Source organism: Salmo salar, chromosome ssa02, assembly GCF_905237065.1.
Source record: "Salmo salar chromosome ssa02, Ssal_v3.1, whole genome shotgun sequence".
NCBI lineage: Eukaryota > Metazoa > Chordata > Actinopteri > Salmoniformes > Salmonidae > Salmo > Salmo salar.
Genome location: NC_059443.1, coordinates 29,789,460 through 30,077,817, shown reverse-complemented (window position 1 = coordinate 30,077,817; position 288,358 = coordinate 29,789,460). Strand labels below are relative to the sequence as shown.

The window sequence follows — 288,358 nt, the reverse complement described above, 5'->3', positions numbered from 1 at the left end:
ATTTTTTCACACCATATTTGCAAGGATTCATTTTATACCTGTCATATGTAGATAGTGTATTTAAATCCTGTTAGTTTCAATGCTTTATTATTTCATGAATAGTTCTGCAGGTGAACTTTTTGTTTTCGTCAGAAAACTAAAGTAATCACACATCGTCTGGTGAGTTTTCATGTACAGTGGGAGCATATTGTTCTAGCATCCATCTTCCCTCAAAGTTTCAAAAAGGTGTTGTCTCACAGATAGAGTACCTGTATGCAGCTTGAAAGTGATGTACTTATTCTCAACAGGTTCAAAGACCGTTTGTTATTATCAAAGCCAGTCGCTTTTCATTTTAGTCTTTTTAACAAACACTTGAAAACTAAAACGATTCTTAACAGCTCACACTTTTCAGAGAGGAGAGGAAAGAAGTGGAAAATATAGAAGTGGAAAATTGTGGCTAATATAGTTTTCATTTAGCTTCAGAGCTTGAGTTCTTCTCACACTTTAAAATTGCGTGTTTTGTTGAAGCAGCAGCAGAGAGAGTGAGAGAGAGAGTGTGGCTGGTCTATTGGCTCAAACTGGCATTGGACAGTAGTGGCACAGCCACCTCACTCCTGCCATCCCTGCTACTACCGTGGCTGCCTGCCCGCCTGCCTGCCCGCCCGCCTGCCCGCCCCGCCTGCCCGCCTGCCCGCCCCGCCTGCCCGCCCGCCTGCCCGCCCGCCCGCCTGCCTGCCCGCCTGCCTGGCCGCCCGCCCGCCTGCCCGCCCGCCTGCCCGCCCGCCTGCCTGCCTGCCCGCCTGCCTGCCTGCCGTGCTGGTGGCGTATCTCAGTTCCACTCTATTACCCTCACGCAAGCGAATGGCCTTTTCTGTGGGGAAAAGAGCAATATCCTGTCGCAGTCTGTTTGATCAAGTGCTAAACCCTTGTGATCAATAGAGGGACAGATGTCGGCTCCAGATGGCTGCGTGGCAATACCTGGGGCAGTGAGGGGCCTTGCCAGGCCGACAGAATGGCAACGAGGAAGGGCCAGTGGCTGCTGCTCCCATCGCACCAGCCACCGAGACCACAATGTGACAAACGCAATTAGCCCTTTTAGCTACAGATTATTTATTTCTCCTGCAAACTGACAGAAAATGTAATTGGCGTGTAGTTTAAGCAATATGTAGAATTACAGGGGTGCAGAGGCAGAGGGCATGTTAGGGTGGGATGGAGGGAGCTACGGTGGCTGTTGTGGTGGTGGGCGTCTGGACGCAGGAGGCTGTGCTGCCGTGTTGCTGTTCTTATTCTGTCTGTGTTCACGGTCTGTCTTTCTGTCTGTCGCTGGGCTCTGTGAACAACAGCAGGCACAATCCCACTCTGTTTTTCTTTCAGAGGTTGCACTGAAACCTTTTCAGCACACAGTGTATCCATATAGATTAGTTTGCTCATCAAGTTAATGTAGGCCACAACTTTGAAAATTCCGGTTCCATTCTCACCCAGATCAGATCAATAACGTCCCAACATTCCAAAATGGTTGACAGCCTAGGCAGGTGCATCTCTCATCTCCTCCTCTCATCCCTCTCTAAAAAAACTGCTATCCCCAGAAGGCCCAAATAGACCTTTCCAAAAAGGAGAGTGGCCCATTTTAAACGGTGTTAGGGCATTTGCATTAGGGCTGGCGTCCATGTACCAGGCAGGCCATGTGGTGCGTGGTGGCGCGGGGACAGAACCATGTTGGAGAAGCTACTGAGGCGCTGCGTCCCTGTCTCTCTCCCAGTCCCTGGCCCTCCCTTTGGAGCTCCGCCGTTCACCTGCTCCCCTGCTCCCTCCCCGAGTAGCATGATCAGAAGGGGGACGTGGGCCACCGGGCCACAGCTGGGGTTCTGGGACAGCTTTGCTTAGTTGGCTCTGCCCAGGTGGTGGTGTTGGTGGTGGTGCTCAACACAGCAGCGGCCTGTCACAGGGACCTCCACGTCCCATTAACACACAGCCTGGTCAGGACAGAGAGCCAGGCCCCCAGCGCCACCCTGCTCCCCAGCAGGGCCCCAGTAAACACATGTCGCCTGGCCACAACCAGGACCCGGCCCGGGAAGAGGAGAGAACACAGCACAGTTAGACCTGGGAAACCTAGAGGACAAGCGTGTTGTGATTTTTTTGTTGTTGTTGAATTTATTTAGGTAAAAGAAATGAAAACAAAATGTACAGTGTGAACCCAGAGGATAGCACTTAAAAGTATTCAGTGAAACACTTTCCTCGTTATTCACCACACTTTAAATGTGTTGGTTAGAACATTTAGCCTCAGTCCGTAAGGGTTTTAGCATTATTTCATGGAATTTGTAATGTTATTACCTAGAAATAGAATATAAAAGTGACACCCATGAGAATCTAAAAGTCATTTTGATTTAGTTAGTTAGTTAGTGTTCGTAGTGTAGTGTTCAGAAAAACGGTTAATTTCCCAGAGAGGGATATAATGTATTATCAGAATTACAGATAGTGTTTGTTTGTGTCATTTTGAGATTGTTATATTCATTACATTTTTTGAATACATTTCACAGCAGTCTCTTATCATATTTGGCTCACATATTTGTCATTTATAATTTTTTATATATATAACAATTTAATTTATATTGTTTATATCTCACTGCACCAATTCATTTCAATAAATACTATTTTTATATCAATTGTAATCAAAGAAATGTAGCATCGCTTAACATCTTTTCAATTCCCTCATCACTTCTCAGTTCTAATAGACCTATAAAAACTTGGCATATTCATTCACATTTAGATCTCTCTCTGTCCCTCTCTCTCTCTCTGTCCCTCTCTCTCTTTCTCTCTCTCTCTGTCTCTCTCTGCCTCTCTCTCGCTGTCCCTCTCTCTCTTTCTGTCTCTCTCTCTCTCTCTCTCTCTCAGTGATATTACCTGACAAACAGGCACTTGCCAATATCATTTTCACTGTGCAATGAAACAGATTCAATGCGTCTCCAGAGATTTGCTAAAGAAATATAATTTAATTCTAAAAGGAAGCATCTCATTTCTACACTGTGCAAAATCATCCGCTCAATCAGATCATTGCCGGAAACTAGGAATTTTTAAACAGATTTTCTTTGTTCCAGAACTCAGAATGACGGAATTGAATATCTGTTAAATGAAATAATATGATTCTTCTGAGATGTGTTGTAGTTTAGTGTCTTTGTAGCTGATATGAATGTGTACCAGTGGGATTCTGTATGACACTCTCCTGGGAACCCAGGTTTCATTTGTGGACTCTGACCCCTTTGCCATTTGCTCAAGGCCATCCATGAGCTTTCAGTGTTGGCTATCATCTGCAAAACACTTGATGTTAAAATGAGTAGTGTTGGTGGGCTTTGGGTTAGGAGTGTCAGACAAACGAGGCAGGATAAACACATATTTATTCAACGAGGCTTTTTTAAACGAGTGGTCTTGTCAATAGAATACATTATTTTATGCCTCAAACAATGTGTATTTGCTGCACAAAATGGACTCCTAGGCTATTAGTATTTTCACAAATGTGATGACAGGTACAACAGATCGATAACTGTCATAATACCTTAGATATGAATAACCTCATCATATACATTGCCTCAGAACAACTTGTTTTCACTGTAGAAACAGAGTAAATGAAGGTCATAAGAGTGCTTCACATTCTATACCTTCTTGAACGTATGGACGGGGTCTGTCAGTCTGACATGCTGCCGTGTTTAGGGTGTATATGCATCAACACATATCATACGCACTGTAGCAAACTTCCTCTGGGTGCGGAGTTGCGTTTTAGCATGAGAAGAGCGCCTTCTAGTGGTGGCCAGAATACTATCATCAGAATGGAAGGCGGAGGTAAGTGAGGGGGGAATAAGAGGATTCAAATCAATGTTATAATGTTATAGTCCTCTAACTGCAGTTTATTCCACATCACACCCTGTAACAATAGGATTGTTTGACCGATTAGTGACTTTTCATATTCACTCTGCCATGGGAAGTCTCACTCAGCCTTCTCTCGACCTGTCTGTACTGCTCTCTGGCTGTTGTCTTAACCTGATGGTTTGACAGCCTGCTGCCATATCACCATCCTGTCTGTTCAGAAACACTCTCAATATTTGCTGTTATTCATGAGCAGAGGAGTTTGTTTAGTTTTTCTGTACCTATAAGCTGTTGTTAGTATGAGAATTGTCTTGTTAGTTCCATATATTAATAATGTAAACGTTGCACTGAATATGATTTATGTTTATAGTTTAGTGAACCATACTTGTGTGATTAGTAGCCTTGGCGGAAACCTGAAGAATTGCGTTAGCTTCCTGAGATAATTTCTAGGCTTTAGCTCAGCGGGCTAACACAGTCTAGGTTAAGAGAACATTTAAACCCCGAACAAGTTAACAAACATGGCAGGCAGGCAGCTACTTGATATTCGTAGGTGCCAGGAGGCTTTCCCTGGTTAGCCGTCCGTCCAACAAGGAGAGTCTTGGCTGATTTGGAGACAAGACCAGAGGTGTTTAATTACAAAAAGCACTGAGCCCTCTGGCTCTACAACCATCACTTCACAATTAAGACGGAGCAACAGTTAGCTGAGAGAGAGAGAGAGAGATTGGATAAGGGGTTGAAATAATCAGGCCATTTGCAAATCACCATCAAGCCCCTGGCAACAGCTCCTCAAGGAGAGAGACCACATGGTTACAGTGTGCTGTCTGAAAAGTGTGCTGCAAATCCATAGAACACAATGTGGTTACTGCCAGAAGGTTACTGTATGTTTGCTGAAAGCCACCCTCAGCCCCATAATGTGTAGTTGTGCTGCAGTGGGCCTGGCCTGTGTTGTAGACAGATGGGAGAGCTGATGTACGTAACTATGCATTTTACAGCAAACTATTAAAGAGTCGTGCTGTTTACACACAAACATTTGAATACCTGTCTGCAGGCCAGTTTAATTATGCAAACCCTTCTGTTATTTGTGTTGCTTTGTCGTCTCCTCCCAGCTCTCTCTCACTGCAACAAGGCTGGAGAGATTTGTTTGTGTTTTCATTAAGATACGGACAGTGGTGTGGCGCAGGCGGGAGTAAATGTATTCCATTCCTCATAACCTCGAGTATCTTATACTGTCTGTTCCTCTCCACCACGGTGGCCCATGTTCACATTTACACTAGGGCGGCAGTGGTTAAGCGCGTTGGGCTAGTAACCGAAAGGTTGCTGGTTTGAATCCCCAAGCCAACTAGGTGAAAAATCTGTTGATGTGCCCTTGAGCAAGGCACTTAATCCTATTTGCTCCTGTAAATTGCTCTGGATAAGAGTGTCTACTAGATGACTAAAATGTAAATGTATAGCCCTCAGTTCCATTGTGTTCCCCTCTAATCAAGGACTGATTTAAACCTGGGATATCAGGTGGGTCCAATTATCAGGTAGAACAAAAAACCAGCAGGCTCCGGTCCCCGTGGGTAAGAATTGAATACCCCTGCTGTATAGGCTACTTTACTGTACATCCATTGTCATTTAAAGTCATTTAAAGCTGAAGAAATGTAAAATGGCCTCTGAAGTCTGACTTTGAAATCTCTGGGGTTTGTAGTTGGGGAGGAGGGACGTACAGTACAGTACATGTGCCTTATTTCCACATACGATTCATTCTTTCATGTTTGATTAGTGAAAGTACTTACATATACGAAGCCTCCCCCCCCTCACTCACATCATTTTGTTTCTTGAATTCCGTCATATGTTCATCTTCAACTACATGTTCAAATACGGCATTCATCAAAGTGGAAGAGAAGGAATGGGCATTTAGCCAGCCGAGCCTCAGTCTCCGGCCCAATGTAGAGCTGGTGATTATTACATTGAGAGGGAGAGGGAGAGGGAGAGAGAGAGAGGGGGGGAGGAGAGAGAGAGAGGGGGGAGAGAGAGGGGGCGAGAGAGAGAGAGAGAGAGAGAGAGGGGGAGGGATAGAGAAAGAGAGGGGGAGAGAGAGGAGAGGAGAGAGAGAGAGAGGGGGGGGGAGTGATAGAGAAAGAGGGGGGAGAGAGAGAGGGGGGGCGAGAGGGAGAGAGAGAAAGAGAGAGAGGGAGGGGGGATGTAGAAAGAAAAGCAGTGTTTTTAATTATCTGGACTAGGTACAGGATGCGGTTTTTTGATTGTTTTAATGAAGCAGCTGGCCTATTGTCTCTCCTTAATTCCTCTATTGTTTTTAGAATATGTTATAGTTCTTTATTCTTTTATCAGGTGCTCTGCAGGAGGATTCAGCACAATAGCGTTCATCCCAACTGCATTGGCCGCTGCACAAAGCCAGGCAGGCAGCTCATTGCAGAGAGCTAGCTCGCTAACAGGCAAAACAGTGCAAATCACACAAGCTGCTACTTTTTAGCCTTTTCCACAGTTTTACTTGTGGGCTGTGCACTTTCAAAAAAGGCAAAAAGTGGCCAGTATGATGCAGATAAACTTTCATTAACTATTCACAAAATGATTTGCCTTTGCTGCCCCTCTCTCTGTACAGTAAGAGGTGTTTCCCAATCCTTGTCCTAGGAACCCAAAGGGGTGCACATTTGTGTGTCAGTGCTGGCCTAGAACAAATCCTTTGGTTCTCCATCAAGACCAAGCTTGGGAAGCGAAAACTGTGGTGTACAGTGATGCCCTGAGAGCAACATCTCAGTGGATCTCAGTGGATCTCCAGTGGATCCCAGGGGATCTCCTGAGCTTCCATCTATGTGTATGTCCCAAATGCCACCCTATTCCACATTTAGTGCACTACTTGTGACCACGGACCATAGCTCTGCTCAAAATAGTGCGCTATATTGGGAATAGGGTGTCATTTGGGACTAAGCCTCCACCTGAGGTTGGTGGTTGAGGTCTCCTCTGAGGCAGGAATGCTTCTGTCTGAGTCAGTATTCTGTGTTTTAGAACACCACCCCAGCATTCTCACAGACGACAGATGGGTGTCTGTAGTGTGGCTGGCTGAAGGAGTCACGTCGCTGTGCATATTTCATGTAGGTTATGAGTACTAACAGTCATTAGCAATTAGCAGTAGAAGGCTTGCAGTAATTCAGGGCATCTTTGACTGAAATTGTATTCAAAGACAGTGAAAATGTAGACAAGTCAGTCGTGAGTTCAGTATCAGGGTATTTTTCTCCATTCTCTTTGTTAACCGAGAACCTGTGAAGTGGAATCTCTACCAATTGAAACTTTTGGTGGCGAGTAGTGACGATCTGCCCCCCACCTCCCCCTCCATGGTGGCTGCTCGCTGGCAGTTAGTAGCTACCTTGATGGTAACTCTGTCTGACGGCAGAGGAGTTTGTTACTTTAATTAGGAGATAAAAATTCAAAGGGCCTCTCCAGGCTGTGTGTGGTGAGAGAGAATCAAAACCAGCTCTCAGGTGGAGAGACCTGAAGTGTGTCTCTCATCACGGGAGATTGGCCAGCAGATAGGCACTGTTCTTTAAAGGAGCTAGTGCTGCCTGCTGCCTGCCACTCACACACACGGATGCACACACACACACAGCTTTCCTTGCACACAGAAATGGGACTTTAAAAGATGGCATATTTTACTACAGCTTGCTTCACTCCTATGACACATTTGTAATAGTGTTTCATTTCCAGTGCTGTTTGACATAAATGTAATGAAAAGGTTGGGAAATGTGTTAATGGGAGTAGCGAGGTTATGACCGGTGGGAGGTGGAATGCCGTGGAAGGTGTACCAGAGAGGAGTGATATATCCTCAGATTGGTGTGGAAGTTAGACTTCATAACAATCATTCCATCATGTCATTTCATATTAACTACAGCAGTTATTCTTCAGTTTTCCTCCCTGGGTTGGGAGAGCCTCACTTGAAAACCTTAACCCTGTCTACACTGACCTTTAAAACGAGTGATTTATACATTTTGTGTAAACATTTGTAATCAGTGTCTCTCTAAAGTGTGGAGGATGGATCTATGAGTGGGGTGCAGTTAGTTTTCTGTTCTACCCTTCATACCTCTCCCCTCTCTTCTGCAACGCCCTTATTTCCACAACAGCTGGACTCAAATTACAGGTCCTCTCTCATCCTGACGCTTCTCCGTCGGAGTGTTTGCACATCTTTGAAAGCTAACAGAGTGCCCTAATTAATTGTCCAGCTTTTCTCTGAAACAATGTCCTAATTCTGCCATTTAGCGTGAGCGTATCATCATTTGTTGTTATCGCCCCAGCCAGATTTTTGTAAATAGTCATATTAAAAACTTTAATCTCTTCAAGGGAAAATGAAGTGCAGCTGAAAAGCCTGTCATGTGCAGGAGATAAATATTATCTAAGCTAAAAACCTTCCTCTACCCCTTCCTCCCCTTCCTCTCTCCCATCCTAACTTAATGAATATGTTCAGAAGATTTCACTGGAATGTTTAATCCCTAAACACAAAAATCTAATCGTGTGAAGAGGACCTGTTTCAGGGTTATACTATATTACTGAAGTGTACAGTATAGCTCCAATGCATAGACCTACGAGAAATTACCCCACTGAGTATGACATTTCTTACTGATACTTTAACCAAAGTATGACATTGTGATTTTACACTTTAGTCATTATATAGTCATTATTATTAAGTCCTTATAACATTTCCCTCTGGATGGAATTCCATACCCTCTGGACTCCAGAGTTTGGAGTCACCTATAACCAAACCAATCAGGGTGAAACTAATAAAAATATGATATAATACTGTCCCCAGTGGGAATCAAACCCATCAACTAAGCCACACAGGCTAACACTACCATGCTCTACCAACACAGTCACACAGGCTAACACTACCATGCTCTACCAACACAGTCACACAGGCTAACACTACCATGCTCTACCAACACAGTCACACAGGCTAACACTACCATGCTCTACCAACACAGTCACACAGGCTAACACTACCATGCTCTACCAACACAGTCACACAGGCTAACACTACCATGCTCTACCAACAGAGTCACACAGGATAACACTACCATGCTCTACCAACACAGTCACACAGGCTAACACTACCATGCTCTACCAACAGAGTAACACAGGATAACACTACCATGCTCTACCAACAGTCACACAGGCTAACACTACCATGCTCTACCAACAGTCACACAGGCTAACACTACCATGTTCTACCAACAGAGTCACACAGGCTAACACTACCATGCTCTACCAACACAGTCACACAGGCTAACACTACCATGCTCTACCAACAGAGTCACACAGGCTAACACTACCATGCTCTACCAACAGTCACACAGGCTAACACTACCATGCTCTACCAACAGAGTCACACAGGCTAACACTACCATGCTCTACCAACAGAGCCACACAGGCTAACACTACCATGCTCTACCAACAGAGCCACACAGGCTAACACTACCATGCTCTACCAACACAGTCACACAGGCTAACACTACCATGCTCTACCAACAGTCACACAGGCTAACACTACCATGCTCTACCAACACAGTCACACAGGCTAACACTACCATGCTCTACCAACAGAGTCACACAGGCTAACACTACCATGCTCTACCAACAGAGTTACACAGGCTAACACTACCATGCTCTACCAACAGAGTCACACAGGCTAACACTACCATGCTCTACCAACAGTCACACAGGCTAACACTACCATGCTCTACCAACAGAGCCACACAGGCTAACACTACCATGCTCTACCAACAGAGCCACACAGGCTAACACTACCATGCTCTACCAACAGAGTCACACAGGCTAACACTACCATGCTCTACCAACAGTCACACAGGCTAACACTACCATGCTCTACCAACACAGTCACACAGGCTAACACTACCATGCTCTACCAACACAGTCACACAGGCTAACACTACCATGCTCTACCAACAGAGTCACACAGGCTAACACTACCATGCTCTACCAACAGTCACACAGGATAACACTACCATGTTCTACCAACAGTCACACAGGCTAACACTACCATGCTCTACCAACAGAGTCACACAGGCTAACACTACCATGCTCTACCAACAGTCACACAGGCTAACACTACCATGCTCTACCAACAGAGTCACACAGGCTAACACTACCATGCTCTACCAACAGAGTCACACAGGCTAACACTACCATGCTCTACCAACAGAGTTACACAGGCTAACACTACCATGCTCTACCAACAGAGTTACACAGGCTAACACTACCATGCTCTACCAACAGTCACACAGGCTAACACTACCATGCTCTACCAACAGAGTCACACAGGCTAACACTACCATGCTCTATCAACAGAGTCACACAGGCTAACACTACCATGCTCTACCAACAGAGCCACACAGGCTAACACTACCATGCTCTACCAACACAGTCACACAGGCTAACACTACCATGCTCTACCAACAGAGTCACACAGGCTAACACTACCATGCTCTACCAACAGAGTCACACAGGCTAACACTACCATGCTCTACCAACAGTCACACAGGCTAACACTACCATGCTCTACCAACAGAGTCACACAGGCTAACACTACCATGCTCTACCAACAGAGTCACACAGGCTAACACTACCATGCTCTACCAACAGTCACACAGGCTAACACTACCATGCTCTACCAACAGAGTCACACAGGCTAACACTACCATGCTCTACCAACAGAGTCACACAGGCTAACACTACCATGCTCTATCAACAGAGTCACACAGGCTAACACTACCATGCTCTACCAACAGAGTCACACAGGCTAACACTACCATGCTCTACCAACACAGTCACACAGGCTAACACTACCATGCTCTACCAACAGTCACACAGGCTAACACTACCATGCTCTACCAACAGAGTCACACAGGCTAACACTACCATGCTCTACCAACAGAGTCACACAGGCTAACACCACCATGCTCTACCAACACATTCACACAGGCTAACACTACCATGCTCTATCAACAGAGTCACACAGGCTAACACTACCATGCTCTATCAACAGTCACACAGGCTAACACTACCATGCTCTATCAACAGTCACACAGGCTAACACTACCATGCTCTATCAACAGAGTCACACAGGCTAACACTACCATGCTCTACCAACACATTCACACAGGCTAACACTACCATGCTCTATCAACAGAGTCACACAGGCTAACACTACCATGCTCTATCAACAGTCACACAGGCTAACACTACCATGCTCTATCAACAGTCACACAGGCTAACACTACCATGCTCTATCAACAGAGTCACACAGGCTAACACTACCATGCTCTACCAACAGAGTCACACAGGCTAACACTACCATGCTCTACCAACAGAGTCACAAAGGATAAAAACGATATTTTTCAGCATGTTCCCCTTCTGTCTGTTCCAGGTGGCCAGCTGTGGTGTACCACCACTAAGAACATCATGGGGGGCGAGGAACTAGTGGCGTTCGCCGTGGACTTTGACTCCCGTTTACAGGCCATCAACCACATGTCTCTGAGCGAGGGGATGTACCCGGCCAGGCTGCTGGACACCATCCAGCTGCTGCCTCAGCAGGCCGCCATGGCCTCCATTCTGCCCACCGCCATCGTCAACAGTGAGTTACAATACACTCCATGGCTAGTCTGTACTGTAGTGTCGCCTAGGGCTGTGTTTGAAATGGACTCTATTCCCTATGAAGTCCACTACTTTAGGCCAAAACTTTAAGTAGTGCATTATAGGAAAGAGGGTGCAGACACTGGACAAAGGTATTGCACTATATAGGGAATAGGGTGCCGTTTTGGACATTGCCCTAATAAACAAGAAATGTCTGTCTGTATGTCCGTCTATGGGCTGTAGATTAACCCAGATGAGTCTGTGTTAAGAGCGGTTGAGATAAGAGCTGTCGACCTTCAGTTTGGGTTCACATAAACACAGGCGAGCCTCCCACTAACCTGTTAATTGCAAAATACAAGCTTCATGCAAATAGTGCATTTGTTTACTTAATAAGGGCTATCTGGGTTCAGCTCGGCAGGGAGGCTGCTCTGCTGCAGGCAGATGGTCCAGTGTTTCAGTTGCCCTTGAGAAAGGGCACCAACCTAGTGGTATCAACACAGTCCTATCACAGCCTTGGGTATTACAGGGGTTTCTCCTGGCTTTGAGTATCAAATCAGAGCTATAAAGAGAAAGAAACGCGTGTGTGTGTGTGTGTGTGTGTGTGTGTGTGTGTGTGTGTGTGTGTGTGTGTGTGTGTGTGTGTGTGTGTGTGTGTGTGTGTGTGTGTGTGTGTGTGTGTGTGTGTGTGTGTGTTGTGTGTGCACGAACTCGACACTGATGTTCTACTGTGACGATGTACCCTGACGCTCTACCCTGACTTTCTACTGTGACATCCTACCCTGACGTTGTACACTGACGTTCTACTGTGACCATCTACCCTGACATTGTACACTGACGTTCTACTGTGAGATTCTACCCTGACGTTGTACCCTGATGTTCTACTGTGAGATTCTACCCTGACGTTGTACACTGACGTTCTACTGTGACAATCTACCCTGACGTTGTACACTGACGTTCTACTGTGAGATTCTACCCTGACGTTGTACCCTGACGTTCTACTGTGACATTCTACCCTGACGTTGTACACTGACGTTCTACTGTGAGATTCTACCCTGACGTTGTACACTGACGTTCTACTGTGACATTGTACCCTGACGTTGTACACTGACGTTCTACTGTGACATTGTACCCTGACGTTCTACTGTGACATTCTACCCTGAAGTTGTACCCTAACGTTCTACTGTGACATTCTACCCTGACATTGTACCCTGACGCTCTGCACTGTGCTTTATCCTCTCTCTCCAGAGGACATCTTCCCATGTAAGGCGTGTGGGATCTGGTACCGCAGTGAGAGGAACCTGCAGGCCCACCTGATGTACTACTGCAGTGGCAGGCAGAGGGAGCCAGAGAGCCAAGGTGAGGAGAACGACAACGGACCCCACCAGACCCCCAGCATCTGCCCCTTCCCACAGTGCAACAAGAGCTTTACCAGCGCCAGGGCTCTGGAAATGCACCTGAGCACGCACAGCGGTGAGTAGTGATGTACTGCTAGTACTATTAGTATAGCAGTTGAGCTTCTACTGTAGTAATACTAGTAACGTACTGTAAAGTAGACAAAATGTAGATTTATTTTAGCTTTCATTTAGTTGTAAGTATGAGTGATGTTGACATGAGATGTGCTTATCATTAAATGTAATCCTATGTATTATTTAATTACGTTGAGTAGTACAGAACAGTATAACTGTCATTTTAGTATTCGGTTTTGTAATGAAAAGTATTGCTTGACATTAAGACAATGTCAGTTTCACATTAGTCAGGTAAAATAATTGGCAACGTGAACTACTACTCTAAGCTCCAGAAATATACACATCCCCCTGTCAGCTTAAGCAGTTGACAGTTTAGCTTTCAGCCCACCCAAAAATCAGGAGGGTTGGGAGTAAGCTTGGCATAATGCATCAGTTTTTGATCGTAGCTGTAGTTAACATTAAGGCAGAGTGGGAAGGTGAGGAATCTCAATAGTGTCCTTTTATCTCCCTAACAGGTGTCAAAATGGAAGAGACGCTCCCCCCTGGCACCAGCTTGAAATGCACAATCTGTAACTACACGGCGGATTCTCTTATTACATTCCAACATCACATCCTCTCTCACCTGTCACAGGCAGCCTTCAGATGCAATCACTGCCATATCAGCTTTCAGAACCACAGGGAACTCTTGCAGCATCAGGACTTACACAGCCACCATGGCCACGGCGGTGGCAGCAAACTTCACAGGGAGAGCGACAGCGAGCACTCCCCCAGGGGGGCGGAGGAAGCCCTGCAGCAGGCGGTGGCTCGCGTCGAGCTGGCCAACCGGAAGGATTCCCTCCAGAGTCCCAAAGGATCCCTCAGCAAGGACGCCACCACCGACAGCGAGCTGGAGAAGGCTGAGAAAAAGCCCATGCTGTCAGGGTTGAAGGGGGATGGTGGCCATCCGGGCAGTAAGGCCAGCTTCTCCTACACCCGGATCAAGTCTGAGCCCTCCAGCCCCCGCTTGGCCTCCTCTCCCGTTCAGCATAACATGGGCCCCACCTACCCCATGGGGCCCTTCCTGTCCCAGTTCGCTTTCTCCCAGGACATTTCTGTCGTCCCGCAGGCTTCTGAGATTCTGGCTAAAATGTCAGAGCTGGTGCACCGAAGGCTACGCCACGGAGGGAACACGGTCTACCCTCCGGTGATCTACAGCCCCCTCATACCCAAAGGGGCCACGTGTTTCGAATGCAATATCACCTTCAACAACCTGGAAAACTACCTGGTCCACAAAAAGCACTACTGTAACAGTCGTTGGCAGCACATGACCAAGTCGCCTGACTTCTCCAGCATCTCAGACAAGGCCGTGAGCCCCAACAGCGGCCACAGCTCAGTCAGTATGCTCACCGGATGCCACCCGTCTGAGGTCACCGACAGCCACCTGATGCAGTCGGCCTGTTTGTCAGTCAACTCTCAAAGTGTTCTGGACATGATCAATGCAGGAGGGGCAGTGAAAGGCCCTGGCCCAGAGAAGGAGCTCCCGGGGCAGGTGAAGAAGGTCTCCACCACCCCGACCGGGATGGAGGAGAGGCTGAACGGGAAGCAGCAGGCGGTGGAGGGGAAGAGCCCCACCAACACGCCTCTGGTGGAGACTGACGTCAACGATCCCAACCAGACTTCCTGTGCGGCCTGCAATATCACCTTTAGCCGCCACGAGACCTACATGGTCCACAAGCAGTACTATTGTGCTACGCGTCACGACCCCCCCATGAAACGCATGTCTGCCAACAAGGTTCCGTCCATGCAGAGGACCATGAGGACCCGCAAGCGCAGGAAGATGTACGAGATGTGTCTCCCAGACCAGGACCCAAGAGGACCCTCCATTGGGCAGCCAGGGTTCCTGGGGGTCCCTCCTATGGCGAACCCCTGTACGTCCCAGGAGGCGGTGGAGAGCCTGGCCGACCGCTTTCACCCTCGCTGTGACGTCTTCCCAGGGATGGTCCCCAAACACCTGGAGGCTTCCCTCACCGTCACCAAGTCTATCATGGCCCCCAACAGTAATACCACTATGGACCAGCAGGAGCTGGACGCACCCATCGATCTCAGCAAAAAGTGCTCGCCGATCCCCAATGACAAGACATCGTCCAACTCCCCCAAAAGACTGTTAGACTATCACGAATGTACAGTGTGCAAGATCAGTTTTAACAAAGTGGAGAACTACCTAGCTCATAAACAGAACTTTTGCCCTGTGACAACAGCCACAGCCACCCAGCAGCACGGTGGTGACACCATGTTCCCAGACGTGGTGAAGAGTGAAGGCAGTAATCCTGATGACGCCTACGATAAGAGCCCAGGGAAATGTGAGAAGAACGGCAGCGATAAAATGATTGTGCAGAACGGGGGTGGAATGTTCCCTCCTCACATGGGCCCAGTGCCGGGTCTCAAGCCCTTCAGCGAGGCTCAGCTCATCCCGACTAAAGACGAGAACATGTTTCTGCCCCACTGCCTTTATCCCGGCGCAATAAAGAAGATGAAAGGTGCCGAGCAAATATCGCCCTACTTTGGGATAAAGCCGACCGATTACGTGGCCGGCGGGCTGGTCATGCAGGGAGAGAGAGAGGTGAGCAGCGAGCAGGAGCAGAGCACTAATGGAGGGGGACCAGAGATGGGGAGAGAGCAGCCTGCTGCCAACGGCTGCCCACTCCCCAGCAAAGAGCCACTGCCCCTGCTGCCCAAAAACAGGGGCATGGTGATAGTCAACGGCGGTCACAAGCCAGAGGAGCGCTCGGGATCGGGGCCCGTCCCACCCAACCAGGATAACCAATCCCACAATCCCCAGCAGCAAGACGGCCACCCCTCACCCACGTGGGGCGCGGAGAACCCGTCCGACTCCAACGAGAACGTGTCGCCCGCGTCCAAGTCTCCGACCGAGGAGACGGTGCCCACGGTGACAAAGGGTTTGAATGGGACGTCCCAGACTCCGGGCAGCGGGAAGTACTGCCGCCTCTGTGACATCCAATTCAACAACCTATCAAACTTTATTACCCATAAGAAGTTTTACTGTTCGTCACATGCTGCGGAGCATGTGAAATGAACTAGTTCCTGTTTAGTTTTCCTGTCCCTTCCCACTCCTTTTTTCTGTTTGGGTACACTGTCGTGTCTGGAGTAATGCATCACTCACGCAGTTCGAAACGCTGCTTGTGGACAATCAAGAGAAGCTTCTTCTTTCATCATTTTAACACTTCATTGCAAATCATTGGTTAAAAAATAAAAAATGAATCCAGAGTAATATTGGTGCCACTTTTACATTTATTTATTTTGCAATCAGTATTAATAGTAGTGATCTTAATTTAAAATTCAAATGAAATTTATATCAGAGTTGTTTGTAATGTTATTGTATAGTCATTCTTGTGTAGCACACATATTGTTTACACTGTAATGTAGGCTCAATGAAACAATAGAATACAAATGAGATGCATTTTAGACACAAAATAGCTACTGAAGCACTTGTCTATTCTTATTTGCTGTAACAGTTTTTGTATATGCCTAACTGTCATTTGCAGCTTTACTATTCATGACTCTGATTCTTGGCCTTAACCCTTTGGTGGGATAGCCAGGTACAATCCAGCTGAATCTTCTGTTTTGGCATACACTTGGCTTAGCATACGTATGTGGCTGTGTCCCTGTCTCTTTTCTTCAACTCAGACGTGGATGTTTTCAGGAGGATGGCAACATTCTTGTATAGTACTCATATTTCTGTTTGCTGAACTACACTTTGGTCTCCCTTTTTAAAATTAGCTCTCGATGCAATACTTTGTAAATGAGGGATCATTACTGAAAGCAGTATTATGAGAGGGGGACGGCATTATATTATTTGAAAAAAAAATTGTACAAGAATTACATTTATTGCTGTTGATGATGGACAAGCTGGGTTGGGAGGTTGGTTGACGGGGGATACTGATGTAAAATAATCATTCCAATGTCCTAATTATGGGAGAGAAAAAAAGTTTCTTAAAAAACGTTGTTGCTATGCATGTATATGGATGGAATAAAGTTCCAGAACTGTTGGAAATAATTTTTATTTTGATGTGGTGTCATAATTAAACTTAAATCCTCAGGATAATCCAATGATGTTTGGTCTTTTCTTTCAAAGCTACAACACAGTACCAGTGTAGTGGATGTGTACATTAGATACAAGGGACAGAGTGCTCTGTTCAATCTGCATTGTGTAAATTCAGGTTTACAGCGTGAATCAAATTTAAAGTCAATGTTCCCGCTTTAGAGGACACTGCATATGTCGGCTCAATCGGAAATTACTTTTACATCGTCACGTTTACATTCTATCATGGAATCTGTAACGCTGCAGCTTTACAGACTGAATAGATCCCAGAAAGATAGTAGAGTTAACACACAGACAAATTCAGAATACTTTATTTATTTACAAACATTAAGGCAAAACTGTCTGATATTTGTACTTGTAATAAAGTATACAAAAAAATTAATCAATTGATTGAAACTGGTTTCATGTGTGGACATACAAGTCAAGTATATTCCAGTCAAAAATCATCCCTGAAAAAAATAAACAAGGAACCTCTGTGACTTGACTTCATCTTCCAGTTGTGAGTGTAGCTGAGACATTTGGCAGTAGAATCAGTGTGTCACTGGCACAGAATTCAAACCTATGAACTAGATGTCTTCTATAGATCTCTATGGCCATTGGCTCTGCTGCTTGGACTGCCGTTGGGACACCAGCTACCACAGGTGTTTGCTAACAACAGACGGCCTCTTGTAGATCATCCTGCGGTCCCCTCCTTTAACATGGATCTGGTTGGCCGAGAGGTAAGTCTGCTCCAGTAATGTCTTCTGAAGCTGGGCCACCACCTGATATGGAAGCACATACAGTCAGTCAATGTTCGTTTGAGGGCCCTGTGAGATACAGTCAATATGCATCATCCCAATTCCATCCATCCCCTTTCTCCCCAGAGTGTGCAGTAGTGCAGTCCCCCTGAACTAGTGCAGGTGTTGGCTAAGGTGGCAGCGATGAATGGAGCATCACCTCGAGCTCCTACAAAACATTGCAGGTTTCTACTATTTCTAGTGTTTTTCTAAAATGTTCTTACTCAGTTTGTTTTGTGCATCACTTCATACCCCCCCCCAGGTAGAACTATTGGAATATGAATCGCTGGGTAGTCACCGTCCACCCAACCTTCACGAATTCCCAGAGATAGCGAAAAAAATGGTCTAGATTCTTTGGTGAGGCGCCGGGTTGCCTTGGGAGTCCTATCAGAGAGCAGGAAATAAAGACACTGATGGAGAGGCAGAGGAGGGGGGTCTTAGTGAGATTGAGATGCTGGGTGACCCGTCCTCCATTACCAAGCATACTACTCTCCAATGCTCAATCATTAGTGAATAAACTCAGAGCAGGATCTCCTTCCAGAGGGAGTATGATTCTGCAACATACTCTGTTTTTCTGAGACCTGGCTTTCCTCTGGCATCCAAACAGATTATATACAACCAGCGAGTTTGACAGTTCATCGAGCGGATAGGAAGTGGGCTCTCTCTGGCAAGAACAAAGGCAGAGGGCTCTGTTTAGTGCGGAAACACTTAGAGGAACTTGCGAGCGTCTGCACTCACAACTTGGAATACTTGGTCATCAAATGTCACTCTTTTTACCATCCAAGAGAGCTTTCAGGGATTATCACTACTTCTGTGTACATCCCGCCCTAAGCTGACACCAAAAAATCTCCATTGGACCCTGAATAAACTGGAGACCGAGTCCCGGAGGCAGCGTTCATTGTCGCGGAGAACCGTGCTTGCGAATTACTATCAAGACATTGACTGTCAGATTCTACGCTGTACCACTGCTACACACCTTTTCGACACGGTTATAAGGTCATCTCCTGTCCTCCTTTCGGTAAATCTGACCATGACTCCATTTTGCTCTTCCCCACCTACAAAGACTCAAGAGGAAAGTTCCGGTGGTCAGGTCTGTACAACACTGGTCTGACCAATCATAATCCATGCTTCAAGACTGTTTTGATCACGTGGACTGGAATATGTTCCGTTACTGTTCAGCTTGGCCTTCAAGACCATAATGCCCCTTGAGCTCACAGCCCTGGGGCTTAACTCCTCCCAACTGGGTCCTGGACTTCCTGACAGGCCGCCCCAAGGTGGTGAAGGTATGCAACATTACCTCCTCCACACTGATCGTCGTCACGGGGGCCCCACAGGGTGCATTTTAGTCTCCTCCTGTATACCCACGACTGCGTGACCTCACACAGTTCCAACTCCATCATCAAGTTCGCTGATGACACGACAGTAGTAGGCCTGATTACCAACAACAACGAGACAGCCTACAGGGAGGAGGTAGGCACTCTGACGGTGTGGTGCCAGGTAAACAACCCGTCCCTCAACGTCAGCAAACCTAAAGAGGTGATTGTGGACTTCAGGAGGAACCAAGCTGGGCACGCCCCCATTCTCATCAATCGCTGTGGAGATGGCCAAAAACGTAAAGTTCCTTGGTGTACACATCTCTGAGGAGCTGAAATGGTCAAACCACACGGACACCGTGGTGAAGAAGGCACGACAGTGACTCTTTAACCTCAGGAGGCAGAAGAAATTTGGTCTGTCCCAGAGGACCCTCAGTGTTCTACAGGAGCACCATTGAGAGCATACTGTTGGTCAGCATCACAGCCTGGTACGGAAACCCCACCACCGCTGACCCCAAGGCAATACAGAGGTTGGTTTGCTAAGCAGAACGCACCATTGGATGCACACGGCCTGCAAGGTAGCGCAGGAAGGCCAAGAAGATCATCAGGAACCTCAGCCACCCGACCCACGACTCAGATGCAGGCAGTACAGGAGCTTCATGGCTAAAACTAACAGACTGGCCAATAGCTTCTAGCCCCAGACCATCAGGCTGCTGAATAGCCACCACTAGTCAGCTACCTGCTACCTTGAAAGTTCCAGGAATCTAGTGGGCTAGCCACTAGACAGACTAATGGAGGGAGGAAGATTGTACACTACTCACTTGGTTTAGAGCAGCAGGAATTTGCTCATCAAAAGAATCCCCAATAATCACACTCACAGAAGTCCTACTGGAGAGGTGTTTGAATTTGGAGATTTCACGGAAAAATAATCAAAACACATACAAATCTCAACAATGTTTGCTTTTACACTTTTACATATCCAAAATGATTGTGTGATGACAGCTTTATATTACATTCACATGTACTGTATGTTGGTCTCACCTGACTTGAGAAGCACTTTCATTCAGGAAAAAAAATTCATCTACAGCACTGCTCTGGTGGGCTGGGTTACTGAGGAGGTACTTCTGAGAACAAAGACATATGATAACATTGGACCATGGCCTGAAAGTAAGTGTGTGTGTGTGTGTGTGTGCGCATTATAGCCTTCACTTGTCTCTCTCCAAACCTTTCTCTTTCCCTACAATTTAAGCAAAATGACACACTTGATGTCTTTAACTCCTTGGTAACTGTAATATTGCAAAAGCTGAAATAAGTCCATCTCTGTTGCTATCAAAAAGTGGGATTCAGGAAATAGAAACAAGATATCTTAACAAACCGTTCAGACTTTAACCTAGAGCAGTTATCAATAGTCACAGTTCATTTTCCTCCTTTCCTCCCCCTCTCTCTCTCTCTCTCCCTCTCCCCCCTTTCTGAGGAACGATCATAACTCCACCACTAGCTCCATCATGTGGCTATGTTAGAGATTGTTCTCCAACACAACAAGGTTGGACCATCACACCTGAACACCACCTCCTGCCCAATAACAGAGTAGGGAATTTAATTTGTGGTGTCAGCAGGTATATTGAGGCACATTAAAATCACACATTCAAACACATGGTTTAAAGATAACACATTGAGAACATAAGAGCTGCTGACCTGACCCCAGAAATGTTCATTTGGTCTTTAAGATGGACCTGACGCCTTATGAGGTTTTCAGCAATGTTTCAGTCAGACTCACCTAACTCTGTATGAGGTCTCCAGCGATGTTGTCACCCATGATGTCGGGCTTTAGCAGCCCCAGAATGATAAGGATGCGGCTGATGCCTGTGGCAGCTGAGAATTGCATGGCTTGGAGGGATGGCACCAGCTGACTGTACCTATAGACGCACAGAACACAACACCATGTGACTGTAACTATAGACGCACAGAACACAACACCATGTGACTGTAACTATAGAGACACAGAACACAACACCATGTGACTGTAACTATAGAGACACAGAACACAACACCATGTGACTGTAACTATAGAGACACAGAACACAACACCATGTGACTGTAACTATAGAGACACAGAACACAACACCATGTGACTGTAACTATAGAGACACAGAACACAACACCATGTGACTGTAACTATAGAGACACAGAACACAACACCGTGTGACTGTAACTATAGAGACACAGAACACAACACCGTGTGACTGTAACTATAGAGACACAGAACACAACACCATGTGACTGTAACTATAGAGACACAGAACACAACACCATGTGACTAACTATAGAGACACAGAACAACATGTGACTAACTATAGAGACAAATACACAACACACACACACACACACACACACAGTACCTAGAGACAAACACACAATACACAATATCAGACTGTCAGGAATGAAAAGCTTAGCAACACCATCCCAACAACTACCTGACTCAGAGACGTCATGCTTATTACTTTTTTTTTTTAGAGTGCACCAATGGCCAAACTCAATATATTTGAAAACCTAACGGCAAAACATTTCTTGATATACACTGAACAAAAATATAAACAACATGTAAAGTGTTGGTCTCATGTTTCATGAGCTGAAATAAAATTTTAAAAAAATCACAGAAATGGTCCATACTCACAAAAAGCTTCTCTCTCTCAAATTCTGTGCACAAATTTGTTTACCTCCTTGTTAGTGAATATTTCTCCTTTGCCAAGATAATCAAGAAGCTGATTAAACAGCATGATCATTACGCAGGTGCACCTTGCGCTGGGAACAATAAAGGGCCACTCTAACATGTGCAGTTGTCACTCAACACAATGCCACAGTTGTATCAAGTTGAGGGAGCGTACAATTTTTGAAAAGGGTCAGAAACCGTCTCAGGGAAGCTCATCTGCGTGCTCGTCGTCTTCACCAGGATCTTGCCCTGAATGCAGTTTGGCCTCTTAACCAACTTCAGTGGGCAAATGCTAACCTTCGATGACCACTGGCATGCTGGAGAAGTGTGCTCTTCACGGATGGATCCCGGTATCAACTGTACCGGGCAGATGGCAGACAGTGTGTATGGCGTTGTGTGGGCGAGCAGTTTGCTGATGTCAACGTTGAACAGAGTACCCCATGGTGTCGGTGGGGTTATGGTAAGAGCAGGTATAAGCTACAGACAACGAATACAATGGCATTTTATCGATGGCAATTTGAATGCAGAGATACCGTGATGAGATCCTGAGACTTGTTTTCATGCCATTCATCCGCTACCATCACCTCATGTTTCAGCATGATAATGCACGGCCCAATGTCACAAGGATGTGTACACAGTCCCCGTTCTTCCATTGCCTGTATACTCACCCGGCGTGTCACCCATTGAGCATGTTTGGGATGCTCTGGCTTCCTGTTCCCGCCCAATGTCCAGCAACTTTGCACAGCCATTGAAGAGGAGTGGGACAACATTCCACAGGCCATAATCAACAGCCTGATCGACTCTATGCGAAGGAGATGTTTTGCACTGCATGAGACAAATGGTGGTCACACCAGATACTGACTGGTTTTCTGATCCACGCCCCTACCTTTTTTTTAAGGTATCTGTGACCAACAGATGCATATCTGTATTCCCAGTCATGTGAAATCCATAGACTAGGCCCTAATGAATTTATTTCAATTGACTGATTTCCTTATATGAACTGTAACTCAGTACAATTGTTGCATGTTGCGTTTATATTTTTGTTCAGTGTAATTGCAGACAAGCATTTAAATGGATTTCCAATCCTGATATGAAATGATCCCCAAATGCAATGTTTCAATACTGACGAGAATGGAGTATGATTAGAAAACAGCCCTAGGCTAGGCTGTGTTTCACTGTTCTTTAGGCTGTGTTTCACTGTTCTTTAGGCTGTGTTTCACTGTTCTTTAGGCTGTGTTTCCCTGTTCTTTAGGCTGTGTTTCACTGTTCTTTAGGCTGTGTTTCACTGTTCTTTAGGCTGTGTTTCACTGTTCTTTAGGCTGTGTTTCCCTGTTCTTTAGGCTGTGTTTCACTGTTCTTTAGGCTGTGTTTCCCTGTTCTTTAGGCTGTGTTTCACTGTTCTTTAGGCTGTGTTTCCCTGTTCTTTAGGCTGTGTTTCCCTGTTCTTTAGGCTGTGTTTCACTGTTCTTTAGGCTGTGTTTCACTGTTCTTTAGGCTGTGTTTCCCTGTTCTTTAGGCTGTGTTTCACTGTTCTTTAGGCTGTGTTTCACTGTTCTTTAGGCTGTGTTTCACTGTTCTTTAGGCTGTGTTTCCCTGTTCTTTAGGCTGTGTTTCACTGTTCTTTAGGCTGTGTTTCACTGTTCTTTAGGCCAGCTGAGAGATTGTAGGGGAGAGATGAAGCTAGCACAGTCCTTGACCTTAGTTTCAACTACAACATCATAGCGATGTGTTTATTCTGAACAATCTTGGTTACAACAGTGTTACATATAGACAATGTCGCATCGGTCTAAAAACAGACCTATTGGGAATATTCATTAGAAATATGACATTAATAAATATGTATTTTCAGCCAAAATTCCAAACTTTCTCTAACAGACGTTATGACAGGAGAGAATGAGAGATATTTTGGGGGGCAAATGAGAGCAGCAGCACAGGGATTTTGTAACTCAGGAGGGCCAATCGGTCTCGGCTCACTGGTGCTTCGAATTGGCTGGTCTCAGCCTGCAGAGCCCAATCAATAGTGAGGTCCGCCTCACAGCTGCCCCCCTCTGCCACCCCTAGTGTTCAGCCCACCCATCCACTTTGCTCAGACCACCCACAGCCCTGAGCCCTTGCCCTCAGTGCACCCCCAGCCCTAGCTCTCAACCAACCCACCCCACAGCTCTGAGCCTCACAGCTATCCCCACAGCCCTCACCCAACTGCTAGGCCCACAGCCTCAAGACACAGCCCTAAGGCCCAGGCCTCAGCCCACTCCACAGTGCTAGTCAGACCCACAGCCTCCAGTCAGGCCCCAACCTAGAGTTCACATCCCCCAACCCATGGTGCTCACCCCACAGCCTTCACCTCTAGTCGACATTGGCTTGTTATTTCCCACGTGTTGAGATATGACATTTTGTCAAAGGATGTAAATCCTTATAAGGCTGTAACCTGACGTCTAGACGAGGCTGTAACCTGACGTCTAGACGTCTAGACGAGGCTGTAACCTGACGTCTAGACGAGGCTGTAACCTGATTGGTCCTCAGCTATTTGGAGAAACAAATGTTAACAGTCTTCCAGTCTTAAACTTCAGTAACAATACACGTGCCGTCAATGGGACGTTCTACCTGCTACACAGCAACCAACCAAAATGGCTGATGGCAACGCCGGACCCCTAATGGCTGCATGGTAGCAGGGCCGTTAGGAAGAAGTCACAAATAGACAAAAGTTTAATGGTGGCAGCAGACAGGAAAATAGTTGCTGCTACTTTTCTCAATTTCAGCCCTTCACAGACCATTTTTTCTTCTTCAAATCAGACATTCTATCATCTTCCTTGCCACTATTTCACACCTGAAGTCATTCTCGCCCCACAATTTAGAAGGGACTCTTATAACCTGGCTCTTTAGGGACTTCTCTGTCTCCACACATTTCCACCTGTCACCTTTTCCTCTCCATAAAAGTCTATCAGCCCCTGTTTGAATCTGGTCAAATCATTGCTCTGTCTGTGGCATTATTTCAAGGGTTCTCCAGCCACCTGTCCTGTCCCTTCCCATTCCCTCCTCTTTTTCTCAATTTTTAATTCTGCCCGGGAGGGAGGATTATGTGAGAGAAGGCATGCGTGTCAAAGGGAAATTTAGTGGGTAAAGACAGCCCAGATTGGCAGGATGAATTAAGGCGATAAGAGGGGAGAGGGAGTGAAGGAACCATGTAGAGCAAAACACCTCAGCCATGTTGGTCATTTCAGAGAGCTCTTCTTTCCCCTTCCTCCTCAGGAGCGGCAAGGCAATATCTAAATGAATAACGTGATGAAATGAGTTTGTGCGGCGGACTTTCTGCTGTTTGATTTTCTCATCTGGATTAGTGCAGGCTGAATAGACGCTCTGTTACTTTTGTTACAACTGACACAATTCAACGTCAGAATTTGGCCCCCCGACAAGATAAGAAGGCCCTGCCTCATTAGCATGTCATTCCATATGCAGGGCCTCCATTACCTGAGAGGGAGCTCACAGACAAAACAGACTATTACACGAGTAGAACATGTTCTATTACATGACTAGGAGAGAACACAGAACATGGACAATTACAACACAGAAAAGGGACTTAAGTGGGTTAGAATGTAGAACATGGACTATTACAGGAGTAGCAGAGAACATAGAACACAGAACATGGATTATTAAGCAGGTTGGCATTTTATTGTCATGAATGTTGCCCTGGAGGCAGCTCTGCAGTGTGGTCACTAGCTGGTACAGCCACAGATTCATTCAATCTGATTTGAAACATAACCCTAACCACACTGTTAAGCCTAATGCCTAACCCTGATCTTAAATTACATCCAAAAAGCACATTGTGGTTTTCATACATTTTTACGATATGGCCAATTTTAACTTTGCAGCTGGCCCATCTAGCGGAAATGGGTCAGTTCTGCCTTCTGGTCAAGATTCATGAAAATAAACATCAACCTGCAACTATTACACGAGTAGGAGAGAAAAGGGAACAAGGACTATTACAGGAGAGAAACGGGAACAAGGACTATTACAGGAGAGAAACGGGAACAAGGACTGTTACAGGAGAGAAAAGGGAACAAGGACTGTTACAGGAGAGAAAAGGGAACAAGGACTATTACAGGAGAGAAAAGGGAACAAGGACTATTACAGGAGAGAAAAGGGAACAAGGACTATTACAGGAGAGAAAAGGGAACAAGGACTATTACAGGAGAGAAACGGGAACAAGGACTATTACAGGAGAGAAACGGGAACAAGGACTATTACAGGAGAGAAACGGGAACAAGGACTATTACAGGAGAGAAACGGGAACAAGGACTATTACAGGAGAGAAACGGGAACAAGGACTGTTACAGGAGAGAAAAGGGAACAAGGACTGTTACAGGAGAGAAAAGGGAACAAGGACTATTACAGGAGGGAAAAGGGAACAAGGACTATTACAGGAGAGAAAAGGGAACAAGGACTATTACAGGAGAGAAAAGGGAACAAGGACTATTACAGGAGAGAAAAGGGAACAAGGACTATTACAGGAGAGAAAAGGGAACAAGGACTATTACAGGAGGGAAACGGGAACAAGGACTATTACAGGAGAGAAAAGGGAACAAGGACTATTACAGGAGGGAAACGGGAACAAGGACTATTACAGGAGAGAAAAGGGAACAAGGACTATTACAGGAGAGAAAAGGGAACAAGGACTATTACAGGAGAGAAAAGGGAACAAGGACTATTACAGGAGAGAAAAGGGAACAAGGACTATTACAGGAGAGAAAAGGGAACAAGGACTATTACAGGAGAGAAAAGGGAACAAGGACTATTACAGGAGGGAAACGGGAACAAGGACTATTACAGGAGAGAAAAGGGAACAAGGACTATTACAGGAGAGAAAAGGGAACAAGGACTATTACAGGAGAGAAAAGGGAACAAGGACTATTACAGGAGAGAAAAGGGAACAAGGACTATTACAGGAGAGAAAAGGGAACAAGGACTATTACAGGAGAGAAAAGGGAACAAGGACTATTACAGGAGAGAAAAGGGAACAAGGACTATTACAGGAGAGAAAAGGGAACAAGGACTATTACAGGAGAGAAAAGGGAACAAGGACTATTACAGGAGAGAAAACGGAACAAGGAGTATTACAGGAGGGAAAAGGGAACAAGGAGTACTACACAAGTAAATATGGACTATTGCAGGTGTATAAAACAGAGATTCATTACACAAGTGTCAAAAATAAATAGTGCAATATAAAACTACAAGTGATTCATGGGGAGATTCCTGTGACACACAGTGACACACCAAACAGAAGATAGAACTATTCTCATTGCTACCTTGTGTTACTTGGAAATACATCTAATACAGGGCTCCAGTCACATTCAAGCTGCGAAGATTTGTAAATGAAATCAAAGTGCCATTCTTCCTGAGATGAACAACTACTGAAACTAGAGACATGAATGAATGCATGCAGACATTAAACCAACATAGCAACTCCCCACCTGGCCACAGTGTGGCAGTGTTGTACTGCCCAGAACAGCCAGACCAGCAGCGGTTCCTTCCTCCCTGAGTCAATACTATAGATTCTAGTGGAGGAAATACATGGGCGCCGAGACAGCCGTGCTTCATTAGTGGAACGGAGCAACAATAGTTATGCTTACAGCGGTGCCAATTACAATTAATTGGGGTTCCTGACTCTCCTGCCTGTCTCTGGGGAGCTGTGCTGTTCTAACAGTTAGTGGAGGCTGAGAGGCAGAAAGAAACATAGGAAACGTTTCAATGGAGTCATGGCTATTCTCTGTCGCAGAGTAACACACACTCACTCCCTCTCTCTCGCGCACACACACACACACACACACACACACACACACTTGAAAGATTCCCACTCACAGTCAGGGTTTTTTCCAATCATCAATCGATATCCTAACAGAGTGCGTCATATTTCCTGGTGTTACTGTCCACTCCACCAGGTCTTGTCTACTCCCAGAGCCCATTGGTGAAGCTGCCTATCTGGGCCCTGAGTCTCCCATGACAGGGGATGGGAGGCTTGGAGGCTGGCCTGCAGAGTGGCTGGACTGCTGTCTGTCACTATACAGTCCTCAACCTAGACATAGCCACAGAGTATGGAAAGATCTTTACATCAGCTCTGGTATTGGAGGTGTTATCAATAACAAAACATTCTACCTCATGCACGTCCTTTGACAATTGTTGGAAACGGCAGCTCACAACTTCAATCCTAGAGAAGATCCATTTTTAGTCATGTGTTTCAGAACCAGCCTTCTACCCAGCCTGTAAAACTGCGACTGAAAGCTAAGATGGACACACACTTTCAACAAACAAGTAGAAAATAAAAGCAGTTGGTTTATAAATCAAATTAAAACAAGAGGAATCATCTAAGCCGTTCACACCAGTCCATCATCTGACGAAGTGACAGTCATACGTTGCCTGTCATACAAAACTATCTCTGCCTACCTTCGTCTGCTAGCGGTCTGGCTAGGGGGGTGTCAGAGAAACATCAACACACACAGTGTGCCCAGGGCCGTGTGAGACAGTCTGGATCCTCAGTGTGCCCAGGGCCGTGTGAGACAGCCTGTATCCTCAGTGTGCCCAGGGCCGTGTGAGACAGCCTGTATCCTCAGTGTTCCCAGGGCCGTGTGAGACAGCCTGTATCCTCAGTGTGCCCAGGGCCGTGTGAGACAGCCTGTATCCTCAGTGTGCCCAGGGCCGTGTGAGACAGTCTGTATCCTCAGTGTGCCCAGGGTACTAATGACGGATTAGATGATGAATGGGGCCTGGCTAGATGTGATATGGAGTCTCCATTTGCACTCATAACTCTATCAGGTTTCCATAGAGACTGATCCACCACCAGACCACGTTGGCCCACCACATACCACCCCCCACATACCACCCCCCACATACCACCCACCACATACCACCCCCACATACCACCCCCACATACCACCCCCACATACCACCCACCACATACCACCCACCACATACCACCCACCACATACCACCCACCACATACCACCCCCACATACCACCCCCCACATACCACCCCCCACATACCACCCACCACATACCACCCCCACATACCACCCACCACATACCACCCCCCACATACCACCCACCACATACCACCCACCACATACCACCCACCACATACCACCCCCCACATACCACCCCCCACATACCACCCCCCACATACCACCCACCACATACCACCCCCCACATACCACCCCCCACATACCACCCCAGCTGGGCCATGCCCACCACCCCAGCTGGGCCATGCCCACCACCCCAGCTGGGCCATGCCCACCACCCCAGCTGGGCCATGCCCACCACCCCAGCTAGGCCATGCCCAGGCCATGCCCACCACCCCAGCTAGGCCATGCCCAGGCCATGCCCACCACCCCAGCTGGGCCATGCCCAGGCCATGCCCACCACCCCAGCTGGGCCATGCCCAGGCCGTGCCCACCACCCCAGCTGGTACAGTAGCTCATGTCTGCCTGCTGAGAGACAGCCAGTCAGGTGGGGCTTCCATCACCTCCACCACACTATCACACATTGCTTTGACCCTCTGGTTCTGCTCATTTAAAATGTCACTGCAGGTTGACCAACCATTAACCCTTTAAAGTAAACACCTTCTTAGGACATTAAGCCCTCTTCCTCTCACCTTAACCGGCACTGTCCTTTTCTTCTACTTGATATTATGAAGAGGGCAGATGTTGGTCATACTAACATGAAAACAACTTTGTCCTGAATATCTGAAATACAGAAAATAAGCAACATCATGAATGCAATTAGCCAATTTCTAAATAGTTCTACCCCAGTGATTTCATGATGCAAAGGATTCAGTTTGAGTAAACACATTTGAAAAGCTAGAGTAAAATGGTGTTTTGACTATCAAGCAACGCTCATTAAACAAACAATAAGGACAAGCTCATTAAAATAGAATACTTCCCACTGTTTTGGATTATATTAAATAGGAATCAATATTTTCCAGAGACAAATTCCTTCTGTAATACACCAACTCTAATACACACACACAAACACCGTCTCTCACACACACACGTTATGAGGTCCAATTATAAACTGAAGTCTGGCATCTACGGTTCCCCATCTCCTTCCTACATAAAACACTAAACACAGACTGTTACAGTAGATAGTAGGAATCTGGCCTTCATGCCAATGTGTTATATTTACATGTAGGACATTATCTACTGTAGACTTTAGGGAGAGTGTAGGGTTGACTGCAGATCTTATGTGATTCTGCTAAGTACTATACTATCAGAAAACCCCTACGCCATCTATATATCATCAAGTGGGAACGCGAAGACACTGTACATATCAAATTGGGTCAACTTCACAAGACCCATTTTCAGGGCAAAGAAAACAAACTCATTGTATGCATTTCCTCCTGTAGGGATCCGACTAAAACCACGTCCCTGAATGAATGCAATCTGTATGGCTAGACAGAGGGGCTTCCACTAACTCCTGGCATTCTGCTGACTTTATTTCTCATCAGGAAGTACTATCTCTGGCTCCTAGCCTCAGAGGAGAAATACCAATAGGAAAGACAAAGCCTGGGATCCAAACTGAGACAATGGTGAAATAGAGCATATCAGTTTGGATTCAAGGCTAGCGAACTCTAGCCTCCATCTCACTCTACTTTCAAGTCCATATAAAATAATAAATAAAAAAGGAGAAATTCTCAGGAGACGGTGCCGATTTTGTCTGATAAAACAGCAGTAATTTGGGAGAGCGCCGTGGTTAATGAGAAGGACTTTGATGTGTAAGTCCTGGAGCCCAGGCAGAGAGCAGCCTCGCTGATACCGTCCCCCCTCTACACTACAGCACTCCTCAGGTACCATCACGCCGAATGTGTAACGTTGTATGAATGTTGAGTTGTATCAGACGTTGTTGTACTTGTATTATGTTCTGAAGAATTTAAATAAACACACACTCCGGTGGCTCTGGATAGAACTACAAAAATGGTTTCAGTAATGTTGATATTACATATTCATATTTCTTGTTTTCTATCTAAATCAGAGACTAATAATATAAATGTACTTCATGCAGCAATCCTTTCCTCAGTTGATTTCTAAGCAGCAGAGTAATTGGATCTCCAGCCAGTACACTGTAGTCTGCTAGGCAGCAGGGAAATGAAATGAATGCCTATTAATCAGAGGATAATTGGAAACATATCTCTGATAAATGACACGGCTCCACTTATAGTCACGTACAAATTAGGCCATTTTCAACGACTCCTTTCTTATCTCACTAAAGAAATGTTATATAACCCCACAGAGCAAATGGGATGCTGGCGGAGGGAAATAACTGAGACAAAACTAGGGTTGGAAAATCCCTGGAACTTTACTAAAATTCACGTTTTCCAGAAACCCCACCGTTTGGAGGATCCTCAGATTTCCTGCATACTCGTTGCTTATTCCAGGAATCTTCCAAGCGCAATTTATGGAAAACTTTGACTAACATTTTGGAAAAGTTACAAGAATTTTGCATAACTAATGTTTTTGTTTTTTTGCAAAGCATATGGAACGTGTTTGTTCATGAATAATAACTTTGAATACAATGTTGTTCAAAGATAAAAGATATTACGCTTGGAGAGCGTGTAGCATTCACCCTCCAATTGATACAAAGAAAAGCAATATTGTAAATGGTAGGGTCAAACAAATTTTCGGCTTACATCTTTTCATGTGTATACCTGTATTGTTTTGCAGCATATTACCATATTGTTATGTAAATCACTGCTATTTACTGATGACTATGAATAACTGACAGTTTCACTAATTTCCTGCTTGATTATCATAATATCCTTTATTCCTATTTGGCCATTTATGAACAATGAATATGAATAGGGTTATGTGTCCATTATCCACAGCTTGACATGAATCATGCATAGGGAAAAAAGAGACTCATTATTAAAATGTGTGTCATCTCTCCCCCACCCTAATTCTCCGCTCTCATTTCTTCCTGATGAAAGAGAGTGGGATCTACTAATGAGTTCCTTTGGCCTCATATTAATCATGTTAATGCTGCTTCCTGTCCAACAGAGATAATCAACTACAGGGGATCCTATCCCCTATCCATACAGCAAATATGGATGGAGTCAAGGGCTTGAGTAATACAGTCGCTCTGCTCTTCCTTTCTCCCGTCATCTCCTCCATTCCTCCTCGAGGTGACTTACCAGTACTTCTGCCACTGGTCCTCCTCAAAGATGGCCTCTGGAATGGGATCAATAAGGACAAGGTCTGACACCTGCCTGAGCACGGACGGACGGACGGACAGACAACACAGTGAGAAAAAGAGAGGACACAGAAAGAGAGAAAGAAATAGTGATGAAGTGGGCCTCCAGTGTCTGTTCTGACCCATCCCCTATACCCTTCCTGTCCTGTCCGTTCTGACCCATCCCCTATACCCTTCCTGTCCTGTCCTGTCCGTTCTGACCCATCCCCTATACCCTTCCTGTCCTGTCCTGTCCGTTCTGACCCATCCCCTATACCCTTCCTGTCCTGTTCTGTCCGTTCTGACCCATCCCCTATACCCTTCCTGTCCTGTCTGTTCTGACCCATCCCCTATACCTGTCCTGTCTGTTCTGACCCATCCCCTATACCCTTCCTGTCCTGTCCTGTCTGTTCTGACCCATCCCCTATACCCTTCCTGTCCTGTCCTGTCCGTTCTGACCCATCCCCTATACCCTTCCTGTCCTGTCTTCTGTTCTGACCCATCCCCTATACCTCCTGTCCTGTCTGTTCTGACCCATCCCCTATACCCTTCCTGTCCTGTCCTGTCCGTTCTGACCCATCCCCTATACCCTTCCTGTCCTGTCCTGTCCGTTCTGACCCATCCCCTATACCCTTCCTGTCCTGTCCTGTCCGTTCTGACCCATCCCCTATACCCTTCCTGTCCTGTCTGTTCTGACCCATCCCCTATACCCTTCCTGTCCTGTCCTGTCCGTTCTGACCCATCCCCTATACCCTTCCTGTCCTGTCCTGTCCGTTCTGACCCATCCCCTATACCCTTTCTGTCCTGTCCTGTCCGTTCTGACCCATCCCCTATACCCTTCCTGTCCTGTCCTCTGTTCTGACCCATCCCCTATACCCTTCCTTCCTGTCCTGTCTGTTCTGACCCATCCCCTATACCCTTCCTGTCCTGTCCTGTCTGTTCTGACCCATCCCCTATACCCTTCCTGTCCTGTCCTGTCTGTTCTGACCCATCCCCTATACCCTTCCTGTCCTGTCCTGTCCGTTCTGACCCATCCCCTATACCCTTTCTGTCCTGTCCTGTCCGTTCTGACCCATCCCCTATACCCTTCCTGTCCTGTCCTGTCTGTTCTGACCCATCCCCTATACCCTTCCTGTCCTGTCCTGTCTGTTCTGACCCATCCCCTATACCCTTCCTGTCCTGTCCTGTCTGTTCTGACCCATCCCCTATACCCTTCCTGTCCGTAATGAGTGTGAGAAGGATGTCTCTGCCCCGTTGTCCGTCTGTCTGCTCTAGGCCCACTGGCAGACAGATGGATGGGCCCAGACCCCATCACCACATCCAGGGGGGAATATATTTTATTCTGCAGGTGTCATCCTCTCACCATCGCTTAATTTACTCTCTTAACTGCCGCACATCCCGGCTGATGAAACGCTAAATCTCTCACCTCGGGTCGTGGGGGGAGGCTGATTCCTCCCTGCTCGCGTTAATCACTAGGTTTCTCAGAAATTGGTGTTGGTGGGGATGTGGGGGTAGAGAATTTATGATGTCCCTGGGTTTGATGCAGTGCTGAGTCTAGCTACAGATTGTGATGATACTTTTGAAGTACTGGAGTTACTGTAGTCAATAATGTGAAAAGGAATAGGATGGAACTCAAATGAGGATGAGAAAGTGAGAATGCCCAAAGTTTGTCAAAAACTGTGCAAATCTTTCCCCTTCATTTGGGATGGAGGCATAAAGCTGAATCTACACAACCACTTTTGAGATATGAACATATCGACCAACTTTTGGAGTGAACCTATCACTCTAAGCGATCTCAATATATTTTGACTTGTGGCAAGTTTGGCAACAAGAAACGAGTTAGCCTATATTTTCCATTGAGATTCCGTTAGCTAGGTGGGCAGGGAGACTCACGCGTCATGGATATGGCTGTAGAACCTGGCGTTGAGCGTGTCCAGGTCAGACCCCACCAGGATGAGAGGCGTGGCTAGACCAGCTAACCTGACGAGGCGGTGGAGGTTGTCCACCATTCTGTAGGGGGAAAAGACATCAATCAATTCATCAAATGTATGTCTTTACAACCACAGCTGTCACAAAGCGCTTTCACAGTAAAATACATCAACCCCTAAGACAGCAGCTACCATAACAACAGAAACACTGCCATTGAAACGCTTGAAATCAGCCAATGTAAAGTAGCCTAGTGGAAGAAGCCCCTGGCTACTTTGCCTTGTAAAGCAGGATAGATCCAACAGAAAAATCATCCAAAAGAAAAAGAGAGAGGGAGCAGCGTCATCAGGTGAAATGCAGCTCCCCACAGACAGCCATCTGTTGTGTTGGGTCTCTTACACTAATAAATCAACATTGGAGAGGAGGGAAAAGGCTGGGATGAAGAGGTTTCAATGCAGCAGCAGGGAGAAGAGAGGATTGCAGTCATCAAACCCTCAGCTTGCCAGCTTATTGAATTCTGGGTAATTGATTGCTTGTATCAGAAGGTGGCGGCTGCCTGCTCTGCTGTTAGCCTGGGCCAGATCCCAAGGTAACAGAGACTGCTGACCTGATCGTCCACATACAACCACAACGACATCCACCCCTCACTCAGACAGATTTAATGCTTAACAACACGTTACTTTGTCAGCCAAAGAGATTAGGGGAGAATCAAGGACAGGGCAGGCCATGGCAGGGAGATGGTGGGGCAGTGGATACCGTTGTCTCTGATTGGACAATCCATGAGGTGGCCCCACATGGCGCTTAGCCGAGGGGAATACTAAATCTGATAGGGAATGGTGTGTGTGCTTGTTGAGAATCAGGGCTTTAGAATGACTTGCATCAAACACCTATTACCTTGACTGTAGTAGTAGACTATTAGGTAACACTATTTTTTTGGTACTTTTTACCCCTTCTTCTTCCCAATTTCGTGGTATCCAATTGGTAGTTATAGTCTTACCTCATCGCTGCAACTCCAGTACGGACTCGGGAGAGGCGAAGGTCGAGAGCCGTGCGTCCTCCGAAACACGACCCCGCCAGGCTGCACTGCTTCTTGACCCACTGCTCACTTAACCCGGTAGCCAGCCGCACCAATGTGTCGGAGGAAACACCGTACACCTGGCGACCGTGTCAGCGTGCATGCGCCCGGCCCGCCACAGGAGTCGCTAGAGCGCGATGGAACAAGGACATCCCGGCCGGCCAAACCCTCCCCTAACCCGGACGACAATAGGGCCAATTGTGCGCCGCCCCATGGGTCTCCTAGTTGCGGCCGGCTGCGACACAGCCCGGTATCGAACCCGGATTTGTAGTGACGCTGCTAGCACTGCTTTAGACCGCTGCGCTACTCGGGAGGCTAGGGAACACTTTATACAGTAACAATTTACATTGCACTATAACAAGCAGTTATAGGTCAAACTTTAAAATGACAGGATAGAGAAATCAAGATGCTTACCGTCCAGTGGTTGACATCTCCCAGACTTTATCCGTCCCTGTACTTTCATTCTGCAGGACTCTTTTACTGAACCCCAGTCCCACTCTGTCATAAGTGCACACCTGTGGGTGGGAAAATGGGAAAATCAATCAATCAAATGTATTTTTTCAAGCCTTTTTCATATCAGCAGTTGTCACAAAAACATTGCAAATATTGTCCCGGTTCCAATAATATCATACACAATCATCTTCTGGTCAGGGAATGTAGTCCATCAATTTGTTTGTACCAGCAAAAATAAAAGCCTTCTAGAACTGTTGAATCATTAAGAGAGTTGCCTGAAACGATGTACTGTATTTCTCCTTACCTTGGTTAGCAGTGCAATGTTCTCTTGTACATGGAACCAGATGTCAGAGGACATACCAGTGGGGGCATCAGTATGACTAGACAGGAAACAGAGTAGTTAGGGCTTACATCTGAGAGGAGATGACAGTTGTGTTGACATTTCTGGCAAGCTAGCAGACTTACCAACTGGCTGTCCTTGTCCTTTGCACATCAGGTGCATCTTTTGACCTAAACCAATATCTATAATTTCACCATCTGAAAAGAAAGATACAAATTAATCAATGCTGATGATCTTAATCATAATGTAAGGGTTTTATTGGCCTTCTGTACTCATGTACGCATTAAAGAATAACGCTGAGGGAGGAAAGTGAATGTCAGTGAGGCAGGAAGGTGAATGTCATGTCTGCAGCAGGTTACCTTCTGGCAGTAACAGTTGGCCCTCTCTTTGCAATGATGCATAGTTCAGAAAGGGAGGGATGAGGATGATGAGGAGGAGACATTTTCCAACTGAGGTAACAGTCGACCAGCATCTGCTCGTTTTAGCCCCTTGTTGTGGTCGATGTTGTTGTTATTGACTGGTCTCTCCTGAACCTGCAGTCTGTCTGTCAGTCTGTCATAGGAGAATAATAGTCAACATTTTATATCAAAGTGTGGATAAGTTACCTAGCTAGCAATTACAGCTGTCAGAAAGCCATAGTTACATAATCATGTGTGTCAGTCAAAATGCCTCTACAATGAGCCTTGGAATGGCTTTAACTAAAACATTGTGTCCACATGTAAGTTAAGTCATGTAGTCAGTGTAAAGTTAATGGAAGATAGTAATATCAGGGCTAGGTACAGCAATTTCGTAGGCTACTAGCTATGCCTTGCGGTAGTACTTAGCTAGTTCAGTTTGATCCGAACATATGAGAGGAGATGGCAGTGGTGTTGACATTTCTGTCTCGCTAGCTAACCTTGCTAGTAGATTAGCAGCCTAGCGAAGTACAGGAGACAGCTACCTTTTTGTATGGCCTAGCATCTCCAGTGGCTTCTTGACCGTCTGCCCTTCTGCGCATTTTTGAGTGTCAAGTTTCAATAAAGTATTATATAAACTATCGATCTACTAGCTGAAAACGGGACGTAAATGCACATGATTGAATGAATGCACCGCATTAACTAGAACTTCCTGGAAATGTACAGACGCCGAAATGGGACAAAAATGCTTGTAGCTCAGAGTCGACACTGCAGCAGAAATTAGTGTTCAGTGTTCACTGCCTTCAAAAGTGTCTTGCTGCTGCACTATGGGGATATGGTCATTCATGTGTTCCTATTGGAAAAAACACAACCTAAATAAACTGCAAATGCATCCATCAAGTTTGTAGAGTCACAAGCTCGATAGTCATTGTGTGCAAAGTACTAAACTTTTGACTAGGCCTACTTTTGCACTTTTCTTTGTCTGAATGAGGGAAATGCTGTAAATTAGGATGACTCGATGTATTTTGAAAGACGAGACGTTGAGGATTATAATAAATACAGCTTTGATGTCATACAAGCAAGCCAAGCATCCGTGATTCCAAATGTGCACATGAACTTCACATTTCCAAATCGTAAAACTCATGTCATACACTGTCCACATTTATTTATTTATTTAATTTCTTTTTATTTCACCTTTATTTAACCAGGTAGGCAAGTTGAGAACAAGTTCTCATTTACAATTGCGACCTGGCCAAGATAAAGCAAAGCAGTTTGACACATACAACAACACAGAGTTACACATGGAGTAAAACAAACATACAGTCAATAATATAGTAGAAAAATAAGTCTATATACAAAGTGAGCAAATGAGGTGAGATAAGGGAGGTAAAGGTAAAAAAGGCCATGGTGGCGAAGTAAATACAATATAGCAAGTAAAACACTGGAATAGTAGATTTGCAGTTGAAGAAAATGCAAAGTAGAAATAGAAATAATGGGGTGCAAAGGAGCTAAATAAATAAATAAATACAGTAGGGGACGAGGTAGTTGTTTGGGCTAAATTATAGATGGGCTATGTACAGGTGCAGTAATCTGTGAGCTGCTCTGACAGCTGGTGCTTAAAGCTAGTGAGGGAGATAAGTGTTTCCAGTTTCAGAGATTTTTGCGTGCTACAGTTGGGTGCTGCTATGGTGACCAGCAAGCTGAGATAAGGGGGAACTTTACCTAGCAGGGTCTTGTAGATGACCTGGAGCCAGTGGGTTTGGAGACGAGTATGAAGCGAGGGCCAGCCAACGAGAGCGTACAGGTCGCAGTGGTGGGTAGTATATGGGGCTTTGGTGACAAAACGGATGGCACTGTGATAGACTGCATCCAATTTATTGAGTAGGGTATTGGAGGCTATTTTGTAAATGACATCGCCGAAGTAGAGGATCGGTAGGATGGTCAGTTTTACGAGGGTATGTTTGGCAGCATGAGTGAAAGATGTTTTGTTGCGAAATAGGAAGCCAATTCTAGATTTAACTTTGGATTGGAGATGTTTGATGTGAGTCTGGAAGGAGAGTTTACAGTTTAACCAGACACCTAGGTATTTGTAGTTGTCCACATATTCTAAGTCAGAACCGTCCAGAGTAGTGATGCTGGACGGGCGGGCAGGTGCAGGCAGCGATCGGTTGAAGAGCATGCATTTAGTTTTACTTGTATTTAAGAGCAGTTGGAGGCCACGGAAGGAGAGTTGTATGGCATTGAAGCTCGTCTGGAGGGTAGTTAACGCAGTGTCCAAAGAAGGGCCAGAAGTATACAGAATATTTATGATCACTATGTTTGATGTACAGTACTACAGTTACAAGATTATTTTTATTTTTATTTTTCACCTTTATTTAACCAGGTAGGCTAGTTGAGAACAAGTTCTCATTTGCAACTGCGACCTGGCCAAGATAAAGCATAGCAATTCGACACATACAACACAGAGTTACATATGGAATAAACAAAACATAGTCAGTAGAACAAAAGAAAACAAAAAGTCTATATACAGTGAGTGCAAATGAGGTAAGTTAAGGCAATAAATAGGCCATGGTGGCCAAGTAATTACAATATAACAATTAAACACTGGAATGGTAGATGTGCAGAAGATGAATGTGCAAGTAGAGATACTGGGGTGCAAAGGAGAAAGATAAATAAATAAATACAGTATGGGGATGAGGTAGGTAGATCGATGGGCTGTTTACAGATGGGCTATGTACAGGTGCAGTGATCTGCTCTGACAGCTGGTGCTTAAAGCTAGTGAGGGAGATATGAGTCTCTAGCTTCAGAGATTTTTGCAGTTCGTTCCAGTCATTGGCAGCAGAGAACTGGAAGGAAAGACGACCAAAGGAGGAATTGTCTATGATATAGATCATACCCTGAGTTGTTCTGAACAGAATGAGCTTATGTGTCACGCTCGTGATAATGGACAGACCAAGGCGCAGCGTGATTTGAGTTCCACATCCTTTTATTAAGTGAAAACTTCTCAACAAAACAATAACCAAGCACCGAACTGTGACTTACGTGGTGCAACAAACAATATCCCACAAAAGCAGATGGGAACAGGGACACCTTAAGTATGATCCCCAATTAGAGACAACGATAATCAGCTGCCTCTAATTGGGAACCATACTCAATCCCAAACATAGAAATAAATCGACTAGAACACCCCCTAGTCATGCCCTGACCTACAACACCATAGAGAACCAAGGGCTCTCTATGGTCAGGGCGTGACATTATGTTTATTGGGAAGACTCATGACTCCTTTCTATGTGCACCAAAATCACCAAAATGATGATATGTAAACAGGTTTCCATTCAATCTTTTTATGCCAGTAAAGTATGTCAGATAAAAAATATGACAGGCCTGATGGAAACAGAACATTTTTCGGCATACTTTTCAAATGTCGATGTTCTTATTTAAGAGGGGTGTTTGTTTAGAGTGTTTCGGGGTTTGTTGGGCTATGTTCTTGTTAGTTTATTTCTATGTTAGTTCTAGTCTTTCTATTTCTATGTGTAGTTTATTGGGTTGACCTTCAATTGGAGGCAGCTGTTCCTCGTTGCCTCTAATGCAAGGTCCTATTTAGTAGGGGTGTTTTTTCATGGGTTTTTGTGGGTAGTTGTTTCCTGTATGCCTTACAGGACTGTTTATCGTCGTTGTTTTTGTGTACGTGTGTTTTGTTTTGTTTTTCCTTCTTTCTGCCAATAAAAAAGAAGATGAGTATACAGACTCCCGCTGCATTTTTGTCCAATTCATACGACGCCCATGACAGTGGGATCTTTTTGTGTTGGTAAAATTAATTATGCGAGAAATGTCAGTGGAAATGCTTATATGTGCAAACATTGATATAATAGGCTTTTATTTGCAAACATTGATATAATAGGCTAACCATCATATCGAAGTAAACATGTTGTGTGGTCCTCACAATACGACTCATCGGGAAAGCATGCAGTTTATTAGGCTACAGATGAAATAAGTTATGATGAACTTCACATGGCTTGATGCTCCTTTCCAATAAATATCCAGGGTATTATTCTGGTGACATGATAATTGATGCTTGGCTGCCCGATTGACAAATAAAAACAATGTAGCTCTTTTGTCCATAATAATAATGTAATGTGTAGCCTATACCTGCGCTCTAGCTCAGTGGTTCCCAAACTAGGGGTGGCATGGGGGTCCCAGTTTTCCTCTTGTCATGTCAGTCATTGCATACCTTATGCCGCGTTCATGTACTAGTCGGAACTAGGAAACTCTGGCATTTCTGACTAGCTAACTGGTTGTAGTTAAACACGTGCCTCGTACAAGGAATCAGCAAGTTGGAAAGAGTTTCCTAGTTCTGATTAGCTTGTGAACGTGTCATTAAAGAGCCTTTTACAACTTGGCAGAAATGTCCAGATCAGCTAGCTCATGTCAGCTAACGTTTTTTAGCTAAGTTTTTTAGCCTATAGACTTTGTAATGTGTGAGTCACTCAAATATCACATGAATACACATTAAACGTGGCAAAATGTATAGAATTGCAATAAAATTAGCTTTAAAACTGCTAAATGATCTCTCCACCAGCAAGAGGGGTGTGAACAGTTTGGGTCATGAACAGTTTGGGTCATGAACAGTGCTTGTGCCCATTGAAATAGATGTGGCGCGCACGCAGGCATGGGCACCTGGGATGTTCCCCGATGCTGGAAGGGGGGCCTGAGTGGTAAAGTTTGGGAACCCCTGCAGGGCTTTTGGCTAGAGCGCATGTGCCAATACAAGTGAGCACACTCTCTATTTAACGCAACATTTTTTGGTGAGAAAACCATCAGTAGAGTTGAAAACGCAATGGAAACCCATTTAACTTGAATTTTTTTATTCGGTACATGGGAATTTAACTGCAAAAGGTATTTTATGTGCACTACGTCTTCAAGCACAGCCTTTTATCTACAACAAGTCAATTTGATGGGAACACATCTCTGGAGGTGTTTATTGCATATTGTTTTTATGCAGATTGTAGAATAATTACATGAAAATCTGTCTCCAATTGGATGGAAACCTAGCTTGTTTCTCTGAATTGCCTTGTGAAAGCCTAACGCTGTAAGATAATATTTTATAACTTAGCTAGTCATGTTGGCAATAACAGCTTTCAAACCATGCTCACCTGACCTAGATTACCATTTATAATGGGCCGTTTTTGGATTACGTAAACAACAACAGTGGGCTAGCCTAATTTTGTGATGGCGGGGATGCAGGCTTGAGTTCCAAATGAAACAACTACAAGTGTGCTTGCTATAGTTCCTCATCGGCACAGCTAGGAGGGTACCTTATAGTTGAAGACTCTTCTTTGAGTCATAAAAGTGCAGTGAAATGCTTAGGAAATGTGCTTCCTCTCTGCGTTGGAGTTCGTAGCCAGCTGAGCAGCTACCAACAGGAGAACACCATTCTCCAGAGCCAATTGAATGCTGATGCTGTTTTTGGGGATTAACTCTCCATGGCATTGCAACACTGGTGTCCCAGTCGCAGCTCGAATGGCTTCACTGAGGTAGAGCCTCCGTCACGCAGCAGCCATGTTGGCTCCCCAGGGGAAAGAGCAGGGCTCAGAGTGGATGGACACTGGAATCCTCAGGGGATGTCATCTGGATGCTGGAAACTCCTAAATGGGATAATTAAGTTTGTGTGACTCGTTTGTCTCTCTCTCTCTCTCTCTTGTTTGTCTCTCTCTCGCTCTCATTCACTCACTCACTCACTCTGTTTTACAATGGTTCACATTAAATTTCCCTGATCTGTTCTGATGTTTTGAGTTGCTTGATGATTTCCGTGCAAGGTGCTGAAGTGAAGTGGGAGGGTTGCATTATATCTGAATACCTCCAGGGGTCCCTGTATTCCATGAGCTCGGATATACAGTATTCTGCTCTCAAACATCAACATAAGCAATGAATGACAGTGAACTGGACCAAAATAATATCTTTCTCATGGTGAGTTTAAAATCTCACAGGTGTGTAAAGAAGAAGGGGCCAATAGAAATAGAGATGCATGCAAACTGAAGGAGTGTACAATACAGCTTTACTGTGAGGAAAATGGGGTTGGATTTTTAGCCTGGCTAAACCAGACTGAACACCGTGCTGTGCTCTCCATTGTTTCACTTCAAACAACAGTGAAATGTACTGTAGAGCAACCAGTTTGGATTCCAGACTATTGGATCAGCTGACTTCAAAAGAAATACCTCAAACTACCACAGTGATAAAAACATTTCAGTAAGGGGCCAGTCAGTCAAGCTGTGATTGGGAAACAATTTAGTTTTAAGGGTAAGGCAGCCTAATTCATGCAAATTGATATTTTTATACGTTGGGTGTAGGTTAGCAAAGAGCATCGGCTGGCTTGCGTCATCTAGGGACATCCATATTGATGATTGTCTGCATCATTTAAGAACAGCACAGCAACCACTCTGACTGCATCTATTGTCAGGATGGCATTTGCTCTCTGCTGCTTGCTAACATGTCACAGATTACAGAGAACACTGTAAATCCCTAAATGGGAACAATTCTGAAGATTAAAACTGGGTACATCAGTCTATGGAACAGGGATTAAGAATGTGAGACATCAGTAGTGCATCCGACTGCTGGGGTAATCTGTCATATGATCACAAACATCACACATGCTGTTAGTTTAACCAATGTGTCAAACATAGAACGAGGAATTATAATACTAGAATGGACATGAACCTTCTTATGATGGGATAAAAATCAGCCATTTTGGTCAGGGTCGGTCAAGGTTGGTTGGTCAACCATGATTTGGCAGTGCTGTGATAAGATATTGTGTAAAATAATGATTTATCTGCACTGTATGTTTATTAGCTAGCTAGCCAGCCAGTTTTAGAGAAATAATTCCCATCATTTTTCTAATTAACCTCTCTAGGGTAGGGGGCAGTATTTGCACGGCCGGATAAAAAACGTACCCGATTTAATCTGGTTATTACTACTGCCCAGAAACTAGAATATGCATATAATTATTGGCTTTGGATAGAAAACACCCTAAAGTTTCTAAAACTGTTTGAATGGTGTCTGTGAGTATAACAGAACTCATATGGCAGGCAAAAACCTGAGAAGATTCCAAACAGGAAGCGCCCTCTCTGACAAGTTGTTGTTCATCTTGGCTCTCTGACCATTTCTTGGGCTTCTACACTCTCTTTATTGAAAACTGAGGATCTCTGCTGTAACGTGACACTTCCTACGACTCCCATAGGCTCTCAGAAGGCGGCAAACCGGTGAATGATGTCTTTGCAGGCCCTGGTTGAAAAACAGTAGCACATTTGGATAATGGTCGATCAGAGAACAATGAGACTGAGGCGCGTGCACGAGGCGACACCGTGTCTTTGAACGTAAACAGGGTTTCCCGGTCGGAATATTATCGCTTTTTTTACGAGAAAAATCGCATAAAAATTGATTTGAAACAGCGGTTGACATGCTTCGAAGTACGGTAATGGAATATTTAGAAATGTTTTGTCACGAAACGCGTCGGTCGCGTCACCCTTCGTCACCCTTCGGATAGTGTCTTGAACGCACGAACAAAACAGAGGATATTTGAACATAACTATGGATTATTTTGAACCAAACCAACATTTGTTATTGAAGTAGAAGTCCTGGGAGTGCATTCTGACGAAGAACAGCAAAGGTAATCAAATTTTTCTAATAGTAAATCGGAGTTTGGTGAGGGCCAAACTTGGTGGGTGTCAAATTAGTTAGCCCGTGATGGCTGGGCTATCTACTCAGAATATTGCAAAATGTGCTTTTGCCGAAAAGCTATTTTAAAATCGGACATAGCGATTGCATAAAGGAGTTCTGTATCTATAATTCTTAAAATAATTGTTATGTTTTTTGTGAAAGTTTATCGTGAGTAATTTAGTAAATTCACCGGCAGTGTTCGGTGGGAATGCTAGTCACATGCTAGTCACATGCTAATGTAAAAAGCTGGTTTTTGATATAAATATGAACTTGATTGAACAAAACATGCATGTATTGTATAACATAATGTCCTAGAAGTGTCATCTGATGAAGATCATCAAAGGTTAGTGCTACATTTAGCTGTGGTTTGGGTTTATGTGACATTATATGCTAGCTTGAAAAATGGGTGTCTGATTATTTCTGGCTGGGTACTCTGCTGACATAATCTAATGTTTTGCTTTCGTTGTAAAGCCTTTTTGAAATCGGACAGTGTGGTTAGATTAACGAGAGTCTTGTCTTTAAAATGGTGTAAAATAGTCATACGTTTGAGAAATTGAAGTAATAGCATTTCTAAGGTATTTGAATAACGCGCCACGGGATTCCACTGGCTGTTGAGTAGGTGGGACGATTTCGTCCCACATACCCTAGAGAGGTTAACTACCAATATGCCAACATTCCATTCAAACAATGCAGTCAATCGACACTAATTAAATTACACAATTTCTGATATATCACATGCCTTACTTTTATTTTCCAGCATAAGTAAAATTAGGATTAATGTTGATTTAAATTGAATGTTTTTGTCTTCCCTTCTCACCATCCTGCATCTCTTCTCAAACTGCCTAATTAAACTGGGTGAGGAACAACTTTAGACAGACCATTGTCATGACTCTCCTGTGAAGACCTGAAAGATCAGGTTACAGTGGGTCCGCTCTACAGTGCCCTCTCTCACGCAGTGAGGGAGTGGTGGAGTGGTCCGCTTTATGGCGGCTGTAAGTACTCTGCTTCTGGGCTCTGTAGTATTGAGATTGGAATATGTGACTGTGGAACACAGAGAGAGACTTGGCCAAACTTTAACATCAAAAGGTTGAATGATGAAATAGTATTTCTGTAAATCCGGACAGTTGGGTGGTCGGTGGGAAACCAAAGAACAATCCTATCGAATTTGTTAATAATTTGTGATATAACTAAAGAAGGTAGGACAACATAACTGTATCTCTTAATGTATATATTTCCCAGTTGTCAGGGTCACATCCAAATGTGGGGGAACATATATGATTAAATATGAAACTATTTGTGAGTAGATGTAATGTGATGTAAGCCGTATAAATGAGACTGTCTAAAGTTGTTCCTCACCCAATTGTTTGTCATATGACATCTTAACCAAGTCAGTGGCCACACCCCTTGAGCACAGACATTACACGGTGTCATGGAACGCCCCTCTTTTCTACTCCAGTATAAAACCCACTTCCAACAAAATATTCCTTAGACCAGAGAGCATGGAGTGGTAGCTAGATGTTGAAATGGTTCAGTTACGTGCAGCGCCAGCTGAATACGTTATAAATGGTTGAGAAATCTACCACTGTATAGACCAAGCAGACTAAGGCGTGATCCAGATGTTGCAAAATGGTTTAAACTACAACTCTACCAAAAGACAAGACCAGAGAACGTGGGGATCATCCCCACACTGAAATGGTTAAGAAATCTACAAACTAAAGACCAATTATTCAGTCTGCAGCTGTTTAAGTACTTTAGTCTGGTAAACGAGACCGAACGAATGACCAAATGGTACTCTGAAAGATCCATTCTGGAGAACATTTCCTTGTCAAACGACCATTGGCACGAAAGACCTTGTGACTTCTGGGGAACGCAACCAGAGACTTTCTGTCGACTTTATCATACAGACGGACCGGCGATCACAGAGAGGGACAACAAAGGCACACACTCGTAAATATGTAAATTTCAATTTATTTTCGAATGAGCGGCTGTTCATGTGCAAAAGGTTTATCATTTCCATGAGCGTGGTTATTAACTGTATGTACTCTGCCTTTCTCGGCTCTTGAGCTGTCCCCACACCTTTCCTTTGTCTACCAAGTCGTCATATCGGTTTCGTCCCCTATGTACTTTTTCTTTGTATCATGTTAGTAACCAATGTATGACCTATTGTGTGTGTGTTTATGTAATTTTGTGTGATTTAGTTAGTTAGTAAATAAATAATTAAGCCAATTTGTATATCGCTGATTCATAATTTATGCTAGGGTTTGTGCAGATATTCAAGGGTTTGCGACATTCAGAATATGACTGATTAGGTAATAATACATTAATAAGTGACTGTAATCGATAAGATGTGAAAATATCTGAAGAGAGTTAAATTCGGGAAATAGAAACTCTTTAAACAACATTTTCCTGTGGTGCTCCGACTTCCTAGTGAATTAATGTTTACATGATTAGTTTATTCACGTAATGATAATTACACAGAGAATTGATTTGATAATATAACAGTCTTCACATTATTGAATAGACAACCAACGTTACGACACCCTATAAACAATCAGTCACAACATCTTACTTGGATGAGGTGAATTTCCCACTTACTATGTATCTGGAAAAAGGCTATATAAATCAAATGAATTTTCTTACAGAATCACACTATGTCAATGACACACTCAGTGCTTAATTGACCAAATTTCATTTGAGTTGCCTCTTCGTTAATTCTCTAGCCCCACTCTACCCCACTTTTTGTTCCAGCACCTCCCGATTTACAAATTAAGCACTTGATACACTAACATGTCACTCACAGGGTAAAATATCTAATCCTTGGTTTACGCATGAATTGTCTGAGAAATGTTAAAAAAAATCTCTGGCAAAAATGTAGCTTGGGCTAAACGCTAGACTGACTGATTCATTTACATTTACGTCATTTAGCAGACGCTCTTATCCAGAGCGACTTACAAATTGGTGCATTCACCTTATGATATCCAGTGGAACAACCACTTTACAATAGTACATCTATATATTTTTTTTTTGGGGGGGTTAGAAGGTTTACTTTATCCTATCCCAGGTATTCCTTAAAGAGGTGGGGTTTCAGGTGTCTCCGGTAGGTGGTGATTGACTCCGCTGTCCTGGCGTCGGGAGGGAGCTTGTTCCACCATTGGGGTGCCAGAGCAGCGAACCGTTTTGACTGGGCTGAGCGGGAACTGTGCTTCCGCAGAGGTAGGGGGGCCAGCAGGCCAGAGGTGGATGAACGCAGGGCCCTTGTTTGGGTGTAGGGACTGATCAGAGCCCGAAGGTACGGGGTGCCGTTCCCCTCACAGCTCCGTAGGCAAGCACCATGGTCTTGTAGCAGACGCGAGCTTCAACTGGAAGCCAGTGGAGTGTGCGGGGGAGCGGGGTGACGTGAGAGAACTTGGGAAGGTTGAACACCAGACGGGCTGCGGCGTTCTGGATGAGTTGTAGGGGTTTAATGGCACAGGCAGGGAGCCCCGCCAACAGCGAGTTGCAGTAATCCAGACGGGAGATGACAAGTGCCTGGATTAGGACCTGCGCCGCTTCCTGTGTAAGGCAGGGTCGTACTCTGCGAATGTTGTAGAGCATGAACCTACAGGATCGGGTCACCGCCTTGATGTTAGCGGAGAACGACAGGGTGTTGTCCAGGGTCACGCCAAGGCTCTAAGCACTCTGGGAGGAGGACACAATGGAGTTGTCAACCGTGATGGCGAGATCGTGGAATGGGCAGTCCTTCCCCGGGAGGAAGAGCAGCTCTGTCTTGCCGAGGTTCAGCTTGAGGTGGTGATCCGTCATCCACACTGATATGTCTGCCAGACATGCAGAGATGTGATTCAACACCTGGTTATCCTCTAGGGGCTAGGGGGCAGTATTTTAAGGAGATGTTTATCTTTTAAATGGTGTAAAATAGTTGATTGTTTGAGAAATTGAAATTATTAGATTTTTGATGTTTTGAATTTCCCGCCGTGCTAGCAATCCCGTCAGTGGGATTAGGTTACCCTCGATCCCCAAGAAGGGGGAAAGGAGAAGATGAATTGTGTGTCGTCTGCGTAGCAATGATAGGAGAGACCACGTGAGGATATGACAGAGCCAAGTGACTTGGTGTATAGCGAGAATAGGAGAGGGCCTAGAACTGAGCCCTGGGGGACACCAGTGGCGAGAGCACGTGGTGCGGAGACGGATTCTCACCACGCCACCTGGTAGGAGCAACCTGTCAGGTAGGACGCAATCCAAGAGTGAGCGGCGCCGGAGATGCCCAACTCGGAGAGGGTGGAGAGGAGGATCTGATGGTTCACAGTATCAAAGGCAGCAGATAGGTCTAGAAGGATGAGAGCAGAGGAGAGAGAGTTAGCTTTAGCAGTGCAGAGAGCCTCCGTGACACAGAGAAGAGCAGACTAAGTTGAATGACCAGTCTTGAAACCTGACTGATTTGGATCAAGAAGGTCATTCTGAGAGAGATAGCGAGAGAGCTGGCCAAGGACGGCACGCTCAAGAGTTTTGGAGAGAAAAGAAAGAAGGGATACTGGTCTGTAGTTGTTGACATCGGAGGGATCGAGTGTAGGTTTTTTGAGAAGGGGTGCAACTCTCGCTCTCTTGAAGACGGAAGGGACGTAGCCAGCGGTCAAGGATGAGTTGATGACCGAGGTGAGGTAAGGGAGAAGGTCTCCAGAAATGGTCTGGAGAAGAGAGGAGGGGATAGGGTCAAGCGGGCAGGTTGTTGGGCGGCCGGCCGTCACAAGTCGCAAGATTTCATCTGGAGAGAGAGGGGAGAAAGAGGTCAAAGCATAGGGTAGGGCAATGTGAGCAGGACCAGCGGTGTCGTTTGACTTAACAAACGAGGATCGGATGTCGTCGACCTTCTTTTCAAAATGGTTGACGAAGTCATCCACAGAGAGGGAGGAGGGGGGAGGATTCAGGAGGGAGGAGAAGGTGGCAAAGAGCTTCCTAGGGTTAGAGGCAGATGCTTGGAATTTAGAGTGGTAGAAAGTGGCTTTAGCAGCAGAAACAGAGGAAGAACATGTAGAGAGGAGGGAGTGAAAAGATGCCAGGTCCGCAGGGAGGCTAGTTTTCCTTCATTTTCGCTCGGCTGCCCGGAGCCCTGTTCTGTGAGCTCGCAATGAGTCGTCAAGCCACGGAGCAGGAGGGGAGGACCGAGCCGACCGGGACGATAGGGGACATAGAGAGTCAAAGGATGCAGAAAGGGAGGAGAGGAGGTTGAGGAGGCAGAATCAGGAGATTGGTTGGAGAAGGATTGGGCAGAGGGAAGAGATGATAGGATGGAAGAGGAGAGAGTAGCACGAGAGAGAGAGCGAAGGTTGCGACGGCGCAATACCATCTGAGTAGGGCAGAGTGAGTAGTGTTGGAGGAGAGCGAGAGGGAAAAGGATACAAGGTAGTGGTCGGAGACTTGGACGGGAGTTGCAGTGAGATTAGTAGAAGAACAGCATCTAGTAAAGATGAGGTCAAGCGTATTGCCTGCCTTGTGAGTAGGGAAGACGGTGAGAGGGTGAGGTCAAACGAGGAGAGGAGTGGAAAGAAGGAGGCAGAGAGAAATGAGTCAAAGGTAGACGTAGGGAGGTTAAAGTCACCCAGAACTGTTAGGGATGAACCATCCTCAGGAAAGGAACTTATCAAGGCGTCAAGCTCATTGATGAACTCTCCAAGGGAACCTGGAGGGCGATAAATGATAAGGATGTTAGGCTTGAATGGGCTAGTGACTGTGACAGCATGGAATTCAAAGGAGGAGATAGACAGAAGGATCAGGGGAGAAAGAGAGAATGTCCACTTGGGAGAGATGAGGATTCCAGTGCCACCACCCCGCTGACCAGATGCTCTCGGGGTATGCGAGAACACGTGGTCAGACGAGGAGAGAGCAGTAGGAGTAGCAGTGTTTTCTGTGGCAATCCATGTTTCCGTCAGCGCCAAGAAGTCGAGGGACTGGAGGGTAGCATAGGCTGACATGAACTCTGCCTTGTTGGCCGCAGACCGGCAGTTCCTGAGGCTGCCGGAGACCTGGAACTCCACGTGGGTTGTGCGCGCTGGGACCACCAGGTTAGAGTGGCAGCGGTCACGCGGTGTGAAGCGTTTGTATGGCCTGTGCAGAGAGGAGAGAACAGGGATAGACAGACACATAGTTGACAGGCTACAATTCTACATCTGATTGGCAGTCCTTCAGATATTTCATAAATTGATGTCTATCTCTGGTTAGAAAAGCAAAATCAACATATTTCTTGAATTGTGTATCTGAGAGTGGTGGTAATCCAGATAACTTCTGGAAAGAGGTCAAATCTTTTAAACAAAACTCGACCCCCTCGTTGCCCCAGCAGCTTGACAGCTTCTGGTCCCATACCAGACAACATTTTAATTTGTTATTTATTTGTAACGATTTTGCTTCATTTGGCCACATGTTTGAAAGGAAAGTTTCAAAAAAGTAATGTAATTCCACTAGAGTCCTTTAGTCACCTCAGAACAATGATGCTCTAAAAGACTCAAATACTTTATTTTCATTTCAAGCATTTGATGTATTAAGTGCTTAGCCAAAGTTTGATGTTAAAAAAAATCCATAGGGGCTGATTCACTTGATCTCTTCTTACCAGTGGTGTAAAGTACTTAAGTAAAAATACTTTAAAGTACTACTTAAGTCTTTTTTGGATTATATGTACTTTACTATTTATATTTTTGACAACTTTTACTTCACCTTATTCCTAAAGAAAATAATGTACTTTTTACTCCATACATTTCCCCTGACACCCAAAAGTACTCGTTACATTTTGAATGCTTAGCAGCACAGGGAAATGGTCAAATTCACACACTTATCAAGAGAACATCCCTGGTCATCCCCAGTGCCTCTGAAAGACAGCTGCTTTATTTGTAAATGATGTGTTGTGTTGTGTTGTGTTGTGTTGGAACGTGTCCTTGGCTATCCATAAGTTTAAAAAAATAATAATAATTGTGCAGTCTGTTTGGCTTGATAGAAGGAATAAGAAATTATTTAAACTTTTGATACTTAAGAATATTTGAGCAATTACATTTACTTTTGATACTTACATATATTTAAAATAAAATACTTTGACTTTTACTCAAGTCATATTTTACTGGGTAACTTTCACTTTTACTTGAGTCATTTTCTATTAAGGCATCTTTACTTTTACTCAAGTATGACAATTGGAGTACTTTTTCCACCAATGCTTCTTACTGCAGCTCTCTGCCCCACTTATTGCAGAACCATTGACCTATATTTTTTACTTGACTATTGTTTCTGGTGTTTTCCCTAAGATCTGGAAAGTGGCACATGTCCTTCCCCCTACATAAAGGAGGAGATCCTTCTGACTTACAGTAGATAACTACCGTGTCACGTCCTGACCAGTAAAGGGGTTATCTGTTATTGTAGTTTGGTCAGGACGTGGCAGGGGGTGTTTGTTTTATATGGTTCCGGGTGTGTTGGGATATGTGTTATGTAGAGGGGTGTTTGTTTAGAGTGTTCCGGGGTTTATGGGTTATGTTTTAGGTTAGTGTATTTCTATGTTAGATCTAGGGTGTTTAGTTCTATGTTTAGTTTATTGGGATTGGCCTTCAATTGGAGGCAGCTGTTCCTCGTTGCCTCCGATTGAAGGTCCTATGTATAGGGGTGTGTTTGTAATGGGAAGTGTGGGAGGTTGTTTGTGCATAGGTGTGTGTAGCCTGCATTACTGTTTGTCGTCTGTTCGTTTTCTTGTTTTGTTTAGTAAGTGTTCTAATAAAGTTAAAATGAGCACTCAACCCACCGAGCCTTGGTCCACTTCATACGACGGCCGTTACAGAACCTCCCACCACAAATGGACCAAGCAGCGGGGTAAGGAGCAACAGAGGAATTATGTGGACTATCTGGAAACTTGGACATGGGAGGAAGACCGGGAACGCTACTGGGGAACAAGGCTGGCAAGGAAGCTGGAGAGGCAGCCCCAATAATTTTTTGGGGGAGGGCACACGTGTAGTTTGGCTAGGGCAAGCAGTAGACCTGAGCCAACTCCCCGTGCTTATTATGGGGAACAGAGGATCATAAGAGCACCGTGCTATGCGGAAGTGCGCACGATCTCGCCCATGTGCACGAACAGTCCGGTGAGAGTGATTCCAGCCCCTTGCAAGTGTCATGCTCGAGTGAGCACTCAGCCCGTAGGGGTTGTGTGTTCCAGACCGCCAGTGCGCCTTCACGGCCAAGTGTATCCTGTTCCCACTCCTCGCACTAGCCCTGAGGTGCGTGTATCCAGTATGGCGTCTCCAAAGCCAGCACCACGCACCAGGTTTCCTGTGCGTCAGCCCAGTCCAACTCATCCTGTTCCTGCTCCTCGCACTAGCCCTGAGGTGCGTGTCTCCAGTCTGGTACCTCCTGTACCAGCCCCACGCACCAGGCCTCCAGTGCGTCAGCCCAGTCCAACTCGTCCTGTTCCTGCTCCTCGCACTAGCCCTGAGGTGCGTGTCTCCAGTCTGGTACCTCCAGTACCAGCCCCACGCACCAGGCCTCCAGTGCGTCAGCCCAGTCCAGCTCGTCCTGTTCCTGCTCCTCGCACTAGCCTTGGGGTTCGTGTCCTTAGTCTGGCGCGTCCTAAGCCAGCCCCACGCATCAGGCCTTCCAACAACAGTGCCCCGTCCAGAGTGTCCGGCAACAGTGCCCCGTCCAGAGTGTCCGGCGACAGTGCCCCGTCCAGAGTGTCTGGCGACAGTGCCCCGTCCAGAGTGTCTGGCGACAGTGCCCCGTCCAGAGTGTCCGGCGACAGTGCCCCGTCCAGAGTGTCCGGGCGACAGTTCCCCGTCCAGAGTGTCCGGCGACAGTGCCCCATCTAGAGACGGCCTACAGTCCGGAACCGAGTGAGACGGCCTACAGTCCGGGACCGAGTGAGACGGCCTACAGTCCGGGACCGAGTGAGACGGCCTACAGTCCGGGACCGAGTGAGACGGCCTACAGTCCGGGACCGAGAGAGACGGCCTACAGTCCGGGACCGAGAGAGACGGCCTACAGTCCGGGACCGAGAGAGACGGCCTACAGTCCGGAACCGGCGCAGCCAGAGTCGCCCTACAGTCTGGAGCTCCCAGAGTCGCCATTCAGCCCGAGGTCCACAGAGACGCGCTTTAGCCCGAGGTATTCAGCAGGGGTGGACTGGTTAGGTGGGGGACTAAGGCCAGAGCCATCTCCACAGTAGGAGGTTTGGGGAGGGGGGGGTGTAGCACGGGAACCGTCGGTGACAGTCCGGGACCGAGTGAGACGGCCTACAGTCCGGGACCGAGTGAGACGGCCTACAGTCCGGGACCGAGTGAGACGCCCTACAGTCCGGGACCGAGAGAGACGGCCTACAGTCCGGGACCGAGAGAGACGGCCTACAGTCCGGGACCGAGAGAGACGGCCTACAGTCCGGAACCGGCGCAGCCAGAGTCGCCCTACAGTCTGGAGCTCCCAGAGTCGCCATTCAGCCCGAGGTCCACAGAGACGCGCTTTAGCCCGAGGTATTCAGCAGGGGTGGACTGGTTAGGTGGGGGACTAAGGCCAGAGCCATCTCCACAGTAGGAGGTTTGGGGAGGGGGGGGGGGTGTAGCACGGGAACCGTCGGTGACGGCAGCCACCCTCCCTTCCCTCCCTTTAGTTTGGGGGGTTGATTTTGTGGATATTTTTTGTGAGGTGCATCCAGGGTCTGCACCTTTGGGGGGGGGTACTGTCACGTCCTGACCATCTGGAAAGTGGCACATGTCCTCCCCCTACATAAAGGAGGAGATCCTTCTGACTTACAGTAGATAACTACCGTGTCACGTCCTGACCAGTAAAGGGGTTATTTGTTATTGTAGTTTGGTCAGGACGTGGCAGGGGGTGTTTGTTTTATGTGGTTCGGGGTGTGTTGGGATATGTGTTATGTAGAGGGGTGTTTGTTTAGAGTGTTCCGGGGTTTATGGGTTATGTTTTAGGTTAGTGTATTTCTATGTTAGATCTAGGGTGTTTAGTTCTATGTTTAGTTTATTGGGATTGGCCTTCAATTGGAGGCAGCTGTTCCTCGTTGCCTCTGATTGAAGGTCCTACGTATAGGGGTGTGTTTGTAATGGGAAGTGTGGGAGGTTGTTTGTGCATAGGTGTGTAGCCTGCATTACTGTTTGTCGTCCATTCGTTTTGTTTAGTGGGTGTTCTAATAAAGTTAAAATGAGCACTCAACCCGCTGCGCCTTGGTCCACTTCATACGACGGCCGTTACATACCGTCCAATTTCCAAATGATCCTGCCTTTCCAAAGTTTAAGAATCCCTGACCAACTCACAGCAAATAACTTTTTTACTTCTAAATCTATTCTTAATGTGCACCAATCCGATTTTAAACCTAGACATAATCAAAACAAATCAAAGTTTATTGGTCGTGTACACAGATTTGTGACTCGCTTCAGGAACTAGGCGTATGTCACGCGTCACTACTTCACAGGAGAGCCATTTGAATGTAAACTTAGTTTTTTAATCAAAATAATTTTTTTGGGTGGAAGAAATGCCTTCTGAAACATGTGAACTTTCATGTGCCGTAATAACAAACTTGTATGCCATCTGTAAATAGGAATACAATTGTTTAATTACGAGCCTAATTGGTTTACCACAGAAAAAGCCAGCAACCTTCCCTCTAGCCATGATTGGCTGAGATAATGAGTGTGCTGGACATGCCGAGAGATGAGTTCGGATTGGTCTGCCATGTAGCACGTTTCTGTCTATTTGAGCTGGTCAGTATGTGTAGGTAATCCTGTCTAATTCAGCTTTTTTTCTAAATATATTGCGTAGTAGAACTGCATAAGTGTTGCTCTCCACTTTCTGGAGGACCGAGTTTTGAAATCAGTGGAAGTGTCCATCCATGTATACGGGTAAGATAGTCTAGCTAGCTACATTATCAGATATTACATGTTTCTAATTTTGGCAGACAGTCATTTTCATTTCAAGTTAAAGTGTACTGTTGGCTAGCTAACGTTAGCTGGCTGGCTCGCTAGCTAACGTTACGTGTATGATCTGTGTAGTAATATTTGTATCAGAGCCATTAGCTTGGCTAGTTATAGCCTGGTTGGATAGCTACCTGCAGATTCATGCAGGGTAGTAATGTCATGAGTTGAGATTATGGTTCATTGTTTAGCTAGCTAGCAAGACTCCACTATGCGAGTAACCATTTCAATTTTCTAAAAACCTGTTTTTGCTTTGTCATTATGGGGTATTGTGCATAGATTGATGGGGAGGGGGGGGGGGGGAAACGATTTAGTCCATTTTAGAATAAGGCTGTAACATTACAAAATGTGGAAAAAGTCAAGGGGTCTGAATACTTTCTGAATTCACTGTAAATATAGCTTGTTCTCTAATTCTCACAATAATGTTTCAGATTAACTACAACCAGTGCCTTCAGAAAGTATTCATACCCTTTAAATTATTTCACATTTTGTTGTGCTATGGCCTGAATTCAAAATTGATTAAATATATTTTTAAATAGTCAAAAAAGGAAATGTTTGCAAATGTATAGAAAAATAGATATTTAATTTACATAAGTATTCACACCCTTTTTTTATTTTACCTTTACTTAACTAGGCAAGTCAGTTAAGAACAAATTCTTATTTTCAATACCCTACCGAGGAACAGTGGGTTAACTGCCTTGTTCAGGGGCAGAACAACAGATTTTCACCTTGTCAGCTCGGGATTTGATCTTGCAACCTTTCAATTACAAGTCCAACGCTCTAACAACCAGGTTACCTGCCGCCCTAAGTCAATACATGTTAGAATCACCTTTGGCAGCAATTACAGCTGTGAGTATTTCTGGGTAAGAGCTTTGCACACATGGATTGTAAAATAAAATTGTTAAAGCTCTGTCAAATTGGTTGTTGATCATTGCTAGATAGTCTTGCCATATATTTAAATAAAAACTGTTACTAGGCCACTCTGGTACATTCAATGTTATCTTAGTAAGCAACTCCAGTCTATATTTGCCTTGTGTTTAAGGTTCATGTCCTGCTGAAAAGTGAATTTGTCTTCCAGTGACTGTTGGAAAGCAGACTGAACCAGGTTTTCCTCTAGGATTTTGCCTGTGCTTACACTAAATGGCCAAAAGTATGTGTACACATGCTCATCGAACATCTCATTCCAAAATCATGGGCATTGATATGGAGTTGGTCCCCCCGTTTAACACAAACGCTCTACAACAAAGCTTTCTTAGTGTCCAGCAAGCTTTCTCTGCCCTTAACCTTGTTCTGACCACCTCCAAAACAAAGATCATGAGTTTTGGTAAGACGAATGCCCCTCTCCCCACAGGTGTGATTACTATCTCTGAAGGTTTAGAGCTTGAGATAGTCACCTCATACAAGTACTTGGGAGTATAGCTAGTTGGTACACTGTCCTTCTCTCAGTGCATATCAAAGCTGCAGGCTAAAGTTAAATCTAGACTTGGTTTCCTCTATCGTAATCGCTCCTCTTTCACCCCAGCTGCCAAACTAACCCTGATTCAGATGACCATCCTACCCATGCTAGATCAAGGAGACGTAATTTATAGATCAGCAGGTAAGGGTGCTCTCGAGCAGCTAGATGTTCTTTACCATTCAGCCATCAGATTTGCCACCAATGCTCCTTATAGGATATATCACTGCACTCTATACTCCTCTGTAAACTGGTCATCTCAATATATACCTGTCGCAAGACCCACTGGTTAATGCTTGTTTGTAAAACCCTCTTAGGCCTCGCTCCCCCCTATCTGAGATATCTACTGCAGCTACCATGCTGTGTTGTCATATGTGTCGCTGCCTTGCAATGTTGTTGTCTTAGGTCTCTCTTTATGTGGTGTTGTATTTCTTGTCGTGATGTGTGTTTTGTCCTCACAGCATAAGGCTTTTTGTCATTCGGTAGGCCGTCATTGTAAATAAGAATTGTTCTAAACTGACTTGCCTAGTTAAATGAAGGTTAAATAAAATAAAAAAATTGCAACATTGCTGCAGAGACTTGCTTCCATTCAGCCACAAGAGCATTAGTGAGGTTTGGCACTGATGTTGGGCAATTAGGCCTGGCTCACAGTCAGTGTTCAAATCAATCCCAAAGGTGTTCGATGGGGTTAAGGCCAGGGCTCTGTGCAGGCCAGTCACATTTTTCCACACAGATCTCGGCAAACCATTTATGTATGGACCTCGCTTTGTGGACGGGGGCATTGTCATGCTGAAAGAGGAAAGGGCCTTCCCCAAACTGTTTCCACAAAGTTCGAAGCACAGAATCGTCTAGAACGTCATTGTATGCTATAGCATTTAGATTTTGATTCACTGGAACTAAGGGACCTAGCCCGAACCATGAAAAACAGCCCCAGACCATTATTCCTCCTCCACCAAACTTTACAGTTGGCACTATGCATTGGGACAGTTCTTGTGCTGATGTTGCTTCCAGAGGCAGTTTGGAACTCGGTACTGAGTATTTTTTTATGCGCTACGCTCTTCAGCACTTAGTGGTCCAGTTCTGTGAGCTTGTGTGGCCTACCGCATTTCGGCTAAACCGTTGTTGGTCCTAGATTTTTCCACTTCACAATGACAGCACTTACAGTTGACCGGGGCAGCTCTAGCAGGGCAGAAATTTGACAACTGACTTGTTGGAAAGGTGACATCCTATGACGGTGCCATGTTGAAAGTCACTGAGCTCTTCTGTACAGGCCATTCTACTGCCAATGTTTGTCTATGGAGATTGCATGTTTGTGTGCCTGATTTTATAAATCCTGCTAGCAACTGGTGTGGCTGAAATAACAAAATCCACTAATTTGAACGGGTGTAGCTCTATTCCTTTAATTTATATCCTAGACAACTCCCTAGTCCTTGCAGAAGACAAACATAATTTCTTTGCCACATTTTTTGCAGTTTTACTTTAGTGCCTTAATGGAAACAGGATGCATGTTTTGGAATATGTTTTATTCTGTAAAGGTTTTCCCTATTTTCACTGTCATTTAGATTAGTATTGTGGAGTAAATTCAATGTTGTTGATCCATACTCAGTTTTCTCCTATCACAGCCATTAAACTCTATAAATGTTTTAAAGTCACCCTTGGCATCATGGTGAAATCCCTGAGCAGTTTCCTTCCTCTTCAGCAACTAAGTTGCACCATCCAAAGTGTAATAAATAAGTTCAACATGCTCAAAGGGATATTCAACGTCTGCGTTTTTAAATATTTTGCCCATCTACCAACAGGTGCCCTTCTTCACAAGGTATTGGAAACCCTCCCTGGTCTTTGTGGTTGAATCTGTGTTTAAAATTCACTGCTCAACTGAGGGACCTTACAGATAATTGTATGTGTGGGGTGCAGAGATGGGGTAGTCATTCAAAAATCAGGTTAAACACTATTATTGCACAAAGAGTGAGTCCATGCAACTTATTATGTGACTTGTTAAGAAAATGTTACTCCTGAACTTATTTATGCCTGCCATAACAAAGGCGTTGGATACTTACTGACTCAAGACATTTCAGCTTTTCATTTTTTATTAATTTGTCAATTTGACATTATGGGGTATTGTGTGTAGGCCAGTGACACAAAATCTCAATTTAATAAATGTTTAATTCAGGCTGTAACACAACAAAATTAGAAAAAAACTCAAGGGGTGTGAATACTTTCTGAAGGCACTTTATTTATTAATTGAATGGTTCTCCCATCGATCGGGTTTAACGTTTAAAAAAAGCTAGTTATTAAAAAAATAGATCTTGCCTCTCCCTAAACAGCAGGAAGCAGATTTTACAGTCAACTTTCTTGCCAGTTCTTGACTATGGTGACACCATTTACACAGAATGCAGCAGCCACTAGTCTTAAATCTTTGGATGCGGTCTACCACCACAGCCTTTGTTTTATCACAGGTGACAGTTCAATAAAAAAAAATATATATATATAAGAAATTTGATTTCTTTTTTGTAACTTTTACCCCTTTTTCTCCCCTTTTTCGTGGTATCCAATTGGTAGTTACAGTCTTGTCTCATCACTGCAACACCCATATGGACTCGGGAGAGGTGAAGGCCGAGAGCCATGATTCACCCGAAACATGACCCAACCAAGCCGCACTGCTTCTTGACACAATGCCCGCTTAACCCAGAAGCCGCAGGTAGCCTGGGGCAGCAGGTAGCCTAGTGGTTAGCCGGCAGATAGCCTGGGGCGGCAGGTAGCCCAGCTGACAAGGTAAACATCTGTCGTTCTGCCCCTGAACAAGGCAGTTAACCCACAGTTCCCAGGCCATCATTGAAAATAAGAATTTGTTCTTAACTGACTTGCCTAGTTAAATAAAGGTAAAAAAAACATTTAAAAAAAAGCCAGCCACACCAATGTGTCAGAGGAAACACCGTACACCTGTCAACGGTGTCAGCGTGCATGCGCCCGGCCCACCACAGGAGTCACTAGAGTGCGATGGGACAAGGACATCCCTGACAGCCAAACCCTCCCCTAACCCAGATGATGCTGGGCCATCCCATGGGTCTCCTGGTCGCAGCCGGCTGCAACAGAGCCTGGACTCGAACCAGGATCTCTTGTGGCACAGCTAGCACTGTGATGCAGTACCTTAGACCACTGCACCACTCGGGAGGACAGGTGACAGTTTTAATATGCATCACTGTGTCCTGTATCAAATGGTTGGCTGGTCCTCATTAAAGTCCCCTATATCACATAAGTTACATTTTGGTTAACGAATTAGGTAAATCCACCTTCAGTTTTAATGCCCATCATTTTTGGAATAACCTGCAGAACTCCCTGTGTCTTGAATCCCTAGTGCCACTAGGGCAGTTTAGGAGTCTAATGCTGAACTTGTTAAATGACAATTGTATTTGTTTTGATTAAATATTAACATTTATTCTGGTTTGTAGTTTTTCTTTATTGTAACCTGTAGTTTTTTATTATTTCTTTATTGGAATGTTTGTGCTTAATTAGTTGAATTTGTTGTCCTCAGGGCACCTTCAAAAATGAGTCCTGGGCTCATTGGGCTCCCAAACATGGCAGCCATGGCAGACACAGATCTGAGAATTGTGTGTCATTAGAAGGTCAAATAAGCTGTTTGTCCCATCAGCAGGTAATAGACATCACATACATAACCAAATGACTCTGCCTGTCACTCATCCTCTCATCTGTCTTCGATTCATTAACTCCATCGACACATAAAACTGCAGCGCACAGCACTCTAAGAGGTTGGATAAATATTTGATGAATCTTTTAAGGGAGCATAAACTCTAAAGGAGTGGCTCAATATACATATCACATTAGATTTAAAAGCTATGTTAACATTCATATTATATGACAGCATTCTTTACTGGTTTTTAGTTTTATTCACCAAATGAACATGAACTTTATCCCTTAACCTCTACCATGCACTGGAGAGTGGTTATATATTTGTAAAGATTCTATATTTGAGGTCTTCCTAATAAGCTTCCTCCTTGGGAATAGAATAGAATATTTTTCACATGCTTGTACATGTTGTTGTCATGTTGTGTTGTTACCCCATGCTGTGTTGTCATGTTGTGTTGTTACCATGCTGTGTTGTCATGTTGTGTTGTTACCATGCTGTGTTGTCATGTTGTGTTGTTACCATGCTGTGTGGTCATGTTGTGTTGTTACCATGCTGTGTTGTCATGTTGTGTTGTTACCATGCTGTGTTGTCTTAAACAACAACTTGCCACCTAGACATTGTCAGGAGACATTCAATAAGAGATAGCCTACATATATCCTTTGATTTTCAAAGCTACAGTCCAATATGAATTCCGTGTAGTTCCATGTAGAACCCTCTGTGTAAAAGGAACTCAAAAGGGTTCTACCTGGAACCAAAAGGGTTCTTCAAAGGGTTCTTCTATGGGGACAGCTGAAAAACTCTTTTAGGTTTTAGATAGCACCTTTTTTCCTAAGAGTGTACCGTATGGTAGGCTACTGTAGTTGTTGCTTGTGATAAGGATTACCTGTGCTGCATTTAGAGCTTTATATGCCAGTGATTGTGAATAAGGCTCTGAATTTAAATAATGTGTTCCACTGCTGATTGGATAGAGCTGAGACGACTGTGTCATACATTGTAACATCACGGTGATATGATTGCTTTCCTTTGACGTCTTGAAATACTATACGCTCTTGATCCCTGGAAGCCTAGCTGGTAATGTATTTTTTTTATGAAATACAATCTCCCTGCAATTTAGTGCTCACATAAGAGATCAGATATGAGATTTCTGCTCATGAGAGACACGTTTTGCACTTGTTTTCGAACATAACCAGTATTTCCTACACATAAAGTTTGTCTGAACCATTTCTCTATCTGTGCCTACCTGGTAGAATGCTTCGGCAGAGACATTCAGTGGTATGTTGATGAGCTCTTTCTACAGTGCCAGTTCTCCTTGACACCATCCTAGTCATTTCTGTTCTGTCTTCAGGGAGCATCCATTTTTACCGGGTTGATCGCTTCATCACGACATTAAATATCCTCTCATAAAGTGTGGTACATGTGGTTCTATACACTCTTAGAAAAAAGGTTTCCAAAAGGGTTCTTCAGCTGTTCCCATAGGAGAAACCTTTTTGATTCCAAGTAGAACCATTTTTGGTTCCAGGAAGAAATCTTTTAGGAAGTTCCAGGAAGTTCCATTTAGAACCCTCACTGTTAAAAGGTTCTACATGGAGGTCAAAAAGGTTCTACCTGGAACCAAAAAGGGTTCTTCAAAGGGTTCTCCTATGGGTACAGATGAATAACCTTTTTAGGTTCAAGATAAGACCTTTTTTTCTAAGAATGTAGTTCAGCCTCTCCTACATGGCATTGCTCAAAGCCACTTCTAGCAGAGAACAGTTGACCTACAACTTTATAATACAAATACAAACAAAGTTATAGCATATTGCACACACATACCCCAGCCAGCACATCCTGTAACATTCTAAGAACCATATGTTTCTTGAGCTTGGTAAGAGTGTCGTTGGTTATTTTGCATACAACCTTCCCACAACGTTCTGGAATGGTGCAGGATAGTTGCTTGGCTTTGGAACATTCTCAGCACACAAGTTATTTTCTTGGTATTTTATTACTTTAACAGAACGTTTCCTAAAAGTTCAAACATGTTTACATTTCAGGTAATTTTTGGTAATGTTCTAGGAACGTTCTCCAACTGGTTTGACATTGGGAATGTTATTAAATAGTTCAGAGAACGTTAAGAAATAACATTCTTCTGTGGAATTGTCAATACTTCAGCATAATGTTTTCTACAAGTTTCCTCATGGTTCTATTTAAAGCAATGTACTCAAATTGTTCAAAGAACGTTAAGAAATGAAGTTCTTCTGTGGAAATTTCAATACTTCAGCATAACGTTTTCTCCAAGTTTCCTCATGATTATATTTAAAGTAATTTCGTCAGAACATTATGAAAACTTTCCATAAAAACTACAAGAAAACAATAATGTTCAAAGAATATTTAAAAACATACATTCCGTTTTCAGCATCAACAAATCTCTCTCTATCCTCTATCTTGTTAAGTGTATTCAGGTGTGTTGGCCATACCCACTAATTGGTCACACCTAATCTTAATGAGTGCTGGTTTCCTTTGAAATGGGGTCTGTTTGTGTCACGTCTTTCATAGGTATTGGACCAAGGCGCAGCGGGTTGAGTGCTCATATTTACTTTTATTGACCACGAAAACAAGAAAACATTCGAACAAACAGGATGCAGGCTAAACACAAAGCTATGCAACTACAACTACCCACAATACCCCCATACAAAACAACCCCTATACATAGGACCTTCAATCAGAGGCAACGAGAAACAGCTGCCTCCAATTGAAGGTCAAATCAATAAACTGAACATAGACGTAAACAACCTAGAACTAACATAGAATACACTAACCTAGAACCTAAACCTAGGTACACTCTAAACCAACACCCCTCTACATAAAGACATAACCCAATAAAGCCCGAAACACTCTAAACAAATACCCCTTCTACATAAACGCATAATATAACAAACCCCTAAATACTCTAAACAAATACCCTCTGCCACTTCCTGACCAAACTACAATAACAAATAAGCCCTTTACTGGTCAGGACGTGACAGTTTGAACAGAATAAAAGTAACAGCTTTGTATAAGTTAAAAAACATTGCATGCTAACTCCATCCTGGTGGCGCAGTGGATTAATTCCATGGATAGAGAACAGATGATCATAGGTTAAAATCTCACTGACGCCATGCCACAATAAAAAATAAATGTGTTTGCATGATTAATGCCTAAGCAAATTAATTTGTGCCCCATCTGTGCTTGGAGTTTAAAACAGTTAACCTAAGCTAGCAGTCTTATTGAAACATTTAGTAAAGGATTTAAGGTTGTTATTCAAAAACCTCTAAATAACCTATAATTTTCATTCTCAGAACGTTAATAAACCTCCCTGGAAAACCTTCAGGGAACCATAGTAAAACATTCTCAGAACCTCCCTGCAACCTAAAAATGAACATTCCCAGAACAGGTGAAATGTTCACTGCTGGCACGTCCTGACCATGGTAAGCTGTTATTTTCTATGGTAGAGTAGGTCAGGGCATGACAGGGGGGTTTTCTAGTTTAGTTTTTCTATGTTGTTATGTTCTAGTTTTGTATTTCTATGTTGGGTTGTTCTAATTTTTGTATTTCTATGTTGGGCTTTGTTTGAGATGATCTCCAGTTAGAGGCAGCTGGTCATCGTTGTCTCTAATTGGAGGTCATATTTAAGTTGGTGTTTGTCCCACCTGGGTTTGTGGGAGATTCATTTTGAGTAGTGTATGTTTCACCGCTGCGTCACGGTTTGTTGTTTTGTCATGCAGTTTATTTATGTATTGCATAGTTTCACAGTATAAATAAAATGTGGAACGACACACACGCTGCACTTTGGTCCGCTCCACATTTCGACAACCGTGACAACTTCCATTCTCAGAACGGTTAAAAACCTTTTTGTTTTACCGATCAGGAAACTTATGACTTAGTTCCCAGAACCAAAAACGTACATTCCCACAACTTCCAAGGAACCAAATGTGCTAGCTGGGATACACATTCTGTTGTCAAAATATTTGATTAAACTCACTCTTGAACATTGATAAGGGATTTCTAATTAAAATGTGAGGTGAGTGGGCAAATGAAGCCCTAACATTACATTACATTTCTACACATCCACAGGGCAGCTCCATGAAATTAGGCGGTAATTGGGATAGCATGGGAGCAACCATGAAAACCCATTTCCTGTTGTCCTTATCTGTTCTGTATTTGGTAGACGAAGCAGGTTAACAGGGAAACATATCCGCTGCCAGCAGCATGTTTATATCACAGAGGTCATCGCAGGGCAACATCTGTCTGCCTACAGGGCATTCCCAGGGATGGATGGACAGGTGTTCATATCTCCCACCCCACTGGCTTGACTTTATTCATTTGATCCTGTATTCACCTCAGTCTGATACATTGGCTCACAGTGTCATACTGGAGATACAAACTATTCAGAAGGGAGTCTGATCTCGCACTTCTCCTAGGATGAAATGTGAAGTAAATGTTCCAATGCTTCAGTGTTTGCATCCACAACACATTGTTTTATTTTTTATTAAGGTCACATATGTTATGAAGCTAGTAGATCTTTGGTGATTTGTCTTATTCTGGTCCCCATGATATGAGGGAGTCAAGGCCAAAGAGGATTGGCTGATACTTAGTGCCTGTGTTGTACCTGGAGACTGAATCATCTTCAGAGGGTTAAGGGGCAGAGGTCAGAAGTCACTTTTCAAAGCAATACATTTTCCTAATCATCTATGACATTTTCATTTGCTAGAGCTGGTGATGGTTTCTGTTGCTATCAAATATGATGTTGTATCTGAAAGGGAGGTGTGAGGGGAATGTACAATGAGGGAACCAACTGCCAGACAGACAGTCATGTCAAGCAGATTCTACCACAACAGCAGCAAAGCTGTTCCTTCTTCTTGAAGGTAATTTCTAGACTCCTAACACCTCTCCCTCTCTCTCTATCATCTCTGACCCGTTGCTTTGAATGTTCTCTGTCAGTTACACAGCGGATAACGAGGATCTCTCAGGTAATAAGGTAGAAGGAACCAGTGTGAGATAAGATGGAAGGATAAGGGCAGCACAGTTGTTCCTGTGGCTTTATGTGCAAATGCCATCTGGGTGGGAGCTGTGACGGAATTAACGCTGACAGTGGTGCGATAGTGTGTGCGTCTGTCCCTCTGACAACACCACCACCACCTCTCTCTACCTCTCTTAAGAAACTTGCAGTCTTCTTTGCTTATTTATGAGAGCATAGTGACAGGGTCTGGACTGTGCTGTTGATGACTGGGCATCAGTCTTCAGCCCGCCCTCAGCCTCCACACCGCGCTCATCGATTTTTACCCCTCGCCATCGACACGCTCCAATCAATCAATACGGTAACAAGTCTTCATTTATACTTGAGAAATGCGCTGTTTCCAGCTCACTGGGCCCAAAACTTCTCATGCTGTCAGAAGATATGGGGCCTCAGAATCACACCACAAATAGCAGATTTGACAGACATAATACAGTATGCTGTACATCCTATTTCAAGTTGATCTGACTAGTTAAAATTAAATGAACACTGCTCAATAAACATGAATATCTTTTTAAAGCATTAAGTTAAATGTGTCATTATTTACATACCTTACATGTGTTGAGTACTCCTGTCAATAGTGCTCTCTCTCTCTCTGATATGTACTTTATGTCACGCCCTGATCTGTTTTACCTGTCCTTGTGCTTGTCCCCAGCCCACTCCAGGTGTCACCCATCTTCCCCACTTATCCCTGGGTATTTAAACCTGTGTTTTCTGTCTGTCTGTGCCAGTTGGTCTTGTTTGTTCAAGCCTACCAGTTTTTTGTGTCTCAGCTCCTGCTTTCTCCAGTCTCTCTTTTCTCGCCCTCCTAGTTTTGACCCTTGCCTGTCCTGACTCCGAGTCCGCCTGCCTGATCACTCTGCCTGGGCCTGCCTGCCGTCCTGTACCTTTGCCCCACTACTCTGGATTATCGACCCCTGTCTGCCTTGACCTGTCGTTTGTCTGCCCCTGTTGTTACAATAAATATTGTTACTTCAACACAGTCTGCACTTGGGTCTTACCTGAAACCTGATACTTTAATGTTTTTCCTTTATTTAACCAGGTAAGTCATAATATTCTAATACATTTTTACCTAGCACCACACAGCATGTAAGTGATGTTGTAAAATGTGTTGTCATCCAGGCTATTTAAAGTGCAGTGCAATCTCTTTTCCCGTATCTCACAACGATGAGCTGTACATGAAAATGTCTGAGTGATGGTAATGTTGGTTTGATTGTGTGTTATGTATAAGGTTGTAGAAAATAATTTCCTCCTCAGAGGACAAACTATTGTATTACATTCTATTCTATATTATTTCATTTCCATCCAGCCAAGGCCAGTTGTTTAATATGGTTTATTCAAGAACATCTCAGTGCAATTTGTATTAATTAAACACTTATCATTCCCTTGGTCCTGGCTCTCTGTGAGCACTGCATGCTAACACCCTGCCTGGCTGCCATTCTCATTAGATCCAGCACAGTCAATTACAGGGTGTTAGCAGAGCTAAGAGCTGACCCCACCAGAGCCGGAGGGATTACCATGGCAACCAGGTAGACTAGACTGTAGCGAGCTAATGATGGAAAGGACCCACACTGACTTCTGACAATCAGCCTTGTTTAAGTAAATTAGTAGTAGATTGTATGATTGAAGTGTCAATTGTTTTTCGATGAGATTAATTTAATCATTGATTGTGATGTGGATTAGTGTCTGTTTACGTGTCTGCATGTGTAATGTTGGCATATGTGTTGTGTATGTTTTGCAAAGTGTAGTGGGTATTAATTGCATGCCTTACTATTGATGACAAGCAGCAGCCCCAGTGCAATAAACATGTCCCCTTCATGTAATGGGCAACACATACTACAGTAGTGCTACATGTCTGTCAAGTATCGTCATGGGTTATCATGGGTTATTCAGCTCAGATAAATATTAATAGCCCTACTGATAATATTCATAGAATCTCATATGACTGTGTCATATGATATCAAATCAAAATGTATTTGTCACATGCTTTGTAACCAACAGGTGGAGACTAACAGTGAAATGCTTACTGGCCCTTCCCAACAATGAGGAGAGAAAAAACATTTTATAATAGAAAGACAACACGATGAATGAATCCCAATGAGTAAGGATAACTTGGTTATATACACAGGGTACCAGTACTGAGTCGATGTGCAGGGGAACGAGGTACTGTAGATGTATACATATAGGTAGGGGTTAAGTCACGAGGCAACAAGATAGATAATACACAGTAGCAGCAGTGTATGTGATGAGTCAAAAGAGTTAGGGCAAAGGGAGTCAATGCAGATAGTCTGGGTAGCTATTTGGTTAACTATTTATCAGTCTTATGGCTTGGGGGTAGAAGCTGTTCAGAGTCCTGTTGGTTCCAGACTTGGTGTATTGGTACCACTTGCAAGTGCAGTAGCAGAGAGAAGAGTCTATGATCTAGGTGGCTGGAGTCTTTTGATGGCCTTCCTCTGACACCGCCTGGTATAGAGGTCCTGGATGGATATTCCTACACTCTTATGTTCAATGATATGGTATACACTTCTGGTTGTCTACAGCCTTAATAACAGCAACAGGCAGACAGCCGGTAGCCTAGTGACACAGCAATGTTGTGGTGCTGCTGCTCTGAGTAACTAACTCACTGAAGTCTTTGAGACAGCTTTGTGACAGTGACAGAGCAGTCCTCTGCTGTGTCCCAGAAGGAAAGCTGCCAAGCTGCCAACACACTAGGGCCTGGCTATCCATGGCATGCGCCACCCTGCCCTTTCCTCATTCCTCCATCTCTCCCTCCATCTCTCCCTCCATCCATCACTAGAACCCCTGCTTTCTTCTCTGAATTGACCACCACTGTCTGTCTGCTCTATATCCCTTCACACAGACATCAGCTCTCCTGTCTCATAGTCTGATAAATGTATAGGTCGCTACTGCATTGGTATGATGAACAACTGAAGTGTTGTCATTTCCCCTCCTATCCAATCCGCCTCGTCACAACCAATTTGCAATATCTCTCTCCTCCAACGCCTCTATGCATCCCTCCCGTTGCTATAGAGTAGGGTTATGTCGGTGTTGGTTTGATCCGATCCTCCCCTGCTCCTCTTCTTCGTGATGGTAGTTTCTATTACGAGAGGGTCAAATTACTCCGCATGTCTCAACTGTTCCCACTTTCTGCTATGATGCTGCACGCTTGCAGAATAATTAAGACTGAATTCTGTTTCACACCGACTGAGAATGTTTGTAAACAACTGAACCCGGGTCATTGCACGAGCTCCCTTCTGAAAGTAAGTAACGACGCGAGTTTGTAGTTTTATTGTGGGACTGACGCGTAGGCTATCGCGTGTGATGTTTTTGAAACGATGCACGCACCGGCTTATATTTTGAAGAGTTACATTTTATACATGGAAATATATGTATTCCCGCAAGTAATGTATATTCAATGCATTGACATTTTGTTCACTAATAAACATGTTATATACAACCCCTCGCAAAGCTTTGAGAAAACAGCTGAAACGATGCTTCAGCAGAACAGTGTACGCACGCAAATACCTGCATTAGCAGTTAAAAGACAGGTAACAGTCTTGACATTGAACCACCACATTTGGTACACTAAAAATATCTGTTCAATTCGTGTATTCTTCAGAATGCCGCGCGCTGTATCAAATTGTTCGATGAGCTAGGCTGTCGTTGTTTCTGAAGATATTATAGTTTATGCTATAGCCTGTACAGTAGCCATACTAGTACTGTATATAATTGTCCAGCAGCCTCGAAGTAGGCTAGTTTTTGAAGTATAAGCTGTAAAAAGGATGACACGGGAACAGGGACATAATAATAATATTATACATGTTACTACACACGTACATGTTACTACACACGTACATGTGACACGTGAACATGTGATTGTATTACAATGGTAACGTAATGTGCAATGATGCAATCCCCATATTATTTTAATGTTAGTTCAATAATTCATGATGGGAGACTGGATAGAAAGTTATCTCTGGAATGCATTCGGTGGGGAATGGAATGAATGATGCCTGCCTGCATACACATTACTCATCACTGTCTGGCTGTCTGCCTGTCTGTCTGTCTGCCTTAAACACTAATTCGCCCTAACTATAGCCATCTGGCCTGCCACTCTTTATAGAGATAATATCCATCCACAGCAATCGAGCTGCATAATGCATCAAGGTAGCCAACAGCTGAACATGTGACATGCATGGAACTTGTACAGTATGTGTTTGTTTCAGTCATTGGTTATTTATTTTCTACATGCACCCCATGCCATGGCATTGCCCCTGTTCCACTAAGGAACTCAAGACTCAAGGTCAAGACAAGCACCACAAGGGCAGACAGACCTTGGTCACAGTCACACTTCATTTGGATAGTCCCTATAGATCAGGGATGTATAAGGGATGTAGTATAAGATACATAATGTAATCTTTACAATAAAAAAAATACATATTTTAGTCATTTAAATAACTCTCATTCAAAAGTTATACCATCTCTCAGCTTAAAGCTGCAATATGTAACTTTTGGAAATGTGTGTTATCAATCTATCATTCTCATTGAAAGCAAGTCAATCAATCAATCACATTTTATTTATAAAGCCCTTTTTACATCAGCTGATGTCACAAAGTGCTTATACAGAAACCCAGCCTAAAACCCCAAACAGCAAGCAATGCAGATGTAGAAGCACGTTGGCTAGGAAAAACTCCCTAGAAAGGCAGAAACCTAGGAAGAAACCTAGAGGAACTAGGCTCTGAGGGATTGTCTCTTCTGGCTGTGCCAGGTGGAGATTTTAAGAGTACATGGCCATTACGGCCAGATCGTTCTTCAAGATGTTCAAATGTTCATAGATGACCAGCAGGGTCAAATAATAATCACAGTGGTTGTAGAGGGTGCAACAGGTCAGCACCTCAGGAGTAAATGTCAGTTGGCTTTTCATAGCCGAGCATTCAGAGGTCGAGAGGTCGAGAGGTAGAGAGGTCGAGAGGTCGAGAGAGAGAGAGAGAGAGGTCGAGAGAGAGGTCGAGAGAGAGGTCGAGAGAGAGAGGTCGAGAGAGAGAGGTCGAGAGGGAGAGAGAGAGAGGGAGAGAGAGAGAGAGAGAGAGAGAGAGAGAAAAAACAGTAGGTCCTGGACAAGGTAGCACGTCCAGTGAACAGGTCAGGGTTCCATAGCCGCAGGCAGAACAGTTGAAACTGGAGCAGCAGCACGACAAGGTGGACTGGGGACAGGGACAGCCAGGAGTCATCAGGCCAGGTAGTCCTGAGGCATGGTGCTAGGGCTCAGGTCCTGAGGGAGGGAGGGGGAGGGATAAAGTAGATCTATTCTATGTGCATTATTTCTATGCTTCCTCTTCTTAAGTTTTGTTTTTGTGTCTTTTACTTTCAGTTTCGTACACCAGCTGAAAATACAATGATTCTCTACACTATACTTGCTTGTTTTGTCACATCAACTGAAATTAGGCACACTATTAGAATTTTTGCAACCAGAAAATGGGGGAGCTATTTCTGCATAGTGCATCTTCAACTCTAAAACCAATTCCTCTTGACCTCAAATGGATAATTGACTTCAGCTCATGCAATTCCAATTGGAAGATGTTGAGATCTAATCATGTTTGAGTAAACAATACAAGTCATTTCAGACATTGGTATAATGTAAGAGTAAGTCATTGTATGGGGCTAACACACCTTCCATCCTGAGTCACGAGTCAATGTGCTGTGATTATGCATGCTCTTGCTAGACTTGATTAAAACACATGCTCTCAGTGATGTGCATCCCAAATGGCATCATATTCCCTATGCAGTGTACTCCTTTTTACCCAAAAGTAGTGCACTGCAGTATATAGGCAATAGGGTTCCATTTGGAATGCAACCCACTGAACGCTGCCTGGTACAACACTGGTTATTATTATCCTACTCCCTGTCTATGAAATTGGAAGCATTCTCATTTCTCAGAGCTGAAATGACAACAGTAGGCCTATATCATCACTAAAGGCACTATTGCTGTGAAAACTACCTTGAGCAGTTGACAATTGAATCAGGAATGCATGTCGTAAAACAACTGAAAGCATAGGAGCTACAAAAACGTGACTTTATGCTCACAGGTAACCACCACCTCAAACAGGCATGGGTGGGGCGTACAGTAGGATAGACTCTACCATGGGGGGGACATTGCAGAGGGCACTTACACTGGTATAGTCCAATCAGTCTAAAGAACAGGGCCATTCATACTGTACTGAATACCTGTGTGACTGTTAATATGCATATATTTAATTAAACTACCATGTTGTACTCTCTGCTACTATATGATTCATTTTCTACCCTGTTCATCAGAGATCATATAAAATCATTCAGACTGATTCACACTATGACAGATCATCAGCCTATTAACTTTATGAGCATGGAGAGTCACTTCTCAGTATCGTACCTGTTGGTTTGTGGCCTCTCTCTCTCTCCCTTCCTCTCAGCCTGTCTGTCTGTTCATGGTTGTCACTGATAACACCAAACAAAGTCTTAACACATGGAACACACCTTCATGAACCAAAGTCTCTGTGATGAAATTAAAGACATTTAAGCTGAAAGCACTCAAATTGGCCAGCTAGTTTGCCAGGGTTGTGTGCTGTTGCCCAGAACCTTACTTACAGTCCTTTGCACATCTATCTGGTGGCATTGTGAACTTGCTAACCCTATGATGAAGACTAAGACAGTGATTGTGCAAGTAATAATGTAACTAGCAAGTATTCTTGGCTTCAAAACATTCACCGTTTTTCACTTCTGCTTCTAACACTGGAGGGGACATGTCCCCCCCTGTCCTCCCCCCAGCTCCTACGCCCTTGCAGACAGGAATTTATAGACACACAATGTCAGGCAATACTATTCAATGGTCATCAGCTCCAGTTTCCAGTCTTAGACGATGATTAAACATAGATGCATTAGGATTGTCCTGCTGGGGTTTTGATCCTCTGAGTGTATGGGTGAGAACCACTAGACTGTAAAATCCTGTGGGCTACGCCATTTAATACTTTTCAATCAATCCATCCATCAATCAATCAGTCAGTCACTCAACCAATCAATCAATCAACTTTTTTTATAAAGGTTTTTTTTACCAATGCACTTATGCTTGACCTAAAATGTTCTGCATTTTATAATTCCCTATGATGTTATTTGGTAAGACAGCAACCCTGTGCCAATGTTGGTCACTGTCTGACTGTGCTTTAGGATTTTGCTAACAGTGAAAGTTCTAGATTAAAGGATTTACTTTCTAACAGCTTTTTCAGAGTGTTGAGTCATGATGCTTGTTGCTGTGTTTTATCCTGATGAAAAGAGCTGTTCAATTTTACAGAGAGGGATGGGGAGCGAGACATATTAAAACAGCAAGAAAAGCACTCAAATAATGACAAGGGAAGAGACTGCATAGTTGCTTTCTGTTCTGATTACAGGAAATGCACATTTCATTTATTCTCTGTGACAAGAACATTTCAAAGAAAGGCATTCTCTCATTATTGCTTCATGAGCCTTCTGGCTTTAAACCCCCTAACACACTTCTCAGTTTTTGAAAATCTTGGTGATAGAGAAGAAACCACATTTAAGGGAAAGGGGATACCTAGTCAGTTGTACAACTGAATGTATTCAACTGAAATGTGTCTTCCGCATTTCCTGCAACTCCTCTGAATCAGAGAGGTGCAGGGGGCTGCCTTAATCGACATCCATGTCTTCAGCGCCCGGGGAACAGTGGGTTAACTACCTTGCTCAGAAGCAGAACAACAGATTTTTACCTTATCAGCTTCGGGGATTCGATCCAGCAATCTTTTGGTTACTGGCCCAACGCTCTAACCACTAGGCTACCTGCAGCCCCGGACACCAGTCAGGTTGACATAAATCTCAAAAAGGGATACAGTAGATGCCATCCTCTGCGAACCAATTGCTCGACAAAAATAAGGGTAGAAAATTAATCCCTTAACTCATCTGAATCCCTCAACTCAATCCATCAACTCATTTGAATGCCTCAACTCAATCCCTCAACTCAGCTGAATCCCTCAACTCAATCCCTCAACTCATCTGACCCTCAACCCCTCAACCCATCTGACCCTTAAATCAATAGACCATGCAGTAATGACCACAAGCTCTATAGACAATAGCTCGATACAGAAATTACCAGCTTTGTGTTAGTTGCATTGCGACAGACAGGCAGGGTTTATAACAGCTTTACATACATACTACGTACAGCCCACAGTAAACGGCATCATGGGACTGGTTGTGGCTTACAGAGGATTAAGCACAGCTAAGCTTATGTAAACCCAGCCCATTGACCCCACAGCCGCTCCGCCCCTCCCAGACTGGCCCGTACTGGCCACTCATCCTCTGTCCCTGCCAGGCCTCAGCCTATAGACCAACCATGTAGGCTATAATGGCACCCGATGTGACCAAAACAGCAGAGAAGTTTAGCCTTGCACTTCAACGCTCTTAGTTGTTGCGGAAATTGACCCACTATGTCTTTACTTGGTGCATGCAAAGTCATCTAGCTGAGTCCACCTTTAAGGGTGCATATAATTAACTAAATTACCTGATGATTAATATGACAGATACTGACATGATAAATCACAGGCTGGTGTTACGTACAGTAACATGATGGGTTGATGTTGTAATGCTGGCCGTCAACCGTGTTGACATGAATCGCACAGCACTTAACCAAAATGAACCGTCCTCTGAGCCTTCCGTTCTGTTTTCTATGGCTTCACCAACCAATTGAATCATGCTTTTGGAACAAATCAAACAATGAATTTGATGGAAGGAGGCCCCATGAGCGTTTGTCCCTGTCAGTTTAATATCATTTTGTATAATGAGTCAGCCTGTACTGAGTTGATGTCTCTAACTTGCCTTGACAGTGTCCTACCACCTTGCCAGGAGCTACTGATGCTCTATGTCTACAGCTGAGGTTGTGTCCCTAGTTACAGATCTGAACTCCAATGATTGGCTGTGTCTAGAGATCTGAACTCCAATGATTGGCTTTGTCCCTACCAGAGATCTGAACTCCAATGATTGGCTTTGTCCTTACCAGATATCTGAACTCTGAATCTACATACAGTACAGTAGAAAGTTCCACATTATCAATAAACAATTGGAATAACTTGTATACATTTTTTAATAAAGAAGAAAACATTTGCTGAACTGTGAACCTGCAGGGACATCAGTCAGTGATATGACATTAGACATAGAAAGAGAGTATAAACCATGCATTTAAAGTAACCATAGATACAGACAACTAGTCGACTGAAATAGCAGAAATGACTTGAGAAGGCCCTCCTAGTAGGCCTGTGTTGTTGGTGTCTGTCCCATCCAGACCTACTCTAGGTCAAAGACAGGAGTTGAATAATTAATTAAAAACAACCATGTCGTTATCAGAGCCCCAAGGACTGGTAATAGATATACTGTAGTGGTCATGTGTCTGTCTGACCCTGCTGTGTTTAAAGAAATAATCCACTCAAAAACAATATTTGTGTATTTTTTTCATTAGTCCACTGTTTATGCAGTCCCATAATGTTTTACATGCCAGCAGTCAAGTTTTCAAGGTATTGAACTTTCAAGAATCAAAGTGTCACTTGTCACATCAAAGTGACACTTTGCTCCTTGAAAATCCTATATCTTGAAAACTGGACTGCTGACATGCAAAACATTGTCTGTCTGTGGGGTTGTTTAGTGGAATTTACAAATGGCACTATCACATTCTTAAAATCATTCTTGAATGTTTTTTGCTGTTGATCTTTAAGGGGTGGTTTCCTGGACACACATTAAGCCCAGTCCTGGACTAAAAAGCAAGCTCAATGGAGAATGTCATCACTTTCCAACCTCATTCACTATCTCCAGTCCATCCCAGTGTTCCCCAGTGGCGGTCGGTGCCGTTTATGATGTGGGAGAACAATTTTTATTGTCATGAGCTTGGTCTTATTTCTATTACAGCATATTGGATGACTGTCATTTATATTCCATTCACCCAGTTCAATGTAACATCGATAGGTTTAGGCTACTACATTATACTAGAATTGTCCCTATACCTATCATGAGGTTGCTACAACCTAGCCTATGAATTAAAGTTTACAATGTCGGTGCACACAGGTCAAGGGTATATTCATTAGTCCAACAGTTGCAAATTAGAGTTTCTATTGGACAAATTCGGGTATGTTTATCTTTGTTCCGCTTTCTTTCGTTTAATTAAGAAACGTTTTTCAACAGAATTGGCGGAATGAATACACCGCTTATCACACGTAAACACAGTTCACTTTCATAGCAGCCACGTTGTATTCCTTCTCGCATCTATGTGCTCTCCTCTCACCTTTTCCCTATGTTTGTGGACATCAATGCCCAACACATCAACTGTATAAGATCAGGCAAAAAACACTTTCCAAGCCAAACCATATCATAACTTCTTCACACAGACTGCATTGTTATCATCATATTAGAAAAAGTAACATCATAGTCAACATAGCTAATAGAACTAACACATTAGTGAACCTGCTACAATCATGCAGTAACGTTACAGTGTATAGTCAGTAAGCAGTTTAGCAGTTACACCGGTGGGCCCAAGTGGCAATAAATTAGTAAAACCAAAAGCTTACCCTGACTTGGAAGGGTTCCAGTGTTGTGTTGAATAGTCATAGCCAGCTAGCTAATGTAAACTGAAAGTGAAAAACAATGACCAAATCTATCTTGCTTGCGTGTCCTTAATTTTTGAAGAAATTAATTTGTTAAAAACTGTTCAACTATTGTCTTTCTCTCAATTTGAGTCAACAACTCACCACATTTTGTGCATTGCAGTCTTAGCTGTAGTTTATGCTTTCAGTACTAGATTAATTCTATGATCCTTTGATTGGGTGGACATCATGTCAGTTCATGCTGCAAGAGCTCTGATAGGTTGGAGGACGTCCTCTGGAAGTTGTCATAATTACTGTGTAAGTCCATGGAAGGGGTTGAGAACCATGAGCCTCCTAGGTTTAGGTTTTGTATTGAAGTCAATGTACCCGGAGGAGGACAGAAGCTAGCTGTTCTCTGGCTACACCATGGCGCTACCCTACAGAGTGCTGTTGAGGCTACTGTGGACCTTCATTGCAAAACAGTGTGTTTTAACCTCTATGGGCTAGGTGGGATGCTTGCGTCCCACCTACTCAACAGCCAGTGTAATCCCGTGGCGCGTTATTCAAATACCTCAAAAATGCAAAAACTTCAATTTTTCAATATATGACTATTTTACACCATTTTAAAGACAAGACTCTTGTTAATCTAACCACACTGTCCGATTTCAAAAAGGCTTTACAACGAAAGCAAAACATTAGATTATGTCAGCAGAGTACCCAGCCAGAAATAATCAGACACCCATTTTTCAAGCTAGCATATAATGTCACATAAACCCAAACCACAGCTAAATGCAGCACTAACCTTTGATGATCTTCATCAGATGACAACCCTAGGACATTATGTTATACAATACATGCATGTTTTGTTCAATCAAGTTCATATTTATATCAAAAACCAGCTTTTTACATTAGCATGTGACTAGCATGTGACTAGCATTCCCACCGAACACTGCCGGTGAATTTACTAAATTACTCACGATAAACTTTCACAAAAAACATAACAATTATTTTAAGAATTATAGATACAGAACTCCTCTATGCACTCGATATGTCCGATTTTAAAATAGCTTTTCAGTGAAAGCACATTTTGCAATATTCTCAGTAGATAGCCCGGCATCACAGGGCTAGCTATTTAGACACCCAGCAAGTTTAGCCTTCACCAAACTCCGATTTACTATTAGAAAAGTTTGATTACCTTTGGTGTTCTTCGTCAGAATGCACTCCCAGGTCTGCTACTTCAATAACAAATGTTGGTTTGGTCCCAAATAATCCATTGTTATATCCAAACAGCGGCGTTTTGTTCGTGCGTTCAAGACACTATCCGAAAGGGTAAATAAGGGTGGCGAGCATGGCGCATTTCGTGACAAAAAAAATTCTAAATATTCCATTACCGTACTTCGAAGCATTTCAACCGCTGTTTAAAGTCAATTTTTATGCCATTTTTCTCGTAAAAAAGCGATACTATTCCGACCGGGAAAGCCTGTATACGTACAAAGAGAGAGAAAATAAATACATCTCGTGCCCTCGTGCACGAGCGTGAGTCTCAGAGTACTCTGACCAGCCACTATCCAAACGCGATAATGTGTTTCAGCCAGAGGCTGCCTCGATATCATTCAGCTTTTTCCCGGGTTCTGAGAGCCTATGGGAGCCGTAGGAAATGTCACGTTACGGCAAAGATCCTCAGTCTTCAATAAAAAGAGCCAAGATGAACAACAACTTGTCAGAGAGGGCGCTTCCTGTTTGGAATCTTCTCAGGTTTTTGCCTGCCATATGAGTTCTGTTATACTCACAGACACCATTGAAACAGTTTTAGAAACTTTAGGGTGTTTTCTATCCAAAGCCAATAATTATATGCATATTCTAGTTACTGGGCAGGAGTAGTAACCAGATTAAATCGGGTACGTTTTTTATCCGGCCGTGTCAATACTGCCCCCTAGCCCTAACAGGTTAATAAATTATTTGGTGGCGTGAATATATTTAGTAATTTATTTTCTAAAAAGGACAACTTTTTAAATGTTTTATCCTTTTTAGTTTTATGAAATTCACTGAGGAGGATGGTCCTCCCCTTCCTCCTCAGAGGAGCCTCCACTGTTGTCCACATGTGAAAACGGCACATTTCTATGTTTTGTAGTAACAAATATGAAGTAAAAATGTTCTACCTGATGACATCATCAAAAGTTAAAACATTAAAATAAACAGTGATTTTAAACACTGTGAGATTCATGGTAACGCGGGGGAGCAAGAAAAAAGTTTCTGGCTAGAAACTCGTTGCAAGTTTTGAAAATCACAGTTTCAAAATAAAAAAATCCTACTCGATGATACCTTAGGGAAGGATATTTTAAGACTATTCTTTCTTATCTTTTTAACCACAGATCGTAGAAACACGCCATTTTCACATAATATTATGTAGACACTGGTATGGCTATGAGATGATGAGTATGAGGTTGAAAAGAGGTGGAATTTCCCTTTAATATGTGAATTCATTATCATATTTTGTGTGTTTTGTACAACTGTTGTTAATGGCACAGTTATGTGTCGCAGCTTTTCTTCTAAACCTAAAGAGACAAAAGTAGCTTTTATAACATAGGCCTACTGCGTCCCACAATAGTTTTTCATAACACCGTAGGCTCAGTCATTGACGCTGCTGTCATGTCTCCTTCAGAATAGGACCCATCAACCATTCTCAAGGACGTTGCTTTGGTCTGAACATAACACTCACGGGGATAACATGAATTAACTTAGCACCAATAAAACAACACTGTGTGCTCGTAGAGGATGAATAATAGAGAATGTTGTTTTTGAATGGCCTATCAACCTTGTAGCATTCAAAGATGCATCATTCTGCTTTCTAGCACAGTATGCTTTCAAATCCTTCATTTTGCTCACTGTGTGACCCCAATGAGGATTTTGTCATCGCTTTGCCATCTTTTGTTTCTCCTAAAAACACATGTCAGGTTTATTCAAATACAGTTTCATGTGTCTTCATTCTTAAAGAATTTGCCTTATAGTTTGGTGTTTTGAAAGATCATGTTATATTGCTGTTGCTTTTGAGTCTAGCTAAATGTCCACATAAGTCCACTTTTGGCAGACATATTCATATTGCTATAAAACTCCTGTATTATGATCCAGATTAGCAGAGCCGTTATGTAAATGCTTACAATGTGTCTTTACAGGTTCACAATTCAGTACATCATTATTGGATTGCGTTGAAATAGTAGTTTATAACCTATTAAATGACTCAAGCCTGTAGTTTTATACTGTATGTGTTTCATTTGAAGGGGTAATTCAAGTAACATTTATGACCTCACATATTTTTCAACCTTATTATAGTGACTTGGCAATAAACAGTCATAGGAAGCAGGCCTCCCTAGTGGAGCCGTGGTCTGAGGCAGTGCTAGCTGTGCCACTAGAGATTCTGGTTCGAGTCCAGCCTCTGTTGCAGCCGGCCGCGACCGGGAGACCCATGGGGCGGGGCACAGTTGGCCCAGCGTCGTCCGGGTTAGGGGAGGGTTTGGCCCGGCAGGGATGTTCTTGTCCCATCGTGCTCTGGCGACCCCTGTGGCGGGCCGGGCGCAATGCACGCTGACACGGTGACAAGCCTTGTCCTCCTATTCATTTGTATTTATTTGTCTTGCGCGGTTGTCGGAAGTGCACTTGATTCAGAAGCCCTGCGCATGCTGGGTAGGCAAAGTGTTCCCATTTTTAACAATTGAATTTGTCTGAAGGGATAAACTCCACCTACTCGGTGGACCAGAAGAGCTGTGGCTACATCAAGAGAGCCTGCTGTGCTGGCCAATCGGCAACTTTTGAGACCATGACCAGAGAGAGACTGTCAAAGAATACATCAAAGAGCTTCTGTTTTTATGAGTGAGTTCATGTTTATGTTTTTATGTCAACACTATTTTTATTCAACACTTTTAAAAACATAAAACGCTCTTCTCCCTACTTCCACTCTCACTGCAGCTGCAATAAATGAGTAGCCAAGTGTTTTGATAGCTCTCCGTTTTTTTTATTAGCAGCTCATCACGTCTATTTTAATATCGAGGAATATTTAACTTTTTCTGGTCATTTAACAAAATACATTTGTGCATAAGGCAGAAAAGATGCGGTGCGACTCAAGTTTAGCCATCAGGTGGAGGACAGTGTCCCCTCTCTCTGGTCAGTCTCACCAGAGGAAAGGAGAGAGCAGGGACTGTGAGAGGTGGACCCTCTGCTGCCAGTGAGGAAGAGGCGACGCGAGAGGTTTCACTCTCGCCAAATCTGTTCAAAATAAGCCCAATGCGTTTCTATGGGCTTATTTTGGACCTAAGCTTGTCGCTTGCCTTCCCACCTTTGGGACAACAACTCCCATTGTTAGGGTGGAGACTTGAGCATCTCATCATTATATACAGATCTCTACTGCTGCTCTCTCCCTCCCTCCGCTGAGACTTACTATCAGATGCTGGTACCATCAGTCCAGTAAAATAAAAAAGCAAATTATTTCAATTTATGCTCAGCTGTGCCTCGCAAGTGATACAGCAACTGCTTTATTTTGTTATCAAATCTCAAGTGTTTTATATAATATGGTCTGAGAATAACAATATTGGCAGGCCAAACATAGCCAATATGCTGTGATAATGTATAAGGCTGCACAAACCTCATTCCTACAGAACTGTTTTTATTAGGTTAAAGGTAGACTCTTAAGAGTGTTGAAGCGTGAGGCTCAACTTCTCCACTGTTTTGAACCCCTGGCTACCACACTGTAACAGCATGAAGCGAACCCGTGCCAGGGTTGCCATGTCTGTCGTTTTCCCGTGAAATTGGGCTACTTTGAAAACTATGTCGTGGGTGAAAATGTATTGGTTGCGGGCTGTGAGATTTTGGGCTACTTATAAATTGCACTGCGGACGCCATGGCATTTCTCTTTAAAAATATATAAATTAATTTCACTGTGACCTGCTGCTGCTGACTATTAGGCAGTGAGGCAGGCTGTTGCTGAGTCAGTGAGTGAGTCAGTGAGTGAGTCAGTGAGGGAGTCAGTGAGTGGAGGGAGGGAGGGGGATGGCTGAAGGAGTGTGTGTTGAGCACAGTCATTGGGTGTGTTGAGAGAGTGCTGCTGCAGGCAGTCATGACAAGTGATGTGAGAACAACAAACTAATTAACTAGCACTAGCTAGCTACTTACTTCTCGCTCATTCTTGTTTTCCTCGTTCATTGTATCCTGACTGCACCCAGTCCTACCAATCATTACTAGAGCCAACACAGCAAGGGAAAGAAACTGAGAAATAATCATCGGACAGTTTCAGAGAGAGGGAGCGAGGGTTGAACAATGTGCTTTCTCTCTGGGTATGTAGTCAGGGCTCGAAATTAAGGGCGTCCCGTTGTCCCGGGACTAAAAAAAAAAATATGTCTGGGACGGTTCAAACAGACTCTGGTACAGTTCTGGAACGATTGATCCAATATTCATTTAGGCGCACAGCAGTAGGCTGTGCGCAAATGTTCCAAAATGCAATTAGTGTCACGGTTGTCGTAGGAAGGAGCGGACCAAAGTGCAGCGTGTGTGTCGTTCCACATTTTATTTTCACTGTGAAACTATGCAATACATATAAATAAACTGAATAACAAAACAACAAACCATGACGCAGAGGTAAAACATACACTAACTCAAAGACAATCTCCCACAAACCCAGGTGGGAAAAACACCTACTTAAGTATGATCTCCAATTAGAGACAACAAGGAGCTTTCTAATTGGAGATCATCCTAAACAAAACCCAACATAGATATACAAAACTAGAACATAACAACATAGAAAATCTAAACTAGAAAACCCCCTGTCACGCCCTGACCTACTCTACCATAGAAAATAACAGCTTTCTATGGTCAGGCCGTGACAATTAGTGGGAACACACTGTTCTAAAAAATGCACCGCACATGCGAGCGGTTTCATGTGACATAGATGAAAATATCTGTTAGAAATGTAGTGAGGGGAAATCTAAAGATGCAACAACTAGCATGGGTTGCTAATATGACTAGGATTGTGTCTTTGCCTTCTAGACAATGAAAGAAAGTTGATATGAAAACCAATAGAACAATAGAAAATGCTGGTTTCAATGACACAATAAAGTGTTAATAAAATAATTCCCTCAACATATGGTCTGATTTTGGCAAGACATGCCTCCTAAGATGAAATAAAACCTCCAGGTTTTAAACAGTTAAGTTTATGGTTAAATAGTTTCAAAATGCTGACTGCCTTGCAAGGTGGATGATGTGTGCAGTGCGCTACAGTCACTGGCCTTTCTCTCTGCTCTTGTGACCATTTGATCTGAACAAACCATGCCTAGAGTATGTCAAGAGATTCAAGCCTTTAGAAGTTCATGTTAATTATCCTACATTATAATTGTCAAAATGACTGGCTTATCTAGGCCAGTGGAGGCTGCTGAGGGGAGAACGGCTATAATTTTCAAATGTTTGATACCATTCCATTCACTCCATTCTACGCCATTCCAGCCACTATTATGAGCTGTCCTCCCCTCAACAGCCTCCACTGATCTAGGCCAAATTAAAAGTCTCATTAAAGTTTGGCTACAATTTCTGATGCCTCCCTCATGTCAGTCAGCATCGGCGTGGACATGAGAGTTTGTAGCCAATATGCATATAGCCTAGGCTACACTTTTACATGTAGGCTAATTATTTATTCACATTTAGCGTATGCAAATACATCTATTTCTGCCTCAGTTGACAGCCCCATTTATCGATTCCAGTAGTAGGCTAGTCTTATTAGCCTTTTAGATCACCTATGAGTAGACCCATGTTGGCATCTCCCCCCCCAAAAAATGTAATACATATTTTAATTTGGGACAGTTCATCTTCAGTGTGGGACGGTTTAAACTGCACTTCGGGATGATTCTGGGACAGTGATGAAAAAAGTCTCGAGCCTGTATCTAGCAAGCTAGCTAGCTAACATTGGCCAGAAAGTTGGAAGTCAGAGGAGAGAGAGAGCGGTGTGCAGCGGCGCAAAGGTGAGGACAGAGAGGAACCGATGAACTCCATTACTGTCTACCAAATGATAGTAGTGATTGATTAATAGTAGAATAATACTCTCTTGATGTACTGGACTCATGATGGAGCTCCTCACTCTCTTTCTTTTCCATCTTCTTCCAGAAGGATGGATGACTGGGTGCTGCAGCCACACATGAATTTACATTTTTTATGACATAAAAGAAGCCAAAAAGCAAACTGTTGGGGCTTTGCTAGTTTTACGATTATTTTAGAGCAATGTGACTTGCATTAACACTATTTCACAATGTTTAACATTGTGTTAATCCCATTTCACAGTAATGTTTTATGAAAAGACGTACTCAGCTTGCTTTTTGATTGGGAAAGTGATCTTGACTTAGAAAAGGTTGGTGACCACTGCCCTAGACTGATTATTATAGGAGGTGTCATTGGATACATATACAGAGTGTATTATATTACTAGTATTATGGTGTGTTTTTTTATTATTATGGTGTGTTATGTGAAGTAGATTATTGTGCTGTACTATGGTTTAATGTCAGTACAGCTATTTATCAGGCTCATATGGAAATATGCTTCAAATACTAGCTAGAGCATCAATGTGCTAATGGTTCAACCAGTGTGAACAACATCATACTATACAGAACAAAACTAATGGTTCAACCAGTGTGAACAACATCATACTATACAGAACAAAACAACTTTTCAACAATCTGTCATTCTGTTACCAAACTGCATCTCCACTGTTCCTCAAGTAAAACATGTTTTATGGTCAGTGGAAATTGTTCAATGTAGTCCTTGTGCATAGAGTTGTATGGTTTGTTTAACTTTGTTATCATTGGTTTTGGTTTGACATACATTTGAAAGTGAGAAATCGGAGCCTCAGTGTTACTCTGTTACTGTGGAATTGCCCTTATTTTAGATCATCGGAGTAATAGAACAGATACATTGATAAACTCTAAGGTCACTACAATTGATGTATTGGTCTGCTTCTCTCTAGTGTGATAAATATATTATTTAATGTTATATAATATGTTGAATTATGTAAATGTCTTATATCCCATTGCCTGTATAGACAGTTGTTGGTTGATTGTCTCCTGGCTCCAGTCTGAGGTGTTTTTGCCGAATCGAGTTATTCTGACATCCAGTTGTTGACACACACACACACACACACACACACACACACACACACACACACACACACACACACACACACACACACACACACACGAGGGAAACAAGAAGGAGAGGGAAACAAGAAGCCCTGGGGAAATAACAGCCTTCATACATCTACAGTACAACTATTAAGAAAAGGTAAATATAGGAGTAAAAAATGATGGAAAGGGTGTTTACTCTGTCTGCAGTAATTTACAGAATTTCCATAGTCACCTTGTGTTTCCTGCCAAGCTAATGTGACCTCTATTAGTGTGTGAGTGTGTGCCCACTTGTGTGTGCCAGAGCCTGAGTCTTTCTGTCTATACCTCTACCGGTATGCCATCAAGCCCTGGGGTTTTTCCAGACTGAAAGGATTTAATCATGTAAAAATAATATAAAAAATGAAAAATTAAGAAATGTACAGAGAGATCAGTGCGAAGGCCAAATTACAGAGGAAGAATATTTTGAGGCTATTAAATCCTTTCAGTCTAGAAAAACCCCAGGGCTTGATGGCATACCGGTAGAGGTATATCAAGCCTTTTTTGATATACTAAAAGCTCCATTGTTAGATTGTTTTAACTACTGCTATAGAAATGGTAGTCTGTCAGGTACTCAGCAGGAAGGTCTGATTTCTCCATTATTAAAAAAAGATCCAGATGGCAAATATAAAGACCCAGTCTATCTAAAAATCTGGAGGCCCCTTACACTTCAATGTTGTGATGCAAAAATACTAGCGAAATGCATAACACTCAGAATTAAAAGGGTTTTACCAGGTTTGGTTCATCCTGATCAGACAGGTTTTTTACATGGGCGATACATTGGAGATAATATACGACAACTACTAGAAACAATAGAACATCATGAAACATCTAAGAAGCCAAGCCTGGTATTTATAGCAGATTTTGAAGAGGCATTTGATAAAGTAAGACTGGATTTTATTTATAAATGACTGGATTTTTAAATTTCGATAATTCTCTTATAAAATGGGTTAAAATAATGTATAGCAACCCCAGGTGTAAAATAGTAAATAATGGCTACTTCTAGAGAGTTTTAAATTGTCAAGAGGAGTTAAACAAAGGTGTCCGCTGTCACCATATCTATTCGTTATGGCCATCTAAATGCTAGCTATTAAAATCAGTTCCAATAACAACATTAGAGGATTAGAAATCCAAGGCTTAAAAAGAAAAGGTTTTCATGTATGCCGATGACTTAAGTTTTATATTAAGTCCGCAAGCTAGATCCCTGCAATGTCTCATTGAAGATCTAGATAACTTTTCTGTACTCTCTGGACTAAAACCTAATTATGATAAGTGTACAATATTACGTATTGGATCTTTAAAAAATACAACTTTTACATTACCCTGCAGTTTACCTATAAAATGGGCTGATGGTGAAGTAGACATACTTGGTATTCATATCACCAAATATATAAAAAAGCTCTCCACACTGAATTTCAATAGAAAACTTCTAAAAATAGACAACATCCTGCAATCATGGAGAGGTAAATACCTGATTATTTATGGAAAAATTGTCCTGATTAACTCCTTAGTCATATCTCAGTTTACTCACTTACTTATGGTGCAGCCTACTCTTAAGGATTCATTTTTCAAATCATATGAGCAAAAAATATTTTGATTTATCTGGGACGCTAAACCAGACAAAATAAAACGTGCCTATCTATATAATGAATATGAATTGGGTGGGTTGAGATTATTAAATATAAAAGCACTAAACCTCTCTCTAAAAGCTTCAATTATTCAAAAGTTTTACTTTAAACCTAAATTGTTCTCAAGTAGATTACTAAGAAAGCCCATCCATTGTTTAAAAATGGCCTTTTAGCCTTTTAGCCTTTGGAGATTGCTATGTCTCATTTTCAATTAATTGAAAATGATACTTTTTTTAAAGTATCAATCTTTTTCAAACAAGCATTGCAGAGCTGGCTACAATTTCAATTTCACCCCTCTGAAAAGGTAGAACAAAAAGTACAACAAATATTATAGCTGAACTCAAGTGTGCTGGGTGATAAAATACCTGTATTTATGGGAAAGATGTTTGAAAAGGGTATTTTGTTCTTAACTCTACCGTTCCAATTTACAATATCATTTATGTCCTTCATGGAGTTATCAGAATTGTACAGGAAGGTCTGCTCAATCCAAGAGTACAACCAATTGATTACAGCATTACCCCAAAAATGGATGAGGCAGGTGGCAGCGGGAGGAGGTAGGGAACTGGTCTGTCTGCCCAATATAAAGGATCAAAACTGGCGGAGGAATAACAATAGCATAAATAGGAAAGTATACCAGTTTCACTTGAGGACCAGGATGTGGACAACTGTGTCATACAGATTGCAAAATAGATTGCAAAATAGATTTTTGATGTACCGATTCCATGGTACAGTGAGTTGATACCAGTTGATACCATGGTACAGTGAGTCGAAACCTTAATGAGTTGGAGAAGATCTGCAAAGAGGAGTGGGACAAAATCCCTCCTGAGATGTGTGCAAACCTGGTGGCCAACTACAAGAAACGTCTGACCTCTGTGATTGCCAACAAGGGTTTTGCCACCAAGTACTAAGTCATGTTTTGCAGAGGGGTCAAATACTTATTTCCCTCATTAAAAATCAATTTAGAACATTTTTGACATGCGTTTTTCTGGATTTTTTTGTTGTTATTCTGTCGCTCACTGTTCAAATAAACCTACCATTAAAATTATAAACTGATCATTTCTTTGTCAGTGGGCAAATGTACAAAATCAGCAGGGAATCAAATACTTTTTTCCCTCACTGTTGGGATGTTTTTCAGCGGCAGGAACTGGGAGACTAGTCAGGATTGAGGGAAGGATGAACGGAGCAAAGTACAGGGTGATACTTGATGAAAACCTGCTCTGGACCTCAGACTGGGGCGAAGGTTCACCTTCCAACAGGACAACGACCCTCAGCACACAGCCAAGACAACGCAGGAGTTGCTTCGGAGCATGTCCCTGAATTTCCTTGAGTGGCTCAGACAGAGCCCGGACTTCAACCCGATCAAACATCTCTGGAGAGACCTGAAAATAGCTGTGCAGCGACACTCCCCATACAACCTGACAGAGCTTGAGAGGATCTGCAGAGAAGCATAGGAGAAACTCCCCAAATACAGGTCTGCCAAGCTTGTAGCGTCACACCCAAGAAGACTTAAGGCTGTTATCGCTGCCAAAGGTGCTTCAACAAAGTACTGAGTTAAAGGGTATGAATACTTATGTGAATGTGATATTTTTAGAATAAGGCTGTAATGTAATAAAATGTGGAAAAAGTCAAGGGGTCTGAAAACTTTCCAAATGCACTGTATATGCCAGTGTTTATTGAAAGTAGACTTGATGCCATTATGGCTATTATTGAAAGTAAGTATATATACTGAACAAAAATATAAACGCAACATGCAACAATTTCAAAGGTTTTACTGAGTTACAGTTCATATGAGGAAATCAATCATTTTAAATACATTCATTCGGCCCTAATCTATGGTTTTCACATGACTGGGAAAACAGATATGCATCTGTTGGTCACAGATACCTTGAAAGAAATGGGCCTCACAATGGGCCTCAGGATCTCGTCACAGTATCTCTGTGCATTCAAATTGCCATCGATAAAATGCAATTGTGTTCGCTGTCCGTAGCTTATGCCTGCCCATAACATAACCCCACCACCACCATGGGGCACTCTGTTCAAAACGTTGACATCAGCAAACTGCTCGCTGACATGACGCCATACACGTGGTGTGCGGTTGTGAGGCAAGTTGGACGTACTGCCAAATTCTCTGAATCGATGTTGGAGGCAGCGTATGGTAGGGAAATTAACATTAAATTCTCTGGCAATAGCTCTGGTGGACATTCCTGCAGTCAGCATGCCAATAGCACGCTCCCTCGAAACTTAAGACATCTGTAGCATTTTGTTGTGTAATAATCATGCTGTTTAATCAGCTTCTTGATATGCAACACCTGTCAGGTGAAAGGATTATCTTGGCAAAGGAGAAATGCTCATTAACAGGGATGTAAACAAATTTGTGCACAAAATTCGCGAGAAATAAGCTTTTTGTGTGTATGAAACATTTCTGGTATATTTTATTTCAGCTAATGAAACATGGGACCAACACTTTACATGTTGCGTTTATATTTTTGTTCAGTGTAGTTTACAGAGAACTGTTCCATCTGTTTTTGCTGGGATTTATTAAGTAACTGGCTTTTGTTCAAGCTGTTAATGTCACGGATCCCTCTGGAACTTTCATTACGCACACCTGGCCCCTATTCCCACTGATTGTATTTGTATATATGTGCCCTTTGGTTTCCATTGGGCGGTCGATTATTGTTACGATGTCCGTTGGTTGTGTGAGTACCTGTGCTGTGTGTTTTGGCTTTTGTGCCATTGTGGATTGCGCAGATGATTACGGGTCTCGTCCCGTGTGGTATCATTGTGCGCTTGTGTTATTTATTCGAGGTACTCCTCGCTCTTTTGTTTGGGTTTCCACCCTGTGTGCTGTATACGTGTTTGTTTGGTCTTCGTCCCCGTGCCTTCACATGGCCCGTTGTAATTTGGGTGAAAAAAAATATATATATTATGCATTCCTGCGCCTGTCTCCCGAATCACTCATACCAGCGTGACAGAATAATCGACCCTTAATGGAATGGCCCGTCCGACGACGCTGCGACTGGTCCGTCCGGCGCCGCCGCAACTTCGGCAGCTGCAACTGCATCGTCCGACAACGATGCAACTTCGGCAGCTGCATCGGGTCCTGAACGACCCGCACTGTGTTCCTGTGATCGTCCTCGAGGCCAGTGTCGTTGCGCTGCACAATAACCCCTATTACGCATTCCTGCGCCTCTCTCCCGAATCATTCATACCAACGTGACATTTAACTTGTTTTTGAGCTTTATCAAGCCATGTTTCGGGCTTTCCTCTCAAGCGGAAATGCTCAAGGAGAGAATTTAATTGTCTATCACAGTCTTCCTCTGTGTCACAGATGCGACGCTGGCTATGAAGTTGGCTTACTGGTAAACCTCCTTTTAGGGGGAGAGGGTGATAACTATCAGCTGTCAGTATAGTAGTTTTATCTGTAGGTTTTCTGTAAACTGTAGTACTTAGAGATTGTCCCTTCTTTGTAACAAGTACAGTACGTCTAAGAAATGTATAGAGTTAATGTTCTTTTCTATAGTGAAGGAAATGGATTCTATTCTAGAGTTAATGTAGTTAAGACATTTGTTTAATTTAATTTCGTAACCCGTCCAGATCATAAAGCAATCGTCTATATAGTGGGTCCAATATTTAACATGATTTATTTAAGGATTATTTTCATAAATAAAATCCAATTTGAATTTCCCCATTAAGAGATGTTCGTGTTTCGACCAAACAGGTCTCCTGATCCAGTGTTGGATGCTGTATGACGCAACAATAATTTCCTAACAAATACAATAAAGTCCTCATGATCATCATCAACATGCGGTGACCATGTCATAACCTAATAATAGCCAATAATATCCCTCTGATGCCTGATGGATGTGACCTTTAACCTAGTTGTTTGGTCTCTCTGCTGTCAGAGATAATGCCAGGGGTTTTTAACAATGTCCCAGAAATAGCTGAATAATCCCTAATCCTCTGAGCTGAATTTATACCAAGTCTCCTATGTAACAGTACTTTATACCAGGGTTTTCCAAACTCGGTCCTGCCGCAGCACTACACAGCTGATTCAAATAATCAAAGCTTCATGATGAGTTGGATATTTGAATCAGGTGTGTAGTGCTCGGCAAAAAACGAAACGTGGACCCAGGGGGGGCCCCAGGACCAAGTTTGGGAGACCCTGCTTTACAAAACTATCGGTTCTTAATGATTTACATGAGCTCTTATTCATAATGCATATATTACAGTACATAATTGAGTAGAGTATGAATGATTGTGCGTGTGTGTGTGTGTGAGGGGTTCATTCTTTCTGCATCCGACTATTAATGTAAAGATACTCTAACCACACTGGTTTCACATCATCCTTTGGTGCTGAAGAGTGGCAGTTTCACTTGGGCTGAATTCCAAATCAACCCGCTACCCTAGAGCTAAACTGAGCTGAGTGGCCCTGTCAGTCAATCAGTCAGGCAGCCTCAGTCCCCTCCCTTCTTCTCTCCTCCTCCCCCGCTCTTCTCATTACAGACGAGAAGTTGAGAAGTGAGCCCCACATGGATCTGTCTGCATTAATTATTGAATCGTCTCCTCCACTGTGGTAACCTTTACAGAGCATGACAGGGCAGGAGGCTAAAGTCCCAGACATTATACTGGAGGGGAGGAACACACAGGAGCAGCAGAATATGTATGGATATCTGTGTGCACCACTTTGTATTACTCATTAATTTACCTGTTCAGACGAGGCATAGTAAATACAGAGTGACCTGTTGAAGTTGGCATGGTATACTGCACCTCCTGTATAACAATGTTGTTTTTTAAACCATAGCTGTGTTTTGTGCACTGTGCCCCTCTAGTTGCCTAGTCAGTCATCCTCTATCAGTTTGAGGGCAGGTAATTGGGGTTGTTTGGGGGGAGTGTTCAGCCATGCTACCTTGACAGCTCCTGGGTGACACTGGCATGCTGAAAATCTCACTGTGTGTTTGTGTTCTTTCTCTCTGTCTGTCTGTCTGTCTGTCTGTCTGTCTGTCTGTCTGTCTGTCTGTCTGTCTGTCTGTCTGTCTGTCTGTCTGTCTGTCTGTCTGTCTGTCTGTCTGTCTGTCTGTCTGTCTGTCTGTCTGTCTGTCTGTCTGTCTGTCTGTCTGTCTGTCTGTCTGTCTGTCTGTCTCTTTCCCCTCCGCTCTCCCTCTCTCAGGTCTACAGTCTGAAGGCTCACCCTCTCACCTAGAACAACCATCTGAACAGCAGCAACAAGACATCGCCAAGATGTTCAGCACCAAAAGGTCAGAATGACGTCACAGATTTGAACTATTTTGTGCTATTGTGGGGGTGGGGGGGGGGGGGACTGTCACAAATCTCAGGGCATTTTAAAATGGCTTTGTCTGATACAAACTGACATTTCATGTCAGCTGTTTTTGAATTTTTGCTCATGTTTTGGAGCTGAATTTGACTTTAGAGAGAGAGGAGACTTTTGAGTTAAGGTCAATACAAACTTTATTTTGCCTCTTTTCAATCACAAATAATGCCAGTTCAAAGGTTCCTAATTTATTCATAGTTCTATTTGTTTCTATTTTAGTTATTCTTCTTCAAATATAATGTTATTGTTTCCGTAAGACATGGAGACACACGCACACACATACACACACACACACACACACACACACACACAATCAGACATCATCTGTAAAGAAATGAAGCCAGGCATTAGTATTACACAAGAGATAACTAATTGCCTGTGGATTACATCCTGAAATATAATTAATATTCACCACTGGAACTCCTCCCTCATATATTTTCAGAAGTATAAAAACACTCTCATGCCAGAATAAAATTAAACAAACTGCCTAGCTTGAATAATCACATAACAGTGCATGTTCTAACAGGAAGTTACAGCTAGTTCACAAAAATATATTAAATAATGGTCAAAGGCACCTTGCCTAACATCAGTGTTCAAAGAAAACCAATGGGAGTTCTCTGCCTCAAACGGTTTCTAAGAGCTTTGTCTAAATTATCCCCACATCATGTCAAATGCATGGTGGGAAAACAATTTTGTATTGTGTTGAATGCTTCTAGAACGTCAACTTGCTAATAGAGGGCTTTTAAGATAAGTACCTTATTAACTGAAATAAACTGAAATGTTAAGCTCCCAACCGTTTTGGTTTGGGGGGCGAAATGATACCCATTTTCCTCACAACATGTGGGAGGGACCATCCTGAAAATTACCTTAATTATCTTTATAGAAGATTAGAAGATTTTCTATTACGTTTTTTAAAATAAAAACGGCATTGCGACCTGATAATAATACAGTATATGAACATAATATATTGTAATATAATATAATCAAGTGAAGGTGAGATGATTTACAAGGTGGATGACTCAATTGATGACGAGTTCTCCTTGATTGAATCGTCCCCTTCGCCACAGCTCCTCAGAACCCCCTGTCATATCATGCTAATGACACAGCACACACCTGTCAGACGCGACACTCTCTCTCCCTTTCTTTACAATCAAGCCTGGGCATACTGTACTCTTCATATGTATACCAGCTGATGTAAATAATGGTCCCATCAAGACCTAACACATTCCCCTACTTACTGACAAGCCCGCTTCATTAATGTCCAACAGCCTCTGTCACATGTAAAACAAACAGCCCTGTGTTGGTCATCAAATAACAAATCAATGTTGGTCATCAAATAGATTTTTCCTGAATTACATAATGTATGAAATGTACCTTTTCTGCTTCCTGTTGTTACGTAAAGCAGAATGTGTATGAGTATGTCAGCCTCGGGTGGAACCTTACTGTAGTTGTGACAATACCATTTTTTATCAACGTAAATCAAGTCAAGATTTTTAATAAGCACCTTGAACCTATTTCATACCAACAAACGTTAAAACGTTGGAATTGTATTGTTGTTGTTTCTGTTGCTCTTGTGGTGGTTGTGTTTTGGCTGAGTGGCTTATTAATGGGTTTTATTCCTCTTTGTCCCGCCCTGAGACAAATGCTGTGCTAAAATTAAGACGCAATACTGTTTATTATGATTTGTAGACAGCATAACATACATGGTGTCAACACACAGGGGGAAGAGGTTTGTCGTGATTCTAGTCATGCATATGAAATGCATATAATCATGAGCAGGTTGAGTATCGTATGGTAAAACTAAGATACCTCACTGTCTTCAGGGGGACTGGATCAACTGAACAGATGACATGGATGTGCTGAAAGTGAATATTTTATAGCAGCCCATCTTGAAAATTCAGATTCTCCAACTCATTCCCATTTTGATGAATATGAGACAAAGTGTAGTTCTTCTGCTAAGACAAAATACGACTGTGGAAATCTGGTTATCTGTCTAAAAGTCTGAGCTGCAACTGTGGATCTTTTTATATTGGTTTTCCATCCTTGCCCCCCCCCGCCACACACAGTCACTGAAGCGTCCATCTGCATACACACAGAGACTTTAATTAAAGTATTTCATTAAACTTTAATCAGTCTCACGTCTGACATAGTACTTTAGGCTACCTTGCATTTTATTGGAATGAAGTCTGGAACAGAGGTGAGGATGATAAATCTAGAACCTTCCCTTACCAAGGGAAAACACATTAGCCCTGTCTGTCTTTCATTACATTTACTATAACTTCCCTCCGATACTAGATAGACTGTTTTACTGTTATAGATGGGCCTAGATGGGCCCAGAGCCTCAGAATCCAGTCACAGCTTAATCGGTCGTGTTTATACATTCTCATTAAAAGGTAACTTGAGCACCGTTAAATTTTATCTTTCATCCAAGGGAACATTTATGGAGCGGAGAGCTGAATTACAGTTTTGTATACAACTCATTAAAACTTTGCCCCGAAAGTCCTCCGCTAACGAAGCTATAGCTATAAATCTGGAACGGGGGTGAACAAAGAGAGGTCCCTATAATTCTCTCTGAGGTTGATGTCATTTCTATCTGTATTCTGTCTGGGGATATGGTCCTCTAATGAAGCTTGCCAGTGTTTACATGCCAAAATAGTCTGAGACGAACGGACGGTGAGGAGAGGAGAGTCGAGTGGACCCAACCCCAGTACCACCTTCACTCCTCAGCTCATTATTCAGCCATCATGCTGCCATTTAAAAAAATATTAAAAATCTTTCACCTTTATTTAACCAGGTAGGCCAGTTGAGAACAAGTTCTCATTTACAACTGCGACCTGGCCAAGATAAAGCAAAGCAGTTCGACACATACAAGAACACAGAGTTACACATGGAATAAACAAACATACAATCAATAATACAGTAGAAAAAGTCGATTTACAGCATGTGCAAATGAGATAGGATAAGGGCGGTAAGGCAATAAATAGGCCATGGTGGCGAAGTAATTACAATATAGCAATTAAACACTGGATTGGTAGAATGTGCAGAAGATGAATGTGCAAGTAGAGATACTGCAGTGCAAAGGAGAAAGATAAATAACTAAATAAATACAGTATGGGGATGAGGTAGTTGGATGGGCTGTTTACAGATGGGCTATGTACAGGTGCAGTGATCTGTGAGCAGCTCTGACAGCTGGTGCTTAAAGCTAGTGAGGGAGATATGAGTCTCGAGCTTTAGTGATTTTTGCAGTTCGTTCCAGTCATTGGCAGCTGGAAGGAAAGACGACCAAAAGAAGAATTGGCTTTGGAGGTGACCAGTGAGATATACCTGCTGGAGCGCGTGCTACGGGTGGGTGCTGCTATGGTGACCAGTGAGCTGAGATAAGGCAGGGCTTTACCTAGCAGAGACTTGTAGATGACCTGGAGCCAGTGGGTTTGGCGACGAGTATGAAGCGAGGGAGAGCGTACAGGTCGCAGTGGTGGATAGTATATGGGGCTTTGGTGACAAAACGGATGGCACTGATAGACTGCATCCAATTTGTTGAGTAGAGTGTTGGAGGCTATTTTGTAAATGACATCGCCAAAGTCGATGATCGGTAGGATGGTCAGTTTTACGAGGGTATGTTTGGCAGCATGAGTGAAGGATACTTTGTTGCGAAATAGGAAGCCGATTGTAGATTTAATTTTGGATTGGAGATGTCTAATGTGACACCTAGGTATTTGTAGTTGTCCACATATTCTAAATCAGAACCGTCCAGAGTAGTGATGCTGGACGGGCGGGCGAGTGCAGGCAGCGATCGGTTGAAGAGCATGCATTTAGTTTTACTTGTATTTAAGAGCAGTTGGAGTTGAATGGCATTGAAGCTTGTCTGGAGGCTAGTTAACAGTGTCCAAAGAAGGGCCAGATGTACATAGAATGGTGTCGTCTGCGTAGAGGTGGATCAAAGAATCACCAGCAGCAAGAGCGACATCATTGATGTATACAGAGAAGAGAGTCGGCCTGAGAATTGAACCCTGTGGCACCCCCATAGAGACTGCCAGAGGTCCGGACAACAGGCCCTCCGATTTGACACACTGAACTATATCAGAGAAGTAGTTGGTGAACCAGGCGAGGCAATCATTTGAGAAACCAAGGCTGTTGAGTCTGCCAATAAGAATGTTGTGATTGACAGAGTCGAAAGCCTTAGCCAGGTCGATGAATACGGCTGCACAGTAATGCCTCTTATCGATGGCAATTATGATATCGTTTAGGACCTTGAGCGTGGCTGAGGTGCACCCATGACCAGCTCGGAAACCAGATTGCATAGCGAGAAGGTACGGTGGGATTCGAAATAGTCGGTAATCTGTTTATTAACTTGGCTTTCGAAGACCTTAGAAAGGCAGGGTAGGATAGATATAGGTTTGCAGCCATTTGGGTCTAGAGTGTCTCCCCCTTTGAACAGGGGGATGGCCGCGGCAGCTTTCCAATCTATGGGAAGTCAACAAATGAGAGCACCTGGGGAGTAGGAGTGGAGCTAGGCACTGCAGGGCCTGGATTAACCTCTACATCACCAGAGGAACAGAGGAGGAGTAGGATAAGGGTACGGCTAAAGGCTATCAGGACTGGTCGTCTAGTGCGTTCGGAGCAGAGAGTAAAAAGAGCAGGTTTCTGGGCACGATAGAATAGATTCAAGGCATAATGTACAGACAGAGGTATGGTAGGATGTGAGTACATTGGAGGTAAGCTGTCAAGCTTGGAGCTATAATTGCTTCCAGTGTGGGCTGTAATGAAATTACTACAACAATATGAGTGGGACTCATTACTTGTGGATGGACACAGACACAGACTGAGCCTAGGGGTCTGTTTAAATATGTTTGATGCTTTAATATGGACTGACTGACTGAGTGGCACTGAGTGTGAATAAATGACACCTTTACAGGTGGGATGTTCCATGGATATTCAGCATAGAGGAAAAGATCTTCCTGAATCGATGTACCTGATTTTGTCTCTATCATTCACAACAATGACTCACAGAGTAATGTATTCCTTTATTCCCTTTCTTCGATAATGAACATGATTTAACATGTTCTATTTGACCTTGACAACTTTGTTCGCCATGACATTACAGACTACATACGTCAGCCAAAGATGAAAATTAACCTACTTGATGTGTCACATCATCAAAACGTCTAGTTAGGATGTGTCACATCATCAAAACGCCTAGTTAGGATGTGTCACATCATCAAAACGTCTAGTTAGGATGTGTCACATCATCAAAACGCCTAGTTAGGATGTGTCACATCATCAAAACGCCTAGTTAGGATGTGTCACATCATCAAAACGCCTAGTTAGGATGTGTCACATCATCAAAACGCCTAGTTAGGATGTGTCACATCATCAAAACGTCTAGTTAGGATGTGTCACATCATCAAAACGTCTAGTTAGGATGTGTCACATCATCAAAACGTCTAGTTAGGATGTGTCACATCATCAAAACGCCTAGTTAGGATGTGTCACATCATCAAAACGTCTAGTTAGGATGTGTCACATCATCAAAACATCTAGTTAGGATGTGTCACATCATCAAAACGTCTAGTTAGGATGTGTCACATCATCAAAACGCCTAGTTAGGATGTGTCACATCATCAAAACGCCTAGTTAGGATGTGTCACATCAAAACGCCTAGTTAAGGAATCCATAAGAAAGGGTATATAATAAACAGAATAACAGATTCACCATTGACATCCCCCCCACCCACACATGAATACATACACACACTCACAAACACGCACGCAAACCCCTTGCACTTAATTTGTTATTTATGCAGAGGTGGGGGACAGGAGAACGGTCCCCTGGGATCACCAGAGGGGATGTTTAACCCCCTGCCAAGGCCTGCTGGATGAAGAGACCACCGCGGTAGCTCCAATTTCTCCGATTGCTCTGATGCCTGGTCCAGGCGTCCTCACTGACCTTGGGAATCTGGGCAACAAAGTACATGTAGTTTGACCATTAAAGACATGAAATCATTGAGATGCAGGTCAGCCAGCCTCGTCATTCAGAGATGATTTATGTTGGGGGTGTTTGTATTCGTTAATTTGAACCCTCTTCTTGTGGTGCCTGAGCCTGGCAACAGCGGCAGCAGCATAGCAGCTCACAGCAGCACTAGTACTGCCTGAGGACCGCTAACTCTGAGGGAAAGTGATGAGGGAAGGGTTTGACTCAGAGAGGAAAGGGACCTATTAGGTGACAGTATCGTTTGTCATGGGACACATCATCTCTGGGGCTGTAGATTCCATTTTAGAATTCAGAACCTGAGGAGGGCAAAGAGGATGTACGGTTGCAGTCTGTCCTTCTCACTGTCTCACTGTGCACAAGACTAGGATATAAGGATAGACTTACAGTAAAATAATATGCCCTTTGAATTAGGGCTGGGAATTGCCAGGGACCTCACAGTACGATATCATTGGCTCCCGATTTAAAAAGAAGAGAGAACAAGCTATGAAGGAAAAATACTGGAGTCTAACTTAAAATAATGTTGCGATATTGTCAAAATGATTTGCCAGCCATCGTCAAAAATAATATCCCGATATTTGACCGTGTTGATCCCCCCCCCCTCCCCCATTATTAATATGAACTAGAGAAAACTATTCAGGTAAGTGCTCACATTCACCGTCACTGACATGCAGTGTATCTTTGTCGGCTAAAACCCCGTGATCAATTCCTCTGAAAGTACTATCAGATACTGTAATGTGTTGTGGGTCTTACTGCTTATTGATGGACAGCAGAAGCAGCAGGTGTGGACTGACTCAAGTGTTCCATTGATCTGCCAGGCTATTAATGGAACAGTGTTGTCTATCTACCACTCTACCACATGTTGTCTGTCTACCACTTTAGACTATCTACAAGGACTGACTGGCCCTTACCGTGTCTCACGTTGTCTTCCACTGGTGCCTTATGTACCTGGGTTGACTGTGAGAAAATGTGTTTGTGCTGCTTTGCTAACTCCTACGTGGCCATTGTTAGGTGACAACATCTATTGTCACCGGACCACATCCAGTGGATGGCTGGTGATTGAAGGGTTTAAGAAAAGGCAATGTTGGTGCAGGAATAAAGCATATATTGAATATAGCCTTCTCTTTCTTCTGTCATACCTATACACTCTTCATCATAGACATTGAGGCTTTGGCCTGCTCCTAGTAAGGAGTTCAGTCTCTTCAATAAAAACTCTGCCTTCTGTTTCTTTCTCTGGAGCTAAAACTAATGTTAATCTGCTTACATGTCTGTGAAGATAGCAAAGTGGGCCCCTGAAGAGTTTCACTGGTGTCACAGGCGTCGATGAAAGGTGACCAAAACGCAGCGGGTATAGTGCTCATCTTCTTTTTATTAAAGTAATAAAGTGAACACTTAAACGAAAACAACAAACCGCCGATCAACAGTTTTGCAAGGTACACAGACTATACAGAAAGCAACCACCCACAAGAACACAGGAAAAACAGGCTGCCTAAGTATGGCTTCCAATCAGAGACAACGAAAGACACCTGCCTCTGATTGGAAGCCATACTTGGCCACACATAGAAAAAGAAAACTAGAACATATCCCCTGGAAACAAGCAAACCCCAAAACACACAAAACAAACACCCCCCGCCACGCCCTGACCATACTACAATTACAAATGATCCCTTTTACTGGTTAGGACGTGACAACTGGGTTTCATTTAGCCTTTTCCCCCTCGAATATACCCATACAATTTCACAGGCGGCCGGGAGAAAGCATGGTGTCATGCATGGGATGGATGTAGAGTGGTTTGAGAGCCACACCGCTGTTTCCTCTCTAGCTCATGCTGGGGGTAACTGAGCCTTGCGGGCATGCCTTCCATGGCCACCAGCTGATGAAATTTGTATGCAGCTGTATTTAGAAAACTGTATTTTACAGGATTACTTTTCAGTCTCCATTTCTGACTTCAAAGGAGGAGCTTGGCCACTGCTGGAGGTATGGTTCTGAAAGGGTTCTAGTTTTAGTGCACTGTTCTGTTCTATGTTCCATTCTATTTGTCAGACCTGTTTTCCATCGCTCCCAGGCTTCTAACTGATCAATTCTAATCTCGCTTAACAATATTTTTCCTCCGCTTTTCCCCCTGCTTTTAAATCTATTAAATTAAATATGTAATGAATTTGCTGATTGCATGTCAGTGGAATTGGTGCCTTAGCTTGCAGCTAGGGTACACATAGTGAAGTGAATACCAAAAACTGCCTACAGAACTGTTGGCCTTCAACTTTGAAGAAACCAATGATTCATTACTACTTAAAGTGCTCCATTCTACTTTATTGACTGCTGTTGAAAAGTCATTGAGCTATGCTACATAAGCTATATAGCAGGCTTCATTATAGCAGGCTAGCCTAAGTTGCATTTGATCACATTTGCCTGCTACTTTCTTTTCACGCTATTTAACATAGTTGTCTGCTGTACAGGATGTGGCTTCACAATGGTAGCATGTTTTGACTAAATTCCACACATCTCAGGGGAAGAAAGAAGTGGCCCTTGGGGGGGGTTGATTGTGAACATTCCCTAGTTAAACCGAGGGAAAACCTTGTCCCCCTGCAAGCCCTGAGCACCACCACCTTGGACATGTTGGCATATTGTTGTGGCATGATGCCAGGCAACCCATGGTGCTTTCATCTAGTACCACCCCTGCATCCTCCCCTCTCATCCTCCCTCCTCCTCCTCCTCGTTGGGTGAAAGCACCGTAGCAGCCGGTCACTCGGGGTCCGTGCGTTCCGGGGTGAACACCTAGGTAGAGTCAAATGAAAATGTGATTTCATTACTCACATGAAACACCAGCAGCACTCAATGCCGGCCAGAGGGCAAACTAAACGCTGCCGTCAGAAACAGGAAAACAGATATTGTTCTATTACATGAGCTACTGTAGTAAATTACCTTTCATAAACAAATTAGAATTCCAATTCTCAAAGCTTTGGTCTTTTAGTGTGATGTATACTGTCTATTTTTTAAATGAGCGATATTTTTCTCTTTCATATCTTCTCTTTATCTCTTTGTTACAGTAATATGGGATGGTTTTTGTTAATACAGATTGTGACATCAGTAGCAACAGAGTAGAGGGCAGAGAGAGTAGAGAATAAAGAGAGGGAGAGAAAGAGAGGGAGTGAGAGAGAGAGCAGAGAGAAATCATGAAAAAACAAAAATATAATTACTTGACACATTGGAAAGAATTTACCAAAAAACAGAGCAAACTGGAATGCTATTTGGCCCTAAACAGAGAGTACACAGTGGCAGAATACCTGTCCACTGTGACGGACCCACAATTAAGGAAATCTTTCACTATGTATAGACTCAGTGAGCATAGGCTTGCTATTGAGAAAGGCTGCCATATGCAGACCTGGCTCTCAAGAGAAGACAGGCTATGCGCACACTGCCCTCAAAATGAGGTGGAAACTGAGCTGCACTTCCTAACCTCCTGCCAAATGTAAGACCATATTAGACACATATTTCCCTCAGATTACACAGACCTACAAAGATTTCTAAAACAAATCCAATTTTGATAAACGCCCATATCTATAGGGTGAAATACCAAAGTGTGCCATCACAGCAGCAAGATTTGTAACCTCTTGCCACAAGAAAATGGCAACCCGTGAAGAACAAACACCATTGTAAATACAACCCATATTTATGATTATTTATTTCCCATTTTGTACTTTAACTATTTGCACATCATTATAACACTGTACATAGCCATAATATGACGTTTGAAATGTCTATTATTTTGAAACTTGTTAGTGTAATCTTTACTGTTCATTTTTTATTCATTATTTCACTTTTGTTTATCTATTTCACTTGCTTTGGCAATATAAACATCCCATGCCAATAAAGCCCTTTGAATAGAATTGAATTGAGAGACAGAACACCTCCGGGCGAGGTGGGTGGCAGGATGTTTGTTAAGCATGGTAATTGGTAGTGTGAAGAATACTGGGGCGAAATATGGCTCTTCAAAGATCTGCTATAGCTACTGCAAGTCTCTCTCTCTCTCTCTCCCTCTCTCTCTTTCGCTCTCTCTCTTTGTCTCTCTCTTTCTCCATTTCTCTCTCTCTGTCTGCACTTTCACTTTCATCCCCCCGGATCAAATCATTTCATATCTTATATAAAGACAGATTAGAAAACTGTGGGCCCAAACAAGCGTCTTCATACGATTTGGATGTGGGAAGGGAAACGCATGAATGGCTGGCTATCTTTTTTCAATTTGCTGACTGCTGTGACATTTTGCAATGGTGGGAAAAAGTACAAAATGGAAAGGATCCAATGTAATGTTGCTCCCTGCTCTCCACCAGCTGCTTTTGACTGATGTTGGCTGAGCTCATCCTTATCTGACAGGATCCATTTAAATAGGAATCTTTTTTCATCTACCACGTTGCCCAAAGTGGATGTTTTTCTAACTGGGGATCTGACCTTACTGGGGGTGTGACCTGTGTGATCTATGGGAGGAGATGGAACGCTCAGAACCTTCTAAAAGGCTATAAAACACAGAGAATCACCAGGGAGCTCTATCTAGGAGTGATAGGTACACCTGGTGCATTCTGTGCATATAGTTTTGATTTATATATGAGCCAGATGGCGTTGTGAAGGTTTTCTGAAGGTAATATTTTATGATGATGAAAACCCTTTACACATGGTGTCTTGAGACACCAAGCTCTCATATAGTAAACAATATAGTTTACGTCACATCACTGTATTGGCAATAACAGGGACAGGTGTTGAAATACACTATAGATAGAAAAGCATGTGGATACCCCTTCAAATTAGTGGATTCAGCTATGTATGTCTAAATACTTTTGATAATCTAGGGTATGTGGTCACCTGCTCGTCGAACATCCCCCCTTTGCTGCTATAACTGCCTCCACTCTTCTGGGAAGGCTTTCTACTAGATGTTGGAACATTGCTGCGGGGACTTCTTACATTTAGCCACAAGAGCGTTAGAGAGGTCGGGCACTGATGTTGGGCGATTAGGCCTGGCTCACAGTCAGCGTTCCAATTCATCCCAAAGGTGTTCGATGGGGTTGAGATCAGGGCTCTGTGCAGACCAGTCAAGTTCTTTCACACCGATCCCGACAAACCATTTCTGTATTGACCTCGCTTTGTGCACGGGGGCATTGTCATGCTGAAAGAGGAAAGGGCCTTCCCCAAACTGTTGCCACAAGGTTGGAAGCACAGAATTGTCTAGAATGTCATTGTTGTCATGTTGTAGTGTTAAGATTTCCCTTCACTGGAACTAAGGGGCCTAGCACAAACCATCAAAAACTGCCCCAGACCATTATTCCTCCTCCACAAAACTTTACAGTTGGCACTATGCATTCGAGCAGGTAGTGTTCTCCTGGCATCCGCCAAACCCAGATCCGTCCGTCAGACTGCCAGATGGTGAAGCGTGATTCATCACTCCAGAGAATGAGTTTCCACTGCTCCAGTACAATCGCGGCAAGCTTTACACCACTCCAGCCAACGCTTGGCATTGCGCATGGTGATCTTAGGCTTGTGTGCAGCTGCTTGGCCATAGAAACCCATTTCATAAAGCTCCCGACAAACAGTTCTGGTGCTGACGTTGCTTCCAGTGTCAGTTTGGAACTCGGTAGTGAGTGTTGCAACCGAGGATGGACTATTTTTACACACTTCAGCACTCCCCAGTCCTGTCTTGTGAGCTTGTGTGGTCTACCACTTTGCGGCTAAGCCGTTGTTGCTCACTTCACAATAACAGCACCTATAGTTGACAAACTGACTTGTTGGAAAAGTGGCATCCTATGACGGTGCCTCATTGAAGGTCACTGAGTTCTCCATTAAGGCCATTCTACTGCCAATGTCTGTTTATGGAAATTGCATGGCTCTGTGCTCAATTTCATACACCTGCAACGTGTGTGGCAAAAATAACCGAACCCACTCATTTGAAGCGGTGTCCACATACCTTTGTATATAGAGTGTTTATACACCTTCCTAATATTGAGTTGCACACCCCCCCACCCCCCCACCCCGAATAGCCTCAATTAATCGGGGAATGGACTCTACAAGGTGTCGAAAGTGTTCCACAGGGTTGCTGGCCCATGTTGACTCCAATGCTTTCCACAGTTGTGTCAAGTTGGCTGGATGTCCTTTGTGGACCATTCTTGATACACACGAGAAAGTGTTCTATTTTATTTGCAAATGAAATGAAGCAAAGAAAACTACTGTACAGTACTTTGAAACTTGTATGGTTTAAAAATGTTTTAGTGCTCAAATCACAGTGGCATTTCCAGGGTGAGGAGAGGATGAGGAGAAGGTGAGGGTGTGTGGTATTGGCCTGTTAGATCATCTCAGCCACTGAGATGGTTGGGTTTAGTGGAAGGCTAAGGTACGCTAGCTAGCGTAGCGACGGCAAGCCATCGCAGTACATCAACACTCTGGCTCTTACACAGAGCTGGCAGCTCTCTCTGTTCTCACCCCCAGAACACTAGCAGAAAGTGGCTTGGCAAAGCTGAAGTGATTGGAAGGGTTTTCCTCGCCTGCGTTCCAAATGGCACCCTATTCCCGATGTAGTGCACTTCTTTTGGTCAAAATTAGTGCACTAAATAGGGTATAGGGTGCCATTTGAGGCGTAGACCTTCTCTAGTCAGGCTAATATCACTCCTGTTCATGTCTCTGTCTGAGGAGAGCGAGAGGAACTAAAGGAAGAAGACAAAAGCAGTGGCAGTGTACCCAAACAAATAGATCTACTGAGATACTGACATATCAAGCGTGCCCATGAGTAGGGTGTGACGGTTTACCAAACCCACGGTTGTTACGGTTTTGGGTTTATGGTTCAGTTACGGTACAGCGGGAAACTTTAACTTTTTGTTTATTTGGCAAAAGACGCTAAACTAAAAAGCACCCTATTTGTGGCCCAAGTCTAGTTTCTATGACAGCATTCACAATGTTCCTGGCATTGTCTGTTGTGACATGGATTGTTATGTTGGGCCTCTAAAGTAGAGGTCTTCATGGGTCCAAAAATATGAACCTGTTCTGAAATGGACCTGGGGATTTTCCACCAGACCCGATATGCATAAATACATGTTTTAATATAGAGACTCGTTCCCAACGGAAAATTCAATGTGTAAACTACTTTATTAACCTGAGCTGATAAAGCGTCAAGGGAATAAGAGGTGCCGCTCTAGCAGGCAGAGGGGCCTTGCGGTGTGTGTACTGTGAGCGAGTGACACAGGAGCAAGTAGGAGGGAGGGAAAGGCAGAAAGCCACTTTACCAAGCCGACTCGCGCTAGTCACTTCTAGCTTGTCATTGCTAGGTTATTTATCATCCAACATGATTACGTAGTACCTGACTTGACTGCATCAAACGAAGATAAGTTATTTAGCTAAACTAGCCAAATTAGCTAGCTAGCTAGCTAGGCTAATTGAGACTGCATGCGCTTTCTACTGTCCAATAACAACACCTCAGATGGTAGCAGTCTACCTGTTGGCTCTTTTCACTTTTAGCATATCCTTCTCGTTTAACCTTTAATTACATCATTTTAATCCCAACGTCCATTGATTAGAAAATCTCCTAATTTGCTTTGTCACACACGGAGACTCTTCTCGTCACTCTGCATAGGTTATTCTCATTGAGCAGTGGCAACATAATGTTAACGTTTTATCCACAACGCTCTGTCCAACGCCGTTGTAATCCAGTGTGAAGCCAAAATCGTTCCTAAACTACAGATTTAAATGATGATGGAGGATCCTCAAATTCTGGTTTATCTACCCCACCCACTCGCCATGGTACAGAACTAGTTCCCGGTTGCGCCTCACAAATGGATAGTTTGAAATGCACCAGTTAAGATTAGAAGGTTTATTACAACCTGCGTTTAGGCTCTCGTTAGTTGTTTTAACGGAATAGCCTACAATGTTTTTTCAGCGCAATGGTATACAGGGCAGCGTAGGCATAGTTTATAGGCCTAGTTTATTATTATTTTAAAATGATATAATCATTCTGGTTCAGAGGTCCCCATACTGAATGGTTCGGTATGAATACGTGCACCGTTACAGCCCTACCCATGAGTGTACTGTCAAATTGCCGTTTTCTGAGGGCAATTGCCTATTCTAGTAATTCAACACACACACACGCATCTATAGAGATGTATCCCTCCCTTGGCATCAGTTAAATCTCATTGAAGTGGCTGTTAATAATGGTTCTTGACTCATTCTGCCCACTGGTCTGACGTCTTCTTTAAATAAACCGTTTTTTTCAATCATCTCCTCCCTGACTGACTGCCGCTAAATTCACATCACTTTACCCCCGTTCTGTTCTGTTCTATTCTGTTCCCAGCTCCCTCCCTAGGGGCTGGTGCGGTGACTCATCAGAGAGAGAAAAGACAGACATAGACAGACATGGGAGATTTGGGGGTATAGAGAGAGAGGGTACTGATATGCCCTTCAGATAGTCAAACATTATACAATTTGTATTCCTGTAACTCCCATACGGAGCTATACAGTACCTTACTGTCTCAATCTCAGGTTGTAAACAGTGTACTGCACACCATGCAGTAAAGACAGGTTGTGTAAGGCAGGGCAGGCTTGACCTATTTGGATCAAACTAATAAGGCATGATGTGATGGAACAGTAGGATGATGAAAAGATGCCATCTGATTGATTGTTGTTGTTAAGTAACGTTGACAGAATCGACTACTGAAGCCTTCCTTGGGTTAGGGTTCTGACCTGAACTGTACTGTGCCAACTTGGATATTTTATTTTCACATCCTTTGACATCGCACATGTCCTTTCCAGCATTGTTCAAACCATGAGGGTAGATACGTAAGCAGGCCAGTGCAGTACAGCTCTGTTCAGCTTGGCGGGGTCTATATTTCATCCCTCTCTAGTCGGTCTGTGGACTGTGATCTCTGGGGCTCTTACTGCAGTGGTCAGTTTCTAGTGTTTAGGATCTGAGCTGATTAACTGTTGCTAGGCTGACTAAATTAGAAAGGGGAAGGAATGTGACATATTGGCTGTCATCACAAGGATTTACAAAGTGGTGCTGTGTGGTGCTGTAGAAGTGTAGATTGCAGAGTTCCTCTGCTCACTGAGATGTGGTGCCCTGTCTGGACCTGCCCTGGCCTCTGCCACTGCAATTACCCCCTCACACCTAGCTCTTTCTACCTCTCCCATAACTCTCTACCTCACCCCTAGCTTCTTTCTACCTCACCCCTAACTCTTTTTACCTCACCCCTAACTCTTTCTACCTCACCCCTAGCTTCTTTCTACCTCACCCCTAGCTTCTTTCTACCTCACCCCTAGCTTCTTTCTACCTCACCCCTAGCTTCTTTCTACCTCACCCCTAGCTTCTTTCTACCTCACTCCTAACTCTTTTTACCTCACCCCTAACTCTTTCTACCTCACCCCTAGCTTCTTTCTACCTCACCCCTAACTCTTTTTACCTCACCCTACCTCATCCCCACTGGTTCCAATGGCTCACTGGGTTAGTTAGAGCATGGTGCTGGAAACATCAAGGTTATGGTGGGTTTTATTTATACTTGCTCCACAGACACTGAATATATATTTCTATATCAATATGAACTATAAATGCACTTTGGATGAAAGTGTCTATATGCTCATATTAATTACTCTGTCGAACTCTCCCCTACCTGTCTTTACCTCTCCTACATCTCTCTACTTCCCCATACCTCTCTCTACCTCCCCTACCTCTCTCTACATCCCCTACCTCTCTCTACCTGTCTCTATCTCCCTTACTGCACATCTCTCTACTTCCCCATTCCTCTTTCTTCTACCTCTCTCTACCTCTCTCTACCTCTACGTGCCTCCCCTACCTCTCTCTACCTCCCCTACCTCTCTCTACCTCCCCTACCTCTCTCTACCTCCTCTACCTCTACCTCCCCTACCTCTCTCTACCTCCCCTATCTCTCTCTACCTCCACTACCTCTCTCTACCTCCACTACCTCTCTCTACCTCCAGTGCCTCTCTCTACCTCCAGTGCCTCTCTCTACCTCTCTCTACCTCTCTCAACCTCTCTCTACCTCCACTACCTCTCTCTACCTCCCCTACCTCTCTCTACCTCCCCTACCTCTCTCTACCTCCCCTACCTCTCTCTGCTTCTCTCTACCTCCACTACCTCTCTCTACCTCCCCTACCTCTCTCTGCTTCTCTCTACCTCCACTACCTCTCTCTACCTCCCCCACCTCTCTCTACTTCTCTCTACCTCCACTACCTCTCTCTACCTCCACTACCTCTCTCTACCTCCCCTACCTCTCTCAACCTCCACTACCTCTCTCAACCTCCACTACCTCTCTCTACCTCCCCTACCTCTCTCTACCTCCCCTACCTCTCTCTACCTCCCCTACCTCTCTCTACTTCTCTCTACCTCCACTACCTCTCTCTACCTCCCCTACCTCTCTCTACCTCCACTACCTCTCTCTACCTCCCCTATCTCTATCTCCCCCAACCTCTCTCTATCTCCCCCAACTCTATCTACCTCCACTACCACTCTCTAACTGCTCTCTCTTTTAGAGCCACGCGAACACACAGCCAGCCTAGCATCATATACAGTATTCACTCTCACTCCTCCAGGAAAGTGAGACATCCATATATTTGATGTCCTTGTGGTGAATCCCTGGAATCATTAGCCCTTCTCTCTCCCTCCCTAAGAGACGTCTTCAGTGCCCTACCATGCAAATGATCCTTCTGATACCTCCTACACAGTGGCCCCTCCAAGACATATACATGTGGAAGTGACAGCCGCGTCTTGAAAAATGCATAAATCCCATTTAAAGTGCATGTAAAGCAATTAAGGAGTGGCTAGCACCAGTTAAGTAAGGAATTCAATTGTCTATGTGGCAACACTAGGTTGACAAATTATCCCAGCGCAGGCAGGCAAGGCACATACGTTACAGTGTCATTGTCTGCACAAATGGAGCGTCCCCTAGCTAATGTGGTCTAGAGTTTGACAGGCGAACAGAGGGTGAGATTTTGGGCTCTGCTCTATGGCACTATACAGTGCATTCTAAAAGTATTCAGACCCCTTGACTTTTTCCACATTTGTTACGTTACAGCCTTATTCTAAAATGGATTAAAAAAAAAAAATTCCCTCCTCCTCATCAATCTACACACAATACCCCATGATAACAAAGCAAAACCAGGTACCCTTCCCCAGATCTGTGCCTCCACACAATCCTGTCTCAGCGCTCTACTGACAATTCCTTTGACCTCATGGCTTGGTTTTTGCTCTGACATGCACTGAGAACTGTGGGACTTTATATCAATTGAATTTACCACAGGTGGACTGCAATCAAGTTGTAGAAATGTCTAAAGGATGATCAATGGAAACAGGATGCAGCTGAGTTTAATGTTGAGTCATAGCAAAGGGTCTGAACATTCTGTAAATAAGGTATTTCTGTTTTTTATTTTTTATTTGCAAAAAATTCTAAACCTGTTTTCGCTTTGTCATTATGGGGTTTGAGTGTAGATTGATGAGGGAAAACATGTATATAATACATTTTAGAATAAGGCTGTAACGTAACAAAATGTTGAAAATGGGAAGGGGTCTGAATGCTTTCCGAATGCAATGTAGATACCTGCTATCACTAACCCTCAATAAATGCCCAAAGAAAGTAAGGCCCAGCTGTAATGAGTTCTTTTCATCCAGGGAAAAGCAGGGAATTGATCATATATAGATTGTATCTTTCCTTCCGGTGTGCGTGTGTGCGTGTGTGCCTGTGTGTCTGTGTGTGTGTGTGAGTGTGTGAGTTAGACGTTGAAACGGGGTTTTGTTATGTTGTGGGAGAAAGAGAGCGGTCAGTGGTGATTTAGATTAACCAGATGGCTTAAACAACAGGTTCGGCGTTCCGGAGAAACATGACTCATGTTATGTTGTCTCTCTAGTGCATTTTAAGATGGTCATTTTCTACTGGCATTAGAATGTCAACAGATGGACATGTGCTAAAAGATGTGTGTAGGTTTCTAGTCAATGGGTGTGTGTTTTGTATTGTTATTTTTTTTATTTAACCTTTATTTAACTAGGCAAGTCAGTTAAGAACAAATTCTTATTTACAATGACGGCCTACCAAAAGGCAAAAGGCCTCCTGCAGGGACGGGGGCCGGGGATTAAAAATAAAAAATAAAAATATAGGACAAAACACACATCACAAGAAGAGAGACACTACATAAAGAGAGACCTAAGACAACAATATAGCAAGGCAGCAACACATGACAACACAGCATGGTAGCAACACAACATGACAACACAGCATGGTAGCAACACAACATAACAACAATATGGTAGCAACACAACATAACAACAAAATGGTAGCAACACAACATGGTAGGAGCACAAAACATGGTACAAACATTATTGGGCACAGACAACAGCACAGAGGGCAAGAAGATAGAGACAACAATTCATCACACAAAGCAGCCACAACTGTCAGTAAGCGTGTCCATGACTGAGTCTTTGAATGAAGAGATGGAGATAAAACTGTCCAGTTTGAGTGTTTGTTGCAGCTCGTTCCAGACACTAGCTGCAGCGAACTGAAAAGAGGAGTGACCCAGGGATGTGTGTGCTTTGGGGACCTTTAACAGAATATGACTGGCAGAACGGGTGTTGTATGTGGAGGATGAGGGCTGCAGTAGATATCTCAGATAGGGGGGATTGAGGCCTAAGATGGTTTCAAATCAAATTAAAAGTTTCTTTGTCACGTGCGCCGAATACAACAGGTGTAGTAGACCTTACACTGAAATGCTTACTTACAGGCTCTAAACAATAGTGCAAAAAAAGTATTAGGTGAACAATAGGTAAGTAAAGAGATAAAAACAACAGTAAAAAGATAGTGAAAAACAGTAGCGAGGCTATATACAGTAGCGAGGCTATATACAGACACCGGTTAGTCAGGCTGATTGGGGTAGTATGTACATGTAGATATGGTTAAAGTGACTATGCATATATGATGAACAGAGAGTAGCAGTAGCGTAAAAGAGGGGTTGGCGGGTGGTGGCTGGTGGTTGGCGGGACACAATGCACATAGCCCGGTTAGCCAATGTGCAGGAGCACTGGTTGTCGGGCCAATTGAGGTAGTATGTACATGAATGTATAGTTAAAGTGACTATGCATATATGATAAACAGAGAGTAGCAGCAGCGTAAAAGAGGGGTTGGGGGGGCACACAATGCAGAAAGTTCAGGTAGCCATTTGATTACCTGTTCAGGAGTCTTATGGCTTGGGGGTAAAAACTGTTGAGAAGCCTTTTTGTCCTAGACTTGGCACTCCGGTACCGCTTGCCATGCAGCAGTAGAGAGAACAGTCTATGACTGGGGTGGCTGGGGTCTTTGACAATTTTTAGGGCCTTCCTCTGACACCGCCTGGTGTAGAGGTCCTAGATGGCAGGCAGCTCATAAATAAGCATCAACCAGTGAGTCTTGCGAAGGGTATACATAGATGACCAGTCTACAGAGGAGTATAGAGTGCAGTGATGTGTCCTATAAGGAGCATTGGTGGCAAATCTGATGGCCAAATGCTAAAGAACATCTAGCTGCTCGAGAGCGCTTTTTCCTGCTGATCTATAAATTACCTCTCCTTGATCTAGCATGGGTAGGATGGTCATCTGAATCAGGGTTAGTTTGGCAGCTGGGGTGAAAGAGGAGAGATTACGATAGAGGAAACCAAGTCTAGATTTAACTTTAGCCTGCAGCTTTGATATGTGCTGAGAGAAGGACAGTGCACCGTCTAGCCATACTCCCAAGTACTTGTTTGTAGTGACTACCTCAAGCTCTAAACCCTCAGAGGTAGTAATAACACCTGTGGGAGGAGGGGGCATTCATCTCACCAAACCACATGACCTTTGTTTTGGAGGTGTTCAGAACAAGGTTAAGGGTAGAGAAATCTTGTTGGACACTAAGAAAGCTTTGTTGTGAGCATTTAACACAAAATCTGGGGGGGGGGCAGCTGAGTATAAGACTGTATCATCCATCTGCATATAAATGGATGAGAGAGCTTCCTACTGCCTGAGCTATGTTGTTCATGTAAATTGAGAAGAGCGTGGGGCCTAGGATCAAACCTTGGGCCACTCCCTTGGTGACAGGCAGTTTCTGAGACAGAAGATTTTCTGACTTTGAACACTGCACTCTTGAGAGAGGTAGTTAGCAAACCACCCCAAAGACCCCTCAGAGACACCAATACTCCTTTGCTGGCCCACAAGAATGGAATGGTCTACCGTATCAAAAGCTTTGGCCAAGTCAATAAAAATAGTAACACAATATTGCTTAGAATCAAGGGCAGTGGTGACATCATTGAGTACCTTTAAGTTTGCAGTGACACATCCATAACCTGAGCAGAAATCAGATTGCATACCCAAGAGAATACTATAGACATCAAGAAAGCCAGTCAGTTGATTATTGACACGTTTTTCCAACACTTTTGATAAACAGGGAAAAATTGAAATCGGCCTATAACAGTTAGGATCAGCTTGATCTCCCCCTTAAATAATGGATGAACCGTGGCTGCCTTCCAAGCAATGGGAACCTCCCGAGAAAGGAGAGGAGGGTTAAAAAGGTTGGACATAGGCTTGGCAATGATAGAGGCAGCAACCTTAAAGAAGAAAGGGTCTAAACCATCTGACCCAGATGGTTTTTTGGGGTCAGGTTTAAGGAGCTCCTTTAGCACCTTGGCCTCAGTGACCGCCTGCAGGGAGAAACTTTGTAGTGGAGGAAAAAGAGGGAGAAGCGTCAGGGCTAGTCGCATTTGAAGGGTGCTGGTGATGAGGAAATGTTGTATGGGCAAGGAGGCATGGCTGAGTCAAATAGGAATCCTGACTTAATGAAGTGGTGGTTGAAGAGTTCCGCCATGTGTTCCTTGTCAGTAACAACCACATCATCAACATTAAGGGACATGGGCAGCTGTGAGGAGGAGGGTTTATTCTCCAGGTCTTTAACGGTTTTCCGGAACTTTTTGTGGTTAGACCCACAGAAAGAGAACTGCTCCTTAAAGTAACTAACTTTGGCTTTCCGGATAGCAGGAGTGCACTTATTTCTCATTTGCCTGAACGATAGCCAGTCAGCCTGATTATGCGTGTGCCAAGCCTTTCGCCAAATGCAGTTCTTGAGGTGGAGTAACTCTGCAAGATCACGGTCGAACCAGGGGCTGAACATATTTTTTATTCTAATTTTCTTTATGATCTTCGATAGAGAGGATCAACCATTTTACAGAGGCCAGTTCATGAAGGAAGGCTTGCTCATTAATGTTTTTTAGCAAGCGTCTATGACAAATCAGGACAGGTCGTTTCACTGAGCAGCCATTACGAATACAGGCTGTAAAACAGTGATCACTAAGGTCATTACAGAAAACACCAGACTGATACCGATCAGGATTATGTCACGCCCTGACCTGAGAGAGCCTTTTTATGTCTCTATTTAGGTTTGGTCAGGGTGTGATTTGGTTGGGCATTCTATGTCCCTTTTTCTATGTGTTTGCATTTCTTTGTTTTGGCTGGGTGTGGTTCTCAATCAGGGACAGCTGTCTATCGTTGTCTCTGATTTGGAGCCATACTTAGGCAGCCTGTTTTTCCTTTGGGTTTTGTGGGTAGTTATTTTCCTGTTTAGTTCTTGATAACCTGACAGAACTGTTGCTAGTCGTTTTTTGTAAAGTGTTCATTCTTTCGATTAAAAACATTCTCCACTGCACCTTGGTCCCATCCTTTCAACGGCTGTTACAGATTATTTGTGAGGATAACACCCAGGAAAGGCTACTCTCCTCAATGTTTGGAGTCATAACTTGTGGGATTGGTAATAATCTGAGAAATATCTCGGGAGTCCCATTGCTTTAGGACTTGGTCAGGTGGTGTAAGCATGTCCCAGTTTAGGTCACCTAGCAGGACAAATTCAGACTTAGTGTAAGAGGCCAGGAGAGAGCTTAGGGCAGGTAGGGTACAGGCCAGTGCTGATGGAGGACGATAGCACCCAGCAACAGTCAACAAAGAGCTATTTGAAAGTTTAATGCTTAAAACCAGCAAGTCAAATTGTTTGGGGACAGACTTGGTGGAGATAACCAAGCACTGAAGCATCCTTGGTAAAGATTGCCACTCTCCCACCTTTGGAGGATCTGTCTTGCCAAAAAGGTTATAACCAGAAAGGTTGACATCAGTATTCAAAACACTCTTCCTTAACCACGTCTCAGTAATGACCAACACATCTGGATTGGAGCTGTGAACCCACACTTTAAAATGATCCATTGTAGATCATAAGCTTCTAATGTTAACTTACAGAAAACCCAATCTTTTACGAGAGCAAAAATCAGTGAAGCAGATATTAGACGCCAGGGTGTACATGCACATTTCCAGATATTATAAACAGTAATACAATCAAGGCATGGCAGAGGACAGGGAGAGCTCTGCAGAGCTGATTTATGACATCTGAATGTGCATCAGATGGCAACAAGATCATATTGTAAAGCAATTTCATCAGGTAACATGAATACAAAGCCGGTGAGAGGTGGTTAGAATAGGATGGGAGGCCAAAAGTCTGTGTAACCAACAGAGAGTCAGAGTCCCGAGTGTGGGAACAAACATAGTCTGTCCCACGGTTGGGTAAAGAAAGTTTGTAGTCAACAAAGTATGCAGGAGTCATGAGGCAAATAGCAAAATGCACAAGAAAAAACAAATATATATAACGACTTGGGGTTAGCCATTGTAAGTGGGGAAGGTACCTGTACCAGACAGGGGGAGACAGGCCAGGGCAGACGGTGAACAGAGAGGGGTGAGTGTGGTGGAGGTACCTGTACCAGACAGGGGGAGACAGGCCAGGGCAGACGGTGAACAGAGAGGGGGGAGTGTGGTGGAGGTACCTGTACCAGACAGGCCAGGGCAGACGGTGAACAGAACGCCAGGTGGAATCCAAGCAGCAGGCAATAGGAGTAGGTGTCACACCCACTTAAGAGAAGCTTTTATTTCTGGAGGCAGATTTCTTGTAGAAAATGCCAGTGGATGGTCTTTGAACAGCAGGAGGGGGCTTCAGAGGACGCTTTAAAGACTCCAGACACTTGTTGGGCCCAAAGGCCTCGACACCTTTTACATCACACATTAGTGCTAATAGAATTTATATCTGGTCTGTCCTTGCAAGCCTGGGAGCCTTAACTCAGCATTCAGTCCCCATAAAATAAAATATATAATTGTAATGTACTTTCTATTTCATTTTTCCATGATTTTTTTTCTTGGCTTTCAAAATAGCATCAGACCAAACACTACTCACTCAGTTCCAGGTTGGATGGTGTCCTGAGGTCTCTGCTGTTTGTTTGCTAGAGGACTCTCCATATAGATTGGAAAAATAAAACCTTGGAAGCAGTAATCTCTCCGGTTAATTTTGGTCAAAATTAGGTTGTAGGTTTGGGGTTTTGATCCGGAGCGATGGCCATGCTGTGGAGGGTAGCATCCTGCATATGTACCTGCCGAAAAATCCAAGTTTATCTAACTCCAAATCTATCCTTTTGTAAAAACATGTTGAAAAATGTGAGAGCTTACATGCAGCTGTGTCTTTCTCTCTGAGGGGGGCTTGTCTATCTGTTATTTGTTTTAAATATTTTTTATTCCCCATAGAAGTATGTAAGGTGAGTGAGGTCTGAGGCTAAGAAGGAAGAGATCATTATAAGAATCAATACAGGTTTGATCAATGATCACTAATCATGATGATTGATTACTGTCGTCGTCAACATTGTAGCGTAATGCCCCACAGTCGAAAGCTTTCTAGATGACAGTTGCTCTAACAAGGCTTGATGACAAATGATTTGTTCTTTAACCTCGAGCAGCTCCGCTCAGCTCAGTGCAGACAGAGAAAAAGCTGAAAGCCTTGCAGTAAAACCAGTGAACCCGGTTGGCTGGGTGACACAGTGAGAGATGTTAAAGGTACAATCTGGGATCTGGGAATCTGTTCAACGGTCAGTTCAACTCTTGATCCTTACCCATTGAATCTTAGAGAGGGGTTACATGGGGCTCCCGAGTGGCCCAATGATCTAAGACACTGCATCTCAGTGCAAGAGGCGTCACTGCAGTACCTGGTTCAAATCCAGGCTGCATCACATCCAGCTGTGATTGGGAGTCCCATAGGGCGGTGCACAATTGGTCTGTCATTGTAAATAAGAATTTGTTCTTGACTGACTTGCCTAGTTAAATTTAAAAAATACATATCCCCAGCCCAATATCTCAGCTGTACAGGAAAACACTTGATGGGCTGCTGCTTTGCTGAGAAACAAATCCCAGATTGTAGCTTTAAAGCCAGCAGAGGGTCCTCTCTGACCAGAGGAGCATCTCTCTTGCCTTGGCGTCCCAAATGCCACCCCCCTATTCCCTTTAGTTTTAGTTTTGACCAGAGCTCTATGGGCCCTGGTCAAATGTAGTGTACTATATAGGGAACATGCTGCCATTTGAAACGCAGCCTCCGTTACTGTGTTGCTGGATTGAAGGTGACATGTGACAACTAGAGGCACAGCTGGCTCCATCTAATGTCACATCGCTATAATGTGGTTTAGAGAATTTCCTGTGAGCAAGAAGGCTTATTTTTATCCAATAAACCCGACATCCCTCCTCCTCATCCTCATCCTCCTCCATTTTAAGTCTCTACAGTCTGTCTGGTTGTTTTTTTTTGAAGAAAAATAATACTTGGAGATGGTGCCTTAAGTTGTGAAACTGGACATTTTGTTGATTTTCAAAATGTATTTTATATTTCATCCTGAGGTTGTTGTTGTTTTGATGATGACTCTGTTAGTTTCGAGGACATCTATATTTGCAGATATGAAATGAATGCTCGGTAAATAGAAGGGTTGTTCTATCTACAGTATGTTGTCTGATCATCTGTCATGGTTAGTCTGTGTTGATTCACACCTATTCCTCTAGACATTGTGGCTCTGTGAGTCTTTCCTCCTGTAGCATCACAATGGAGCATTGTGCTGATCAGCATTCTCTAAGGGACACGCTGAGTTGGATGTCTAGTCACGCAATGGCAGTGTAAGCACACAAGATCTATTAAGACCCATCACCTACTCTCCTGGATGTATGGGGTCATGTGAATGGGCCTCAGTATAGCTACAGAAATCACGATTGTGTTTGATTGTGTTTTTCTTGAAACCTGATTTGTTAAATGCAAAGACTTAATGATGCACACCTGTCAATCTGTAGTCTATGGTAGAAACTGAATGGTTATCTTTGAAATAGATCCACTGCCGTTATACATAACGATCCAAGACAGAAAACCATCTCCAAATGCTGATGGAGTTGATTGACAGAAATATATAAGGGCCTTGATTACATCCATCCAGAGAGGCCTAATTACAATGATCATCTATTCAAGTAGATGCGGCTGAATTTCAGTCTGCCATTTCAGTGGAGTTAGTTTTTGAAGTACAGAAATGAGCGTAAATAAGCATAAGCCTTCATGCATCATTCTCTTTCCATAAAAGCTGTTCCCATCTAAAGGAGAACTGCAAATGTTTGGCATTTTAAACTAACATACAGCATAGTTATCCTGTTACATAACATCTATCTACCTTTAGGCTCAAACACTGGGATGCAATTATCATGAAAGGTCATTTAATATAGCAGAATATAGCAGGACATTCACATTCACTACGATGCATAAATAATGCAAACATTAAGCAGGAAGAACAGCTCGGGAGGAGAATACATTTCCCTTAGTTATGTTTTGGTGGCTAGTCATAAAGGCTAGTACTGCTCATTCAAGCCCCTGTTGGAATTTCTGGGTAAATGAAAGTACGTTAGATTGGGAACACGCTTGCTAAATGTGTCTTTAACATACATTTGAATTGTCAAAATGACTGTAATTCATTGGTGAAGGGTCTATGGGACTATTCATATTTCAACAAACCAAAACAGTATCTCTAGAATAATATTTCAAATACATCTGGGAGTTGTGGGGTGGAAGGAAGCCTAGCAGTTAAGAGCGTTGGGCCAGTAACCGAAAGGTTGCTGGTTTGAATCCCTTAGCCAACTCGGTGAAAAATCTGTTGACGTGCCCTTGAGCAAGGCACTTCATCTTAATTGCTCCTGTAAGTCAAAGCGTTTGCTAAAATGTAAGTTGTAAAAAAAAATCTCACACGTCCAGCTTCGTTTTAGTTTTCACTCTGTTCATATACAATTTACCATGAAATCAATGCATTTGATGCATGATATCTGTAACAAATATGCAATTGCTACAGATTATTGCTTTTACACACCTAGCAGATGTTTTTATAGACATGGACATGTGGGGAATAGTAAACACTTATTCCATTTTGTCCTTATTTTACAGTGTCTTGTGTGTTTCTCAATGTTTCTGTGTTTCGGAGCATTACCTGTTTATGACATAGCCGCATGTCTTCTTCTAATTAATGAACTGTGAATTAAGCAGCATTTGTGCTAACGAAGATTCACGGCAGTGCCGTGCCTGCTGGTAGACACTCACAGGCCTGTGAAGACAGAAAAATCACATGATGGCTCTGCTGCGACAGGGTGCGAGTGAGAGGAAATGAATGTAGACTGTGTGTTTGTGTGCGTGCGTGTTAGATGTTAGATGTGAAATGGGTGTTGACAGTGTGGGGAAGTCTGTGAGTGTGGGGACTCTTGGGGTTGTTCTATCTAGGCTCTTTAGACTGTCTTACTGTCTCTATCATCTCAGTCAGTGTCTCCCATAGACATCAATGGTATTTTTTTACATTTACATTTTAGTCATTTAGCAGACGCTCTTATCCAGAGCGACTTACAGTAGTGAATGCATACATTTCATACAATTTTATATATTTTTTTCTGTTTTTCTGTGTATTCTCTCTGTTGTTGCCTGAGGACATGTATGATATGTTCCTCTTCCAAGATGGCATAGCAGTCAGACGTCCTCGTCTTGTCGTGTCCCGTGTATATATATATTTACATATTTTCTTCGCATATCTTTTTATATCTTCTAAAAACTCAACTTCAAAACACTCTCCTGCAACCCGCCTCACCAAGTATTATTCACCTCAAATCTTAAATCCACTACAGAAGCTAGCCAGAGGTTAGCCAGAAGTTAGCCAGTTCACTGGCTAACGTTAGTATTCAGCTAACCACGGTTGGCGGTCATCAGCTATACCTTAGCTCGAAAAGCTATCGCCAGTTTTTGTACAACGCGATTCAGACCAGAGTACACCGGACCTATTTTCTCTCCATATCCCCGGATTTCTACCGCAAGCTCTGGACATTTACACCTCGATCTTACAGCTAGCTAGCTGCTATCCGAGTGACTATTGGCTAACGTCGGTCCCAGAGCAAACATCAAGTATTCCGGAGCTAGCCAGCTGAAGAGTTCCATCAGCCACTCCTGGGCTACAATCACCTATCCGGACCCGTTTTACTGCCGATGCGGAGCCCCACCGGGCCTTCACGACTGGACTACCAACGTTATCTGTCCGAAGGAGTTATCCAACTGGCCCCTCCGTCGCGACGTAACATGAACGCCCATCTGCGGCCCGCTAATCGTTAGCTGTCTTATCGGCTGCTATCTGAATAGGTCTATTGGGCAATTTTCTTGGGCCACTATAACTATAACTATTTTACCAATTGGATTGGTCCCCTCTACCACACGGAACCCCAATAATCTACCGACGGAAACGCACGAGGTGGCTAAAAACAGACCATCTTCTGCCAGCTTGCTACCCATGGCCCGGCTAGCTGTCTGAATCGCCGTGATCCCAACCAACATCACTACTCACTGGACCCTTATGATCACTCGGCTAAGCATGCCTCTCCTTAATGTCAATATGCCTTGTCCATTGCTGTTCTGGTTAGTGCTTATTGGCTTATTTCACTGTAGAGCCTCTAGCCCTGCTCATTATACCTTATCCAACCTTTCAGTTCCACCACCCACACATGCGATGACATCACCTGGTTTCAATGATGTTTCTAGAGACAATATCTCTCTCATCATCACTCAATGCCTAGGTTTACCTCCACTGTATTCACAACCTACAATACCTTTGTCTGTACATTATACCTTGAAGCTATTTTATCGCCCCCAGAAACCTGCTCCTTTTACTCTCTATTCTGGACGTCATAGACGACCAATTCTCATAGCTTTTAGCCGTACCCTTATCCTTCTCCTCCTCTGTTCCTCTGGCGATGTAGAGGTGAATCCAGGCCCTGCAGTGCCTAGCTCCACTCCTATTCCCCAGGCGCTCTCTTTTGATGACTTCTGTAACCGTAATAGCCTGGTTTCATGCATGTTAACATTAGAAGCCTCCTCCCTAAGTTTGTTTTATTAACTGCTTTAGCACATTCTGCCAACCCGGATGTCCTAGCCATGTCTGAATCCTGGCTTAGGAAGACCACCAAAAACTCTGAAATCTCCATCCCTAACTACAACATTTTCAGACAAGACCTCTCTAAAAACAAGTCTCTCACCATTGCCGCCTGCTATAGACCACCCTCTGCCCCCAGCTGTGCTCTGGACACCATATGTGAACTGATTGCCCCCCATCTATCTTCAGAGCTCGTGCTGCTAGGTGACCTAAACTGGGACATGCTTAACACCCCAGCCATCCTACAATCTAAGCTTGATGCCCTCAATCTCACACAAATGATCAATGAACCTACCAGGTACCACCCCAAAGCCGTAAACACGGTCACCCTCATAGATATCATCCTAACCAACTTGGCCTCTAAATACACCTCTGCTGTTTTCAACCAAGATCTCAGCGATCACTGCCTCATTGCCTGCATCTGTAATGGGTCAGCGGTCAAACGACCTCCACTCATCACTGTCAAATGCTCCCTGAAACACTTCAGTGAGCAGGCCTTTCTAATCGACCTGGCCCGGGTATCCTGGAAGGATATTGACCTCATCCTGTCAGTAGAGGATGCCTGGTTATTTTTTAAATGCCTTCCTCAACATCTTAAACAAGCATGCCCCATTCAAGAAATTTAGAACCAGGAACAGATATAGCCCTTGGTTCTCTCCAGACCTGACTACCCTTAACCAACACAAAAACATCCTGTGGCGTTCTGCATTAGCACCGAACAGCCCCCGTGATATGCAACTTTTCAGGGAAGTTAGAAACCAATATACACAGGCAGTTAGAAAAGCCAAGGCTAGCTTTTTCAAGCAGAAATTTGCTTCCTGCAACACAAACTCAAAAAAGTTCTGGGACACTGTAAAGTCCATGGAGAATAAGAGCACCTCCTCCTAGCTGCCCACTGCACTGAGGATCGGAAACTCTGTCACCACCGATAAATCCACTATAATTGAGAATTTCAATAAGCATTTTTCTACGGCTGGCCAAGCTTTCCACCTGGCTACCCCGGTCGACAGCACTGCACCCCCCACAGCAACTCGCCCAAGCCTTCCCCATTTCTCCTTCTCCCAAATCCAGTCAGCTGATGTTCCGAAAGAGCTGCAAAATCTGGACCCCTACAAATCAGCCGGGCTAGACAATCTGGACCCTTTCTTTCTAAAATTATCTCCCGAAATTGTTGCAACCCCTATTACTAGCCTGTTCAACCTCTCTTTTGTGTCATCTGAGATTCCCAAAAATTGGAAGGCAGCTGCGGTCATCCCCCTCTTCAAAGGGGGGGACACTCTTGACCCAAACTGCTACAGACCTATATCTATCCTACCCTGCCTTTCTAAGGTCTTCGAAAGCCAAGTCAACAAACAGATTACCGACCATTTCGAATCCCACCGCACCTTCTCCGCTATGCAATCTGGTTTCAGAGCTGGTCATGGGTGCACCTCAGCCACGCTCAAGGTCCTAAACGATATCTTAACCGCCATCGATAAGAAACAATACTGTGCAGCCATATTCATTGACCTGGCCAAGGCTTTCAACTCTGTCAATCACCACATCCTCATCGGCAGACTCAATTGGTTTCTCAAATGATTGCCTCGCCTGGTTCGAGTTCAGTGTGTCAAATCGGAGGGCCTGTTGTCTGGACCTCTGGCAGTCTCTATAGGCGTGCCACAGGGTTCAATTCTTGGGCCCACTCTTTTCTCTGTATACATCAATGATGTCGCTCTTGCTGCTGGTGAGTCTCTGATCCACCTCTACGCAGACGACACCATTCTGTATACTTCTGGCCCTTCTTTGGACACTGTGTTAACAACCCTCCAGACAAGCTTCAATGCCATACAACTCTCCTTCCGTGGCCTCCAACTGCTCTTAAATACAAGTAAAACTAAATGCATGCTCTTCAACCGATCGCTGCCTGCACCTGCCTGCCCGTCCAGCATCACTACTCTGGACGGTTCTGACTTAGAATATGTGGACAACTACAAATACCTAGGTGTCTGGTTAGACTGTAAACTCTCCTTCCAGACTCACATCAAACATCTCCAATCCAAAGTTAAATCTAGAATTGGCTTCCTAATTCGCAACAAAGCATCCTTCACTCATGCTGCCAAACATACCCTTGTAAAACTGACCATCCTACCGATCCTCGACTTCGGCGATGTCATTTACAAAATAGCCTCCAATACCCTACTCAACAAATTGGATGCAGTTGTCGTGTCTTTGGCATCAATAAACTGAAGACATGTTTATCAAATAACTCTCTGTAATTATTTATTTACCAAATACCCAAACTAATCACACAGAATTACATATACACCGAATACAAATTATGTCATACAGAAAACGTCCCTGGTGGACGGAACCTGTATGAGGCTTGTTACACAAAGAGAGGGGGTTGGGCTTGAATGAAAGAGCGGGAAGACTGAGGAACAAAAGAGGGAAGCTGTGCTATCGTAAATACAGAATCTTATGCATTCTAAATTACCGCCCATTTGGAAAAGGAAAATGCAATAAATATTTACTCTGAGCTGCGCTTCGGTAGGTTGGTCGTAGATGCTGGCCGGGTTGGCCAACATAGATCTTCCTGTCCTCGGAAGAATGTCTCTGGTGGTAAATTGGATACATTGTAGTATCTTCGTTGTATGTTAGACTGGATACGTCGTCCGTCCTTTCCTAGCCCACGTCTACAGTGGCCACTGCTAACTCAACGGCTAGGAAGTATCACTTCTGTAGTGAATAAGCGTTCAAAGTTCATACCATTCGCAACCAAAGCTCACGCTGAGGTTGGCTTAGTTCTGTACTTGACATGTGTGTCCTTTTAACGCAGAGGCTGCAGAACTAACATACCCGGAACAGGCTGAGGAACAGTTTGTCACTGACTTATATAGTGGCGAGGGGAGAAGGGTGTGTTTCATCGTTTATAACCCATGTCTCTTCACAGGGGCGGGCCACTGATTAAGCAGGGCACTTTCCTTATGAAAACCCAATTCTCTCATTTGGAAGCTAAAATTACATTTAGTCTTCTAACAAACAGTTTCAATATCAAACACTTAAATTGCACAACAATTCTATGTGAATCTGATAACTAGAATGTGTAGACTTTCCCAGGTACAGTTTATGTCATCCTGTCATCAGTCATAATGTCTCAGATGACAACCGAACTGACATCCATACTCATTAAGTTCCAATGCATATTTCCAACTGGTTCTATTACCGAAATATGGTTCCTTTTCCCCCACTTGTTTGATGTTCCCAGACTCTCTATATTTAACAAAGGCTATTCAAAAGTCCTTCAGTAGGGTCAGAGAGAGAGGGGAAGGGAGAAATGTATTTATGGGGGGGTCATAAACCTTACCCACAGGCCAACGTCATTACACAGTCTATCACAGTGCCATCCGTTTTGTCACCAAAGCCCCATATACTACCCACCACTGCGACCTGTACGCTCTCGTTGGCTGGCCCTCGCTTCATACTCGTCGCCAAACCCACTGGCTCCAGGTCATCTACAAGACCCTGCTAGGTAAAGTCCCCCCTTATCTCAGCTCGCTGGCCACCATAGCAGCACCCACCTGTAGCACGCGCTACAGTAGGTATATCTTACTGGTCACCCCCAAAGACAATTCGTCCTTCGGCCGCCTTTCCTTCCAGTTCTCTGCTGCCAATGACTGGAACGAACTACAAAAATCTCTGAAACTGGAAACACTTATCTCCCTCACTAGCTTTAAGCACCAGCTGTCAGAGCAGCTCACAGATTACTGCACCTGTACATAGCCCATCTATAATTTAGCCCAAACAACTACCTCTTCCCCTACTGTATTTATTTATTTTGCTCTTTTGCACCCCATTATTTCTATTTCTACTTTGCACTTTCTTCCACTGCAAATCTACCATTCCAGTGTTTTACTTGCTATATTGTATTTACTTCACCCCCATGGCCTTTTTTTGCCTTTACCTCCCTTATCTCACCTCATTTGCTCACATTGTATATAGACTTATTTTTCTACTGTATTATTGACTGTATGTTTGTTTTACTCCATGTGTAACTCTGTGTTGTTGTATGTGTCAAACTGCTTTGCTTTATCTTGGCCAGGTCGCAATTGAAAATTAGAACTTGTTCTCAACTTGCCTACCTGGTTAAATAAAGGTGAAATAAAAAAATTCAATAAAAATATTGTCTCTTATGTCTGGGCTATATGATGACTGGCACCAGATTGTTACGGAATTGCTCTGTGGCCAGCTGTCATATGTTATTGTGAATGGCTTGGCTCAGTCTGCCTCTCTTGCCCTGTTGTGTGCATCTGGGTCGCACTACAGGTGCCAAAATTACTTTTTGATGGTTCAAAAACAATGCATCCGCTATAATGTTTACCCCTGATTAATAATGAATGAACACATTTATGTGAATTTCAAATAAAGATTTAATACATTCTTGACAGGTGTTAATAGCATACATCCTCTCTACAAACACACTAAGACTTATTTCTCTCTCTCTTTCGCTCTCTCTCTCTCTCCTAAGTTTTACTCTTGTCCTTGATCTCACAGCAGCTCTCCCTCCCTGTGTTGCTGGCTCGCCACTCCTAATTAAAAAGCTGCTTTCTCCACTACTCTGCAGCCACAGGCCCTGTCAATACATGACTCACACACAGAGAGGAGAGGGAGGAAAGGAGAGGAGAGAAGAACGAGAGATCAAAGGAGAGGTGATTGAGAATCACTGTAGGATGCTGTTAGTAAGTCCCTGGTGAAATGAAGGAAATGTATATATTTAGGTGGGACCAGTCAGACCTCATACTATACTGTGTTTCATATACGACGATGCAGTTGCATCACATTTCATCCTGTGCTTCACATAATAGTATCCATTCAGAAAGGCCATTGTTTCCCAAATGGCACTCTATTCCCCTTCTAGTGCACTACTTTTAGGACGCAGCTGTTGTGTGGTGCTTTTCTCCCCCATCTACATGCCTCCACTCAACGATCAGTTGTTTCCTACTCAACGTGTTTGATCTGTCAGACATGTGGCAGGTTGCTGTGCAGAGCCAGTCAGAGCAGAACCAGCCCAGTAAACACCATGCAGGTAGATTTGTATTCCACAGCCTTGTCAGTGAGCCATTATCAGAACACAGACATTTTTCACTGAGCCCAGAAATATCATGATGCACCGCCCACCTCAAACGGGATGGAATACAGATGTGCCAGTCAGACGGGCAGCGTTTTATGGGAAAATTTCAGGACAGCAACGTTTTTCATTAAGATAGAAGCCGATCTCAACTCTCAGGCCTCTGCATTTTTCTGTTCCAGGGTTCTGTGCTTTATAGCAATAAGGTCTTTATCCTAGGTCTGTGTCGTACCATAGGACTTCCTGTTCCTGTTAAAACTCAGATCGTTATAACTCTCTCACCTCAGAATTAGAGTTAATATTTGATTGTTTAATTTAGTTGAACATATTAGCTCTTCAGCTAAAGCAATTATGCAAACCATATTGTCGAATGAGCGAATGTGATCAATAGTTTACACACTTGGGCTTTGGAAATGACGAATAAAGTATCTCTGTTCTCAAATGAGAAAGTTATCAGAGTACAGAAATAAATTATCATAAATGTGCTTAGTTTGAAATAAAATATGTGTAGATGTGAGGTTCGAGAGGAGAGGAAATGAGAGGAGAGGAGAGGAAAGGAAAGGAGACTAAAAGGAGAGGAGATGATTTGGGTTAGTGTTGGCCGGAGGTGGAGAGCTGTCACAGAGAGGCAGAAGCGTTGGTTTGGTGCATCTATCTAGGAGGCAGCATGCATGCCTGCATTAGTCTTGGCACGGTCAAAGTACTGACTGGGGAGATTACTGTGTGGAGGGAGGCATGTCCTCCAGCCTGCTAGCTCCTACTTTTCACATTTCGTTTGTGGCTCGCCTCTCCGGATGAACTTCATCCCTAAACTGATGCTCACCCATCACAGCAACACACTGGACTGGACTCTGAGCATGTGCTCAAAACTTTCTCTCCCAGAATGCATTTATGGTAATATGTCAAAACACGTTTAGACTTTTAGATGATATCTTCCCAGCCTTCCTCCCTCGTCTCAACGTCTGCCAGAATCGCCAGGCCCTTTTTCTTTTTTCATTCTTTTAAAAAAATGATCAAATGAACATATGCCCTATATGCCCTTGCATTTTCCTTTCCTTTTTCAGCTAGTAGGTAGAAAAACTGTTCCCCTCAATGCCTATGTAAAGTAAGAGCTGCAGTCTGTAAGCCTCTAGTAACATGACTCGTCAGTGATGACCGAGGTCATAGCCTCACTAATGTAAATTAGTTATTGTCAAGTCCTCCATTTCTCTCTCTCTTCAAGTCCTTTCTCTCTCTCTTCAAGTCCTTTCTCTCTCTCTTCAAGTCCTTTCTCTCTCTCTTCAAGTCCTTTCTCTCTCTCTTCAAGTCCTCTCTCTCTTCAAGTCCTTTCTCTCTCTCTTCAAGTCCTCTCTCTCTTCAAGTCCTTTCTCTCTCTCTTCAAGTCCTTTCTCTCTCTCTTCAAGTCCTTTCTCTCTCTCTTCAAGTCCTCTCTCTCTTCAAGTCCTTTCTCTCTCTCTTCAAGTCCTTTCTCTCTCTCTTCAAGTCCTCTCTCTCTTCAAGTCCTTTCTCTCTCTCTTCAAGTCCTCTTTCTCTCTCTCTTCAAGGCCTTTTTCTCTCTCTTCAAGTCCTTTCTCTCTCTTCAAGTCCTTTCTCTCTCTCTTCAAGTCCTCTCTCTCTTCAAGTCCTTTCTCTCTCTCTTCAAGTCCTTTCTCTCTCTCTTCAAGTCCTTTCTCTCTCTCTTCAAGTCCTCTCTCTCTTCAAGTCCTCTCTTTCTCTCCAAGTCCTCTCTTTCTCTCCAAGTCCTTTCTCTCTCTCTCCAAGTCCTTTCTCTCTCTCTCTCTCTCTCTCTCTCTCTCCAAGTCTTTTCTCTCTCGCTTTCGCTCTGTAAAAGTCCTGTAATTTATGGAACCCTGATACGCTGTGTAATCTCCCTCAGCTTTACTCTTTATAGTTCTGAGTCCCAATTACAGAGAGGGTGCTAATGCATTAGAACCATCAATACTCTCACTCACTCACTCACTCACTCACTCACTCACTCACTCACTCACTCACTCACTCACTCACTCACTCACTCACTCACTCACTCTCTCACTCACTCACTCACTCACTCACTCTCTCTCTCTCTCTCTCAGTCACTCAGTCATCTCTCTCTCTCTCTCTCTCTCTCTCTCTCTCTCTCTCTCTCTCTCTCTCTCTCTCTCTCTCTCTCTCTCTCTCTCTCTCTCTCTCTCTCTCTCTCTCTCTCTCTCTCTCTCTCTCTCTCTCTCTCTCTCTCTCTCTCACACACACACCAACACACACACACACACACACACACAGGTCACGTTTTAGTGTCTGGCCCGCGTCCCTGTGCACAGTGGAAGCAGGGAGAGAGGCACAGGAAGAGTGACTCATCAGCAGATGGCGGCTGTGGCACATTTCATCTCTGCCACCAGGAGCCCTAATGCTTTTACCACCTGGAACAGGACCAGTTCACACACCCTAGGAGCACACACATATATATATATATATATACACACACACACACACACACAGAGGCACTGTTCACTTAACACATTCCGAGACCGCACAGTGCACTTTGTACACACCCTGAGCCCCAGCCTGGAGCGCTCTCCCTCTCCTCTACTTCTCTGTTCCATCAGAGCCAATGTACACCCCCACTCACTCCCTCTCTGCCCCCAGCCCTCAGTCTCCCTTTCTCCCCCCAGCCCTCAGCCCCCCTCTTTCCCTCTCTCCCCCCCAGCCCTCAGCCCCCCTCTCTCCCTTTCTCCCCCCAGCCCTCAGCCCCCCTCTCTCCCTTTCTCCCCCCAGCCCTCAGCCCCCCCTCTTTCCCTCTCTCCCCCCAGCCCTCAGCCCCCCTCTCTCCCTTTCTCCCCCAGCCCTCAGCCCCCCTCTTTCCCTCTCTCCCCCCCAGCCCTCAGCCCCCTCTCTCCCTCTCTCCCCCAGCTCTCAGCCCCCCTCTCTCCCTCTCTCCCCCAGCCCTCAGCCCCCTCTCTCCCTCTCTCCCCCCAGCCCTCAGCCCCCTCTCTCCCTCTCTCCCCCCCAGCCCTCAGCCCCCCCTCTCTCCCTCTCTCCCCCAGCCCTCAGCCCCCCTCTCTCCCTTTCTCCCCCAGCCCTCAGCCTCCCTCTCTCCCTCTATGCCTTTCTTCCTTTTGCTTCCCTCTGTTACTCTCTCACTCATCTCCAGCCCTCGGCCTGCCTCTCTCTCCCCCCAGCCATCTGCAACCCTCTCTCTCTCACTCTCTCTTGTCCCTCTCTACCTCCATCCTCAGCCCTCGACCCTCCCCATCCCTCAGCTTCCCTCTCTCTCTCCTTCCATCCCCAGGCCACAGCCTCCCTCTCTCTCTCTTTCCCTCCATCCCCAGCCCTCAGCCTCCTTCTCTCCCTCCCTCCATCCTTATCCCTAGCCCTCAGCCTCCCTCTCTCCCTCCATCCCCAGCCCTCGGCCTGCCTCTCTCTCCCCCCCAGCCCTCCGCATCCCTCTCTCTCATATCCCTCTCTACCTCCATCCTCAGCCCTCGCCCCTCCCCATCCCTCAGCCTCCCTCTCTCTCGCCCCTCTCTACCTCCATCCTCAGCCCTCGCCCCTCCCCATCCCTTAGCCTCCCTCTCTCTCCCCTTCCATCCCTAGCCCTCAGCCTCCCTCTCTCTCTTTCCCTCCATCCCCAGCCCTCAGCCTCCTTCTCTCCCTCCATCCTCAGCCCTAGCCCTCAGACTCATTCTCTGTCTCTGTCCCTCCATCCCCAGCTCTCAGCCTCCCTTTCCCCTGCGCCCGCCCCCCAGCCCTTGGTCTTGGCTCAGGCAGCAGTAAATAGCTCAAATCGGCTTGTCCAGCTCAAGCCTCTCTCTGCATCACAGGCCCCAGGGTTATATTGAGTAAATAAATTAGCACATGAGGGGGAGGGGATGGTCACATGATGTGATTTTCCTTCGCTTAACTTAAGCAGTTTGAGGGATCGATCCCATTATCTCTCTCAGTCCTCCCTCAGAGTCAATGGAACCTCTACTGCATGCTAGCCGGTATGTACACACACTTTTCAATTACATTCTCAAACTTCTCAAACAAAGCCGTTGCTTTACCTTAATGGGTGTTTTAAAAGGGATGAATAAGAGTTTGATTAATAGCAGCAGAAAAGGAGAAAACGTTCCATTGTGCCTAATCAAGGCATTTATAGAAGGTTCAAGCCAATCCGGGAGACTGTGCAGCTGGCAACTCAGCACAATGTTAGTGGAGTAAAAGGCCATTTGTTATTTTACAACAGTTCCTCACCTAAATCAAAGCAGGACTAATGTCAAAGCTTTTCTGGGAAGATCTCTTCCCAAAGCTGAAGCTTTGAACAGGATTTATCAGGAACACTCCTTAAGTGCTACAACAAGCAGAACATGCTTGTTTTACTAACGTTTTCTTCTCTTCTCCTCTCCAAAAAGAGCCTGTTGCTGTCAGACTGAGCAGACAGCGAGACAGTTTGAGAGCAAGCTACATTCAATCAAGGGGGAAAAACAGCAGCTTTAGAACTAAATGGCAGAAGGCTTTTTCTTCTTTACAGACAACATGGCTTCTGTGTGTGTATGGAGCAGAATGGAGAGATTGGAGAGGATTTAAAGGGATTGGGGGAGAACAAATAGTGTGATATACTGTAGGTAGATGTGTCTGAAAACAATCAGCGTAACAGGTCATTGGTAGAGCCACCTATACAGGCTATACAGAATTTACACGACCTTTGAACCTGCCCTCTCTGTTTGGATGTTAACTGGGCTACAGTAATGGATGTTATTGCTCAAACATAGCTCTACGTCAGAGATACGTACATATCCTACAAACAGACAGAGCCATGTTGTCCACCTACAGTATTCCCTCATTTTCAACATCCATCATCACTCTTCAGTTTTCCTTACTGAATGAAAGTGTCTTGACTTCTGAAGACAATAATGGCAATAGGGTTTGAAAATCTCAGTAACTTTCACAAAATGTCCAGGTTTTCCAGGAATCCCAATTCCCTGCTTATTCCCTCCTTATTCCGCGAATCAGGAAAACCGTGGAATTTTGCAACCATAGGCAATCACAATCAGGTTACATGAGAAGTAGAGCATGTGTCATGCCCTGACCATAGAGAGCCCTTGGTTCTCTATGGTGTTGAGGTCAGAGCGTGACTAGGGGTTGTTTTAGTCATTCTATTTCTATGTTGGTGAGTTGTATGGTTCCCAATTGGTTCCCAATTAGAGGAAGCCCTTTCTCCCACCTGCTTTGTGGGATGTTGTTTCAGTTAGTGCCTATGTGCGCGCTATACTTCACGGTTGTTGGTTGTTTCACTGTGAATTAAAATTATGTGGAACTCAACTCACGCTGCGCCTTGGTCCGCTCTGTACGACGATCATGACAGCATGGGATTGTTTACATACAGTCCTGTAAATCCATGTGAGTGTTTGGATTCCAGAGGCTTGTCAGTGATGTATGTCTGTGGATGACGCCAGCTTACTCTGTTAATCTGGGTCCAGCTAGGTCTGTGGAGAGCTTTCTCAACCTTCTGTGAAATTAACATCACTCCAGGACATGTTTCTAATCTTCACCACCCAGTTGATCAGAAAAAGTGGATTTGGCATTACGAAGTTTGGCCCTCTGCTTGGCCTCACCATGGCCCAAATACTACAGGATGATGAAACTCTCTGAGGGATGAGAGAGGGATGAAGAATGGAGGGATGAAGATGAAGGATGGAGTAGAGATAAAGATTGTGGATGTCCTGTTAGCACTCTCTTCCTTCATCTCTCATACAGTAGGCCTCTGCCTTTTTCACTTTATTGGCCATGCAATACTATGCATTTCACCCAGGTCTGCCGTTTACACTATGCATGGTTTACACTCTGTCTGTGATGTACATGCCGGGCTCTAAAGTGCAACCATTATGGTCACATATGCGGGCCGCATTTTACATTCATAAACCACGTCGTGGCCATTAACACCTTGTTCAGTCATGTTACCTCATTAGCTATCTAGCTAACAACTTGGTAACTTTACCAGTATATCCACACATTTGGGGACACAGACAGAATGGTAAAGGTACAGCTTCTTCAGGAGATCAATGATCATATGAATGAATGAATAATAGATTTGCATGTGGTCACACACAAACTGACATTCTTAAAGAGACAGTGCACAGTATTAAATGTAATGCATCTCAATAGGAAACAGTGTTTTTTACACAATGTAGAAACCTAATATTTCACAAATGACTGTGTAGTTTCAATGACAGGTATTTGTATAGCTTTTATAATGAACAAATGTCATTTACAGGGTTACGTTTTTCTTTCTAGGTCACATGTGCTTCAAAGTATCTAGAATTGTAACGCCCTGGCCATAGAGAGGGGTTTTGTTCTTTATTTTGGTTAGGCCAGGGTGTTACATTGGGTGGGCGTTCTATGTTCCTTTTTCTATGTTTTTGTATTTCTTTGTTTTGGGCCGTGTGTGGCTCCCAATCAGGCACAGCTGAAGCTCGTTGTTGCTGATTGGGAGTCACACATAAGGAGCATGTTTTTCCTTTGGGTTTTGTGGGTAATTGTTTCTGTTAGTGTTTTGCACCTGACAGGACTGTTTGGCTGTCGGTTTTCTTATTTTTGTGTAGTGTTGTCTTTTGTTCTAATTAAAAATTATGATGAACACTAACTCCGCTGCACCTTGGTCTACTCTCTCTCCCGACGGCCGTTACAAGAATTCATATAGGCCCAATACAGGCTGTATCTCAATCAATTTCCAAATCTTCTTTTCTGGTGTTCCTACATTTTATGTGGTGCTCCTAAGTCATCCGCAGGCCCTTTTACCACCAGCCCGCCTCACCATCTGATCTTAATGGGTACTGTAATAGATGAGATTGTGTCCTCATCACAGAGATCGCATGAAGAAGAGGTTTTGATGTTGCAGGACAGAGAAGAGAGTATTTCTATGGCTTTGTTTTGCCAGTAGAACATCATCCAATAAGCGATGTCACGTGTGTGTGTGTGTGTGTGTGGCAGCAGCAGCATTGTTCTCTGTCTGTAGCGATTAGAAGGGGGGCTGAGAGGGACAGGAAGGCAGGGAAGCACATGTCTGGTGTGAAGCGTCCGTGCTCCTCTCCTCAGATCACATGTTGCTGCCTAAAGCTTACGGTATGCTCCCCAGTTGAAATGGTTTGTGCATACAGTATGACGATATTTTGTGACGTTTTAGTTCGTTTTGGTGCGGAAACCTTAAGGAGCAGAAAGGAACTGATGCTAAACTTGACAAATGTCAGTAATGATTCCCCTCACCTTTGAAATGTGACCTCGGTGGAAAAACACATGGTAAAGCGTTGTAGCATTATCTTGAATTGTTTACTTAGACACCAAAACTGATTACAGCTCAAATTAATTGACCAAGTTGCATGCCACATCTTACTACAACTTTCCTTCTTTGAAGTTGCAAATCAACTTGATATTATAAAAAAGGTTTTGAAACCAATCAAAAACCTTACCTATTTTCTGAACCTCCATCTCTGCATCTGACAATTCGACCATGAAGGCCTGATTCACACAGTCTTCTCTGAACAGTTGATGTTGAGATGTGTCTGTTACTTGAACTCTGTGAATCATTTATTTGGGCTGAAATCTGAAGTGCAGTTAACTCTAATGAACTTATCCGAGGGCAGCAGAGGTAACTCTCGGTCCTCATGAGAGCCAGTTTCATCATAGCGCTTGATGGTTTTGCGACTGCACTTGAAGAAACTTTCAAAGTTCTTGAAATTTCCCATATTGACTGACCTTCATGTCTTAAAGTAATGATGGACTGTTGTTTCTATTTGCTTATTTGAGCTGTTTTGCCATAATATAGACTTGGTCTTTTACCAAATAGAGCTATCTTCTGTATACCACCCCTACCTTATCACAACACAACTGTTAGACTCAAACGAATTAAGATGGAAAGAAATTCCACAAATTAACTTTTAACAAAACACATCTGTTAATTGAAATGCATTACAGGTGACTACCTCATGAAGCTGGTTGAGAGAATGCCAAGAGTGTGCAAAGCTGTCATCAAGGCAAAGAGTGGCTACTTTGAAGAATCTAAAATATATTTTGATTGGTTTAACACTGTTTTGGTTACTACATGATTCCATATGTGTTATTTCATAATTTTGATGTATTCACTATTATTCTAAAGAGGTCCTAAAATTCCAAATCAAATAGCTGAATGACCCACCCCCCTTTAGAGCTTAATACCTACATTTCTGGCCAACATCTCCTTTCAGCTGAACAGTTGTGCTATTTCAACATGCCATCAGTCTTTCAGATAAGCCTATGAAGAGCTCTTAGGATAGGGTAGAGAGGTGTTTGGCTCAGTATGGTATAATGCTAAAGGAATGTCTCATTTCAGCTTTATGCCAGCGGTTGAAGGATTTCGTTTTCTCCTCAGCTCAGAAGGAGATTGAGCGGCATCAGGGGTACGATTTGCGAAGATTATATTCTACGAGGTGCCTGCTGCAAGTAATTGAAACTAAAAATAACTTTAAAAAAAATTGCATCAGGAGACAGCAGCAGCCCAGTGTTGGTGTCAAGCTCTCTGTCACTGCTCTGTTGTCTCTGACGCTCTCTGTCACTGCTCTGTTGTCTCTGACGCTCTCTGTCACTGCTCTGTTGTCTCTGATGCTCTCTGTCACTGCTCTGTTGTCTCTGACACTCTCTCAGTCCCTCCCTCCCTCCTCGACTCTCTTTATATTCAGACGTCCTGTTGACGGATTTGTCTAACCTCTCCACCATTAAGGCTTTAGATAGGCTACCAGTTACCAGGAAGCAATACAGATTGCCATCAAAAAAGAACACATGGTGCTTACAATGCATTATAAAGAGGGTATTCAAGTGTTACCTATTGTTGTGCTTGTTGATGCTGTTTTTGTTGATGTTTTAAAGGGGTGACATTGTTTACCATCTACAGTTTGTTTAACAGAACACTGGTGATGGGGTAACTGGGTAACGTTGTGGTGTGTTCCTCTGCAGATTCTCGTGGTGGAAAGGGTTTTTGGGTACAGTGGTAAGAGGGAAACAAAACAGAAGTAACTGTTTGGATTAACTGATTAGCAAGCAATTATTCAACTGATACACATCTGTATTTGGGGGTTGAATTAAAAAGCAATTAATGATGTCAGTGCTTGGGGAGAAACAACCACATATTTTCTTTCTGTCCGGGTTTTCTCTCATGCAGACAGGAGGGATCTGTTGAAAAGTAAAAAAGTGTGCTAAGAGAAAGTAGGAAAGGTTGTAGAAAACGTTCAACTAAAATGTAAGGCATTATGAGAGAGGCTCCCGGACTGCATTGTGCTTATGCTGTAATCAGTGTCTACGTCTCCGTCTGAGTAATGGAAAGGATATTGATATACTGGTCAGTGTCTCGGTCTGTTCTGGAGTATAGACCCACTAGCCTGTGTGACTGTCTATCTGTATCCTTGTGGAGTGGGATGTGTCTGTGTACTTTGTTTAGGAAGTTTGTGGGAGACACTGGCTGATGAATTGACAGTGGCAGAGCACTGACGTGGAAGCTCCTCTGGGGGAGGACGGGTGGGTGGGGGGAGGGAGGGAGGACCCTCCTCTGCATGTGTTGCAGACGGACGATAGACAGACAGACAGTGTTGCATGCATCCATGGTGCTCCTCACACCTTCCCACTTCCAGGACCCAGCTGGGTCTGGCTGCTTGAGGCTGGCAGGGGGAGATTTCTGCTGCAGAACAAGGTGGAAAAAAGACAGGATCTCTATCTATTTCTCTCTCTCTCTCTCTCTCTTTCTCTCTCTTGCTCTCAATTCAATTCAAAGGGCTTTATTGGCATGGGAAACATATGTTTATATTGCCAAAGCAAGTTAAATAGATAAACAAAAGTGAAATAAAAAATGAACAGTATCTCTCTCCATCACCCCTCTTTCTCCCCCTCACCCCCTCCCACCCTCACGCTCCCTCCAGAAACATCAGAGCTGTGTGCACCTGCTCTCCTGTTCTCAACAGGCTGTATTCTCCTTCCCATCATAACACAGTCAGTGTGCTCGCTCTCTCTCTCTCTCTCTCTCTCTCGCTCTCTCTCTCTCTCTCTCGCTCTCTCTCTCTCTCTCTGTGCTGTTTACTGCTGTTTCACCAATGCTGAGGGGAGAGTCACTTTCATTTGAAGTTATTCAAAGTGATGTTGGAACCGTCTCTCAGCCTCTCGGTGAGTCTACATTTTTTAACACCACCGCAGGCACACCGTGAGGGTTTGCGTGGTAGTTGGGTGGTAGTTTGAAGCCAGGAGGATGCGGTCGCTGTCCACTCCTGAGTCGTGTTCATAGCAAATGAGAGTGTCATTGTTGGAGTGCCAAAACCTTTTACTACAGTGAGCTAAATAAGGATCACACGGTGCTTCTTGGTAGTCTTAAACAAATCTACTTTTAAACAAAATATACACCTCACACACATTGTTATAGGCTTAAAAAAATTAAGACACCCATACCATGTCAGATATAGAGTTGAAATGTATTCAACTTTGAGTTTGCATCCCAATATTACACTTTATATACATCACATTCCACCCATGAGGCCACTAGAGGATGATTTGGTCATTTGACTGCAGGACAGGGCTACTAGCAGCTGGTTGGCTGGTGCTATCCTCTCCGCTGTGTGTTCTAAATCAGCCCTCCAAAGACAGGGACACACAGAAGTTCAAATAAAAAAAACAACCATATCAGCTTGTTGATAGATTTATTTATTTAACTAGGCAAGTCAGTTAAGAACAAAGTCTTATTTACAATGACAGCCTACCAAGGAATAGTGGGTTAACTGCCTTGTTCAGAGGCAGAACAACAGATTTTTACCTTGTCAGCTCAGGGATTCGATCCAGCAACCTTTTGGTTACTGGCCCAACTCTCTAACCACTAGGCTACTTGCCATCTCGATCACAACATTACTAATGGTAATATAATCCACCAGGGATGATAACTCTTATCTCTGTCTGCACCCCAAATGGCACCCTATTTCCTACATAGTGCACTACCTTTAACCAGGCCATGGTCGAAAGTACTGCGCTATATAGAGATCATGCACGTAGGCTGGGAGCTAAGGAAGGAATCTGTTTAGCAGGTTAATGACCTCGTGGTTCAGTGTTTACAACTGGCTCTGGGTGGAGGGAGGGGAGAGGGAAGAGAGGGTGAGAGAAGAAAGAGAAGAGGGTGATAGGGAGGGAGAGAGGGTGAGATGTGGTTAATAAGCTAGCAGGAAGAACACTGGCTGTGTCTCTCCTCTCTGTGTTCACTGATAGCTGGGTTGTGTAATTCAATTAGGTACCTGGGATCCTTCCCCACTGCTCTCTCTCTCTCTTTCTCTCTGGATGTCTCTCTCTCATCTTAACTGCTGCAGGTTTACAGGATCAAAGTCATATTGATGTGGTACTACCTTCCACTACAGTACGTTTCAAAGCCGTCCTCCTCTCGACCTGTTTTAAACTCCACTTTGTGTTGTGAAGGAATGTGCGTAGGAAGGGAGCCAGGGAGCCAGCCGGTCAGTTCATCCTTCCTCTCCTGATGGTTCCTTCTTTTCCAGGTGGATTTATCGCAGCTCCCTCCCTCGCTTTCAGGAAGACAACAGATGTCCCATCAGAGCAGGGCAGTGCTGTGAGAGGAATATGGGGAGGAATATGGAGTGGGAGAGAGAGAGAGAGGGAGAGAGAGAGAGAGCAAGAGAGACAGGCACAGTGCAGGGCATAGTCTGGTCCTGACCTCTGACCTAGGACAGTGACCTTGTCTAAATAATAGATCATCTTAACCTGATTTAATGCAAGTAAGTACAGGGAATATAGGTAAATATATTTCAGACAAGAGGTCTTCATGGATCCGGGTGGACCCGATATGCCCGAGACCCGACCCGTGCCAGATGAGGTTCAGGGTCTGAAATTCTAACTTTCCCTCAGGTCCGGGTCGGGTCCTGTTTGATTGTCATCAGGTCTCGGGTCTATATCACTACAGCTGGTAGACCTGAGTGGACTCGAATGGACCCGTCCACCGCTCTGCATTGCCTATCAGATATTTATTTTAGGCTAATAAGGTGAATTTACTAACTTATAGAAGGCCCTAGCCAACATTTAAGGACCTATTCGTTAACCAGAAGAGCAACATGGCTGATAAACATGCTTTTTGTCACTCAGGTCCAATCGGGTCTAGGTCAAGTTGTCCTCGTGTCCATTAAGGGTTCAGGTCTGATTGTTCTCGGGTCCATTAAGGGTTCAGGTCTGATTGTCCTCGTGTCCATTAAGGGTTCAGGTCTGATTGTTCTCAGGTCCATTAAGGGTTCAGGTCTGATTGTTCTCGTGTCCATTAAGGGTTCAGGTCTGATTGTTCTCGGGTCCATTAAGGGTTCAGGTCTGATTGTTCTCGGGTCCATTAAGGGTTCAGGTCTGATTGTTCTCGTGTCCATTAAGGGTTCAGGTCTGATTGTTCTCGTGTCCATTAAGGGTTCAGGTCTGATTGTTCTCGTGTCCATTAAGGGTTCAGGTCTGATTGTTCTCGGGTCCATTAAGGGTTCAGGTCTGATTGTTCTCGGGTCCATTAAGGGTTCAGGTCTGATTGTTCTCGGGTCCATTAAGGGTTCAGGTCTGATTGTTCTCGGGTCCATTAAGGGTTCAGGTCTGATTGTTCTCGGGTCCATTAAGGGTTCAGGTCTGATTGTTCTCGGGTCCATTAAGGGTTCAGGTCTGATTGTTCTCGGGTCCATTAAGGGTTCAGGTCTGATTGTTCTCGGGTCCATTAAGGGTTCAGGTCTGATTGTTCTCGGGTCCATTAAGGGTTCAGGTCTGATTGTTCTCGGGTCCATTAAGGGTTCAGGTCTGATTGTTCTCGGGTCCATTAAGGGTTCAGGTCTGATTGTTCTCGGGTCCATTAAGGGTTCAGGTCTGATTGTTCTCGGGTCCGTTCGGGTCCTGGTCCCCATTTAATAAATATGATCAGTCCATTCGGGTCGGGTATGATTGTGTTCGGGTCGTTTCAGGTCCGGTTACAACATATTGGACCCATGAAGACCTCTAGTTCAGACAGAGTTCATCACCACATTTGAGAGACATACATATGTAGTTGTGTTAGGAGCTGCACTATCGCTGCTTGTCCTATAAACACAAGCCAATCTAAAACCTCTGAAGCTCTGAAGCGCACCACATGTAATTAGAATTTGAGTGAAAACCAACATTTTGGTTTTGATTGACGTGAGTCAGACAGTGGGAGAGTTAGCTAGCTGTCCTGTGTGTGGTATTTGCCTCAGGACATCCCCACTCTCATCTTCCTGTCACTCTGACTTACTTTAGAGTTTTCAACCCAGACAAACTTCTCTATCCGTCTGTCTTCCTGTCTGTCTTCTTTTTCTGGGAGAGGAGGAAAGGAGGAGGATGAGGGGGGGAGAGAAGGTGGGATGGAGGGGTGTGAGCGGTCGCTCCAGACTGTGCTCAAGTGTTGGCAGCGGTGCCAGCTGCAATGGGGCATCAGGTCAGTGTTCCCCTCTGCCAAACTGCCTGCCAACAGCCAACAGAGAAGGAAGGATGGAGGTAGAAGGAGGGAGGGAAAGGGGAGAGGTAGATGGAGAGAGGAAGGGAGAGAGGATGAGAGGGAGAGATGAATGGTGGGACTGTGAGATGGAGGGAGTACAGTGTTAGTGTGAAAGGAAGGGAGAGAGTGTGAGAAGAAGGAAGAGGGATTGAGTGTGAGTGTCTTTGGGTCAGGCCAGGGAAAATGCCACACATCCATCCACAGATAACATATTCATACTTCCCTGTATGTAGACATGGCTCACCAGATAACAAACCAAGAGATGGGTTGGAGCAGGTTCATACTTACCCACGTCACCACCAACCAACCGCCATCATCCCCAACATCACCTCCAACATCACCAAAATCACCACAACCAACATCACCACCACCCCCAACATCTGCACCAACATCACCCCCAAAATCACCACCAACATCATCCCAACATCAGCTGCTGTGGTGTTAGTTATTGCCCTGAGTCGGAATTAGCCTTTTTAACGACAAAATGTTCCACAACATTCAACAACCCTGTGACCTCATCATCCGGCGCCAGCGACCCAAGCTCCATGGCACCAGATGTTGTAGCCAGCCTATCAGACGCGCTCCCCTGGAACGAACACAACAGATGCCTTGCAAGGGCACAGAATGACGTGAAATATTTTGCATGCAGAGAGAGCAGGGTGGTTGGAATGAGTCTGAGACAAGCCTGGGCATTACCATTTGAAGGGCATGGTGCGGAGCAGAGAGAGAGAGGGGCACACAAACACACACATACACACACACACACACACACACAGAGATATTTTAGTGCTCTTACCTACAGTGCTATTGTGCTTTCTCTCTCTCACATGTTTAGCAGATGTTAATGCGAGTGTAGCGAAATGCTTGTGCTTCTATTTCCGACCGTGCAGTAATATCTAACAAGTGTAAAGGAATGAATAAGAATATGTACATATAAATATATGGATGTGTCACGGGCTGGCTCGAAAAAACAACAGGAGAGATAGAGTCAGGCGCAGGAGACAGAGAGTTCTTGACCACACTTCTTTATTCAAAGCAACTGGATGTGGTCGCCAAAAGTATACGGGCGCAGCCCTTAAATTATTCTGCGGTGGTGTACACAATGAAAACAAACCACAGGCAGAGGGAAAAAACCAGTACACGTTCCTATAGCACAAAAAACCCGGACAAGAAACACAATCACGCACAAACACATACATCCTACGCTAAACTAAATAACCCCCCCCCCCCCTACTAATGACTAACCCAAAACAGGTGCGTGCCTACCTAGACTTAACCAACAGAAAGTGAAACAAAAAGGGATCGATGGTAGCTAGTAGGCCGGCGACGACGACCGCCGAGCTCCGCCCGGCCGAGGAGGGGCGCCACCATCCGTCACTGTCGTGACAGTACTCCCCCCCTGACGCGCGGCTCCCGCAGCGTGCCGACGCCGGCCTCGAGGACGCCCCCGGAGGGCGAGGCGCAGGGCGATCCGGATGGAGGCTGTGGAACTCCCGGATGAGCGCTGGGTCCAGTATGTCCTTCACCGGTACCCAGCACCTCTCCTCCGGGCCGTACCCCTCCCAGTCCACGAGGTACTGCAGGCCCCTCGCCCGGCGTCTGGAGTCCAAGATGGACCGGACTGTGTACGCCGGGGCCCCCGATGTCCAGGGGGGGTGGAGGGACCTCCCGTACCTCATTTTCCTGCAGCGGACCAGCTACCACCGGCCTGAGGAGAGACACATGAAACGAGGGGTTAATACGATAATAAGAAGGAAGTTGTAATCTGTAACACACCTCGTTTATTCTCCTCAGGACTTTAAATGGCCCCACAAACCGCGGACCCAGCTTCCGGCAGGGCAGGCGGAGGGGCAGTTTCCGGGTCGAGAGCCAGACTCTCTCCCCTGTGGTGAACACGGGGGCCTCGCTGCGGTGCCGGTCAGCGCTCGCTTTTTGTCGCTCCCTGGCTCGTTCCAGGGATTCCTGCACAGCGTCCCAGGTCTCCCTTGAGCGTTGAACCCATTCCTCCACCGCAGGGGCCTCCGTCTGGCTCTGATGCCATGGCCCCAGGACCGGCTGATAACCCAACACACATTGGAATGGTGACATGTTGGAGGAGGAGTGGCGCAAAGAGTTCTGAGCCATTTCGGCCCATGGCACGAACCTTGCCCACTCCCCTGGCCGGTCCTGGCAGTAGGACCGCAGAAACCTGCCCACCTCCTGGTTTACCCTTTCTACCTGCCCATTACTTTCGGGGTGAAACCCCGAGGTCAAACTGACCAAAACCCCCAGTCGCTCCATAAACGCCCGCCACACTCGGGACGTGAACTGGGGCCTCGATCTGAGACGATATCCTCGGGCACCCCGTAGTGCCGGAAGACGTGGGTGAATAAGGCTTCCGCGGTCTGCAGGGCCGTAGGAAGACCGGGTAACGGAAGCAGACGGCAGGACTTAGAAAACCGGTCCACAACGACCAGGATCGTAGTGTTGCCCTGAGACGGCGGGAGATCGGTCAGGAAATCCACCGCCAGGTGGGACCATGGTCGTTGTGGAACCGGGAGGGGTTGTAATTTCCCTCTAGGCAGGTTCCTGGGAGCCTTACTCTGAGCGCACACCGAACAGGAGGAGACATAGTGCCTCACGTCCCTCACCAAGGTGGGCCACCAGTATCTCCCACTAAGACCACACACTGTCCGCTCAACCCCTGGGTGACCCGAGGAGGGAAGCGTGTGAGCCCACCGAATCAGACGATCGCGAACACCGAGCGGAACGTACTTACGACCCACTGGACACTGCGGAGGAGTAGGCTCCGTCCGTAACGCTCGCTCGATGTCCGTGTCCACCTCCCAGACCACCGGTGCCACCAGGCAGGAGGCTGGAAGTATGGGAGTGGGATCGGTGGACCGTTCCTCAGCGTCATGGAGACGAGACAGTGCGTCGGCCTTAGTGTTCCGGGAACCTGGGATATACGAGATGTTAAACCGAAATCTCGTAAAGAACATCGCCCACCTGGCTTGACGCGGGTTCAGTCTCCTCGCCGCCCGGATGTACTCCAGATTGCGGTGGTCAGTCCAGATGAGAAAAGGGTGACGCGCCCCCTCAAGCCAATGTCTCCACACCTTCAGGGCTCTGACCACAGCCAACAGCTCCCTGTCCCCCACATCATAGTTACGCTCCGCCGGACTCAACTTCCTAGAGAAGAAGGCGCAGGGGCGGAGCTTGGGGGGGGGCGCCCGAGCGCTGGGACAGCACGGCTCCTACCCCAGCCTCGGACGCGTCCACCTCCACTATGAAGGGCAAAGAGGGGTCCGGGTGCGCCAGCACCGGGCGTCGGTGAACAAAACCTTCAGACGACTAAAGGCCCTGTCCGCCTCCGCGGACCACTGCAACCGCACCGGGCCCCCCTTCATCAGTGAGGTAATGGGAGCCGCCACCTGCCCAAAGCCCCGGATAAACCTCCGGTAGTAATTGGCAAATCCCAAAAACCGCTGCACCTCCTTCACCGTGGTGGGAGTCGGCCAATTACGCACGGCTGAGATGCGGTCACATTCCATCACTACCCCTGATGAGGAAATGCGATACCCCAAGAAAGAGACGGCTGGTTTGGAAAACTCACATTTCTCAGCCTTGACGTATAGGTCATGCTCCACCAGTCGCCCAAGCACTTTACGCACCAGAGACACATGCTCGGCGCGTGTAGCGGAGTAGACCAGAATGTCATCGATGTACACCACTACACCCTGACCGAGCAGGTCCCGGAGAATCTCGTCCACAAAGGACTGGAAGACTGCGGGAGCATTCTTTAACCCATACGGCATGACGAGGTACTCATAATGGCCAGATGTGGTACTAAATGCAGTTTTCCACTCGTCCCCTCCTCGGATACGCACCAGATTATATGCACTCCTGAGATCCAATTTCGTGAAGAAGCGCGCCCCGTGAAATGACTCCATCGCCGAGGCGATGAGAGGTAGTGGGTAACTGAAACCCACTGTGATGGCATTTAGACCTCTATAGTCAATGCACGGGCGCAGACCTCCCTCCTTCTTCTTCACGAAAAAGAAGCTCGAGGAGACGGGTGAGTTAGATGGCCGAATGTATCCCTGCCTCAAAGACTCAGTGACGTATGTTTCCATAGCCGCTGTTTCCTCCTGAGACAGGGGATAAACGTGACTACGAGGAAGTGCAGCGCCCACCTGGAGGTTTATCGCACAGTCTCCTCGTCGATGAGGTGGTAATTGGGTCGCCTTCGTTTTACTGAAGGCGATAGCCAAATCGGCATACTCTGAGGGAATGTGCACGGTGGAGACTTGGTCTGGACTCTCCACTGTAGTCGCACCGATGGAAACTCCTATGCACCTGCCCAAGCACTCATTTGACCACCCCTTAAGAGCCCTCTGTCCCCACAAAATCTTAGGGTTGTGAGTGGCTAGCCAGGGAATCCCTAGAACCACTGGAAACGCTGGGGAATCAATGAGGAAAAGACTAATCATGACCCCCCCGCATTACCATGACCAGTGGCACAGTGACCTCCCTGACCAGCCCTGACCCTAGTGGTCGACTGTCTAGGGCGTGCACGGGGAAGGGTTGGTCCAACTGGACCAGGGGAATCCCTAACTTAGCCGCGACCTCACGGTCCATAAAACTCCCCGCCGCGCCTGAATCGACTAGCGCCTTAAACCGGGAGTGAGGGGAGAAACAAGGAAAAGACACTGACACATACATGTGACAGACAGGGGGGTCTGGGTGAGGCTGGTGCTGACTCACCTGAGGTGTCAAAGGAGCGCTCTGCCTGCCTTCTGGACTCCTAGGGGAGTCTCCCCAGCACCGGTCCACAGTGTGCCCTCTGCGACCACATGAGGTGCAGGAGCGAACTCCCCCTCCAGTCTTCCTGGCTGCTGCCCCCCCTATCTCCATAGGCGTGGGAGCAGGAGGGATGGAGGGTGGAATGAGCAGGGCCCGGGTCGGACGTCCGCGGGCGGCCAGCAGATTGTCCAGTCGGATGGACAGATCCACCAATTGGTCCAGTGTGTTGGTCGTGTCCCTACAGGCTAATTCCCGGCGGACGTCCTCCCTCAAACTACAACGGTAGTGATCGATAAGGGCCCTCTCATTCCACCCTGCTCCAACTGGAGTAAGAAGCCCTTACACCCAGCGGCCGTCCCATCGTACTCCCTGGGGGGAGCGAGTTTCACCCCACTGGTACTGGGTGCTGTGGGTGCTGGTGGGGGCGCAGGCTGTTGACCTGCCGCGTTCAGGGGGCCGAGAGCGCGTCGGTCCCAGCTCTCCATGCGCGCCAACACCTGATCCATGGCATTCCCCAGACGGTGGAGCAGGGTGGAGTGTTGGTCAACGGTTTCCTCCATGGACAGGGCTGGCGCTGAAGCTCCTGCTGACTCCATCAAGTTGAGGTGCGTGATTTCTGTCACGGGCTGGCTCGAAAAAACAACAGGAGAGGTAGAGTCAGGCGCAGGAGACAGAGAGTTCTTGACCACACTTCTTTATTCAAAGCAACTGGATGTGGTCGCCAAAAGTATACGGGCGCAGCCCTTAAATTATTCTGCGGTGGTGTACACAATGAAAACAAACCACAGGCAGAGGGAAAAAACCAGTACATGTTCCTATAGCACAAAAAACCCAGACAAGAAACACAATCACGCACAAACACATACATCCTACACTAAACTAAATAACCCCCCCCCAGGTGCGTGCCTACCTAGACCTAACCAACAGAAAGTGAAACAAAAAGGGATCGATGGTAGCTAGTAGGCCGGCGACGACGACCGCCGAGCTCCGCCCGGCCGAGGAGGGGCGCCACCATCCGTCACTGTCGTGACAGGATGAGTGATGGCCGAGCGGCATAGGCAAGATGCAGTCAATAGTATAGAGTACAGTATATATACATATGAGATGAGTAATGTAGGGTATGTAAACATTATATAAAGTGGCATTGTTTAAAGTGGCTAGTGATACGTTTATTACATCCAATTTTTATTATTAAAGTGGCTAGAGATGAGTCAGTATGTTGGCAGCAGCCACTCAATGCTAGTGATGGCTATTTAACAGACTGATGGCCTTGAGCTTGAAGCTGTTTTTCAGTCTCTCAGTCCACGCTTTGATGCACCTGTACTGACCTCGCCTTCTGGATGATAGCGGGGTGAACAGGCAGTGGCTCGTGTGGTTGTTGTCCTTGATGATCTTTTTGGCCTTCCTGTGACATCGGGTGGTGTAGGTGTCCCGGAGGACAGGTCATTTGCGCCCGGTGATGCGTTGTGCAGACCTCACTACCCTCTAGAGAGCCTTACGGTTGTGCGTGGAGCAATTGCCGTACCAGGCTGTGATACAGCCCTACAGGATGCTCTCGATTGTGCATCTGTAAAAGTTTGTGAGTGTTTTAGGTGACAAGCCAAATTTCTTCAGCCTCCTAAGGTTGAAGAGGCGCTGTTGTGCCTTCTTCACCACGCTGTCTGTGTGGGTGGACCATTTCAGTTTGTCCGTGATGTGTACGCCAAGGAACATAAAACTTTCCACCTTCTCCACTACTGTTCCGTCACTGTGGATAGGGGGCTGCTCCCTCTGCAGTTTCCTGAAGTCCACGATCATCTCCTTTGTTTTGTTGACATTGAGTGTGAGGTTATTTTCCTGACACCACACTCCGAGGGCCCTCACCTCCTCCCTGTAGGCCATCTTATCGTTGTTGGTAATCAAGTTTACCACAGTAGTGTCGTCTGCAAACTTGATGATTTAGTTGGAGGCATGGATGGCCACGCAGTCATGGGTGAACAGGGAGCACAGAGAGGACTGAGAATGCACCCTTGTGGGGCCGCAGTGTTGAGGATCAGCAGGGTGGAGATGTTGTTTCCTACCCTCACCACCTGGGGGCAGCCCGTCAGGAAGTCCAGGACCCAGTTGCACAGGGCGAGGTGAGCTTAATGACGATTTTGGAGGGTACTATGGTGTTAAATGCTGAGCTGTAATCGATGAACAGCATTCTTACATAGGTATTCCTCTTGTCCAGATGGGTTAGGGCAGTGTGCAGTGTGATTGCGATTGCGTCGTCTGTGGACCTATTGGGGCGGTAAGCAAATTGGAGTGGGTCTAGGGTGTCAGGTAGGGTGGAGGTGAAATGATCCTTGACTAGTCTCTCAAAGCACTTCATGATGACGGAAGTGAGTGCTACGGGGTGATAGTCGTTTAGCTCAGTTACCTTAGCTTTCTTGGGTACAGGAACAATGGTAGACATCTTGAAGCATGTGGGTACAGCAGACTGTGATAGGGATTGATTGAATAGGTCCGTAACCCACCAGCCAGCTGGTCTGCGCATGCTCTGAGGACACGGCTAGGGATGCCATCTGGGCCGGCAGCCTTGCGAGGGTTATCTGGTGTGCCAAGGAACTAGTGTGCCATGTCAGACACAGAAAGGTAGAGGACATTCACCAGAACATATTGTACTGAACTGCACTTAGTTATTTTATAAATCTTCTCTTTTCTTATCGCCTTCCTACCTTCCTTTCCTAGCTTCCTCTGTTTTATACTCACAGAGGTAGCTAGCCTTATGATGAAGATCATATATTCTACAATCTACATGCTGTCAGAGAGCTGCCAAAGTACAATCTGTTTGAATCCTCAGTGGATGTCTTGTTTTTTCAACGCCACAAGCTTCCTAACGTGGCAGGCATGATGTTGAATCCATTAAGGCTGTCGGCCAATCATCTCTCTGCCTGTCTTCGTGGCTCGGCAAATGAGAGCGAGGAAACAGGAGCAAGGATAGCAACCAGGAGGCCATTTACAGACTGCAGCAGCACAACAGTCTCAAGGCTCCCCGCCATGCTCATTGAATGAAACAATAAGGGCAGAGGTAGTGTATGTATGTGTATGTGTGTGTGTGTGCTTCTGTGTGCACATGCGTGCTCTTGTGTGTGCATGTGTGCATTAATGTGCATGTGTGTGTCTATTATGCTGCTTGAATAATGCACAGAAAGAGATCCAGAAGAGAAATATGCCCTGGAGTCCAAATGAACAGTGATTATTTTTCTGCTTTTGTTGGCCACGATAATTCCTCTGTTAGCGAATTGAAAAGGCCTTGGCTGGGGGCTGTTTTTGGGTGATATTGATATGGTTTTAGAAAATGAATAGCAACCATCCCTTTGAGTTTATATGAGCAGCATTGTTGATTTATGGGCAGGCTTTGATAAAAACAAAGCTGTCCCACTTTGTTGGCAGACACTGTTAAGTGGAGGATAAATCATTAAAGCCAGCAAGGGTTTGGTGGTGAGACATTGTTCTGTTGGTACAGTTGGAGCTGCTGTGTGCCTGTGCCTTTGCCTGTGACTGTGCCTGTGCCTGTGACTGTGTCTGTGACTGTGTCTGTGACTGTGACTGTGCCTGTGCCTGTGACTGTGACTGTGACTGGAACTGCTGGTGTGTGAGAGCATGCTCAGAATGTAATTGCAACCTTACACACAACCAGGAAGGAAAGACAGAAGTTCTGGAGGTGTTTGCTTTGATTAGACTATCAACCTATAAACAGACAGGTACACAGGAGGTTTTATGCATTTGTACACATTTGTATGACTGTGTTGTAGTCATACAAACTGTATACATATTTATTATATTGATTGATATGAACATAAAGTACAGTGTTCTCTACTTTCCTTGGAAATACTTCAGTCCAATGGCATCTTCATCAATGAATGTCATATTCTGTGAATGAATCAATCATTTTACATTACATTTAAGTCATTTAGCAGACGCTCTTATCCAGAGCGACTTACAAATTGGTGCATTCACCTTATGATATCCAGTGGAACAACCACTTTACAATAGTGCATCTAAATCTTTTAAGGGGGGGGGTAGAAGAATTACTTTATCCTATCCTAGGTATTCCTTAAAGAGGTGGGGTTTCAGGTGTCTCCGGAAGGTGGTGATTGACTCCGCTGTCCTGGCATCGTGAGGGAGCTTGTTCCACCATTGGGGTGCCAGAGCAGCGAACAGTTTTGACTGGGCTGAGCGGGAACTGTGCTTCCTCAGAGGTAGGGAGGCGAGCAGGCCAGAGGTGGATGAACGCAGTGCCCTTGTTTGGGTGTAGGGACTGATCAGGGCCTGAAGGTACGGAGGTGCCGTTCCCCTCACAGCTCCGTAGGCAAGCACCATGGTCTTGTAGCGGATGCGAGCTTCAACTGGAAGCCAGTGGAGAGAGCGGAGGAGCGGGGTGACGTGAGAGAACTTGGGAAGGTTGAACAATCATACCTGCAGACAGAACCTTTTGAGATGATGTAGAAGGGGGAAAAGAAAGGTAAACTCTACACACTACACTCTGCTCCCAAGTGTTTTACAGTATTTAGACCTGTAAGAACATACAGTATTTAGACCCGTAAGTCATAGTCGGTGGTAGTATTGTGTGGTTCTGTAGTAACCTACACTCCAAACTCAACTCCCGGGGCAATCAGAGAGCATGGTCCTTTTCTGTTGTCTCTGTCATTACCTAGCAGTACAGGATCAGAGAGGTTCACTGTGAAGTCTGAGGAGGAGACAAGACCCAGGGATTACACTGATTTTATTATCTTTCTACCCGGATCAAAAGATGTGGCAAAGTTGATGCCGTCTGTCAGTCCACGGGGGAGAAATAAAACCCAAAAGCCAAAACAAAGCCAAAAAGAAAAACTGCAAGTGTTTGCTGAACTGACAGCAGTTGACAAAGCCCTGTCAGGGATTAAAATATGTCATCAAACCAGTGTATTCAGCTGAAGGGTATACAGTAGCACGATGGACATCACTCACTGACAGAGGGCTTTTCCTGTCCAACCCACCGCTGTATTGTAGCACTGCTTAATGTCTTACATAACAGATGAAGATGGAAGGTGCAGTAGAAGATCACATCTTTATTATTCTACACCTGAGTTACCGGAGGGTTGTCAGGTGTTACACTTAACAGTTCATTCCAGAAAATCATCTGTATTTCTAGATCTGTCACTAAAAGTGTGGTTTAATATGATGCCACTTCCTTGTTAGCTTCATTGAGTGTACTGTACAAAGTAACAACACACAATCACAGAAATAGAATTACTATAACAAACATTCTCATTCAGTTCATTCTATTTCTATTGTGGCAGACCAGGGAGTTTGGTCAAGATGTTATACACAAATCAGACCTGGACAGGGTTGGATTAGCTCGGTTTCTAGAATGTTTATTTAAATAACCAACAAAAAGAAAAGGTCTCCCCCAGGAGACGCTCTCTGGGATACTGTTTTCTGGGCTCCGGGTCTTGCTGTTTCCTGTGGGGAACAAAACTGAGCTCCCTCCGTAATCCCTGGGACAGAGCACGACTATACAAGAGTAACCTCTCTTTCCCCCAGTCCCCTCTCTGTGTGCTGCCCTTCTGGCAGCTTTATGGAACTCATCCAGCTGGTGAGCAATCAGCCCCTTGATTACTCACCAACCATAATCAGCCCCAATTAGTCCTGGCTGGAGAGCCCGTCGAGACCTGGCACATCCAGCAGAGGGAGCCATCGCCTCGTGATGTAGACTCCGTCTGTCACCAGGTCTCGACGGGTTTCCCCCTGGTGGCTGAACTGCTGTACGCCACATTATGAATACTATATCAAATCAATGTAAATAGTCTAGGTGTCCATTTGATTAATTGTTCAGCAGTCTTATGGCTTGGGGGTAGAAGCCAGTAAGGAGCCTTTTGGTCCTAGACTTGGCGCGCCGGTACCGCTTGATGTGCGGTAGCAGAGAGAACAGTCTATGACTTGGTGATTGGAGTCTTTGACAATTTTTGGGGCCTTCCTCTGACACCGCCTAGTATATAGGTCCTGGATGGCAGGAAGCTTGGCCCCAGTGATGTACTGGGCAATACGCACTACCCTCTGTAGCGCCTTATGGTTGGATGCCGAGCAGTTGCCATACCAGGCGGTGATGCAACCGGTCAGGATGCTCTCGATGGTGGAGCAGTAGAACTATTTGGGGACCCATGCCAAATCATTTCAGTCTCCTGAGGGGGAAAAGGTGTTATCGTGCCCTCTTCACGACTGTCTTGGTGTGTTTGGACCATGATAGTTCATTGGTGATGTGGACACCAAGGAACTTGAAACTCTCGACCCGCTCCACTACAGCCCCGTCGATGTTAATGGAGGCCTGTTCTGCCCTCCTTTTCCTGTAGTCCACGATCAGCTCCTTTGTCTTGCTCACATTGAGGGAGAGGTTGTTGTACTGGCACCACACTGCCAATTCTCTGACCTCCTTCCTGTCGGCTGTTTCATCGTTGTCGGTGATCAGCTACTCTTGTGTCGTCAGCAAACTTAATGATGGTGTTGGAGTCATGCTTGGCCACACAGTCATGGGTGAACAGGGAGTACAGGAAGGGACTAAGCACACATTCCTGAGGGGCCCCAGTGTTGAGGATCAGATGTGTTTTTTCCTACCCTTACCACCTGGTTGCAGCCCGTCAGGAAGTCCAGGATCCAGTTGCAGGGGGAGGGTCCTTAGCTTAGTGATGAGCTTTGTGGGCACTATGGTGTTGAATTCTGAGCTGTAGTCAATGAACAGGATTCTCACATCCAGGTGGCAAATGGCAGTGTGGAGTGCCATTGAGATTGCGTCATCTGTGGATCTGTTGGGGCGGTATGCGAATTGGAGTGGGTCTAGGGTTTTCGGGAAGATGATATTGATGTGAGTCATGACCAGCCTTTCAAAGCATTTCATGGCTACCGACGTGAGTACTACGGGGTGGTAGTCATTTAGGCAGGTTACCTTTGCTTCCTTGGGCACAGGGACTATGGGGGTCTGCTTAAAACATATAGGTATTACAGACTGTCAGGGAGAGGTTGAAAATGTCAGTGAAGACACTTGCCAATTGGTCCGCACATGCTTTGAGTACACGTTGTAGTAATCCATCTGGCCCCACGGCTTTGTGAATATTGACCTGTTTAAAGGTCTTGCTCACACCGGCTACGGAGAGCGTGATCACACAGTGTTCCGGAACAGCTGGTGCACTCATGCATGCTTCAGTGTTGCTTGCCTCGAAGCGAGCATAAAACATTTTGCTTGTCTGGTAGGCTTGCGTCACTGGGTAGCTCACAGCTGGGTTTCCCTTTGTACTCCGTAATAGTTTGCAAGCCCTGCCACTATGTAGTAGGATTCAATCTTAGTCCTGTATTTAAACTTTTCCCTTTTGATGGTTCGTCTGTGGGCCTAGCGGGATTTCTTATAAGCGTCCGGATTAGTGTCCCACTCATTGAAAGCGGCAGCTCTAGCCTTTAGCTCAGTTGCCTGTAATGTTCCCTGTAATCCATGGCTTCTGGTTGGGATATGTACGTACGGTCACTGTGGGGATGACATCTTCGGTGCACTTATTGATGAAACTGGTGACTGAGCTGGTATACTCCTCAATGCCATTGGAGGAGTCCCGGAACATATTCCAGTCTGTGCTAGCAAAACAGTCCTGTAGTGTAGCATCTGCGTCATCTGACCACTTCCGTATTGAGCAAGTCACTGGTACTTCCTGCTTTAGTTTTTGCTTGTAAGCAGGAATCAGGAGAATAGGATTATAGGCAGATTCGCCAAATGGAGGGTGAGGGAGACTTTTGCATGCGTCTCTATGTGTGAAGTAAAGGTGGTCTAGAGTTTTTTTTTTCTGGTTACACATGTGATTAGTGAGGAGAAATGGCACCTTTAAGTCAGCGCAAGCCATTTCCCTTTCCCCATGCAGTAGGCAGCTATCTACCTGTTTTGTTTGTAGTCTCAGTACTTTGATAAGCAAGCTGTTGATGTTCAGGGCTCATTGTTCAGACAGAATGCCACCCGCTCAGGCCTTTTGACAACAGAACTGCTGTTCTAGCATTTAGTGAGGGTTAGATGAGACTGGGAGTCTGCATTCTCCCTCCATTCATGATGCAGACCTGTCCTACCCCAGAGAGCTACAGCCCTGGCAATTAACCTCTTACATCTAGATGTTCCGCTAGCGGAACACCTGCTCCAATATCCAATGATAGGCGTGGCGCGAATTACAAATTCCTCAATAATACAAAAACTTCAATTTTTCAAACATATGACTATTTCACAGCATTTTAAAGACAAGACTCTCCTTTATCTAACCACACTGTCCGATTTCAAAAAGGCTTTACAGCGAAAGCAAAACATTAGATTATGTCAGCAGAGTACCAAGCCAGAAATAATCAGACACCCATTTTTCAAGCTAGCATATAATGTCACAAAAAACAAAACCACAGCTAAATGCAGCACTAACCTTTGATGATCTTCATCAGATGACAACCCTAGGACATTATGTTATACAATGCATGCATGTTTTGTTCAATCAAGTTCATATTTATATCAAAAACCAGCTTTTTACATTAGCATGTGACGTTCAGAACTAGCATACCCCCCGCAAACATCCGGTGAATTTACTAAATTACTCACGATAAACGTTCACAAAAAACATAACAATTATTTTAAGAATTATAGATACAGAACTCCTCTATGCACTCGATATGTTTTGCAATATTCTCAGTAGATAGCCCAGCCATCACGGCTAGCCATTTAGACACCGACCAAGTTTAGCCCTGATCAAACTCCGATTTACTATTACAAAAGTTTCATTACCTTTGTTGTCTTCGTCAGAATGCACTCCCAGGACTGCTACTTCAATAACAAATGTTGGTTTGGTCCAAAATAATCCATCGTTATATCCGAATAGCGGCGTTTTGTTCGTGCGTTCCAGACACTATCCGAAATGGTAAAGAAGGGTCGTGCGCATGGCGCAATTCGTGACAAAAAAATTCTAAATATTCCATTACCGTACTTCGAAGCATGTCAACCGCTGTTTAAAATCAATTTTTATGCCATTTTTCTCGTAGAAAAGCGATAATATTCCGACCGGGAATCTCCTTTTCGGCAAACAGAGGAAAAATCACAAAGACGGGGGCGGCCAGGTCACGGGCCTAAGCCCACAGTCCCTTGATCGGCCACTTGAGAAAGGCGATAATGTGTTTCAGCCTGGGGCTGGGATGACGACATTCAGGTTTTTCCCGGGCTCTGAGCGCCTATGGACGACGTAGGAAGTGTCACGTTAGAGCAGAGATCCTTAGTAAAAGATAGAGATGGCAAAGAAGTTCCAGAAATGGTCAGACAGGCCACTTCCTGTAAAGGAATCTCTCAGGTTTTGACCTGCCATTTGAGTTATGTTATACTCACAGACACCATTCAAACAGTTTTAGAAACTTTAGGGTGTTTTCTATCCATATATAATAAGTATATGTATATTCTAGTTACTGGGTAGGATTAGTAACCAGATTAAATCGGGTACGTTTTTTATCCAGCCGTGAAAATACTGCCCCCTAGCCATAAGAGGTTAAGGACACCTGTACCATGTCAGATATAGAGTTTATTCATTTTTAATTTTGCATCCCAATATTACACTTTATATACATCACAGAAGACTGACATATAACAAAACCATTTGACATACACTACCGGTCAAAGGTTTTAGAACACCTACTTATTCTAGGGTTTTTCTTTATTTTTACTATTTTCTACATTGTAGAATAATAGTGAAGACATAAAAATTATGAAATAACACATATGGAATCATGTATTAACCCAAAAAGCTTTAAACAAATCAAAATATATTTTATATTTGCATTGATGACAGCTTTGCACACTCCTTTTTCTCCCCAATTTCGTGATATCCAATTGGTAGTTACAGTCTTGTCCCATTGCTTCAACTCCCGTATGGACCTGGGAGAGGCGAAGATCGAGAGCCATGCGTCCCCCCCAAAACACAACCCTGCCAAGCCGCACTGCTTCTTGACACATGTTCGCTTAACCCGTAAGCCAGCCACACCAATGTGTTGGAGCAAACACTGTACAACTGGCGACCGAAGTCAGCATGCATGCGCCTGGCTCGCCACAAGGAGTCGGTAGAGCGCGATGGGACAAAGCCATCCCTGCCGGTCAAACCCTAAACTAACCCGGACAACGCTGGGATAATTGTGCACCACCTCATTGGTCTCCCGGTCGCAGCCAGCTGCAACACAGCCTGGGATTGAACCTGGGTCTGTAGTGACGCCTCTAGCAGTGCCTGAGACCGCTGCGCCACTCTGGAGTCGGAGATCCAATTATTTATTTGATTAATTATGAAAAATATGAACATTCCACCCATTAGGCCACTAGGTCATTTGACTGCAGGAAAGGGCTACGGTAGGATAGGATAGGCCTTCGTCACAATAAATGGCCACAGAGTGTTATGGCTCTATCATGACCATTAATTCATCTTTGAAGAGAAAAAATTGCATTCATTTGGAGATATGCCATAGGCTGCACTATTATAGTGTGTTTGAGTTTATAATGAGTGTCTAATTGTTCAATAATAGCCAAGACAGAGGTAATTAATAGGCTGCCTATTGAGCGTGGGAGAACAGGGATACATACAGTACATATAATGACATGTGTAATTGTCTGAAAAATAAATTTCTATTGTGTATTTCTATCCATTTCTTTATCACACAACAAAATAAAGTCATGAGCAATCTGAAGGTCATTCAGACAGCGATCGTTGAGTAAGGCTTGCCTGGAGTCTTAATGTCTAAGTGCTGAATCCTGCCTGATTTCCATCCCCACAAAGACACAGAACATTCAGTGTTTTCAGTAAATTAGGTTTCTTTATGATGGTGTTTTTTTTCTGTCAGTCACAATGCTGTTGCATAACACAGTGTAATAGGACTCATAACTGTCATATCGGCCATTTTGCTGTTATGGATGTCAAACCCAGCCAAGCCAGTACTGCAGCATACCTACATGACAAGCCTCATACCCAGTTGCATAACCTACAAGTCAGTATTTTTGTTGTTTTCATGAGCGAGTGGAGTGGAGCCAAGCGGCCCCCTTTCCTCTAGCTCTAATCCCTCTTACTGGGTGTAGTGATAAGCATGTTTGACTTGGCCCACATTTCCTGTGTTGTTTCTGCCTTGCCAAACCATGTGACTCCCAGTCCCTGTAGAGATGGATAATCTGAGTGATGCCTGTTAGGCACCGCTCTCCTCCTGGACCAAGCAACAGCACAGCAGGGAAGGAAAACAAAATGCCCGCTTTTCATTTGCTTTTCTCCTTCCCTCTTTAAATGTTTTGCTGCTCATAGAATCTGTTGGTGGGAGCTGGTGGCTTTGTTGACATGCTTTGCCATCTCCCTCCCCATGTGATAGGATTGAACCAAACCGTCTCTGGCCCCAGCCCATTGGCCCGCTGAAAGCTGTGACAAACCGTGCCTATGCAAGCTGTAGCCAGTCAGATCAGACAGTATGTGTAGATTGAGGAGGGTGGTGGATAGTTGCTGTACACCAGTTGAAGGCTATTGAGATGCAGCTCAGTTGTCAGGGACAGTCTTTGGAGCTTACAGTAATTACCTCTGAAGAAAGAAAAAAAACGATTGTAATTATATTGTTTAATAAGATCCATCGTTGTTATTTTCTAAGCAGTGGTAGGTATCAATACAAACCAATTTGATAATAGTATTCCTGTTATTGTATGAGAGGTTTTGGCTTGGACAAGGCTTACTTTACATACCTTACTCCTGTTATTGTGGTAAACATATCTTACCATTGATGATGATTAGATGTGTTGAACACTAAACAAGGCATCACCAGCCAGGCATTGTTGTGATCCCTGTGGACAGTGTGTCGTAGGGTTTAGACCAAGACGCAGCGGGAAACTGTATACTCATCTTCTTTTATTAAAGGATAAAGAAGGAAAACCAAAATAAACACGTATACCAACAACGCACAGGCCGGTAAGACACAAAGCTATACACAGCAACAATCTCCCACAAAATCCCATGACAAAAACACTCCTAAATATAGGACCTTCAATCAGAGGCAACGATAGACAGCTGCCTCCAATTGAAGGCCCCAATCCCCATTACCAAAACATAGAAATACAAACACCTAGAAAGAACATAGAAAAACTAACATAGAACAATAACCAAAACCCTGGACTAATAAATCAAATACCCCTCTACCTAAATACATAGACAAACACACCCTGAACCACATAAAACAAATACCCCCTGCCACGTCCTGACCAAACTATAATAACAAATAACCCCTATTACTGGTCAGGACGTGACACAGTGTTATTGTTTTGCTGGTCGGTGCCACAGACTACACTGTCCTGATTAGCGGCTGATATTTCTGCGGATGGCACAAAACAGCTGCAATCTGTTTACATGCACACACACACACACATACACAACCCAGCCAGTGAATCAGATCTGGAAGGAGAACCCTCACTGATGAGGCAGTAATTATTGTTTTCTTCCAAGGGATTCTGGGATAGACATCACACACACCTACAGGTTTTCTCTTCCTGTCTGCCCTCCTCCAGAACATTGATCACCACCAGAGTGTAACTCTACCTCTCTCTCCTCTTTCATTATAGCATGTTCACATGCTGAAAACTTTACCTAAAAAACAATCATCACAAAACAAACCCTTTATTTAAGTTACACCTAGAAAGAAATGTGTTGGTTTTAGATGAATAACTACAAGGGTCCTCAGAGCAACATACTGCCCTCGAAGCTACGTCAGTATGATTGCATATGGAAATGTTTACGTTTTTTCAATGTTTTCTTTAAGATAGGGCCTACTACTAGGGTTGTTGTTTATGGGACTCATAACTGCTGCTGCCAGTTAAACTTCTCTGCCTCTGTATGTGAATGTCTTTCTGTTGGTGTCTCTCCTTGGATGTACTGTACACAAAAGTGATTGACAGTGTTTCCATTGAGATGGTGTATATTGTTACCTTGTAGAGGCTATGTCATGTTTGCTGTTGTCTGTCCTGGGAGAGGAGCTAGTGGAATGAAATGAAATGGCTGGAGCCGGAACAATTCCCTCTGAGGGAAGAAAGGAGTGCTGAGAAGAACCTTGTATTGCTGCTTCAGGCTACTCTGACAGGCCTTGTCTACAGGAAAGACTGACAGACTTTAGTTTACATACCATAGATAGTACTTTAGGAGTACTTTTTCATCTATTTACACCATCTTCTCTAAATAATGTAACCTCATGTTTTTGATTTTCCATGCTTTATAAAGTTGATGATATAGCAATGTACAGTCGTGGCCAAAAGTTTTGAGAATGACACAAATATTAATTTTCACAAAGTTTGCTGCTTCAATGTCTTTAGATATTTTTGTCAGATGTTACTATGGAATACTGAAGTATAATTACAAGCATTTCATAAGTGTCAAAGGCTTTTATTGACAATTACATGAAGTTGATGCAAAGAGTCAATATTTGCAGTGTTGCCCCTTCTTTTTCAAGACCTCTGCAATCCGCCCTGGCATGCTGTCAATTAACTTCTGGGCCACATCCTGACTGATGGCAGCCCATTTTTGCATAATCAATGCTTGGAGTTTGTCAGAAATTGTGAGGTTTTGTTTGTCCACCTGCCTCTTGAGTATTGACCACAATTTCTCAATGGGATTAAGGTCTGGGGAGTTTCCTGGCCATGGACCCAAAATATCAATGTTTTGTTCCCCGAGCCACTTAGTTATCACTTTTGCCTTATGGCAAGGTGCTCCATCATGCTGGAAAAGGCATTGTTCGTCACCAAACTGTTCCTGGATGGTTGGGAGAAGTTGCTCTCGGAGGATGTGTTGGTACCATTCTTTATTCATGGCTGTGTTCTTAGGCAAAATTGTGAGTGAGCCCACTCCCTTGGCTGAGAAGCAACCCCACACATGAATGGTCTCAGGATGCTTTACTGTTGGCATGACACAGGACTGATGGTAGCGCTCACCTTGTCTTCTCCGGACAAGCTTTTTTCCGGATGCCCCAAACAATCGCAAAGGGGATTCATCAGAGAAAATGACTTTACCCCAGTCCTTACCTTTTGCAGAATATCAGTCTGTCCCTGATGTCCCTGATGTTTTTCCTGGAGAGAAGTGGCTTCTTTGCTGCCCTTCTTGATACCAGGCCATCCTCCAAAAGTCTTCGCCTCACTGTGCGTGCAGATGCACTCACACCTGCCTGCTGCCATTCCTGAGCAAGCTCTGTACTGGTGGTGCCCCGATCCCGCAGCTGAATCAACTTTAGGAGACGGTCCTGGTGCTTGCTGGACTTTCTTGGGCGCCCTGAAGCCTTCTTCACAACAATTGAACCGCTCTCCTTGAAGTTCTTGATGATCCGATAAATGGCTGATTCCAAGCACCCCCCTCCTTTTGAAGCTTCCAGTCTGTTATTCGAACTCAATCAGTATGACAGAGTGATCTCCAGCCTTGTCCTCGTCAACACTCACACCTGTGTTAACGAGAGAATCACTGACATGATGTCAGCTGGTCCTTTTGTGGCAATGCTGAAATGCAGTGGAAATGTTTTTGGGGGATTCAGTTTATTTGCATGGCAAAGAGGGACTTTGCAATTAATTCATCTGATCACTCTTCATAACATTCTGGAGTATATGCAAATTGCATTCATACAAACTGAGGCAGCAGACTTTGTGAATATTAATATTTGTGTCATTCTCAAAACTTTTGGCCACGACTGTAGTAGGCATGGAAATCAGTAACTGGCAGGTATACAACATCTTCATAATCATTGTGGTGTTTTTGTTAACTCGCAGGTGCTGCATACTTCTATAGTGTTTCTTCTGCGTGTTTGATACCTGGATTAGCTTAGTGAACTCTGTACTGAACTTAAACTAAATAAACTAGCCTGTTGTCTAAATCCTATGGTGAAACATTTAATTGGCTTTCACACTTTGGCATAGGTTCCTTTGATTTAGGTCAGTGTCTCATAGGATAAGGTTTAATCATGTATAGGTCATCTTATGTAAGCAAGTGACCCACTTCACTTTACAGCATCAACAGTGTTTGTATTGTGAAATTGCTGTCTACCATTGTTTGTAGAAAGTTACCACGGCTGGGTCAAATACATAATGTCAAACACTTTCAAATATTTGAGCTGTTTTTGCCCAGGCCTACAAGGGAACCAACGGATTAGTCCCAAAAGTAAAAACTCCAGTTAACACATATCATTACACTTATTATCTGTTTGATGTTTGATCAATGACAGCATATCTCGTTCAGAATAATGTCCAATTCATATTCCTGTTATAATATTGTTGTGTTTTACAACTTTAAATTATTAAATATTGTTGAAATGGTTTGTTAAATTGAATTATTACGTTTTTAAGTTATTGATCTCTCATCCAATTAATCATAGCCAGAGTATGGAATATGCCACACCGTGAATATGATGCATTCACTCTACATCATTATCAATAGCTGCTGTGCTGACTGCTGACATAACATAATGTGATGAACTGTTTTGTTATTGGCAGCAATGTCCATGTACTGTATCTTTTGACACATTTGCCCTTGAATTTACATGGTCATATTTCCCATTTCCTGTTGCATGACCATGTTGTTACTGAATATGTGGTGTTATTTGTTATGACTGACTCCATATTTCCTGTTGTTTGTTTTGAACAGACTGAAGAAGAAATCCCAGTCAGTGGATATTGCCACTCAAGGATTCTCCCCTACCCTGGTGCCAGCCTCACCGATTAACAAGACTGAACCACCTGTTACCAAGACAACCACGTTGGGGGTGCAGCAAAACAATGCAACCAATTCCCAGAGAATCTGCAGTCCACGGTGCAGTGAGCTGAAACGCGGCTACACCATCGGTAAATGAAAAGTGCTAGAATTCTGATCTGCCCATCTATGTGGTCCATGTTCCTCCATTTGACTTTCCTCTGGGACACGAGTCTGTGGCAGGAAGAGGAAAGGATGTTGGAGGGTGTGTGTGTGTGTGTGTGTGTGTGTGTGTGTGTGTGTGTGTGTGTGTGTGTGTGTGTGTGTGTGTGTGTGTGTGTGTGTGTGTGTGTGTGTGTGTGTGTGTGTGTGTGTGTGTGTGTGTGTGTGTGTGTGTGTGTGTGTGTGTGTGTGTGTGTGTGTGTGTGTGTGTGTGTGTGTGTGTGTGCGCGTGTGCGTGTGTGTGCACGTGTGTAGGTGTGTAGGTGTGCACGTGTGTAGGTGTGCACGTGTGTAGGTGCATTGTAAGGCGACTGACTGATTGAACCTCAAGATTGCCTCGAGTCACAATAACTCCTTTTTTTGGAGTGCTGGTTGGTGCTTGCGGCAGCTACAGGCTACTTTATATTTATGTAGGAATATATTTAGCTATTGTCAGAGGTGTAGTAATAACACTTGAGGAAGCACACTTTCTGAGTTGGTAAAATGAGTTTGGGGAGTTCATAATGTAATTCTGTGCACACACTATCTCTGAATCATTCTGCCTCTGAAATGCGATTGCTCATTGACTTCGCTACATTTGTTAGCTAGCTTCAAGGTTGGACAGAGTACTGCAAAAGGTGTTCTGCATGTGTCTGACTTTTTTAATTAATCATTTGGTTAACCTTGTACACACACACCTTGTACATCTTAACCCGCGGTTAATAGAGAGAGGATTGGCTGTTGAATCAAACTGACACCAATGGCAAAGTAGGAGTGCAATGTAAGTCGGTCGGTCAGTCAGGACTGATGAATGGTGAAATGAATCAGCTCAGTCTGATGGAAGAAGAGGTCCATTCATGACCAGACAGTCTCAGCAGGCCTATGGGGGTGATGTAACAACACTCTCCAGTCTTCAATAATCATTTACCCAATTCTGTAGCTGTGAAATAACCATATACTGTGTTTGTGTTCTCTGTAATTGGCTAAGTTATTCTGAAAGAATTGTGTACAGGTTAATGCTCCCCAGAACACCATATGTCTATAGCAATTTTCTTTCATTTAGCCTTTACCTATTTCATTTGTAATATATAATAAGTTGAGTCAACAAGGCTGTTTCCCAGTGGTCTCTTGAGCACCTGACTCTACAACCTCATGCCTTAGCAGCAGTGTTGAGGGTTACGCGTTTCAAAAGTAACACGTAACGTAATCGGGTTACTTTAATGAGTAACAGAGTAAAGTAACATGTTACTTTTTCAAATTGGGTAATATTATTACAGTTACTTTGTCAAACAATGCCTGCGTTACTTTCAGAATCATATCTCTACCGGGACAGGTGTTTCCTTGATCCGATCTTGACTTGTTTCCTCATTAAGTTCTCGAGTGAGTGGAGAAAGGCTGTTTGGAGAAATGTCATGACAGCTGCTGTCCATAGAAATGTATAGAGGGCACACCTCTGATCTTTGCCATTGATCGCTTCTTTGATAGCAAAGCCCATAGAGGGCTTTCCTGTCTAGTGGCAAGTGTGCCCTCTATACATCTCTATTGGTTTGTGTTCGTGCGCTCTATAACCAGAACTGGCGGCTAGAGAGAAAGATTTTGAATGAAAATATAAGAAATCTTTACAGATGTTTGGTTTACAGTATGCTATAGATGGATAATTAAGCAGCCCATATATAGCGCAGCACTTGTAGATTAGCACAGGAAAGCAACTCCACAGATTAAACTGGTGATCAAACCTGAGTTTGTAGCCTATCCTTGGAAGAGCACGTGCAGCTCGCCTTGCCCGCCACAGTCAAACAAACTGTGAGATTGTGAGATTTGTTTCATGAAAGTAACACAATGTAATATAACTAGTATTATAAACTGGGTGGTTTGAGCCCTGAATGTTGATTGGCTGACATCCATGGTATATCAGACTGTATAGTCGTGGCCACAATTTTTGAGAACGACACAAATATTCATTTTCACAAAGTCTACTGCCTCAGTTTGTATGAATGCAATTTGCATATACTCCAGAATGTTATGAAGAGTGATCAGATGAATTGCAATTAATTGCAAAGTCCCTCTTTGCCATGCAAATGAACTGAATCCCCCCAAAAACATTTCCACTGCATTTCAGCCCTGCCACAAAAGGAACAGCTGACATCATGTCAGTGATTCTCTCGTTAACACAGGTGTGAGTGTTGACGAGGACAAGGCTGGAGATCACTCTGTCATGCTGATTGAGTTCAAATAACAGACTGGAAGCTTTAAAAGGAGGGGGGTGCTTGGAATCATTGTTCCTCCTCTGTCATCTATGGTTACCTGCAAACAAACATGTGCCGTTATCATTGCTTTGCACAAAAAGGGCTTCACAGGCAATGATATTGCTGCCAATAAGATTGGACCTAAATCCACCATTTATCGGATCATCAAGAACTTCAAGCAGAGCGGTTCAATTGTTGTGAAGAAGGCTTCAGGGCGCCCAAGAAAGTCCAGCAAGCGCCAGGACCGTCTCCTAAAGTTGATTCAGCTGCGGGATCGGGGCACCACCAGTACAGAGCTTGCTCAGGAATGGCAGCAGGCAGGTGTGAGTGCATCTACACGCACAGTGAGGCAAAGACTTTTGGAGGGTGGCCTGGTATCAAGAAGGGCAGCAAAGAAGTCACTTCATTCCAGGAAAAACATCAGGGACAGACTGATAATCTGCAAAAGATACAGGGATTGGACAGCAGAGGACTGGGGTAAAGTCATTTCCCCTTTCCGATTGTTTGGTGCATCCGGAAAAAAGCTTGTCCGGAGAAGACAAGGTGAGCGCTACCATCAGTCCTGTGTCATGCCAACAGTAAAGCATCCTGAGACCATTCATGTGTGGGGTTGCTTCTCAGCCAAGTGAGTGGGCTCACAAGAACACAGCCATGAATAAAGAATGGTACCAACACATCCTCCGAGAGCAACTTCTCCCAACCATCCTGGAACAGTTTGGTGACGAACAATGCCTTTTGTAGCATGATGGAGCACCTTGCCATAAGGCAAAAGTGATAACTAAGTGGCTCGGGGAACAAAACATCGATATTTTGGGTCCATGGCCAGGAAACTCCCCAGACCTTAATCCCATTGAGAACTTTTGGTCAATCCTCAAGAGGCGGGTGGATAAACAAAACCCCACAAATTCTGACAAACTCCAAGCATTGATTATGCAAGAATGGGCTGCCATCAGTCAGGATGTGGCCCAGAAGTTAATTGACAGCATGCCAGGGCGGATTGCAGAGGTCTTGAAAAAAATGGTCAACACTGCAAATATTGACTCTTTGCATCAACTTCATGTAATTGTCAATAAAAGCCTTTGACACTTATGAAATGCTTGTAATAAACTTCAGTATTCCATAGTAACATCTGACAAAAATATCTGAAGACACTGAAGCAGCAAACTTTGTGGAAATTAATATTTGTGTCATTCTCAAAACTTTTGGCCACGACTGTATACCACAGGTATGACAAAATATAGATTTTTTACTGATCTAATTACATTGGTAAACAGTTTATAATAGCAATAAGGCACCTCAGGGGTTTGTGATATATGGCCAATATACCACGGCTAAGGGCTGTGTCAAGTAACTCCGCGTTGCGTCGTGCATAAGAACAGCCATTGGCCATATACCACACTTCCTCGGGCCTTATTGCTTAAATATAACACTTTACTTTCCACACAAAGTAATATTGTAAAATAACATGTTACTTTTGTTTACTTTTCAATTAACTAATCCCAACACTGCTTAACAGCAGGGTTAGATCATGCTTAATGTAAAACAATGCTAAGAGCTCTGTGTGAATTTATTGTGTCCTGTCCTTGAGCTTATGTGGTTAATTATCAATGTAAATGAATACAGTTGAAATCCCTGCTACAGTGTAAGTGCTCTGCTACTGGAGTAGTGAGGGTATGGATGTTAAAAGAGCGTGAATAGTGTGTGGGTCCTTTATTGGCTTGTTTTATAATATATCATCTCTGGTGACAGACGTAAACATACATCTACATGTCAATAAATATAAAGACAGTTAGCTAATTGTAATACTTAGTTAGCCAGCTGGCGCTAACAAGATTTGGTTGTAGGTTGTGACATTAGGCCTATATAATGGGTAAGTAACTAGACATTGACTAGTGACGGTCCCTCATTCTAAACCCCTATCTCGATGTGCTTTATAATCCACCCTTCAGGCTAAAGCAACATATCCAGCCAGCCCATTTGGATCCTATCACGCTCATTTATTCTAATAGGAGAATAAATAATAATGTAGCCTAGGGGGGACATGACAGCTTGTTGTGCTGTCTGTCTGTGACAGAACCTACCTCCTGACAGAGCTGTCATTACACCATCAAGACGTTTTAAAAACCACACAATCAATGAGCCTCCAACCAGGTTCAACACTTGAATTTCCACTGATGTTCTGAGATGAGGGCGGCGACGGTGACACTGATTACGCCCCAAATGAAACCCTGTTCCTTACATACTAAACAACGTTTATGGGCCCTGGTCAAAAGTAGTGCACTATATATGGAATAGGGTGTAATTTGGAGTGCAGATAGTGTGAAGGATCTGGCTGAGTAGGAGTTGTTACCAACCGCCTGGAAGTACCTGGAAGGGTGCACAGCCTTAAGAGTCTGTCAGTGGGAAGCAGGAGATAATGGCTTCTGAGAGGGTTATTCACCTTGTCCTTTTGTAGCTCTCCTTTCTCTCTATCTCTCTCTTTCTCTTTCTCTCGCTCTCTTTCTCTCTCTCCGTCGGTCTGACTCGTTGTTCCCTAATGTATTAGCTGTGTCTCTGACCCATGGGGTTTGTTGTGGGAATCTGTCTCAAGGACGGTAGAGGCAACAGATTTGTGCATTGCTCCAACCTTGGCCACAGTGTGAGGTGAGATGTATTATCACAGTACAGCACTGCTGTTTGACTTATCTCTGTGGACACACAGACTACAGAGATAGAGAGGACGGTGGTGCATGCTAACACAAATATTCTGGTCTGACCGAGTGAGCAGACTGACTATTATTAGGGCTGACCTAGGTGGCCAGTCATTCTGGGGAGACAGAGTCACAAGGCCCTCTCTAAAGGGTCTGACATTTCTGTGTGTGCGTGAGTGTGTGCGTGCATGTGTGCATCAGGTGTGTGTGTGTGTGTGTGTGTGTGTGTGTGTGTGTGTGTGTGTGTGTGTGTGTGTGTGTGTGTGTGTGTGTGTGTGTGTGTGTGTGTGTGTGTGTGTGTCAGGTTGCGATTTGGCTGCTACTGTTAAATGGAACAATGTCAGGATTTCTGCTATCTTTAAATTCCCATCTATAAATTCTACTTGACTAGCTAGAGATGCTGCTCACCGTTATGGTTGGTGACAGTTATAGGCCTAGTCACTGCTTTAGGCAGAACATGAGTGTTCCTTTCTCCTCGTATTTCTTCTGTCTAAGGGGGTTTGTTGCTTGTGTTTACCCATAGTAACAGTTTCCAGGGGTGGCAATTACAGTATGTACACAACTGCTTGTCATCTCCCACTGACACTGTATGCATTGGGACAGTTACTTTGAATTGGGACAATTCACTTTTTCTAAAGTATCATTTTTTGGGGGGTATCTTTGATTGTAAGTAATTCATTTTGCAGGCTTGTTTTGGCAGCCTTACTCTTATGAAGTCAAGGTGAAGACGCACACTGGTCCAGGTTGTGGACCAGAAAGGTCACAATGATAACACTAATATCCTTCCACTGCTCTGTCGTCGTGTGCTATATAGGGAACACAGTGCCATTTGGGACACAGGCATGATGCCTTGCCCAGTAGGATCATCAGTAGGACCATCAGTAGGACCATCAGTAGGGCCATCAGTAGGACCATCAGTAGGACCATCAGTAGGGCCATCAGTAGGACCATCAGTAGGGCCATCAGTAGGGCCATCAGTAGGACCATCAGTAGGACCATCAGTAGGGCCATCAGTAGGACCATCAGTAGGACCATCAGTAGGACCATCAGTAGGGCCATCAGTAGGGCCATCAGTAGGGCCATCAGTAGGACCATCAGTAGGACCATCAGTAGGACCATCAGTAGGGCCATCAGTAGGACCATCAGTAGGACCATCAGTAGGACCATCAGTAGGGCCATCAGTAGGGCCATCAGTAGGACCATCAGTAGGACCATCAGTAGGACCATCAGTAGGGCCATCAGTAGGACCATCAGTAGGACCATCAGTAGGGCCATCAGTAGGGCCATCAGTAGGGCCATCAGTAGGGCCATCAGTAGGACCATCAGTAGGACCATGAGGGAGGAAAGGTCAAAACTCTGATTCATAGCTCTACATTATGTGATGACCTGAGGTTCTCTCTGACCAGCCATGTGTTGATATTCAATTACTGTGGACTTGCTGCAGCAGGGTGGTTGTGATTCCCTTATGGTTTAGCTGTAGCAGGGTGGTTGTGATTCCCTTATGGTTTAGCTGTAGCAGGGTGGTTGTGATTCCCTTATGGTTTAGCTGTAGCAGAGTGGTTGTGATTCCCTTATGGTTTAGCTGTAGCTCAGTGGTTGTGATTCCCTTATGGTTTAGCTGTAGCAGAGTGGTTGTGATTCCCTTATGGTTTAGCTGTAGCAGGGTGGTTGTGATTCCCTTATGGTTTAGCTGTAGCAGGGTGGTTGTGATTCCCTTATGGTTTAGCTGTAGCAGGGTGGTTGTGATTCCCTTATGGTTTAGCTGTAGCAGGGTGGTTGTGATTCCCTTATGGTTTAGCTGTAGCAGGGTGGTTGTGATTCCCTTATGGTTTAGCTGTAGCAGGGTGGTTGTGATTCCCTTATGGTTTAGCTGTAGCAGAGTGGTTGTGATTCCCTTATGGTTTAGCTGTAGCAGGGTGGTTGTGATTCCCTTATGGTTTAGCTGTAGCAGGGTGGTTGTGATTCCCTTATGGTTTAGCTGTAGCAGGGTGGTTGTGATTCCCTTATGGTATAGCTGTAGCAGGGTGGTTGTGATTCCCTTATGGTTTAGCTGTAGCAGGGTGGTTGTGATTCCCTTATGGTTTAGCTGTAGCAGGGTGGTTGTGATTCCCTTATGGTTTAGCTGTAGCAGGGTGGTTGTGATTCCCTTATGGTTTAGCTGTAGCATGGTGGTTGTGATTCCCTTATGGTTTAGCTGTAGCTCAGTGGTTGTGATCCCCTTATGGTTTAGCTGTAGCAGGGTGGTTGTGATTCCCTTATGGTTTAGCTGTAGCAGGGTGGTTGTGATTCCCTTATGGTTTAGCTGTAGCAGGGGCCAGCAGTGTGTGGGAGTGGCCCCTGGCCTATAGAGCCCCATGCATTTTGGCAGTACAGCAGTATAGCCGGCCCCATGCAGCCCACTCTCCAGCGCTAGCTGGTCATGCCAGCAGAGCCTCTTCTGTGTGTTGAGATAAGAGCCAGCCTGGCTGAGGCTGGTCACGTAGCATCAGAGAGCTTAGGACTCAAATCCAGCCCTGGTGGGGAGTCAGTGGAGCCTCTCACGGAGACCTGTTTCTGTGTAACCCTCTCTGTGTCCTGCCTCCCCTAAGGCCTTTTCTACCTACTGTAACTAACCCCCCCCCCCAGAACCTCCACCACCCCAGCTCTGCACCACACATCCATGTGGCCCAACAATGTGATCCTATGTCGGGCGGAGTCCTGGAGGCTCTCCCCCACCCCAGGACAAGTCCAGGGTTTAAGGCAGACTGCAGGAAGGTAATCCTGTATAAGAACCCTCCATCGTTAAGCCTCTCAGAGCAGGGCAGGACTCTCCACATGACACCCTGGTATGGTCAGCCACAGTGTTTGCCTGATGATAAGAAATACCCACAGGAGTCAGGACACAGAAAGACATTGTAACGTTTTGCTGGCTGCATCACATTGGGTTTTTGCTTTCCAAAAAATCAACAATCCAAAATAGTTTTTGTTTTGTTTCCCTCAGGTAATATTGCCTGAACAGCCCAGAGAGTGCTTGAAGTGTAATGTCCTTTGTTATGGTGCAAAATCAATCAATGTTTTATTATTCTGTCTGTTGTTTGTTATTATGTTCCCCACCATGCTGATTAATTCTCTTCCCTTCCCCAGTGTCTGTCTGTCTGTCTGTCTGTCTGTCTGTCTGTCTGTCTGTCTGTCTGTCTGTCTGTCTGTCTGTCTGTCTATCTGTGCCCCAGTGTCTGTCTGTCTGTCTGTCTGTCTGTCTGTCTGTCTGTCTGTCTGTCTGTCTGTCTGTCTGTCTGTCTGTCTGTCTGTCTGTCTGTCTGTCTGTCTGTCTGTCTGTCTGTCTGTCTGTCCCCAGTGTCTGTCTGTCTGTCCCCAGTGTCTGTCTGTCTGCCCCCCAGTGTCTGTCTGTCTGCCCCCCAGTGTCTGTCTGTCTGCTCTCCGGTGTGTTTGTGTCTGACAGAGTTAATTGTTCCAGACCGTGTCTGAAATGACACCCTATATAGTGCACTACTTTTGACCTGAGCCCAGGATGCAATATACAGGGAATATGGTGACATTTCGGACGCAGCCCCAGCCAGGCAGCAGGAAGTCTCAGATGTTTAACTGTGCCCATTTAAAGTAATGAGGTAAAGTAAAAAATTGCAAGTAAAGTTATGACCGTGCTTGGAAGCATTTTTTTCAAAGGTTAATGGTATGCTTTACTCATCCCCTGGGAGACATGGGCTAGGTTGGATGATAACTTGGTTACAAGGCTGAATGTCACCTCTGTTTTCTGGGTTTGGAGCTTTGAACTTTCTTAGTCATTGCATATTATTGTCTTTGTGGATGTAGTGCTCTCTCAACCTTTCTCCCTCTCTCTTTTCTCTCTTTCTCTCTAGTAGTCTCTCTCGCTCTCCACATCCCTTCACCCACACTGCATTCATTAACCGTCTGAATTATTAAGAGCCATTTCTCACGATAGCAAAGATTTAGTGACCAGGTGGGTCACAGCTATCCATTACACCAGCCATGCTTCCATTGTCCTACAAGGCAAATGAAATCAGACGTAGCTCTTGGTTTTATCAATCTAAACAATAAGGTTTGTTCCATTCAGGACAGTCTTTTCTGTGGCTGTGTACCAAATGGCACCCTATTCCCTACATAGTGTGCTGCTTTTGAATAGAGCCCTATGAGCCCTGGTCAAAAGTAGTGCACCATATAGGGAATAGGGTGCTATTTGGGGCACAGGCTGTGTAAAGGAGATGTTTGACTGAATTATGGTTAGTATCGAGCACATAGACCAACATCAGTCCAGACCAACACAAGAAAAGGGCTTTGAAATGTGGCATACCAGTTGCTGTGTCTCTTTTCAATGTTACCCCAGATTAAAGGGTGGGTGCGGAGGATTTCCTGCTATTTACAGCTTGAGAGAGATACAATAATACTTTTAACTGGAGCTACTACAGTGCCTTGCGAAAGTATTCGGCCCCCTTGAACTTTTCGACCTTTTGCCACATTTCAGGCTTCAAACATAAAGATATAAAACTGTAATTTTTTTGTGAAGAATCAACAACAAGTGGGACACAATTATGAAGTGGAACGAAATGTATTGGATATTTCAAACTTTTTTAACAAATAAAAAACGGAAAAATTGGCAGTGCAAAATTATTCAGCCCCCTTAAGTTAATACTTTGTAGCGCCACCTTTTGCTGCGATTACAGCTGTAAGTCGCTTGGGGTATGTCTCTATCAGTTTTGCACATCGAGAGACTGACATTTTTGCCCATTCCTCCTTGCAAAACAGCTCAAGCTCAGTGAGGTTGGATGGAGAGCGTTTGTGAACAGCAGTTTTCAGTTCTTTCCACAGATTCTCAATTGGATTCAGGTCTGGACTTTGACTTGGCCATTCTAACACCTGGATATGTTTATTTGTGAACCATTCCATTGTAGATTTTGCTTTATGTTTCGGATCATTGTCTTGTTGGAAGACAAATCTCCGTCCCAGTCTCAGGTCTTTTGCAGACTCCATCAGGTTTTCTTCCAGAATGGTCCTGTATTTGGCTCCATCCATCTTCCCATCAATTTTAACCATCTTCCCTGCCCCTGCTGAAGAAAAGCAGGCCCAAACCATGATGCTGCCACCACCATGTTTGACAGCGGGGATGGTGTGTTCAGGGTGATGAGCTGTGTTGCTTTTACGCCAAACATAACGTTTTGCATTGTTGCCAAAAAGTTCGATTTTGGTTTCATCTGACCAGAGCACCTTCTTCCACATGTTTGGTGTGTCTCCCAGGTGGCTAGTGGCAAACTTTAAACGACACTTTTTATGGATATCTTTAAGAAATGGCTTTCTTCTTGCCACTCTTCCATAAAGGCCAGATTTGTGCAGTATACCACTGATTGTTGTCCTATGGACAGAGTCTCCCACCTCAGCTGTAGATCTCTGCAGTTCATCCAGAGTGATCATGGGCCTCTTGGCTGCATCTCTGATCAGTCTTCTCCTTGTATGAGCTGAAAGTTTAGAGGGACGGCCGGGTCTTCGTAGATTTGCAGTGGTCTGATACTCCTTCCATTTCAATATTATTGCTTGCACAGTGCTCCTTGGGATGTTTAAAGCTTGGGAAATCTTTTGGTATCCAAATCCGGCTTTAAACTTCTCCACAACAGTATCTCGGACCTGCCTGGTGTGTTCCTTGTTCTTCATGATGCTCTCTGCGCTATACACGGACCTCTGAGACTATCACAGAGCAGGTGCATTTATACGGAGACTTGATTACACACAGGTGGATTCTATTTATCATCATCAGTCATTTAGGTCAACATTGGATCATTCAGAGATCCTCACTGAACTTCTGTAGAGAGTTTGTTGCACTGAAAGTAAAGGGGCTGAATAATTTTGCACGCCCAATTTTTCAGTTTTTTATTTGTTAAAAAAGTTTGAAATACCCAATAAATTTCGTTCCACTTCATGATTGTGTCCCACTTGTTGTTGATTCTTCACCAAAAATTACAGTTTTATATCTTTATGTTTGAAGCCTGAAATGTGGCAAAAGGTCGAAAAGTTCAAGGGGGGCGAATACTTTCGCAAGGCACTGTATAAAGCATGGTTAGCCAGATAATCAATCTCCATGTTGGGATTTGTGTGTCACACTCACGCACGCATGCACACACACCTCTGGTCTGACACTAACACCCCTCATGTCATCTCAATGTCATTGGCCTATGATATGACACTATGCTAAATATCACCACAACAAATGTCATGCAGATGTTCTTTGGGGCTTGGATAGCTTCCAAATCTATCCCATGTGAATTATTGTATATTCTAGCCACATGATTCCGTTAGGGACTATCGTTAAGACTCAGTATCACTAACAGTACAAAGGACAGCAATAGAGTATTTTATCCTCAATGGTCTTTTATATGAGTCAACAACTCTCAGGTAGATTCAAGCCTTTGTCATAGAGAGGTTAACTCTCTCCGTCCCAAGGCACCCTATTCTCATTATAGTGCACTACTTTTGACCTGGGCACATAGGGCCCAAAGTAATGCACTGTAGGGAATAGAGTGCCATTTTGGACAGAACTATAGCTCAATGACAGTGGCAATGGGATTCATAACAATGGCCATGGGAGAGTTTCAACTTCACCCAGCAATGAAAAACATTTTATTTTCTTTTGTGGTCACTTCAGCAGTGGGGAGCTAAATTTACTGCAGTGTACTGTAAAATATCTGCCTTTGGGCAAGTGGTGTAATTATGTTGACGTGAAGTTTCTCTGCAGCCCTCGTCTCCTCTCCTCCAATCCGCGTTCAATTTATAAATGCCATCGCGCTAGTAATCACACTGTTTCCACACTTAGTTTGGAGAATAAAGTCTGCAGCCAGCCAGCCAGCCTGTCAGCCAGCCAGCCAGCCTGCCGTCCCATGCCAGGGATTGATTACATACAGCTCAAATGAAGAGTAAGCAGTTTTTCCTGTGTGTGTGTGTGTGTGTGTGTGTGTGTGTGTGTGTGTGTGTGTGTGTGTGTGTGTGTGTGTGTGTGTGTGTGTGTGTGTGTGTGTGTGTGTGTGTGTGTGAGAGTGAACAGGAAGGGCCAGTGCTAGCCTATTGATTGATTTTACATCAGGGGAAAATAAGACCTGCCTCTCCATATAACTGTTGATATTTGTTTTTGTTTTGCTCATGAATTTATGGAATCCCATTCCATTGAAACAGCTATATTTCACCGTCCTGTGTTTGTGTTTTATACACATGCGTTGATGCAGCAGGATCAACTCTGTAAGAGTTGTATTTATTGTTACCCATTAAATGTTTGCTTACTTCTTGGATATTCAGTGTTATATTAATTCGTTTCAGAAAAGCACTTGTAGGCCTGATGCCAGTAAGGAGCATACAAATATTACCATTCACACAATCTTTATGGTTACTTACACATTTATTTAGCCATAGAAGTTGGCTACAGCACACACGTCATTATTTTCTGTGCAGGTTTCCCGGACACAGATTAAGTCTAGTACTAGACTAAAATGCATCCTCAATGGAGAAACTGTCCGTCTATGTTTTCCATAATACAGTCCCATAACAGGAGTATTGTGATTGATTCCTCTAAGTAGGTGATTAGCACTAGATTAGACCCCTTTTATTGACCAGATCTCTTAGGAAGTGTCTTGTCAGAGTTTAGTGTGCAGGCAGCTCCTCGGCCCAGTCTATGGCCGAGGCATGGGGAAGGCCCAGGTCCAGCAGTAACCTTGCGGTCCTTGAAATGTGAACACCACTTTTAGCTGCATGTGATTAATTCTGATCCAATAACGATGCGTGGGTAAAATCACTGGGGAAGCCAAGCCAGAAGAAAAGCCATATTACAATCTATGTGTTGTGATAATTGCGTTGTTTGCTCTATAACCTGTTAGGTAACTGCCTTGCGACTGTGATATATAGGCCTAAGGCTGAGACAATAAGAAGACACAGTGGCAAAATAAATTCAACAACACATTTGTTTCACCACAAAACCAGAGAGAAACCTCTGTCCGGTGAAGTCCACAAAGCATATTGCATGTAACAAACAGTTACATGACCTACAGCATGGTCAAGCAAATGAATGTTTCCCACATTTTCGGACTACTAAATAACTATTGATTTAGAACCACGGAGAGTTACTGCAAGTTGCAAAGAAAACAGGAGCTGCCTCAACTATTCCAGCACCATTTAAACTTCAACATCATCAAATCATCTATGCTTTGTGTGTGTGTGTGTGTGTGTGTGTGTGTGTGTGTGTGTGTGTGTGTGTGTGTGTGTGTGTGTGTGTGTGTGTGTACACTTACAAGTAGAACAAATTTGTTGAAACATCACTGCCATCCTTCTCTCTTTCATGTTGACAAAATGGTCTATGACTCTCATGCAATACACGCTTTGATTTTGTGTTGTTGTTTGTTTGCTACCCTAACTTCCTTTCATGGGCAACGTTAGCTAGTTAACAATAGCCTTCTACATCTAGCTGCCTATTGAACTTCCATCCTTTTTGGCCAGGGGCACAATGTATGAATTTATGGTTGCATCAGCATCGCTGTTATAATCATTGGCCAGTACGGAGAATTAAGTAAAACCACAAGTCCAAATCCCTATCTCTAGCCATGGCTAATTTAGCAAAGGACCAATTTTGACTAGCTACTGTAGCTAGCCACTAGAGGACAACAACACAATGAGATGCAGCAATTGAAGTTGTTTCTGTCAATTACATTTTGCTCTCAATGTGATGTGATTGGTGTAAAGCCAAATCCAAACTGGCTTCCCTTGACACTTTTTTTTTGGTGTGCCAGGACCATTCACAGTTGAGCTTACTCAGTTTAGCTCAAAGCTGATTGGCTATTATTTTATAAAAAAATGTGTCAAGGGAAGCCAAAAATGCTCGTTGGCTTGCCTTTCATTCAATGTTACGGTCGGCAACAATGTCAAACTCTTTTTGACCAGACAGCATCAGATAGATGGCCTACACATACAGAGACAGAGGGGCGCTGTTTCGCTTGTTTGGATCTTTTCTCCGGTGAGATACGTTCAGCCTCTTGCAAATTGAAGGAAACTTATGAAACACAGAGACGAAAGATATAAATGATTTTATAATATTTTTTTATTTGTCACTTTTGGGGGGAAGCCTGGCTTCCCTTGGCATCCATGAATACATGCCACTGTTGCGATCCACCATCTCAACCCCCCTCCTGGAACTCCCATCTCCTTATTCTAATGAGACTTTGTATTGTATACAGTCCAGGGGCCCGGGTTGACCATGTACTAGTTTATCCAAGGGGAAGAATATAGCTGCGGGACAAGATTTAGCTAACAGTGCAGTATGCAGTCTACACAACATGGGTCAGTGGACAGTGCATTCATTACATCTCGTTGAATGTTAGTGTGTCGGCCCAGAACATTCTCTTTGGTGCTGCATCAGAGTATAGACTATACACTATAGTGTTTCATGCTCGCTTGGACTCTTACAATCAGTTCTACTGTCACAAAGAAATGTGATAGAGGTCTCAGCCGCATGATTATAGTCTCTATCTGACTATATTGTAGTGAATACAACGGCGATAACAACTCAACAACTCTCAGCTCATCCAATACGTGCCTGCCCAACTCATCATTTAACCAACAAATTACCCATCTAGTGTATTTCAGAGAAGAGAGATTCATTATCCAATTTAGGCCCTGTGTTGTGGATGGAAGCAGTGATATCATAGTGATGGATGGAGAGGGTCAAAGGGTGTTTTAAGATAGATGGATTGAGTACAGACCCTTTGTCATGTTTGTCAATTTGATGGGCGGGACAGACTGGGTGATGTGTCCAAATAGACTGGGTGATGCCTTCTTAAATCCAAATTGCCACTGACTGTGTCCCAAATGTCATTCTACTGTATTCACTATATAATGCACTACTTTTGACCAGTTCCCATAGGGATATAGAGAATATTGTGCCATTTGGGATGCACATACTGTATCAGTCAGCTGCCCATATACTCCAGACGACAGGGGAGGAGAGGGAGGAAGAAGAGCAGCTAAAACGACAGTCGTCATCCATTTTAGCATTATGATTCTTGGGAGTCTGTTTAAGATAATGATGAAATATATGAGTGTGTCTGACTTAAAGAGAAACCAATTAATTCCAGCCGCAGAGTTCAATGGAGGTAACATAAAATACAATTGATTTTGTTCATTTCACTGAGATGTCCTCCCCCCGTCTCTCCCCTCCTGTCTCTCCCCCCCCTGTCTCTTCCCACTCCCTGTCTCTTCCCACTCCCTGTCTCTTCCCCCCCTGTCTCTTCCCACTCCCTGTCTCTTCCCACTCCCTGTCTCTCCCCCCCCTGTCTCTTCCCACTCCCTGTCTCTTCCCACTCCCTGTCTCTTCCCCCCTGTCTCTTCCCACTCCCTGTCTCTTCCCACTCCCTGTCTCTTCCCACTCCCTGTCTCTTCCCACTCCCTGTCTCTTCCCACTCCCTGTCTCTTCCCACTCCCTGTCTCTTCCCACTCCCTGTCTCTTCCCACTCCCTGTCTCTTCCCACTCCCTGTCTCTTCCCCCCTGTCTCTTCCCACTCCCTGTCTCTTCCCACTCCCTGTCTCTTCCCACTCCCTGTCTCTTCCCACTCCCTGTCTCTTCCCACTCCCTGTCTCTTCCCACTCCCTGTCTCTTCCCACTCCCTGTCTCTTCCCACTCCCTGTCTCTTCCCACTCCCTGTCTCTTCCCACTCCCTGTCTCTTCCCACTCCCTGTCTCTTCCCCCCCTGTCTCTTCCCACTCCCTGTCTCTTCCCACTCCCTGTCTCTTCCCACTCCCTGTCTCTTCACACTCCCTGTCTCTTCACACTCCCTGTCTCTTCCCACTCCCTGTCTCTTCCCACTCCCTGTCTCTTCCCACTCCCTGTCTCTTCCCACTCCCTGTCTCTTCCCACTCCCTGTCTCTTCCCACTCCCTGTCTCTTCCCACTCCCTGTCTCTCCCCCCCCTGTCTCTTCCCACTCCCTGTCTCTTCCCACTCCCTGTCTCTTCCCACTCCCTGTCTCTTCCCCCCCTGTCTCTTCCCACTCCCTGTCTCTTCCCACTCCCTGTCTCTTCCCACTCCCTGTCTCTTCCCACTCCCTGTCTCTTCCCACTCCCTGTCTCTTCCCACTCCCTGTCTCTTCCCACTCCCTGTCTCAGCCTGTGGAGCTGTCAGCGTTATAGTTGGGCTTTATTGTTTTAATAAATTGCCTGCGTGACGAGAGCAGTGGTGCATGTCTGATGTTCATCTTATCCTCCTGAAATGAAACCTTTCTCAGAGACAGACAACTCTCCTCTCCACCTCTCCTCTCCTCTCCACCTCTCATCCTCCCCTTTCCTCCTCTCCTCTCCACCTCTCATCTTCCCCTGTCCTTCTCCTATCCTCTTTCCCCTCCTCCTCTCCTCTCCACCTCTCATCTTCCCCTCTCATTCTCCTATCCTCTTTCCCCTCCTCCTATCCTCTCCTTCTCCTCTATTCTTCTCCACCTCTACTTTCCACATCCCCTCTCCTCTCCTCCTCTCGCTTCCTCTCCTCCTCTTCTCATATCATAATGAGACAACGAGAGAGAGAGGGAGAGAGGGAGAGCTGATGGTCACTGTGCACCCCTGGTCATTATTCCTGGGGCCACCCAGCCTCTCAGTGGAGCCTGAGACAGGCACAGTACAGACACCCACGGCCACAGGAGGATAGATGGATGACCATGACAGGGGGACTGGGGTTTATAGTCGCTGGTGAAAGATGGCTCTAGCTCTCACAATGCAGTGATCTATCACAACAGACCAGGACAACTGCGCTGTCCCAGAGGGAAAAAGAGGAAGCAAGGCAACGGATGGAATTAGTGTGGCGGGCTGGCGGTGGAGGTGGCTGAGTCACAACCAAGCTTTACTGTCACCCTCTCCCAACACTCAAGATGCTCTCCAGTCCAGTCTAGTACGTTGGGTTTAATAGAATTCATCTACAGATGGATGCTTTTTTCTCTGGAACCATTTAGAAATGGTGAACAATAACATTTATGACATAGTATTAGTTTTGTGATAACGTTTATAGTCAACACAGTTATTTCAGTTTGTCTTGAATGTGCAGAGTGTGTGTTTATAACTTTCCAAGCCTGTTTCTGCATTCCACACTAACTGCATCATTTTTAACAATAAGAAATCAATGTTTGAAATCTAAAGTTTTGATAGTTTTGGTCTAAAATCTGCCACTAACTGAACCAAAACAGTATAAGTTTCATGAATTGTGGAAGAGAGAACCCTGACGCATCAAAGAACACAACTGACTGTGACAAGAGGCATATCTTCTAAAAATAGAACTGTCTCTGACGGGATGATTCTCCTTTGTTAAGGGTTCTCTTCTCCCAACATCAGGAGAATGCTGACACTGAATACTAACACTTTGCTTAGAGTGGTGATATGTACCATTCATAAAGCATGTATGCATGACATAAAGAGTCAATAATGCTGTGGTAATGTTAGTTATAGCTACCCTGGTTCTAGATGCAGTGGCTCTGGGAAGGCAAGGCAGCTGAGGCGGGGTCCATCTCAGCCCCAGTAATGGCCTTGAACACTAAATTGACGACCTATGAGTCTGTGAGAGAGTGAAAGAATTGTCTGGGGTATGATTGGTAGCCTTGACTCCCACACTGCGAGCCCATAGGCCAGGGCCTGATGAAGGGGCTGGGTAATTGCAGTCCCCGCTCACCCTCTGCTCTGCTGCTTACAGTAACTACCGCTACTGAGGTTAACCGCAGAGAGGAGAGTAAATGGCCTATCATAAAAAGGCTCTTGCTATAGGAGGGCTTTAGAACTCCATTTTGTATGAGAAAAGACAAAGGACTGAAAGCAGACTTTCAAGTGAGGGCGGCTTGTTTAAAACCAACCGTGAATAATGGCAGTTATTAAGGTGTGCATTCCAAATGTCACCCTATTCCCTATATAGTGCACTACTTTTGACCCAAGCACTATGTGCCCTGGTCAGAAGAAGTGCACTGTAAGGAATAAAATCCCATTTGGATGACTAAGTGACATTAATGATGGTTATATAAGTCCAGTATGTGATGTAAACAGACAGCCAGTTCCTCCACATGATTCAATTTGGCATTGTCACATTGCTAACAGACATTTTGCACAACATGGATTCATAGCTTCATGAATATTCGGCACCGCTTTCTGAAAAAAACATAATCATTTGTTGTGATGCTGTTGTTGACAGCTTTGAGGGGCTGGAGAGAAAGCTATACTTTCCCAATGAAGAGATGTACCGGAGAGAAGGAGAGGAGAGAAGGAGGTGTTGTGTGACAGGCCCGTTTCCACCTGTGATTGCAGCCATTGTGAAGACCGATGCCTGCCTGTCTCTCTGAGAGACTCCTAGTGCTAACTACAGTAAACAGTCTTTGTCTCTTTCACATCATCCTAGTGCTAACACTATTTTTACTGGCCTCCCTCTGTTATGCTATTGCAATAATAGATACAGTTGAAGTCGGACGTTTACATACACTTAGGTTGGAGTCATGAAAACTCGTTTTGCAACCACTCCACAAATTTCTTGTTAACAAGCTATAGTTTTGTCAAGTCGCTTGGGACATCTACTTTGCGCATGACACAAGTCATTTTTCCAACAATTGTTTACAGACAGATTATTTCACTTATAATTCACTGTGTCACAATTCCAGTGGGTCAGAAGTTTACATACACTAAGTTGACTGTGTCTTTAAACAGCTTGGAAAATTCCAGAAAATGATGTCATGGCTTTAGAAGCTTTTGATAGGTTAATTGACATGATTTGAGTCAATTGGAGGTGTACCTGTGGATGTATTTCAAGGCCTACCTTCAAACTCAGTGCCTCTTTGCTTGACATCATGGGAAAATCAAAAGAAATCAGCCAAGACCTCAGAAAAAAAATTGTAGACCTCCACAAGTCTGGTTCATCCTAGGGAGAAATTTCCAAATGCCTGAAGGTACCACCTTCATCTGTACAAACAATAGTATGCAAGTATAAACACCATGGGACCACGCAGCCATCATACCGCTCAGGAAGGAGACGCGTTCTGTCTCCTAGACATGAACGTACTTTGGTGCGAAAAGTGCAAATCAATCCCAGAACAACAGCAAAGGACCTTGTGAAGATGCTGGAGGAAACTGGTACAAAAGTATCTATATCCACAGTAAAACGAGTCCTATATTGACATAACCTGAAAGGTCCGCTCCGCAAGGAAGAAGCCACTACTCCAAAACCGCCATAAAAAAGCCAGACTACGGTTTGCAACTGCACATGGGGAGAAAGATTATACTTTTTGGAGAAATGTCCTCTGGTCTGATGAAACAAAAATAGAACTGTTTGACCATATTGACCTTCGTTATGTTTGGAGGAAAAAGGGGGAGGCTTGCAAGCCGAAGAACACCATCCCAACCGTGAGGCACAGGGGTGGCAGCGTCATGTTGTGGGGGTGCTTTGTAGCAAGAGGGACTGGTGCACTTCACAAAATAGATGGCATCATGAGGCAGGAAAATTATTTGGATATATTGAAGCAACATCTCAAGACATCAGTCAGGAAGTTAAAGCTTGGTCGCAAATGGGTCTTCCAAATGGACAATGACCTCAAGCATACTTCCAAAGTTGTGGCAAAATGGCTTAAGGACAACAAAGTCAAAGTATTGGAGTGGCCTTCACAAAGCCCTGACCTCAATCCCATAGAAAATTTGTGGGCAGAACTGAAAAAGCGTGTGCGAGCAAGGAGGCCTACAAACCTGACTCAGTTACACCAGCTCTGTCAGGAGGAATGGGCCAAAATTCACCCAACTTATTGTGGGAAGCTTGTGGAAGGCTACCCGAAACGTTTGACCCAAGTTAAACAATTTAAAGGCAATGCTACCAAATACTAATTGAGTGTATGTAAACTTCTGACCCACTGGGAATGTGATGAAAGAAGTAAAAGTTGAAATAAATCATTCTCTCTACTATTATTCTGACATTTCACATTCTTAAAATAAAGCGGTGATCCTAACTGACCTAAGACAGGGAATTTTTACTAGGGTTAAATGTCAGGAATTGTGAAAAACTGAGTTTAAATGTATTTGGCTAAGGTGTATGTAAACTTCCGACTTCAACTGTATGTATATAGTGCTTTTCTAAGACCCAAAGACAGTTGTATGGAACACGGTGTATGGAACACACTGCTCGATAGAGTACTGAGAAATGTCATCTTCATTTCCAAGCACTCTCTATTCATATTCTAACTAGTTATAAACACTTATTTCAGTCCATATGCGTACGGTACAGAACCTCAATCACCCTCTCTCTTAATTATTACTCAATGAAACGCAGGTTGTTTGTGTTTGCCAGCAGGTGCATTTTATTGCTTGAGTGATTTTCTATTTCTGTTGTTTTATGTTGTTGAGAAATGCACAGATGTTTGTTTGTGTGCATGTGTGTGTCTGTATGTCTGTGTGTGCATGCTTGCGTGTGCATCTGTGTGTGTGTGTTCACAATGTGTTGTGAACAGGTTATGTAACCAGACGGTTGACAGGGGAGCTGCCTGTGGGCTTGTTGTTTGTTGTTTCATAATGAAATCCTTCCTCTTCTGGGGATTATACCGCCAGCCTACCTGGTTCTCACTGGAAACTGGTGAGAGGAACACTCTGCCCAGCACCACTCTCTGACGATGACAAAGCCTCTCACACACACACACACACAGACACACACACACACACACACACACACACACACACACACACACACACACACACACACACACACACACACACACACACACACACACACACACACACACACACACACACACACACACACACACACACAGCCTGCTAGGCTAGGGCTTACAGAGGCAGCTGGTAACACTAGGTCCTCTGTGCATGGATTCCTGTACAAGTTGTGTTGTGTTTGGTAATGAAGAGATTGCTTGGGACCAGAGAGACAAGTAGTTACCAATACAAACCTTAGCTGGTCCTCTTAACTAGAGATGCTTACAATCCGATACATTTATATAATGTATAACAGTTGTTAATATGCTAATAACCAAATTACAGAAGTTAGAATAAACCCATTAGAATGGATAGAATGGCAGTAGACTACTCGTTTAATCAGATAAACCTCCTTAATGTCGTTAATGTGAAAGGAGAGGTACATTAAATACCCAAACTTAATGTTGTTTGAAACTGAACGAGACTTTAATCTCTTCACTCAATAAGGCTAATTTTATTTAATGCCTCTGGATGTTTCATAAACTACTCAACTTACACAGTAGCTTAATTACACAGCCTTTAGAATAGTCAGGTGGGAAAACTAAACAGGGCTGAATAAGCAGACTGTGTTACAGTTCAGACGGTCTTCTGGATGGTACGTAGCTATGGTCCATGTCGTTAGTGCACGTTTGTCCACTAACTAGAGGAGGAATGCACACTAATGCCCTGGAGCAGAGCTAGATGGTATGGTGAGAGTATCTAATTCTTCCCCTATTAGGCTGCAATAGACAGAGCTCAGGGAGGAAACCCAATCCCCCTCTGTGTGTGGAAGTAACAGATGATTTGATGACTGCTCTGGGCAGCTTTACAGCTTTAGTAGCTATATATTACAGAGCAACAAGCCCCAGGTGGTGGTCTGTCTCAAACCCATCACAACAACCCTGCCCCGGGCCAAGCGTCCCAGGGGCCCAGACAGGGGATGGTGTTCAAGGTCACTATGGAGCAGAAAGCAAGTTGTAATCCCTCAACTAAGAGCTCATACTGTAGGCAGCCTCATCCATCATCATGTTCACCTTGGAACTTGGAACTTTACCAGTGTTATTGACTGAGAGTTCATCAATCAGTCTGTCAAATAATTTGTTGCAACGTGTGTTTATAAAACAGGGCCAAACAGAGAGGAAGCCAAATGGACTCTGTGGTACTGTTACAAATCAATGGTAACAGTTTACTTCATCTCGGCAACCCTGACCCAAATCTCTTGTGAACACTGGCCTTTTGTTTTACTCTTTCACAACAGACTACACTTTACCAAAAGCCTGCATTTACAATGCTTTATAACTTGTTGTAAAGTACAAAAACACTTCCTTAGTAATAGGAGGAAACCTTGAGGGGCCAGACTCTGCCTGACTCTGTTTATATGGCTCTGGATGTGCCCATGTTGACCTATTGCTTTGTCACAATTTAGAGTAAATCTGTCACCCATCCATGTGCTCCTAAAAATAATAGGTGATTTATAAACCAGGCTGCACTTTTCACTGTAACCAGCAGATGGAGCACAACATATGTCTTACCTTGGTATTCATTCGTTTAGATGACTTTTATTTCCAGTTCAGGGTTTTAAAACTAATTTCTCTTTCTCCCTTTCATTTCCTACCATATCCCTGCTGAAGAATAATGAATTGGACTGTTTCCAGTTTCCAATTCTGCTCCCCAGTTATTACACCTTGTCCTGGTCTGTTGGGTTCTTCACTGTTCCACACACATTTATTTACCCATTCCAAATGCCATCTCTTCTTCCCATGGTGTCTGAAGAGACACTTATATGCCGCAGGCGTGTCCCTGGCCTTATGCTGTATGGTGGGACACTTATATTAAGTGGAGTGGCTGCCTGGCTATGTGCTTTCCTCAATTTAATACAATGTTATTAAGATGAGAGTGAGATTTGTTCCGTTCCCATGATTGTCATGCATGTCATCTTTAAGTAAAGAAGTGCAAGTTGCAGCAATTGAGGGAAACAGTCAGATGGGGTGAAACAGAAACCCTCCGGGGCGAGTACATGCCATAACATAAAGGTTCAGACCTCTCATTCAGGGAGACAGTCACTCATTTGTAAGACCTAAATAACCATCTTGATAATGAACTTACCACCTCTAAGCCAAGGCATAGGCTAAATATTAGAATATAAACAATATAACAATGCCCTATAACAATGTATAGCAATAAACATGTATTAATTGCATAGGTTGGATATTGTAGCTACATAATGCACTTTATGATCTTGTGTTTTTCACAACTTTTTAATGGAATTGTTCATCATTGGGGCGGCAGGTAGTCTCGTGGTTAGAGCGTTGGACTAGTAACCAGCAGGTAGTCTCGTTGTTAGAGCGTTGGACTAGTAACCGAAAGGTTTGAACATCGAATCATCGAGCTGTCAAGGTAAAAATATGTCGTTCTGCCCCTGAACAAGGTAGTTAACCCACTGTTCCTAGGCCGTCATTGTAAATAAGAATTTGTTCTTAACTGACTTGCCTAGTTAAATAAAGGTTATAAAATAAAAATCAATAATACGTATCCATTGACTGCAGTGAGTGCAGGGCACTGCTTGACGCCAAACACGTACGTCATCAGGGAAGAACAAGTTGTTTCAGTTCCTATTTCTGCGTCTGCTGAAGTGTGCTCGTTTCACTGCGTTACACTTTGTTTAAAGACTTTTATCTAGATCTTATCGCAATTGAGTAATGACAGTGATATCAGAAATGGCTTTTTAAACGGTTGTTAGTGATAACTAAGGTGCATCCATGTTGTGATATTCGTACAAGTTCCACAGTATGGACTACATTCTGTCTGTCAGGGTCGCGCTGTCGAATAGAATCTGGCCTGCCTCGACCTCGACTCGGGAAAATTCCGATGGCTCTTCCGCAGAACATTCTGGATCTGTGCACGACAACATTAACACAGGTGTGAGTATAGACTTGGAGCCGAACTTGTTCAATGTATAATGTGTAATGTTTCAGAGTTCAGCCTACCGTAGATGAAGTCAGTTAGTGTTTATTTTTTATTTTAACAACCTACAGTACATTTTCTGTAGCTTTGGCATAAGGTGAAGAAGTTGCAACAGTGACGAGTTGGACAGTGGAGTTTACACATTTCCCTGCGCAGGCTTCTTAAAGGCACAGTCTGCAATATCAACCAATTCAATATACCTAAATGCATTATTTCGAATGCTATGGCTTACAAATACCTTAATACAGATCTGCATTACCTATTAACTTCACCCGAAAAACGAAGGATTGTGTGCTTTGATTGAAGGGTAGTTTTAAGAGACAGAGTTGTGATACACATCTCAAATTCAGGCGTTTTACAGTGGACACTATTCTGCGCTCTGAGTTACACCAGTTCTGTTGTGAACAATGACAATTATTAAGCCTGTGGTAATGCATACTACTACATGAATTGCCCAGTTTAACACACTTCTCACACAGCTCTGAGCAGTTCCCTCATCAGTGGGCCAACGCTTTCTTGACTTTAAACACCAGTTCATGTAAGGGGCCTAGCCTGCTCATTCATCACAGACGGGACAGAAGCCTACCGAGGGGCTCTTCTCAGGCCTGACTACCTGCCTCTCTCCTCTCAGTAGGGCCATGGCCTGCAGCCACACACACACACACAAAGTCACACACATACACACTGTCTGCACTAGGGAGAACTGTTAATGAACTGGCCTCAGTGGCGTTTGGTTTCGCAGTAAGTCACAGTGGGCAGCAGAGCATGCATCTTATTAATCTCTGTCCTAATTAGACCAAACTATTATCCTGCTGACTGCTACAGAGCCCACTTTTTCTCCGCTACAGTACACAGCCTTCTAGCGTCTCAGCTGTACTACACCAGTGTCTATAATGCTATTTGAAATCTTTCAAACACTTTGAGCATTTATTTGAGCTTGCCTGGAGTGCCAGGTGGGTGAGGACTAGGTCGTTTTATAATGGTTCTATAGCTAAAGGCAAGCTCTGTCAAGCACAGCTAAAGTGTTGGGCATGATTTCAAATAGTATTTGAACCCAGGTCTGGAATAGGCCTTCACATAATTGGATGTTGTTTTCCTAATGGTGGATTTTTTTATATTTTTTTTACAGCCAATTGTGTGGAAAGTTTCATTTTGATATACTGTGATGGATGGTGTCTGTCTTTGCGGAGAGGAGTTGTTAGGCTGTAGTGAATACTCAGGGAGAAAAAGGCGTAGACTCGCGCGCAGAGCACGGCAGGCAATGGTCATACACAGGTATGCAAACAGGCAGGTGAATCAACTAGGACTGAAGGCTGTAACTGGTTCTCACAAACGAGCTAGGAATAGGCTTAGTAGAGTCAAAACGAACAATACCTCACAAAGGCACAAACAGAATGAACTGAACTAAATAAGGAGCTGATGAGACCAGGTGAGTAACTAACACAGGTGAACTCAATGAACAAAAATGAAAGACAGGGCTACGTTCAAGAACACAAAGAAACAGGGCTACGTTCAAGAACACAACGAAACAGAACACAAGGTTGACTAAGAAAATAAATACAGAACCTTACATAGGCCTATATCATATTGGCTTTTGATTGTATCTTTCTTGGCGTTTAGGTCTCATTAGGGATTTATTTGGATGGAGGAAAATAACTTCATTAACAATAGCAACTCACATTGAAACGCATTTAGGGCAAAAATATTTCCATATTCAATTTCCATATTTATTTTGAGCCTCGCTGGTTAGGCATGTACAGATAGCTAATCCGATTGAAGATTTGTAATGCGTCACTGGTTTAGCCCCAGTGTGTCCTCACAATAACCCAACAGGCAGTGATTAATTCAATGATCATTAATGAAATAAACTTACAGATGTTTTATAAGGGTGATTGAATGTCGTCAGGAGCAATGATGCTTTGATGTAAACAGGCGTAACAACCTTTGACCTTTCATTGTAAACAACAACTGCGTCATACTGTCATCATGTGCAGCAGTGCTTTAGGCTACCGCACAGTGTTTGTATTGGCTACTTACTGATATCGACTAGCTACAATTCAATATGTTTAGTATGCCCAAATGGAACTAACATACATTCCTTTGAGATTCACCGCCAGTCCATTTAAAGCAACGTGCTGCTGTATGATGTACTGTACATCAAATAGCATCAAAGGGAAGGTTGGGTCACTAGAAAAACATAAACAGGGGAGCAGATTCCTCCAGTAATATTCTATTAAGATATTATTATTGGACACTTCTGTCCATTAGATCTCTCTGTTACCTGGATACCAACAGTAGACACCTTCACAACAATCAAAAGCAACATTTGCAGCGATGCATCTATCTGACCTGGCATGTTAAAGGGGGATCCCACTGATTTATGACCAGGATGCAGTGGCAGCGTTATTTGTTTCTAGTATATTTTTGAGTTAATGCCTAACTGACAGGCCAGCAACTGCAGCCTGGTTAGGAGGTCAATGTCTGACCGACCCTCCTCTCAATATCTGCTGTGACTGTTTGATTAAGCAACACTCACATCCAACATCTTCTCAATGTCTTCTCAACCATAATTGAAAGACGTGTTCACTGTTTACCCAGACTACCCATGAGCCTGAGCAACAACCCAATGCATTTCAATATGTTGTGCCAAAGCGTGCTTTAGTGAGGTTTTTTAGATTTTATTTCACCTTTATTTAAATAGGTAGGCCAGTTGTGTAAGGGGTGCGTACTGGCTGCAGAGAAGTCAGACGCAGGAGAGCAAAAACTGTTTCCAACGGTGCAGTTTAATAATAAAAACTCACCGGAAAACAGAACAATCAATAAATGGGTACAAAACCCCACGCACACCAGACATAACGTGCACAAGCACTTACAATAAACAATACCAGACAAGGACATGGGGGGAACAGAGGGTTAAATACACAACATGTAATTGATGGAATTGAAACCAGGTGTGTGGGAAGACAAGACAAAACAAATGGAAAATGAAAGGTGGATCGGCGATGGCTAGAAGACCGGTGACGTCGTCCGCCGAACGTCGCCCGAACAAGGAGAGGGACCGACTTCGGAGGAAGTTGTGACAAGTTGAGAACAAGTTCTCATTTATATCTGCGACCTGGCCAAGATAAAGCAAAGCATTGCGACACAAACAACAACACAGAGTTACACATGGAATAAACAAGCGTACAGTCAATAACACAATAGAAAAAATAAAGTCTATATACAGTGTGTGCAAATGGCGCGAGGAGGTAAGGCAATAAATAGGCCATAGTAGCGAAGTAATTACAATTTAGCGAATTAACACTGGAGTGATAGATGTGCAGATGATGATGTGCAAGTAGAAATACTGGTGTGCAAAAGAGCAGAAAAGTAAATAAAAACAATATGGGGATGAGGTAGGTAGATTAGATGGGCTATGTACAGCTGCAGCGATTAGCTGCTCTGATAGCTAATGTTTAAAGTTAGTGAGGGAAATATGTCTCCAGCTTCAGCGATTTTTGCAATTCGTTCCAGTCATTGGCAGCAGAGAACTGGAAGGAAAGGTGGCCAAAAGATGTGTTGGCTTTGGGGATGACTAGTGAGATATACCTACTGGAGCGCATGCTATGGGTGGGTGTTGTTGTCGTGACCAGTGAGCTGATATAAGGCGGAGCTTTACCTAGCATAGACTTATAGATGACCTGGAGCCAGTGGGTCTGGCGACGAATAGGTAGCGAGGGCCAGCCGACTAGAGCATACAGGTTGCAGTGGTGGATGGTATATGGGGCTTTGGTGACAAAACGGATGGCACTGTGATAGACTGCATCCAGTTTGCTGAGTAGAGTGTTGGAGGCTATTTTGTAAATGACATCGCCGAAGTCGAGGATCGGTAGGATTGTCAGTTTTACGAGGGTATGTTTGGCGGCGTGAGTAAAGGAAGCTTTGTTGCGAAATGGGAAGCCAAATCTAGATTCTGGATTGAAGATGTTTAATTTGAGTCTGGAAGGAGAGTTTACAGTCTAGCCAAACACCTACGTATTTGTAGTCCCCATATTCTAAGTCAGAACCGTCCATAGTAGTGATGCTAGTAGGGTGGGCGGGACTGGGCAGCAAACGGTTGAAAAGCATACATTTAGTTTTACTAGTGTTTAAGAGCAGTTGGAGGCTACGGAAGGAGTGTTGTATGGCATTGAAGTTCATTTGGAGGTTTGTTAACACAGTGTCCAAAGAAGGGCCAGATGTATACAGAATGGTGTCGTCTGCGTAGAGGTGGATCAGGGAATCACCCGCAGCAAGAGCGACATCGTTGATATATACAGAGGAAAGAGTTGGCCCGAGAATTGAACCCTGTGGTACCCCATAGAGACTGACAGAGGTCCGGACAACAGGCCCTCCGATTTGACACACTGAACTCTGTCTGAGAAGTAGTTGGTGAACCACGCGAGGCAGTCATTTGAGAAACCAAGGCTGTTGAGTCTGCCGATAAGAATACGGTGATTGACAGAGTCGAAAGCCTTGGCCAGGTCGATGAAGATGGCTGCACAGTACTGTCTTTTATCGATGGCGGTTATGATATTGTTTAGTACCTTGAGCGGGGCTGAGGTGCACCCGTGACCAACCAGCTCGGAAACCGGATTGCACAGCGGAGAAGGTACATTTACATTACATTACATTTACATTTACGTAATTTAGCAGACACTCTTATCCAGAGCGACTTACAAATTGGTATGATATCCAGTGGAACAACCACTTTACAATAGTACATCTATATCTTTTTTTGGGGGGGGAGGGTAGGGGGGGAGGGTTAGAAGGATGACTTAATCCTAGGTACGGTGGGATTCGAAATGGTTAGTGATCTGTTTATTAACTTGGCTTTCGAAGACTTTAGAAAGGCAGGGCAGGATGGATAGAGGTCTATAACAGTTTGGGTCTAGAGTGTCACCCCCTTTGAAGAGGGGGATGACCGTGGCAGCTTTCCAATCTTTAGGGATCTCGGACGATACGAGAGGTTGAACAGACTGGTAATAGGGGTTGCAACAATGGCGGTGGATCATTTAGAAAGAGAGGGTCCAGGTTGTCGAGCCCAGATGATTTGTACGGGTCCATGTTTTGCAGCTCTTTCAGAACATCTGCTATCTGAATTTGGGTGAAGGAGAAGCGGTGGGGGGGCTTGGGCAAGTAGCTGCGGGGGGTGCGGAGCTGTTGGCCGGGGTTGGGTTAGCCAGGAGGAAAGCATGGCCAGCCGTAGAGAAATGCTTATTGAAATTCTCGATTATCGTAGATTTATCGGTGGTGACAGTGTTACCTAGCCTCAGTGCAGTGGGCAGCTGGGAGGAGGTGCTCTTATTCTCCATGGACTTTACAGTGATACAGGATACGATAAAGATTTAGCATTAAAGCCATCAGAGATTTCTCATGGAATATTCTGGGTGGTGTTTGCTGCCCGGGAAATGTTCATCAAGTTGTCAATTCTCATTCCTCTGTGATAGTCACACAGATACTTTTAAAGACTGGCTCATTTCCCCCCTGTGATCTCTGTGGACCACTGTGGTTGGACAGGGAGCTTAGCTGACTGTGGTTGGAGGGTTGATGATGTCGTACAGTTGGTAGATTTCAGCTAGGATGGTGGTGAGTCCAGTGGAGATAGCAGACTCGAGAGAGGTGGTAGATTTGTGATACTTACTTTCTTCTGACCAAGGCCTGGCTGGCCGGTGAGTGACACTGGCTCACTGAGGATCAGTAAAGAGAGATACTGCAGAGTTTGTGGTTCTCCTTTTAGCTGAGCACATCACTTCTCCTCACCTCAGGCTATTGATTCAGGCTGAAACCTGAGAGGTTTCTTGGTGTTGGAGTTGCAGCAGTCAGAGATGCAGTGTGCCAGCGGATCAGCAGGTGAGCTCCTTCTACTGCATTGATCCAAAGGCAGAAAGGGTTATGTTCCGGTGTCCACATGCATTCTACAGTAGCCTACTTATCTAGAATGCATGTCAAATACATTGCTTCATTCTGAGCAGTATGCTAGTATGGTTATTGGTGAGAATAGAGCTTTGATCTGGGGAGTCTAGGGTAGGCTACTGGGGTCCTTTGGTCCTTGACAACAGACCAGGGGCCTTTTCAGTGACTATACATATAGTATTACTGTGGAATGTTCATATGCACAAGCCTCAGGTAACAAGAACATTGTTATTACATAGTTGTTCAGGGTTTTGTGTAAATTTCTTCCCCAAATTTCTATTTATCTAAAGATTTAATCAAATGATATATATGAAATCTAAATGTATGTTAAAATTGTAGAAATATCCTTTTAATTATTTCATTTAAAAAAGAAAAAATATATATGTTGAAGTCGGAAGTTTACGTACACCTTAGCCAAATACATTTAAACTCAGTTTTTCACAATTCCTGACGTATAATCCTAGTAAGTTAGGATCACCACTTTATTTTAAGAATGTGAAATGTCAGAAAAATAGTAGAGAGAATGATTTATTTAAACTTTTACTTCTTTCATCACATTCCCAGTGGGTCTGAAGTTTACATACACTCAATTAGTATTTGGTAGCATTGCCTTTAAATTGTTTAACTTGGGTCAAACGTTTCGGGTAGCCTTCCACAAGCTTCCCACAATGTTGGGTGAATTTTGGCTCATTCCTCCTGACAGAGCTGGTGTTTTTCTGAGTCAGGTTTGTAGGCCTCCTTGCTCACACACGCTTTTTCAGTTCTGCCCACAAATGTTCTATGGGACTGAGGTCAGGGCTTTGTAATGGCCACTCCAATACCTTGACTTTGTTGTCCTTAAGCCATTTTGCCACACCTTTGGAAGTATGTTTGGGGTCATTGTCCATTTGGAAGACTCATTTGCAACCAAGCTTAAACTTCCTGACTGATGTCTTGGGATGTTGCTTCAATATATCCACATAATTTTCCTGCCTCATGATGCCATCTATTTTGTGAAGTGCACCAGTCCCTTCTGCAACAAAGCACCCCCACAACATGATGCTGCCACCCCCGTGCTTCACAGTTGGGATGGTGTTCTTCGGCTTGCAAGCCTCCCCCTTTTTCCTCCAAACATAACGATGGTCATCATGGCCAAACAGTTCTATTTTTGTTTCATCCGACCAGAGGACATTTCTCCAAAAAGTACAATCTTTGTCCCCATGTTGCAAACCGTAGTCTTGCTTTTTTATGCCGGTTTTGGAGCAGTGGCTTCTTCCTTGCTGAGTGGACTTTCAGGTTATGTCGATATAGGACTTGTTTTACTGTGGATATAGATACCTTTGTACCAGTTTCCTCCAGCATCTTCACAAGGTCCTTTGCTGTTGTTCTGGGATTGATTTGCACGTTTTGCACCAAAGTACGTTCATCTTTTGGAGACAGAACGTGTCTCTTTCCTGAGCGGTAAGATGGCTGCGTGGTCCCGTGGTGTTTATACTTGCGTACTATTGTTTGTACAGATGAACGTGGTACCTTCAGGCATTTGGAAATTGCTCCCAAGGATGAACCAGACTTGAGGTCTTGGCTGATTTCTTTTGATTTTCCCATGATGTGAAGCAAAGAGGCACTGAGTTTGAAGGTAGGCCTTGAAATACATCCACAGGTACACCTCCAATTGACTCAAATGATGTCAATTAACCTATCAGAAGCTTCTAAAGCCATGACATCATTTTCTGGAATTTTCCAAGCTGTTTAAAGGCACAGTCAACTTAGTGTATGTAAACTACTGACCCACTGGAATTGTGACACAGTGAATTATAAGTGAAATAATCTGTCTGTAAACAATTGTTGGAAAAATGACTTGTGTCATGCACAAAGTAGATGTCCTAACCAACCTGCCAAAACTATAGTATATTAACAAGAAATTTGTGGAGTGGTTGCAAAACGAGTTTTAATGACTCCAACCTAAGTGTATGTAAACTTCCGACTTCAACTGTATGTATAGTCTAGCTACTGTATTCAGGAGACATAAAAACATGCCTTTTATGTTAAACTAATAAATAAATAAATAATAACTTTACCAACTGAACATTGCACACAAGGCAATAACCCAGGAGCCGATGGAGAGATCATGGTGTGATTAGTTGCCCTGGAGTGCGCGCTAATGAGGCAGTCTGGATGGGGTGACACTCACTGAGCCTGTGACAGCATCAGGGTTTGATTTATTGACCTGGAGCCAGTGTTAATGATGGGGCAGAGGCAGGACGAAGGGAGGGAGAGGAAGAGAGGGGAGAAGGAGAGGAGAGGGTGTTCTGCTTAAAACACATTGACTGCTCTGCTCCCCCTCTCCTCTCCTCCCTGTCCTGACACAGCAGACACAACACAAAGTGCTGCTCCAGCAACGTTAGGTTGTACTGGGTGGTGGTGACGGTGCTGTGTGCAGGGGAAAACTGACTGTATAATAGGGAGGGAGGGAGAGAGGGAGAGAGGGAGAGAGCAAAGGGATGTGGGCTGTCGCTGTGTGCTTCCTGTGTGTAGTTTGACAGCTCACTAAGCCAATGCATATTCATTACAATGGCTGCCGTGCTCTTATCGCCACATTAGTCAAGGAAGTCAAGGCCGTGTCTCACCTTATATATATTGTATATGGAATAAGTTATACGTTTGCCTCCTTGTGTGTTTTAATGGGCCTGTCATACAGAACCTGTCTGAGAAGGTTGTTACTGTAAGGTACTATGTATCAACATGTTGTGACTGGTGTAATTACAGTGTTACTACACAGGTATAAGAGCTGAAGAGAACTTAATGTAAGTGTTACCAGTCGGTGCCCTCCACCCCTCAACACCATGTCCTGAGCAGCTACATGACTTACCTAGCTAAATAACATGACCCCTCCCTCTCCTCTCCTCTCCACCCTCTCCCTCCCTCTCTCTCCTCTCCACCCTCTCCCTCACTCCACCCACTCCACCCCCTCCCTCCCTCCCTCACCTCTTCACCCCCTCACCTCTCCTTTCCATCCCTCACCTCTCCTTTCCACTACTCACCTCTCCTCACCTCTCCTCTCCACCCCTCCACCCTCTCTCTCCACCCCCAACCCTCACCTCACCTTTCTACCCCTCACCCCTCTACCCCTCCACTCTCCTCTCCACCCCTCTCCTCTTCACCCCCTCACCTCTCCAACCCCTCACCTCTCCTCTCCACCCCTCACCTCTCCTCTCCACCCCCTCACCTCTCCTCTCCAACCCCTCACCTCTCCTCTCCACCCCTCACCTCTCCTCTCCAACCCCTCACCTCTCCTCTCCACCCCTCCACCCTCTCTCCTCTCCTCTCCATCCCCTCATCTCTCCTCTCCACCCCCAACCCTCACCTCACCTCTCCACCCCCAACCCTCACCTCTCCTCTCCACCCCCTCACCACCCCTCACCTCTCCTCTTCACCCCCTCACCTCTCCTCTCCATCCCCTCATCTCTCCTCTCCACCCCCCACCTCCTCTACCCTCACAACCCCCTGGCCAGACAGACCAGCTACATTATAAAGTAGAGTACCTTTTCATTACCCCAGACAGAGCTCTTGCCTCCTCTGCTGTTAACAGGAGTGAGTGAGGGGCTGCTATAAATAACTTTACATCCACCTCTAAACGAAGGGTGCTGAGAGGAAATTACTTGGCTGTGTATTAGTGTAGGCTAGCAGGGGAAATGAACGGGACATTACAAAACAATTCTCCCCCTGCATTGTTCCCCTACAAAACGTTTTGTTAATGCACAGGAAGGGGGGTGTATTTCTGTCTTTGGGCTTCCCTTTGGAGTCAGTCCAGATACAGCCATTTGCACTGCAACACTGTCTCAATTCCAATGTACTGGCCTGCAACATTCTTAAGGAACAGGGACGTTGGTCACCAGTTGTTTTTCATTGCTATTCCTCTGTGTGTGTGGTATGAACTTGCAGGGCTGTACAACACTAATCAAAGAGTCAGAGAGAAGAGCTGTACATATCTCCAGCTCCACCGCCTACCCCATCTACCCTGCCTACCCTGCTTACCCTGCTTACCCCGCCTACCCTGCTTACCCCGCCTACCCTGCTTACCCCGCCTACCCTGCCTACCCTGCTTACCCTGACTACCCTGCTTACCCTGACTACCCCGCCTACCCTGCCTACCCCGCCTACCCTGCTTACCCCGCCTACCCTGCTTACCCTGCTTACCCCGCCTACCCTGCCTACCCCGCCTACCCTGCCTACCCCGCCTACCCTGCTTACCCTGCTTACCCCGCCTACCCTGCTTACCCCGCCTACCCTGCTTACCCTGCTTACCCCGCCTACCCTGCTTACCCTGCTTACCCTGACTACCCTGCTTACCCTGCCTACCCCGCCTACCCTGCCTACCCCGCCTACCCTGCCTACCATTCCTACCCTTCCTACCATTCCTACCCTGCCTACCATTCCTACCCTGCTTACCCCGCCTACCCTGCTTACCCTGCTTACCCTGCCTACCCTCTCTGGCCCGCACATCCCTGTCAACAAACACATTCTAGAACTCGCAAAGTTCATCTTGACCGTAACGAATTCTCACCGATTTGAACTCGCGTGGCCCCATGCATGCCTGCCTGGCTATCTCACAGGGAAGTAACTTCCTCGAGGTATCCTTCAGGCTAGTGATAGAAACCAGTCACAGTCACCATCATGCAGGCATTCTCTGCTGCTGCGGTTCTCCTTGTGCCTATTAGACTACATCTTGGCATGAGTTACATCTTTGTTTTCTAAATATACACCCTTCAGTCAGTCACAAGACCGGACTCACACTCTTCAGCACCAATGTTATGTTTTTCATTTCAAATGCCAAAGATAATGTTGTTGAACTAGATTCTAATTTTCCATTAAGAAAAATGATGGGACTTAATAGTATTTTTGTAGTAGTGGGAGAAATTTTAATTGTTTTACTTAAGCAAAGCAGTTAAATATAGTCAAAGTAACATTTTGTAAAATAATTGGTCTGATTACTTTGATTGACAACACTATCAACCTTATTACTTTGGATACAACAGTAGTAGGCCTGATTACCAACAATGACGAGACAGCCTACAGGGAGGAGGTGAGGGCCCTGGAGGAGAGGTGCTAGGAAAATAACTTCTCCCTCAATGTCAACATAACTAAGGAGCTGATCGTGGACTTCAGGAGACAGCAGATGGAGCACGCCCCTATCCACATCGACGGAACCACATTTTGAGATGATAATCTTCAAGTTCCATGGCGTACACATCACTGAGAATCTGAAATGGACCATCCACACAGACAGTGTGGTGAAGAAGAAATTTGTCTTGGCCCCTAAAACCCTCACAAACTTTTACAGATGCACAATTGAGGGCATCCTGTTGGGCTGTATCACCGCCTGGTACGGCAACTGCACCGCCCGCAACCGCAGGGCTCTCCAGAGGGTGGTGCGGTCTGCCCAACGCATCACCGGGGGGACACCGCCTGCCCTCCATGACACCTACAGCACCCGAAAAGAAAGGAAGGCCGAAAAGATCATCAAGGACATCAACCACCCGAGCCACTACCTGTTCACCCCGCTATCATCCAGAAGGCGAGTTCAGTACAGGTGCATCAAAGCGTGGACCGAGAGACTGAAAAACAGCTTCTATCTCAAGGCCCTCAGTCTGTTAAATAGCCATCACTAGCCGGCTACCACCCGGTTACTCAACCCTGCACCTTAGAGGCTGCTGCCCTATGTACAGAGACATGGAACCACTGGTCACTTTAATAATGGAACACTAGTCACTTTGTGAATTGTTAGATACTACCACACTGTTGGAGCTAGGAACACAAGCATTTCACCACACCCGCAATAACATCTGCTAAATATGTGTATGTGACCAATAAAATGTGATTTGATTTGTGGGGCAGTTAGATCACACATTTCATCATAAATAACTCCACTCACACTACTATACTTGTATACACTCTCCTACTAGAATACCTCAGTATATCAACTCTCCTACTAGAATACCTCAGTATATCAACTCTCCTACTAGAATACCTCAGTATATCAACTCTCCTACTAGAATACCTCAGTATATCAACTCTCCTACTAGAATACCTCAGTATATCAACTCTCCTATTAGAATACCTCAATATATCAACTCTCCTACTAGAATACCTCAATATATCAACTCTCCTACTAGAATACCTCAATATATCAACTCTCCTACTAGAATACCTCAGTATATGAACTCTCCTACTAGAATACCTCAGTATATCAACTCTCCTACTAGAATACCTCAGTATACAAACTCTCCTACTAGAATACCTCAGTATACAAACTCTCCTACTAGAATACCTCAGTATATCAACTCTCCTACTAGAATACCTCAGTATATCAACTCTCCTACTAGAATACCTCAGTATATCAACTCTCCTACTAGAATACCGCAGTATATGAACTCTCCTACTGGAATACCTCAGTATATCAACTCTCCGATTAGAATACCTCAGTATATAGAAGTACAGAAGACAATGAGGCATTGTTGAAGTTTTAACTAAATGAAAAACTATTCCAGACCGGTGTGTACGTTTTAAAGTTTGGACGGCTGAAACGGTGTAAGAGGAGAACAAGATTAATAATAAGCCAGAAGTATGACAAAGATTTAAAGTGGGATATTTGCTGTCGCAAGTCCCATTAATGAAATGAAGAGCAACAGTGTATCAGCTGTGGTGATAAGACTGTTGCTTTAGTTCTGTTTCTTTTGGATAGAGAAAGATGCAAATTAAATGCGATAACATGACCTTGACCCACATCTGTGAAATCTGGCGTTACACAACCCACTGTTTTTGCGGAGATAATCATTTAATGAGACTTGCTGTGGCCCCAGGCACAGTTGCTCCCATTATTTGTGACTTTCATCTTGCTTAGTTGCCATCTCGCACCATACTCTAAAATACAACGCTTGTATTCCCAGTATGCACTGCACTATTAGAACAAATACACATTCAATGCTGTTGTTTAGTGTGCAACGATGTGTAACACAAACAGAACATTTGATTAACTGAGTAACTTCATTTGTGATGGCAGTGTTTAATCAATTGTCTCCTATAGATCAAATTTTGGTAAATTCATTGTAAATGTCAATTTTTGTTACTTGATAACATTTGGATAACATTGTGTACAGGATGTTGTTCTTGCCCTAGCAGAAAAGAGCAGAGTTTATCTGGCAGGCTGTTTATTAGAAGTGAACAGATTCTCTGTAAAGGGGTAAGAGGGGTTATCATGTGCTCCTGTGGTGTAGACCCACTGAGATCTGATGGTCTTTGTTGTTTAACGTTGTGGTTCTGCTCTGCTCCCAGTGTGAACAAATAGCCGTGTTTCTGATGGCACATCATCACACTCCATGTTGAGGTTGTAATAAAGATAATCTAACGTTTTACCTAATGATATATAAGGAGGGCATTTGCACAACATGTTTCACAACAGCACACAACAAAACTCCAGAGACATATTGAGCAACCAACTGATACCAATCACGACCACACCCAGAGACTGATGGCGGACTAAGCACTCACACAAAAATGTCAAGACATGAAAGCACCCTAGCCACACGAACTGACCACTGGTGTAAAGAACAACATTCCATGAATATCGCAAGCACCCAGACACGAATTACCAGAAATACACACACACACACACACACACACACACACACACACACACACACACACACTTAGGTGTGTTGGACTCCGAGGACAAAGGACACTGCCAAGGGCCAATGGGAAGTCGACACCACCTGGAGAGTGGACCGTCCCTCCACTCATCGACCAGTCAGGAGAGCGGACCTACTAGACTCAACGTCAACACACTGTTATTTCATTGTATAAATTGGATGTACACTATGTTTCGGGGCTCTCTTCTGCTAGTTCCCTATGAGCTAAACGAAGGAGTCCGTGCACGCTTTGCCAAATATCTTTGTCTCATAATAAACTGCCTTACTATAAACTGAATCCACCCGGTCCAACGTCTTGACTTGGTCTCCTTCTCAAATAACTAATCATCAACAAGGTTCAAATTTAGACCGTTCTCTCCCTCACTATGCAACATCCTGCTGCTGTGAATCTAACTCTGAGTCTCTCCCTACCTCTCTCTCTGGTCTCTCTCTCACTAATGTATCTCTCTTCCTGCTCTCTCTGTAGCTCTCTCTTCCTCCCCTCTCCCTACCTCTCTCTCTGGTCTCTCTCTCACTAATGTATCTCTCTTCCTGCTCTCTCTGTAGCTCTCTCTTTCTCTCCTCTCCCTACCTCTCTCTCTGCTCTCTCTCTAATGTATCTCTTCCTGCTCTCTCTGTAGCTCTCTCCCCCCCCCTCACCCTACCTCTTTCTCTACTCTCTCTCTATCGTATCTCTCTTTCTGCTCTCTCTGTAGTTTTCTCTTCCTCCCCTCTCTCTCTCTCTCTCTGCTCTCTTTCTTTCGCATATTGGTTTTAGAATCAGGTGGTATTTATTCTTGGTCTTGGCTTAGCCCTCATTCTGCCACGTCAGTGTTTCGGTATCACATTAGTGTTATGTCTATGACCTGAAACAATATGTAACAGAGCTTCATGTCAGATACACTGCTGTTATACAACTGTATTAGTAGGGTGTCAAATAAACCAAACCAGACAGCAGGGACACCATAATGCACGTCTATTCATCGTCTGATCGCCGAAGCCATCTCAGGCTTTATGGTGCGTTTGACAGACTACAAACATTAAACCTACTACATTGCCTATCATGGTGGAGACAGAGTGGAATACCTCATTATTGTACTTCTGTATTACAGTTGTCATATGCTGAGGTATTCTCCCTCTTCAGTGCAGTGTGTCCTGAGCCCCAGAAATAGAATGGCTGCATGGCGAATGACTCATGTTTTCAGCCGAGCTGCTCGGTGACACAGACAGACGAAGTAAAGGACGTGTTAGGCTTCTGATGTGATCTGCTGCATAGTCTGCATACTGAACATAACGGGGTGAACCTAGCCGACTGAGAGAGAGGATGTGCACTGTACTGTACCGTAAGGCTTCCAGCCCTCGGCCCCTCCTCTCTTCCAGCCCTATTCCCCAAGCCCCAGTCCTATACCCCATAGAATACCCGAGTCACGACCCTCTCCTGTCTCCCCCAGCCCCAGCTCCATCCCTCGTCCAAGTTCCCAGATCCTGCATTCAGCCCCCTCTCTCTCTCCTATCTCCCTCCCAGCTCCATCCCCTCCTCCTCTCCTCAGGTCCTCATGGAGGTCAAGGTGCTGTGTGTCTGCTGTGAGAGGAGAGCCAGCAGAAGGCAACTGGAATCAACGCATGTCATTGTGCTGCGTGGTGGAGAGAGAGGGAGAGGGAGAGAGGGAGAGGGGGAGAGGGAGAGAGAGCAAAGGAGAGTAGGAGAGAGAGAGAGCAAAGGAGAGTAGGAGAGAGAGAGAGAGAGGAGGAGAGAGAGCTTGCTAGGAGAGGGAGAGAGAAAGAGGCTCCACTCCGCTCACATCGCAGGCTGACTGGCTCGCACGCTCACTGTTGACGAATGAGCTGTACCCGTGTGGCTGGGAAACGGCGGCTTGTGACAAGGCAAGCTGGGGAGAGAGAGGAACATGAACGTAATGCGTACCTTGCCTCGCTTGCTTTCAGATACCAGCCAGAAGAAGACTCAAGAGAAGAAGGATGGCAGCAGACGCATGTCGTTCCAGAGACCCAAAGGAACCATTGAGTATGCTGTAAGTAAACAGGGTTTCAGACTGTGTCCTCTCTGTCTGGGTGTTTTAATGCTTTTTACTGCTCCTGCTGCTGCTGCTGTGCTGCTCTGTGTGTCTACTGGCTGTTGCCCTAGTCTGAGTAATAGCTGCTGTTGTGGTAGTGTGTTATTATGTTGTGTTATGAAAAGGAACCTGGCCATGCTGGCTCACATCGTTAGGTGTGTGTGTGTGGGTGTGTGTGTGTGTGTGTGTGTGGGGGGAGAGAACGAAGCGTTTAGTAATTTACAGTTGCACGTGTGCATCGTTCAATGTCTGTTTACATAAAGGGGGACTTTATATGGCCAGCCAGAGATATTGCCTCTCTACCGTATGATGGAAATGTATTCTAATAGATTAGATATGTAGCAATCCTGTTCCATTCTGCATTCTGATGTATAGGAGGAGAGAGGATTGTAGCTGTATACGTATGTATGTTTTTGGCCAGAGGAGAACCGAGAGAGAGACAGAGAATGGGTAGTCTATATTTTATTGTTCCTTCTGTGCAGTGCTTAGCAGCGAGCATTCCACCACTGTTTACGAATGACCTTCCACCTGGTGTTGTCATTGCTATTCATTTGCCATCTCTGTTGTGTGTGAGAGTGAGATGGAGAGACAGACACACCCGTACCCGGATGATCTGAAAATGGAGTCTGTCTCTGCTGCTGTTCTGGCTGGTAGTGTTCTTGAAATGACCCTCAAATCCAGCTTCAGTCAGACAGGTTTCTGTCTTTCTTCTCTCCCTGGTAACACTGCATGGGGAGCGGAATGCTGTGGAGCTCCATTAGCCTGGCCACAGAGGAGCGGAGAGGAGAGGAGAGGAGAGGAGAGGAGAGGAGAGGAGAGGAGAGGAGAGGAGAGGAGAGAGGGAAAACTGATGGACACCTATCATTTAGCCAGCACATTGATTTCCACCTTGTTTGATGACATGGTTCAGCATCCAGAGACATTTTTCTCCCCAATATATTTCCTCTCTCTTTTAGTAATTGTTCTGCTACTTTGATTCGGCGGTGATTGTGTGCGTGATCCCAATGCTTTCTGTTATCTCTGGTGTTGCTGTTGCACTTGGAACGTTTTATATAGGTGTCATTCAGAACAGCCCCTACCCCCACCTCTCATCCGCTCTGGGCCACAGGGTGATGGACACGGGTGATGGGCCACAGGGCAGGGTGATGGACACGGGTGATGGGCCACAGGGTGATGGGCCACAGGGTGATGGGCCACAGGGTGATGGGCCACAGGGTGATGGACACGGGTGATGGACACGGGTGATGGACACGGGTGATGGGCCACAGGGTGATGGACAAGCTAGTTGTTTTATGCTGGGACGTGAAAAGTGTTCAATGGCAGGAGGACAGGACAGAATATTTGTCATAGTAAAGACAGTTTGTCATGGACTAGTGTTAGAGAGAGAGAGAGGTGTTACAGTGGATAAACATTGGATTCAGGGAAAATATGCTCATCATATCTCACTCGACATAGCAGCACGCACCACCCTCTCCCCAGCCTGCTGGCCACTACACCCCCCTTCTCTCTCTATCTCTCTGTTTCTCTGTTTCTCTCTCCATCCTCGTTCTCTCTCTCTCTATACTCTTTACTCTTTCTCTCTCTTTACCTCCCATGGGAAGGATTCCAGATAATATTGTGATGATGGAGGGAACCATGCCAACGGTTGTGTGAACTTTCCAGTCATGACATGCTGCAACGCCGCCCTTAGAGAGTGTTTAAGGTTGTGTGGCATGGCTGCCTCCATCCCTCACACACACACACACACACACACACACACACACACACACACACACACACACACACAGACACACGCACACAGCACCCGTCCTACGAGATAGCCCTAGATGCATGGAGACTTTCCCAGTGATTGAGAAGCGGCTTTATCTTAAACTGATCTTCCACGCTGTGCTGTGCTGCACTGGGCCTGGGGACGGACGGCTACTGTTTCCATCTGTTCTCACCAGATAGATAGGTTTATAATCCGCTGCCTGGTGCCTACAGAAAAGAAAAGGGAGGCTTTGTCGCTTTATGAAATATTGTGATCGCTCGTTTTTAGACCAAAAAATAAACCTCAATATTTGCCTTCTCATTCTGATGGGCACACCTATTGGCTGACCTTCAGCCAATTAAATATGGTGTTTGTTTGAACTCCAGGAAGTAAAGGGGAATGGAATGGAACAGACTGCAACATTATTTTGTTGAAATATAATTTGATTTGGGAGAAATTAAGCAAATTGAATTGCACCTAAATTGGCCATTTTAAATGATAGGAATCGTATAATATTCAATAGATATAGTACATAACATCAGATTTGGACCCAAAACATTCTAACAATGAGTAAGACATGGATCAAATTATGGATCAAATTATATTTCAACAAAATAATGTTGCAGGAATGCTAATCTTATCTGTTTCTAACAACAGAAATGATTTCAGAACATTCTGAGATGGTGGGTGTCGAAATCCTCTTTCTTGTGCTTTTTGAGGTGGAACGACCCTACAGCAACGGTAGGAGACATTTTAATGTGTCTTAATACTGCAGTTAATGACTCTACACATGTTCCAGTTGTGTGGTACTTCACCACAGTGTGAGGTAAGGACTCCTAATGACTGTAGTATGCACTGTGCCGCGCTGCAAGAAGGTTGTGTGTGTGTGTGTGTGTGTGTGTGCGGACGTGTTTAAGTTCTGGTCCTCACAAGAATAGTAAACAAAGAAAAATGTGACCAAATCAAAAATCAAATCAAATGTTATTTGCCACGTGCGCCGAATACAACAGGTGAAATGCTTACTTTACAAGCCCTTAACCAACAATGCAGTTTAAAAAAAATAAAACAATAAAATAAAAATAAGAACAAGAAATAAAAGTTACAAATAATTAAAGACCAACTGGGGACATTTTGTTAGTCCCCACAAGGTGAAATGCTATTTCTAGGAGGTTAAGGTCAGACTTAGTAATAGGGTTAGAATTATGTTAAGGATTAGGGTTAGGAGTTAGGGTTAGGATTAAGAGGGTTTCTGTTTATGCTGGTATCAAACCTTGGGTTGCACGGGCATATTGCAACTTTCTGCCCTATTTTTATATTGTACAGGCCGGTCTGGAGAGGGTGAGAGAACATGAAAGGCAGAGCTAGGGTTAGGTTTAGGAGCTAGGGTTAGGTTAGGGTTCATTTTTGTTTTACCTTTATTTAAGGAGGCAAGGCAGTTAAGAACTAATTGTTATTTACAATGACGGGTCTACCCCGGCCACAACCTCCAACCCGGACGACGCTGGGCCAACTGTGTCCAGCCCTATGGGACTCCCAATCACAGCCTGTTGTGATACAGCCCGGGATTGAACCAGGGTCTGTAGTGATGCCTCTAGCACTGTGATGCAGTGCCTTAGACCGCTGTGCTACTCAGGAGCCCCAAATTAAGGTTATGGTTAGGTTAGGGTAAGAGTACGTGTTAGGTTTAGGGTTAGGATTTTGAATGGGACTGAATTGTGTGTCCCCACAAGGTTAGCTGTGCAAGACTGTGTGTGTGTGTGTGTGTGTGTGTGTGTGTGTGTGTGTGTGTGTGTGTGTGTGTGTGTGTGTGTGTGTGTGTGTGTGTGTGTGTGTGTGTGTGTGTGTGTGTGTGTTGAATTGATTACTAGAAATGGAAGAGTCAGTCAGAGGGAGACTGGATCCTCACAATCACTCCTATTGATAGCATTATTCACACTGGTGTGGTGGTGGGGGACCAGAATGGACCACTGTTCAGGCTTTTCACATCTGTATGTATGTGGGAGAGGAGAGGAGAGGACAGGACAGGACAGGAGAGGTCAGTCATCAGCACTGTCAACACCCACTCTGTCACAATAACAACTGTGAGGAGCAGCAGTCAAATGTCATCACATGTGCTGCAGCTCCACTATCCTCTCACCTACTATAGCACCATGCTTATTGGAGATGTAGTAGTCATGGCAATGCCATGTTCTGTTAGCTTCTTCTAGGCCATTGTATGTGTCCCATATGGTTCCTGTAAGGGATGTAACGAAACAGCATATGTATCGGCCCCTGGTTCAGATGTTTAAGTAGCAATGGTCATCAAAACTTTTTTTTAACAATTCTAACAGATGCAACAGTTGGTCAATGGATGAAGATACGGCCAACTTTTTTATTGTTAAAATCAATCCGATATAGACTGAGTTATAGCACATAAAACACAACACAAATAATGGAGTTCTGTGATTTTGGTGGGAATTCAGGTTATTTATTGTTCTTTTTTTATTTGTTGAAATAAAGATAATGATAGGTGCCTAATTTGCAGAAATACACTGCGTATTTGCATATATCCATAAATTAACATAAAGGAGGGGAACAGGGCCGCAACCACCGAACACCTGCTCTGTTCACCCTACCTGCTCTGTTCACCCTACCTGCTCTGTTCACCCTACCTGCTCTGTTTACCCTACCTGCTCTGTTCACCCTACCTGCTCTGTCCACCCTACCTGCTCTGTTCACCCTACCTGCTCTGTTCACCCTACCTGCTCTGTTCACCCCACCTGCTCTGTCCACCCCACCTGCTCTGTCCACCCCACCTGCTCTGTCCACCCCACCTGCTCTGTTTACCCCACCTGCTCTGTTTACCCCACCTGCTCTGTTTACCCCACCTGCTCTGTTTACCCTACCTGCTCTGTCTACCCTACCTGCTCTGTCTACCCTACCTGCTCTGTTTACCCTACCTGCTCTGTGTACCCTACCTGCACTGTCTAGACTGCCTCATGAATTACTGTTGTTTTCACGTTCTCTTGCATAATTCAACAAGTGTGTCAATAGAAGGATACCCTCAGATTAAAAGTCAACACACCTGGCTTGAATTGGGGTCCTGGTCTCCTCTGCTGTTCTGTGTCCTCTGACTGGGAGAATGTCTGTCCTAGCTGTCAGTTGTAATGGCTGTAAAATTAGGCATGTGAATGATGAACAACGGCACAGCAGTGGCACACACAATGCATGCCATTAGGGTGGTAAAGACAAAGTCGCTATGGCAACTGTCATCCCATATGCACATATCCAGGCTTCATCAGACAGGCTGCATTGTAAGCCTCTGGAGCGATAGTCCTTCTGATATTACATTCTGGATGATTAAACCATTTGCAGAACGCTGCATCAACGTGATGGTAGGCTACGCAATGCTGTTCCACGGGTCTGTCTGGATCCAGTCTGATGTTCCACCACAGGGTAGTGTTTTGGTATGTGTGGCTTTCTATGGCACCATTAGTCAGCTCTGTCTGTCTGTCCTTGAGTCAGTTTTTCCTCTCAGTCAGACAAGGTGACCACTACCAGTCACCAGGATGTCTGTAACATACTGTGTGTGTGTGTCTGGTGTGTGTGTCCTCCTAATATTAGATTGTCTAACTGTTAGACAATACACATTTAATAATTAGAATCGTTCATTAATTATTCCCATCAACAGACAGTAAATTACCATCCAATAGAGAAACAGTGCTGAAACAGGTTGTATTGGTGCTGAATTGAGGAGGTAAAGCTAACAAGAATTAGTCCATGGATGAGATGTTAGCAAATGGTACTCAGCAAGAATCCATGTAGTGTGTTGCTACTGCTGAACTAGTCTGGAATGAAGACTGTGCTGCCTGCATTAGTGTTGGAGCTACAGACTGTAACAGTATGCGGTGGATATTGACTGTCTGCTTATGTTCCCAACAAGCTAAAGTAGGATTTGGCTTTCTGTCTGAAGAGACATACTTTTATTAAATCTCCTGTGGAAAAAAATATAATGTTAATTTAACACTGCCACTCTTAAGTATTATTAAGTACTGCACACTAAGTTGTAAATATTGTAGAGCTTTATTGTTGAGCTTGTACTTTTTGTTGACATGCTGGCTTGTTGTTTTAAGAGGTTGTTAATGCCCGTGCTGTAGGCTGTAAATGTGCTGGTTGTCATTTGTGTCTTCTAGTCCAACTGTTTGGTGTCTGATATCACCAGCAGTGCCTTTCTGTGCCTTCCTTTTCAAGACACTTTATTCATCAACATGATATGTTGTAAAAGCCGATCTGTTACAAATCAGACAAGACTATAAATCAGTCACAGTAGTCCTTGAGTTGGCAGTTCTAAAAGATATGTCATCGACAGTGACAGTCTGCTATAGTGATTGGTTATGTCCGATATTTTAACCTATTCCCTATATAGTTCACTACTTTTGACGAGAACCATGTGCTGGTCCTGGTCAAACAAAGTGCACTACAGTATATAGGAAATAGGGTGCCTTTTCAGATGCAGCCAGAGTGTTTATTGGTTATATTGAAAGGTTCCTTACATCATTTTGTCATTTCCAGTGTTTATACAGGCATGGTTTGATATTGAGTCTGTCCAAGTGTTTTAGTTATTTAGCTTGGTGTCCGGTTCAGTTAACATCCAAAATGGCGAGTGAGTGAAGTCCTCATCACAAAGTATTTCACACTTTCCTCATGTAGTTCGCACTGGAACGATGAGAATTGTTTTGTTGTCTTCTAAAGATGGTTTGGGATTTTAAGTTGTGAAAGAAACAGCGTTTGTGGTATAATTAAAGGTGCAATATGCAGTAATCGTTCCGCCATTTCCTGGTTGCAAAAATTCTAATAGTTTGCCTAATTTCAGTTTGTGACAAAACAAGCAGTGTAGAGAATCATTGTACCATCTAAACCGCTGTGAAATATATTTTACATAACCAAAAATATTGTATTTTCAGCTGTTTGAAGCTGGTGTGCAAAAACGAGCCATGAGAATAGGAAGCATAGAAATAGCGCACATAGAACAGATGTACAGCTTCTTAGACTTGCTTTCAATGACATATCTATAACTCACATTTCTATGTGAATTTAGTCCAGTCATATTGCAGGTTTTAGTTACTCCTCCCTAACACCACACACACAGATAAGAGAGGTCCATGGTTGCTAACATGCTGAGTACGCGTGAGCCATCATGTTGATTTTGTCTATCCCCACCAGATGCGATCATGACACGTAAGTTAAAATAAAAAAATCTACTGTGAATCAATTTTATTAATTTGGGGTCAGGTCTAAACACACATGAAACATTCATGGACATTTAGTTAGCTAACTGTTGCTAGCTAGGTTGTCCTGGGACATGAACATTGGGGGCGCTATTTTCTGCTGGCATTTAGCCAGTGCAATTGTCAAACGCACGCTCTTTTGCAATTTCGACCTGTTAAAGCTGGCACTCTTCTGTTTTCTAACCCTTGCGCCAGGATTGATCATTTAGCTGTCTTATATGAGCTCACTTGCGCTGAGGTGGAAGGGGTGGCAATATCTGAGGTGTGTCCTTAAAAACGTGCGCGAAAGGAACAATTTCAGGTAACGCTGGTGGGGATATTTAAAATCAACCAAAAGCTGGACTTAGCGGTAACACGATTGGTTATGGCATGGATTTTGAGAGCGGAGGCGCAGCCTATCCAGCCATGACGCACAGTGCCCATATGCACATGGAACGCAAAAGATACAATTTTATTTGTCACATGCACCGACTACAACAGGTGTAGACCTTACCGTGAAATGCTAACTTACAAGCCCTTAATAACCAACAATGCAGTTAAGAAAATATTGACTAAATAAACTAAAGTAAAAAAAAAAATGTCAATGAGTAGGGGTACAGGTTAGTCGAGGTAATTTGTACATGTAGGTAGGGGTAAAGTGACTATGCATAGATAATAAACAGCGAGTAGCAGCAGTGTAAAAACAAGGGGGGGGGGGTCAATGCAAATAGTTTGGCTGGCCATTTGATTAATTGTTCAGCAGTGTTATGGCTTGGGGGTAGAAGGAGCCTTTTGGACCCAGAATTGGCGCTCCGGTACCGCTTGCCGTGTAGTAGCAGAGAGAACAATCGATGACTTGGGTAACTGGAGTCTTCTGACACCACCTAGTATATAGGTCCTGTATGGCAGGAAGCTTGGCCCCAGTGATGTACTGGGCTGTACACACTACCCTCTGTAGCGCCTTACGGTCGGAGGCCAAGCAGTTGCCATACCAGGTGGTGATGCAACCGGTCAGGATGCTCTCGATGGTGCAGCTGTAGAACTTTGAGGATCTGGGTGTTACGCGGAGCGGAACAGGTGAACCCAAGAGCAGACTCAGACGAGGAGACTGGGATGAGGTAACCAAGGTATTTATTGAAACACAGAGGGAAGATGAAGTGCAGGCCAGGGGAAGGTCGGCGGGTTGCAGGAAACCAAGTGCGGAGGCTGAGGCTGGAGCGAGAGGTGTTGGGACAGGGTAAGCATGTCCGGAGGGGAATCCAAGGGAGCAGTAGGGTGGGGGATCCAGGACAGAGTAGCAGGACTGATAAGACATGGGACTGGAGATAGGGACCAGAGTCAGAGCGGGCAGAACTATAGCGGAGAGGAAAACAGGCACAACAGGATCTAAACAGGAACAAACGGCTAGAAACGTAGACTGACTGAGCAGAGATTACGATCTGGCAGCATGGAAGTGGCAGGGCTGAGTATTTGTAGAGGTCTTGATTATGGAACAGGTTGCAGCTGTTGGGGATCTGCTTTAACTACTCCAGCACACCTGTCTCCGCCCACACAATCACACACACACACACAGAGAGGGAGAAAGCACTGGGGGAGTGGCAGCAGGTCAAGGAGACACAGGATGAGCAGTAGGGGGCGTGGCAGAAGCAGATGTAACACTGGGGACCCATACCAAATCTTTTCAGTCTCCTGAGGGGGAAAAGCCGTTGTTGTGCCCTCTTCATAACTTTCCTGGTGTGTTTGGACCATATAAGTTTGTTGGTGATGTGGACACCAAGGAACTTTAAACTCGACCTGCTCCACTACAGCCCTGTCGATGTGAATGGGGGCGTGTTCGACCCTCCTTTTCCTGTAGTCCACGATCATCTCCTTTTATCTTGCTCACGTCGAGGGAGAGGTTGTTGTCCGGGCACCACACTGCCAGGTCTCTGACCTCCCTATTGGCTGTCTCATCGTTGTCGGTGATCAGGCCTACCACAGTTGTGTTGGCAGCAAACTTAATGATGGTGTTGGAGTCGTGCTTGGCCACGTATTCGTGGGTGATCAGGGAGTACAGAAGGGGACTAAGCACGCACCCCTGAGAGGCCCCCGTGTTGAGGATCAGCGTTGCAGATTGTGCTTTTTGTGCCCATAAACCCATTTTGTTTCATTTGATTAAAAACCAAGCATAGTCTCCCCTCCTCTCAATGAAGGTAGTTTTTTTTTTGTCCTGCCCACTGCATTCACCAAGTAGCCAAGACTATCATAAAGGGTTTGGCTCGTGACACCGCTTTGAAGTAAATCTAGTTTGGGAACATCCACTTTTTTTAAATCTATGTAGCCTATTGTACATTATTTTATCCAGCTCCTCTTGTTATTTAGGATGTGCTTAACCTGTTAGGGCTAGGGGGCAGTATTGACACGGCTGGATAAAAAACATACCCGATTTAATCTGGTTACCACTCCTACCCAGTAACTAGAATATGCATATACTTATTACATATGGATAGAAAACACCCAACATTTTCTAAAACTGTTTGAATGGTGTCTGTGAGTATAACAGAACTCAAATGGCAGGTCAAAACCTGAGAGATTCAAGCGTCCCACCTAGCCCATAGAGGTTAAAAAACCCTACATGTAGGCTATATGCCTAAAAAACCCTCCATGTAGGCTATATGCCTAAAAACCCTCCATGTAGGCTATATGCCTAAAAAAAACTACATGTAGGCTATATGCCTAAAAATAACTACATGTAGGCTATATGCCTAAAAAACTGCATGTAGGCTATATGCCTAAACAACCCTCCATGTAAGCTATATGCCTAAAAAAAACTACATGTAGGCTATCTGCCTAAAAAAACGTCCATGTAGGCTAAATGCCTTAAAAACCCTACATGTAGGCTATATGTCTAAAAAAACCTTCCATGTAGGCTATATGCCTAAAAAACCCAGCCTTTTCGTGCTAACGCCAGCTATTCCTCTCATAATTACAGCAGTGAAAATAGCAAAAATATTCCTGACCTATAGCCCTACCGCCAGTGCTAAGGCTAGCTTTTTCAAACAGAAATTTGCATCCTGTAGTACTAACTCAAAAAAGTTCTGGGACACTGTAAAGTCCATGGAGAATAAGAGCACCTCCTCCCAGCTGCCCACTGCTCTGAGGCTAGGAAACACTGTTACCACCGATAAATCCACTATAATTGAGAATTTCAATAAGCATTTCTCTACGGCTGGCCATGTTTTCCACCTGGCTACCCCTACCCCGGTCAACTGCCTGGCACCCTCCACAGCAACCCGTCAAAGCCCCCACCATTTCTCCTTCACCCAAATCCAGATAGCTGATGTCCTGAAAGAGCTGCAAAATCTGGACCCATACAAATCAGTCGGGCTAGACAATCTGGACCCTTTCTTTCTAAAATTATCTGCCGAAATTGTTGCAACCCCTATTACTAGCCTGTTCAACCTCTCTTTCGTATCGTCTGAGATTCCCAAAGATTGGAAAGCTGCCGCGGTCATCCCCCTCTTCAAAGGGGGTGACACTCTAGACCCAAACTGCTACAAACCTATATCTATCCTACCCTGTCTTTCTAAGGTCTTCGAAAGCCAAGTTAACAAACAGATTACCAACCATTTCGAATCCCACCGTACCTTCTCCGCTATGCAATCTGGTTTCAGAGCTGGTCATGGGTGCACCTCAGCCACGCTCAAGGTCCTAAACGACATCATAACCGCCATCGATAAGAGACAATACTGTGCAGCCGTCTTCATCGACCTGGCCAAGGCTTTCGACTCTGTCAATCACCACATTCTTATCGGCAGACTCGACAGCCTTGGTTTCTCAAATGATTGCCTCGCCTGGTTTTACCAAATACTTCTCCGATAGAGTTCAGTGTGTCAAATCGGAGGGCATGTTGTCCGGACCTCTGGCTGTCTCTATGGGGGTGCCACAGGGTTCAATTCTCGGGCCGACTCTCTTCTCTGTATACATCAATGATGTTGCTCTTGCTGCTGGTGATTCTCTGTTCCACCTCCACTCAGACGACACCATTCTGTATACTTCTGGCCCCTCTTTGGACACTGTTAACTAACCTCCAGACGAGCTTCAATGCCATACAACTCGCCTTCCGTGGCCTCCAACTGCTCTTAAACGCAGGTAAAACTAAATGCATACTATTCAATCGATCACTGCCCGCACCTGCTCGCCTGTCCATCATCACTACTGTGGACGGCTCTGACTTAGAATACGTGGACAACTACAAATACCTGGGTGTCACGTTAGACTGTAAACTCTCCTTCCAGGCTCACATTAAGCATCTCCAATCCAAAATTAAATCTAGAATTGGCTTCCTATATCGCAACAAAGCATCCTTCACTCATGCTGCCAAACATACCCTCGTAAAACTGACCATCCTACCGATCCTCGACTTCGGCGATGTCATCTATAAAATAGCCTCCAACACTCTACTCAACAAACTGGATGCAGTCTATCACAGTGCCATCCGTTTTGTCACCAAAGCCCCATACACTACCCACCATTGCGACCTGTACTCTCTCGTTGGTTGGCCCTCGCTTCATACTCGTCGCCAAACCCACTGGCTACAGGTTATCTACAAGTCTCTGCTAGGTAAAGCCCCGCCTTATCTCAGCTCACTGGTCACCATAGCAGCACCCACTCGTAGCACGCGCTCCTGCAGGTATATCTCACTGCTCACCCCCAAAGCCTTTCCTTCCAGTTCTCTGCTGCCAATGACTGGAACGAACTGCAAAAATCTCTGAAGCTGGAGACTCATATCTCCCTCACTAGCTTTAAGCACCAGCTGTCAGAGCAGCTCACAGATCACTGCACCTGTCCATAGCCCATCTGTAAACAGCCCATCTATCTACCTACCTCACCCCCATACTGTATTTATTTATTTATCTTGCTCCTTTGCACCCCAGTATCTCTACTTGCACATTCATCTTCTGCACATCTACCATTCCAGTGTTTAATTGCCTTATTGTAATTACTTCGCCACCATGGCCTATTTATTGTCTTAACTTACCTCATTTGCACTCACTGTATATAGACTTTTTGTTTTCTTTTGTTCTGTATTATTGACTGTATGTTTTGTTTATTCCATGTGTAACTCTGTGTTGTTGTATGTGTCGAATTGCTACGCTTTATCTTGGCCAGGTCGCAGTTGCAAATGAGAACTTGTTCTCAACTAGCCTACCTGGTTAAATAAAGGTGAAATAAAATGTACAATTGAATAAGGTTTGTTAAAATAGAGCCCTGGGTTGTTATTTTACCTGACATGCATATGGTCTTCTTTTTAACTGGTTCTTTGGAGAATTCTGGCCTGGAGTCATACACAATCTTGTGTTTTTCTCCGACAGTTAATCCACAGATAAAAAAGGAAAACTTCTTTCGTTTTTAGTTAGTTATCTTTAATTATTCTCTCCTTGTTGGTCTGTCAAGCATCCACGTGGGTTTGGGTTTTCTGATATCCAATAAGGATGGGACTTGCAGAGCGTGGAGTTTCTCAAATAGAACCAAGTACTATTTTAGCGCTTGTCTAGTCAGATGCTAGTTCACACGTGTGAGTGGTGTGGGTTAATTGATAAAATAACATGTATGTGTACATTTATTTTGCAACGCTCACGCATGCAACATGGCCGTTGCGGTTTGCCTGTAAGGCTGAGCTTCTGTTTTTGTATTTGAGCTTCTGTATTTCTGTATTCTTCTGTTTCTTCTGTGTTTGTAGCATTTGAAAATGATTCTGTTGGTGTCATATGTGACTGTCACAGACACAATATTCCTGCTTCATTCATTTCCCAATGTGTCTGTTGAGTTCTTCTGACGCACACGTTAATACCTGCTTGCACTGCTTATGACTCTGTGTGTGTGTACATGGTGTGCGTGTGTTGTGTGCATGGCATGTGAATGCGTTTTTCTGTCTTTCCGTCTAGGCCCAAGACTGTCCTCCTGTCTGGAGAGAAGTTGTTTATCTTACGAGTTTAGAAGAGCAGACAATGGCATTCCTCCATGTTGTTTTGAATTGTTTCCTTCCTCTGTCCTATGAAGTCACCTGAGCCAGTCTCATGACTGTTACACAGCCCCATGATCCACCATTATACAACTCAGAGTCACTGTCAGCAGCCCTGTTTTTATACACACACACACACCGTCTGTTCGGTTCCCCTGCCTCTCTCACGAGCCCCCTCTCCCACACACTAGGAGTTCTTGACATCCCTGTCATCGTTAGTTGGTAGGCAGAACCCCACAGGACTTGTAAGTTATTTACCAGCTCAGGCACATGTCTCTGTAGTGCAGTTATATAGCTACCAGAAGAATCTGGCTAATGCACTTTAAAGGACACAGCTGGCTACAGGAAGTAGATCGAATAGTTGCCAGTCTGCCTCAATGTCAACCCACACAAGCTGTTAGATCTGTGACACTCGGTCTGCATCCTCTAAGAGACATTGAAATAGCACACATACAGTACTGTACAAGCTGTAGGCTTATAGTATAATGTATGTAAATTACATTGTGTGTCCCTCTTTACGAAGTTTGTTTATCCACTGGGCCAAATATACTAAGATGTCAACCAAAACTGGATGATGGTTGAATGTGAATGTCAGGTGTTTGCCTGGTGGGTTGGTATCATGTGAGTAAGGTCATATGGTAAAACAAGGCTCATATTGACATTCATGTAAACATATGCTATTCCTTACCTTAGTGTAGTCAGTGGTGCTATTTATGAACAGCCCTCATCCACCATCTCCAGTCTAATACACTACTGCACTACACCAAGCCAGTCTGAATACACTACTGAACTACACCAATCCAGTCTGAATACACTACTGAACAACACAAATCCAGTCTGAATACACTACTGAACTACACAAATCCAGTCTGAATACACTACTGAACTACACCAAACCAGACTGAATACACTACTACACTACACCAAGCCAGTCTGAATACACTACTACACTACACCAAGCCAGTCTGAATACACTACTGAACTACACAAATATAGTCTGAATACACTACTGAACTACACAAATCCAGTCTGAATACACTACTGAACTACACCAAACTGAATACACTACTACATTACACCAAGCCAGTCTGAATAAACTACTGAACTACACCAATCCAGTCTGAATACATTACTGAACTACACCAAGCCAGTCAGAATACACTACTGCACTACACCAAGCCAGTCGGAATACACTACACCAAGCGAGTCTGAATACACTACCGCACTACACCAAGTCAGTATGAGTACACTACTGCACTACACCAAGCCAGGATGAATACACTACTGCACTACACCAAGCCAGTATGAATACACTACTGAACTACACCAAGCCAGTCTGAATACACTACTGAACTACACCAAGCCAGTCTGAATACACTACTGAACTACACCAAGCCAGTCTGAATACACTACTGCACTACACCAAGTCAGTCTGAATACGCTACTGCACTACACCAAGCTAGACTGAATACACTCCTACACACCAAGCCAGTCTGAATACACTACTGCACTACACCAAGCTAGACTGAATACACTCCTACACACCAAGCCAGTCTGAATACACTACTGCACTACACCAAGCTAGACTGAATACACTCCTACACACCAAGCCAGTCTGAATACACTACTGCACTACACCAAGCCAGTCTGAATACACTACTGCACTACACCAAGCCAGTCTGAATACACTCCTGCACTACACCAAGCCAGTCTGAATACACTCCTGCACTACACCAAGCCAGTCTGAATACACTCCTACACACCAAGTCAGTCTGAATACACTACTGCACTACACCAAGCCAGTCTGAATACACTCCTACACACCAAGTCAGTCTGAATACGCTACTGCACTACACCAAGTCAGTCTGAATACGCTACTGCACTACACCAAGTCAGTCTGAATACACTACTGCACTACACTAAGCCAGTCTGAATACACTACTGCACTACACCAATCCAGTCTGAATACACTCCTACACACCAAGTCAGTCTGAATACGCTACTGCACTACACCAAGCCAGTCTGAATACACTACTGCACTACACCAAGCCAGTCTGAATACACTCCTACACACCAAGTCAGTCTGAATACGCTACTGCATTACACCAAGCTAGACTGAATACACTCCTACACACCAAGTCAGTCTGAATACGCTACTGCACTACACCAAGCCAGTCTGAATACACTACTGCACTACACCAAGCCAGTCTGAATACACTCCTACACACCAAGTCAGTCTGAATACGCTACTGCATTACACCAAGCCAGTCTGAATACACTACTGCACTACACCAAGCCAGTCTGAATACACTCCTACACACCAAGTCCATGTTAATCTCTGAGATGGGAAGATAAGACAGCAGAGTTTCTTTCCTTCTCATGTGGGACCCAGGAGGACCAGCCAGCCAGCACAGTACAAGAGTTTTGATATTCTGTGCTTCTCTTCTGTTTTGTGGTCCTCCAGGTGGAGACGCGGGACACACTGAACAACATAGCGCTCAAGTTTGACACCACACCCAACGAGCTGGTTCAGCTCAACAAGCTGTTCTCCAGAGCCGTCTGTCCTGGCCAGGTGTGGACACGATCTACTGTACACCCATCACTGGTTCCCAGTCCCTTCCTTTCAGAGATCCCCTGGGCAGCACCTTTTTGTTCCAGCCCCACACTAGCGCGCCTTATTCAAATAGTCAACTACTGTAGTCACAAACCCCTTGATTATGTTGAATCAAGTGTGCAAATACTGGGCTGTAACACAAATGTACAGTCCACGAGGAGTTCCCTGAGGAATGGATTGGGAAACACCAATCTACTACACTCATGCTTGGTGTGTCTCTCTCACTGCATCTATCCTCCATGCCACAACCACTAACACTCACCCACTCCTCATCCCTGCTCTCTCTTCCCACTGATTCTGTCAATGGCATAACTGGTGTCACTACTAACCACTCACAAGAGTTAAAACAATCTGTGTGTTTATTCCACTAAGACATCTGTGTCATGGGAAACAGAGTGTTGAAATCCCTCCAGTCCTCAGCAATACCATTAAAAAGGTACAACTTCATGGGTCCTGTTCATTAGGAGTAAAACGTTTCATAATGGAAAACAAAAAACAAGCATGTCTTATTGGGCAAAGTTCAGATAGTGCCCCCCTCTTTTACATAGTTTTGGAGAACAGAACAGAACCCTGATAAAGCCATTTTGCTGGGCTCAATGTCTCCCTCTTTTGGTTGTGTCCTATTGAACTCTCTCTCTGAGGCTCCGAGTAGCACCCTAAAACATGACAAACAGCCAAAGTTGGTATTTTCCTGGCGTCAGAACCAGAGCCACTCAAATCTACTTAAATGGAGAGTCAAGGCAGGAAGTCTGCAATCACATTGGCAGTCAGTAGCAGCACTCAGCAACATGATGCACAATGCAGGGTTGTTGATGTTGTTTCCAGCCAGCCAGCCAGCTCTGGAGGGCTCTCAGCATCTCTCTACTGGGTTCCATGACCAAACACTGCCCTAGCATCACCAATATTATCACACACACACACACACACACACACACTGGGACCAGAAAAGCTCCACTCCTGTTCTGTCCCTTGCTACACTTGTCAGCATTAGCCTGCCTTGGCGTCACACTGGGCCTATTCAGTCAGAACACACTCACCACCACTTAACTGTCTGGCCCTGCTCTCAGGGGGACAAGGAGACACAAGTAGGGCCTCTCAAGATCATTAACGCCAACAACACATGCTAATCTAGTGCTTGAACAACAGACACACTCGCAGGACAATAACTATATTCAACATATCCTATGATGACTTAGTCATATCATTAGGAACTCTTAAAAACATCAGTGAGATATATTACATCTGATGGTTTTAGGACACGCAAATTGTGCTTCCACTTTTTGTTGTTTGTCCATCTTGGGATGTCATAAATCATGCTGAAAACATATTTTCATAGTCACTTCTGTCTTTGCATTGTATGTTCCTTTCTCTGTGTGTCGGCCTGTTTAAATCCAGACATGGATTGTGTTTGCAGGTTCTGTATGTTCCTGATCCTGAGCACATATCCAGTGTGGGGAGCTCCCCTTCCCTTAGCCCCATCAGCCCTCTGTCTCCCACCTCCTCAGAAGCTGACTTAGAGAAGGTGACGGTATGTTGACATTCCCGCACGCACTCACAATGAACGCGTTGGCATTCTCCCTTCACCATGCGTCTGCTCACAAGCACACACACACACACATACGTACAACACCTATCATAGAGTGAGATAGAAGGCTTTATCAGAAGTCCTGCATAAATATCTATCACAAATCCAATTTAAAATGTGGAGGGCCAACTCTCATACTGTCCAGACAATCCAGGACAGGCCAGAAAATAAGCGATGCGTTATATTTTATGAGCAGAATAAGTCTGTAATGTACTAATTCTCCATTGGTAGCTGACCTACAGTATACAGACATGATGTATGGCTCTGGCTCCAGGTAATAGAATGGCTCTTTGATCTGCCCATTAAGCAATAGTTACAGTGATGTTAGGGAACTTCCCTCACACAATTCTGCTCTGGGGCGGTGATAGCTGAAATGCCACTGCTTTTACTGTACCATTTAGTCTCCATTTAAAGAAGCATGCAGCCAATAAAGACACAGTTAGTTTGTTATTTACTGAACGGTCGTGTTGACAACCTCAGTATATAAGAGGGAATAATGTGTTAGTTGAGTGTGATCCAAGGGAGGGACAGGGGATCAAATATCTGCAGGTTTTCACTGTTCCAGCAACTATGGTGGATCTGTAACCATGTCAGTGGGAAATAGCTTGGGAAAATGCCCTTAAGTGTGGTTGGTTCTAGCAGGTCTGGAATCAAACCTATCTAGTCCTCTGTAAAGGAATACTGGAAGCTGACATGTTCCACTGTTCTCAGGTCAGGAGTGTCACCCTCCTGCTCCATAGATTGCCCTCTCCACCGGGCAGGGTGGACCAAACGAGCCAATCATTAAACACACAGGAACCTTCTGACCCCAAAAGAAATATGACTGTTTGTCCCAGGTGGTCTCCATGGCGACCAGGCACTGTTTTGTCAGAATGTTATCAGAAAATGGGTTCCTCTGCTACTGCTGCCTTGCCAAACTAGCTGCATAAATTCAACACTACTCAGGCTGGAAGAAGGATCCCGTTCGTTAGTTTATTTAGCGCTTATCTATTTAGGTCATGCCTATAAGAACAGGAGCCTATTTCTTGGCTCTCAGCGGAGGACGAGGATCTGAGGGAGAAGGGCTGTGTGTGACTGTGGAGAAATTAAGCCTTTTAGTGCGATGCTCTGTCTGATATTTAGAGAAACTAATGAACGGAGCTCGTTCTCTCAGATGACCAGCGAGACAGCCTGCATGTCCCAAATGGCACCCTATGCCCTATGTAGTGCAATGCTTTTGACCAGAGCACTATGGGCCCTGGTCAGAAGTAGTGCACTATATAGGTAATAGGGTCCCATTTGGAATGCGTACAGCAGTTATTCCAGAAAGAGGAAGCAAGATGTGTTTCTAGGACAGACAAGGGAGGGTAAATCACCTCAACAGGACGTGGAGTAAAGATCCAGTATCCAGGTGCTGTTTGGTTTACAAGTTAGAGGAGGAAGGACCTTAATAACCTGCACAATGCTTTTTCTAAACCTCAATGATCTTTTAATTATAAAACCCTTTTTGTTGCTACACACACAGGAGGTTGGTGGCACCTTAATTGGGGAGGACGGGCTCGTGGTAATGGCTGGAGTGAATTAGATGAAATGGTATCAAATACATCAAACGCACGGTTTGATGGCATTCCATTTAGTCCGTTCCAGACATTATTATGAGCTGTCCTCCCCTTAGCAGGCTCCACTGGCCGCACAGAACAGGCTGTAATGTCTGGCAGGCATGAGATGTCATGGCTGGCTAGCCATCGTGCTGGCATTCGAATCTCACGCTGTGACCGTAGCCAGCCTAGCTCACTGTCCTCCAGACCTCTCTTCCTCTCCCTGTCCTATCCTGTTCTGTTGTGTCCTGGCACCCTTACTTCCTTCCTTCTGTTGCACAGAACAGAGTAGGCCTCTATTTTTAGGGCCAGGGAAAGTAGAACTAGTGTAAATTACCTGCCTGGCCCGCTGCAGGGTGGATCGTGCCCAATGGGCTGGTGCCAAACTGCAGCTGCTCAGGTAACCCAGCCCGGACCTTGGGGTTTCACCTCTACTCTGCCACCTTGCCAACATCCTCCTGTCTCTATAGGAGAATCAGGATGAAAGATTCAAGGGATGCATCCCATGAATTTACAGTATATGTTTGTTCTGCTCATGGTTGCAGAACATGGACATGTCCACATGGGGGAGCTGTGGTTAAATCTTCCACATTATTCCAATCTTCCACAGCCTTCTACTCTCTCTCTCTGCCTTTGATGTCCAGTCTACATTACAGCCTGTCTGCAAGGCCATACAGTACAGGACAGAAGCTCAGGGCATTGGCAGGCAGGTGGTTTGTCCTGGAGGGGTCTGGGAAGGAATGAATTCCTTGTCCTAGTCACTAGTCATTCTATTCTGTTATTTTCTATTGTAGTGTAAATGGCACTGGATGTTATGGAGTGTTAACTTCTTATGGGCAGGTAAGACGGTAGCGTCCCACCTGGCCAACATCCGGTGAAATTGCAGAGCGCGAAATTCCAAAATACCAAATTCAAATATTTAACATTCTTCAAAATATATGTGTTATACATCAAAATAAAGCTTAATTTCTTGTTAATCCAGCTGCTGTGTCAGATTTCAAAAGGGCTTTATGGTGAAAGCAAACCATGCAATTATCTGAGGACAGCGCCCCGCATACAAACACATGAAAATCATATTTCAACCAGGCAGGTGCGCCACAAAAGTCAGAAATAGCGATATAATTAATGCCTTACCTTTGAAGATCTTCTTCTGTTGGCACTCCAAAATGTCCCAGAAACATCACAAATGGTCCTTTTGTTCGATAATGTCCTTCTTTATGTCCCAAAAATGTCAATTTATAGGGCGCGTTTGATTCAGAAATACACCGGTTTCAACTTGCCCAACATGCCTACAAAGTATCTAATAAATTACCTGTAAACTTGGACCAAACATTTCAAACAATGTTCGTAATCCAACCTCAGGTACCCTAAAACGTAAATAATCGATACAATTTAAGACGGAATAAAATGTTTCTAATACCGGATAAAAACAATGTGACGCTCGGTCCAGTTCACGCGCACCAAAACAGTAGAGTCCACCTGGAGTGACACTTACAATGAATAGCACTACTTCTTCATTTCTCAAAAGAAAAACCTTGAACAATTTCTAAAGACTGTTGACATCTAGTGGAAACCATAGGAACTGCAAGCAGGTTCCTATTAATAAGGGAATCCCATAGAAAACCATTGGAAAATCCAATGACCTCAATTTTTTTCCCCCTGGATGGTTTGTCCTTGGGGTTTCGCCTACCATATCAGTTCTGTTATACTCACAGACATTATTTTAACAGTTTTAGAAACATTAGAGTGTTGTGTTTTCTATCCAAATCTACCAATTATATGCATATGCTTCTGGGCCTGAGTAACAGGCAGTTTACTTTGGGCACACTTTTCATCCGGATGTGAAAATACTGCCCCCCGACCCAAGAGAGGTTAATATATGGGGTCAAACATTTTGCTAAAAGAGTCCCTCAGTCTTCCTCTCTGCACTAAAGATCCTCATGAATCATTATAGCGGTGTTCCCCAACTAGCAGTTGGTTTTGGCCAGCGGGTGGGTTTTTTTGCCCCCCCAAGTTTTTAGAGCAAAAAATATACAGTACCAGTACCAGTCTAAAGTTTGGAGACACCTACTCATTCAATGTTTTTTCTTTATTTTTATTATTTTCTACATTGTAGAATACTAGTGAAGACATCAAAACTATGAAATTACACATATGGCATCATGTAGTAACCAAAAAGGTGTTAAACAAATCAATGTTTGTGCTTAGTGGGACAAATGACCCAATGACTGTGTAAGGGCTATTTGACCAAGAAGGAAAATGATGGAGTGCTGCATCAGATGACCTGGCCTCCAGGTCACCTCAACCCAATTGAGATAGTTTGGGCACCCAACCTCAACCAGATTGATATAGTTTGGGATGAGTTGGACCGCAGAGTGAAGGAAAAGCAGCCAACAAGTGCTCAGCATATGTGGGAACTCCTTCAAGACTGTTGGAAAAGCATTCCAGGTGAAGCTGGTTGTGAGAATGCCAAGAGTGTGCAAAGCTGTTATCAAGGCAAAGGGTGGATACTTTGAAGAATCTCGTTTGTTTAACACTTTTTTGGTTACTATATGATTCCATATGTGTTATTTCATAGTTTTAATGTCTTCACTATTATTCTACAATGTAGAATATAGTACAACATTTAGAAAAACCCTGAACTGAGTAGGTGTGCCCAAACTCTTGAGTGGTACTGCATATATATATATATATATATATATACACTTTTTAACATTTTCATTGTTGGATGTAAAAGACTCTAAAAACACCAGAAAATCAGCTCCAAGTGATTTGAATTTTGGAAATCTGTTCCCAAATATTCCCACCCCATAATAGAGAGACATATATGATCATATACAAATAATAATAATTGATAGGATTTATATAGCTCTTTTCTACCAACTGAGGTACTCAAAGCGCTTTGCATATACTGAACAAAAATATCAACGCAACATAAAACAATTTCTAAGATTTTACTGAGTTAAAGTTCCCATAAGGAAATCAGTCAATTAAAATAAATTCATTAGGCCCTAGTCTACAGTGATGGAAAAAAGTATTTGATCCCCTGCTGATTTTGTACGTTTGCCCACTGACAAAGAAATGATCAGTCTATAATTTGAATGGTAGGTTTATTTGAACAGTGAGAGACAGAATAACAACAAAAAAATCCAGAAAAACACATGTCAAAAATGTTATAAATTGATTTGCATTTTAATGTGGGAAATAAATATTTGACCCCCTCTCAATCAGAAAGATTTCTGGCTCCCAGGTGTCTTTTATACAGGTAACGAGCTGAGATTAGGAGCACACTCTTAAAGGGAGTGCTCTAATCTCAAGTGTGTTACCTGTATAAAAGACACCTGTCCACAGAAGCAATCAATCAATCAGATTCCAAACTCTCCACCATGGGCAAGACCAAAGAGCTCTCCAAGGATGTCAGGGACAAGATTGTAGACCTACACAAGGCTGGAATGGGCTACAAGACCATCGCCAAGCAGCTTGGTGAGAAGGTGACAACAGTTGGTGCGATTATTCGCAAATGGAAGAAACACAAAAGAACTGTCAATCTCCCTCGGCCTGGGGCTCCATGCAAGATCTCACCTCGTGGAGTTGCAATGATCATGAGAACGGTGAGGAATCACCCCAGAACTAAACGGGAGGATCTTGTCAATGATCTCAAGGCAGCTGGGACCATAGTCACCAAGAAAACAATTGGTAACACACTACGCCGTGAAGGACTGAAATCCTGCAGCGCCCGCAAGGTCCCCCTGCTCAAGAAAGCACATATACATGCCCGTCTGACGTTTGCCAATGAACATCTGAATAATTCAGAGGACAACTGGGTGAAAGTGTTGTGGTCAGATGAGACCAAAATGGAGCTCTTTGGCATCAACTCAACTCGCCGTGTTTGGAGGAGGAGGAATGCTGTCTATGACCCCAAGAATACCATCCCCACCGTCAAACATGGAGGTGGAAACATTATGCTTTGGGGGTGTTTTTCTGCTAAGGGGACAGGACAACTTCACCGCATCAAAGGGACGATGGACGGGGCCATGTAGCGTCAAATCTTGGGTGAGAACCTCCTTCCCTCAGCCAGGGCATTGAAAATGGGTCGTGGATGGGTATTCCAGCATGACAATGACCCAAAACACACGGCCAAGGCAACAAAGGAGTGGCTCAAGAAGAAGCACATTAAGGTCCTGGAGTGGCCTAGCCAGTCTCCAGACCTTAATCCCATAGAAAATCTGTGGAGGGAGCTGAGGGTTCGAGTTGCCAAACGTCAGCCTCGAAACCTTAATGACTTGGAGAAGATCTGCAAAGAGGAGTGGGACAAAATCCCTCCTGAGATGTTTGCAAACCTGGTGGCCAACTACAAGAAACGTCTGACCTCTGTGATTGCCAACCAGGGTTTTGCCACCAAGTACTAAGTCATGTTTTGCAGAGGGGTCAAATACTTATTTCCCTCATTAAAATGCAAATCAATTTGTAACATTTTTGACATGCGTTTTTCTGGATTTTTTGTTGTTGTTATTCTGTCTCTCACTGTTCAAATAAACCTACCATTAAAATTATAGACTGATCATTTCTTTGTCAGTGGGCAAACGTACAAAATCAGCAGGGGAACAAATACTTTTTTCCCCCACTGTATGGATTTCTCATGACTGGGAATACAGATATGCATCTGTTGGTCACAGATACAGTTGAAGTCAGAAGTTTACATACACTTAGGTTGGAGTTAGTAAAACTAGTTTTTCAACCACTCCACAAATTTCTTGTTAACTAACTATAGTTTTGGCAAGTCGGTTAGGACATCTACTTTGTGCGTGACATAAGTAATTTTTCCAACAATTGTTTATAGACAGATTATTTCACTTATAATTCACTGTATCACAATTCCAGTGGGTCAGAAGTTTACATACACTAAGTTGAATGTGCCTTTAAACGGCTTGGAAAATTCCAGAAAATGATGTCATGGCTTTAGAAGCTTCTGATAGGCTAATTGACATCATTTGAGTCAATTGGAGGTGTACCTGTGGATGTATTTCAAGGCCTACCTTCAAACTCAGTGCCTCTTTGCTTGACATCAGGGAATTTGTACTAGGATTAAATGTCAGGGTCTGTGAAGAACTGAGTTTAAATGTATTTGCCTAAGGTGTATGTAAACTTCCGACTTCAACTCTATTTAAAAAAAAAAAAGTAGGGGCGTGGATAAGTATCTGGTGTGAGAGCTATTTGCCTCGTGCAGTGCGACACATCTCCTTCACATAGTGTTGTTCAGGCTGTGGATTGTGGCCTGTGGAATGTTGTCCCACTCCTCTTGAATGCGAAGTAATTGGATATTGGCGGGAACTGGAACATGCTGTCATACACGTCAATCCAGAGCATCCCAAACATGCTCAATGGTTGACATGTCTGGAGTATGCAGGCCATGGAAGACCTGGGACATTTTCAGCTCACAGGAATTGTGTACAGATCCTTGCGACATAGGGCCGCGCATTATCATGCTGAAACATGAGGTGATGGTAGCGGATGAATGGCACGACAATGGGCCTCAGGGTCTCATCACAGTATCTCTGTGCATTCAAATTAACGTTCAATTCTATGGCAACAAATATGGTGGACATTCCTACATTCAACATGCACTCTCCCTCAACACTTGAAACATCTGTGGCATTGTGTTCTGTGACAAAACTGCACATTTTAGAGGAGCCTTTTATTGTCCCCAGCACAAGGTGCACCTGTGTAATGATCATGCTGTTTAATCAGCTTCTTGATGTGCCACACCTGTCAGATGGATGGATTATCTTGGCAAAGGAGAAATGCTCACTAATAGGGATGTAAACAAATTTGAGAGAAATAACATTTTTGTGCATATGGAAAATTTATGGGATCTTTTATTTCAGCTCATGAAACATGGGACCAACACTTTACATGTTGCATTTATATTTTTATTTAGTATAATAGGGGGAAACTCACCTCATCCACCACCAATGTGTAGCAACCAACCATTTCTGTGCCAGAACACTCACCACACATCAGCTATCAGGTGGAGAGGAGAGGAGTGATATATGCCAATTAGGAATGAGGGGGATGATTAGGTGGTCATGATGGAATGTGGCCAGGTTGGGAATTTAGGCATGACAACGGGTGAACACCCCTACTCTTACAATAAGTGCCATGCGATTTTGAATGACCAAAGAGAGTCAGGACACCCGTTTAACTTCCTAACCGAAAGATGGCACCCTAAGTAGGGCAATGTCCCCGAATGTAATCAAGGTTTGAAATTATGTTTTAGTCATATACTATATGTTTTTAGGCTTCTTGAAGTGAATTTGCAATCTAAAAATATGTGTTTTATTACGTTCCTGCTCCCGGACCATCCGCTCAAGGAAAAATTGGCCTGCGTCTGAATCTAGTTTATGATCCCTGCAATATAGGTTTACTAAGTGGAAAACAAACAACCTTCACATATATAATATTAGAGGGGTTGTGCTACTATGGGCACGTCCCAAGTGGCACCCTATTCCCGTTATAGTGCACTAATTTTGACCAGGACCCTGGCCAAAAGTAGTGCACTATAAAGGGAATAGGGTGCCATTTGGGATGCATGCTTGGTAAAGCAAACAGCAGCAGCTCTATGGATGGATGCAATATCCATAGCATTATGTCAGGGTCAGCTTTCTTCCTTCCACCTGGCAAGCAGCTCTAGACTGGATTGATTTCCCATAGCCTCTGGGATCAAAGCACCATGTGATAACACCATCCCTCCCTCTCTCCATTCCTCCATCTTTAGCCTCTCTCCCACTCTCCGGTCGGCCAGTGAACACCTCCTCTCACAGAGACACACACACGTCGATATCTTTGACAATTGTGGTGTTCACATTGGTATTTCAATTCTTATGGGCGGACTCTGATGTGTTATGGGGTGCCCATTCCCCCAAACCCTAGCCCTGAATTAGAACCCTGATCAGGCTAACACATGAAACATATAGTCCTCAGTGTATATGACCGCTGTCCAAGTACCTGAGGGAAACAGTATATTATGCACACCTGGCCTAGTGCTGGTTTATGGTATGAACAACACCATGATGACAGATAGACACTGGAACACAGTTAAAGAGTATCTCTCATACGAATGATAGGGCAGAGTGGGAGGGTTAGCTCACAGTGTTATGTTAGACCACCTCACACACACATACACACACCCTTCCTTCCTGTGATCTGCCTCCTCTCCTGTGATGATAGGGGATGGAGGATGTTGTCAAAGAGAGGAAGGAGGACATGTTAGGACTGTTTATTTTAAACCAGGCCAGTGTTCGGATTTCTGTTGTCAGCTATGTGCTGCTGGGGAAGGGGACAGTTGGTCTGTGTCCCAAATGGCACCCTATTCCCTACATTGTGTACTATTTTTTATCAAAGCCCTATGAGCCCTGGTTGAAACTAGTGTACCATATAGGAAATATGTTGCCATTTGGGATGCGGCCTAGAGCTGTGTGTTATTGGAGGCTGTGAATACCTCTTGTCATGTTGCTGTAGTATTACTGCAGCAGAACAGAGAGGACTGGAGCATGAGTCACTAGGAAGTGAATGTGCCAGTGAAGAGAGGATGGGTGAAGCACCGTAGATAACCACCTGAAGTGGATGACAGTGACCGACCAAGGAGAGCACCACTCAAGTGTCATGTTCTCTTTCCTACTGATGTATAATGTTCCTGTAACGGTGGTGGTTCAGTGAAGGCCTAGGTTTTAGCTCAAAGGGCTTTTTTTCTTTGTTTTGTTTTGTCTAACATGTTGAGCTTCCCCCTCAGCCTCATTAGCTGTGTGTGTGTGTGTGTGTGTGTGTGTGTGTGTGTGTGTGTGTGTGTGTGTGTGTGTGTGTGTGTGTGTGTGTGTGTGTGTGTGTGTGTGTGTGTGTGTGTGTGTGTGTGTGTGTGTGTGTGTGTGTGTGTGTGTGTGTGTGTGTGTGTGTGTTGCTAGTTGTGTGCCGGTGGGTCAGTAGTCGTGGGCTGGTGCTCCCAGGGAGACAGAGACAGGAGAGGTGTGGGAGGGTGTCAAGCCATGCTTTCCACCTGGCTACCCCTACCCCGGTCAACAGCACTGCACCCCCAACAGCAACTCGCCCAAGCCTTCCCCATTTCTCCTTCTCCCAAATCCAGTCAGCTGATGTTCTGAAAGAGCTGCAAAATCTGGACCCCTACAAATCAGCCGGGCTAGACAATCTGGGCCCTTTCTTTCAAAAATGATCTGCCGAAATTGTAGCAACCCCTATTACTAGCCTGTTCAACCTCTCTTTCGCGTCGTCTGAGATTCCCAAAGATTGGAAAGCAGCTGCGGTCATCCCCCTCTTCAAAGGGGGGACACTCTTGACCCAAACTGCTACATACCCTGCCTTTCTAAGGTCTTTGAAAGCCAAGTCAACTGATCATTTCAGATCCCACCGCACCTTCTCCGCTATGCAATCTGGTTTCAGAGCTGGTCATGGGTGCACCTCAGCCACCATCAAGGTCGTAAACGACATCTTAACCACCATCGATAAGAAACAATACTGTGCAGCCGTCTTCATTGACCTGGCCAAGGCTTTCGACTCTGTCAATCACCACATCCTCATCGGCAGACTCGACAGCCTTGGTTTCTCAAATGATTGCCTCGCCTGGTTCACCAACTACTTATCTGATAGAGTTCAGTGTGTCAAATCGGAGGGCATGTTGTCCGGACTTCTGGCAGTCTATATGGGGGTGCCACAGGGTTCAATTCCTGGGCCGACTCTCTTCTCTGTATACATCAATGATGTCGCTCTTGCTGCTGGTGAGTCTCTGATCCACCTCTACGCAGACGACACCATTCTGTATACTTCTGGCCCTTCTTTGGACACTGTGTTAACAACCCTCCAGACGAGCTTCAATACCATATAACTCTCCTTCCGTGGCCTCCAACTTCTCTTAAATACAAGTAAAACTAAATGCATGCTCTTCAACCGATCGCTGCCTGCCCGCCCGTCCAGCATCACTACTCTGGACGGTTCTGACTTAGAATATGTGGACAACTACAAATACCTAGGTGTCTGGTTAGACTGTAAACTCTCCTTCCAGACTCACATCAAACATCTCCAAACCAAAGTTAAATCTAGAATTGGCTTCCTATTTCGCAACAAAGCATCCTTCACTCATGCTGCCAAACATACCCTCGTAAAACTGACCATCCTACCGATCCCCAACTTTGGCGATGTCATTTACAAAATAGCCTCCAATACCCTACTCAATAAATTGGATGCAGTCTATCACAGTGCCATCCGTTTTGTCACCAAAGTCCCATATACTACCCACCATTGCGACCTGTACGCTCTCGTTGGCTGGCCCTCGCCAAACCCACTGGCTCCAGGTCATCTACAAGACCCTGCTAGGTAAAGTCCCCCCTTATCTCAGCACGCTGGTCACCATAGCAGCACCCACCTGTAGCACGTGCTCCTGCAGGTATATCTCACTGGTCACCCCCAAAGCCAATTCCTCCTTCAGCCGCCTCTCCTTCCAGTTCTCTGCTGCCAATGACTGGAACGAACTACAAAATCTCTGAAACTGGAAACACTTATCTCCCTCACTAGCTTTAAGCACCAGCTGTCAGAGCAGCTCACAGATTACTGCACCTGTACATAGCCCATCTATAATTTAGCCCAAACAACTACCTCTTCCCCTACTGTATTTATTTATTTTGCTCTTTTGCACCCCATTATTCTACTTTGCACTTTCTTCCACTGCAAATCTACTATTCCAGTGTTTTACTTGCTATATTGTATTTACTTCGCCACCATGGCCTTTTTTACCTTTACCTCCCTTATCTCACCTCATTTGCTCACATTGTATATAGACTTATTTTTCTACTGTATTATTGACTGTATGTTTGTTTTACTCCATGTGTAACTCTGTGTTGTTGTATGTGTCAAACTGCTTTGCTTTATCTTGGCCAGGTCGCAATTGTAAATGAGAACTTGTTCTCAACTTGCCTACCTGGTTACATAAAGGTGAAAAAAAAGAGGCCAGCAGACAGCTGTAGGTTTGGTGTTTCACACACAGCAGACCTGCACGCCTATTCTTCATCTATCCGTCAGCCTTCCCTGTAGCTCAGTTGGTAGAGCATGGTGTTTGCAACACCAGGGTTGTGGGTTCGATTCCCACGGGGGGGGGGCCAGCACAGAAAAAAATGTATGAAATTGTATGAAATGTATGCATTCACTACTGTAAGTCGCTCTGGATAAGAGCGTCTACTAAAATGTAAATGTAAAATGTACGCCATTTTCATTTTCCCACACCCTCCTTCCCTATCCCTCCATCCTTCATTACTCTGACCTTCCATCCCTTCATCTTCTTGTTCCCACACCCTCACTATCCCTAGATCCATCCCTCCGCCTGGCTCCTGTTCCCACACCCTCCCTATCCCTCCATCCCTCCGTCTGGCTCTGCAGCCAGTCACACAGCCTGGCACAGTAGCAGGCCATGTGGCCTCGCTCACAAAGACCAGTCCCACCATGTATGGTGTTTGCAGGAAGCAGATGCCCCATCTGTGGATAAATCATTATCATTGTTTACAATGGAGGAGCTGGAGACAGTGCCTAGAAGTGACTGTAGTAGGGTTGGCACAAACGTTTATGGATGAAGACCGTCATAATTAAAATTACCTGCATATTTTTCCTTCTTTTTTTCCGAACGGCTGACTGAAGGTGTGATAGCCAGGCGTTCGTGCGGTTGAGTCAGTTTCTGTGACAACATGGGCTCTTAACGTGATGAAACTTTGTTGCCCCCTGCTGAAACAAGCAAGGTGTTGTAGCAAACGATGAATAGAATGGGCTTGGAACCTCTAACCCTAGCAATTTGACGATTAAACTCATGGGTACACTCACAATGGCTGCCTGGTATTGTGATGCAATCATGTTCGTGGTAATGTAGAATGTTCATTCAAATGATGTTAACTGATGTGGCTCATGCAATGGAATGTATTTCTTTGTAATGCCAGTTGAGTTGAATCAAGAAATCATAGCACATATTTTTTTATTTAACCTTTATTTAACCAGGTAGGCTAGTTGAGAACAAGTTCTCATTTGCAACTGCGACCTGGCCAAGATAAAGCATAGCAGTTAGACACATACAACACAGAGTTACACATGGAATGAACAACACATACAGTCAATAATACAGTAGAAAAAAGAAAACAAAAAGTCTATATACAGTGAGTGCAAATTAGGTAAAATAAGGGAATTAAGGCAATAAATAGGCCATGGTGGCAAAGTAATTACAATATGGCAATTAAACACTGGAATGGTAGATGTGCAAAAGATGGATGTGCAAGTAGAGATACTGGGGTGCAAAAGGAGCAAGATAAATAAATAAATACAGTATTGGGATGAGGTAGGTAGATAGATGGGCTGTATACAGATGGGCTATGAACAGGTGCAGTGATCTGTGAGCTGCTCTGACAGCTGGTGCTTAAAGCTGGTGAGGGAGATATGAGTCTCCAGCTTCAAAGATTTTTGCAGTTCGTTCCAGTCATTGGCAGCAGAGAACTGGAAGGAAAGGCGACCAAAGGAGGAATTGGCTTTGGGGGTGACCAGTGAGATATACCTGCTGGAGCGCGTGCTACGAGTGGGTGCTGCTATGGTGACCAGCGAGCTGAGATAAGGCGGGGCTTTACCTAGCAGAGACTTGTAGATAACCTGTAGCCAGTGGGTTTGGCGACAAGTATGAAGTGAGGGTCAGCCAACGAGAGCGTATAGGTCGCAATGGGGCTTTGGTGACAAAACGGATGGCACTGTGATAGACTGCATCCAGTTTGTTGAGTAGAGTGTTGGAGGCTATTTTATAGATGACATCGCCGAAGTCGAGGATCTGTAGGATGGTCAGTTTTACGAGGGTCTGTTTGGCAGCATGAGTGTAGGATGCTTTGTTGCGAAATAGGAAGCCGATTGTAGATTTGATTTTGGATTGGAGATGCTTAATATGAGTCTGGAAGGAGAGTTTACAGTCTAGCCAGACACCTAGGTATTTATAGTTGTCCACATATTCTAAGTCAGAGCCGTCCAGAGTAGTGATGCTGGACGGGCGGGCAGGTGCGGGCAATGATCGGTTGAATAGCATGCATTTAGTTTTACTTGTGTTTAAGAGCAGTTGGAGGCCACGGAAGGAGAGTTGTATGGCATTGAAGCTCGTCTGGAGGTTAGTTAACACAGTGTCCAAAGGGCCAGAAGTATACAGAACGGTGTCGTCTGAGTAGAGGTGGATCAGAGAATCACCAGCAGCAAGAGCGACATCATTGATGTATACAGAGAAGAGAGATATTGATGGGTACACTTCCTGCTTTTGCTTCCTGCTTTGCTCCTATGGGTACGCTCGCAATGGCCGCCAGTTCACCCATAATGCCATCATTGACTTGAATGGGGAAGCCCGTTCTATTCATTCTATTTCTATGGCAGCACATGCGGTCAGGAGCAGAAGAAGGGAGAAAAGGTGCGTCTAAAAAGCAAAAAGAAAATATATATATTTTTTGCTATTGTAGCGGTTATTATGGAGACCGTGGTCATTTGGCTGGCCAATTACCGTCATCCAAATTTCCATGACCGTCACAGCCCCGAGTCCTCCTCGTGAGATGCAGCAAATACTACTGTAGAAACTGGATCTGTACATAATAACACATCGTAAAACTTAAATCTCTATCTCTACTTGTCATAAGAACAGTAACACTGTCTGTTTGTTGAGTGAACAGGGTTAAACAGGGTCTTTGCTGTCGTCGTGGCCCATATGGTCAGGGATTGGGCTGGGTCAGGAATATGGGTTTACCCTGAGTCTATTACTGGGTTACATGAAGCTCATATGACCAATAACACAGACAGACTGCAGACAGACACACACACACATCTGTAGTCAGGTAATGTCTGCCTGATATCTCCGTTTCATGTTCCATGAGACTGAGTGAGTGTTCATTTCTCAGTGTACGTTGCGTACATCGGCAGTGCTGGAGTTCAGTTAACATTTCAGTACAGGAAGAACAATCAGTCTACTGATATACACACACTTGCATGACGAAGTGTATGATGTATGTAGATAGCGGAATAACAGAGCTGTATTTAAATAGTCTTCATGTGCACTTCTCATCCTGTTTCTATTAAACTAATCAAGCATCAACTAGCGAACCACTATAAAGATGATTGCTTCAGCCTCATATAGATATATTTCTCTAGCTAATTGCCATTATGAACTTCATACTACAGGAAGTGCATTCATTTACTAATGTATCTGATTAGACATACATGTCTCTCTCTGTCTCTATGTGTTTGTTGACCTGATTGGCTAGCAGTGCAGAAACATTGCTACAAATGAACACTCACTAGCTATACTGCATATTTAGATACTCTGGCTGATTGGTTTGATGTAGGGAGACATACTTTTGTATATATAGTGTATGTGGACACCCCTTAAAATTTGTGGATTTGGCTATTTCAGCCACACCCATTGCTGACAGGTGTATAAAATCGAGCACACCGCCATGCAATCTCCATAGACAAACATTGGCAGTAGAATTGCCTTACTGAAGAGCTCAGTGACTTTCAACGTGGAGCCTTCATAGGATGCCACCTTTCCAACAAGTCAGTTCGTAAAATGTCTGCCCTGCTAGAGCTGCCTGGTCAACTGTAAGAGCTGTTATTGTGAAGTGGAAACATCTACGAGCAACAATGGTTCAGCCGCGAAGTGGTAGGCCACACAAGCTCACAGAACGGGACTGCCGGGGGCTGAAGCGCGTAGCAACGTCAGCACAAGAACTGTTCGTTGGGAGCTTCATGAAATAGGTTTTCATGGCCAATCAGCCGCACACAAGCCTAAGATCACCATTCGCAATGCCAAGCATCGGCTGGAGTAGTGCTCCTTAGTTCCAGTGAAGGGGAATCTTAACGCAACAGAATGCAATTACATTCTAGACGATTCTGGGCTTTCACCTTTGTGGCAACAGTTTGGGGAAGCCCCTTTGCTGTTTCAGAACTACAGTGCCCCTGTGCCACAAAGCGAGGTCCGTACAGAAATGGTTTGTCGAGATCGATTTGGAAGAACTTGACTGGCCTGCACAGAGCCCTGACCTCAACCCCATCTAACACCTTTGGGATGAATAGGAATGCCGACTGCAAGCCAGGCCTAATCGCTCAACTTCACTGTCCAACCTCACTAATGCTCTTGTGGCTGAATGGAAGCAAGTCCCTGTAACAATGTTCCAACATCTAGTGGAAAGGCTTCCCAGAAGAGTGGAGGCTGTTATAGCAGTAAAGGGAGGACCAACTCCATATTAATATTAATGAGATGTTCGACGAGCAGGTGTCCACATACTTTTGGTCATGTAGTGTACATGTCTTTCTCTGTCTGTTTGTTGACCTGATTGGTGAGCAGTGCAGAAACATTCCTACATGTAGACTAGCTATACTCTACTGTATATTTAGATACTCTGGCTGATTGGTTTGATGTCGGGAGACAAATAAACTTAGGTCTGATTTTGCCAACTCCTCCTTCGTTATTATCACTTGGTATATAATCAGGTCACATGCAATGTAACATGTCGCTTGAGTATGTGACATAGACAAGGAATGAATAGAACAGCTTGAAAGCTCTAACCCTGGACATTTGACTGGTAAACTCATGGGTACGTACATGCACAATGGCTGCCAGATATTGTGAAGCAATAATCTTCATGGTATTTTTGAATGTTCTATAAACTGATGCTAGATTGCCACGGTAATGTAGAATGTTCATTCAAATGATGCTAACTGCAATGGAATGTATTTTTTGTAATGTCAGTTGAGTTGACTCAACAAATCACAGCACAGATTGAATGGTATACTTCCTGCTTTTACTTCCTGCCATGGGTACACTCAAAATGGCTGCCAGTCCACCCATTATGCAGTCATTGACTTGAATGAGATGGCCTTTCTATTCATTCTATTTCTATGGTATGTGATGTGTGCAAGAAGTTTGTTACTGAAATCTAAGATTGCTTATATTGATTACATTCAACTCAATGTTGTTTGAGCGTTGAGTGTTGTTGAATTGATACGCCTGCTGTTGATACTATTCTATTTGACTTGATCTATTCTATATGACTTGGAGGATAATCTAAAGCCATAACTAACTGTTTTATAAACATATCACTAAACACTAAATGTGTTCATTCTTGTCCACCCTTTACTTCTCCCTCCTCTCCTGTTATTCAAAATGGCCACCCCTCCCTGTAGGAATCCGATGGCGCTCCCAGGCCAGAGGCTCACCATCATCACCATGCTCCGGTGTTCTCAGCACTCCGCCAGGCTCGTGTAGTGTCGTCCACCTCCGAGGAGGAAGAGGCCCTGACAGAGAAGTTCCTCAAAATCAACTGCAAGTACATCACAGATGGCAAGGTATATATCATGTATATTCATATATATTACAGTACTATACAGTATATATAATATATTCTATATATAAGATAAGTACAGTATTATAAGGTAAGCGCATGGAGGACCATCAGGAATGCTGGCCCACCACCAGCCAACATCCACCTCTAGCAGCTCAGATCCATGCTATTGAACAAAATGAAACCAATGTTGATCCATTCAGTCTAAATCAAAGCATTGCAGATTTCCTCCTCACAGGGAGGTCAGTATTGGAGCTTCCTGTTCATAGTCAACATCCTTCACTTGCTTTTGGATACCTACAGTACAGTACAGCCATTTTGTTTATTAATGCTGGAAAGGTAATATATCTCTTCCACTAAATGGCTGACACATTTCTTTCACTGCAAGCTTTTTCATGCTCTAGCTATATTACTCTGTCTAACCCTCTCTCTCTCTCTCTCTCTCTCTCTCCTCACTCTCTCTCTTTCTCTCTCCTCGCTCTCTCTCTCTCTTTCTCCCCCTCTCCCTCCCTTCTCTCTCTCCGTCTGTCTCTCTCTCCCCCCAGGGTGCGGTGAGCGGGGTGTTGCTGGTGACGCCCAACAACATCATGTTTGACCCCCACAGGATGGACCCTCTGGTGCAGGAGCACGGCTGTGAGGAGTACGGCTACATGTGTCCCCTGGAGGAGGTCATGTCTGCAGCCATCTACAAGGAGATCACTGACAGCAAGATCAGAGAGGCCGTGCCCGCGTAAGAGCCCTGTCGTCTGTCTGTGTCTGTCTGTCTGTCTGTCTGTCTGTCTGTCACACACAGGGGTCCCGTTCATTAGAGCACACCGTAGCATCCGTTTTGTGCCTACTGAACCACACTAACAGGGATGTAGTGGAGAGGAGTAGCGTTTACGCACCTGTTGCACAAAATGAACGTTGTTTGCGTTTACGTTACACATCACTCGTTTACCCACTTCTTTTTCTACCACTCCATCCCTGGTTACACATCACAGCCCCTCCGTGATCACTTCATCAGCCCGGCACTGCAGGCACACACTGATTACATCAGCAACCATCCAACAGATTCATTATATCCCCCATGCCAAAAAGGAAAAGGAAATGGCAATTAGAGCAAGGTTAATGAACTATGCATTCACCCACCTACGTCTGGATTGCTCACCCATTTGCTTGATATAATAATATATCCACTTCAGCAGCCAGCTTAGTTTATCTCCATGGCATGCCACCCACATACAGATCTCCTACCGTCTCTGTTTTTATTAGCAATTTAACATGGATTGTTTGCTCAGATCAAGATAATTGTGTTATATTAACACTATGATGAAATCTTACCAAAGCATTAGCTATTTGTAGCTGTGGTCCTCTGTGGCTCGGTTTTTAAGAACGCGGCTCTCGCGATGCCAATGTCGTGGCTTCACGTCCCGCTGAGATCACATACACATGCTAATTATGTATGCACTTACTGAACTGTAAGTTGGATGAAAGTGTCTGCTAAGACACATTTATTATTATTGTAACTATAGAGCTATGCTTAGCCCTTCCACTGTAGTGCCCATCCAGTATGTCTATGAATGTTCAGTGGTGGATTTGGGCTGTGTTAGGTGTTCAGATCTCATGGAGCATCTATTATGATGTCTAGTGGTTATTGGCTGCAGTCCAAACATGTTATTTTTACCCCCTCACCCCTTGCCCTAGCCACTTTCCCTCAGGGGAATCCCCGTCGGAAACCGGATGCAGATTATTGCCATCTTAAGTGGAGGTCCAATTCACTAACGTTGCCCCCTCAGCCCTCGATTTAGCTCAAGGGAGCGAGTGAACCACTTTGGTCACTTGCGGGGTTGATACAACCCACAATTCAATGCAAACTGTAGTCACATGTCAAACTCTGGTGGCCACGAAGTGTCACATTTTTGGCATGTCAGAAAAAAGTATGAAGCTAGCTTGCTAGAAAATATATATATACATTGATTTTAGCGTTGGCAAATTGGCTTAGTCTCATAGTGAGGAGCCTATAAAACATAGCTAGATTCATAAACATCTTTTTGGGAATTCTGAAATTTATTGGAATAAGTGACCAAACAATTAAACTAGCTAGCCAGCTATGGATAACTGTTGCTAGCTACAGTGGGGGAAAAAAGTATTTGATCCCCTGCTGATTTTGTACATTTTCCCACTGACAAAGAAATGATCAGTCTATAATTTTAATAGTAGGTTTATTTGAACAGTGAGAGACAGAATAACAACAAAAATATCCAGAAAAACGCATGTCAAAAATTTTATACATTGATTTGCATTTTAATGAGGGAAATAAGTATTTGACCCCCTCTCAATCAGAAAGATTTCTGGCTCCCAGGTGTCTTTTATACAGGTAACGAGCTGAGATTAGGAGCACACTCTTAAAGGGAGTGCTCCTAACCGCAGCTTGTTACCTGTAAAAAAGACACCTGTCCACAGAAGCAATCAATCAATCAGATTCCAAACTCTCCACCACGGCCAAGACCAAAGAGCTCTCCAAGGATGTCAGGGACAAGATTGTAGACCTACACAAGGCTGGAATGGGCTACAAGACCATCGCCAAGCAGCTTTTTGAGAAGGTGATAACATTTGGTGCGATTATTCGCAAATGGAAGAAACACAAAAGAACTGTCAATCTCCCTCGGCCTGGGGCTCCATGCAAGATCTCACCTCGTGGAGTTGCAATGATCATGAGAACGGTGAGGAATCACCCCAGAACTACACGGGAGGATCTTGTCAATGATCTCAAGGCAGCTGGGACCATAGTCACCAAGAAAACAAGTGATAACACACTACGCCGTGAAGGACTGAAATCCTGCAGCGCCCGCAAGGTCCCCCTGCTCAAGAAAGCACATATACATTCCCGTCTGAAGTTTGCCAATGAACATCTGAATGACTCAGAGGACAACTGGTGAAAGTGTTGTGGTCAGATGAGACCAAAAATGGAGCTCTTTGACATCAACTCAACTCGCCGTGTTTGGAGGAGGAGGAATGCTGCCTATGACCCCAAGAACACCATCTCCACCGTCAAACATGGAGGTGGAAACATTATGCTTTGGGGGTGTTTTTCTACTAAGGGGACAGGACAACTTCACCGCATCAAAGGGACGATGGACGGGGCCATGTAGCGTCAAATCTTGGGTGAGAACCTCCTTCCCTCAGCCAGGGCATTGAAAATGGGTCGTGGATGGGTATTCCAGCATGACAATGACCCAAAACACACGACCAAGGCAACAAAGGAGTGGCTCAAGAAGAAGCACATTAAGGTCCTGGAGTGGCCTAGCCAAACGTCAGTTGCCAAACGTCAGCCTCGAAACCTTAATGACTTGGAGAAGATCTGCAAAGAGGAGTGGGACAAAATCCCTCCTGAGATGTGTGCAAACCTGGTGGCCAACTACAAGAAACGTCTGACCTCTGTGATTGCCAACAAGGGTCAAATACTTATTTCCCTCATTAAAATGCAAATCATTTTATAACATTTTTTACGTGTTTTTCTGGATTTTTTTGTTGTTATTCTGTCTCTCACTGTTCAAATTAACCTACCATTAAAATTATAGACTGATCATTTCTTTGTTAGTGGGCAAACGTACAAAATCAGCAGGGGATCAAATACTTTTTTCCCCCACTGTACCTGACAGGAGTGCTAACTAGATACGTTAGCTTACTTGGTACATTAATAGCTTTAGCTAGATACGTTAGCTTACAAGGTACATTAATAGCTTTAGCTAGATATGTTAGCTTACTAGGTACATTAATAGCTTTAGGTTGGTTGTTTTTAAGCTCAACTTCCAGATTTCTACCAAGGACGTTGCCTCTCTGATCATCACTCTCTTCCTGGCTTGTGCAAGGGACATTTAAGGAACACTCGGATTTGACGATGTAAAACGTCATTCAAGGGCTGAGGGTTTAGGGCCGAGGGCTGTCTACTTTGAGTTTGAAACACAGCCATTGTCTCTGTGTGTGAGGACAGCTGTTTTCTCGTGTGATGCAAGCAGACTCTCTGTCTCAAAGAGCACACAATAACAAAGTCCTGCCTGTGTGCCAACCAGTGTTTTATTATCATACACACAGTACAAGCAAACTATTTTAGTCCCACAACAGGTCTTTGGAGAACCTGTGGAGTCTAGTGTGCTGTTACAGTATGTAGAGGAATCCTGTTAGTTGGCGTTGGCTGGCTGCACAGTGTTTTTGTTAATTTGCTGTACAAAACCTATTTAGATGATTATGCAGAGCAGTTCACTTACAGATGCGCCAAACAAACATAGATTCATATTAGATCCATATTGAGAGGATGACTTGTTTCACCTGATCTCTCCACATTATACTGTAATAAACAAAAAAAACGGTGCCGTTATGCCGCATTCAAATTCAGACCTCTCTAACTTGTATTTTCTTCTTTACTGTTTTCTTCCCTCTCCAGGCATCTGGAGCCTTTGACGTCAGAGCGCGGGCCCTCCACCTCCTCTCAGCCGGACCCGGAGCAGCGTCTGAGAGTCCCGAGCAACGACAGCGGCAGTGCGGCTTCCCGCAGTACAGAGGGTTCCTTCTCCGAGGACGTCTTTGCAGAGTCAGAGCTGTCCCCCATTCGGGAGGAGGCCACTTCCTCCGAAGACCTCCGGCTGGACAAGTCCTCCTCAGCCACAGCCTCCACAGAGTCCATCCAAACTGTCACCCATGTGGAGGCCTTCATCCCTCCAGGGGAAGCCCCAGGGGCCGCAAGCAGCGCCTGCAAGTCAGTCAGCCAGCCGCCAGGGGAGGGCCAGGAGAAACAACCCACCACAGCAGAGGACAATCCAGACAGCCACACGGCCCAGAGCCAGTCTCCCATGGGCTCCAAGCAGCACAGTGTGGATGTGGAGAAGGCAGCACCAAGCACACCCACCACCAGCCAGGGACCAGGCCAAGGACCCTCCTCACGCCCTGCCTCCCAGAGATCTACCACCGGGCCTGGGGAGCCCTCCGGCCAGGAGGGGGGTCCAGGGGACAGGCCCAAGCTGAGCAGAGAAGGGTCCCAGGACTCTGAGACGGACGTGGAGGAACTGAGGAAGATGTGGAAGAATCACACTATGCAACAAGCCACAGAGCAAATGGAGAATGTAACACAAAAGGAAGAGGGACAGGACTCTGCAGAAGGTAGTGAGATAACGTGTCTCTGTTGTATTATGAAAATATGAAATACATAGCCTTAGACTATGCACTTACATTGTTTTTCAATAGGTGCGAAAATATGTTCAGCTTCTATTTCGACCCTACTTGAGTTCTCAATATGAAGGCAAATCTATAGACAGTTATTGCAGATTATTACACATCCTCACTGCCAGGTATGCTGCTGCCATTTGCCATCTCTGCCATTATCATCATCATGTTCATGTTTATTCTAATGAAGCTCCCAGTGCTATCACAGGAAAGTCAGCTCCGGCTGCTTCCGTACACCTCGGCTGCAGGGTGCTCCTGATAACCTCCTGTCACAGCTTTGTGCCTCCCCAGTTGTAATTGGACTAAAAAAGGGAGAGAGAACTCTGGAAATGTGTGGTGTGCTGTTATCACCTACAGGAATGAGCAGAGGCATTATACTCCGCTTTGATCTAGCTCTGCTGTTAGCCGGTCTGCTGCCAAGTGCACTCAACTCCAAGATAGGCTAAAACCTCAAACTCAAACACAGAGAGACAACACAAACACCCACACCTAACATCTGAGGGGAAACACAATAGTGTTTAGACGGCCTGCATTAAAAACCCTCAGAGACACGTGCAGCATTTAAAGTGACTTAACTATTTACATTTTATAGCTGCCTTCTCTTTTTGGTTTGATGTCTTTTTCAGTAAACATTGAATATTTCTTACCCTAGAACATAGACTACCACAGTAGTGTGCAGGCTCAAACTACTACTGTGTTCTGTGCCATGCCTGCTATAGGTGCTATGTATGTTCAGTATGTTATTCTTCCACTGTTCTACAGTTCTATGTGAGCTCTAGTGCCTCAGTTGTGTTCAGACCTGGGCTCTAATAGTATTTGCCTTCTTTCAAACACTTTTGCTGCACCTCATTGAGTTTGCCTGGTGCATTGGAACCAATGGAATAGTCCCAAAGGTGCAAACCCCACCCATCTGGCAGGCTCACCCATCTGGCAGGCTCAATCAAACTGTCAAAGTATTTCTGAAAGAAAACGAATACTGGTTGAACCAAGGTCTGGTTGTGTTCCCATAATTTATATCACATAATTCTCACCCCACAGAGAGTTCCTAGAATGTTTGCTCTTATTGGCTGGGATCACAGCAGGGTTCTGCTTTACACCACACCACATTACCATGGCAGACGGGAGCCAAGGCCCCACTTCAAAACAAGCCCAATTACTGCGTTTTCAAACATAATTTTTCCCACTGAGCTGTGTTTTCTAAGTACTGTAGATGAACCATTTCTCTGCCTCTGTTTGTGACTATGGGTCCCAGTCTGTGTTATGTCACAAAGTGTCTCTTTTCTTTGTAGAACTCCCACTGATTTGACCTTCTAATAGGTCGTTAATAAAAGCAGGCATATGAGCTATGTTTATTGGGGTCATCTTCCTATTATTCTGGCACAGAATTACTGTCTGTTGAGATACCTGGTAAACAGAGGATGAGATCTAGGTCATTTAAAGACCCTGTTATCAAATAGATCTGAAATGTTTTCTTATTTACAGATGGATTAGGTCCAGTGGTGTGGTGAGGGACTACTAGATAATACGAGGATAGGTTTTAAACCAGGAGTAGGCCTACATTTGGTCAGTCACTAAATTGAAACATATTCTGAAAGATTTAAATCAGATTGGTATCTGCTTTGGCACTGTAACTGTTAAGACGGATAAGATAACAATTCATTATCATGTGATTATTTCCTGTTTGTCATGTGGCCCTACAGTGTCCATGGAGCGGCGGAGGCACCGGTCCCACAAGTTCCTGTGTCTGCGGGTGGGCCAGCCCATGAAGAAGACATTTGTGTCCAACGCCAGCGCCTCCATGCAGCAGTACGCCCAGAGGGACAGGAAACACGAGTACTGGTTCGCTGTGCCACAGGAGAGGTGTGTGTGTGTGCACCACACTGCAGCCCCAATGTCTGCCCAGTGCCAAGCCCATCTCACTATGCTGGCACCAGACCAGACAGCTAGATTATTTATTTATTCACCCACTCTGCAGACACACACTCTCACACACACAAATATCTATAGAATAGAATACATTCATTTTTCACAGAGGGAACTGGACCAGGCTGTGAAAAGCAGTCCAGTTACAGTGGCTTGCGAAAGTATTCACCCTACTTGGCATTTTTCCTATTTTGTTGCCTTACAACCTAGAATTAAAATGGATTTTGGGGGGGTTTGTATCATTTGATTTACACAACATGCCTACCTCTTTGAAGATGCAAAATATTATTTATTGTGAAACAAACAAGAAATAAGACAAAAAAACTGAATTTGAGCGTGCATAACTATTCACCCCACAAAGTCAATAGTTTGTAGAGCCACCTTTTGCAGCAATTTCAGCCACAAGTCTCTTGGGGTATGTCTCTATAAGCTTGGCACATCTAGCCACTGGGATTTTTGCCCATTCTTCAAGGCAAAACTGCTCCAGCTCCTTCAAGTTGGATGGGTTCCGCTGGTGTACAGCAGTCTTTAAATCATACCACAGATTCTCAATTGGATTGAGGTCTGGGCTTTGACTAGGCCATTCCAAGACATTTAAATGTTTCCCCTTAAACCACTCGAGGGTTACTTTAGCACTATGCTTAGGGTCATTGTCCTGCTGGAAGGTGAACCTCCGTCCCAGTCTCAAATCTCTGGAAGACTGAAACAGGTTTCCCTCAAGAATTTCCCTGTATTTAGAGTCATCCATCATTCCTTCAATTCTGACCAGTTTCCCAGTCCCTGCTGATAAAAACATCCCCACAGCATGATGCTGCCACCACCATGCTTCACTGTGGTGATGGTGTTCTCAGGGTGAGAGAGGTGTTGGGTTTATTCCAGACATAACATTTTCCTTGATGGCCAAAAAGCTCAATTTTAGTCTCATCTGACCAGAGTAGCTCCTTCCATATGTTTGGGGAGTCTCCCACATGCCTTTTGGCGAACACCAAACGTGTTTGCTTATTTTTTTCTTTAAGCAATGGCTTTTTTCTGGCCACACCTATTTAAACCCCAGCTCTGTGGAGTGTACGGCTTAAAGTGGTCCTATGGACAGATAATCCAATCCCCGCTGTGGAGCTTTGCAGCTCCTTCAGGGTTATCTTTGGTCTCTTTGTTGCCTCTCTGATTAATGCCCTCCTTGCCTGGTCTGTGAGTTTTGGTGGGCGGCCCTCTCATGGCAGGTTTGTTGTGGTGCCATATTCTATAAATGTTTTAATAATGGATTTAATGGTGCTCCGTGGGATGTTCAAAGTTTCCGATATTTATTTATAACCCAACCCTGATCTGTACTTCTCCACAACTTTGTTCCTGACCTTTTTGGAGAGCTCCTTGGTCTTCATGGTGCCACTTGCTTGGTGGTGCTCCTTGCTTAGTGGTGTTGCAGACTCTAGGGCCTTTCAGAACAGGTGTATATATACTGTGATCATGTGACCGATCATGTGACACTTAGATTGCACACAGGTGAACTTTATTGAACTAATTATGTGACTTCTGAAGGTAATTTGTTGCACCAGATCTTATTTAGGGGCTTCATAGCAAAGGGGGTGAATACATATGCACTCACCACTTTTCGTTTTTTTATTTTTTTGACATTTTTGAAACAAGTAATTTTCTTCATTTCATTTCACCAATTTGGAATATATTGTGTATGAACATTACATAAAATCCAAATAAAAATCTATTTAAATGATAGGTTGTAGTGCAACAAAATAGGAAAAACGCCAAGGGGGATGAATAGTTTTGCAAGGCAGTGTATATACACTACCGTTCAAAAGTTTGGGGTCACTTAGAAATGTCCATGTTTTTGAAAGAAAAGCTATTTTTTGGTCCATTAAAAAAAGTCTCAACGTCAACAGTGAAGAGGCGACTCCGGGATGCTGGCCTTCTAGGCAGAGTTCCTCTGTCCATAGTCTGTGTTCTTTTGCCCATCTTAATCTTTTCTTTTTATTGGCCAGTCTGAGATATGGCTTTTTCTTTGCAACTCTGCCTAGAAGGCCAGCATTCCAGAGTCGCCTCTTCACTGTTGACGTTGAGAATGGTATTTTGCGGGTACTATTTAATGAAGCTGCCAGTTGAGGAGTTGTGAGGCATCTGTTTCTCAAACTAGACACTCTAATGTACTTGTCCTCTTGATCAGTTGTGCACCGGGGCCTCCCACTCCTCTTTCTATTCTGGTTAAAGCCAGTTTGCGCTGTTCTGTGAAGGGAGTAGTACACATCGTTGTACGAGATCTTCAGTTTCTTGGCAATTTCTCACATGGAATAGCCTTTATTTCTCAGAACAAGAATAGACTGACGAATTTCAGAAGAAAGTTCTTTGTTTTGAGCCTCTAATCGAACCCACAAATGCTGATGCTCCAGATACTCAACTAGTCTAAAGAAGGCCAGTTTTATTGCTTCTTTAATCACCACAACAGTTTTTAACTGTGCTAACATAATTGCAAAAGGGTTTTCTAATGATCAATTAGCCTTTTAAAATGATAAACTTGGATTAGCTAACACAACGTGCCATTGGAACGCAGAAGTGATGGTTGCTGATAATGGGCCTCTGTACGCCTATATAGATATTCCCTAAAAAATCTGACGTTTCCAGCTACAATAGTCATTTACAACATTAACAACATCTACACTGTATTTCTGATCAATTTGATGTTATTTTAATGGACAAAAAATAACTTTTCTTTCAAAAACAAGGACATTTCTAAGTGACCCCAAACTTTTGAACGGTAGTGTACATTTTGTGCAGTATTTCAGTGTGCTTTGGATGACATTTCTCTCCACAATAGCACAAATGAACTGTTTTTGCCCTTTTATGTAAATAGGTATTAATCGTAATGAGATCTGACAATTTCGACTCCGCTGGGATGTTGCACAGCAATGTCAGCAGTATTCATAATGAATGTATCGTTTAGGCCTTTCAAAGAACACCCTGTACAAGGAAATATGTATCTTCATCAAAAGCTGTAAAATGTTTTTCTAGTGAATTATTCCAAATTGCTTCAACAGCTTAATTAAATTACTTAATGCTGAAAAGTCACTTTGTTGCAGTGTTGGGTCCAAGCACAGTGCTGCCTTTGTCTCCAGTCCTGGAGAGAGAGAGGACAGAAAGTTATGAATCTGATCAGATGTTTGACCAGCCATTCTTTGACTTTGGAAACTCTACCCTTCAGCTGTTTTCATTCCCAGTAGCCAGTAGGCTTGGGTTGACCAGCACAGCACACTCCTCTCAGTCTCACATGTTAATCTCATTTGAAACAGGCTGACAGGCCACCAGTCTTGTCTCTGGTCACAGACACAGTCACACCACCATCACCATGGCCATGTGCCATTGTAGGGTGGTTGGAATGTGATTATCTCAGAAAGGCTCCTGTAATGCTGCCCTGTTACACTGCTGGCTCTGTTCCCATGGATAGCACAGTGCCTTTATACACACACACACACCCATGCACAGACGCGCACACTTACACATACTCATGTACACGCACACACTTTCGTACACACGTGCACACACGCACGCACACACACACTGGCAGACTGACTATGTCTGCTGGATGACCTAATTGAGTGGTGACCCAGAAGATGTGTAAAGTATCCTGAAAATGGTGGGAGAGTTCCAGGCAGTGAGGAAAAAGACCATATACAGCCTGATACATACAGACACAAGTCAGCAGAGTGGGATAACAGCCTCATGCCATTTTAAGACTAAAGCATCCACTTTACATGTGAAATGAAAGCATTGTGAGGGTTAGGATGGGTAGGCTATCAGAATATGGCAAAAATTTGACAGAATATATTCATAACACTATTCAGAACCAATAACCGTTGACATAAATTGACATTCATGGAATGTTTATGTACTGATTATGAATATGGTATGTATTGTTTATGAATGTGTTAGGAAGTCCTTATGTAGGTACTGTTCTCTTCAAGTGTTACCATCATTTCTGTAGTTTATGTTTCTAACTCTCTCCCCTCCCCAGGTCCGAGCACCTGTATGTGTTCTTCATCCAGTGGACCCCAGACATGTATGGGGAGGGGGTTAAGGGCATCGGCCACGAGCCAGGGTTCATGGTGGTCAAGAAGCCTTCGGGGTCCGAGACAGGAGAAGACGAACCCCTCACGGATATAAACAACAAAGAGTGGGAGGTAAGGACTAGAGAACTGAGCTGTTCCACACTACATTCTACACTCTGTGTTGTTTCTTACATGGCTGGATGTTGCTGTACAGTAGAATGTGTAGTAGTTACAATACAATGAGTGTACAAAACATTAGGAACTCCTTCCTAATATTGAGTTGCAACCTCTTTTGCCCTCAGAACAGCTACAATTCGTTGGGGGTAATGACTTTACAAGGTGTTTAAAGCATTTCACAGGGATGCTGGCCCATGTTGACTCCAATGCTTCCCACAGTTGTGTCATGTTGGCTAGATGTCGTTTGGGTAGTGGACAATTCTTGATACACACGGGAAAGTGTTGAGCGTGAAAAACCCAGCAGCGTTGCAGTTCTTGACACACTCGAACCGGTGCGCCTGACACCTACTACCATACCCCATTCAAAGGCGCTTAAATCTTTTGTCTTTCCCATTCACCCTCTGAAAGGCACACATACACAATCCATGTCTCAATTGTCTCAAGGCTTAAAAGTCCTTCTTTAACCTGTCTCCTCCCCTTCATCTACACTGACTGAAGTGACATCAATAAGGGATCATATCTTTCACCTGGATTCACCTGGTCAGTCTAGGTCATGGAAAGACCAGGTGTTCCTAATGTTTGGTACACTCTGTATATTTACCTACTCATCCAGCCTGTGTTGTAGTCCATATATGTCCTATTTGTTATATGCTTTCATTCAGTCAAGTGATTTCTTTTGTAGTGATATGACTGTGTGTAGTGTTAAATGGAATTTATTTGCATTGTTATTCTGCCTCATCATTATCTAGGTTATTTGTGTGTTCAAATTATTGCACTGTCATTGATGATTACATTGTTTTGATCAATCTATCCAAGTGTTTGCTTGATGTGTTATAGTTATTTTCATTGTGTAATTTGTGTGAATACTATTTCCTTTGGTCGGAAATGCGCAATTTTCACTCAGATTACAACAACCACAATGTTTTGCATGATTGTGAAATCATTTTGTTCCAAGTCAGTTGTCCACGTTATTAATGCAGTGTATATGGCATGCATTAATATCTCTGTTGTCGTCGGTCATTCCAAACTATAGTTTTGCTGGATGACCTGACTGACTGTGGTGTTCCGCAGTTGTAGACAGATGGATGGAATGGTTCCCGTTGTGAAAAGCTGGTTGTTTCAAGGCCGGGAAGGCACATAGTGAATTCTTTAAAATGTGTGTGGGCCTTCTTGTGACTGTAATCTACATAGTTGTGTTCAGTTCGCTCATTCTCTGCCCTATCCTTAATAGTGGCTTTGTGGGATTTTCATTTCCCCTCAAATGTGGAAGTAGGGTTTTAGGATTTAAAAACGTCCAGTGGATGGACATGGCTGCTCAAAGTCTGTCCAATAGGTCGGCTGGCTGCACGTGCTTGAGGTATAATGGGGAGCGGATACATTCTTTGCATACAGAAATTGATGCGCAGGCTGTGGCTGGGATTTACATTTTAATGTAAACGAATGATGTAGGAATCAAAGTGGGATGATTTGTTTGGGCCTGGTCCTGAAGAGGCTACATGATCCAGTGATTTGAATAAGTAAATAGTTGCCTCTTTTATGTTGACCCTTTAAGGTAAACATTGATTTTAAACAACACTTAGATTTTTAGTCTGTAATAACTGTAATGCTGTTAGCCTTTTATTATACTTTTTTTGGTCATTGATCATTAGGTCTACTGTGCTTTATGTGTATTGTATGTCATGCAATATGGCAAGTATGACAATTCAAGCTACTTCAACGATTAACGTTTGATGTGTGCCCAAACTACTCAAAGGGGATCCACCAAGCGTTGTATTGTTACAGTGACGTTACACGAGAAGTGCATTTGATCTCCCTACAGTACCTCATGACATTTGTTTTTAAATGTACTAGTATTGTATCTTTAAATTGCACTAGTGAAGTATGCAAATAGGAAGTTCCCTCTGTCTTTGAGCAAATAAGGAGCTGGCTTTGCTCCTGTCCTGCATTGCCATTGGCTCTTGCGGGTGTCAAACAAATACCCGAGACCCCTCTAAAACGTTTCTATTTTAGTTAGCTAGTAGATTCCCCGCCCGTCCGGTGTCTGGTTCAACATAGATTTGAGGAGATTGGAATTACTTCAAGAATCTGGAATGTGACTGTCGAGCTCAACCTCACCCCGAAAGAAAGAAATGTTCTCTAGAAGGGTGAAGGAAGAAACGCCGCTGACCCCTAAGTACACTTATGTATGTATCTATACAGTCGGTGTTTTAGCTACGCGTGTTTTGTTGTTGTTAGCCTGCTAGCTACATTGCTGGATGGCTAGGTTGCTAGAAAAATGCAAAAGGCTGACTGAAATCAAAATAGCCACTGACATTTTATGAGTCTAAAAAGACAGCACTTGATGTTGTCGCTACTTCCTTCTTTGTTTCACTCCTTTCTTTGGTTCTCGTTTTGGAAAGTTTTGAGGTAGTTTTTTTCAGTGAACATAACAGTTTGTGAACATCGTGCTACGTTGTATCTAACGTTAATAACTAACTTGCAACATTGTATCAATGCACTGTGTATAGCTTACAGTTCTACAATTTCTATTGCATTGACAGTGGTCGGCTTCTCTATAATGGTGAGATATTATATCTATAACGTTAGTTGGATTGGCTGATGCAATATGTCTGTTTTGGAAATAATGACCTAAATGTAAGTTGTTATTTGGGCGGAAGGGAATCAGAGAATAGCATGTTTATTGTAGCCTGGTCTCAGGGCCTTGTGCTCTTGCAAACTCCATTGCTCATTGTCAAGCACAAACAGACAGGCACTCAGGCTATGGTTGTTGGCCACCCTGAGACCTTCCTCCTACACAGAAGATGGGGACTGCAGCAAACTGGCCTGACTTGGCTTTTCTCAATAGACTGCACTTTAGTGTCAGCTAAAGTTAGGCTCCAAATAAATATTTAATGAAGACTGTAGTTTACCCTTTTCTTTGCTTTATTGAGAACTGTATTGTGGCAGCTTGTTTGGGAAAACGTTATTTACACAATGAATAAGGTGACTAAAGAGGTGTTTCAAGGTAACTTATTTGTGCTTGACCCAAGTTTGCCCAATCCAACCTGACTCAACTAACTTTTACCTAGTTTATGGCAGCAATTCATGTATAGCCTAATTCTATAGTAGATTCAGACAATATCATAATTGTTCTAGTTTTTGACATGCAGTATCATAACATATTTATGGATTGGCTTCATTTGCAGGTGTACAGTCCCTGAGGGCCACCCACCCACAGCACTGCTCATGTCCATAGAGCCCTATTAAGTAGGCCTACTGTATCTGGAGTTGTGCACCCCTTGAATGGCTTTGTTATGCTATTTCATATGACCCCATGATCGCACTTTGTGCTGATTCATGGTCACATCCCCTTGAAGAGCTGGGCCTCAAGGGGCATAGCTACCTTCTGAAGTAAAGTCTGGCTTTAAGATGTTATTGTGGAGGTAGAACTTGTAGCTTTTGTTAGACTCAGCCAGAACTGCTGATAGGCTATTTTCAAGGGGGATTCCCGTGTGTGCTAGCTTCCATGAACTCTGTCTGGCAGAGATGTTTGCTTCAGCGCATTAATTATGATTATTAATGATGATTATTATTAATGATGATGATGAAAAGCAGCACTAGCGTTGGGAATTGCCAGGGACCTCACGATACGATATTATCACCATACTTAGGTGCCGATAAGATATGTAATTGCGATTCTCACAATTCTACTTATTGCTCACTATGTCAGCTGCAGAGAGACGAGAGCATTAGAAAAATAGTTTTGATCAGTATGTAAATACAAGTGCTGAAAACATGTTGGCTCATTATTTAAAAAGAAGGTGCAGAACACGCTATAGGAGTTTTGGCGCAGGTACAGCCAACTAGCGCTAGCTAATTCTACTTGGACCCACCCCCTGATACTTGGAGTCAAAGTATCAATATAATATTGCCCAAAATAATATTGTGATATGTAACTGTATTGACCCCCCCCCATCACTAAGTAGTTCTACTACTCTCTTATTGGTGTGTGTTTGTCCTCAGTAAATCATCTCTGCTCAGCATGTCAAGCAAGGCTGTCTGGGACTTGTTCTCCATGGGTTAGTACACATACTGACAGGCTGTGTTTTGATATGCTTTCTGGACTTGGCAAATTAAATCGTTACATCAGAATACTTGGAGTTCATCTGTGCTCTTGTCCTGCTACACCAAAAGGGTGATTCAATTTGACTTGCACGGTATTGTGCAACAGAGTCAACATGTCTGTACACTAACAGGCTGGTAAGTGCTTTACGGTGCACTGGTGTCGTATCACCTACAGTCCAACGGATCCTCTCAATAGAATAAGATTATCAGAAGAATGTCCTTGTATGGCTTCTCTGGTTTAAGTCGTTTTTGTTCTGGCTGTGTCAGAATGGCTTGTCTGCCTCTCGTCCCTCTGGCTGGTCCTAACATCCACTAGTGGTGTTGATTTAGATTACACAACCATGCAAAACACTATTCTATTGGTTCATATCAACCACCTCTTGTTCAAATATTAGATTTTAAACCAAGCCTATTTAATGGAGACCTGAATATCACATACCGGTAGATGTATAAATATAGACAGTGATGTCAGGTCTCTCCACCTTCAAATGTACTGTCTCTCCTCCCTCTGCTGTGCTCATCCTTTTTCCTCCATTGCCAGCAGCTGAGTTACACTTCCTGTTCCTGTCTCCGCCCCCCCAGGTAGTGTCACTGACTGAGTACCACCGCCGGATCGATGCGCTAAACAGTGAAGATCTGAAATCTCTCTGCAAGCGGCTTCAGGTGCCCCACTCAGCAAAGCTCCAGCTCTCCATTCCCTTTTTCTAGTCTATGTCCCAAATGGCACCCTATTCCTTATGATGTGCACTACGTTTGGCCACTATTATGTAGGGAATAAGGTGGCATTTTAGATTTGCCCCTGCCAGGCTCTGTTAAAGCTCCTCGGTGTGTTTCTGACCTCTTGCCTCTCACCCAGTTGTCATACCTGAGCTAACCTTGACCTGGGCTAACCTTGACCTGGGCTAACCTTGACCAGGTCTCTGGGATGGGCCAGCACTATGATGCTGCAGCCTCATGTAGCAACTGTCCAAAGAATCCCTATGAGAATAATTTGAAGAGTTTTGTGGAACCAGCAACTAATACCTGGTAGAGAAGGGAGGGTAATTGATGCCTTCATGAAGTTCCCATAATGCCTTGCATATCCACTTCTCACAGCTCCTCACTGACCACTGCTGTGGTTAGTTTCCAGAAGGCCTCATTACTGTTATTATTAGCCATAGCTAATTAGATAGCCTTGGGACTAGGCTGTCATAGAGACAAAGAATGTGAGTCATAATACAATATGTTGTAGCCCATCTCTGTTGAGGGAGGGGAAGTTTCCTGAGGTTTCTCAACTCAAACAAATGTGGAATTTGTGTTCCTCCACTTCTGAAGGACTCCTCACAAACTGTGTTCATCTATTCACATCTGGGTAGTGAGGAACTACTGCTTCCCCATCCGCCTCTGCTTTCTATTGGAGGGGAAGGGAGGGAGGTAGATGGTGGGCGGAAGTGGGATTCTATTCAATCCATTAAGTGGGTTCAGGATTGTTTGCGAAGGACAATGCAGGTAATTCAACAGGACTGTAACGTGATCACGGTCAGGCCACCAGTGGCTAGGCTCTCTACAATCAGGCCTGTTATGGAGAAAGATAAACAACCCCCGCTGGAACTCAAACAGTCCAACACTGTGTGTCCAGCTCAATCACAAATAGGCCTTCTGGACCACTCATTATTTACTGTGTTTTGCATTTTCTCCAACCAACATTCCTATTGCGCTAACTATAGAAATATCCAGACTCAGACATTGTACAATTTAGCCTCCTGATTTGCCCTCTGTATATGGATATAATGCACATTTCCAAGTGTTATTACAATTCTGGAGAAGCCTACATGTTTTTATGAGCCATTAAGGCTCTCATAAGCCAAGGCTGGCTCCTTACCTTTATTATGTGTTACTGACATAAAGGAGTCTGGTCTATGGTCTCCCTAAACCCATCGCTCCCAAATGTATGATTTTCACAGTTGACTTAATTTGTTATATTAAGTAGGCCTATCTTGTACTATTTGTTTCCTGGGGTTCATATTAGCCTGTAAATAATCCTGTCTCTGAATAAAGTCTCATATCAGATCTTTAAAACCACCTGCTGACACACCCCCACTCCTAGTAAGTTACATGGTATTGGTTTATTAGCCTATAGAAAACATCTAGCACAGTGTTCATCCCAGGCTGTGTCCCAAATGGCACCCTATTCACTATAAAGGGCACCACTTTTCACCAGGGCCAAGTAGTGCACTAAGTATGGGATAGGATGCCATTTGGGACATAACTTAAAGCGATAGACACCCCATTGCCCTTACTAGTTAAGCCCCACCCCTCCTGACTGTTGTCTGTGTGTTTTCAGATCACCACCAAGGAGGAGGTGAACTCTAAGCATGCCACCTCTATCAAGACGGAGCTGGAGCCTGAGACCTTCAGACCCAACCTCAGTGAACCTAGCGAGCTGCTGGAGGCACAGCAGATAGAGAAGGTAGTAACTCACAATGGCTTGATCCATACCCGTTGGCATATTGATGCACTGACACTGATTGTCAATAGGCTGCTTCCTAAAGCATGGTCATGATTGACCTTCAGCCAGAGGAGTGCTGGCCCTCCCTGGGGAGCTATCTGTTTAGTGACAGCAGGTTCTTTAGCCTCACCAGAGAATCTCTATGAATTACAATACTGGGATGGTTGGGGTTTTCAGATAAGGTCTGTTAGGGTTTTAAAATGGATGAGGTGGGGTTAGTATTCAGGAAAAAGGCATATTTGCATGTAGGCCTATAGCTGTTGGGAAAAATGGATTCTTGTTAGGACATGCAACGAAGGAAGGCGCCTTAGTAATGTGTGTGACTAGCCTGCTATGCTCTTATTGTAGGTCTCTCTGTGGTCGACACTTAAAGCCTGTTCTCCTGAGACCGTTGTGTTCTGGGGGTGTGGAGCTCAGTTACACTCTAACAACCAGCTGTGAGAAAAGGTCACTGCAGCTGTAATGGACCATTGATGTCTGTGGCCTTTCTCTCTTTCATTTCTGTTTATTCCCCCCTGGCGTCTGTCTCTTTTCTCCAGCTGGCCAAGAACCTCCCTCCCCGTACCATTGGGTACCCCTGGACCTTGGCCTATGGCACCACCAAGCATGGCATGAGCATCAAGAGCCTGTACCGGGCCATGCAGGGGCAGGACACCCCCGTGCTGTTGGTCATCAGGGACAGTGATGGTGGGGTGAGTGGGACAACAACACTTCTATTAGGCCTGAGTCCAGATCTTTTACAGCCTTTGAGCTGTAATAGATTACCATGGTTCCGTACTGTCTGTTTCCTGACCCGGTGTGTTCTGGTTGGTTGCGTTGCTGCAGGTGTTTGGTGCGTTGGCGTCCGAACCCTTCAAAATCAGCGAGGGATTCTATGGCACGGGAGAGACCTTCCTCTTCACCTTCTGTCCAGAGTTTGAGGTAGGCTGACCTCTCTGATTGGTGATTCTCTTGACAATGAGGAGCTTATGTAAGATGGCATGAGGGTTTGTAATGATATATCTACACAGATGGTGACGTGCTCTGTTCTGTGTTGACAGGTGTACAAATGGACAGGTGATAACATGTTCTTCATGAAAGGAGATATGGACTCCTTAGCTTTTGGTGGTGGAAGGTACGTGCCTGCTATTCTATTCTATATTTTTTTTAATGTAAAAGTTTTATCTAGCAATAAACTTTGAAACTGTGTCGTCAGTTAAGATGTTATGGTTAGTCTACATTGCACAGTCACTGCTAGGTGCGTTCAGAAGAGTAAAATGGCGCCCGTCGTCTTAAGTTTGTCAGAACAGACTCGCAGCATGCATGTGATGTTCTTGCTGTCTGGATTGAGTCTCTGAAGATGCTGTGATGTGTTTGTCTTGATGTGTTTCAGTGGTGAGTTTGGCCTGTGGTTGGATGGAGACCTGTACCACGGCAGGAGTCACTCCTGTAAAACCTTTGGCAACCCCATGCTCTCCAAGAAGGAGGATTTCTATATACAGGACATTGAGATCTGGGCTTTTGAATAACAAAACCCACCACGGGGAAAAAAGAGAAGGACTAAACATCCCTACAATGGCAATGTTGTCTCAAACCTAACTGCACATCACCACCCTGCTCCAACCCACTGTCTGGGGCTCCCGGGACGGAGCCAGCTAAAGGATGTGTGTTGTGCGTTCATACGTTACTACTGCAGTTATAACAGAGCTTTTCTTTGTGAATGACCTTGTGTGTATCTTGTTACAGCTGTGTGCAGCGTCTTTGAGGAGGTGTACTGTCCTGTGCTGTACTGTGAGGCATCAGAGGATGTGTGGGTTTGTTAGAGACCGTAGGGATGCCTTGTTGCAGAACCAAGGCGGAGCAATCAGATCGCTCTCTCTGACCTCAGCAGGAGATGATGTCGGCTCAGGTTTGGGATTGAGAGAGCGAGAGAGAAACTGCCGTAGTCCAGATTATCTGAATTTTGAGACACTCAAGGAACCCCGCCCCTCAGAACTTGGTTGAAGTCAGTCAGTAGGATGTTACTCTATGTGGTGTTACAGGCCTTTAGTGGAGAGATCCAGTAATAAAATAAACAACATGCATTCCTTTGTTCTCAGAGGAGACTGTTGAACATTAGTTCTGTTTGGTGTTCAAAAACTGAAGGAAGAATCTCAGCAGGATGTGAGGATGATGAGCACACTATTATGAGGGGAGGAAAGTATTTTACATCTTTGGTTTACTTCTGAGGCAAGAACTACATATAGAGTGTTGTGTATTGTAGCCCTATTGTTCACCATCATAGCAAACACCATCACAGCACATAGCTAGAATCAGAATATTACCCATCGTCGTGCTAATAATGTTCTGTTCAGTGGGTGTACTACGTGTGAGTTCAGATACCACCGGCGCCCCTCAGGAGTCGTGTGTACTGTTCGTAGACAGTAATGTGTTGCAATAGATTTGTGGAATATGCAAATTACTGTCATGTGACCTCAAATAATCCAGGTTGGCGCTTTTCCTCGCCTGTCTGTGGCTCTTTATCAGAGAGGACTTGTAAAGCTTTATGTCTTGATCCACAATTGCTTTTCTGGGTATAATTTGAAAAGCCTGAGACGTGGTTAACTGTTTTACATGCATATGACAATTGTATATTATTTATATATATATATGATTATATATATTATAATTAATTATATATGTTTCTGTTGTGTGACAGTGATCTTTTTGTGCTGATATTTCAGCTGTTACAAATATAATGTATATTACCCTGTAAATTCATGTTAAAATAGTAGATTTGTTCCTATATAGAAATACATATATGATTGGTGGGTTGCTTTTAGCACTTGAATCCGGTCTAAAAGCATTATAAACCAGGTTCTTAGACTTCTAGTAGCAGTAGCTGTACAGTACTTTTTGTTTAGAATCATACACATGTTAACTGTTAGTAGAAAGCTTGCTGCTATAATACTAAGGGTAAAGCTAAACTAATGCTCTGTGTAACTGAAGGGGAGTGTTGTTGTCCGGGAGTGAGGAGGCTGAATGTCAAAGAAGAATTTAACTTTCATCACAAGTTCTGTTGAGTGGTGAGTCTTCATTAGTTGGTAGACTGACTGTTAAGACTGTGAACTAAGAGAAAATATGTACATTTAAACTTCACAGCAGCTTTCCTTCCCCTTTCTGGTCTTCCACACCAGTATTTGTATCTATGAAGTCACAAAGAATAACATGGATAAGTCCTCCTAATTATTTTACAGGAATACAATGTATTATTGATGTATAAATAACAATAAAATTGTTGTAACCTGGGACATTGTATTGCTTTCAATCCCCTCCTTCCAGCATTTGCGCTCACTTTTTGATTGTGTATTGACCGCCACCTAGTGGACATATGTAGTAGTGCTTTTCAAGACTTGGTCATCACCCCGGTAACATTAATCTAGTTTTATTGAATAAAAAAAGTAGGTCGATTGTAAAGATAAAACATCAGTTTCCAAAGGAAGAAATTTAACTGCATAATTGCTCATTTATTAAACAAGAAATTAAACAAAATACAATTACAAGTAAATATTCTCACCAACACAGTGCAAAATTCTGTCATGAATTCCTCCCTAAATGCTGAAGAGATGGATGGCGCAGTGGACCATCGGTCAGGGATTTGTTTTGTGGCTGAGCTACATTCAACTATCCCAGGTCCTGAATCTGCTCCCATCTCATTGTGCTATTTGTTTCTGTTGCAACCCTCCCCTCTTCCTCCGGGCACACAGGAGGGTGAATGTGTGTGTCACTAGTGGTTTCTAGACACTGCAGTCCTCAGACAGGCATTAAGTCACACTTTTATTCCAGCAGGTGTTCACAACGGAATAATCACTTTTTAAACAAGTACCAGAGATGTGGGGGGGGGGGATCCATTGTCACAATGTGTAAACCCCCTTTTTTAAGGCAGGAAATCTATGACTTGGCAAAAGTTAAGGACAGGCGATCTGACTTGAACCAATCAAACAGTTTAATACATTATCATTTGATTGTAAATGTACAGTTAAAGAATTGCAAATGCACAAGGAACATACTTTTTCAGAACAAAATAAGGACACCGTTTGGAATAAGGGTAGACAAACAGCCAACTGTATTTTTGAGCCGTCATTTACACTCCACTTCGTGTGGGGGAACCAACTGTGTAAGTGCTTCGGGTTGAAAGAAGTCATTGGCATGAAGAGAAATAGAAGACAACCACAGTAGTTTACAAGCAGGACGGACATTTTTTGTCCTCATGTTCAATTTCCACAAGAAATTAGCAGCAAAGTGGTTAGACAGACACCTGTAGTCAGTCCTACTGTATATTCAGCTGGTTATTTGGTCAAATTTGCAATTAAGAGTTGCTAACGCAAACCTCTTATTACGCATTGTCTGTTACACTACGTAAATGCATGGTTATAAATTCTGAATATACAAGGCATTACTAAATAATTGTCACCATCAATTTAGACCTCGCCCTCAGAAGACGTCTTATTGAGCAGACCTTTAGGCAGAGATAAAGAAAGGCATGTGATCAAGGTCAAAGGCTTCAGCACTGAATAATGGTCACATTAGAGACCTGTATGGCATCCCTGTTGATAGTGATGATAGGATGGTGTAATATTAAAGAGGCTTTACAGATCTTTTTCCTCTAGGGGTGTGCTTGAGACAAAAGGGATCCCTGACCTAAATGGATAGAAACATTGTCCAGAAATTACGTCATTGGACATAAAGTGGCATGCCTCCCCACACCCAACGAGTAAAAGCATAAATTGTTGGCCTAAAACTAAGTGGTTTCATATAAATCATACATACAGCCAAAATGACTTGACAGTTAACTACACTTTCATAGTGTATCTTTAGGTCACTGTACTGTTTGTATGTCATGTCACCATAAGGCTGGTGGTGTGTGTGTTCTCCACCAGGGGTCAGTGATGGCACTGCTCAGTAAACGTATTCACTAGAAACTAAATGGAAGAAAACAGGCAGAAAGAGTAGGAGACAACCTGAACTTCTTCGTATTCCATTGCAAAATGTTTTGCTATGTTTGTGCACTAATGAATACGACCCTGTTGTCTAAGGCTGGTGTGCGTTCCACCGGGTTAGGGCTCAGATTAGATCACTGCTCAGTACACCAGGTACTTGAACTCAGAGTAGATGAGGGGAAACATAACGGTACAGGCGCGGTACAGGATAGCTCCACTCGTAAATAAGGCTCGGGGTTTGGTGAACCACGACTCAGACTTGAAGCTGTAGTAGATGGCGTACAAGGCCACGGCAAAGAAGTGTCCAATCAGAGTCATCGGACGGGGCGTCAACCTGGGAATAGAATGGATTGAGAGCCAATTAAAACCATAGACGATTGATTGATTGATTGATTGAATTTGATCATTAAGGCTTCCCAATTTGGAGACATTATTCCCATTGCGGTCCTCTAATGTCAATACAGGTGCATATACAGTATACATTTATATACACTGAGTGTACAAAACATTAGAAACACTTGCTCTTTCCATGACCTAGACTGACCAGGTGAATCCAGGTAAAAACTATGATCCCTTATTGATGTCACCTGTTAAATCCACTTCAAATCAGTGTAGATGAAGGGAATGAGACAGGTTAAAGAATGATGTTATTAAAGCCTTGAGACAACTGAGACATGGATTGTCTATGTGTGCCTTTCAGAGGGTGAATGGGCAAAACAAAATATTTAAGTGCCTTTGAACAGGGTATGGTAGTAGGTTCCAGGCGCACCCGTTTGAGTGTGTATTGCAATGCTGCTAGGTTTTTCACGCACAACAGTTTCCCGTGTTTATCAAGAAAGGTCCACCACCCAAAGGACATCCAGCCAACTTCACACAACTGTGGGAAGCATTGGCGTCAACATGGGCCAGCATTCCTGTGGAATGCTTTCGACACATTGTAGATTCCATGCCCTGATGAATTGAAGCTGTTCTGAGAGCGAAAGGGGGTGCAACTCAATAATAGGAATGTGTTCCTAATGTTTTGTACACTCTGTGAATATTTGACATACATGTTTGTGGATATTTTTTGAATGGGGAATATTGCATTGACATACACAGTCAAGGATCAACTGTAAGAGTTTTGAAGTGTGTCGAACACATTAGTGAGACTCACACTGAGAGAAGACCAATGGGACCGTTGACACACTCCCCACCCAGCTTGAAGTAAAGGAAGCATGCCTTTCTCAGCTGGTGGAGAGAATCTGAAAGACACAAACACAAAACGGCTCATATGAATATGCATGTCAGTCATGAAAGAGATTATATCTCAGTGTAGTACCCTGCTGGTAAAATCCACAGCTTAACACTCAAAATTCTTTCAGCAGAAATGATTTATGCTGAATATCTCTTAAATGTCCCTCTCTGTTTGCTATAATCGCCCTAGCTAAGTGTTTAGTGTCAGTAATTTCAGGTATACGGACATCTACTGAGAAGAAGTACTGGACCGTTAGAAAACAAATGATTGAAGTAGAGACATTGGTAACAATTTAATGAAATCCTACAGGTATAGTGCATTATGATGTCGTTATAATGCACCAAAAGACTTGCCATAACCACGTATGACCTTATTCTATCCATCCTGTGTTGGCAGAGGATAGTTAAAAGGACAGAAAAGTAGACTCACTGTCTGTTGCAGCAAACAACTCGTACAGGGCTTGAGCCAACACATTCACCACAAAGGAATGTGATGACTTGCGTTCCCAGTGGAATTTTTTCTTTGCCTATTATGAAAAAAATAAAAAATAACATGTTTTACATTTCAGCCGTATACAGTATATCCTAACATTGCTCTGTAACTATCCCTTTGACTACTACAACACTGTGGATTACAGAAACAATATGCCCTGTGCACATATAAAACTCCCTAAAGTTCTGTGGTAGCAGGTGATTGCAATGTAATATGGACCCACATTCCACAAAACAACCATACACATTCCAACCAAGGCCATTCAGACAGTGATAATGTGTGTGGCGGAGTCTGGTCTGGTGGAAGCTGACTCAGGACCACATATCCCCCTTGTCGGCCATTCTGTCTGAACCCATCTACTGCCTATCCCTTCTCTGTAATACCCACTGTCCAATCATGAACATAATACTGACTGTAAGTCACTCTGGATAAGATGACCAAAATGTAATGGAAATGTAATAATGATAATAAAGGGAGATGAGATTAGGGATGTGAGTTTACTTGGAGCATGGCTGTGTTGTCGTACAGATCAGGGATGTTCTTCATCAGGCTCCTCCAGATCAGGACGTCGTTGAGGGCCACACTCATCCCTCCTCCGGTCAGAGGGTGTCTCATGTTGTAGGCGTCACCCAGCAGGAGCACACCTGGAACAGGACAAAGGCCCATGTTATTCCCAGTCCACACCTCACTAACATTACACATTTACACTGCTAGAGGGACCATCTTTTTCAGCAAAATATCTGATCTGGTCAGGCTTTCAATCTACTTACCTAAAGATAAAATAATATACTGTTAATGATCATAACAAATGGAGCAATGCAGTTGGTCTAATATTTATTTTGAGGGTTTCAAGGTTTATTGCTGTTTTAAAAGAGAACATTGATCTACCATGCTATAATGGTGTGATAGACTCCACACATCCAACATTAAACTCTCCAAGGATGTGTTCCAAATGGGACCCTATTCCATTTGCCCTTGGGGATCCAGCCCAACACTGTGGTCAGTACTAGTGTCCTACCTGGTTTGTTGACTGGGGACGGAGGCAGGAAGCTTGCTGGCATAGACCTCAGCCGGTCATTCTGCAGAGCCACCATGAACGGCTCCTTTAGGTGTTCTAGCGAAGAGACAACAGAGTCAGGTCAGAGGTCACACATTCATCACCACAAAGATGGGTGGATAAAGAATTTAAATCAACACAGAGTGAATGTCAACCTATAATACCGTATTTGACTCTTCGTGTGTTGAAGCTCTCAAGCACATATTCATGTGGGTGCTTTACATTGGTGGTGGATATGGTTAGTTTGCCCTTAAGTCTCACGAGGCCCGAGGCCATCCTTCCATCCCTCCATACAATGTAAAGGATGTTGAACACATGGGAAAGCTAAGCTGTTTAAATCTCTATACTGTATACCCTAAATCCCTTACCTGGTAGTTGTGGGTGTATTTTCTCAGCCATGTACTCAGTGAGGTTCCTGGGCATCTCTCCCCTGATGTCCACCAGAACCCTGGTGTCTGAGGAGGAGATCTGGTAGATGAGGACAGGGCTGGGGTTGGCCAGGACCAGCTCAGCATGGTGGGGCTTGAACTGGGGAGAGTTCTGACCACGACAGGAGAGGACAGAAAGGAAATACATTAGTCTGACTGCGTTCTATGAATTGTTTGTTTGGTTGGTAAAACGTGTCTGCTTGCCTCCCAAGTGGTGCAGTGGGCTAAGGCACTGCATCGCAGTGCTAGCTGTGTCACTAAAGATCCTGGTTCGAGTCCAGGCTCTGTCGCAGCCGGCCGCGACCGGGAGACCCATGGGGCAGTGCGCAATTGGCCCAGTGTCGCCCAGGTTAAGGGAGGGTTTGGCCGGCAGGGATGTCCTTGTTCCATCATGCTGTAGCAACTCCAGTGGTGGGCCGAGTGCTGACACGGTCGGCAGGTGTACGGTGTTTCCTCCAACACATTGGTGCGGCTGGCTTCCGGGTTGGATGGGCATTGTGTCAAGAAGCAGTGCGGCTTGGTTGGGTCGTGTTTCGGTGGACGCATGCCTCTCGACCTTCGCCTTGCAGCGATGAGACAAGACTAACTACCAATTGGATACCACAATATTGGGGAGAAAATATATATATATACTGCTCAAAAAAATAAAGGGAATACTTAAACAACACATCCTAGATCTGAATGAAAGAAATAATCTTATTAAATAGTTTTTTCTTTACATAGTTGAATGTGCTGACAACAAAATCACACAAAAATAATCAATGGAAATCCAATTTATCATCCCATGGAGGTCTGGATTTGGAGTCACACTCAAAATTAAAGTGGAAAACCACACTACAGGCTGATCCAACTTTGATGTAATGTCCTTAAAACAAGTCAAAATGAGGCTCAGTAGTGTGTGTGGCCTCCACGTGCCTGTATGACCTCCCTACAACGCCTGGGCATGCTCCTGATGAGGTGGCGATGGTCTCCTGAGGGATCTCCTCCCAGACCTGGACTAAAGCATCCGCCAACTCCTGGACAGTCTGTGGTGCAACGTGGCGTTGGTGGATGGAGCGAGACATGATGTCCCAGATGTGCTCAATTGGATTCAGGTCTGGGGAACGGGTGGGCCAGTCCATAGCATCAATGCCTTCCTCTTGCAGGAACTGCTGACACACTCCAGCCACATGAGGTCTAGCATTGTCTTGCAATAGGAGGAACCCAGGGCCAACCGCACCAGCATATGGTCTCACAATCTCATCTCAGTACCTAATGGCAGTCAGGCTACCTCTGGCGAGTACATGGAGGGCTGTGCGGCCCCCCAAAGAAATGGCACCCCACACCATGACTGACCCACCGCCAAACCGGTCATGCTGGAGGATGTTGCAGGCAGCAGAACGTTCTCCACGGCGTCTCCAGACTCTGTCACATGTGCTCAGTGTGAACCTGCTTTCATCTGTGAAGAGCACAGGGCGCCAGTGGCGAATTTGCCAATCTTGGTGTTCTCTGGCAAATGCCAAACGTCCTGCACGGTGTTGGGCTGTAAGCACAACCCCCACCTGTGGATGTCGGGCCCTCATACCACCCTCATGGAGTCTGTTTCTGACCGTTTGAGCAGACACATGCACATTTGTGGCCTGCTGGAGGTCATTTTGCAGGGCTCTGGCAGTGCTCCTCCTGCTCCTCCTTGCACAAAGGCGGAGGTAGCGGTCCTGCTGCTGGGTTGTTGCCCTCCTACGGCCTCCTCCACGTCTCCTGATGTACTGGCCTGTCTCCTGGTAGCGCCTCCATGCTCTGGACACTACGCTGACAGACACAGCAAACCTTCTTGCCACAGCTCGCATTGATGTGCCATCCTGGATGAGCTGCACTACCTGAGCCACTTGTGTGGGTTGTAGAATCCGTCTCATGCTACCACTAGAGTGAAAGCACCGCCAGCATTTAAAAGTGACCAAAACATCAGCCAGGAATCATAGGAACTGAGAAGTGGTCTGTGGTCCCCACCTGCAGAACCACTCCTTTATTGGGGGTGTCTTGCTAATTGCCTATAATTTTCACCTGTTGTCTATTCCATTAGCACAACAGCATGTGAAATGTATTGTCAATCAGTGTTGCTTCCTAAGTGGACAGTTTGATTTCACAGAAGTGTGATTGACTTGGAGTTACATTGTGTTGTTTAAGTGTTCCCTTTATTTTTTTGAGCAGTGTGTATAAAATATTAAAAAGTGTCTGCTAAATGGCATATGTTGGTTGATTCATTGATTTGCTCATTCTTTCATTCAACATAATACTTGAACAAACCTTCATGATACATCCAACAAAGTGAGAGGAGGTCTGAGCCTTCCCAGCTACCAGGCTCTTCCTGAACTTTGAGAAACAGCCGTCAGCTACTACAGTTACTGCTGCATGGACCTCCTATGGGACAGGTTAACACAATTACAACAGTTAGAAACACATCTGTTACACTGCTTGTCTTATCAATGGATCCTGCTGAATTGCTAATCAATAGGTGTAAATACTGTCAAGTGTAATTGTAAGTATCAGCATGGGGCTATTTTACACAACAACGGCTATCTGGAGAGTAACAGAGTATAAGCTGCATCGCAAGCTTAGAGTTGACCTTTGTGTCTCCTGTCTCCTTGTCCCTGTACTGCACTCCTGTCACACAGCCATCCTCTTCCTCCAGGCTGGACACAGTGCCTTCTATGAGCGTAACACTAGGGGAGAGCAAAGTACCAGTTATTAAGAAACAGTAGTTTAGTAGGAACCTTGTATCCTTTTCCCTCTTGCTCTCATCCAACACTTCTCACTCTGCCCCTACTCGGATGGTATTGCGCCGTCCCAACCTTCGCTCTCTCTCTCCCGCTACTCTCTCCTCTTCCATCCTATCATCTCTTCCCTCTGCTCAAACCTTCTCCAACCTATCTCCTGATTCTGCCTCCTCAACCCTCCTCTCCTCCCTTTCTGCATCCTTTGATTTTCTCTGTCCCCTATCCTCCAGGCCGGCTCGGTCCTCCCCTCCTGCTCCGTGGCTCGACGACTCACTACGAGCTCACGGAACAGGGCTCCGGGCAGCCGAGCGGAAATGGAGGAAAACTCGCCTCCCTGCGGACCTGGCATCCTTTCACTCACTCCTCTCTACATTCTCCTCTTCTGTCTCTGCTGCTAAAGCCACTTTCTACCACTCTAAATTCCAAGCATCTGCCTCTAACCCTAGGAAGCTCTTTGCTACCTTCTCCTCCCTCCTGAATCCTCCTCCCCCTCCCCCCCTCCTCCCTCTCTGCGGATGACTTCGTCAACCATTTTGAAAAGAAGGTTGACGATATCCGATCCTCGTTTGCTAAGTCAAACGACACCGCTGGTCCTGCTCACACTGCCCTACCCTGTGCTTTGACCTCTTTCTCCCCTCTCTCTCCAGATGAAATCTCGCGTCTTGTGACGGCCGGCCGCCCAACAACCTGCCCACTTGACCCTATCCCCTCCTCTCTTCTCCAGACCATTTCCGGAGACCTTCTCCCCTTCCTCACCTCGCTCATCAACTCATCCTTGACCGCTGGCTACGTCCCTTCCGTCTTCAAGAGAGCGAGAGTTGCACCCCTTCTGAAAAAACCTACACTCGATCCCTCCGATGTCAACAACTACAGACCAGTATCCCTTCTTTCTTTTCTCTCCAAAACTCTTGAACGTGCCGTCCTTGGCCAGCTCTCCTGCTATCTCTCTCAGAATGACCTTCTTGATCCTAATCAGTCAGGTTTCAAGACTGGGCATTCAACTGAGACTGCTCTTCTCTGTGTCACGGAGGCTCTCCGCACTGCTAAAGCTAACTCTCTCTCCTCTGCTCTCATACTTCTAGACCTATCTGCTGCCTTTGATACTGTGAACCATCAGATCCTCCTCTCCACCCTCTCCGAGTTGGGCATCTCCGGCGCGGCCCACGCTTGGATTGCGTCCTACCTGACAGGTCGCTCCTACCAGGTGGCGTGGCGAGAATCTGTCTCCGCACCATGCGCTCTCACCACTGGTGTCCCCCAGGGCTCTGTTCTAGGCCCTCTCCTATTCTCGCTATACACCAAGTCACTTGGCTCTGTCATATCCTCACATGGTCTCTCCTATCATTGCTATGCAGACGACACACAATTAATCTTCTCCTTTCCCCCTTCTGATAACCAGGCGGCGAATCGCATCTCTGCATGTCTGTCAGACATATCAGTGTGGATGACGGATCACCAGCTCAAGCTGAACCTCGGCAAGACGGAGCTGCTCTTCCTCCCGGGGAAGGACTGCCCGTTCCATGATCTCGCCATCACGGTTGACAACTCCCTTGTGTCCTCCTCCCAGAGTGCTAAGAACCTTGGCGTGATCCTGGACAACACCCTGTCGTTCTCCACTAACATCAAGGCGGTGACCCGATCCTGTAGGTTCATGCTCCACAACATTCGCAGAGTACGACCCTGCCTCACACAGGAAGCGGCGCAGGTCCTAATCCAGGCACTTGTCATCTCCCGTCTGGATTACTGCAACTCGCTGTTGGCTGGGCTCCCTGCCTGTGCCATTAAACCCCTACAACTCATCCAGAACGCCGCAGCCCGTCTGGTGTTCAACCTTCCCAAGTTCTCTCACGTCACCCCGCTCCTCCGCTCTCTCCACTGGCTTCCAGTTGAAGCTCGCATCCGCTACAAGACCATGGTGATTGCCTACGGAGCTGTGAAGGGAACGGCACCTCCATACCTTCAGGCTCTGATCAGGCCCTACACCCAAACAAGGGCACTGCGTTCATCCACCACTGGCCTGCTGGCCCCCCTACCTCTGAGGAAGCACAGTTCCCGCTCAGCCCAGTCAAAACTGTTCGCTGCTCTGGCACCCCAATGGTGGAACAAGCTCCCTCACGACGCCAGGACAGCGGAGTCAATCACCACCTTCCGGAGACACCTGAAACCCCACCTCTTTAAGGAATACCTAGGATAGGATAAAGTAATCCTTCTAACCCCCCCCCTTAAAATATTTAGATGCACTATTGTAAAGTGGTTGTTCCACTGGATATCATAAGGTGAATGCACCATTTTGTAAGTCGCTCTGGATAAGAGCGTCTGCTAAATGACTTAAATGTAATGTAATGTAAAATGTAGTAGTTATAGTGATGGTATTAATAGAGACAGGTTCTTCTGAACACATGACCAGACCAGGAAAAACATAATCAGGATATAACAACTAAACCCTGGAGTTGATCCTGGTCAAGTAATGTGGTCAGGAAAAAAGTGTGGCCCTAGTGATAGTAATGACATGTCCGACAGGTATAGTGAAGGTTCTCTCCCAGCCTTACTTTGGCTCAGCAAGCGCAGCTCTGCGCAGGCCCATGATAAAGCGTCCGTGGTGGAAGGCCCTGCCACACTGGATACTGCTGTCTGCCTGGGGATATGGGATCTCCACCTCTGTGCTGCTCTCGATGTCATGAATCACATAGCCGTTCACCACGTGGGCATCCAGCCCCTCCACTGAACCTGAGAGGAGAGCCCAGGGTTAGGCAAGGGTGATGAAACACTTTTCATTATTCCTTCAACTCAGGTCTTTAGTCTGTGGCAAAAAGGAATATCTTTACATTACATCAAGACTTAGGTGTCTTTGCTACAGTTTGTTTGGTCCCACTTTAAACAAACAACTTTTAAGCCCTATATAGGTCCTGCAGTGAGCCTTGCTCGTTGCGCACAGCCCCCATTCAATGCAAGGGCTTGTTGCGAGTCAGCCCATTGGTCGTTTGCCCCAAGCTATCACCTTTTTACACGTAGACCCCACACTAAAAGATCTCTAGTTCGTGCTGCAGAGACCACTCACCCTCCATTCCCAGTTCTCGCAGGGCCCTGTATCCACCAGGCTGCAGCAGCTCTCCCACTATCCTGTCAGGCTCCTTCAGGTCCCTCTCTATCACAGTGACCCTCCGGCCGTCCCGGGCCAGCACCGCAGCCATGGCCGACCCCAGGACTCCCGCCCCTACTATGATCACATCCGGCTCCTGAGATGCAGGAGAGTCCCCTGCTGCTGGGGGGCTCTCCATGCCTGACGAACACACTCTTTTCCTCCTGCCACCTCCCTGTTTGGAGAGAAAGTGAGTAGGGTGGGGAGAGAGAGAAATGAATTCAAATCATTAAATTGGCATTTTCATGGTACTTTGCAATGGTGTTTGAAAATGTGTATGGTTTGCTATAACAAAAAGGCTTCATTAGAGCTGTTCTGCTAAATCTCAAACAATGATGAACATTCAATGAATTGTTTGAGATTTAAATAATCGTATTAATCTAGCTTATTTCTTGTTTTTGTTCTTCAACAGATTCTACAGTTATTATTACTCACCTTCTTTGAAGCGCTCTCTCCACTCCTGTGCCTGACAGCTGAGGGTTTCGGTATAAATGTATTGATGACCGGTAGGGATAATAAAAGTTCCAGCGGTAATTGTAGAATTTGGGGTACCTTGCATGTATGTCCGTGGTACCTGGCATAGGATAGCAGCATCCCCACTGCCAAGAACACTACAGCCGCCAGGATTATCTCTTTGGGAGCATACTCCAAAACTGCGTCGCATTTCTTATAAATGTAGGTGAAACTTGCAATTCCAAGAAAAGTCCACATCTTTATTCTATTGTTATACTAGGCTACTTGAACTGAATAGGCTAACTCATTCAATAAATTACCACTGCTCAGAATGTTTCCTAAACTACAACCTGAAACTAAATTGCTAAAACAAAAAGTAGCCGAGATCATGGAATAGAATAAATTCCGCAATAAAATCTCATCGCAGTTCAGCAATTATTATTTCAAAAATAACAAATATTATATTTACTGGCGTAGACTGAGCATATCCTATTTCAGTTACTTTAGCAGATCGTAGGCATAGTAATATTTAAAATATATATATATCCGTTAATCCAAAAGAAAAGTATTCAAAACCATGACAATTATTCCACCCGACATGTCAGATGGTTTCAGAGGATGCTAAATATTTTATGGTAATGAGATAGGTACAAACTCCGGTTCGCAGGTTTGGTGTCCCGCCCTCTCTGTATCTGAACCGTCCAATCAGGAACAGCACATCGGTGAGCAGAGCTCACGCTATCAGGTCATTGGCCAATCCTCGGCTGCTGGTTGGAGCGCTGGCTGAGAGAGTATAGTATGATATGATGTCACTGGAAAGGTGTCTATAGACCCGTTTCTGTGTTTGCCACACGAGGGCGATGCGCGTAAATTGATGGCAGAACAAGGGGAAGTTCTTATAGAACACAGGGGAAAAAGCCTATATTTACATGTTGATTATGAGTGCATTTCATACTACCTTTTTGTTATAATTGGATTTTAAGCCTTGTATGAATGTCTTGCTTAATATAATGCTTGTGTCATCATCGCAAATCAACTGCATTATACTTAAAAAACACTTCAACTTCAACCAGTAAAATGGCTATTTTGGCTAGCTTTTACTACAGCCTATGTCAACGAGCGTTAGCATTCTAGCTAACAACTGCTGCATCCAAAATAGTTATTTTGCAAAGATCACAACCAAATAATCTTAGCGACTGTTCAAGCAAGAATCAAAACATCGTTGTAAGCGTATGAGAACCCCAAAAAGTTATTTTATTTATAAGTAATACAAACGTAAATGTATGCTCTGTTGAATGCGCATCCTTCTTGCTGTCTGTGTCATATGCTGGAAAAGGGTCTATCGGTCTACAATTTCACACAATGGAGGAAGTTACCAAACTGGTTCGCAGTCAGTACTCTTTGCCAGACATAGGAAATAACTCTGTTATGGATTGTGTTACATACAGGTATTTTGCCTTGGGGTGAGTATGTAGATAAGTAGGATTGTGAGGATATCAATACAAACATGTATTTTATTTCTGAGGGCTTCCTAGTTTATGTTGGGCAGCCTTATTAAATATTGTATAACGTTTTTTTGAAAGTATTTTTGCCAAGACCCCTACACGGAGATTTTTAATGTTACTCTAACATTAGAAGCTAAGTAGCAACACTATATATATATTTTTATTTGAATAACTATAATAGTAATGCAAAGCACTGACACAATAAGGTTTGCTTCTTTTTATTCAACTCCATTATGAAAAACTCTACCAATCAATCAGTGATCAATTAATGAATTCCTTCATTAATTGAGTATTTGAAATGCCATGTAATTTATACTCCATTAAATCCATATTTCTGGTCTTTACCATTGATGGCCTCACAATCTAATCATATGTCAACATTACAGGAGTGTGCATTAAAATAGTCACATTCACAAGACTCAACCACTGATTAATTATTTATACTATAACTGTAATAATAGTTAGTCACGTGAAACTATAACACTGTGTAAGAATACGATTATGAAAGGTCTGGATGGACACTATACCACTCAGGACAAGGGGTTTCATGGTCAAACAAGTCTTCACCACGTCTTCACAGGTAGTGGTTAAAGACTGTTTCATATTTCTCCTGTTTGCCTGATGTGACTTTGGGCTCCCCATTTTGCTTGACAAAGTCCTGAGAATAAACAACAAAAACTGCCATTAATATACTGATTTGGTAGACATTGAAACAACATGGTTGTAACAAACACATGAGTGCTGTAGAGATGGTACTACATTGTTATTCCACTAGTGACCTCACCTCCAGCTCCTCTAATGAGGCGCTGCCATCCTCTACTTTCTGACCAATCCCATGGCTGAAGCTCATGTAGCGCCTCTGTCAGAAGACAGTGATGTTGTGTGGGAAAGCTTATATAGTTTGAGCATAGCTAGCTAATACATAAAAATTATTTAGCACAGATAGTACATTTTGTCTCCTTGCAATGCCAACATACCTGGTAAAATAAGGTTAAGTGCATGAATATATATGGTCTTAGTACCTTGACCATCCCAGTGATTAAGTGAATACGTGAACGAATTAATGAATGAAAAGTATGCCTCATTACCTTGCCCATGCTGGTGATAACTCCTTCCTCTATGATCCTGACCGCGTTCCTCAGGCCGCGTGCGAAGGCGTCCATGGCTCCGATGTGGGCTATGAACAGGTCCTCCAGGTCCGTGGACTCCCTACGTACCTTAGCATCGAAGTTCAGACAGTTAAAAGTTGGCACATTATTATGGTAACAATGTATTACACACACCGCAGTGCTAGCTACTTACTGACAGCCATTTTGAAAAAGTTTGCCATATGTTTCAGTTCAGCGCCAACATCAGTGTTGTGTATTGAGTGAAAACCCTCCCTGCCGCCCCAGAAGACTGCACAAGGAGACAAAAATACATGCACCAGGTTAGGTGGTGGCAAAGACAGGGTCAGTGAAATCATGGTGGTTAATTATGAGATATTATTTCTTCTCTCATCTCACCAAAGTTCTCTGCTCCCAGCTTCTTGGCTACATCCAATCCATTCTTCACCTGGGCCCCAGCATAGGCCAAACCATGGCAATCAGGGTTGGTCGCTGCTCCATTCATGTACCTATGGTATTGGCAATAAATAAAAATTCATTAAAAATAAATGTAGGCTCCAAGACGAATGGCAAAGAGATGGCTTCATCGCAAAATCTGGACAATTAGACATAAATATTGTGGAAAAACAATGCATATAGCCAATAATATACCATATACAGTGAGGGAAAAAAGTATTTGATCCCCTGCTGATTTTGTACGTTTGCTCACTGACAAAGAAATTATCAGTCTATAATTTTAATGGTAGGTTTATTTAAACAGTGAGAGACAGAATAACAACAACAAAAATCCAGAAAAACACGTCAAAAATTTTATACAATTATTTGCATTTTAATGAGGGAAATAAGTATTTGACCCCCTCTCAATCAGAAAGATTTCTGGCTCCCAGGTGTCTTTCATACAGGTAACGAGCTGAGATTAGGAGCACAGTCTTAAAGGGAGTGCTCCTAATCTCAGCTTGTTACCTGTATAAAAGACACCTGTCCACAGAAGCAATCAATCAGAATCCAAACTCTCCACCATGGCCAAGACCAAAGAGCTCTCCAAGGATGTCAGGGACAAGATTGTAGACCTACACAAGGCTGGAATGGGCTACAAGACCATCGCCAAGCAGCTTGGTGAGAAGGTGACAACAGTTGGTACGATTATTCGCAAATGGAAGAAACACAAAAGAACTGTCAATCTCCCTCGGCCTGCGGCTCCATGCAAGATCTCACCTTGTGGAGTTGCAATGATCATGAGAACAGTGAGGAATCAGGCCAGAACTACACGGGAGGATCTTGTCAATGATCTCAAGGCAGCTGGGACCATAGTCACCAAGAAAACAATTGGTAACACACTACGCCGTGAAGGACTGAAATCCTGCAGCGCCCGCAAGGTCCCCCTGCTCAAGAAGGCACATATACATGCCCGTCTGAAGTTTGCCAATGAACATCTGAATGATTCAGAGGACAACTGGGTGAAAGTGTTGTGGTCAGATGAGACCAAAATGGAGCTCTTTGGCATCAACTCAACTCGCTGTGTTTGGAGGAGGAGGAATGCTGCCTATGACCCCAAGAACACCATCCCCACCGTCAAACATGGAGGTGGAAACATTATGTTTTGGGGGTGTTTTTCTGCTAAGGGGACAGGACAACTTCACCGCATCAAAGGGACGATGGACGGGGCCATGTGTCGTCAAATCTTGTGTGAGAACCTCCTTCCCTCAGCCAGGGCATTGAAAATGGGTCGTGGATGGGTATTCCAGCATGACAATGACCCAAAACACACGGCCAAGGCAACAAAGTAGTGGCTCAAGAAGAAGCACATTAAGGTCCTGGAGTGGCCTAGCCAGCCTCCAGACCTTAATCCCATAGGAAATCTGTGGAGGGAGCTGAAGGTTCGAGTTGCCAAACGTCAGCCTCGAAACCTTAATGACTTCGAAAAGATCTGCAAAGAGGAGTGGGACAAAATCCCTCCTGAGATGTGTGCAAACCTGGTGGTCAACTACAAGAAACGTCTGACCTCTGTGATTGCCAACAAGGGTTTTGCCACTAAGTACAAGTCGTGTTTTGCAGAGGGGTCAAATACTTATTTCCCTCATTAAAATGCAAATAATTTTATAACATTTTTGCCATGCGTTTTTCTGGATTTTTTTGTTGTTGTTATACTGTCTCTCACTGTTCAAATAAACCTACCATTAAAATTATAGACTGATCATTTCTTTGTCAGTGGGCAAACGTACAAAATCAGCAGGGGATCAAATATTTTTTTCCCTCACTGTATCCTCTATTATACATCCTACAACAGATTATCATCTCTTCCACTTTGAAGTGTAAAAATAACCTTTGGAGTGTAAAAATGACCAAGGTTGATGAGGAAAGCTGACCTTGAGTGAGCGAACAGATTGCAGGTGACCCACAGCACCTTCACCCCAGTCCTATTCTGCAGCTGCAGGGCCAGGTCTGTCATCTCATCCAGGTTGCTGTTTGACTCCTCCAGAGTGCTTCCCTCAGGGGACATGTCCCTATACAACGGGATGGATAGGAGGGTAACATAGATCAGTTAGTATACAATGACCATGGGTGAGAGAACAAGCATCTTGGCTGGGTGCAACTTCTTTAAGGCATAAATGGCCACTCTATCCATGTCTCTACCGACTACCAAGAAGATGAATTGATTTGACACTGTAGGAACAATGTGACAATTACCTGTCATGAAAGGTGTAGTACTTCACCTGAAAAGAACATACACATGAATCAATATGATTTCTATATATTTTTAAAGCTGTACATTCTAAAATACAAAGTTTTAAAGGTACAGTATTTGGGTGGAAGTTCACTCACACCAAGTTTGGTGAAGAACTCAAAGGCTGCATGGAGTCTCTTCTTGGCACATTCCATGGGGGTAGCACCCTCATTCCAGGGTCTGTGTAGTGTCTGGATCCCAAAAGGGTCAGCACCTGGTAGTGGGTCGAATGGAGGAAAACCAAATACATCACATGAAGTCATCGTGACAGACCCATGATGAGAGATCGGGGTTGTTTTCTTGATGAAAGAGACAAAGCTTTATTGGATTAAATGTACAAATGTTTCTGTAGTCTATGTACAGTATACATACATGAGAGTGACCTGAAGCAATCAATGTGTGTTAGTGAACATTCATTACCAGTCCCACAGAAGGCGTGCCAGTAACAGACTGAGAATCTCAGCCAGTCCTCCATGTCTGCCCAGCAGCACCTGCACAGGTAAACAGTTACATGAAGCCTGCTGGGAAAACCTCCGGTGGGATCATTCAGGTGTGTAAAGGAGGTAGAGTCTCACTGTGCAACAGGAAGACAACAGACACTTCCATGACACCTGACACACACAGCTCTTCTTTCAAGTTTGCCACACCTACTTGTTCTGCATTGTAGTGTTGGAAACACAAGACTTCTCGAGCTCCAGCGTTGAGTACATTTTGAATCTTCGGAATACCGGTGCGATACATTAATCTCGGTTAACCCAGAACTAACTCGAAGATTTGGGAAGGATCTCACCGGAGCTGAGTACAGGTGTTGTGCCGAAAATCTCTCCCCCTGCCAGAATTCCCCCCCATCGCGTGAACGCGCACACGCTCAATTCTACATTGCTGCGACTTCCTTGCTAGTAGAGATTTCTGATCACGTTAGGCTGCGTTTTATTTTATTTTTTATGTTGGTTTGATCGCGGGGGAGGCACTAGTAATGTCTGCAGTTTTCGGTTAGGCTATTTGTTTCAAGTGTATTAGTCTATAAATAAATATCTTTGCCAAAATTCATCATCTCTCCCATGTCTTATTCGACTAGTAGTTGTTCTGAAATGTTTATTGCTTGCCTATATTTTACTCCATCCACAGAAAGTATTTGACTCTAGCCACAAAATTAAGGAAATTAGAAGGGTGGTTCGGCAAGGCTATTTTCTTGCCTGCCGAAATTCTCCCTCCCCTTCTAATTTCCTTAATTATGTGGTTAGAGTCAAATACTTTCTAGAGAACAAACTTCGTCAGGATAGGCAATCGAAATGAACAATTAATGTATGTGTTATATTAAACATAGAGTAGGGAGTAAAATATAGGCAAGCAATAAACATTTCACAACAACTACTGTCAAATAATGGGAGATGACGAATTTTGGCAGAGATTTATTTATAGACTAATACACTTGAAACAAATAGCCAAACCGAAAACTGTAGACATTACTAGTGCCTCCCCCGCGATCAAACCGACATAAAATATTTAAATGAAACACAGCCTAACGTGATCATTGACAGCTTCCTTGAAGGATACAAATAAAAAAATGCTTTCTGCTACTAAAATCAGTGAAATTTAGGCTAACCTGACAACAGAGTGAAGAGCAGAAACCCAAACAAGCAAGCAAGTCGCAGCAATGAAGAATTGAGTGTGTGCGCGTTCACGCGAAATGGGGGGAGAATTCTGGGAAGGGGGAGATTTTAGGCACAACACCGGCACCTATTTCAGTCCAAATCAAGCAAAAATAAAACATTGCCTTGGAAAATCGGGGTTCCCTGCTAATATTGAAGAAACTTCACATTTATAAAGCATCTAACTGCAGTGCACGACGAAAAACTATTTCAGTTATTGTTTTGTGAATGCATGAAACTTCCAATCTCAGCTCTTGTTTGCAGGGTTCTTAGCGGTCAGTTGCCACTGACTTAAAGCCTATATAAAACCTATATTGAGGAAGAAGTGTGCTATAATTGACGCAAAGAATGATTACCAGTAAAGAATTCTGTTTCTGTAGCCATGTCAAATACTTTTAAGAACTTCAGATCATCTGTGAGTTTTCCCCTTGAAGTTCCACTTCGTCTTGATCGAAAATAAGAAACGCAATCTTCACATCTACCACAAGGTGTCTCTGGTATCCAGCAGAACACTAACCGTTTTAGATTTTTATCAAAATAGTCATTTTTTGGTCTCGTTTGACAGCATCAAACCGCCTTTCAAAACCTACAAACTAGTCAGCTTTATCACGGTCTTCTTTGGTCAACACTAACTGTCATTCCCAAGTTCCGTGGTAGACTTTGGATCTGATAGGCTAATCTATACATTGCAACATTATTGCAGTCATTCACATTGTACGACTTCTTTAGGGCCCAATTTACTATAGTTCTAGTCTTCAGTAGCAAGATTATGAAGACAACCAGGCCTATAACTGGGTGAATCTCGAAAGGTCATGTTATAAATCAGGGTAAACAAGATTATATAACAATGTGCAAACAAACATTTAAGTAGGCCATACTATTATGCAGCCTGGGCATGCATGTTCAATATCTGATGTTTATTTCAATTACAATGGATCTTTTACAAAATATCTGATGCAGAAACATCAACGAAAAAAGTAGAAACAAGACAGTACACCATATACACAATTCCATAAATACATATTTACATACATTATAGTAGTAGTAGTATATAGAATCCAACAGAAATTTGGTCTGGAATTCCAGGTGGAAACTATCTGTCAGCAGCAGAAAATATTTCTATGTGCACCTTTGAAGCCCTATATCATTGGTAACTTCCAAAATGGCACCATATTTCCATTATAGTGCACACCTTTTTATTTAATTTTTCCTTTATTTAACTAGACAAGTCAGTTAAGAACAAATTCTTATTTTCAATGCCGGCCTAGGAACAGTGGGTTAACTGCCTTGTTCAGGGGCAAAACGACAGATTTGTACCTTGTCAGCTCGGGGATTCGAACTTGCAACCTTTCGATTACTAATACAACGCTCTAACCACTAGGCTATGCTGCCTAGTGCTATGCTGCCTAGTGGTTAGGGACTGGTCAAAAGTAGTATACTATGTAGCGAATAGGGTGCCATTTGGGATGTACACATTTTTCTCCCAGTACCCAATACAGTGCACAATGCAGTTTCCACAGCAAATTATGAAACAATGTTTGCATTGATTAAGGATTTTTTCCTATGTTACATACAGTCATCCTTTTCATAAACAACACACATTTTTGCATAATATAATGGAAGGCAAAACAAATACCACCAAATACCAGGCACTGTAGGATGGAGGCACTTGTGCACCTACTGTAACAAGACTGGTTTGGCATCGTGACGTTTGGCACATGAGGGTGGTAGACAGTGGTCCTGTACTGTATGTGTGTGTGAGATGGTGGGAATCAGGGTACTAGTCAGTTTTCAATTCTGTCAATTCAATAACATTATTTAAAATTCAATGAGTTGAAAATTACCCCATTCTTTTCAATGAAGTGTTTTCATTCATGAATTAAAATCAGTTCCTGAAGTGACTGAATGGATCCATTCCCAGACCGTGGTGAGAAGAAGGAGCAGTCTCTCTTCATGACTTGGTGGGACTGAGTTCTGGCTGTATGTCTGTCTGTGTGAGCTCTTTCTTCTTCCTCCTCTTCTTTTTGCCTCGGCAAGGCTTGCACAGGCAGCACAGGATGCAGGGCGAAGCCAGCAGGAGGAGAGGCGAGGCCACCAGCACGATGACACTGACGCCAACCAGGATGCCCAACACCTGCCAAGAGGACAGGGTTCACACACACGCATGCACAAACGCACACACACAAACACAAACAAACGCACACACACAAACACAAACACACACACACACACACGGGTGTTTAGCAGGAGGCCAATAAATGTGAATGTCACATAAAATGTCAGGCCAATTACTGTTGTTTCAGGCATACAAGAAAAGTTGATATAGCAAAACACAGATTTCCTGGTTTACTGGGGTGTAAAATGAGAAGAGTCACCTCACCTGTGTTCTGTTCCACATGACGGAGGCTCGGGAGTGGCCCAGCTTGTTCCTGCATGGCCCCTTATCATAGTGCCTCAGGAATATATCACCCTAAACATATAACAACAGTTATCATAGTGCCTCAGAAATATATCACCTTAACATATAACAGTTATCATAGTGCCTCAGGAATATATCACCCTAAACATATAACAACAGTTATCATAGTGCCTCAGAAATATATCACCTTAACATAGAGGAATACAGTATCACCATTAACATACAACATGTAGGTTCAGACTTATTGAAGCATTTATAACTGTATGTGGACTTACATCCAGGTTCTGCAGACAGTACCAGCAGAAGGTGTGTTTGCAGCTCTTACACAGCATCTGGGCACAGCCTTGGTTCCTCTCGATGTACACACCACACATGGGGCACTGCTTGATGGGCAGATCAGAGTCACTGCATGACCGGCCCCTGGGGACAGGTGGATGAGGGGTGGAGATGGGGGGAGAGGTAGGGGGAGAGGTGGGGAGGTGAGGGAGAGTGGGTTCAGATAGAGAATTAGAATAAAAATGTTAATAATGTCTATACATTATAGTGTAAATATAATGATATGGTGTTAGCAGGTTAAACCATGGGAGCTGAGGCACAGACTGGCATCTTTATTTAGCACTAATGTTAATTGGCGGCTTAAGTTAATTTATTTTGGGAGAAGAAACTACGAGGGAACCAGTTGACTGAATACCATGGTAAGGAGGGATTGAATTAACGGCATTGTATTACTAAATGGACCAATAGTGTTAATCCCCCACAACAACATCAAACTGGCATTCTGTCTCTCATACTTTGGGGCTCAAATCTAAGATTTTAGAACACTTTCTGGTCTTGTCTGATGTTGTTATACTTTAGTACATTAAATCCATCGACTCAAGGACATTTTCTCCAGTACATGAGGTACTTCGCGTTGTCAAAGCAATGGAAATGGATTCACTGACTGACTCCCCTACTCCTCCCCTTTGGCAGGGACACAATGGCATTCCATTAAGCTTTACTCCACACCTTCCAATAACAAACACACACACATTGAAGGGTGGAAGGGGTGGAGTACTGTATGCAGCATAGAGAGAGAGACACCGACGGAATTTCTGAGGAACACACTGAGCACACTGTCTGTGGCACACCAGAAATGGCCAAAAGGCCAAGACAACTGCCAACTACTGCTTCAATCAGCATTCATCAGTTTTTTTGTGACAATATTTTTCCACCAAGGTGCTCTGACTGTGACTGACTGACCTGCTCTCTGAGGCAGATGATGATGATGTCATAGGCTGGTGCTCGGGGCAAGTGTGCCCGTCCTGCCAGGGCCCTCTACAGCCAGAGCAGAAGACGGTGTGGCAGGCTGGACAGGGCACGGACGTAGGATGGCCCTCTGAGCTGGGCCCGACGCTGCAGACAGCCTGGCACTCCAACACCGGACACCATGCTCTACTAGGATCCAGCTGCACCCCTGAAACATAACAAACCAATGATGTACATAAACACATATACAGGTGTACATATACAGGTAACTGACAAAATAAAGGAAACACTAGTAAATGAGGGATATAAAGTATATTGAAAGCAGGTTCTTCCACACAGGTGTGGTTCCTGAGTTAATTAAGTAATTAAGCTCTTAACATTCCATCATGCCTAGTTGCCCATTATTTTGGCTACCATGGCTCAAAGAGATCTCAGAGACTTTGAAAGAGGGGTCTCAAAGGAGCATAGGGGGTTTGTGAGTATCTGTCTGTGTGTGTGTCACAGTTACCAGATCTCAACCCAACTGAACACTTATGAGAGATTCTGGAGTAGCTCCTTAGACAGTGTTTTCCTCTACCATCAACAAAACACAAAATTATGGAATTTATGGTAAGTGGAAGAATGTGGAAGAATGGTGTCGCATCCCTCCAATAGTTCCAGACACTTGTGGAATCTATGCCATGTTCTGGCAGCTCGTGGTGGCCCAACGTCCTATTTAGACGCTTTATTTGATTTTGACAGTTACCTGTATGTATGTCTATAGAATTGTTGGATTCGACATTTTGAACATTGAGATATTAAATAAATGATAGAGAAGAAGCATAGAATCAAAGGAGAAAGTTAAGGGTTCTCTGTAGAAAGCCAGAAGGCTTTGGAATGTGTTTGATGGAGGAGAGGAGAGCGACGTGTTGATACAGGAAAGACAGATGGACATCTGTGTATTAGATGAAGGAGGGGTAGAGTTCAAGAGGTGAGGACAGATTTTCATCAGGGAGTAATAAAGGTTTGGTATCCTGTTACCCTCTTTATTAGCTTCCTGTAGAGCCATAAAATGTAAGGATTGGAGAGAAGGAGGAGTGTCTTAAGTGGGATATAAATATCTGGATGGGACAAATGTTGGGTTGTCTGATTACAGCTGTACAGAACCTTTGGGAAGAATTAAACTTGGTTAAAGCTTCTCTAGTGTCCGTGAGTTATTTACTCTGAAAAATAAGAATCTAACAGAATGATAACCAAAGCAAGGTATTAGATATAGAGGGTAGAGGATCCTAGATACGGGTGCCTTCAGAAAGTATTAACACCCCTTGACTTTTTCTACCTTTTGTTGTGTTACTGCCTGCATTTAAAATTTGTTAAATTTAGATTTTGTGTCACTGGCCTCCACACCCCAAAGTATAATATAAAAAAATACCAAAAATTGTACAAATTAATAAAAAATGAAAAGCTGAAATGTCTTGCATCAATAAGTATTCAACCCATTTGTTATGGCAAGCCTAAATGAGTTCAGGAGTAAAAATGTGCTTAACAAGTCATAATAAGTTGCATGGACTCACTCTGTGTGCAATAATAGTGTTTAACATGATTTTTGAATGACTACCTCATCTCTGTATCCAACACATACAATTATCTGTAAGGTCCCTCAGTCGAGCAGTGAATTGGTAAAACAATGTGTTTAAAAAAAATCTGACATTGAATATCACTAGGGGCATGGTGAAGTTATTAATTACACTTTTGATGGTGTATCAATACACCCAGATCTACAAAGATACAGGCTCCTTCCTAACTCAGTTGCTGGAGAGGAAGGAAACCGCTCAGGTATTTCACCATGAGGCCAATGGTAACTTTAAAACAGTTACAGTTTAATGGCTGTGATAGGAGAAAACTGAAGATGCATCAACAACATTGTAGCCTGTATAGAATACAAATATTCCAAAACATGCATCCTGTTCGCAATAAGGTACTAAATGTGGCAAAGAAATTAACTTTATGTCCTGAATACAAAGTGTTATGTTTGGGGCAAATCCAACACAACACATCACTGAATACCACTCTTCATATTTTCAAGTATAGTGGTGGCTGCATCATGTTATGGGTATTCTTGTCATCGGCAAGGACTAGGGAGTTTTTTAGGATAACAATAAACGGAATAGAGCTAAGCACGGGCAAAATCTTAGAGAAAAACCTGGTTCAGTCTGCTTTCCAACAGACACTGAGAGACAAATTCATCTTTCAGCAGGACAATAACCTAAAACACAAGGCCAAACATACACAACATTGGATGTTCCTGAATGGCCTATTTACAGTTTTGACTTAAATCGTCTTGACAATCTATCACAAGACTTGAAAATGGTTGTCTAGCTATGATCAACAACCAACTTGACAGAGATTTAAGAATTTTTTTAATAATAATGTGCAAATATTGTACAATCCAGGTGTGCAAAGCTCTTAGAGACCTACCCAGAAAGACTCACAGGTGTAATCGCTGCCAAAGGTGATTCTAACGTATTTACTCAGGGGGTTAAATACTTATGAAATCAGGATATATTAGTGTTTTTTATTTTATTTTTTACAAATGTTAGAATGTTTCTTCCACTTTGACATTACAGAGTATTTTGTGTAGATCGTTGACAAAAATTACAATTAAATCCATTTTAATCCCACCTTGTAAAAAGTCAAGGGGTGTGAATACTTTCTGAAGGCACTGTAAGTCTGCTTATCCTAGATGTGCCAGGGCAGGGTTTTCAGTGGGGTTTCTAACTGCTTTCGTAACAAAGGCACATTCCATGTTATCCTTTATCAGGGTAGCACCATGAGAACATATTTTGTGAACTTTGTTCGACTGTTCCTAGATCCAATTTTTATGGTATTTGATTTATGACTGAACGGTGACTACTATTGGTTTCAGTTTGTTGTTGCCTCAAGGCAAACCAACCAACCTCCGATTCCAATTTGTAAATGTCAAACCAGCCGGGACCTTTTCTACACTGTTTTCTTCTCTTCAAGCTCTTAGATATTACTTTTGTCTCTAAACTAAAGCCAACAACAACAAACCATATTTCTTCACCAACAAAAACTGAGGACAGACAGAGCAATAACAACTGCATAATTTCCAGTAATTCTTAAACTGCTATTTATAAATCGCCTTATGGTATTCTGGTAGCTTGATGAACCGTCTACTAGCTACTAAAGTTACAAGAACCTTTCAGCTGGACTGGGACGGGGTGGGAGGGAGTCAAGATAAGGACTAGAGGGAGACCTGAAATAGCCTGGTTGCCATGAGAGCAGTCACCAGTCACCTACCCAGCATGCTAATGCTAATGAACGGTACCGTACCTCGTTCAAACTCCAGCCGCTGGTACAGCTCAACCTGATCCGCAGAGGCAAAACAGGCTATCTGCAAAACAACACAAAAAAAAACAGAATTGATCACGTCTGTGATTATGTCTTAAAATCAAAGGAGGACCAGCCTGGTCCCAGATCAGTTTGTGCTGTATAGCCAACTTCTATGGTCATTGTCACAAACAGATCTGAGACCAGGCTTCAATGTGAAGCATTCCACAGAAATGAAATGTATTGCATTCTATAGAAATGCAGAATTTAATGCAAGGATAATAATTTCAAGAGAAGAGAGTTGATTACCAAACTCCCTGACCTGATCTCAACACTACATTGGCCTGTGCTGTAGGCTATTTACCATTTACACCTGACAATGACATTAGGAAGTTCAAGGTGTAGTGACATGATGTAAGATGTAGAAAGGGTTGGCAAATTCATCTTACCCAACGGTACCCAACCGTGGTAACAGGCAAATACATATGAGTGTAATAGCAATGTAGCAGTGTAATAGTCAAATGGTCTAAACATTGATGTGTACCAGTGGTTCTTTGAATGTGTCCAAAATGGCACCCTATTCCCTATATAATTCCCTATGGGCCCTGGTCAAAAGTAGTGCACTATAAAGGGAATAGGGTGTCATTTGAGTTGCAGGCACAGTAGAACATCCAGTATAAGCCTAGTACCTCTGAGTGGAGTAGGACTCCTGTCCTCTGACAAGCCATGTCTGGACATGTGACCGGGCTGCCCCCACCCTCCCGGATGGCCAGCTGAACATACTGCTGCAGACACTGAGGGGACAGACAACCAATGACGTAAACACAGATGTGAATAATATGTATGTCTATGGACAAAACCAGAGAGCAGGGTTATGTTCAGCAGCGCACAACGTTGTGAAATGTTCCGAACAAACATGCCTCTCTGTAGCCATGTAGAGTAAGGAATCACGTCAGCTCTGATCATTACATTGTTATCTACAACATTCTACAACGTTTACCTACTAAAAGTGGCCCTGGGTTGATGTTGATGTTGACAGTATCTGAGATATACAGTAACTAGCACTTGAACTTTGCTAAAGACAAAGCAGCCAGAAAATGCAGTCCTGCGTGTCTATTCATGCAAAAACCTGCTGTTTAGTTTGTCAGAAGAGTCACGCCAAGCCTCACCCAGCTACTGTAGCAACAGCAGAATGCAGAAGGTATGGGGTTTATTGTCAATCAGTGCATAGTACTGGTAAGTGGTAACCAGTGTTGTGTTGACAGTATCTCTCTATGGCTGTGTTCCAAATGGCATCGTATTCCCTATATAGTGCACTACTTTCCAGGCCCCATACACCCTATGTTTGACCTTGGCCTAGCAACTCAGACTGCTGCTCTGAGTGATGCCAGAAGTCAGACAGAGATTAGTACCAGCCAACCAACTCCACGCCAGGATATCTCACTATCCGTATCAAGGCACATCATTTCCACCTCAGTGCAGATGGATACAGGCTGACTGAACACCAATCAATAGAAAGTCAGCTAGAGTACTGCCTGCCAGATATAAAAGTGAAAGAGAAACTAAATGCTCTCAGGAAAGCAGTGATTAAATATATATTTTTGATTCGGCAGATAGATATGTCCTGTTATTTGAATGCTGAGTCTTGTTGAATGAAAACAGAGGGAGAATAGAAAATACAGGCATTTCCCTGCTCAGTATCAGATATGAGAAGAGAAGTTATGGCAGGTTTGTGTTGTCTACCTACCGGGGTGCAGAAGACACAGTCACAGGTGTGCAGCGTGCTGGTTGCTGCTGAGGGGTGCTCACTAAGGCACAGCTTGCAGTAGACCACCACATCAGGCTGGGTGGAGGAGGAGGCCACTACAGCCCCGGCCTGGCCCAGAGGCTGTGATGGACTGCTGTTGGCTATGGAGCCCTGACCCTGGCTCTGGCCCCGGGCTGGACTGCTGTTGTTGGCCATGGGGGGAGCAGAGTGGTCAGTCAGTCAGCGCTGCCTGGAAGCTTCTCTTAGCCTTTCTGCTGAAGGAAGTGTGGAGGGCTGTGCTCCATGATCTGGAGGATGGTGGAGAACAGAAGACAAGCAGTCAGCCAATATCATCGCCAGTCCCCACATCATCTAATGGTGTTTAAAACAGCTGATAGCCTCACCAGTCCTCACATCATCTAATGGTGTTTAAAACAGCTGATAGCCTCACCAGTCCCCACATCATCTAATGGTGTTTAAAACAGCTGATAGCCTCGCCAGTCCCCACATCATCTAATGGTGTTTAAAACAGCTGATAGCCTCGCCAGTCCCCACATCATCTAGTGGTGTTTAAAACAGCTGATAGCCTCACCAGTCCCCACATCATCTAGTGGTGTTTAAAACAGCTGATAGCCTCACCAGTCCCCACATCATCTAGTGGTGTTTAAAACAGCTGATAGCCTCACCAGTCCCCACATCATCTAGTGGTGTTTAAAACAGCTGATAGCCTCGCCAGTCCCCACATCATCTAGTGGTGTTTAAAACAGCTGATAGCCTCACCAGTCCCCACATCATCTAATGGTGTTTAAAACAGCTGATAGCCTCGCCAGTCCCCACATCATCTAGTGGTGTTTAAAACAGCTGATAGCCTCGCCAGTCCCCACATCATCTAGTGGTGTTTAAAACAGCTGATAGCCTCGCCAGTCCCCACATCATCTAGTGGTGTTTAAAACAGCTGATAGCCTCGCCAGTCCCCACATCATCTAGTGGTGTTTAAAACAGCTGATAGCCTCGCCAGTCCCCACATCATCTAGTGGTGTTTAAAACAGCTGATAGCCTCGCCAGTCCCCACATCATCTAGTGGTGTTTAAAACAGCTGATAGCCTCACCAGTCCTCACATCATCTAATGGTGTTTAAAACAGCTGATAACCTCGCCAGTCCTCACATCATCTAATGGTGTTTAAAACAGCTGATAGCCTCGCCAGTCCCCACATCATCTAGTGGTGTTTAAAACAGCTGATAGCCTCACCAGTCCCCACATCATCTAGTGGTGTTTAAAACAGCTGATAGCCTCGCCAGTCCCCACATCATCTAGTGGTGTTTAAAACAGCTGATAGCCTCGCCAGTCCCCACATCATCTAGTGGTGTTTAAAACAGCTGATAGCCTCGCCAGTCCCCACATCATCTAGTGGTGTTTAAAACAGCTGATAGCCTCGCCAGTCCCCACATCATCTAGTGGTGTTTAAAACAGCTGATAGCCTCGCCAGTCCCCACATCATCTAGTGGTGTTTAAAACAGCTGATAACCTCGCCAGTCCTCACATCATCTAATGGTGTTTAAAACAGCTGATAGCCCTGCCAGTCCCCACATCATCTAATGGTGTTTAAAACAGCTGATAACCTCGCCAGTCCTCACATCATCTAATGGTGTTTAAAACAGCTGATAGCCCTGCCAGTCCTCACATCATCTAGTGGTGTTTAAAACAGCTGATAGCCTCACCAGTCCCCACATCATCTAGTGGTGTTTAAAACAGCTGATAGCCTCACCAGTCCTCACATCCTCTATTGGTGTTTGAAACAGCTGAGAGGATTAGAGACTACTTCCAGGTTGCTTCCCAAATAGTGCACTACTTTTAACCAGAGACATATTTTGGATGTGGCCCCAGACATATGATTATCACTCCCTGTTAATGAACAGAGGAGCCATTACTCCCCCTTCTTTCAGCAGTATTAGTGTTTGTAGCCGTTGGTAACATGGCTGTTTTACATTGGTATCTACGGTGCAACACTTCTACAGCACAACACAAAATCATGGGTAATATCTTTGCAGTCTTTGCAATAGATGAACAAGAGAAGAGGTGTTATCCCTTTCACCAATAAAATGTATCTTTCAGGTTTCGCCAGAAGGAAAATATTAATTTCAGAATTCATTGAAGAGCAGGAAACTCGGGGTGCTGCAGCCGATTGACCCATTTCACATGTTCTGGGCTAATCCAAGCTAGAGAAGAGGACAAAGTCTAACTAAGAGGTCTAACTGTAGCTCAGATCATCTGGTGTTGGGCCCTGTGAAAGAGTACAAACCCAGAGCCAATATCTCTGCCCTCAAATCCAATGAGGAAAAATAAAGAATTAAGTAGTAAAATAGATTTAGCACTACAGAATGAGTGGCTAAAAAGCTGATGATTATGCATTTGTCTATCTACAGTTTATCATTCTCCACACAAAGTGCAGTTGCTGTTTAAATTGGCAGGCAAATTTAAACCAGCCAAATCAATAGAGCCAACATCACTGTCCTAAATTTACTGTGCTCCTCTATCTAACATTGATTTATGGCACACGTGCAAAACACTGATACTTGCACTTGAATGTGCACATTTTATTTCTGCACTGTCATTCTTTCTCTCTGTCCCATAGGAGTGAAGCCCTTCTGCATTGTGCTGGAGACTGAAGAGCAAGGTGAAGACATCTGACAATGCTGCCTACTTCTGTCAGTCTGTCTGCTCGTCAGAGTCAATCTGTCAGTCTGCCTGTCTGTCAGTCTGTTAGTCTGTTAGTCTGTCAGTCTGTCAGTCTGCCTGTCTGTCAGTCTGTTAGTCTGTCTGTCCTGCACAACCATAACAGGAAGGTAGCAGTAACAAACAGACCTGTGGTGCTAAATACCAATGGTGCTTTATCAGTTTCCTCTATCTCTCCGCCTGGAAAGCTCCTCACACTTTTATTATCTTGATGAAATATTGCAACCTGCAAAGTGATACAAATGGAGGAAAGGATCATAAATATCACTGGAGTGTTTGGATCCAGACATTGACACAGCAATCAGGAGTATGGGGGTCAGCTGGAGTCAAACGCTAGCTTGTAGCATACAACAACAACAAACATGTTTACATCATCATCATGATGTAGACAAGCTTTTATTAACTAACCATATGGCCTTTGCGTTGACTAATAGCAGCTTTCACATTATAGTGAGTTCTGTTTCTAACCATACTGTAGGCATTCTCCATGGATCAAAATCTAGGTTGAATGCCTGCCAGGGATCAAAGCCTCATTGTCCAACACACAAGCAGAAACGGAAAACCAGCTCAGCTCGGTGAATAGTTGCCATACACACAGAGTGACTGGCTGTGTTCTGTGGAAGGCGGCAGCTGGGCCTGGGGCTATGCTGCCGGACTTACAATCCTGTGTGTGTGTGTGTGTGTGTGTGTGTGTGTGTGTGTGTGTGTGTGTGTGTGTGTGTGTGTGTGTGTGTGTGTGTGTGTGTGTGTGTGTGCGAGAGCAAACGAGAGAGAGTGAGAGAGAGCGAGAGAAAGAAAGACATTCATCTTGCTGCCGTTAATGCGAGTCTAAATGTCAAATTGTTTCTACTCCAATTCCTATGAAAATGCTGTTTAATTGAATCAAAGAAACAAACCAAACCATAATTTTTTTATTACTGTGTTACTACCAAACACTGTATTTATGTTGTAGTACAAACTACAGTAAATGGGAGTGACAACCTCTTCATATGAGGGTATCCCCCTAATAAAGTCTATTCTTCATCCAGAATTCATAGAGGAATAATCTGAAATATACTCATTGTTCGCATGTAGTAGACAGCAGAAGAATACAAGATGAGCCTGACTGACACATTTTCCCCTTCCAAGGTTGTAGCTATACTGACATAGGTCCACATTGAAATTCTGCAACATACGCACATTAAACCATTCCTTACACACTCAAAATGACATTTAAATGCCACACAGATGTCACAATAAATACGGAAACAGTAGAAAAAAAAGACAGAGAGAGGGGGGGGGAAGAGAGAGACCTACCTCCTCGGTCAGGTCGCCTACTGCGTGTAGCCTACGAGCTGCTTCTGTCCAGATTAACAGCCGCAGTGCTTTTATTAGGACACAGACACATCTGATGAGACACAGTCACACACAAAACACCTCCGCTCGGTCGCCACGATATTCACAAGCACCACCCATATACCTCTTCCTTCCAACTGCACTAAACACACCTCCCTGCCTGGCCCTACAGTCACCAACGCAATCAGTGTTGACATGCACAGTCAGTCCGTGTTTCCAGATAACGAGTGTGTGTAATATTGTTCAGCCAACGATGTCCTTGCTGCTTTGCTGCCCTGCCTGCTGCTTGCTTGACCAGGAAGCGGTAGGCTATTGGTGGAATGTCCTCTAGCCTGCCCCTGGCGGCTTGCATAGAATAAAAGCAAAAGCAAAAACCTACAAGCATCTTCCCTCACCTCAGGAGTTCGTCCTTTTTGACTACATAATAATGAATGTTATTGTTACAAATCCACAGAAGCTTCTCTTGTGATATCTCCTGGTCGGGTAGAATATCACAGTAAATGTATTTTTACTTTCGATAATCGGGGTTTGCTCGTCAATAGCTCTCCGACAGAAAATGCTAGGATGATGAGAGTGACAAATATAGAATTGAATGACGGTAGAGAGCAAGGTACACACTATGTTTTTACCGATAGTCAAACTCTTCCCTTCACAGATCCGAGAAGGATGCAATATTCTGTTTCCTGGTGCTCGGATGGTTTGAGGACTATCATACATGTGCAATACCGGATGGTTTAGGGACCATCGTAAAAGTGCAATACCGGTGATTGCATGTGAGCAAAAAAAATATATGTTTTTGCATTCCAATTCAGGAGGGTTAGCCCTATATGAAGATTACACACACTGCATAGGGACTCCAGTCACTAAAGGGCCAAGCATTTTATTAGTTACCTCTAATTACTAAGGGTACTATATTTGACCCAATTACAAGGATACTTTTTAAAAGCCTCATATCTAGGTGAAATTGAGATGTAAAACCACATCATGTGAAGTAACTGACCCCACTCATACATGCTACATTAATTAGTTCTGATTTTATAGGCATATTTCTTGTGATAGGTCTGACTTTCAATACCTTCCTATCCATACGAGCTACAGATCTACAGACAATAGTGATGAGTTCCTTCACCTCTCTTATCAAAGCTACATCTTTTATAAAAATGTAATTCCTCCCCTTTGATTCTCTAGAAATATTTTTCTTATTACAGCTTTAGATGTCAATTCGGTAGCTTCCTATCTACATGACATATACATCTAAAACCACTTGAGGTTATGTCTCTGACCACCCTCGTCCATAGTAGTCTACACATATTAGAATTGCAATTTTTATTTACTGATATTACATAAATATCTTCTGTGATAGGTCTAATTTTCAATAGTTCACTGTCCATATGAGTTACAGACCAACATACAACTGTGTTGGTTTCATTGACCTCTCTTATCAAAGGTACACCTTCATAATTTTTTCAAAATGGCTCACCTTTGATTTTCAAAAAATATATCACCAAGTACAGCTGTGGTTATTAATTCATGTACAGATCTAATTTGAGGCAAATCCAACATAACACATCACTGGGTATGTTACGTTGGATTTGCCTCAAACATAACGCTTTGTATTCAGGGCATAAAGTTAATTTGTTTGACACTTTTTGCAGTTTACTTTAGTGGCTTATTGCAAACATGATGCATGTTTTGGAATATTTGTATTCTGCACAGGCTTCCTTCTTTTCACTCTTTAATTTAGGTTACTATCGGGGAGTAACTATAATATTGTTTATCCATCCTCAGTTTTCTCCTATCACAGCCATTAAACTCTGTAACTGTTTTAAAGTCACCGTTGGCCTCATAGTAAAATCTCTGAGCAGTTTCCTTCCTCTCTGACAAGTTAGGAAGGTTGCTTGTTTGTTTGTTATGACTGGGTGTATTGTAACACCATCCAAAGTGTAATTAATAACTTCATCTGCTCAAAGGGATATTCAATTTCTGTTTTTTTACCCATCTTCCAGTAGATGCCCTTCTTTGCGATATTAGCTCACTGACCACCCTACTCCCTAGTAAACACATTAGAATTGCTATTTTTCATTGCACTGATTATACATGAATATTTCCTGTGATACGTCTACTTCCAAAATCTTCCTATCTATATGAGCTACAGGTCTACAGACAAGTGCGGTGGATTCCTTGACCTCTCTTATAAAAGTTACACTTTTATTTTTTTATTCCTCCCCTTTGATTTTCTTCAAATATTTATCCTATTACAGCTCTGGTTATTAATTCACGTACCATCCTAATTTTCAATAACATCCAGTCCAAATGACATATACAGTACCTGTCAAAAGTTTGGACACACCTACTCATTCAAGGGTTTTTCTTTATTTTACTATTTTCTACATTGTAGAATAATAGTGAAGACATCAAAACTATAAAATAGCACATATGGTATCATGTAGTAACCAAAAAAGTGTTAACCTCTCTAGGGCCGGCGGGACGAAATCGTCCCAGATACGTAACAGCCAGTGGAATCCTGTGGCGCGTTATTCAAATACCTTAGAAATGCTATTACTTCAATTTCTCAAACATATGACTATTTTACAGCATTTTAAAGACAAGACTCTCGTTAATCTAACCACACTGTCCGATATTAAAAAGGCTTTACAACGAAAGCAAAATATTAGATTATGTCAGCAGAGTACCCAGCCAGAAATAATCAGACACCCATTTTTCAAGCTAGCATATAATGTCACAAAAACCCAGAAGACAGCTAAATGCAGCACTAACCTTTGATGATCTTCATCAGATGACACTTCTAGGACATTATGTTATACAATACATGCATGTTTTGTTCAATCAAGTTCATATTTATATCAAAAAACAGCTTTTTACATTAGCATGTGACGTTCAGAACTAGCATACCCCGCGCAAACTTCCGGTGAATTTACAAAAAATTTACTAAATTACTCACGATAAACGTTCACAAAAAGCATAACAATTATTTTAAGAATTATAGATACAGAACTCCTCCATGCACTCGATATGTCTGATTTTAAAATAGCTTTTCGGTGAAAGCACATTTTGCAATATTCTCAGTAGATAGCCCGGCATCACAGGGCTAGCTATTTAGACACCCAGCAAGTTTAGCACTCACCAAAGTCAGATTTACTATAAGAAAAATGTTATTACCTTTGCTGTTCTTTGTCAGAATGCACTCCCAGGACTTCTACTTCAATAACAAATGTTGGTTTGGTCCCAAATAATCCATTGTTATATCCAAACAGCGGCGTTTTGTTCGTGCGTTCAAGACACTATCCGAAAGGGTAAAGAAGGGTGACGAGCACGGCGCATTTCGTGACAAAAATATTCTAAATATTCCATTGCCGTACTTCGAAGCATGTCAACCGCTGTTTAAAATGAATTTTTATGCCATTTTTCTTGTAAAAAAGCGATAATATTCCGACCGGGAATCTGCGTTTAGGTAAAAAGAGGAAAGAAAATAAAGCACGGGGTCGACTCGTGCACGCGCCTAAGCCCATTGTCCTCTGATCGGCCACTTGCCAAAAGCGTAAATGTGTTTCAGCCTGGGGCTGCCTCGATATCATTCAGCTTTTTCCCGGGCTCTGAGAGCCTATGGGAGCCGTAGGAAGTGTCACGTTACAGCAAAGATCCTCAGTCTTCAATAAAAAGAGCCAAGATGAACAACAACTTGTCAGACAGGCCACTTCCTGTTCAGAATCTTCTCAGGTTTTTGCCTGCCATATGAGTTCTGTTACACTCACAGACACCATTCAAACAGTTTTAGAAACTTTAGGGTGTTTTCTATCCAAAGCCAATAATTATATAAATATTCTAGTTACTGGGCAGGAGTAGTAACCAGATTAAATCGGTTACGTTTTTTATCCGGCCGTGTCAATACTGCCCCCTACCCCCAACAGGTTAAACAAATCAAACTATATTTTATATTTGAGATTCTTCAGCCAATAAGTGCTCAGCATATGTGGGAACTCCTTCAAGACTGTTGGAAAAGCATTCCAGGTGAAGCTGGTTGAGAGAATGCCAAGAGTGTGCAAAGCTGTCATCAAGGCAAAGGGTGGCTACTTTGAAGAATCTCAAATATAAAATATATTTGGATTTGTTTAACACTTTTTTTGGTTACTACATGATTCCATATATGTGTTATTTTATAGTTTTTATGTCCACTATTCTACAATATAAAAATAAAGAATAACACTGGAATGAGTAGGTGTGTCCAAACTTTTGACGGTACTATACATCTAAAACCCTCCT

At 44.2% G+C, this 288,358-nt stretch overlaps 5 protein-coding genes across 15 annotated transcripts in view; 2 read left to right on the top strand and 3 right to left on the bottom strand.

Annotated features, from left to right (window-relative positions):
- The window catches only part of LOC106579057 (zinc finger protein ZFPM2), a 184,060-nt gene extending 167,014 nt beyond the window's left edge, over nucleotides 1-17,046 (top strand). For both annotated transcript variants that reach the window (XM_045701938.1, XM_045701935.1), the window contains 3 exons: nucleotides 11,273-11,479; nucleotides 12,724-12,948; nucleotides 13,460-17,046. In XM_045701938.1, the coding sequence (XP_045557894.1) occupies nucleotides 11,273-11,479; nucleotides 12,724-12,948; nucleotides 13,460-16,017 (2,990 nt within the window). In that variant the 3' untranslated portion in view covers nucleotides 16,018-17,046. The remainder of the gene's footprint in view (nucleotides 1-11,272; nucleotides 11,480-12,723; nucleotides 12,949-13,459) is intronic.
- Nucleotides 17,047-68,114: 51,068 nt separating this feature from the next.
- LOC106579063 (oxidation resistance protein 1) lies at nucleotides 68,115-253,031 on the top strand. 7 transcript variants are annotated; one of them, XM_014158581.2, is made up of 17 exons: nucleotides 68,115-68,275; nucleotides 90,607-90,694; nucleotides 158,111-158,307; nucleotides 197,520-197,605; nucleotides 213,112-213,219; nucleotides 214,676-214,789; nucleotides 231,661-231,822; nucleotides 232,364-232,548; nucleotides 236,245-236,957; nucleotides 238,721-238,880; nucleotides 242,962-243,127; nucleotides 247,859-247,939; nucleotides 249,600-249,725; nucleotides 250,304-250,456; nucleotides 250,590-250,685; nucleotides 250,805-250,878; nucleotides 251,137-253,031. In XM_014158581.2, the coding sequence occupies exons 2-17, from the start codon at nucleotides 90,678-90,680 to the stop codon at nucleotides 251,270-251,272; spliced, it is 2,574 nt and encodes an 857-aa protein (XP_014014056.1). In that variant the 5' UTR covers nucleotides 68,115-68,275; nucleotides 90,607-90,677; the 3' UTR covers nucleotides 251,273-253,031. The 7 variants fall into 7 exon arrangements, with proteins under 7 accessions (XP_014014056.1, XP_014014090.1, XP_014014075.1 ...); XM_014158561.2 differs by lacking the exon at nucleotides 68,115-68,275 and adding an exon at nucleotides 79,399-79,492; XM_014158600.2 differs by lacking the exons at nucleotides 68,115-68,275; nucleotides 247,859-247,939 and adding an exon at nucleotides 79,398-79,492.
- Nucleotides 253,032-253,224: 193 nt separating this feature from the next.
- Nucleotides 253,225-264,913, bottom strand: LOC106579093 (squalene monooxygenase). The gene is made up of 11 exons (XM_014158644.2): nucleotides 264,261-264,913; nucleotides 263,745-264,000; nucleotides 263,236-263,413; nucleotides 260,536-260,632; nucleotides 260,217-260,330; nucleotides 257,874-258,045; nucleotides 257,467-257,562; nucleotides 256,950-257,092; nucleotides 256,386-256,482; nucleotides 255,876-255,963; nucleotides 253,225-255,056 (listed from the first exon to the last, which is right to left on the bottom strand). Exons 1-11 carry the CDS (start codon nucleotides 264,534-264,536, stop codon nucleotides 254,864-254,866), a joined length of 1,710 nt encoding a protein of 569 aa, XP_014014119.2. The 5' UTR covers nucleotides 264,537-264,913; the 3' UTR covers nucleotides 253,225-254,863.
- A 1,072-nt stretch (nucleotides 264,914-265,985) lies between these two features.
- Nucleotides 265,986-270,607, bottom strand: LOC106579109 (xylose isomerase). Its single transcript, XM_045713234.1, has 10 exons — nucleotides 270,266-270,607; nucleotides 270,035-270,105; nucleotides 269,713-269,828; nucleotides 269,578-269,603; nucleotides 269,256-269,393; nucleotides 267,289-267,398; nucleotides 267,086-267,181; nucleotides 266,872-266,999; nucleotides 266,568-266,642; nucleotides 265,986-266,441 (listed from the first exon to the last, which is right to left on the bottom strand). Exons 1-10 carry the CDS (start codon nucleotides 270,322-270,324, stop codon nucleotides 266,358-266,360), a joined length of 903 nt encoding a protein of 300 aa, XP_045569190.1. The 5' UTR covers nucleotides 270,325-270,607; the 3' UTR covers nucleotides 265,986-266,357.
- A 1,557-nt stretch (nucleotides 270,608-272,164) lies between these two features.
- On the bottom strand, nucleotides 272,165-284,725 carry LOC106579099 (E3 ubiquitin-protein ligase RNF144B). 4 transcript variants are annotated; one of them, XM_014158668.2, is made up of 9 exons: nucleotides 284,707-284,725; nucleotides 284,039-284,106; nucleotides 280,008-280,315; nucleotides 278,950-279,054; nucleotides 278,264-278,324; nucleotides 274,925-275,138; nucleotides 273,961-274,105; nucleotides 273,647-273,736; nucleotides 272,165-273,400 (listed from the first exon to the last, which is right to left on the bottom strand). In XM_014158668.2, the coding sequence occupies exons 3-9, from the start codon at nucleotides 280,221-280,223 to the stop codon at nucleotides 273,218-273,220; spliced, it is 1,014 nt and encodes a 337-aa protein (XP_014014143.2). In that variant the 5' UTR covers nucleotides 280,224-280,315; nucleotides 284,039-284,106; nucleotides 284,707-284,725; the 3' UTR covers nucleotides 272,165-273,217. The 4 variants fall into 4 exon arrangements, with proteins under 4 accessions (XP_014014143.2, XP_045557884.1, XP_045557886.1 ...); XM_045701928.1 differs by lacking the exon at nucleotides 284,707-284,725 and adding an exon at nucleotides 284,473-284,675; XM_045701930.1 differs by lacking the exons at nucleotides 284,039-284,106; nucleotides 284,707-284,725 and adding an exon at nucleotides 284,473-284,706.
- Between the last annotated feature and the right edge of the window lie 3,633 nt (nucleotides 284,726-288,358).

Bases quoted from the DNA above. Each gene is read 5' to 3' on its own strand.
- LOC106579063 (XM_014158561.2), top strand. The intron at 249,726-250,303 runs GTAGTAACTCAC...TCTTTTCTCCAG, and splicing joins AGGCACAGCAGATAGAGAAG to CTGGCCAAGAACCTCCCTCC. The intron at 250,457-250,589 runs GTGAGTGGGACA...GCGTTGCTGCAG, and splicing joins TCAGGGACAGTGATGGTGGG to GTGTTTGGTGCGTTGGCGTC.
- LOC106579093 (XM_014158644.2), bottom strand. From the start codon at position 264,536: ATGTGGACTTTTCTTGGAATTGCAAGTTTCACCTACATTTATAAGAAA. The intron at 257,563-257,873 runs GTAAGGGATTTA...TCTCTTCGCTAG, and splicing joins AATACACCCACAACTACCAG to AACACCTAAAGGAGCCGTTC. The intron at 255,057-255,875 runs GTGAGTCTCACT...TTCTATTCCCAG, and splicing joins CCCATTGGTCTTCTCTCAGT to GTTGACGCCCCGTCCGATGA.
- LOC106579109 (XM_045713234.1), bottom strand. From the start codon at position 270,324: ATGTACTCAACGCTGGAGCTCGAGAAGTCTTGTGTTTCCAACACTACA. The intron at 269,394-269,577 runs GTAATTGTCACA...CCCGTTGTATAG, and splicing joins TACTACACCTTTCATGACAG to GGACATGTCCCCTGAGGGAA. The intron at 267,000-267,085 runs GTAAGTAGCTAG...TCGATGCTAAGG, and splicing joins CTTTTTCAAAATGGCTGTCA to TACGTAGGGAGTCCACGGAC.
- LOC106579099 (XM_014158668.2), bottom strand. From the start codon at position 280,223: ATGGCCAACAACAGCAGTCCAGCCCGGGGCCAGAGCCAGGGTCAGGGC. The intron at 278,325-278,949 runs GTACTAGGCTTA...GTTGTTTTGCAG, and splicing joins GAGTCCTACTCCACTCAGAG to ATAGCCTGTTTTGCCTCTGC. The intron at 274,106-274,924 runs GTCAGTCAGTCA...ACCTGTCCCCAG, and splicing joins TCATCTGCCTCAGAGAGCAG to GGGCCGGTCATGCAGTGACT.